The 215,715-nt window shown below is 43.2% G+C and overlaps 2 protein-coding genes and 1 pseudogene across 4 annotated transcripts; all 3 read left to right on the top strand.

The window, feature by feature from the left end:
* The first annotated feature begins 81,271 nt into the window (after positions 1-81,271).
* Positions 81,272-84,902, top strand: LOC106584029 (forkhead box protein D3-B-like). Its single transcript, XM_014168816.2, has one exon. It carries the CDS (start codon positions 81,593-81,595, stop codon positions 82,691-82,693), a length of 1,101 nt encoding a protein of 366 aa, XP_014024291.2. The 5' UTR covers positions 81,272-81,592; the 3' UTR covers positions 82,694-84,902.
* A 4,078-nt stretch (positions 84,903-88,980) lies between these two features.
* On the top strand, positions 88,981-180,256 carry LOC106583989 (dolichyl pyrophosphate Man9GlcNAc2 alpha-1,3-glucosyltransferase-like; annotated as a pseudogene).
* A 10,083-nt stretch (positions 180,257-190,339) lies between these two features.
* On the top strand, positions 190,340-205,861 carry LOC100194572 (phosphoglucomutase 1). 3 transcript variants are annotated; one of them, NM_001139658.1, is given in 11 exon segments: positions 190,340-190,620; positions 197,909-198,071; positions 198,596-198,739; positions 199,009-199,134; positions 200,754-200,944; positions 201,239-201,393; positions 202,272-202,387; positions 202,591-202,726; positions 203,042-203,225; positions 203,546-203,680; positions 205,582-205,845. In NM_001139658.1, coding segments are annotated over 11 exon segments (1,686 nt in total). In that variant the 5' UTR covers positions 190,340-190,374; the 3' UTR covers positions 205,672-205,845.
* Positions 205,862-215,715: the final 9,854 nt, after the last annotated feature.

Consider the following 215,715-nt stretch of genomic DNA (forward strand, 5'->3'; position numbering starts at 1 on the left):
ACTCAGAGCCGGTGTTTGGGGGAAACTGATGCTACATTGATGTCCGGTTGCCATGGGGCTGGGTTGCCGCAGCATAAAGTCATGACCTTCCTGTTTAGCAGCATAGTAACTTATTGAGTTAATACAAATTACCCTGATGCTCTATCTACCCAATTTAGCTGCTGCTTAGTGGGCAGGGGTCAAACTAGCCCTTTCATGGGAAAGCTTTTAAAGTCACTGCTAGCTGCTACCACTGTGAGACTTAGCACTGTGTAGGACCCATGGAGAGGGAGGGAATGTAGGGGGGGGGGTCTGTAGGACAATGGCCCCACTCAGAAGGAGCCTGACACTTGGGGGTAACTTCAAAAGAGCCCCTGGTGTCAAAGTGCTTTTGTGGCTGGAACTTTCCCCTGGATATAAATGTTTTATTAGAGGGAACACCTCCAGATCTAAGTGAATCTGAACAACCCAATGATGGTCATTTTGTATGTCCAAACATGAATATTCAATTATATTGAAATGAATGTGTTTTCAGGTGGTGTACAGTGCAATGCCCCTCAAAATGGTTTTCTTAAATTTAAAATGATCCAGGTTCTTAAAATATGTCCAACATTTTGAGAAAATATATGACAAAGTGCAGTTGTGTATTAATACTATAAACATTATTTTATAGGCAACCTTAAAGACGTTCTCACATAATTTTTGAATGTTACCTCTTGAAAAACGATATATTCCAAGTACATATACACTACCGTTTAAAAGTTTGGGATCACTTAGAAATATCCTTGTTTTTTAAAGAAAATACCGTTTTTGTCCATTAAAATAACATCAAATTGATCAGAAATACAGAGTAGACATCGTTAATGTTGTAAATGACTATTGTTACTGGAAACTGCAGATATTTTATGGAATATCTACATAGGCATACAGAGGCCCATTATCAGCAACCATCACTCCTGTGTTCCAATGGCACGTTGTGTTAGCTAATCCAAGTTTATTATTTTAAAAGGCTAATTGATCATTAGAAAACCCTTTTGCAATTATGTTAGCACAGCTGAAAACTGTTGTTCTAATTAAAGAAGCAATAAAACTGTCCTTCTTTAGATTAGTTGAGTATCTGGAGCATCAGCATTTGTGGGTTCAATTACAGGCTCAAAATGGCCAGAAACAAAGCACTTTCTTCTGAAACTCGTCAGTCTATTCTTGTTCTGAGAAATGAAGGCTATTTCATGCGAGAAATTGCCAAGAAACTGAAGATCTCATACAACACTGTGTACTACTCCCTTCACAGAACAGCGCAAACTGACTCTAACCACAAAAGAAAGAGGAGTGGGAGGCCCTGGTGCACAACTGAGCAAGAAGACAAGTACATTAGAGTGTCTAGTTTGAGAAACAGATGCCTCACAAGTCCTTAACTGGCAGCTTCATTAAATAGCACCTGCAAAACACAAGTCTCAACGTCAACAGTGAAGAGGCGACTCCGGGATGCTGGCCTTCTAGGCAGAGTTGCAAAGAAAAAGTCATATCTCAGACTGGCCAATAAAAAGAAAAGATTAAGATGGGCAAAAGAACACAGACACTGGACAGAGGAACTCTGCCTAGAAGGCCAGCATCCCGGAGTTGCCTCTTCACTGTTGACGTTGAGACTGGTGTTTTGTGGGTACTATTTAATGAAGCTGCCATGAATATTAAGAATTTGTACACTGTACAGTACCTGTAATACTGGGAACACTGATATACACACATAGATAAACTCACAAATACAGTATACACATATGAAAACACATACATCAACACATGCAACTCTGTTTAAAAACTTCTCTAAATTTGAAGGTGGGATCGTGATCAAACATAAAAGTTAATCCAGGGCCATACTAATGGTAAAAATATACAAAATCTATTAATATAAAAAATATAAAAACTTAATCACTTGCCACATGTTCACAGCCTAGACAAGACATACAATATTCAGAATCACATCGTCAGACAAATATAATGATTTACTAACGCTATCCATAATTTATTGTTAATCAGTCTTATTGCCAGCAAGCCCTGGTTGGTTCTCTCTCCAAGAGAGGCTCCTCTAGTGTTGTCCCAGGCAGTAAGATAGATGTGTGAGAACCCCTATGAGAGCCAGATGGTATGTTCCCAACAATAAGGTTTGGGCTTCCTTTGGAAAATCTTCCTGTATGACACTAACGCATCATCATTCTCAAACCTTGATGAAATCAAATCCCAAATAATGCTGTCACAAATATGATATTTCCTTTCACTCTTAAGTAATATTTTTCCATCTTACTTGATATCATACTCCTGTCTAGATTAAACGCTCTTACAATCAATGCCCCAAATTCTCAATTTAAACTGAAATATATTTGGTTGACTGTCAACAATAGCTTCCATCTCTTACAACATCACTATATCTGATACACAGAGTAAAACAGTTAGCTAACAAACTAGCCAGCATTTAACTCTTTGTATGCAGAGGAGAAACAACCAATCGTTCCGAATCGGTTTCTTCGCGCAAGTGTGGTATATACAGTTGAAGTCATTGAAACTCGTTTTTCAACCACTCCACAAACTTTGTGTTAACAAACTATAGTTTTGGCAAGTCGGTTAGGACATCTACTTTGTGCATGACACAAGTAATTTTTCCAACAATTGTTTACAGACAGATGTCACTTATCACAATTCCAGCGGGTCACAAGTTTACATACACTAAGTTGACTGTGCCTTTAAACAGCTTGGAAAATTTCAGAAAATTTGAGTCAACTGGAGGTGTATCTGTGGATGCATTTCAAGGCCTACCTTCAAACTCAGTGCCTCTTTGCTTGACATCATGGGAAAATCAAAATAAATCAGCCAAGACCTCCGAAAAAAGGATGAACAAGGTACAAAAGTATCTACAATTTCTTTTCTGAGGTCTTGACTGATTTCTTTTGATTTTTAGTTGGTTAACTATTGAACTAATTATTTAGCAGTCTTATAACTTGGGGGTAGAAGCTTTTCAGGGTCCTGTTGGTTCCAGGATATAAGCGTCGGTACAGCTTGCCTTACGGTAACAGCGAGAACAGTCTATGACTTGTGTGGCTTTTTTTATGGCCTTCCTCTGACACCACCTGGTATAGAGGTCCTGGATGTGAGGGAGCTAGGCCCCAATGATGTACTGGGCCATACGCACTACCTTCTGTAATGCCTTGGGGTCCAATGCTGAACAATTGCCATACCAAGCGATGATGCAGCCAGTTAAGATCATCTCAATGTTGCAGCTATAGAACTCTTTGAGAATCTGAGGGAATCTTTTCAGCCTCCTGCGGGGCAAGAGGCATTGTCGTGCCCTCTTCACGTCTGTGTTGATGTGTGTGGACCATAATAGTTCCTTAATCAATTGTTTGGTGACGTGATTATATTTTTATAGTTTTATCTAAAAAGGATAATTTTTTTAATGTTTTAGAATTTACATTTGTATTAAATTCGCTGAGGAGGATGGTACTCCCCTTCCTCCTCTGAGGAGCCTCCACTGGTGGACACCGAGGAACTTGAAGCACTCGACCTGTTCCAAAACAGACGGGTCGATATGGATGGGGGAGTGTTCGGCCCTCCGTTTCCTGTAGTCCACAATCTTGCTGACGTTGATGGAGAGGTTGTTGTCCCAGCACCACACTGCCACGTCTCTGACCTCCTCCTTGTAGGCTGCCTCATTGTCGTCAATGATCAGGCCTACCACCATCGTGACATTTACAAACTCAATGATGGTGTTGGAGTCGTGTGCAGCCATGCAGTCATCGGCGAACAGGGAGTACAGAAGGGGACTAAGCACACACCATTGAGGGGCCCAATGTTGAGGGTCAGCATGGCAGATGTGTTGTTGCCTATCCTCACCCCTTGGGGGTGGCCTGTCAGGATGTCCAGGATCCAGGTGTTATAATCCCTGGTGTAGTGATGAGCTTGGAGGGCACAATGAGCTGTAGTCAATGAACAGCATTCTCACATAGGTGTTCCTTTTGTCCAGGTGGGAAAGAGAAGTGTGGAGTGCAATAGAGATTGCGTCATCTGTTGATTTGTTGGGGCGGTATGCGAATTGGAGTGGGTTCGGGGTGTCTGGGATGATGGTATTAATGTGAGCCATGACCAGCCTTTGATGGCTACAGATGTGAGTGCTACAGGGTGATAGTAATTTAAACAGGTTACCTTGGAATTCTTTCGGCACAGGGACTATGGTGGTCTGCTTGAAACATGTTGGTATTACAGACTGGGTCAGGGAGAGGTTGAAAAATTCAGTGAAGACAATTGCCAGCTGCTTAGCACATGCTCTGAGTATGCGTCCTGGTAATCCGTCTGGCCCTGCGGTCTTATGAATGTTAACCTGTTTAAAGGTCTTACTCACATCAGCTACGGAGAGCATGATCACACGGTCATCTGGAATAGCTGGTGCTCTCATGCATAGTTCAGGGTTGCTAGCCTCGAAGCGTGCATATAAGGTATTTAGCTCGCATTGGTAGTCTTGCGTCACTGGACAGCTCGTGGCTGGGTTTCCCTTTGTAATCCATGATAGTTTGCAAGCTCTGCCACATCCGGCTGGTGTCAGAACCAGTGTACTAGGATTCGATCTTGGTCCTCTATTGACACTTTGCCTGTTTGATGGTTCATCGGAGGGCATAGCGGGATTTCTCATAAGCTTCCGAATTATAGTCCAGCTCATTGAAAGCGGCAGCTCTAGCCTATAGCTCAGTGCGGATGTTGCTTGTAATTCATGGCTTCTGGTTGCGATATGTACGTACGGTCACTGTGGGGACGACGTTGTCGATGCACTTATTAATGAAGCTGGTGACTGGGGTAAATTCCTCAATGCCATCGGATGAATCCCGGAACATATTCCAGTCTGTGCTAGTGAAACCATTCTGGAGCTTAGCATCCGCTTCATCGGACCACTTCCGTATTGAGCGAGTCACTGGTACTTCCTGTTTGAGTTTTGCTTGTAAGCAGGAATCAGGAGGATAGAGTTATGGTCAGATTTGCCAAATGGAGGATGAGGGAGAGCTTTGTATGCATCTGTGTGTGTGGAGTACTACCGATCGCCTTTAAACGTCTTTTAATTGATAACGGCGAGGGAGTGTTGAACTTTAAATAGACATTCTAATTATCGGCTTTAAGAAGCAGGGGCTTTTTAGGAAATGTTATGGCATTTGGAAAAGGATTAATGGCTGAGCGAGGCGCCCGCCACACTGCAGCTAAATGACATTAAAGAGATAGGGAGATGAGTGGTGGGGATGAAGGCAGGGAGCAAACCCACTAGTCACTGGAGCCAGGCCAGCCAGGGAGCCCACAGCCCAGGGCACATTGTGGGGTGATAACGGGGGGAGGTAGGGGAGGTGGGGGATCAAATTACCTAACCATAGGCGTACGGAGGGATGTAAGAGATGGACATATACCTGTGATAAAACGCTGCTGATGAAATGTAGCTGTGATACAGAAACCTCCACTAAGGACATTTTCTTTACATTACAAGTAGGGGAGAGTGGGGTAAGTTGAACCAAAGGGGTTAGTTGAGCCACCCTTGTTTCTAGAAAACCATACACAAAATTAAGAATTTGACCAAATATTTAGGAAGAGGTCATCATGTCATGGAGTCTGTGAATGAAGAAATCACATGGAAAAATTGGTAAGCAAGTTAAATCCAATTAATTTAATTTAGGTTTCAATCTAAACAGCCAGAAGAGGACTGGCCACCCCTCATAGCCTGGTTCCTCTCTAGGTTTCTTCCTAGGTTTTGGCCTTTCTAGGGAGTTTTTCCTAGCCACCGTGCTTCTACACCTGCATTGCTTGCTGTTTGGGGTTTTAGGCTGGGTTTCTGTACAGCACTTTGAGATATCAGCTGATGTAAGAAGGGCTATATAAATAAATTTGATTTGATTTGATCATTTTAAGATGGTTCTATACATCAGTTTGGGTCTCTATAACCTTCAATATGAGGTCCTCAACCTAGCGTGAAAGTGCATCCTTGTATCTGTGTGGTCTAATATAGTCAAATGTTTTGCCTTGGGGTAAGTTGAGCCAATGGCAAGTTGAGAAAATGTAAGCATTTTCTTCCCAAGCATAATGCAAAGCATTATCGCTGGGATATGAGGTAATAACAGAGCCTGACCTATGTTAAAAGTACTTTCAAAGTTTTTGAAATGTGTCAAGTCTGTGTTCAAATATGCTTTAAATTATTAAAAGAAAAAAAGCAATTGTGATTGTGTTGAATTGTGTTTGGGAGGTAGTGGTAATATTTCATTCAGTACAGACATTTGTAGGCGGTTTAACTTAACCTGACCATTTTCTTTGGTCAAGCTATGTTTTTAAAACAGTATATATCCTGAAATACATGTAGATATCTTTGTTAGAAAAAATACAATATTTTCCTTGACGGAGTGATTCTGAATGTATAAAATGGCTCAACTTACCCCACTCTCCCCTACACAAGATTCAGCGAGTGGCACTGTAGTAGTCCATCCATAGCCGCCTAGCATGAGCTGCCTATCCAATCCTAATGAAGTCCTAATAGGGGTCTTAAGCCCCATAGGCATGTCTGATTAATCAAAACCCTATCTCAGTGGCCCCCAGTCGGCACGCTGGGTGTTCCAGACGGTGTCCCCTGGCCCCTGCAGGCAGCCCTTCTGGTTCCCGCTGGATCATGTGGCTCCCCCAGCAGCCCCTCCAGTCCTGATCAGGGGGCCCCTGGGAGATCCAGCCTGGTGGCCTGATGGGTCACAAGTTAAGGCAGACTGGAGGGGGTGAGTAACACATTGGCCCAAGGGTGCGTTACACACTGCAGGCTGGCAGGGCTCAGGCCAGGCCTGGGGGTGGGGTGTAACGGAGAGAGGGGCGGTAACGGAGAGAGAGAAAGGACAGGGGGGTAAATTAAGCCCTCATCACCTCAGGAAGGATGAACACTGAGGTTACTGTTTTACTATCTGGGTCTCTACCCTCAGGACAGGATGTTTCACAACCAGGTCAGGCCCTGTGGAGAATGAATCCATTACCTGGGGCTCTGTAGAGAATGAATGAGAGGATGAGAGGAGGTTAGGCCCTGTGTATAAGCTATAACCTGAGGCTGTGAGGTTGAAAGGAGGAGAGGATGGACCTGGGGATGGTAGAGACGAGGCTGTCACACAGAGAAGAGATCAGTCATCAGTAATTCAGTCAGGATCGGCGGAGGTCTATTAATCTATGACCGTCATGAAGGAACTAAATGAGAGGAGACTTGGTTAAAGTAGGTGTGTGTGGCTGGGGGTGGGTGTTGAGGTGTGTGTGTAGGAGAGAAAAAGACAGAGAGAGAGTGAGACATGCGATACTTGGACAGAGAGAAACAGGGAGCGACAGATAGACAGACACACAGACAGAGTCACATCATGAGAGATGTGAATGGCGGCAGAGGAGATGACTGCCGTTTTACCGGCTCCTAACCAATTGTGCTGTTGTGTGTGTTTTTTTTGTTGCATTATTTGTTTCTGTTACTGTTTCTGCCACCATCTCTTATGACTGAAAATAGCTTCTGGATATCAGGACAGCAGTTACTCACCTGGACGAAGATTTTTTTCTTCAACGAGTCTGACACAAAGGATTTACTTCAGACACCGGACAAGGCCCAAATCCCCGTCATTCGCATGAAGAAGAGATGTAGATATTGGGGAGGGTTATCCGCCTCTACCATCAGTCCTATTAGCCAACGCACAATCATTGGATAATAAACTGGATGAGCTCCGATCAAGACTACGACGCTTGTCGGATGTGGCAGGGCTTGAAAACTATTATGGACTACAAAGAGAAGCACAGCCGCACGGTGCCCAGTAAGACGAGCCTACCAGACGAGCTAAATGACTTCTATGCTCGCTTCGAGGCAAGCAACACTGAAGCATGCATGAGAGCACCAGCTGTTCCGGACGACTGTGTGATCATGCTCTCCGTAGCCAACCTTTAAAAAGGTCAACATTCACAAGGCCGCAGGGCCAGACGGATTACCAGGACATGTACTCCGAGCACGCGCTGACCAACTGGAAAGTGTCTTCACTGACATTTTCAACCTGTCCCTGACCGAATCTGTAATACCAACATGTTTCAAGCAGACCACCATAGTCCCTGTGCCCAATAACACCAAGGTAACCTGCCTAAGTGACCAACAACCCTTAGCACTCACGTCTGTAGCCATGAAGTGCTTTGAAAGGCTGGTCATGGCTCACATCAACCCACCAGGGTAGCTAACAACATGTCTGCCACACTGATCCTCAACAGGGGGAGGCCCTCAGGGGTGCGTGCTCAGTCCCCTCCTGCAATCCCTGTTTACCCATGACTGCATGGCCAAGCACGACTCCAACACCCTCATTAAGTTTTCCGACGACACAACAGGGGTAGGCCTGATCACCGACATCGATGAGACAGCCTATAGGGAGGAGGTCAGAGACCTGGCAGTGTGGTGCCAGGATAATAACCTATCCCTTAACATGATCAAGACAAATGAGATGATCGTGGACTACAGAAAAAGGAGGGCAGAGCACTCCCCCATTCTCATCGATGGGGCTGTAGTAGAGTAGGTTGAGAGCTTCAAGTTCCTTGGTGTCCACATCACCAACAAACTATCATGGTCCAAGCACACCAAGACAGTTGTGAAGAGGGCACGACAATGCCTATTCCCCCTCAGGAGACTGAAAAGATTTGGCATGGGTCCTCAGATACTCAAAAGGTTCTACAGCTGCACCATCGAGAGCATCCTGACTGGGTTGCATCACCGCCTGGTATGGCAACTGCTCGGCCTCAGACAGCAAGGCACTACAGCGGGTAGTGTGTACGGCCCAGTACATAACTGGAGCCAAGCTTCCTGCCATCCAGGACCTCTATACCAGGCGCTGTCAGAGGAAAGCCCTAAAAATTGCCAAAGACTCCAGCCACTCTAGTCATAAACTGCTCTCTCTGCTACCACACAGCATACAGTACCGGAGCGCCAAGTCTAGGTCCTAGAGGCTTTTTAAAAGCTTCTTCCCCCAAGCCATAAGACTCCTGCAGAGCTGATCAAATGGCTACGCAGATTATTTGTTTTGACTCCCCCCTCCCCATTTTTACGCTGCTGCTACACTCTGTTAATTATCTATGCATAGTCACTTTACCTCTACCTACATGTCCTGTACAGTCGTGGCCAAAAGTTTTGAGAATGACACAAATATACATTTTCACAAAGTCTGCTGCCTCAGTTTGTATGATGGCAATTTGCATATACTCCAGAATGTTATGAAGAGTGATCAGATGAATTGCAATTAATTGCAAAGTCCCTCTTTGCCATGCAAATGAACTGAATCCCCAAAAAACATTTCCACTGCATTTCAGCCCTGCCACAAAAGGACCAGCTGACATCATGTCAGTGATTCTCTCGTTAACAAGTCCAGCAAGCACCAGGACTGTCTCCTAAAGTTGATTTAGCTGCGGGATCGGGGCACCACCAGTACAGAGCTTGCTCAGGAATGGCAGCAGGCAGGTGTGAGTGCATCTTCACGCACAGTGAGGCGAAGACTTTTGGAGGATAGCCTGGTGTCAAGAAGGGCAGCAAAGAAGCCACTTCTCTCCAGGAAAAATATCAGGGACAGACTGATATTCTGCAAAAGATACAGGGATTGGACTGCTGAGGACTGGGGTAAAGTCATTTTCTCTGATGAATCCCCTTTCCGATTGTTTGGGGCATCCGAAGAAAAGCTTGTCCGGAGGAGACAAGGTGAGCGCTACCAATCAGTCCTGTGTCATGCCAACAGTAAAGCATCCTGAGACCATTCACGTGTGGGGTTGCTTCTCAGCTAAGGGAGTGGGCTCACTCACAATTTTTCCTAAGAACACAGTCATGAATAAATAATGGTACCAACACATCCTTAGAGAGCAACTTCTCCCAACCATTAAGGAACAGTTTGGTGACGAACAATTCCTTTTACAGCATGATGGAGCACCTTTCCATAAGGCAAAAGTGATAACTAAGTGGCTCGGGGGAACAAAACATCAATATTTTGGGTCCACGGCCAGGAAACTCCCCAGACCTTAATCCCATTGAGAACTTGTGGTCAATCCTCAAGAGGCGGGTGGAGAAACAAAAACCCACAAATTCTGACAAACTCCAAGCATTGATTATGAAAGAATGGGCTGCCATCAGTCAGGATGTGGCCCAGAAGTTAATTGACAGCATGCCAGGACGGATTGCAGAGGTCTTGAAAAAGAAGGGTCAACACTGCAAATATTCACTCTTTGCATCAACTTCATGTAATTGTCAATAAAAAGCCTTTGCCACTTATGAAATGCTTGTAATTATACTTCAGTATTCCATAGTAACATCTGACAAAAATATCTAAAGACACTGAAGAAGCAAACTTTGTGAAAATTAATATTTGTGTCATTCTCAAAACTTTTGGCCACGACTGTACATATTACCTGAATTACCACCACTAACCTGTGCCCCCGCACATTGACTCTGTACCGTTACCCCCTGTGTAGAGCCTCCACATTGACTCTGTACCGTTACCCCCTGTGTAGAGCCTCCACATTGACTCTGTACCGTTACCCCCTGTGTAGAGCCTCCACATTGACTCTGTACCGTTTCCCCCATGTGTAGAGCCTCCACATTGACTCTGTACCGTTACCCCCTGTGTAGAGCCTCCACATTGACTCTGTACCGTTACCCCCTGTGTAGAGCCTCGCTACTGTTATTTTATTGTTGCTCTTTTTCTTATTTACATTTTTTTTAACTTCAGTTTATTTTAGTAAACACTTTCTTATCACTTATTTTTCTTAAAACTGCATTGTTGGTTAAGGGCTTGTAAAGTGAGCATTTCACCTGTTGTATTTGGCGAATGCGACAAATAAAATTTGATTTGATTTGACATACCTTATTGACCCTATTGTGTGTCAAGTCTCCCAGCTGAGTGGCTGTCTGTCCATCTGTCTGCCTGTCATTAGGGCTGCTGTTGGGAGTCTGACTGACGACTGACTCACATTCTCATATAACAATTCTGCCTGTGCAGCACTGAGCGAGCATGTTTATCGCCCCGCTTCGCCACATGTAAACAAAAGCCAGAGTTGTGCTTGTTCACAATGGCTCTTTAATTCACCCCAGTCCTGCCAGGGAACAAACACACGTAGGCTGCATGTTTTCCCCAGCTAATTGCAATACCGGGATAAACATTATTCTCCTCTTTACGTTTCTCCGTTACATGCCGGTTCCAACCAAAGCACCGCCAGACCGTGTGAACTGGCTGTCGTGCTTGGTTGTGAAACATAAATCAATTATTTATGCCTATGAAGCTGCAAAATATTTATCCAACTATATTGCATCCAGGATGGGAGGCCTGGCAGAAAACAAACACGAGTTTGTATCAAAGCCGAGCGTGTCTAAACAGTGGGTCTGGAAACGCGCTCTCTCTCTCTCTGTCTGTCCGACCACCACAGGAGGTGCTGAAAGGAGGTTGGGAAAAAGAGGGCTGTCATTGATTGCAGGCACACATCAAACAGTGGACACGTTGGATAATCCCTTACAGACCCACCAGGCCCTGTACTGTCATGAGGCGCTAGCTAGAGAGACTTCCTACAGCAGAAGAGATGGATCTGCTGAAGAGATCAACAGTGATGATGCCGATGGCTCAGGAACCCTAGTCGCTATCTTGTTAAACTAAAGAGATTATAAGGCGTGATACACTGAGAGATCAAGGAGATCAACACACACACGCACAAAGCACACATGCAGGTAAGCATTTCGTTGGACGGTGTATACCATGTGTATCCCATTCATAGGACTAAGTCAACTTGAAAACACATACACACATACACTCCCACTCCCACACCCTAACTCAGGGCTTAAGGACCTGTTAGTATGTATGTCACCCACTCTTCTGAGAGAGAGAGAGAGAGAGAGAGAGAGAGAGAGAGGTGCATGACGACACAGGAGGGGGAGGAGGGGGGGGGTAATGTTATCTTGTACCCTTCAAGTGAGCGTGTGGGATAGACAATAAGTAAACAGACAACAGAGAGAGTCTATGGGGAGGAGTGTTGTTGTCTTGATAATGAGCTTCCTCTACTCTCCTCCAGTCTGTCTCACTAATCCAGGCTAACACGGGGGATCAAACCCACGCAGACTCCCCTGTCCCCATACACACCGACACACACACACATACACTCATATTGACACAGACACACATACTGACAGACACACATCCACACAAAGATTTCAGGTCTGTATAATTGTATAATGATTGATACTGTTTTTGATACAAAATAGGGTTTGACAAGTCTATTTTTCAGAGGGTTTATTTATCAACAATGTTGCATTTAAGAAACAACATTTGTAGAAAACTTTCAATTTCAGCGAATGTTTGATGGTGTGTTCATGGAAAAATTTCTATTTAAACATCACTTAAGCTGTTTGTTCCATTCCAAATTATGATTAAGTAGCTGAAACTTAATTTATCATACTGCATCAACATTGCATCCCCACAGGATAAGATACCTGTATTAGCATGATATCTACAGTAAACTACAGTTATTCAAATGTTCACACTTGCTAATGTCCCTGTGTATGCACATTGGCCGGAGTGTGTGTGTGTGTGTGTGTGTGTGTGTGTGTGTGTGTGTGTGTGTGTGTGTGTGTGTGTGTGTGTGTGTGTGTGTGTGTGTGTGTGTCTGACCCTGTTCGTTTGTGTGGGTGTATGTCTGTCAGTGTACCTACACTACCTCCTGCCAGCCTGCCAACCCAACACACACACACATAATGTCAACCGAAGGGGAACGAGATTTCCTCTCATCTCCTCTTCCTAAGTGTTTACAAATGATTTTCCCCGGACTGGGGCTGTGGGGCTGCCACACACAGGCTGTTGGTCCCAGTGACACACACCCTTATGGTGTTGCCATTAATAAACAAATGAGGGCTCACCCCGCGGGTCAGGGTGCTCAGCTGGCCCATTTGTGTCGGGTCATGACTGGGCTCGACAGGCCCGCCACGTCTGCCGTCATGTCAGACGCCCCTAACTTTGTCTTTGTGGAGAGGTGGGGGTTGGGGGAGAGAAAGAGAGAGACACAGCGGGAGACAGAGGGAGGGAGACCCACACCCACCACATACAAAAAGGGAGGTGAGCCAGCCACGGTGCCCTCCCTCCCTCCCTCCCTCCCTCCCATGCAGCCTTAGCCTGCTGATTAGTCTGAGTGACAAAGTGGCGTGCCGAGTGCACTCAGGCCTTCATAATAAATCTATCAGGGTGTAATAGAATTCCATCAATCCTCCCTTCTCTCTTTCTCCCCCCAGGGGTCACTGTGTCGGGGATGGAGGCCCCTCCCACTGCCCCCCCCCGGCCCCCTCCCTCAGTGGTACAACTGTTATTATTCAATTACGCTCTTTTCTTCCCAGTTAAAAGACCCATGATATCATTATCACTTAATGAATGTATATAATTGGATCTTGGCCGCAGCGTTTCCTCGCCTGCCTGATGAATACCATTCACTATTAATTCGTCCCGCACTCGTCTTCCCCCGGACGCATTTATTATGGACTCTGAGCTGAGCTGGAGAGATATCATGGTGATGATGATGACAGAGGGAATTTTGGAATTAGCTCAGTGTTCATTCGATGCTTAGTTAAACACAAAGAAAGGATAATAAAACTGAAACTCTAGTCTGGGTCGAGGGTGTGGGGAGCCGTGTGTCATACCTCCAGGGTCGCTGTAAGTCTAAGATGGAGATAAAGGAGATAGGAGAGATAGGATATAGATCACAAGTGAGATAAACAAAGGTTCAGAGTGGATTTTTGTAAAAAAATTTGTGACTTGCGTCGCCTAACTGTGATTGGGGGGGGGGGGGTTGCGGTCTCTTATAAAATATCAGGTTGGTGGGCCTGGGGAGGACAAAAGTGGTGAATGTGTCCTTTAATCCAAATCCAAGTGTTGTTGCCCAATTGTAAGTAGCTTATGTTCTTAGCAAGTGTGTGCACTTCAGCCAGTATCTGCTCTCCTTTTCCCCGCGGAACAACTCCCTCAACAATGCACTTTGTTTGTGTGCTCTTGTCTTGTTAGTATTATACGCTAATAATTGTGCCAGAATGGTTGTATGAGCGACAGGGCCAGAAGATGGTGGTATATTTCTATGCGGAGCGCTCCGATATTGATTATTATGTGTGACCATACAAATCTACTGAAACGACATTAATTGTTGCTGCAGGAAATAAAAAGACTTCAACTTGCAACTTCATTCTCTGCATGTTATTTCCACGTTACACCGCTGTCAGTAAAGAACCTGTGTTATTATAGATTGTTGATGTAGTGCGTGATATTTTTCAGAGGACCTCATCTCCAGAAAAAGGTGACGTAGCGGCTTCAAACCTTCTCATTGTCACACATTGCATCTGTGGAATGTCTCAATAATGGTTCTACAACATCGTTTTGCATTTTCTGTATAAAATCCCAATTTGAGTCTGTAACACAGTATCTCCTAACATGCTCTGATCTCGTGCTCGATCAAACTCCCAGCGGTATTAAGACTAGGGGTAAACCCCCTGATAGCCATAGTCATGGCTATCAATAATCTCTCAATCTGCCACAAATCATTGAAAGGGGGGGGGGTAAAGAGGGTGATGAGCACCACTAAAAACATTGATTTAGCATTCATCCACTTCATTAGAAGTGAGGCAAGGGTGGTCTGAGGGGTGGGGGTGGACGGTCTGTGAAAAGGCATGCGTTTAGCCACCCCCATTCAGGTTTTTGATCTCATTGGAAACCAAAAGCAACCTTCCCTCCCCTCCACATTGTCAGGGGTAAACGTGGCATGGCAGGGGTGTGTGTGTGTGTGTGTGTGTGTGTGTGTGTGTGTGTGTGTGTGTGTGTGTGTGTGTGTGTGTGTGTGTGTGTGTGTGTGTGTGTGTGTGTGTGTGTGTGTGTGAGTGTAGGGGTACAGGGGGGCGGACACTGGGACACCGTCATTAATCCTGGTTAAGCAGACAGGATTGTTGGCAGAGTGTCAGATCCCCAATCCAGCTGCTCCCCCCGCAGAGACACTTCACAGAGACGTCCCCCTCTAACTCCCCCCGTCCCCCTCTACCTCCTCCCCTGTCCCCCCGTCCCTCCGTTACCTCTACCCTCGTTGCCCCAACCCTTCAGCCCTTCAGCCCCTACCCCCCACACCACCCCTTTCTCACTCACACACCCCACTCACATCCCCACCATACATCAGTCCAAATTAAATTTACATTAGGCCCTCCTCTATCAGAGAACCAGGCGGCGCTGGGCTGCAGAGGGCTGACATCATTACTGAACACATGACCGTCATCCATTACATCCTATTATACACATGTCTCTGGATTGTACCAAAGTTCATGCATACCTAAGTGAAAGTTTGCGTTAAAAATTAAAGACTCTTTTAGGAGGACAAAGGACTTTCTGAACTGTTGACTTTGAGAGGGTCTTTATTACCCCAACCAGGATGTCTCACATCACCGGAGAGAAGACAAGGACTTTCTCCCCTTCCTCCCTTCTCTCCCCCTGCCTCCCCCTGTCTCTCTCCCCTTCCAATCACCCCTGCCTCTTTCCCCTTCCCTTATCCTGTTCCTCTTTACCCTCCTCCTTCCATTCATTTCTTCCCCTAATCGGGTTAGCATAGAGAGGATGAACCTAGGTATTATCATTCTCGGGTAAGAAAACACACTTTTCAGCAATTCCTCTTGCAGACAAACTGTTACGGGAGCAGCATGATATTTGTGGTGTGTTGTGTTGCCTCTTCTCCTCTCCTCCTGCCTCCCTTTATGAGTGATACATTACTGTTGCCTCCCTTCACCGGTGGGGATATATTTGCGTTAGAGCGCTCTGAAAGCAGCTGGAGTAGGAGCGGCTGCCTGGGTAAAGGCACCTGAGTGCTCAGCGCTTTCCCTTTAATTGCTTCATTATCGTCCACGCTAATCCCTCTCCAATTTTCCACACTCTCATTTTCAGCAGTCATTTGTCCAGGTTCCTCTCCTCTCTTTTAACACAGAGTCTTCCTCCCAAATGGCACCCTCTTCCCTACGTAGTGCACTACTTTTGACCAGAGCTCTATGGGCCCTGGTTAAAAAAGTAGCGCGCTACAAAGGGAATAAGGTGCCATTTGAGAAGCAGCCTATTTGCTTTCCAAGGCAATGATAACAATTAATGCCCCACTCGGTTCCAATGCTCGTTTCATAAACCTGTTTTAGCCAGCTTAACAAGGGGAGGCTGATAGACAGAGTAGAGTAGAGGCGCCAAGGTAGCGAGGTTTCTGTAATTATGTTCTAATTACGGCTGTGTATGCTAATACCCTAAACATTTTCATAGAACATAACGTACATAACTTCCTGCATCTCTTTATAGGAAATGCTATAGGCATAAGGGAGGAGAGTTTCAGGTGCATTGTTGTAACGGGCCTATACATTCTGTTTCATTGCATCGGGGAATTGTTTAGGATTAAAAACAAGGGCATATTTTGTGTTGTATTGCACACTTTTAGTTTTGTTAGGTAATCATGTAGCAATGTTCTAACGTCATGGCAAATCTCGTATTCCTTTTTTCAGAATAACCAATAGCTAAAACAGACACGTACTGATAAAATACAGAATACTACGAGTTTTAGTAGTGGCAACAGTACGGGAACAAACGATCAGATCACTGGACACCTACAAATCACCCATCACAGCGTTAAAACGCTGTTACTTGTTGTTCTACCTATCTCTATGGCCGTGTCTAACGTCACGCTGCTGTCAGCCCTCCTCGACAGCTCTGCTGCTGCTCCACTGAGGCGTTGAGACATTCACATACCTTAACTACGTGCCAACGAGTCATTAACATACAAATGACCTGCACTTAACCCATGATACAGATACCACCAAATGCCACCAAATGCTAAGGATCCGCCATTCATGGATAAATAGCCAGAAAAACACTGTAACAACCCGTGCAGAGACTCCTTTAAGTGCCATTTTGGCTCCGACCAAAGTCATTTAATTGGCTATTATCTGATGGAGATCTTGGGGAGAGGGTGGTGGTGATGAGGATGACGGGGGGGGGGGGGGGAGGGGTGTAAAATGTAAAATAAGGGTTTGCCATGCAAGGGAAACCACACTCTCACAAGTGTGGTGGGTGACACACAGCCCCCCTAACTCCCTCTCCGCATTGTATGTAGGGGAGTCACTCACTCACTGCTGTAATTCTATAGCATGACATCTTATGTCTGTGAGTCAGTCATCCCTCACCGCGACAACACTTCTGTCACATGAGACTTCTGACCACTGTTACTGAGACTTCGGGGAACAACAACACAAATACAGTCATCGAAGCAAAACAGGACACTTTTTCTGACCAAAACATAGCTTTTTACTGGAAACTAGATGATTGCTGTTGTAAAGCAAGCTCTCTGGAGGACAAAATCTAGAAGAAAAAAAGTTCAATCTTGAATCTCTATTCAATAGAAATTGTATTCTGCTTTGTATAGGTTTATGGAGTAGCCTGATCTGGATATTTAAATGTAGAGTCTATGTGCACACTTACATTTAATTTCACAGCTGATTGATTATCAAATTGAATGTGGATTGGTCATAGTTAGCGCTCTCTAAGACATGGCGTCTTCATTTTTGCTCTCTTTTTCTCTCTATCACCCTGTGGTGATCTTGTACACTCTGTAAATGTGTGATGGTGATGTTGCTCATCTGAAGAGCTTTTACTGATTGGAATGATTGAAAATGATGCTTTTGGTTCGTTCAACCTATTCTATTACATTTGTCTGAAATCAAGTAACAAATGTGGCAGATCAATGTGAACTACCTGATACACACAGATCTAAGTAAAGGGATGGAATAAGAAAATATACATATAAATATATAGATGAGCGATGACCGAGCGGCACATGCAAGATGCAATAGATGTTATAAATATACAGTATATGCATATGAGAGGAGTAATGCAAGATATGTAAACATTATTAAAGTGGCATTATTAAAGTGACAATTGATCCATTTATTAAAGTGGCCAATGATTTCAAGTCTGTATGTACTGTAGGCAACAGCCTCTCTGTGTTAGTGATGGCTGTTTAACAGTCTGATGGCCTTGAGATAGAAGCTGTTTTTCAGTCTCTCGGTCCCAGCTTTGATGCACCTGTACTGACCTCGCCTTCTGGATGGTGAACAGGCAGTGGCTCGGGTGGTTGTTGTCCTTGATGATCTTTTTGGCCTTCCTGTGACATCGGGTGCTGTAGGTGTCCTGGAGGACAGGAAGTTTGCCCCCAGTGATGCGTTGTGCAGACAGCACCAACCTCTGGAGAGACTTAAGGTTGTGGGCGGTGCAGTTGCCGTACCAGGCGGTGATACAGCCCAACAGGATGCTCTCAATTGTGCATCTATAAAAGTTTGTGGGGGTTTTAGGTGACAAGCCAAATTTCTGTTGTGCCTTCTTCACCACACTGTCTGTGTGTTGCGCCTTCTTCACCACAACTGTCTGTGTGGGCTGACCATTCCAGTTTGTCCGTGATGTATACGCAGAGGACCTTAAAACTTTCCACCTCCTCCACTGCTGTCCCATCGATGTGGATAGGGGGATGCTCCCTCTGTTGTTTCCTGAAGTCCACGATCATCTCCTTTATTTTGTAACATTGAGTGAGAGGTTGTTTTCCTGACACCACACTCTGTGTGTCCTCACCTCCTCCTTGTAGTCTGTCTCGTCATTGTTGGTAATCAAGCCCACTACTGTTGTGTCGTCTGCAAACTTGATGATTGAGTTGGAGGCGTGGTTGGCCACGCAGTCATGGGTGAACAGGAAGTACAGGAGGGGGCTGAGCACGCACCCTTGTGGGGCCCCAGTGTTGAGGATCAGCGAAGTGGAGATGTTGTTTCCTACCTTCACCACCTGGGGTCGGCCCGTTAGGAAGTCCAGAACCCAATTGCTCAACCCCGGGTCAGAAGCTTAATGATGAGCTTGGAGGGTACTATGGTGTTGAATGCTGAGCTGTAGTCAATGGTATTCCTCTTGTCCAGATGGGATAGGGCAGTGTGCAGTGTGATGGCGATTGCATCATCTGTGGACCTATTGGGGCGGTATGCTAATTGAAGTGGGTCTAGCGTGGCAGGTAAGGTGGAGATGATATGATCCTTGACTAGTCTCTGAAAGCACTTCATGATGACAGAGGCGAGTGCTACGGGGTGAAAGCCATTTAGTTCACTTACCTTTGCCTTCTTGGGTACAGGAACAATGGTGGCCATCTTGAAGCATGTGGGGACAGCAGACTGGGATAGTGAGAGATCGAATATGTGCGTAAACACACCGGCCAGCTGGTCTGCGCATGATCTGAGGATGCGGCTAGGGATGCCGTCTGGGCCGGCAGCCTTGCGAGGGTTAACACGTTTAAATGTCTTACTCACGTCGGCCATGGAGAAGGAGAGGGAGGGCCCGCAGTCCTTGGTAGTGGGCCGCATCGGTGGCACTGTATTATCCTCAAAGCGGGCAAAGAAGGTGTTTCGTTTGTCTGGAAGCAAGACATCGTGTCCGTGACGTGGCTGGTTTTCTTTTTGTAGTCCGTGATTGCCTGTAGTCCGTGATTACATGTAGACCCTCCCACATATGTCTCATGTCTGAGCCATTGAATTGCGACTCCACTTTGTCCCTATACCAACATTTCACTTGTTTGATTACCTTGCGGAGGGAATAACTACACTGTTTTATTCCCAGTGATCTTTCCATGGTTAAATGCAGTGGTTCATGCTTTCAGTTTTGCGCAAATGCAACCATCTATCCATGGTTTCTGGTTAGGGTAGGTTTTAATAGTCACAGTGGGTACAACATATCCAATGAACTTCCTTATAAACTCACTCAGCAAATCAGTGTATAAATCGATATTATTCTCTGAGGAAACCCGGAACATTTCCCAGTCCGCGTGATCAAAACAATCTTGAAGCGTGGATTTCGATTGGTCAGACCAGCGTTGAATAGTTCTCGTCACAGGTACATCCAGTTTGAGTGTCTGCCTATAGGACGGGAGGAGCAAAATGGAGTCATGGTCAGATTTGCAGAAGGGAGTGCGGGGGAGGGCCTTGTATGCATCGCGGAAGTTAGAGTAGCAGTGATCCAGTGTATTGCCCGCACGAGTGCTACAATCAATATGCTGATAGAATTTAGGGTAGCCTTGTTCTCAAATTTGCTTTGTTAAAATCCCCAGCTACAATAAATGCAGCCTCAGGAAATATGGTTTCCAGTTTGCATAGAGTCCAGTGAAGTTCCTTGAGGGCCATCGTGGTATCGGCTTGAGGGGGGACATATACTGCTGTGACAATAACCTACGAGAATTCTGTTGGGAGATAATATGGTCGGCATTTGATTGTGAGGAATTCTAGGTCAGGTGAACAAAAGGACTTGAGTTCCTGTATGTTGTTATGACTACACCATGAATCATTAATCATGAAGCATACACCCCCACCCTTGTTCTTCCCAGAGAGATGTTTATTTCTGTTGGCGTGATGCATAAAGAATCCCGGTGGCTGTACTGACTCCGACAACATATCCCGAGAGAGCCATGTTTCCGTGAAACAGAGTATGTTACTGTCCCTGATGTCTCTCTGGAAAGCAACCCTTGCCCTAATTTCGATTACCTTGTTATCTAGAGATTGGACATTGGCGAGTAATATACTCAGAAGCGGTGGGTGGTATGCACGCCTCCGAAGTCTGACCAGGAGGCCGCTCTGTCTAGCTCTTTTGCGGCGACGTTGTTTTGGGTCGGCCTGGTGGTGCGAACAAAGGATTTGCTTCGGGAAAGTCGTATTCCTGGTCGTAATGTTGGTAAGTTGACATTGCTTTGATAATATCCAATAGTTCTTCCCGGGTGTATGTAATAACACTTGAGATCTTCTGGGCTGTCCACTGCTCGGGCCCCAGTTAGCGATCCTATAGGCTCCTCAGGGCATCCAGCTCCATCACAGCCAGTAAACACAGGCAGGAAGTTGTTCTACACTTGTCACATTGTTGGTGGCAACTGACGCCTACTACCGTTCTCTCTTCTTCTTATCTCTCTCTCTGCAGAAATGTTCTCTAATTCTTCGCCCTCTCTTCCTCTGTTCCTCTCTGTCTCTCTCAAACACTCACAAATTGTGTTGCTCTCTCTTGCTGTCGGATAGATCCCTAGCCAGCTTTTTCCCTCTGCTTTACCCAGTTCAAATTCTAAATCAAGGATGTTTACAAATCCAATCAAATCAAATCAAATTGTATTAGTCACATGTGCCGAATATAACAGGTGTGGAGCTTACAGTGAAATGCTTACTTACTAGCTCCTAACCAACAAGGCAATAAAAAAAAATATGAATAAGAATAAGAAATAAAAGTAACAAGTAATTAAAGAGCAGCAGTAAAATAACAATAGCGAGACTATATACAGCGGGGTACTGGTTCAGAGTCAATGTGCGGGGGCACCGGTTAGGCGAGGTAATTGAGGTAATATGTACATGTAGGTAGAGTTATTAAAGTGACTATGCATAGATAATAACAACAGAGAGTAGCAGTGGTGTAAAATAGGGGAGGAAATGCAAATAGTCTGTGTAGCCATTTGATTAGATGTTCAGGAGTCTTATGGCTTGGGGGTAGAAGCTGTTTAGAAGCCTCTTGGATCTAGACTTGGCGCTCCGGTACCGCTTGCTGTGTGGTAGCAGAGAGAACAGTCTATGACTAGGGTGGCTGGAGTCTTTGACAATTTTTAGGGCCTTCCTCTGACACCGACTGGTACAGAGGTCCTGGATGGCAGGAAGCTTGGCCCCAGTGATGTACTGAGCCGTACGCACTACCCTCTGTAGTGCCTTGCGGTTGGAGACCGAGCAGTTGCCATACCAGACAGTGATGCAACCAGTCAGGATGCTCTCGATGGTGCAGCTGTAGAACCTTTAGAGGATCTGAGGACCCATGCCAAATCTTTTCAGTCTCCTGAGGGGGAATAGGTTTTGTCGTGCCCTCTTCAAGACTGTCTTGGTGTGCTTGGACCATGTTAGTTTGTTGGTGATGTGGACACCAAGGAACTCAACCTGCTCCACTACATACTAGGGATATTTTGAGTATATTAAATATATTTCAAAGCACAGTTTACTGGCATTTCCAAGTATTTCACTAACAGTAGCCTTATTCTCCCTTTCCTGATGTTATTTCAATTTCCTTTGAAAGTACACGACACCTAGGAGGAAAAAACTAAACAAACACTGAAGAAAAACAAATAATATTTTCCTCTGGGCTCATCTGTCTGACATCCTGCAGTTAAAGAAACAGTGGAAAGAAAGAAGAACAAAAAAAAAACTGGAAAAATCTGGCCTGTCCTCCAATCCCTCATTTGCCCAACACTCATCCACCTTGAGTGTACCTCTTAATTTGGCCCTGCCAGGGACCGGGAAACAAGAGACCTTCACCGTCGGTAACAAATGATTCTACCAGGGAGAGGCCAAAACTCACCGCCAGCGCCAACAGTCTCCAATGCTACACAACTCAACCTCAGCCGTACTCTGCTCTGTTGTCCTGTAGTTCCTGGTTGTTTTTGGTTGACCAATAGTATAACAGTTTTGATGCAGTAACGGTGGCTCTGATTGGCCTTCTGCTAGAAAATATAACAGCATCAATTATGCGTCCTCTTGATCTCTATCAGGGCTGGTATTCATAAAGTGTCTCTAGTAACAGTCATCGAAATTGCTTAAAGGTTTTAAAAACAATTCTAATAAATGCAACAGTTGAACAATGGATGAAGACATTCCAAACTTTTGAATTTTTATAGTTCAGGGATTCTGCTGGGAATTCAGGTATTACATTTATTGTAAAATTTCACCTTCATTTATGCACTTACATATACATTTTCTTGTTGTGTCGGGTATTCTTGTAAAATGTTGTGTTAAAATGAAGGACATTATGTGTGCCTCTGTATAAACACAGTGGGTGTTATTTGCACATGTTAATAAATGAACGTACAAGGCTGCAACCACCAAAAACTTGCTCTGTCTACCCTACCCGCACTCACCTGCGCTGTCTAGACTGCCTCATTAATTACTGTTGTTGTCACTTTCTCTTGCATAATTAAACAAGTGTGTCAATAGCAGGATGCCCTCGGATTAAAAACCAACAGGCTTGGCTCTAGATTACACCTATCTAAACATACTTTACATTGTTTGTGAGATCAGACATAATATCACTATAATCCGAGTGTTCATCTTCGGAAGTTGCTTTCATTTCAGCACATCTAATTTGAAAACGTTTTAACTGTATTAAAAAAGAACTTTTTTCAAATCCACAAAAAAAAAAATGGACAACCATCAAAATAAAGATATCTCTCTTCTCGTTCTTGTGATGTAACCGTGGAGACGGTGCATTAAACCCTAGCGAAGCTTTTGCATATTTATAGATTGTGCCCATTTCAGCCATTACCGCGGTGTGTTTGACAGGTCATTACAAACATTTCTGTAGTCGTAACGTTAACGGGAAAAAACAACAAGAGCATAAAAGAGGCGCAGGAGTAAAATAAAAGCAATTCAATCCAGCACTTCTAATCTAAGACGCTCTATGAATAAGATCCACATGCTGCAGTGTGTATTGTGGGGACAGTGGGGACAGTTAGGGTGTGGTGCGGTGACCTTTGTGACTCGATCGATGTCATCCTAATTTTACTGTGAAACCAGAAGCCTGTCACCCTCCTGACGTGGGGGGTGAGTAAGGAGCCTAGAATACACTGGTGAGCTGCCTGTCCTGCCTGTCCTGCCTGTCTGCGTGTCTGCTTCTGTCCCTGGAGCATGGCGAATGGATGTGCATACATACTAGAGATATGAATGCACACCCCTAGACACATACGTTACAGTACAGACACACACTTACACACAGCAGGGCAAGTGCTGTTTGGATAAGAGAAAGAAATACACACTACGGCCAGACAGAGTGTGTTACAGGCAGAGTTTTGGGCAGGTTGGGCAGGCTACACACACAGAGAGAGAAACAGGCGGGGTTCAGTAGCAGCCAGGACCCCTGGGGTGCAGTGGCAGAGCAGGCCATGACACCAAGCATACGGAAAGGCAGCAATCCAACCTAGCAGACGCGGTAAACCACTCAGGAGGCAGGGTGAACTTTAGACTCTGGTTGACTCTGTGTGACTCTGCGTGGCTGCCAAACAGATGCTAGGCCAAGGACACGCAGGCTGGGCAGACAAGAGCTACGAGATGGGGTCGGAGGATTACGCTTGGGGAGAGACTGTACGACTGTCTCTTGGGATGCGTCCCAAATCTCGCCATATTCCCTATGTAGTGCACTACGAGGTTATGGTCCAAAGTAGTGCACTAGAAAGAGAGTAGGGTGCCATTTGAGATGCAACCGCGGAATAAGAGACGCGTCTCCTTCATTATTTACTGAGGCTATCATTACTTTTGATGACTGCATTGGATGTCTATTAGATATCTGGTGCATCTCTGGTTTCTTGACCTTGCTGTACGGTTGGAGATTTACTGTAACATTACAAATTGGCCCACAAACTGGCCCCTAAACCTACGTAAACTTCCAATGGGGTTTCTGATTGGGATTACTTACGTAAATGTCCTTGTAGCAGTATCCTCTGATAGACTCCACTGAGTTACGTGGAGTTACACAGAGCTAACCTCAGTTGGGCTTAATGAAGTTATGATTGGTTGGCTAGTGATAAAAAAAGTGGGGCTCCCGAGTGGCGCAGCGGTCTAAGGCACTGCAGCTCAGCGCTAGAGGCGTCACTACAGACCCTGGTTCGATTCCAGGCTGTATCACATCCGGCCTAACCTGCACAATTGGCCCAGCGCTGTTAGGGCTTGGCCGGAGTAGGCTGCCATTGCAAATAAGAATTTGTTCTTAAATGACTTGCCTAGCTAAATAAATTAAAAGGGTCTCATGTTACAAAAAACTAGAATCCATAATTGCTACATACATTTGTGCACTACATTTTTGCATAAATAATATATACCCATTGATTCTTGAAGAATATAACTTAGAAATGCCTCAGCTAAGTTCAACTGTCTTACCCCATCAGAACCCAAAATATAAGCTTGTTTTCTCCTATCTTTATAAACAATGTACATTTAAAAAACACTGTTTAGCCTCAAAACAAGGTTAAAACTAGAATTGTGATACCATGGATGATCAGTCCTGGCATCCATAGATCTTTCTATGAATTTGACAGTGGTTACATTTCTCCAGGCCCATCCCTCAGCTTTTTACCAAAAACAGAGGTGGGTTTTCCGATTCGTTATTGTTTCAATTAAGGACTCTAGCTTTAATAGGCCTATGTCAGGAGAAAAGGCAATGACTTGTTAGGCCTACATCTAAACATAACAGTTGACCATTATCAGAGGATATTTTGTTATGGCTAAAACAAATAAAAACAACTCACCTCTCAGCTATCTTCCCATCGGAATAACCGAATTAGATTGTATCAGAAGAATTGTTCTTGGACAACAATCTATCCTGGGTATTAACCGAAAGAATTCCTGTCAGATGACTATGGTTTCAATAAATGCAATTTGAGACAACTGGACCCTTCTTTAAAATAAATAAAATGTTTACAGAGCGCCTAATGTACTAAATCAGGGACGAGGACTCTTCTTGTTCTTGACGATAACTGTGAGTCATAGATTAAAGGGAAATAAGTTAACAGCTACTATAGAATTGCTGTGGGGACCCAAAGAATTAGGCTGTCGTTTTGCAAATAGGTCCAAATTAAAGGGGCAGTTCACCAAAATGACATGTTGGTTTCCTTACCCTGTAAGCAGTCTAAGAACAAGGTAAGACATAATCCATGCTTTGGTTTTATTTATCTGGCCACTGTACTCAAATATTTCTCTGAATAATAAGTTAGCATCAATATAAGAGACAAAACGGTGTGATCAGTGAATGGCTGGGCTCATGGTGAGTTTTTAAAAATGGGTTTTCTTATTCATTGTTAATTGTTACAGTGGATATAAAAGCCTCTTGGTTTCCGCTCCATTCAATTGACATTCCTGATGGAAAAGCCCCGAATTCCTAATGAGCTTCAAAACATTACAGATACTGGCAGAAATCCAGATATCGCTCAGAGCAAATGTCACAAACATTCCCTTTCTCTCTCTTCAAGAAATCCTATCAACATCCCCATCACAACACCAAGGCATAAATAAGAGAAGAGGAATGACAAAGGCTACCAAACTTGAAATGTATGTAACTTCCTCAATGTTATCCTTCACTGGCTTGCTTTGTCTCAGATGTGTATCCAAACCATGTACATAGATGAATGACCCAGCTAAGAATTCCAGCAGCACAGCTAAGTGAAATGGCTTATGCAGAGCAAATGTAATATGTGGTTTTTCTCAGACAATACAGGGGTTTGAGGGCTCTGCCGTTCCCTGAGGCTGGGTGATAAAGAAAAGCAACACAGAGAAGAATGGAGCCTTTGTGAGATTCCTAAAGTTTGAAGGCCCCTTGCAGGAGGACGCAGCAAAACACGGGCCTACTAGACGTGCAACTGTAGGACATTGTAAGAAACAACAGAAGTTTATACCAGGTAGATACGAACACAAAAGTAGGAAGATGTCATATGTGGAGAGGAATTGTGGAAAAGTATGAGAGAAAGGTCTTGCATCTTCATGTGTATCTACACTGAGTGTACAACATATTAGGAACCCCTTCCCCCTTTGCCCTCAGAAGAGCCTCAATTCGTAGGGGCATTGACTCTACAAGGTGTCAAAGGCGTTCCACAGGGATGCTGGCCCATGTTGACTCCAATCCTTCCCACAGTTGTGAAAGTTTTCTGGATGTCCTTTGGGTGGTAGACCATTCTTGATATGAACGAGAAACTGTTGAGCGTGAAAAACCCAACAGCGTTGCAGTTCTTGACACCCTCAAACCGGTGCACCTTGCACATACTACCATACCTCATTCAAAGGCACTTAAATCTTTTGTCTTGCCCATTCACCCTCTGTATGGCACACATACACAATCCATGTCTTAATAGTCTCAAGGCTTAAACATCCTTCTTTAACCTATCTCTGCCCCTTTATCTACACTGATCAAAGTGTAACCAGGCCTCACCTCCTGGTTACACTAGTGACCATATCCCCCGTGCATCCTGCAAAGGCGGAGGTGTTGCTAACATTTACGATAGCAAATTTCAATTTACAAAAAAACCCTGACGTTTTCGTCTTTTGAGCTTCTAGTCATGAAATCTATGCAGCCTACTCAATCACTTTTTATAGCTACTGTTTACAGGCCTCCTGGACCATATACAGCGTCCTGGAGCGATCATCGACTCAGTGGGTTTTGTCCAACATGTCTCTGGACCTACTCACTGCCACAGTCATACTCTGGACCTAGTTTTGTCCCATGGAATAAATGTTGTGGATCTTAATGTTTTTCCTCATAATCCTGGACTATGGGACCACCATTTTATTACATTTGCAATCGCAACAAATAATCTGCTCAGACCCCAACCAAGGAGCATCAAAAGTCGTGCTATAAATTCTCAGACAACCCAAAGATTCCTTGATGCCCTTCCAGACTCCCTCTGCCTACCCAAGGACGTCAGAGGACAAAAATCAGTTAACCTGTCACGTCCTGACCAGCAGAGGGAGTAGTGGTGGAGTATGTTTGTCACTTGGGTTTGTGGGTGGTTGTGCTAACACTGCTAGTACTTTTGTTTGTAGTAAGCCTGTTAGCCTGCCGTGTGTTTATTGTTTTCCTGTGTATACTTTGCTTTAATTTATTATTCTTTACATTAAAAGATGAGTATCCTCATTCCGCCTGCAGTTTGGTCCATTCAACACGGCTTCAACATTTATGACATAACCACCTAACTGAGGAACTCAATTTAACCTTGCGCAATAACCTAGATGCAGTTGCACCCCTAAAAACTAAAAACATTTGTCATAAGAAACTAGCTCCCTGGTATACAGAAAATACACGAGCTCTGAAGCAAGCTTCCAGAAAATTGGAACGGAAATGGTGCCATACCAACCTGGAAGACTTCCGACTAGCTTGGAAAGACAGTGCCGTGCAGTATCGAAGAGCCCTCACTGCTGCACGATCATCCTATTTTTCCAACTGAATTGAGGAAAATAAGAACACTCCGAAATGTATTTTTGATACTGTCGCAAAGTTATCTAAAAAGTAGCATTCCCCAAGAGAGGATGGCTTTCACTTCAGCAGTAATAAATTCATGAACTTCTTTGAGGAAAAGATCATGATCATTAGAAAGCAAATTACGGACTCCGCTTTAAATCTGAGTATTCCTCGAAAGCTCTGATGTCCTGAGTCTGCACAACTCTGCCAGGACCTAGGATCAAGGGAGACACTAAAGTGTTTTAGTACTATATCACTTGACACAATGATGAAAATAATCATGGCCTCTAAACCTTCAAGATGCATACTGGACCCTATTCCAACTAAACTACTGAAAGAGCTGCTTCCTGTGCTTGGCCCTCCTATGTTGAACATAATAAATGGCTCTCTATTCTCCGGATGTGTACCAAACTCACTAAAAGTGGCAGTAATAAAGCCTCTCTTGAAAAAGCCAAACCTTGACCCAGAAAATATAAAAAACTATCGGCCTATATCGAATCTTCCATTCCTCTCAAAAAAAATGAAAAAGCTGTTGCGCAGCAACTCACTGCCTTCCTGAAGACAAACAATGTATACGAAACGCTCCAGTCTGGTTTTAGACCCCATCATAGCACTGAGACTGCACTTGTGAAGGCGGTAAATTACCTTTTAATGGCGTCAGACCGAGGCTCTGCTTCTGTCCTCATGCTCCTAGACCTTAGTGCTGCTTTTGATACCATCGATCACCACATTCTTTTGGAGAGATTGGAAACCCAAATTGGTCTACACGGACAAGTTCTGGCCTGGTTTAGATCTTATCTGTCGGAAAGATATCAGTTTGTCTCTGTGAATGGATTGTCCTCTGACAAATCTACTGTAAATTTTGGTGTTCTTCAAGGTTCCGTTTTAGGACCACTTGTTTTCACTATATATTTTACCTCTTGGGGATGTCATTCGAAAACATAATGTTAAATTTCACTGCTATGCGGATGACACACAGCTGCACATTTCAATGAAACATGGTGAAGCCCCAAAATTGGCCTCGCTAGAAGCCTGTGTTTCAGACATAAGGAAGTGGATGGCTGCAAACTTTCTACTTTTAAACTCGGACAAAACAGAGATGCTTGTTCTAGGTCCCAAGAAACAAAGAGATCTTCTGTTGAATCTGACAATTAATCTTGATGATTGTACAGTCGTCTCAAATAAAACTGTGAAGGACCTCGGCGTTACTCTGGACACTGATCTCTCTTTTGAAGAACATATCAAGACTGTTTCAAGGACAGCTTTTTTCCATCTACGTAACATTGAAAAATCAGAAACTTTCTGTCCAAAAAATGATGCAGAAAAATGAATCCATGCTTTTGTTACTTCTAGGTTGGACTACTGCAATGCTCTACTTTCCGGCTACCCGGATAAAGCACTAAATAAACTTCAGTTAGTGCTAAATATGGCTGCTAGAATCCTGACTAGAACCAATTTTTTTGTATCATATTACTCCAGTGCTAGCCTCCCTACGCTGGCTTCCTGTTAAGGCAAGGGCTGATTTCAAGGTTTTACTGCTAACCTACAAAGCATTACATGGGCTTGCTCCTACCTATCTTTCCAATTTGGTCCTGCCGTACATACCTACACGTACGCTACGGTCACAAGACGCAGGCCTCCTAATTGTCCCTAAAATTTCTAAGCAAACAGCTGGAGGTAAGGCTTTCTCCTATAGAGCTCCATTTTTATGGAATGGTCTGCCTACCCATGTGAGAGACGCAGACTCGGTCTCAACCTTTAAGTCTTTACTGAAGACTCATCTCTTCAGTAGGTCCTATGATTGAGTGTAGTCTGGCCCAGGAGTGTGAAGGTGAACGGAAAGGCTCTGGAGCAACGAACCACCCTTGCTGTCTCTGCCTGGTCGGTTCCCCTCTCTCCACTGGGATTCTCTGTCTCTAACACTATTACAGGGGCTGAGTCACTGGCTTACTGGTGCTCTTCCATGTCATCCCTAGGAGGGTTCCGTCACTTGAGTGGGTTGAGTCACTGACGTGGTCTTCCTGTCTGGGTTGGCGCCCCCCCTTGGGTTGTGCCGTGGCCGAGATCTTTGTGGGCTATACTCGGCCTTGTCTCAGGATGGTAAGTTGGTGGTTGAAGATATTCCTCTAGTGGTGTGGGGGCTGTGCTTTGGCAAAGTGGGTGGGGTTATATCCTGCCTGTTTGGCCCTGTCCGGGGTATCATCGGATGGGGCCACAGTGTCTCCTGACCCCTCCTGTCTCAGCCTCCAGTATTTATGCTGCAGTAGTTTATGTGTTGGGGGGCTAGGGTCAGTCTGTTATATCTGGAGTATTTCTCCTGTCTTATCCGGTGTCCTGTGTAAATTTAAGTATGCTCTCTCTAATTCTCTCTTTCTTTCTTTCTTTCTTTCTCTCTCTCGAAGGACCTGAGCCCTAGGACCATTCCTCAGGACTACCTGGCATGATGACTCCTTGCTGTCCCCAGTCCACTTGGCCGTGCTGCTGCTCCAGTTTCAACTGTTCTGCCTGCGGCTATGGAACCCTGACCTGTTCACCGGACGTGCTACCTGTCCCAGACCTGCTGTTTTCAACTCTCTAGAGACAGCAGGAGCAGTAGAGATACTCTCAATGATCGGCTATGAAAAACCAACTGACATCTGCTCTTGAGGCGTTGACTTGTTGCACCCTCGACAACTACTGTGATTATTATTATTTGACCATGCTGGTCATTTATGAACATTTGAACATCTTGGCCATGTTCTGTTATAATCTCCACCCGGCACAGCCAGAAGAGGACTGGCCACCCATCATAGCCTGGTTCCTCTCTAGGTTTCTTCCTAGGTTTTGGCCCTTCTAGGGAGTTTTTCCTAGCCACCGTGCTTCTACACCTGCATTGCTTGCTGTTTGGGGTTTTAGGCTGGGTTTCTGTACAGCACTTTGGGATATCAGCTGATGTAAGAAGGGCTATATAAATACATTTGATTTGATTTTGATTTGATTTGATTTAACAAGGTACATCAATAAGGTATCATAGCTTTCACCTGGATTCACCTGGTCAGTCTATGGCATGGAAAGAGTCGGTGTTCTTAATGTTTTGTACCCTCAGTGTCTATTGTAATTATGCTCATTATTATTAGTCCATGCTTATGACAGAAATAATATATATAATGCAGCTTGATGGTAAGTCTCCAAACTAATGTCTGGGATTTAGCTCATTGGGTTAAAACAGTTTTGTGGCACATAGGTGTCCCCGGATTCAAACCCTGGTATGTCACACAAACAAATTGTTTAGGCTCGTATTCGGTCCCCAGTAACATCAAGGCACCCGAGGGTACAACACTGGGTGCTGCATGACGCCGGGCGGACACACAAATTTTCTGATTGAATTTAGACACATAAAGCACTTTGTAAACATTTGATAACATTCAAAGAAGGGGGTCAGTTGTTCCAAATGAGATTACCCCACTAACGCAAGTCATCTGACAGGAATACCTCTAATTTCTCGTATAGATTGTTTTCATGCAGAATTCTTACATGATAATTGAGTTTGCTGTTCTGGGCTCCCTCTCTCAAGTCCCATCACATGGACACAGCTGGTTAGCAGGTTCACTCTGTTGAGTTGTAAGAGATTACAGGGGATATGGGGAAAAGAGGCTGCCAATTGACAATTTGACACCGCGCTTTGATGATTTTGTCATGTGTTTAAATAAGACAAATTCTGATTCTGATTCTGCAGTTTGACCAGAGGCCTCTTACTCAGTGAAAACAGCACACCTGATAACATGTTTATTTACAGACTGTCATCATTTACAAAGTTGCACTGAACAAACTTTTGACACAACAGGGACGAAAAGATCCGTCTAAGAGATGTGCATTTGTACAGATTTTATATGTATAGGCTCAGCTGCGTATGTTTGAGTTCATTGCAATCTTACACAATTTCCTTAGCATTATGCCACCTGATAAATAGCAATCTGATAACCAACTTCAACGCCTTTCAAAGATACTGTATGATAATCATAAATCACCATGCCTTCATCTATAAAAAAAATATTTTCCATGAGAGGATATCCTCATTGGTGTACATTCCATGGACATCCTTTGTGTTGTCAGTGTGTTTATACTGTATCTATTACCTGTTGTGACCAACAGACGGCACGTCACAGTGAACTTCGTGCAAATGGAGGTTTATTACCGAACCGAAGTTCTGGTATGTATACAGGGAAACCCTACCCATAGTACTTCTAACTTACAAACCTCTAGCATTATCTGAGATACGCTTTCATGTTGCCCCACATAAAAAAATACTACAGTTTACTATAAAATACTGTAGTACTTACTATATAATTCTGTAGTAAAATGTAGTATACTATACGACACACTGCAGTATCCCTCGATTATGTGTAGTACTAATTACAGAATGTTGTAGAATCCTGTACTCCACACTGTAGTATCTGTCGATCATGTAGTGCCTACTTTAGAATTTTGTAGTATACTGGACAATACTTTACTACATATTGTAGTATCCCTCGATTATGAGCGCTTACTTTAGAATTGTGTAGTATATGGAGATACTGTAGTATCACTCAATCGCGTAGTGCTTACTATAGAATGTTGTAGTATACTGTTGAATACTATACTACACACTGTAGTATCCCTTGATCATGTACTGCTTACTATTGAATATTGTAGTATACTGTGTACAATACTATACTACACACTGTAGTATCCTTCAACGTTAGAATTTCTAGATCGATTGGACTGCTATCTAGCTTTACTGCTAGCTGTTAGCTTTGTTGATGCTGTTTTGATTTGAACATGCTGTCCTTGGGAAGCTCATGTTGGGTATTTCCTCTGAGGTCCCCCCTCGATCGTGGAGCACTTACTATAGATTTTTGTAGTATACTGTAGAATACTATAATCCACACTGTAGTATCCCTTGATTAATTGATTTGATTTGGCTATTTAAAAACACAATACAACCACAAATGTGGATACAATGCATTTAGAAATCAAACATGTTACACATTTACAGCTAACCCACATGAAAAAAATACTATAGTATATTATGGTCTAAATAAACTATGATTAATATGTCTATGCTATATTTTTCACTGTATTTTTGCAGACTTTACTGTAGTATCCTATAGTATTCACTGTAGTGTTTTTGCAGACGTGACTGTAGTATGCTATAGCATTCACTGTAGTGTGTTTGAGGGCATGACAGTAGTATACTATAGTATTCACTGTAGTGTTTTTTGTTGACATAATTGTTCTACTTATACAGGGTGGGTCACCATTGAGACCAGGGTCTAATTTGCCCTGTGAACATTAACATACAATAAATAATATCAATAAAATAAATACAAGATCAAAAATTAACTCTTACATATCACCTCCCTTATACTCGATCTGAACTTTTCAATGGAGACCAGCAAGTCTAATTTCCAAGGTGGCCTGAAGACTATTCCATGAGCTTGGGACATAAAAACAGCATTGTTCCCCCAGGTCAGTGGAGACCCGCGGGACCTCCAGAACCATCCAGTCCAGAAAGCGGGTCTGAAAATGGCTGGATCTCCAGTTGTGTGAGCCAAGGTAGTGGTGGAGCCTGAAGAACCGCTTTATATACAAAAAGTAGCCAATGCTGGACCCTTCTGGTAGTCAGAGCCTCCCAGCCAACAGAACTAGACAAAATGCAGTGATGTGTATGAACATTGTCCCCTGTGATAAAACAGTGCTGAGTGATGAAACTGAATCTAAAGGTTTTAAAGCAGAGGCTGCTGCATGTATGTAGACCATAATCAAGTACTGGGAGAAGTGTTGCTTGAACAATCTTCCTTCTACATAACTAATATACTGTAGTATTTACTGCAGTGTTTTTGCAGACATGGCTTTAATATATTGTAGTAACACCGACAGTTACTGTTTAATGAGGGGAACACCTAAACTAAGACAGGTTCGTGACAGGCCACCTATTGAGTTGGGTCAACAGTTTTGAGCAATGCAATGGACTAGACAACACCTTGGCAAAAATATAAAATGCTTTATTACAATTGTAACATCTGAAACGTTATAGGTTCTAAGCCCATTAAATGGAAACAGTACAGAGGCAGGACAACAACCAACGTTTAAAGCTCAGGGGATTAGGTTTGCTTGTTTGACACATTAACAAGAGTACATTAAATGATTTTTTTTTTTAAATGTCTAAACCTTTTATTTAACTAGGCAAGTCAGTTTAAGAACAAATTCTTAACGGCCTGTTACTTCCACTAGATAGCTTTCTGAAATACAACAGTGATTTCACAGAGATTCAGTTGGCAAAGTTCACCAGATGACCAAAAACAGTGACAATCAATATTACTTCTGATGGTAGAAAATAAACAGTTAACCACTGCACTTACATAAACATTAGATATTTTAGAAATACAAAATTACTTTACTTAAAGACAGTCAACTTATCGGAGGGCACTGCTAATAAACTGCCTGCATCTCAAAACCAGCAAAGCCTCTTACAAACAAACTGAAAACAAAATGACATTGCAGTGGCTTTACATTAATCAGCATCTTTTATATTGTCAAATGAATAAACTCAATGATGGTCTAACTCAACAGATACCATTCAGAACAAATCGACCACACCCCAAACATTTCTTCAAGACAGCATGGTTGCTCACAGAAATAAACCAACACCAACAATAGCTTATACACAAACGACCTTCCAGGTACAAAGCGCTCACCTGAACATGAGCATACACATTGCCTGCATGTCTTCCCCTAATAAGGGTGCCCAGGGAAACAGTGAACAAAACTTTCGTTCCTAGCCTGTTGCAATCTTGTAACTGAACAATATTGTGTAACTGATTGAGGTTTAGGTGAGGGTTATGGTGATGCCCATCGACTGTGGAACTCCAGTTAAAGAGCAGGCGGAGGCAGCGATGCAGTTCAGAGTCTTTATAGATTCAGGTAATGATACCTGGCTGGGAATGATTGACAGTTGACATGTGGCTCATCTTGAACTGAGACTTGGTTGGCATTGTATGGAGTTTCTGAAAGGAGACACAGAAAGGTGCAAATAATAACGGCAATAACAGCAAAGAGCATGCATTAACCGGCTGTAAGTGGCAATAATCAATGGCAATATGCAAATGAAATAAGCATATAAATGGGTAAAGTAAAGCCTAAATATAGCAATTAACAATTAATGGCCAGAAGGGGGTGCAATAGAATGGTATGCTGAAGCTATAGCGGGGCAATTTAGCAATGGTAGCATGGCAAGCAAACAATCAGTACAAAGCTAACAATAGTATTAAGCATGGCCTTAAAGCAGGCCTAGTTATTATAACAAAGGCAATGCACAAAAAGTTTTACAATTATTAACGTGTCCATTAACACTACAGGTACATAAGTGAACAGATCGAGACTCAAAAAGGCTGTTTGACTAAGCCATTAGTGGCCGATCTCAACCATACAAGACACAAACAATGATGGAGTCCTATTCTTATCCTCTAAAATAAGATAAAACACTTGTACTCACATTTACGTATACAGGTTGTTATTTGTCGTGCTCAACTACTCAGCTGTCTGGGTGAAGGATCTGGATTTAAATGAGCTATCCTCGAACCTACCAATACAAATACCTTGCCATAGAGTTATATAGAGGGCACACCTGCCACGAGTGCCCTCCCTCCTTACGTGACTATAGAGATGGGTGGAGAGCATACCTTCCATGAATACCCTCCCCCGCATCCACGTCACCGAGGAGGGAATTAAAAACCAACTGGCAGACAACCAATAATACCTACCCAGATAGTGGCTTGCTCTAATCATAAATACTCAGGACTTCAAGTCGAATATCATATCATCAAAAGAGGATCATTTCCTATGCCAAGCACATTTATGATTGTACGAGAAGAGCAAGCCACTATATGGATATGTATTATTGGTTGTCTGATTGTTGATGAATTCTACTGGTAAAGCCAAAAGATACTGACAGTTGGTGTCAAGGCTCAGGAGAAGACCCAGATGCAGACAGCTTCGAAATAACAAAGGTTTATTACAAAAACAGGGGGGCAGGCAAATGGCAGGTTCTGGGCAGGCAGAGGTCAGTAGTCCAGAGCAGAGTCCGAAAGGTACAGAACGACAGGTAGGCTCAGGGCAGGCAGAATGATCAAAAACCGGGAAAGCTAGAAACCAGGAACTAGAGACAGAAAGGAGCAAAGGAAAAAACACTGGTAAGCTCAACAAAACAAAATGAACTGGCAACAGAAACAGAACACAGGTATAAATACACTGGGGATAATGAGATGGGCGACTCCTGGAGGGTGGTGGAGACAAGCAAAGACAGGTGAAACAGATCAGGGTGTGACAGTTGTTTTTTCATCTGTACAGAATTCCCTGCTCGGTGAAAAGTGGAGGCTGCTGAGGGAAGGATGGCTCATGATAATGGAGTGAATGGAATGGTATCAAATAGATGGTTTTCATGTATTTGATACTATTCATGCCAGCGATTACACTCCGTTCCCACCATTATTATGAGCCATCCTCCCCTCACCAGCCTCCACTATCAGTGACGTGGATGTGGGGGAGGGCATTTGTGGCAGGTGTGCCCTCTACCATCTCTATGGTCATGTGAGGACGGAGAGCACTTGTGCCCGCTATATAACTTTATGGCAAGGTATTTATACGGACAGGTTCGAGGGCGCCTCCTTTCAATCCGGGTCCTTCACCCAGACAAAGCAGAGCACGACAAACAACTCTCACAAACGAATGATGGGAAACCAAGCCTTTCTGAAGGCTTCTGCGCTTTCACCTGAAACCCCACCTCTTTAAGGAATACCTAGGATAGGATAAAGTAATCCTATAATCAAATAGAACATCAGGCTTTGCTTTTTGCCTTCAAGTTGACTATTTTTGAAAAACTGAATCTATGGCATTGTTTAGGATGTTAAGGCAGAAACTTATACTATACTAAATAAACTGAATTCATACCCTCACGTCCTTGAATGTTCCACGGAACCACGGCGAAATCAGTGGGATCTCGCATTTTGCAACACACGGTTTGAAAAACCAAGTGATCAAACAAAGCTTCGGCACATTGACATACTTCTTATCAAGTGATACACGCATCAGCACACTGCTTCAAAGTCAGCTGCTTAGCGATTTTGATGCATGCCTCGGAGCTCCGGTATCAAACATAACATCACTATCACAAATAACCACTATGCGTCATTAAAATGTGAATACAAGCTTTTTATCTTATAAAAGAGGATAAGGAGAGAACTCCCTCACCATTATTTTTGTAGGCTATAGTTGATATCAGCCACTAATGGCTGTGAAATACTAACGGCTCAGTCAAACAGCCATTTTGAGTCCCTTGATTTGTTCTCTTTAGTACTTGTAGTGTTAATGGTCACGTTAATAATTGTAGCACTGTTTGTGCATTGCCTTTGTTATGCTAACTAGGCCAGCTTTATGGCTATGCTTGTTACTTTTATTAGCTTTATATTGTTTGTTTGCTTGCCATGCAGCCATTGATAAATTAGCCTGCTATAGCTTCGGCCTACCATGCCGCATGCTACTGCACCTCCTTTCTTTGATTAACTGCTGCTCTATTTATGCATAACCAATTTATACTGAACAAATATATAAAACGCAACATGTAAAGTGTTAGTCCCATGTTTCATGAGCTGAAATAAAAAATCCCAGAAATGTTCAATAAGCACAAAAAGCTTATTTTTCTCACATTTTTGGCACAAACTTGTTTACATCCCTGTTAGTGAGCATTTCTCATTTGCCAAGATAATCCATCCACCTCACAGGTGTGGCATATCAAGAAGTTGATTAAATCACATGATCATTACACAGGTGCACCTTGTGCTGGGGAAAATAAAAGGCCACTCTAAAACGTGCAGTTTTGTCACACAAACAATGCCACATTTGTCTCAAGTTTTGAAGGGGCGTGCAATTGGCATGCTGACTGTAGGGATGTCCACCAGAGCTGTTGCCAGAGAATGTAATGTTAACTTCTCTACCATAAGCCGCCTCCAATGTCGTTTGAAAGAATTTGGTAATATGTCCAACTGGCCTCATAAGCGCAGACCACGGACCTCCACCCAGGACCTATCCGGCTTCTTCACCTGTGGGATCGTCAGACCAGCCACCCGGACAGCTGATGAAACTGTGGATTTGCACAACTGAAGAATTTCTGCACTAACTGTCAGAAAAAAATTCTTAGGGAAGCTCATCTGTGTGCTCGTCGTCCTCACCAGGGTCTTGACCTGACAGCAGTTCGGCGTTTGTATATACACGACTTCAGTGGGCAAATACTCACCTTAGATGGCCACTAGTACGCTGGAGAAGTGTGCTCTTCACGGATAAATTCCAGTTTCAACTGTACCGGGAAGGTGGCAGACAGCGTGTATAGCATTGTGTGGGCCAGCAGTTTGCTGATGTCAACGTTGTGAACAGAGTGCCCAATGGTGGCGGTATGGGCAGGAATAAGCTACAGTCAAAATCAAATTTTGTCACATGAGCCAAATACAACAGGTGTAGTAGACCTTACAGTGAAATGCTTACTTACAAGCCCTTAAGCAACAATGCAGTTTTGAGAAGAAAAAAAAATAAAAAGCAGCAGTAAATAACAATAGCGGGGCTATATACAGGGGGTACAGGAGTCAATGTGCGGGCTGCACCGGTGTCGAGGTAATTATGTACATGTAGGTAGAGTTATTAAAGTGGCTATGCATAGATAATAACAGTAGCAGCAGTGTGGCCGGGGGGGGGGGTGGGGGGGCAATGCAAATAGTCTAGGTAGCCATTGATTACATGTTCAGAAGTCTTATGGCTTGGGGGAAGAAGCTGTTTAGAAGAACCTATTGGACTTGGCTCCCCGGTTGCCACTTGCCATGCGGTAGCAGAGCGAACAGTCTATGACTAGGGTTGCTGGAGTCTTTGGCAATTTTTAGGGCTTTCCTCTGACACCGCCTGGTATGGAGGTCCTGGATGGCAGGAAGCTTGGCCCCAGTGATGTACTGGGCCCTACGCACTACCCTCTGTAGTGCCTTGCGGTCTGAGGCCGAGCAGTTGCCATACCAAGCAGTGATGCAACCTGTCAGGATGCTCTCGATGGTGCAGAATCCTGAGACTTCCTTAGATATTGTGCACCAGCTATTGTTTACAAATATGCATAGGCCCCCACCCCGTGTCTTACCAGAGGCTGCTGTTCTGTCCTGCCAATAGTGTATAACCCACCAGCTGTATGTTCTTAATGTCGTCGTTCAGTCACGACTCAGTGAAACATAAGATATTACAGTTTAAAGTCCCGTTGGTAGGATATACGAGTCTCAAGTCAACAACTGTCAATCATTCTCTGCTATGTATCATCTCCATTACCTGAATCAATAAAGACTCTTAAACTGAACTACAACAGTAGATCGGCATCACCACAACCCTCACCTAACCTCAATCAATTACAATCTTGTAACTGAATAATATTGTGTGACAGGCTAAGGAAGGGGGGGGGGGTGCAAGTCAATATTAGGAAGGTGTTCTTAATGTTTTGTATATCTCAATATATGCATGAACACATATTTTCATGTAGCAATATAACTCTCCCGCTGCCTCCTCTCTCGCTGAATAAAGCCAGAGATCTTATTCCAATGATCATGTCTAGAGAGAGAGAGAGCACAGCTCCCTGGAGAAATCAATCTCAGGCTACCAATTATCAAATGTCAATATCTTTAAAAAGGAATCTACAATAAATTAGCATCATTGTCCTACCTGGCTAATTCAGTAAAGCTGCGAGTGGTATTTAATCTGTATCTTTCAATTCTCTCACTCTCCTTTTGCAATGCTGCTGATGTTGAGTTAACTAAGTGAGTGGCAGAACTATACATTTTAGTCATTTAGCAGACGCTCTTATCCAGAGCGACTTACAGTAGTGAATGCATACATTTTTTGTTGTTGTACTGCCCCCCGTGGGAATTGAACCCACAACCCTGATGTTGCACACACCATGCTCTACCAACTGAGCCACAGGGAAGGCTCACTATATCCAATGTGAGACTGTCAGATACTATTACTCGTCAAGCACAGAGAGCAGAGCCATCATATTTGTGGCCACATGCCTTGATAACATACAGGCTGAGAGGCTTCAGTGTGCTTATGTTTAAAAAAAAATGGTTTATAACAAATAATGGTCACAAATAACGGATATACAAAATTGCTAACTTATATCTAAGACAACCAGGAATTATTATAAAGGTAATCATTGTATCATGATATCCTTTTAGAACAAAAAGTGTAACTTGTCCTTTACCTATAGCATGCCTTTAAATGCAAAGAGTGTTCTCCCCTGAGTAATGTGAAACTGCTGGAAAATCTGAAGGAAAAGATGCATACATTGACACTGTCATATTGTTTGAGGTGGAAAAAGGCAATGACTAGAACCCCATTTGAAAAGATTTTGCAAAACAATAAAAGCCATAGATATGCCCATGCAGTAGGCTAACAGTACATCTTGAAACCCATTCATATGCAAAAAGGAAGAATTGTATTTTGGTCCAAAAACTCAAACACTGAACATTGTAGTCACTCTGTAACATATTCATAATTGAAAAACAACGAACCGCCTCTCACTTTCATGCAAACTGACTCATTCAAATGTAACCATCCATGTAACCTCCTCTATTAAAACAGACAACATCTGCTATGATCTTGTGGTGGACAAGTACACCGTTCACATAGCCCCAAAAGTAACAGTCACAGAGAGCCCATTTTTAAATACATCCTCAGTGCTGAAACCCCTTAATGTGTTGATGAGACACTGGACTAAACCGAGGGTGCTCACCCTCTCCGTGGAATCAAAGGCAGCCCTCCGGACGGCACACTGACTGGTGGAACCATTAGTGTGCCTCCCAAATGGCGCCCTATTCCCTACACTTAAAAATGTAGGTTGAAGCGGGGAAACAAATAAAGGTTCTTCAGAGCGATACCATAGGGGAACCATTCTAGGTTCTCTGAAGAACCTTACATGGGATGGCTCTTTGAAGAATCACACACACTCAACACCTTGTTTTATGCAAATAAGGTGTTGAGCCTTATTTGCATATTTCCCTGGGTGCCTTTCGAGTGAATTTTAGAGCTACCAGTTCCACCCATGACTGTTTGTGTAATAGTTTTTCTTCTATCCCTCTCCTTGAACCAGTAGCACACATCAACAACTGCCTCCCACGAAGCATCGTTACCTATCGCTCCACAAAAGCCTTGCAGAGCAAGGGAAACAACTACTTCAAGGTCTCAGAGCGAGTGACGTCACCGATTTGAAACGCTATTAGCGTGCACCCCGCTAATTAGCTAGCCATTTCACACCGGTTACATTTGCTAGTGATAGAGACATGATTGTTGTATTCATTAAAAGGGCGACTGCACTTCCTGATTAGGCCTCATTTTTCATCTATGTTCATTAAGAAGTGCTAGCAGCCATGACTTAAGGTAAACAAGAGTTGTCTTGGGGGGGGGGTGGTTTGATGTGTGTGTCTTTGCCATTCAATCACAACAAACAAGGGCAGTATTGAGAACAGTGAAGTAAGCTAAGCTAGCTTTGCTATGGAGAGAACAACGTTGTGAAGATGAGGACTTCTCTCCTGACTGACTCGCCATCTAAAGATGGTCAGTGAATACTTTGTTTAGCCAAGCTGACAGTAGCTATCTAGCAAAGCTTGGTGATAACTGCAGCTGGCTGTCCTATCTAGCTGATATTTATCTGTCAAATCAGTTATGGCAAGATAGCAAGAGCCAGTGTCCAGAATGTGTTTCATAAGACACTCATTCTACAACACATTGCTACGAAAGTAACTGGCAACTTAGTTTCAATGTTCAAATGCGATTTGAATGCCCGGTCTTGAGTCACTCAACTGCACTACAACTGGCTAGTTTTGTCTCGTCTCTTCTTATGTCCATTGTTAGATCTTCCCATGGAGACAAATCACAGAACTAATGTGGGCTACATGTGAACATTGCACAAACATCGCCCAGCTTAAGTGTAGCTACAGTTGAAGTGGGAAGTTTACATACACTTAGGTCGGAGTCATTAAAACTTGTTTTTCAACCACTTCACAAATGTCTTGTTAACAAACTATAGTTTTGGCTAGTCGGTTAGGACATCTACTTTGTGCATGACACAAGTCATTTTTCCAACAATTGTTTACAGACAGATTATTTCACTGTATCACAATTCCAGTGGGTCAGAAGTTTACATACACTAAGTTGACTGTGCCTTTAAACAGCTTGGAAAATTCCAGAAAAGAATGTCATGGCTTTAGAAGCTTCTGATAGGCTAATTGACATAATTTCAGTCAATTGGAGGTGTACATGTGGATGTATTTCAAGGCCTACCTTCAAACTCAGTGCCTCTTTGCTTGACATCATGGGAAAAATCGAACAAAATCAGCCAAGACCTCAGAAAAACATTTGTAGACTTCCACAAGTCTAGTTCATCCTTGGGAGCAATTTCCAAACGCCTGAAGGTACCACGTTCATCTGTGCAAACAATAGTACGCAAGTATAAACCCCATAGGACCACGCAGCCGTCTGTTACGGTCGTCAACAGGAGTGGACCAAAATGCAGCGGGTATATTTATCATCTTCTTATTTATTGAAGGAAAAACACTTAAACAAAACAAACGACGAAAACAGTCCAATAAGGTGCACAGACTATACTGGAAACAACCACCCACAAAACACAAGAGAAAACTAACCTAACTAAATATGGCCTCCAATTAGAGGCAACGACAACCAGCTGACTCTTATCGGAGGTCCTACCAAAACCCCAACATAGAAATAGAAAAACTAGATAAACACATAGAAAATGTAGAACATAAACCAAAATACCCAAACCACACAAAACAAACACCCCCTGCCACGCCCTGACCAAACTACAATAACAAATAACCCCTTTTACTGGTCAGGACGTGACACCGTCATACCGCTCAGGAAGGAGACGCATTCTGTCTCCTAGAGATGAACGTACTTTGGTGCGATAAGTGCAAATCAATCCCAGAACAACAGCAAAGGACCTTGTGAAGATGCTGGAGGAAATGGGTACAAAAGTATCTATATCCACAGTAAAACGAGTCCTATATCGACATAACCTGAAAGGCCGCTCAGCAAGGAAGAAGCCACTGCTCCAAAACCGCCATAAAAAAGCCAGACTTCGGTTTGCAACTGCACATGGGGACAAAGATTGTACTTTTTGGAGAAATGTCCTCTGGTCTGATGAAACAAAAATAGAACTGTTTGGCCATCATGACCATGCAAGAAGGACTGGTGCACTTCACAAAATAGATGACGTCATGAGGAAGGAAAATTATGTGGATATATTGAAGCAACATCTCAAGACATCAGTCAGGAAGTTAAAGCTTGGTCACAAATGGGTCTCCCAGTGGACAATGACCCCAAGCATAAAATGGCTTAGGGACAACAAAGTCAAGGTATTGGAGTGGCCATCACAAAGCCCTGACCTCAATCCTATAGAACCTAAAAAGTGTGTGTGAGTAAGGAGGCCTACAAACCTGACTCAGTTACAACTGTACATCAGCAAAAGAAAATCTATGGATGTGTTCATGTTACAAAAGACAAAACATTTTATGCTGTTGATATGCTTATGAAAGCAGTATGCCTACACTTTACCGAACAAATCAAAAGCAGTTTTGTGTAGAGTACAACTTCAGCTGTCTAACCAGAACTAACATATAAATAGAAATGCCATTCTAAGGTCGATTTGCCCAAATCTTAAGATTTGGCTGTCTAACACACTGACATGCACAGCTTTCCGGGTGAGGTTCTGTCTTCAGTGGTAGATGCAGGTGGGTGGCACCAATGATTTAAATACACAATAAATGACAGATAGGGGGGGGTGCTGTGTTAAAGCCACCATGCCTCCATCTTGGCTTTCCCCCACCAATGTAAAATAAGCTTTAGACATGAACTTATTGTCTACAATCGTTTTTTGCCACATTCTATTGCAGACACGTTAATGCATACTTTTAAATTATATGAGCTAAACATAAAAAGTCAGACAAAATAAATGAATAAAATGTCACCTAATATATATTTTTTGGAGATTACTAATGTTTGGGTAACATGGGGTAATTAGCCCCCCTGGGTAACTTAAACTGACAGCATTTTAGCAACATGAAATCGTATTAGAATGTCTTCATATACACCCCCAGGAAGAATATGACACATTTAAAAAAAAAAATTCTGACAACCAAGCATTTAGATATGGTCCTTCTTATGTTTTCATAGAAATTTTGGGAATGACGTAGAGTAAGGCATTTGTGAAAATTCTATAGCAATGTAGAGTGGGAAAGAGGTCTTGCATTTGATCAATTAATAGACACTGCAGTAAATAAAACCGAATAAAAACAACTCTTGTCAAGGACCAGAGTCTACACAGACCGGTGCGCCGTAGCCAATCAGAGCTAGAGTAGGCCTTTATGCAAAGAAGCCATTTGCCAAACGGCCCTGCCACCATTCACTTAACTGGACTGTGTTTACAGGCACTAGCAACAGCGCAACTTTAGATCATTTGAACACATTCGCCAAAAGCCACAAAATACACCAGAATGGATTTCTGCAAATATGTAAATGCCACAGGAGTCCTCTTACACTTGGGAACTTTAGTCCTTTGATCAAACAACCATGAAAAGGTAGGCTCTCTCTCCCTCAGTTATGCACATCAACAACTAATGCTAGGCAGATGAGCTTAAATCTAAATGAGGGAACATTAGATAAACCCTCTCAAACTTTTTCAGCTAGTTGGCCGTCAAAATTGCACTGATAAACGATGGGGAATATTGTGGCCTGCTCGTCCTGCAGCTTGCCTGCCAATGCATGCTTCTTCCAAACAACGTTTTGACAACTGAGTGGCAACTTTCCTGCCCGCCTATTTGATCAATGCCAAATACATTAGATTGACAACTAAGGGGTGTGTTTATAAATTGCCTCCGGTGTATCAGTGCGCTCTGGGTCGTTCGTAAATTCAGAGTGTTTCCGCTCGCCGAGCACACATTGCACTATTGACACTGGACGCTCTGGCCGAGGAGCATGGTTGATCTGAGCATTCCTCACAACGGCAGTCAAGCACCCAAGCTAACTGGCTGAAGTTGGCTAGCTTTCTAGCTACTTCCAGACACAAATGAGAGAACACCTCATTCTGATAATTTTACTCGCCCTAGCATGTATTGCTATTTACATGTTATCTTGAGGTTAGTGACTAACTGTGCTGCTGGCAACAATTGAATTACTTTATTTGCTGACGTTTACTGACACCGTTTACTGTCATATTCAGGGTGTGTTGTGCATTTGTAAATTCACCAATTATTCTGTGCTCTGCCACACAGACGAGAGTGCTCTGAAATCGGTGTAAATGGGAATTTTAATGTTTGTGCATTTCTTATAACTAATTCCTGTGTTCTATTCATGTGCTGTTCTATAAACCAATTTCTGTGTTCATGCAACTGGCTTGATGGTCTAGACTATTACAATTAGCATAAGATGAATTATACCACAGCATTGGTGAATGCTCGTTTCTGATTGGCTAGAAGGGCATTCTAGAATGGATATTGGAAAAAATATCGGGACACTTCGCAATCATGACACAATAAGCTACAGAAAAGCTAAACCGACAACCACACAAACCGAAATTGGATACAATGTAAACGAAGGTCCAACGAGGGAATCATAGCTAGCTAGTTAGCATTTACATGATACATACAAAAGTATGTGGACATGCCTTCAAATTAGTGGATTTGGCTATTTCAGCCACACCCGTTGCTGACAGGTGTATAAAATCGAGCACACCGCCATGCAATCTCCATAGACAAACATTGGTAGAAGAAGGGCCTTACTAAAGAGCTCAGTGACTCTCAATGTGGCACCGTCACGTTATGCCTAAAACAAATGCAATATAGACAAGAACAAATAACAATGAAATGAAATACCCATATAAATAGCTATTCATATTTATTTTTCCACATTATAAACACTTACATATCTGTCTAGGTTGGAACTGTTGCTGTTAAAATATAATAAATCATTTTCATTTTGAACCGGAAAAAACTGATTGATCACATCACACAGATTTAGAACAGAAAACCCAGGCTCAGTTTTTGATAGTGCAACCCAAAGTAACAGTGCAGATGAAAAATGATCAGGCCTACTGTACTGTAGAAAGTATTGTTGAAAAAAAAGTCTAAGTTGGAACTGTTGCTGTTAAAATACAATAAATATGTGTTTATTCTCAACTGGAATAAACGGATTGATCAAATCACACAGGTTGAAGTTTTTAACAAGCATGGTAAGCATTGAGTCTGTTTCTGTACTTGTTTTTTAAGTATGTCAGAGTTGAGAACCCTGACTCGCATAGGTAGCCAGCTAATTAGCTACTAGCTAGTAGAAGTAGCTTTTTCTCTACCACATCTCCGGATTCCTACCGCAAGCTCTGTACCTTTACTCCAGATCATCGAAGCTAGCTAGCTGCTATCCGAGCGGCTACTCCTGGCAAACGTCTCTGTCCCGAAGCAAGCACAAGTTAGCCTGGAGCTAGGTCCATCTCCCGGCTAGCCGAAGAGATCCATCAGACAATTTCTGGGCTTCAGTACCTCTTTTTGCCAATTGGCCTGGTCCCTTTGCTGCCGACACGGAGCCCCGCCGATCCATCACGACTGGTCTGCCAACGTAACCGTCCGAGGGGGTTTCAACAGGCTCTCCCGTTGTGACGTCCCCCTGAGGCCCATCTGCTGCCTGCTAGCCCCGGCCTGCTAGCTATCTGAATCGCCGTGCCTCTAGCTCGCCCTAGCTACTCACTGGACACTATGATCACTCGGCTACACATGCCTCTCCCTAATGTCAATATGCCTTGTCTATTGCTGTTTTGGTTAGTGACTTTTGTCTTTATCACTGTAGAGCCTCCAGCCCTGCTCAATATGCCTTAGCTAGCCCTTTTGTTCCACTCCCCACACATGCGGTGACCTCACCTGGCTTAAATGGTGCCTCTAGAGACAAAACCTCTCTCTTCGTCACTCAAAGCCTAGGCTTACCTCCACTGTACTCACATCCTACCATACCCTTGTCTGTACATTATGCCTTGAATCTACGCCCAGAAATCGGCTCCTTTTACTCTCTGTTCCGAACGCACTAGATGACCAGTTCTTTTAGCCTTTAGCCGTACTCTTATCCTACTCCTCCTCTGTTCCTCTGGTGATGTAGAGGTTAACCCAGGCCCTGCAGCCCCCAGCATCACTCCCATTCCCCAGGTGCTCTCATTTGTTGACTTCTGTAACCGTAAATGCATTGGTTTCATGCATATTAACATTAGAAGCCTCCTCCCTAAGTTTGTTTTATTCACTGCTTTAGCACACTCCGCCAACCCGGATGTTCTAGCCGTGTCTGAATCCTGGCTTAGGAAGGCCACCCTTCAAATCCTGACATTTCCATCCCTAACTATAACATTTTCCGACAAGATAGAACTGCCAAAGGGGGCGTAGTTGCAATCTACTGCAGAGTTAGCCTGCAGAGTTCTGTCATACTATCCAGGTCTGTGCCCAAACAATTCGAGCTTCTACTTTTAAAAATCCACCTTTCCAGAAACAAGTCTCTCACCGTTGTCACTTGTTATAGTCCCCCTTCAGCCCCCAGCTGTGCCCTGGACACCATATGTGAATTGATTGCCCCCCATCTATCTTCAGAGTTTGTACTGTTAGGTGACCTAAACTGGGACATGCTTAACACCCCAGCCGTCCTACAATCTAAGCATGATGCCCTCAATCTCACACAAATTATCAAGGAACCTACCAGGTACAACCCTAAATCCGTAACTATGGGCACCCTCTTAGATATCATCCTGACCAACTTGCCCTCTAAATACACCTCTGCTGTCTTCAACTAGGATCTCAGCGATCACTGCCTCATTGCCTGCATGTGTCATGGGTCCGCAGTCAAACGACCACCCCTCATCACTGTCAAACGCTCCCTAAAACACTTCAGCGAGCAGGCCTTTCTAATTGACCTGGCCCGGTTATCCTGGAAGGATATTGACCTCATCCCATCAGTAGAGGATGCCTGGTTGCTCTTCTAAAGTGCTTTCCTCTCCATCTTAAATAAGCATGCCCCATTCATTTAAAAAAAAAACTAAGAACAGATATAGCCCTTGATTCACACCAGACTTGACTGCCCTTGACCAGCACAAAAACATCCTGTGGCGTTCTGCAATAACATCGAATAGCCCGCGCGATATTCAACTTTTCAGGGAAGTCAGGAACCAATATACTCAGTCAGTTAGGAAAGCTAAGGCTAGCTTTTTCAAACAGAAATTTGCTTCCTGTAGCACTAATTCCAAAAAGTTTTGGGACACTGTAAAGTCCATGGAGAATAAGAGCACCCTCTCCCAGCTGCCCACTGCACTGAGGATAGGAAACATTGTCACCACCGACAAATCCACGATTATCGATAATTTCAATAAGCCTTTTTCTACGGCTGGCCATGCTTTCCACCTGGCTACCCCTACCCTGGCCAACATCTCAGCACCCCCTGCAGCAACTTGCCCACTAAGCAATCTGGTTTCCGAGCTGGTCATGGGTGCACCTCAGCCGCGCTCAAGGTCCTAAACGATATCATAACCGCCATCAATTAAAGACAGTACTGTGCAGCCGTCTTCACTGACCTGGCCAAGGCTTTTGACGCATTCTTATCGGCAGACTCAATAGCCTTGGCTTCTCAAATGACTGCCTCGCCTGGTTCACCAACTACTTCTCAGATAGAGTTCAGTGTGTCAAATTGGAGGGCCTGTTGTCCGGACCTCTGGCAGTCTCTATGGAGGTGCCACAGGGTTCAATTCTTGGGCCGACTCTTTTCTCTGCATATATCAATGATGTCGCTCTTGCTGCTGGTGATTCTCTGACCCACCTCTATGCAGATGACACCATTCTGTATACATCTGGCCCTTCTTTGGACACTGTGCTAACAAACCTCCAAACGAGCTCAACGCCAGACAACACTCCTTCCGTGGCCTCCAACTGCTTTTAAATGCTAGTAAAACTAAGTGCATGCTCTTCAACCGATTGCTGTCCGCACCCTCCCGCCCGACTAGCATCACTACTCTGAACGGTTCTGACCTAGAATATGTGAACAACTACAAATACCTAGGTGTCTGGTTAGACTGTAAACTCTCCTTCCAGACTCACATTAAGCATCTCCAATCCAAAATTAAATCTAGAATCGGCTTCCTATTTCGCAACAAAGCCTCCTTCACTCATGCTGCCAAACATACCCTCGTAAAACTGATTATCCTACCGATCCTTGACTTCGGCGATGTCACTTACAAAATAGCCACCAACACTCTACTCAGCAAACTGGATGTAGTCTATCACAATGCCATTTGTTTTGTCACCAAAGCCCCATATACAACCCACCACTGCGACCTGTATGCTCTCGTTGGCTGGCCCTCGCTACATATCCGTCCCCAAACCCACTGGCTCCAGGTCACCTATAAGTCTTTGCTAGGTAAAGCCCCGCCTTATCTCAGCTCACTGGTCACCATAGCAACACCCACCCGTAGCACGCGCTCCAGCAGGTATATTGCACTGGTCATCCCTAAAGCCAACACTTCCTTTGGCAGCCTTTCCTTCTAGTTCTCTGCTGTCAATGACTGGAATGAATTGCAAAAATCTCTGAAGCTGGAGTCTTATATCTCCCTCTCTAACTTTAAGCATCAGCTGTCAGAGCAGCTTACCGATCACTGGACCTGTACACAGCCAATCTGTAAATAGCACACCCATCTACCTCATCACCATATTATTACTTACCCTCTTGCTCTTTTGCACCCCAGTATCTCTACTTGTACATCATCATCTGCACATCAATCACTCCAGTATTAATGTTAAATTGTAATTATTTTCCCTCTATGGCCTATTTATTGCCTACCTCCCTATTCTTCTCCATTGTACATAAATAGAAAAATCTTTATTTTCTATTGTGTTATCGACTGTAAGTTTGTTTATGTGTAACTGTGTTGTTTTTGTCGCACTGCTTTGCTTTATCTTGGCCAGGTCGCAGTTGTAAATGATAACTTGTTCTCAACTGGCCTACCTGGTTAAATAAAGGTGGGTGAAAAAAAATAAGAATAAAAATTGTCTGTCCTACCGAGTTCCAAACTACCTCTGGAAGCAACGTCAGCACAAGAATAGTTAGTCGGGAGCTTCGTGAAATGGGTTTCCACGGCCAATCAGCCGCACACAAGCCTAAGATCACCATGCGCAATGCCAAGCATCGGCTGGAGGGGTGTACAGCTCGCCGTCATTGTACTCTGGAGCAGTCGAAATGCGCTCTATGGAGTGCCGAATCACTCACAAAAGAATCTGGGTTTGACGAATGCCAGAAGAACACTGCTTGCCTGAATGCATAATACCAACTGTAAAGTTTGGTGGAGGAGGAATAATGGTCTGGGGCTGTTTTTCATAGTTTGGGCAAGACCCCTTAGGGATATCTTAATGTTACAGCATACAAATAAATTCTAGATGATTCTGTGTTTCCAACTTTGTGGCAACAGTTTGGGAAAGGCCCTTTCCTGTTTCAGCATGACAATGCCCCCATGCACAAAGCGAGGTCCATTCACTTTTGGGATGAATTGGAATGCCAACTGTGAGTCAGGCCAAATCACCCAAAATCAGTGCCCGACATCACTAATGCTCTTGTGACTGAATGGAAATAAGTGTTCCAACATCTAGTGGAACGCCTTACCAGAAGAGTGAAGGCTGTTATAGCAGCAAAGGGGGAACCAACTCCATATTAATGGCCATGATTTTTAATGGCCATGATGTTCGACAAGCAGATGTCCACATACATTTGGTCATGTAGTGTATTTGTCTTTTCAGATTTTTTTTTTAGGAGCATCTGATGACCTAACGTGGTGAGTGATGAAAATGAATTTCTCTAGTCCCTACTGTTGCAGTCATGATGCAAGTGGTGCTATGCTCTCAAATCCACCCATGTTTCTAGTTTAACCAGCGGTTTTCAGCAACTGGTCTTTTTTATTTGGTTATCATATTGGCAGGTTTGCTAGCAACAAACTATACTTAACAAAAATGTCAACGATTTTACCAATTTCAACGATTTTATTAAGTTCCAGTTCATATAAGGAAATCAGTCATTTGAAATAAATAAATTATGCCCTAATCTATGGATTTCACATGACTGGGCAGGGGTGCAACCATGGGTGGGCCTGGGAGGGCATAGGCCCACCCACTGGGGAGGCAGTCCCAGCCAATCAGAATTAGTTTTTCACCACAAAAGGGCTTTATTACAGACATAAATACTCCTCAGTTTCATCAACTGTCCGGGTAGCTGGTCTCAGACAATCCCGCAGGTGAAGAAGCTGTCACACCCTGATCTGTTTCATCTGTCTTTGTGCTTGTCTCCACCCCCTTCCAGGTGTCGCCCATTATCCCCTGTGTATTTAGACCTGTGTTCTGTTTGTCTGTTGCCAGTTTGTTTTGTTTGTGAAACCAACCAGTGTTTGTTCCCCTGCTCCTGTCTGTTTCTTGCTCCTGTCTCTGAGTCCTACACGGTTTTGACCATTCTGCCCGACCTGAGCCTGCCTGTCGTTCTATACCTTGCCCCACCTCACTGGATTATTGACCCCTGCCTGCCCTGACCCAGAGACTGCATGCCGTTCTGGACCCTTTGCACCCTCTCTGGATTACTGACCCCTGCCTGCCTTTGACCTGTCGTTTGCCTGCTCCTGTATAAGAAATACACATTTGTTTCTTCGACACTGTCTGCATCTGGGTCATACCTGAAACGTGATAGAAGCCAGATGTGGAGGTCCTGGGCTGGCATGCTTACATGTGGTCTGCGGTTGTGAGGCCGGTTGGACGTACTGCCAAATTCTCTAAAACTACGTTGGAGGCGGCTTATGGTAGAGAAATTAATATTAAATTCTCTGGCAACAGCTCTGGTGGACATTCCTGCAGTCAGCATGCCAATTGCACACTCCCTCAAAACTTGAGACATCTGTGGCATTGGTTGTGTGAAACTGCACATTTTAGAGTGGCCTTTTGTCCCCAGCTCAAGGTGCACTAGTGTAATGATAATGCTATTTAATTAGCTTATTGATATGCCAGGTGGATGGATTATATTGGCAAAGGAGAAATGCTCACTAACATGAATGTAAAGAACTTTGTGCACAAAATTTGAGAAAATACGTTTTTTGGGGTTCTGGCTGCAGAGGTTGTGACTGTGTAGCCGTAACATTAGCTAGTTGGCTAGCTAGCTAGCTTGCAAGGGATAAAAACATTGCCACTGAACATGGCAACGGAACATAAAGAACAAATGACTGGGTCACTCCATAAATATCGAACTAATCGAACGAACAACTGGGTTGCGTCTCTAGCAACCAAAAGATGAGAAAGTATGAATTCGCTTATAACAATGAAAATAACGATTTTGCTTATATTTCTGTCAGTAAATGTGTGCTTTAGTATTGTTTTCTTTGGCAACAGTGTTTTTTTTAAACCTTTATTTAACTAGGCAAGTCCGTTAAGAACAAATTCTTATTTACAATGACGGCCTACCCCAGACGACGCTGAGCGAATTGTGCGCCGCCCTATGGGACTCCCAAATGGCCGGATGTGATGCAGCCTGGATTCGAACCAGGGACTGCAGTGACGTCTCTTGCACTGAGATGCAGTGCCTTAGACCGCTGCTCCACTCAGGAGCATAAGTGGGATAAATGCCCCCGTTCTGTACAAAAATTAACTCGGGTCCTCCTCGCCCCGCTGCGTCGTCTATTATTTCCAAGGTAATGTACAGAACGTCGGTGTTTTTCCCTTACTTAATCTATGTGCTAACAATGAAATGCTTACTTACTGGCCCTTCCCAACAATACAGAGAATTTTTTTTTGAAATAATAGAAAAATAATAACACAAAGAATAAATACACAATGAGTAATGATAACTTGGCTACTGTATATACAAGGGTACCAGTACTGAGTAGATGTGCAGAGGTACGAGGTAATTGAGATAGATATGTACATACACAGTGCATTCGGAAAGTATTCAGACCCCTTGACTTTTTCCACATTTTGTTACATTACAGCCTTATTCTAAAATCAATCTACACACAACACCCCATAATGTCAAAGCGAAAACATTTTTTTTTTTAATTTTGGGGCAAATTTTTTAAAATACAATAAAAAAAACAACCTTATTTACATAAGTATTTAGACCCTTTGCTATGAAACTAGAAATTGAGCTCAGGTACATCCTGTTTCCATTGATCATCCTTGAGATGTTTCTACAACTTGATTGTAGATAAATTAAATTGATTGGACATGATTTGGAAAGGCATACACCTGTCAATATAAGGTCCCACAGTTGACAGTGCATGTCAGAGCAAAAACCAAACAATGAGGTTGAAGGAATTGTCCGTAGAGCTCCAAAACAGGACTGTGCCGAGGCACAGATCTGGGGAAGGGTACCAAAACATCCCTGCAGCATTGAAGGTCCCCAAGAACACAGTGGCCTCCTTCATTCTTAAATGGAAGAAGTTTGGGACCACCAAGACTCTTCCTAGAGCTGGCCACCAGGCTAAACTGAGCTATCGGGGGTCACGATGGTCACTCTGACAGAGCTCCAGTTCCTCTGTGGAGATGGGAAAACCTTCCAGAAGGACAATACTCTCTGCAGCACTGCACAAATCTGGCCTTTATGGTAGAGTGGCCAGACGGAAGCCACTCCTCAGTAAAATGGCACATGACAGCCCGCTGGGAGTTTGCCAAAAGGCACCTAAAGACTCTCAGAATGAAACCAAGATTGAACTCTTTGACCTGAATGCCAAGCATCACGTCTGGAGAAAACATGGCACCATCCCTACGGTGAAGCATGGTGGTGACAGCATCATGCTGTGGGGATGTTTTTCAGAAGTAGGGACTGGGAGACTAGTCAGGAAAGGGAAAGATGAACGGAGCAAAGTACAGAAAGATCCTTGATGAAAACTTGCTCCAGGGCACTCAGGACCTCAGACTGGGACCAAGGTTCACCTTCCAACAGGACAATGACCCTAAGTACACAGCCAAGACAACGCTGGAGTGGCTTCGGGACAAGTCTCTGAATGTCCTTGAGTGGCCCAGCCAGATGCCGGACTTGAACCCGATCGAACATCTCTGGAGAGACCTGAAAATAGCTGTGCAGCGATGCTCCCCATCCAACCCTGACAGAGCTTTTGAGGATCTGCAGAGAAGAATGGGAAAAACTCCCCAAATACAGGTGTGCCAAGCTTGTAGCGTCATACTCAAGAAGACTTGAGGCTGTAATCGCGGCCAAAGGTGCTTCAACAAAGTACTGAATAAAGGGTCTCAATACTTGTGTAAATGCCATATTTCCATTTTTTTTTGTTTATACATTTGGTAACATTTCTAAAAACCTGTTTTTGCTTTGTCATTATGGTGTATTGTGTGTAGATTGTTTTTTTTCCCTCGTCAATCTAATCCATTTTAGAATAAGACTTTAAAGTAACAAAATGTGGAATAAGTTAAGGTGTCTGAATATGTTCCAAATGCACTGTAGGTAGGGATAAAGTGACTAGGCAGCAGGATAGACAGTAAACAGTAACAAACTATTTTAAAAACCAACCTACAATAGAGTTCGCTGGGAAATATGACAATGATGGGCGTGGTTTTGATTCCACTCTGGTTATTAACACCAACACTGCGGTTATTTTACACCACTGAGTGATAATTTAACACCTGAATCAACACTAGAAATGTTACACTGAAAAAGCAACACTAATTAACACTGGCCAATGTGCTGTGTGTTATGAAAGGGAAACATCTGCAGCCTCAGTGCAGTAAGCCTACTTTCTGCTATGGGCCTTATTCAAAACTAGTGCACTAAATAGGGAATAGGGTGCCATTTGGGACTTATGCATAATTACGTGCGAGGTGGGACTTGTGATCTTTTTTATTCTGTACTTCATTTTCTATCCCACCATTTAAAACGCAACAGGAATATGGATTGCTATGAAGATCCATCTTTAAAAAAAATCTCCCAGGCCCATAAATTATCCAACTTAGGTCCATATAGGGGATGAGGCGTGGATGGGGAGGCACAAGTGGATCTCTTTCATTGCCTATACCCTCCGTCAGCAGCCCCAGCCTCGACCCTGGCTGTGAAGTGTCGGGACTAATTGAATCGACTGCTCTTTGGAGCTGAAAATGGGGGAGAAAGAAGAAAAAGAAGCAGGCCTACACTTGTTATCTTGTGAACCCCTCAAACATGTAAAAGATAGGAATCTCTTGCATGTCAGCAGTATGAGATGGAATTAACAATAGATTTTTTTTATTGTTGCAGAAGGTCGTTAGGGCTGATAGACAGGGGTAATTATGGAAATGATCTCCCCGGTTCTGCAGAATGTTTTCCCGCTTCCATACGGACTGGAGAGCCATTCAATCAGCCGCTCTCGTGGGAAAGTTCAGCCATAACTGCAAGTGTACCAGCAAAATCTAATTAAGCAGAGATTTCATTAGTATTTATAGCCTAAAGGAATTTGTAAAAGTACAGAGCCAGTGAAGTTATATGGAACTGAATAGAGTATAATTATTGGTTAATGACAAAGGCCATAGAAGACATACACATGGGTGTTGAATGGATCATTGAATGGTGTTCAGAATTAACAAAAATTCAGGAGAGGGCCAGACTTGAAAGCAACAGTTAACTAGTTGCCTTGAACGCAGCTCGATAGCAACTCAACAAGCACCAGCTGCTACAAATTGACAATCAGCCTCCATGCCTGTTTGCAACACTTTAACTAGTTGACTTGAACAGAGCTCCTCAACAAGCATCAGCTCATTGCTAATCAGCCTCCACACCTGTCCTCACTCTCCTTAATCACAACTACCGCCTTACTTAAACCTGGGGCGGCTAGGTAGCCAGCCTGGTGGTTAAGCGCAATGGATCAGTAACTGATTCAACTAGGTGAAAAATCTGTCTCTCTGCCCTTGAGCAAACCCTAATTGGTACTGTAAGGCATTCTGGATAAGAGCATCTGCTAAACAATTTACATTTTAAATGTAGTCATTATTTCAAACAGTTGCTACTCACGTTTCTATTGGACAGATTTAAGGTAGGTCCCTCCGTTTGCTCAACCTGTCCAATAGAAACACTAGTTTTTTCGTCGCGAAATGGAACTGTTTGAAGTAAAGATTACAACCCTGACCAAACTAACAGTCCTCTCTTTTGCTTTGAAGGACACTGCATTACTAGCCTTAGGCTCCTCATGGTCAATCTGACATTGCAGTGGCTGTACAGAAGTCGAAGAACTCATACTTCTTGTGCTTAGGAGCGCTGTCCTACACATCCAATAAATTGGTCTGCACCGCACCACTCGTAGTGATTCAGGGCTAATCTTGATAGCCATCCAGCTAATTACAAACAACTAGCTAAACGAAAAGACAAGACCTTACCTCTTCTGAGATGTGGAGTCCGTTTCCTGGTGCTTGACATAAGAGCTCACCCAATGTCGAGGTAGAAATAGGAGTATAATGCTTGTATGGATGTCAACCCCAATACATGTTCATGTCATCAATCAACTGCATTACAGTTAAAAACTACATTGACTACCAACACCTATTTCTGTATGCTAGCTATGCTACCAGCTTATATGAATGGGAGTTAGCATTTAGCAGTCATTTTTAAATCTGAAAAACTTCTAAATGTTACGCAGCAAAAACAGCCAAATATATCCAAATCGGATTTTAGTAATGTCGTTGTGGGCCTGATACAATACATCAATCATGACGGATTTGACAAATATCCACTGTTAGATGAAATTTGTTCAATGTGAGCCAATCCAGCATCTTTCTATCCTATGGTCTGCATTCTTTTTTTTCTTTTTAAGTTTATTTAACTCCATTGAGTTCTTTACCACATCTATCTCCATTACCTTCCCGATCTCTTTCCAGGAGATTAAACAAATTGTTGTGTCTTTGAAATGCCTACAAAAGGTATCATAAAGATGTTTTTTGATTTGTAAACTTGTTCTGATAGCCTTTACACAAAATTATCTATCGTTGTTAAGGAAGTGAGTTCCTGTTTATACAGGAGTTTGTGTTTGTTTATAAAGCATTTATCACCAATACGTCCCCGATCTCTTTCCAGGAGTTCAAATTCATTTTTGTGTCTTTGAAATGCCTACACAAGGCATCATAAATGTTTTTTTATTTGTAAACTTGTTCTGATAGCCCTTCCACAAAATGACCCATGTTTGTTGTCATGGAAGTGAGTTTGTGGTTATACAGGATGTAAGGGCATTTATTAGTCTTTATTTGAAAACATTTTAATCAAAATGCATAGGCTAAGCCTATCTATGTTTTCACCCTGATGTTCATCCATATTTTTGCCAAAATGCAGATCAGGATCTCAAGCTCATCAAACGTTGAAAATAATACTCATTTGATTTACATTGAAACATGCAGCCTTGAAAATTAAAATGTTAGCCATGTCTGACTTTTAGTGGCGATCTGTCATTCACCTGTTTTGAGCCCCACATTCCTTGCAAAACAAAATTCTAATAAAAAATGTGAGAGGAGGGGCTCGCCTGTTTTGCATGTTATTTTGGCATTAATACATGTCACATATCAGTTTACTAACAATGTAAAAAATATATATATACACTACCGTTGAAAAGTTTGGGGTCACTTAGAAATGTCCTTGTTTTTGAAAGAAAGGCTAATTTTTTTGTCCATCAAAATAACATCAAATTGATCAGAAATACAGTGTAGACATTGTTAATGTTGTAAATGACTATTGTAGCTGGAAACTGCAGATATTTTATGGAATATCTACATAGGCGTACAGAGGCCCATTATCAGCAACCATCACTCCTGTGTTCCAATGGCACGTTATGTTAGCTAATCCAAGTTTATCATTTTAAAAGTCTAATTGATCATTAGAAAACCCTTTTGCAATTTTGTTAGCACAGCTGAAAACTGTTGTTTCTGATTAAAGAAGCAATAAAACTGGCCTTCTTTAGACAAGTTGAGTATCTGGAGCATCAGCATTTGTGGATCCGATTACAGGCTCAAAATGGCCAGAAACAAAGCACTTTCTTCTGAAACTCGTCAGTCTATTCTTGTTCTGAGAAACGAAGGCTATTCCATGCGAGAAATTGCCAAGAAACTGAAGATCTCGTACAACGCTGTGTACTACTCCCTTCACAGAACAGTGCAAACTGTCTCTAACCAGAATAGGAAAAGGTGTGGGAGGCCCCGGTGCACAACTGAGCAAGAGGACAAGAACATTAGAGTGTCTAGTTTGAGAAACAGATGCCTCACAAGTCCTCAACTGGCAGCTTCATTAAATAGTACCCACAAAACACCAGTCTTAACGTCAACAGTGAAGAGGCGACTCCGGGATGCTGGCCTTCTACGTTTTGAACGGTCATCCAACTAGGAATTGTAAATCCGGCCTCTTTCAAGAGCCAAGGCCTGAAGATCAATGACATCATCATGATTCGACCTTGTTTTTTTCAGAGTTCCCAGTTATTTTGAAAGCACCATAAATCCAGAGAATGACAGAAGTTGATGACAAAATTAGCCTACGAAGGACCGCCGCACCACCTTCCTGTTCAAGTGAGCACAGCACAACAATGTGAGTCTAAAAATGTATTGTATGCTGCTGCATAAATTATGTAATATGCCAGGAAGATATCTATACTGTAGCTAAGAATGTAATACGAAGTGTATGTTGTGTAGTAAGATGTTAGTGTGCCTCACCCTAATAATTTGGTCTATTTACTTCTCTTAATTTCGCCTACTGTTCTGACTGTTCTACTGTAGCCTATAACCTGTTTAGAGAAATGTCATCGAGTAATGTAAGAGCTTTCATTGTTTACTTATATGCCCCCTTTATTTATCCTACAGTTCTGACTTTGTGTACAGGGAGAACACTGTAAGAATGGCCCATGTTCTGAATTCTGTCTCTGTTTTATTTTTTTTAATTATTTTTTTGTCTCTGTTCATTTCAAAAGTGCTGAACAAATATTATATTATAAATACAAATATTGACTACGTCCGTCTTAGCTCACTCATTAAAGTCTTAATCGAAATTATGGATTGCCTCTTATCCGCTTGTCATACCCTTATGCCATAGTTTGTACATCTCAATTAGAAACCACATTTGTTTAAGCAAGTCAGCCATATCAGCTATGTTTTTTAAAGGCAGTAAATTAGGCTGAATGAACTGTTTTGCTGCCAGACAAGGCTCTGCTGACAGCCAGGTGTAGCAGTGGTAAGATGTTGGGACTGCTGTTGGGACAGCTTTATGTAGGTCGTTTGTGGGCACCGTTTGTCACCATTATAGTGCAATTAATGTATTGTTTAGTGTTGTGTAGTGGCTTTGCTGGCATACATCCCACTTATTTTATTTTTTTGCCCCACCAAGATTTACATGCTGAAATCGCACTGCTGACTTTACAATAATATTTTATCTAATTTGACAATTTTGGGCCTCTACAGTCATTATTAACTGGTTTTGGAGCCAGGAGAATCCGGGAAAATATGGCATATAGGTGCATCAATAGACAAGAGGAGATTGAGTTCAAGGGTCAGTAAACGTACAATGATGAATATGCTACATTCATGCTAAAGAATGACAGTTTCCTTTAAACTGATACTTTGGGATTTTGGTAATGGGAACCTCTATCCACTTCCCCAGAGTCAGATTAACTTGTGGATACCATGTCTATGTCTCTGTGTCCAGTATGAAGGAAGTTAGAGGTAGTTTCAAGAGCTAATGCTAGTAGATAGCCATAGACTTCCAGTCATTGCGCTAACGCTAGTTAGCATTGGCTCTCAAAACTACCTATAACTTCGTTCATTCTGGACATAGAGACATAAACATAGTATCCACGAGTTCATCCATCTGACTCTGGGGAAGTAGATAAAGGGCTTCATTGTCAAAATCCCAAAGTATCGCTTTGACATAAATTACAGGTAATTGTTGTTTTATCTTTGGTGGCCTAATAGTGATTATAGAGACATTGTCTCAAATGCAAGCATTAAAATGAGCACAGACAGCATGCAATAGGGTAGCCTATCTTCGATATAAATATCCAAGTGGGGTTATGGATTTGTGTTGGTAGATTCCATTTCTCATGTTGCAATCACCCCATGTATAAATGTAATCAGATTAGTATAGCCCTAGTCACTGCAATGGGATAGCCAAAAATATTCTATCAAAACGACACCACTAATCCAATAACTACCAAACTTCCACATAAACCTAAAAATGTGTGACCATGGCCAACTTGTATTTTATTTCCATGATTTAATTATTATTTTGACCTTTTTTTATATCATTTTTTGGACAAGTTTAACAATTAGGCTATTCGTTGCCAAGAGGATGTAGTATTTGGTCATTATTTATGTTGCATGGGAAATATTATTGGTCATTTTCAATTCATGGTTTTCCCCAAAAGATCATACTGTCCAAAACGGCATGCCTGCAATTCAACATTAGATACATGGCTGGCTGTCTTTCATTTTTATGCAAATAATTGTCTGTTGAAAACTTTGATTTCAATGTCGTGTTTTTGAGTTACAATATCCATCGACAGATCGGTTCTAGGTAGCTGCGCTCCTATCCAAGGTGGTGCGAGATGTGATTAATCGTATTGCGTAGCCTATTAGGCTTACACAGGTCATTTGTGGTGTTTACAACCTAAACCATGGTACTCAAATAACACGTTCTGGTCGTGCTAATGTGCAACTTCAGCCCTCATCTAAATGGCAATAAAACCTAGAAACCGGGTGCGCATTGCACATACTTAATAAGACACATTGGCATGTTAATCCAGCTCACATTTAGCAGGAGGTGTCAATGGGGAACTCCGTGGGCACCCACACAGAGCACATTCCGTTGGTTGTATTCTATTATAAACTGGGTTGTTTGAGACCTGAATGATGATTGGCTGACTGCCGTGGTATATCAGACCGTGTACCGTGGGTATGACAGAACATGTATTTTAACTGCTCTAATTATGTTGGTAACCAGTTTATAATAGCAATAAGGCACCTCGGGGGTTTGTGATATATGGCCAATATACCACGGCTAAGGGCTGTGTCCAGGCACTCCGCGTTGCGTCGTGCATAAGAAAAGCCCTTAGCCGTGGTACATTGGCCATATAGCACACCCCCTCGGCCTTATTGCTTAAGTAGCTATCTTGGAAATGTGAAGACAAAAACAAAAGCTAATGCGTTATGAAACAAAACAACAAGATTTCAATAATAATTTAAGCTATTTTTTGGGGGGTTGAACACATTATTTAGATACAAGATGGACCTAACTGTAATAGAATAGCCTAATGTCGATGCAAAGTTATTTATAATGGATATAATGTGTGAATTGCATGGTTTATCATAGGCCTACTGTTTTTCTCAAAATATGCCTACCAATGAATGAACAACCTCACTTGAAATATCAAGACAGATTTCACTGAAATATGTCATGCATAGGCTTCAGTTACTGTATTGTTTTTAGCCTAATTGTTTCTATGAGTTAGCTAGCTAGTCTCAGTCTGGACGCAGACACTGTTACATTAGGTAGCTAGCTAGCTACAGTGAGGGAAAAAAGTATTTGATCCCCTGCTGATTTTGTACGTTTGCCACTGACAAAGAAATGATCAGTCTATCATTTTAATGGTAGGTTTATTTGAACAGTGAGAGACAGAATAACAACAACAAAAATCCAGAAATATGCATGTCAAAAATGTTATACATTGATTTGCATTTTAATGAGGGAAATAAGTATTTTTGATCCCCTCTCAATCAGAAAGATTTCTGGCTCCCAGGTGTATTTTATACAGATAACTCTTAAAGGGAGTGCTCCTAATCTCAGTTTGTTACCTGTATAAAAGACACCTGTCCACAGAAGCAATCAATCAATCAGATTCCAAACTCTCCACCATGGCCAAGACCAGGACCATGATAATATATATATTACATATATATTACATACAAATGTAAGTGTAAATTTACAGTACAGTAATTCTTCATAGAGGCAGTGGCGATTTCAGCATGTAAATCTTGGTGGGGCAAACTCAACATTCTTTTTTTACATGAATGCCAGCAAAGCCACAACACTAAACAATACATTAATTGCACTATAAAGGTGACAAACTGTGCCCACAAATTGTTAGGGCCTTCATAAAGCTGTCCCAACAGCAGAACTTTATTTTCAGCACCATGGAGTGAATCCTTACCACCGCTACACCTGGCTATCAGCGGAGCCTTGTCTGGCAGCGAAACAGTTCATTCAGCCTCATTTACTGCCATTAAAAAAACATAACTGATATGGCTGACTTGCTTAAACAAATGTGGTTTCTACTGACAGTTGAGATGTACAAACTATGGCATAAGTGAACGATGAGCGGATAAGAGGCAATCCGTAACTTCTTTCAAGATATTAATGAGCGAGCTAAGACCGACGTAGTCAATATATCTATTTGTTCAGCATTTTTGAAAACTTACAGCGACATAATTCAGAACATGGACCGTTCTTACAGTATTCCCCCTGTACACTAAGTCAGAACCATAGGATAAATAAAAGGGACATATAAGCAGACAATGAAAGCCCTTACAATACTCAATGACATTTCTCTAAAACAGGCTATAGGCTACATGTGCAACACCAAGTCAGAACAGTAGGCTAAGGGGGCTCCCGAGTGGTGCAGTAGTCTAAGGCACTGCATCACAGTGCTAGCTGTGCCACTAGAGATTCTGGGTTCGAGTCCAGGCTCTGTCGCAGCCGGCCGCGACCCGGAGACCCATGGGGCGGCGCACAACTGGCCCACCGTCGTCCGGGTTAGGGGAGGGTTTAGCCGGCAGGGATGTCCTTGTCCCATCGCGCACTAGCGACTCCTGTGGCGGACCGGGCGCAGTGCATGCTGTCACAGTCGCCAGGTGCACGGTGTTTCCTCCGCACACATTGGTGCGGCTGGCTTCCGGGTTACTGGGCATTGTGTCAAGAGGCAGTGCGGCTTGGTTGGGTTGTGTTTCGGAGGACGCACGGCTCTCGACCTTCGCCTCTCCCGAGGCCGTACGGGAGTTGCAGCGATGAGATAAGACTGTAACAACCAATTGGATACCATGAAGTTGGGGAGAAAAAGGGCAACAACAAAAAAAAGAACGGTTGGCTAAGTTATGAGGGGGAAAGGGACAAAATTATTAGGGTGAGGCACATGGGCTACTAACTGCTTACTACACAACATACACATAGTATTACTTTCTTAGCTACAGTATACATATCTCTCTGGCAGTGGCAATTTTAGCATGTAAATCTTGGTGGGGCAAAAAAATATAAAAAAATTGATGCATGCCAGCAAAGCCACTACACAACACAACACTAAACAATACATTAATTGCACTATAACGGTGACAAGTGGTGCCCAGAAACTGTTAGGGCCTACATAAAGCTGTCCCAAAAGCAGAGCTTTCTTTCCAGCACAATGGAGTGAATCCTTACCACCGCTACACCTGGCTATCAGCAGAGCCTTGTCTGGCAGTGAAACAGTTCATTCAGCCTTGTTTACGGCCTTATTAAAAAACATAGCTGATATTGCTGACCATATCTCTCTGGCATATTGCATCATTTTTGGACTCACCTTGTTTTGAGCAGCGGGCCTTCGTTGGCAAAGTATGTAATCAAAGCAAAAGATTTACAATTCCGAGTTGGATGACCATTCAAAGCGTATTTTCCCAGTCTGACTTCCCAGTTGCAATGCTTGCGGTTAGCCACTGTCACGATTTCCTTGTTGTGTAATGTTTATGGCCGATGAGCACCGATACATTTTATCTATAATTTCTCTTCATAATTTCTCTTCATATGACAAGGATTAAAAAGGATTTGCCAGTAGATTGTTTACTTGGTTTATGATGATGACTGCTAGCTAAGATTGTGAAAGTATGATGTTGACATCAGTCCAATCAAAGCTAGTGTAGATATAACGTGATTTGATGTCATTTTATCTGTGGCCAATGACCTTGAGGCTTCTTGAAAGGGAACTTCTAATGTAACTCTATGGCAGCACCCAAAGGGCTCACATTCTTGATGTCTACCCTTGCTAATGGTGGGTGACGTAGTGTCCCCATGAGTGACAGAATACTGAGCCAATCACGGTACAATGCTCCTATTTTCTGCTGGCCTGCCCAACCACTACAGAAAGCACTAAGCTAGGCTGAAACACCTACATTTTGGAGCTGCCTGTTTGTATGCGGCTTTATTAACTCAATTATATATATATTTTTTACATTGTTCGCAAACTGATATGTGACACGTATTAATGCCAAAATAACATGCAAAACAGGCAAGCCCCACCAAAAAATGTTTGGGGTTGATAAATATATATTAATTGAATTAAAAATGTTTTGCAAAAAATGTGATCTCTGCCCCCACTTGAACAGGAAGGTGGCGCGGCTGTCCTTCTTGTGGGCACATTTTGTCATCAAACTTTGTCATCAAAGTCTGGCTTTTTCTCGATTTATGGTGCTTTCAAGACAACTGGGAACTCTGGAAAAAAAAACACGGTCGAATCATGACGTCAGTGATCTTCAAGTCGGAGCTCTAGAAAGAGGCCCGAGTACCCGACTTCGAGTTGGATGACCGTTCAAAATGTATTTTCCCAGTCGGAGCTCAATTTTTTTCAGAGTTCCCAGCTGTCTCACTGAAGTCTGAGATTTCCCAGTTCCGAGTTTCAGTTGTTTTGAACGCGGCAGAAGTCATGCTGGATTGACAGCATGCCCAATGTATTCAACCTTTTCTGGCCCATGGTATTGCGTGTGAATGTTTATCCTATTAAGCTTGGAAAAGAGACCCTTAAACCCAGACTTGAACCACAACCCACCCACCATATACCAGCCTTCATGGATGGGCACTTCTAATGTAAATCTAAGGCAGCACTCAAGGGGGGTTGAACTTTCTAGCTCTCCCTGTAGATTTTGCAGTAACGTAGTGTCCTCATGAGTGACAGAACACTGAGCCATTCACGGCGCAACTACAGATTACCAACCCCTACGCTCTGTATTTTCTGCTCGCTGACCCTCCACCACAGAAAGCACTGAGCTAGGCTGAAACACCTGCATTTTGGAGCTGCCTTACTCAAGAAAGCAAAAAAGAGATTGTTTGCAAACTGATAAGTGACCCGTGAGTCAGTATGTGTGATCTCCGACAGCAGTGGGTCTGTTCAAACCCCCCTACAGTGAGGTTCTGAGAACGTTTTACTCTGGCTCCTTTAAAATTTTCCTGTGAGGTTTTATTAATGCTATGAGAACGGGAATGAGGGTTTTATTTTGAGGTGTTTTTTAATAACTTCCTTAAATTTCCCTCACTGTTTCAATAAAAAGTTTTATTAACGCTGCTAGCTTATTTGGGGTTAACTTTTTTTAAACTCCAAGCACAGGTAGGACACATGGAAATTCATTTCCTTAGGCATTACTCATGCAAACACTTTTGTTTTTTTATTGTGACATGTCATCAGTGAGATTCGACCCTATAATCTTTTGATGGAATTAATCCACTAAGCCACCAAGATGAAGCTAGCTTGCCATGTTTTGTTTTTACACATGCAAAGCTGTTCATTTAAGTCTATTCAAACAGACCCCATTTCAAAGGAAACAAGTACTCATTAAGATCAGGTGTGGTCAATTAGTGGACACGGCCAACACACCTGAACAAGATAGAGGATAGAGAAAGTTTTGTTGATGAGAACGGAATGTATATGTTTTAAAATAACATTCTTAGACGTTCTCTGAATGTTACCAAAGTTTTCTAGTGTTTTTTATGGAAAGTTTTCTTAAAATGTTCAAGACAATTTGAGAATATGATCCTATAGGACCATCGCATGTTCAGGGCCCCCTTTCACAGAGCCTTCGTAGCGTTAAGAATGTCATTAGAATCTTCGGCAACACTTTACTTGACATAACACGTTATGACATATTCATAACCATGTCATAATATGTCATAACAGCTGACATAACTTCTCACAATATGATCATAACATTGTCATGACCCATATATTTACAACTGTTGTGACATATATTGCGTTATTTCATGGCTGGTTATGACACCTACGTAAGTGTCAAAACCCACATTTATTCAAATTATGTCACGTCCTGACCAGTATAAGGGTTATTTGTTATTGTAGTTTGGTCAGGACGTGGCAGAGGGTATTTTGTTTTATTATTTCCGGGTTTTGGTTTATGTTCTATGTTTTGTATTTCTATGTTCTTTCTGGTTTGTGGTATTTCTATGTGTAGGTTAATGGGGGGTTGGACTCTCAATTGGAAGCAGGTGCTTTCTCGTTGCCTCTGATTGAGAGTCCTATATATGGGTAATTGTTTGGTGTAGTGTTGTGGGAGATTGTTTCTTGTTTTGCCTGTGTGAGCCTGACAAGACTGTTTTGTTGTTTGTGCGTTCTTCATTTTGTTATTTTGGTGTTCTCTTTATTTCAAAATAAATAACAAGATGAGCATCCACATTCCTGCTGCGTTTTGGTCCTCTATTCCCGACGACAACCGGTACAGAATCTCCCACCACAATAGGACCAAGCAGCGGAGAAGGGTAGCGATGGGAATATGATATGGACTGTCGGGAAAAGGAGACATGGGCAGAGTTGAGGAGAGGCATTTCCAGGGCTGTGGAGGATTTAAGGGAACCCGAGAGGCAGCCCCAAGATTTTTTTTTGGGGGGGGGGCACACGGGTAGTTTGGCTGGGCGAGGAGTGAGCCCCAGGCCAAATCCACGTACCTTTTTTGGGCAACCAGTGACTGGACAGGTCCCGTGCTTCGGGGTAATGAGTACTGTGGCGAGGCCAAGTATTTTTAGGTCAGTACGCGCAGTACCAGCGCCCAGCATTTGCCAGGGGGAAGTGGGCATCCAGCCAGTAAGAGCGATGCCAGTCCTGCGCTCGAGACCACCAGTACGCCTCTACGGTCCAGTGCGTCAGCTCAGTCCAACTCGTCCTGTTCCCGCTCCCCGCACTAGCCCTGAGGTGCGTGTTCCCAGGCTGATACCTCCAGTACCAGCACCACGCATCAGGCTTCCAGTGCGTCAACCCAGTCCGACTCGGCCTGTTCCCGCTCCCCGCACTAGCCCTGAGGTGCGTGTTCCCAGGCTGATACCTCCAGTACCAGCACCATGCATCAGGCTTCCAGTGCGTCAACCCAGTCCGACTCGGCCTGTTCCCGCTCTCCGCACTAGCCCTGAGGTGCGTGTCCCCAGACTGGCACATCCAGTACCAGTACCACGCATCAGGCTTCCAGTGCGTCAGCCCAGCCTCGAGAGTTCAGCAATAGTGAGCAGTCCAGAGTATCCGGCAAGTGTGCAGTCCAGAGTATCCGGCAAGTGTGCAGTCCAGAGTATCCGGCAAGTGTGCAGTCCAGAGTAGCCGGCAAGTGTGCAGTCCAGAGGAGCCGGCAACAGTGTGCAGTCCAGAGGAGCCGGCAACAGTGTGCAGTCCAGAGGAGCCGGCAACAGTGTGCAGTCCAGAGGAGCCGGCAACAGTGTGCAGTCCAGAGGAGCCGGCAACAGTGTGCAGTCCAGAGGAGCCGGCAACAGTGTGCAGTCCAGAGGAGCCGGCAACAGTGTGCAGTCCAGAGGAGCCGGCAACAGTGTGCAGTCCAGAGGAGCCGGCAACAGTGTGCAGTCCAGAGGAGCCGGCAACAGTGTGCAGTCCAGAGGAGCCGGCACCAGTGTGCAGTCCAGAGTATCCGGCACCAGTGTGCAGTCCAGAGTATCCGGCAACAGTGTCTAGTCCGGAACCGAGAGAGACTGCCTGCGACCCGGAACCAAGGGAGTCTGCCTGCGACCCGGAACCGAGAGAGTCTGCCTGCGACCCGGAACCGAGGGAGTCTGCCTGCGACCCGGAACCGAGGGAGTCTGCCTGCGACCCGGAACCGAGGGAGTCTGCCTGCGACCCGGAACCGAGGGAGTCTGCCTGCGACCCAGAACCGGGTGAGTCTGCCTATGACCCGGAACCAAGGGAGTCTATCAGCAACCCGGAACTGAGTAAGTCTGTTGACGATCCGGAACTTAATATGATTAACTGTGTATCAAATTAGTCTGCCTACAGTGTGGAACGGAAGAGGTCTGCCTACGATCCGGAACGATGGGAGTCTGCCTACGGCCCGAAACTGAGCAAGTCTGTCTGCATTCTGGAGGACAGTAGGCCGGAGCCAGAACCACCTCCTGTATAGGTGGGTTGGGGCGGGGGGTGTAGCACAAGTGCCGTTTATTTATGAGGTGCGTCCGGGGTCTGCACCTTTAGGGGGGGGGGGGGGTACTGTCACGTCCTGACCAGTATAAGGGTTATTTGTTATTGTAGTTTGGTCAGGATGTGGCAGAGGGTATTTTGTTTTATTATTTCCGGGTTTTGGTTTAGGTTTTGGTTTATATTTCTATGTTTTTTCTGGTTTGTGGTATTTCTATGTGTAGGTTAATGGGGGGTTGGACTCTCAATTGGAGGCAGGTGCTTTCTCGTTGCCTCTGATTGAGAGTCCTATATATGGGTAATTGTTTGGTGTAGTGTTGTGGGAGATTGTTTCTTGTTTTGCCTGTGTGAGCTTGACAAGACTGTTTTGTTATTTTGGTGTTCTCTTTATTTTAAAATAAATAACAAGATGAGCATCCACATTCCTGCTGCGTTTTGGTCCTCTATTCCTGACGGCAACCGTTACAAATTAGTTTTGTCCCTGCCAAGAAGTTTCCTATTGTCTAAAAGTTTGTTTCTTAAGTCCTTTGATGTTGTAATGAATTCTTTACAGTCATGTTTTTCATCATATTTTAAATAACTTGTAGAAAATACACTTTACGACACTGTCATGACGCATTATTACCATCCTCTTTCACTTTACTTGGACTAAGAAAATACATTTTAAGACACTGTCAAGAAGCATTATCAATGTCATAATCATATAAGACAGATATGTCGGCATGTACGTGATAGGCCTATCAGTCATCTGTCAAAAATAGGGTGTCTTGTCCAGGTCCTGAAATCTGCTCCTGCATTCATCCCAGTCATCAGCAACAGAGCATCGGAGTAGGTACATGTCTGACATTAATGTGTGCGCAACTACACTGATCATTTATTAAGGTCAATTAAATATATACAATGCATTCAGAAAGTATTCAGACCCCTTCACTTTTTCCACATTTTGTTACGTTACAGTCTTATCCTAAAATGGATTAAATAAAAAATGGTCCTCATCAATCTACACACAGTACCCCATAATGACAAAGTGAAAACAGCTTTTTAGAAATGTTTCCAAATTTATTAAAAATAAAAAACAGAAATACCTTATTTACATAAGTATTCAGAACCGTTGCTATCAGACTCGAAAAATGAGCTCAGGTGTATCCTGTTTCCATTGATCATCCTTGAGATGTTTCTACAACTTGATTGGAGTCCACCTGTGATAAATTCAATTGATTGGACATGATTTGGAAAGGCACACACCTGTCTAAATAAGGTCCCACAGTTGACAGTGCATGTCAGAGCAAAAACCAAGCCTGAAGTCGGAGGAATTGTCCATAGAGCTCCGAGACAGGATTGTGTCGAGGCACAGATCTGGGGAAGGGTACCAAAACATTTCTGAAGCATTGAAGGTCCCCAAGAATACAGTGGCCTCCATCATTCTTAAATTGAAAAAGTTTGGAACCACCAAGACTCTTCCTAGAGCATAATGCACTCTGCCAGACCAAACTGAGCAATCAGGGGAGAAGGGCCTTGGTCAGGGAGTTGACCAAGAACCCAATTGTCACTCTGTGTCACGATCGTCGTAAGAACTGGACCAAGGCGCAGCGTACGTAGCGTTCCACATCTTTATTAAAAAGTGAAACTTCAGCACAAACAAAACAATAAAGAACAAACAAAACGTGACATTCTGGAGTGCTCACAGGCAACTACACATAAACAAAACAAGATCCCACAAAACACAGTGGGGAAATGGCTGCCTAAATATGGTCCCCAATCAGAGACAAAGATAAACGGCTGCCTCTGATTAGGAACCATATCAGGCCAACATAGAAATAAACAACCTAGATTACCCACCCTAATCACACCCTGACCTAACCAACATAGAGAATAAAAGGCTCTCTATGGTCAGGGCATGACAGTACCCCCCCCCCCAAAGGTGCGGACTCTGGCCGCAAAACCTGACTCAATAGGGGAGGGTCCGGGTGGGCTTCTAGCATTGGTGGCGGTTCCGGTGCAGGTCGTAACCCCAGCCCAGACCTCGGATCTGGCCATGGCGCCGGGCTGAACGTTGTGATTGGACTGGGCACCGGCGCAGAAGAGGGCTACGGCCATGGAGCTGGGTTGGACGCCATGCCTGGGCTGGACTTAGGCGCAGAGGAAGGCTCCTGCCATGGAGCGGGACTGGACGCCATGCCTGGACTGGGCACCGGCGCAAAGGAGGGCTCCGGCCTGTGGACCGTCGTAGGAGATTCTGGACTGTGGACCGTCGTAGGAGGTTCCGGACTGTGGACCGTCGTAGGAGGTCCTGGACTGTGGACCGTCGTAGGATGTCCCGGACTGTGGACCGTTGTAGGAGGTTCCGGACTGTGGACCGTCGCAGGAGGTTCTGGACTGTGGACCGTCGTAGGAGGTTCCGGACTGTGGACCGTCGCAGGAGGTTCCGGACTGTGGACCGTCGTAGGAGGTTCTGGACTGTGGACCGTCGTAGGATGTTCTGGACTGTGGACCGTCGTAGGATGTTCTGGACTGTGGACCGTCGCAGGAGGTTCTGGACTGTGGACCGTCGCAGGAGGTTCTGGACTGTGGACCGTCGCAGGAGGTTCTGGACTGTGGACCGTCGTAGGAGGTTCTGGACTGTGGACCGTCGTAGGAGGTTCCGGACTGTGGACCGTCGTAGGAGGTTCCGGACTGTGGACCGTCGTAGGAGGTTCCGGACTGTGGACCGTCGTAGGAGGTTCCGGACTGGGGACCGTTGCACAGGACATGCCGGACTGGGGAGGCACACTGGAGGCCTGATGCGTGGGACCGGCACAGGTTGCACCGGACTGGTGACACGCTCATCAGGGCGAGTGCGAGGAGCTGGCACAGGACGTACTGGGCTGTGGAGGCGCACTGGAGACTTGGTGCGTAGAGCTGGCACAAATTGTACCGGAACGATGACACATTTCGCACGGCGAGTGCAGGGAGCTGGCACAGGACGTACAGGACGTACTAGCACGCTGCTCAGGACGAGTATGGAGAGCTGACTCAGGTAGCATCAAACAGATAACACGCTCCTTAGGGCGAATGTCGTGCATCATACACCAACACAACAACTCTCTCATTTCTCTCTCCTCCAATTTCTCCATCAACTCACTGATGGTCTCTGACTCTCTCCGTTCACTCTCCTCCAATTTCTCCCTCTTCTCCCAGATTGGCTCTGGTTCGCTCCTCGGCTCCGCCGACCACCCCGTGTGCCCCCCCCAAAAGAAATTGGGCTGTCCTTTGGGCTTTCCTTGTGGCCGCGAACCCTGGCATCGACACTGTCCTCCCTTATCTCCTTGCGTCTGCTTCCAAGGAAGACTTTCGTGTCCCTCCATGATTTCCTCCCATGTCCAGGATATCTTCTCCTCCTTGATCTCCTCCCAAGCTCAGGATACCTTCTCCTCCTGGGCACGCTGCTTGGTCCTGTTGTGGTGGGATCTTCTGTCACAATCGTCGTAAGAACTGGACCAAGGCACACCGTACGTAGCGTTCCACATCTTTATTAAAAAGTGAAACTTCAGCACAAACCAAACAATAAAGAACAAACGAAACATGACTTTCTGGAGTGCTCACAGGCAACTACACATAAACAAAACAAGATCCCACAAAACACAGTGGGGAAATGGCTGCCTAAATATGATCCCCAATCAGAGATAACGATAAACGGCTGCCTCTGATTGGGAACTATACCAGGCCAACATAGAAATAAAACAACCTAGATTACCCACCCTAGTCACACCCCAACCTAACCAACATAGAGAATAAAAGGCTCTCTATGGTCAGGGTGTGACACTCTGACAGAGGTCCAGAGTACCTCTGTGGAGATGCAAGAATCTTCCAGAAGTACAAGCATCTCTGCAGAACTCCATTAGGCCTTTATGGTAGAGTGGCCAGACAGAAGCCACTCCTCAGTAAAAGGCATGCCCGCTTGGAGTTTGCCATGTAACCAAGATTGAACTCTTTCGCCTGAATGCCAAGCGTCACGTCTGGAGGAAACCTTGCACCATCCCCCTACGGTGAAGCATGGTGGTGGCAGCATCATGCTGTGGGATGATTTTCAGAGGCAGGGACTGGGAGACTAGTCAGTAAAGAGGGAAAGATGAATGTAGCAAAGTACAGAAAGATCCTTGATGAAAACCTGCCCCAGAACGCTCAGCACCTCAGACTGGGGCAAAGGTTCACCTTTCAACAGGTCAATGACCCTAAGCACACAGCCAAGACAAAGCAGGAGTGGCTTCGGGACAAGTCTCTGAATGTCCTTGAGTGGACCAGCCAGAGCAAGGACTTGAACCCGATCTAACATCTCTGGAGAGACCTGAAAATAGCTGTTTAGTGACCCTCCCCATCCAACGTAACCGAGGTTGAGAGGATCTGCAGAGAAGAATGGGAGAAACTCCCCAAACATAAGTCTGCCAATCTTGTAGCGTCATACCCAAGAAGACTTGAGGCTGAATTCGCTGCCCAAAGGTGCTTCAACAAAGTACTGAGTAAAGGGTCTGAATACTTATGTAAATATACTATTTCAGTTTTTTATTTTTTATACATTTGCAAAAAAAAAAAATGTTTTACTTTTTGCTCTGTCAAAGGGGTCTGAATACTTTCCAAATGCACTGTATATATACAGTACCAGTCAAAAGTTTGGACACACCTACTCATTCCAGGGTTTCCTTTATTTTTACTATTTTTTACATGTAGAATAGTTAAGACATCAAAACGATGAAATAACACATTGGTCTTTTACCAAATGGGGCTATCTTCTGTATACCAACCTTACCTTGTCACAACACAACTGATTGGCTTAAACACATTAAGAATGAAATAAATTCCACAAATTAACTTTTAACAAGGCACACCTGTTAATTTAAATGCATTCCAGGTGACTATCTCATGAAGCTGGTTGAGAGAATGCCAAGAATGTGCAAAGCTGTCATCAAGGCAAAGGGTGGCTACTTTGAAGTAAAATCTAAAATATATTTTGATTGGTTTAACACTTTTTCTGGTTATTACATGATTCGATGTGTCATTTCGTAGTTTTGATGTCTTCACTATTATTCTGCAATGTCGAAAATAGTACAAATAAAGAAAAACCCTGGAATGAATAGGTGTGTCCAAACTTTGACTGGTACTGTATATATAACATAAACATACTGTTGACACCTTTAGACTATGGTGTAATGGAATGTTTTTGGTTTTGGCGCTCTTATGTAGGTGTCATAACCAGCTATAAAATAACTACCTGGTAGGTTGTGTGGTATTTTACGCTCTTATGTAGCTGTCATAACAAGCCATAAAGTAATGCAATATATGTCACAACAGACGCTGAATGTCAAGTAAAGTGTTACCGAATTTTCTTTTGATGCATCTTTAGTAGCCGAGGTGTTTCCCAGAGTTTTCGTTAGTAACGTGCATGGATGGCTCTTAAAAACCTTTGCACATCTATGAGTGATCCAGACCACTCCTAGAGCAGCCAAAGTGCAGAACCTCAGTACATGCTTTTTTGCCTTCATTCATAGATGATCTCTCAGCTAAACATAGCCTAAACATCTTGATTCTATCTGTCTGATTGTGACTGCCGATCATTTCAGAACGAAGTTGCCTACAAATACAAAGTTGCCAAAGTATTTGCAACTGTTACAAACAAGTGAAGGGTAAAAGTATGCTTCAAATGAAAACCGAAATGGCCTACATGGGCATGTATAGGCTATTTCAATCATATTCAAGTCAATTTCATGTTCAATCAATTGAGTTGCATTGTGTAACTAGGCTACTGTCTGTCATTTTTGCCTCAATGTGTTTCATGATGTCTGATAAAATGTGCGCAATGATGTGCCCAATCTGTGATTTAGTGCGTTATTATTGGGTACGCATAATAATCAGCCTCAATAGCGTATTTGTAGCCATATGTGGTAGGCCTAATATCTCTTTAGGAGCTGATCCGTCGACAGTAGGCTTATTGTGGAATAATTATAATGTTAAGGTAAGATTTGAATGGAGACAGCTGATCTGAGAGTAGTGCTGCTTTTCTTTTGATCCTATAAATATCGACACATGGTATAACGACGCACCTAGCGAATGTTCACTCTACTTGCTTGTTTGGGAAACAAAGTTGGCTTGTAAATAACGATGCACCTGGTACGATTATCCAACTCATTATCATAATGCTTAAGTTACAATGCAACTGGGAAAAGAGGCCCTGGGAAATAGGAAAGGCCACAATTTGTGTGTGTGTGTGTGTGTGTGTGTGTGTGTGTGTGTGTGCGCGCGCGCAGGCTTACGCGAAAGTGTTATGTGTGTCTTGATTATTGTTCAACATGTTGTAATCATATTCTCTGATCGCTGGTTTGAAACCAACATGGCTGAATATCTCCACCAGGTGACCAGAAGAATTAGAGACCAGAACTAGAGGTTTGCTCAGGTCCAGAAATTTGTACCTGGACCAGAACGGACCCGAGGACAATCAGATCAGGACCAGAACAGACCTGATATATTTTTTAAAGGGGGACCTGGACCCAAACGGACCCGAGAACAATCAGACCCAAACCCAAATGGACCCGAGGACAACCCGACCTAGACCCGACCTGTACCCTAATAGTTCCGGGTCTAGACCAGACCCGATGGGAACCGAGTGACCAAATAATTATCTTTATGAGCCAAGTTGCTCTTCTGGTTAAAGACTAGGTCTTTATGTGTTGGCTAGGCCTTCTATAAGTGAATAAATTCACCTTATTAGTGTAAAATAAATATGATATAGGCTAGAGCCGTGGTCGGGTCCATTTGGGTCTACTCTGGTTTATCAGCTGTAGTTAAATAGACCCATGACCCCATGACAATCAAACAGGACCCGACCCACCCCTGAGGGACAGGTTTTAATTTTGGACCCAGACCTGCTCGGGTCCCAGATCGGTTTTCGGGTATTCAGGTTTGGGTATACCCATGAAGACCTCTAACCCCAAACCTTCATTCTGACTCCCGGGAACAATCGCTACTACTCCCTGGCATTCACGATCATGAATGGGCAGGCTCTGGAGCGGAAGACATTATGTTTCTTTGTTGTTTTACATAAATTAAAGTGTTTACTTTTCTTCAGCCCCATTCCTCAGCTTTAATTGGCAGGGATACTGTGATTTTAAATTATGAATTGTGCTTCTAAAGGTTTTGTTTATTTATGTGTTCGTTATTTGTGGAAATGTATAAGTGAAAATGTACATTTTTGTGTTTTATCTCCAATTAGTCTAGATTGGCCATACGGATTTCCCTGTGGCTCAGTTGGTAGAGCATGGTGTTTGCAACGCCAGCATGGTTTGTGCAACGCCAGGGTTGTGGGTTCGATTCCCACGGGGGGCCAGTACAAAAAAATGAATAAAAAAAATGCATGAAATGAAATGTATGCATTCACTACTGTAAGTCGCTCTGGATAAGAGCGTCTGCTAAATGACTAAAATGTAAAAATGTGTCATTTTAAGAAATTCATAGACTGTAATGTTGCAACATTGTTATTGCTAGAAGTATTTGTACTTTTACAAATTATCAGGTTATGTAATAGAAAGAAGGTAGAAAAATATAACCCAGCAAGAGAGTAAGAAATTACCCACTGCTGGGTAAATAAAAATAAAATAATGATTACCCAGCAATGAAGTCAAAAATAACCAACTGCTGGGTCAAAAATGCATAACAATAACCCTGAGTACACTGAGTGTACAAAACATTAGGAACACCTGATTTCAATGACAGGCTGACCAGGTGAATCCAGGTGAAAGCTATGATCCCTTATCAATGTCACCTGTTAAATCCACTTCAGTCAGTGTAGATGAAGGGGAGGAGACAACATATAGGATTTTATGCCTTGAGACAATTGAGACATGGATTGTGTGTGTGTGTGTGTGTGTGTGTGTGTGTGTGTGTGTGTGTGTGTGTGTGTGTGTGTGTGTGTGTGTGTGTGCCATTCAGAGGGTGAATGGGCAAGACAAAAGATTTAAGTGCCTTTGAAAGTGGTATGGTTTGTGTCAAGAACTTCAACGCTGCTGGGTTTTTCACGCTCAATAGTTTCCCGTGTGAATCAAGAATGGTCCACCACCCAACAGGATATCCAGACAACATGACACAACTGTGGGAAGGATTGGAGTCAAGACGGGGCATTATCCCTGGGGAACGCTTTCGATATCTTGTAGAGTCCACGCACCGACGAATTGAGGCTGTTCTGAGGGCATAAGGGGGTGCAACTCAATATTAGGAAGGTGCTCCTAATGTTTTGTACGCTCAGTGTATATTTCGTTACAAAAATCCATCAATGGATTTGTCAAATGTTGAGGATAAAACGAAAAACGACACTCAAATGTACTATTTCAATGCACACAAATTGAGTGAAATTAACTTACATTTCAGACAATATTCAATAAATAACTGAAAATATGATGCAACTTAAAATGGTTATTTTAGGGACCGGGAGGACATTATTCTATCAAAAGGTATGGAAGAAGAGCAATATGAAGCAAATTCATGCATCGAAAGTGAAGGCCTAGAATCATATTGTTATGTGTGATATTATCATGATCAATTGATCATTTGTCCATAGCAAATGCCTTTCGTATCCATCATCAGTGCTGCCAGTTCTACATTTAAGGTGTTCTAACTCAGGTGTCCATTCGATAAATCAGCCATAGACCAGTTTACAGGCCGTGATATTACAGATTGTCCATGTTGTTTCCTCTTGGCTTTTAACAGTATCATCCTGTCATTTTGTATTTTGTATAGGCCTACCAAAGCAATTTTGTCGTTATCATTCCGGCGCATCTGCAGAGCGCGACACACATTCTCTGTTTTGGCCACTTTAATGCATTGTTATGACGGTGCGAGGCTCTGCGATGATTCTACAAAAGGGACGGTTAAAAATGGGCTACATTATATTGTTTGACAGAAAGTTGCAGCTTGATAGAGTGGATTCTTCAAGGGGGTGAAAATGGCGAATTCCCCCCCAAAAAAGGAACGGATGAAATCCTGCCTTCTGGTGGGTAGCCTATAGCCTTGAGGGAATCACGGTGTCTACCGTAAAAAATCTAATTTGAGATTGCGTTTAAATTAAAAGTCTTTTTTTCCCCCGCTCAAGTAGCCTATAACATGACACCTTCCGCGGCACCTTCCTTTTTCCTTTTCCTAGATGCAAATAATAGTTTTCCAGAGAATGGCACGTGACGAGCTGATCATTCGGCAGTAATGTAAAATAATTAACATAATAGCCGTAATTAAAAGCCCGCTAACAATGGCATTAATTTATCATACCGTTTTACTCGCTTGCTGCCCCCAACTGCTCTCCGATAATTAATTAAATCAGTTGCCTTTCAAAAATCTGTTTTCAGGAGCAGCTCTTTGCACACTTGAAGAAATTCTAACTTTTGCATTTTTTGCTGTCATCTTCCTCATTTTTATTTCCTGCACCTTTTGTTTACCCATTGAACACCTACATCCTTGTGGTATCACACTCTGACAAAAGGCCCCTCATGTTATTAGCGAAATAGACCCATTTTTATAAATATAAGATCAGTGGCCTAGTCAAGTTGCACAAATCGTTAAATGAAGCTTATCGACAATACACTGCTATATCAACCGGGACATCAACTGGAAATATTTTCAAACGAGTCGTTGGACCAAAACCAATATTTTCACGTCAGATCGATGTATTAAAAACCATCTTGATTAGAGTGGTTACAATCATCTCAACCTTAGATTTTTTTTTAAATCTCAAAATACAGTCTGAAACGCTGAAACGAAACGTGGTGAACGCCAAACAGACTCACAAGCATCAGGCTAATACCAGGAGCCAAAGCCCTTAATCTGCGGCAGCTTCCAGCTCCACATTTTACTGGAAGGGAAGGGTTTAAACAGAGGAGAGAGCATCCTTTGATTCTGCAGTCACCCCTAAAGCGATTATGCACAGCTCACCAAGAACGCGCCGAGTCTTCAGATTATTTTTCCTCTGCAGACAATAACACATTAGTCGATGTTTAGGATGTTTTAATTGTGTATGCTATTAATTAATAGTGAAAATAATGTAGCATTATGGCTTATACAAGTACAGTGCAGGAATATATGGCTGTGCGTAATTAAATATGTAGCCGTGCGTAACTATTACGCGCCGTTCTTGCTTCAAGTGCAGCCTTCTACATCCCTTCCCGTTTCCATTCTAGGAATGTATTTTTCTTCAGAGCACACATTCTCTCGCGCTCTCCCTCTCTCTGCCACACCTTTCAATTTCCTCCTTATCTTTTTTTATTTCAGCAATTTAATTAGGCAGAAATTCTATACGGTTTTGCCGTATAGGGTGGTATTTGTTTCTGACCTTGCTTGGTAATCACATTGCAACGCAACGACGCGGCGACTGTCTACGGTCTGTCAACTGCTATCTGCTATCGCTGCTGCGTCCTCTAATGGGTCATAGTGAGAGAGTTAGCTTATTATTCTAAAAGGTTTTGTCGGGATAAGCCGTGCATGTGCTTAAATGTAGGCTACATTTTATTATTAAACTGCGAAGGTATAAAAGCGGATTTACGAGGCTTCGAAAGATCACAGCGAGGAGGGGTTTGAACCCCTTTCGGTGTAATATCGTAATAACCCATTTACGCTGCCTGTCTTTCACAACACCTCGGATTTAAAAAAGGAGCCTTTTCTGAGATGCCCAAATCTAGTCAATAATGCACAAATAAAAAGAAAAGCATCCCCCCAAAAAACAAACAATATGATATAAACATAAAAACGACCTTGTGAAAAAGGAAAGAAACATGTTACGCAAATAGTTGTGTAGTGTCATTGTTAGCGAGATAGGCTATAGAAAGGAGTCGGTGTGCTGTGATTTCATCTGCTAAGTAGCTCAGTATTGATAGACTACACATCCCACAGGTCACCGGATGCTTGCCTGAGCAAGAGATTAGCTGAATGCATGTCTAATCGGGGGGCCTTGTCCCTTTTCACTATGACACAATTATTAACGATATGATCGAATTAATCCGACTTTTATTTAACAAAAGGAGCAGCCGCGTCAGAGGTGCAACACTAGGCACGAGCCCCACGTGCCAGGGAGAATGACAGGGTGAATTAAAGGATAGAGAGAAGACCGAGGTCGCGGCAGCGAGGCGTCTGTTTTCAGATTAAATATCACCCAAACCCTCGATAACAAAATACAGGCTCGGGAATGAGGAATCTAATGACGCCAGAAATTATGTAGCCTAATATTAGATCCTCAAATTGTAGAAGACGTTTCCTTTATGCATTGGTAAAGGTCGATTTTCGATTTACGTATAGCATATTGTTATAAATAAAATAATTTGGACGGTTTCTCGATAACAATGTAAAATATAGCCTATAAATATAATGGTTATAATATTGTAATAATATTAAAAAATGATAACATTTAAAATAATAATTAGGTATATTATTATTAACAATAGGCCTAATTGAGTATTAATAATAGTTTCATTTTAAGACCTAAATAAAGATGATGTAGTCACATAATAGTGTTTTATAAGCAAATAATCAAAGTATTAGGGCTGTGTGCTGTCTAAGGGAGTTGCAACGCCAATGTGCACAGATTGCTGTTTAGCTTTTCAATGGAGGCCAGACGAGGGGCTTTGAACTGAGCGAAATAGACCTGGTCATGGTTAACTGCTACTCCGTTCCCATCGTAAAGTCATTTACACATTTTTGTTAGTTCTAATGGAGGGGTGGTAAGAATAATTGATTGTGTTGTCAATTAAATATATTTTCATTAAGGCAGGAGGTGGGTTTCAGAGCGAATCAATAGGACGTTATATTGCTTGTGCACATAGAACATGTTAAGATAGGAAGATTCTCCTTTTTAATTTCTTCTAAACAAACCATGCAACGGCAGACCTAACACATGAGCAATGGACCCTTCCTCTTTTGAGTAGATAAACAGTGCTATTTGTCCGACCATCATCAGGCTGTTCGCACGCTATTATCAGAACATGGATGGTAATCCTCCTGATCCTCTCCATCCGCTCGCTACAATGACATAGGGCAACATTTTTCTCATAAGACGCAGGGAACTTCTCTATTCGTTTCTACATTCTTTCATGAGAACAGCCCACATATTTGGGCGCATCTTCACGGTTGTGAATGGAACTTTTGCATTCACCCGGTCGCGTAGGTCCTACTTATTCATATACTAACACTTACAATGATTAGGTCGTTAACACCTCTGGCAAAATCTGCTAACAATTCTTTATTTATTATTTTCCATTGTTGTTGCCTAATACCCTTCTCACCTTTGACAAATCCACTGAATTAATCGACTGAATATTTGCCATACATTATCTGGTTCAATTTGCAAAATCCAGCGTGAAAGTGAAACTTTATATTTTTAGTAGGCCTATAATAGTTTTTCTTATAGACAGTAAAATAAGTATGTATTTGGCCAAAAAGTCTTATGCCTGAAGTAATAATTATGCGTAAAGTAATGTGAGTACTGAGCAAGCAAACATTATAGACTAGCCTATAGCCTATTTCCCAATGAAATAACATTATTATATTCAATGCATACACAACAATAACTAGAAGAGATTCAATTAACTTAGCTGTCGACGTTTTCATTCAGCAGCTTTCAACACAAGCAATTTGTTTTAAGCAAAGTTAAGATTTGGATTTAACGCAGGCCCGAGTTAATGCGCATCAGATTTTTCAATCATGCAGGCCAATTTTATTTTTTTTCTTCCCCCAGCTACGGTTAAATTGTCTATGACGGACGAACACAGCCAGAAAGTGGAAAGCAGCATTACTGTTGTCCCTTTGTTGACAAATCCATGAAACAACTTCAGTTTGCATGGCTTAGCAGGGGGACGTCTGACGTCACCCAATCACGTGGCAGGACTGATAGTATATCTTAAACTGAAAAAAGTAATCTTTCAGACAGTCCTTAACATAGGCTTTAAAAGCACTTGTCATCTAAACTTCGCACTCAAAAATCACTCTTACTATGAAATAGCGGTTGAAGGACATCGTGGTGTGAAGCGCACCCACACCAAAAACCTAAAGGAGAAGACGCTTCGTAGCCTAGTAGACTGGATAAATATTTCCAGAAGTTTAAGTTTCTCTGGCAGGCCGGTCTGACCTGCATTTAGAATCCGGCGACATCTGATCTAACCGCTACGTGCCGCGTGCGCACCCACGCACCTAGATCCCTGGTTGTTTCTCGGTAAAGTAAGTTGTGATGACCCTGTCTGGTGGCAACAGTGCCAACGACATGTCCGGTCAGACAGTGCTCACTGCCGAGGATGTGGATATCGACGTGGTCGGCGAATGCGATGAGGGAATGGAGCGGGACAGCGACTGCGACAGCCAGGGGGGCATGCACGACCGCTCGGAGGAGGTGGAGGAGATAGAAGTGAAGGAGAGGTCCGGGAGTCCCTGCGAGAGCGCCGGGGAGGGAGAGACCAAAGCAGACAGCACGGAAAGCGCGTCGGGTTCCATAAGCAGCAAGCCAAAAAACAGCCTGGTGAAGCCACCCTACTCCTACATCGCGCTCATCACCATGTCTATACTCCAGAGCCCGCAGAAGAAACTCACACTCAGCGGGATCTGCGAGTTTATCAGTAGCCGGTTCCCGTATTACCGGGAGAAGTTTCCAGCCTGGCAGAACTCCATCCGCCACAACCTGTCGCTGAACGACTGTTTCGTGAAAATCCCCCGGGAGCCGGGCAACCCTGGCAAAGGCAACTACTGGACCCTGGACCCACAATCGGAAGATATGTTTGACAACGGCAGCTTCCTCCGGAGGAGGAAACGTTTCAAGAGGCACCAGCCAGATATTCTCAGGGACCAGACAGCCCTCATGATGCAAAGTTTTGGGGCTTACAGTATTGGAAATCCTTACGGACGTCATTATGGAATTCACCCAGCCTACACCCATCCAGCAGGGATGTACCCTTACATGCACCCGGTAGGTCCCATGCTGCCCCCGACTGTCCCTCTTTTGTCCTCCGCTGAGCTGAACAGAAAAGCCTTCAACTCCCAGCTCAGCCCCAGCCTTCAGATGCAGCTTAACAGCCTTAGCACAGCGTCTATGATCAAGTCCGAGCCCTCCAGTAGACCGTCTTTCAGTATAGAAAACATCATCGGGGTATCCACTTCCTCGAGTGCACAGACTTTCATGCGGCCTCCGGTGACTGTTCAGTCGGCGTTGTTGAGCGCACATGGCCTAACCAGGACAACAGCAGCTATTGCACCAATTCTTAGCATGCCATCTAATATCATGTCGGGACAGTTTTTACCCTCCGTAACGTCAGCAGTGTCCAAATGGCCTTCTCAATAAAATACTTATATTTTTCTAGAGACTTGGAGGGACTGTATGCAGCACGAAATAAGCAGCATTGGACTCTGACGTCCGCCAATCTGTAGCCATGTAAAAACAAACAAAAAAAAGAGAGAGAGAAAAGGAATGCTTTTTGTACAGGTAATATTTGTACATATTTGTAAAAAATAAAGAATTTGACTTGTTTGACCTTTACCTATTTTATCTTTGGTGTTTGAACTGTACAACAGTTGTAGTTATACGAGTTTTCCTGATATTATTTTCTATTTTATTTTGTATGGGAGCTCCCTGTTAGTTCAAAAGAATCAACTATTTTGCTTTGATTTTTCATACAAGCAAGTTACGACATGTTCTTATTCTAAGTCTGGACAAATAGTCTGTTTATAAATCCAAAATATATGTATTCTATGTAGCTCTATTGTGTTGTAAAATGGATTCATTTGTTATTAAATAAAAATAAAATAAGCAATAGCAGTATTCATTTTCTTTATGTAGTTTTTGAATGATCTGATATAGATCTGCTGTGGGATAAAAACGTCTCTAATTGAAACCATTTTAATAGTTGGAAATAATCTGAAAGTAGACTTGGATATGACAAACTATCAATATGGATTTGTAAGCAAATAGCCTAGATCAAAATGTAAACATATTTAACAATTAAAACTAGATTGCAAACCGGTGCATTTAATTTAAGGCCAATAATAAAGGTAGGCCTATCCTTTCAATACGTCTATTGCCATGCTTATGATAATTAGGTGAGAGTGTAATGACGTGTTTATTACCTCGCGCAAGTAATACATTTGTAACTTTTAAAACACAGGTAATTTCCTAAAGTTAAAATGTAATATTGATATAAAATATGCCTATTGATATTACAAATTAGGAAATCTTTAATTTAATTTAATATCCCTTCATTATCAATATCAATTTACAGTTAGGCCTAAATTCAACTGTTTTTAAAAGTAGTTTGTGGTTTGTTATTATGATATCATGTTATAATTTGGCATGACAATAACTATATCATTATAGCCTATTTGTGCTCGTGCCTCATGATGGCTTATTTACAGATGTGAAAACAATAAAATATATTTGAACAGGAATAGAAAATAGGCCTAAACACAAATCAGAAATTAGGCTACTCTGATGTCTTGAAATTATAAGGCCACGGAACGCTCGATTCAACATTCTGCCTCCTTGTTATATCACTACCTGGGGCGGCAGGTAGCCTAGTAGTTAGAGCGTTGGACTAGCAACGGAAAGGTTGCAAGATCGAATCCCCGAGCTGACAACGTAAAAAACACACTGCTTCTAGGCCGTCATTGTAAATAAGATTTTTCTTTTAACTGACTTGCCTAGTTAAATAAAGGTAAAACTTGAACCAAACATAGAAGCATTAGAACCTTTATGCAAATTATTTTGGTGGCTCAAAATAGTAAAATACTTTATTATCAAATAAGTTGTTACTAATGTTTTCACTAACATTACTAACTTGATAAAGGAAACAGGATTTCATCATGAGAAAGCGTATGCAGTGCAGATGCTCTAGCCTAAACTGTTAGCCCAGATGCCGAGACATGAAGGTGTCCTATTACAAGAGAAACTAAGGAGATATAAACATGTTTGCGTGTTGCTACTATAAAAGTAACACTTAGTTTCACAGTTGTGTCTGGCTAATCAGTTTTACACAACCAGCAAATGGTGGATGGTGTGTGTGGCCGGTGCAGTGCACAGGGGTTAGGGGGGGCTATTTTTAACTGATACTCATGTGAACAGAGAAAGGGCTATCTTCTTGAATTCACTTTCAGTCTGAAGAAGCTGCTGAGGCAGTGCTTCTCAATGACACTGGATAACGGGGCGCCCATTCCACGACTGACTTCTTATTCATTCAGATGAGACTACACTGTTATGCGCATTGCTCCGATTTGATATCGCATACCACCGATGATTTACAGGACGTAGCGATGCAGAGGCTTCTCTTAGAAGACATATATCTAATATGATTCCATATAAGCCCAGGACTACAGGCTTTCGAGGAAAAATAATGTAGGAAAATGTAGACCTTGGGACTTCGTTGTGAGGGGAGATTTGTAAGGCCTACAATCGCTTTGATAGGCGATTGTTGATCCTATATTAGGTTATAATGTCATGTCTAATTGAAATTTGTGTATTAATAAACGAACTCTTATCAACCGAGGGTTGTTCATTCAAATGTTTATTTTTAATTGGCAAGCTGGTTATTTTCCAAAAAACTCTGACTGACGCAATGTGGGTATGTGTCTCATAATTATTACCATGTTCTCTATTATGTCTTAAGTAAGAGTAATACATTTTAATTAAGCAGGCAGTATAACAATTAATCTCTAGCCAAACAAAAACATCAGCAATTGAGAACACTTAAGCCTACACAGGTCTACAGTCTATATTGTCATGCAATACCGGTAGGCTATTAGTTTGCTAATAATATGGCTTTTATTCGATGGAGCAATTCCGCCCCTGTCTTTTTCGGATCTGCCTGGTCTGTGTTCACTGTTAAAGAATGTAACACACAATAACACACACATAACCGTGTAACAGCAATGACTTGTGAACATCGCTAGGTGGCGTTTATTGACACCTGTATTCTTGTGCAAAGCCATTTAAACACAGAGAAACATAAGGCAAGTCCTAAATATCTTCCCTGAGGCATTATATGGGTGACTTTCATCAGGGCTACTGTTCTGTTAGAATAAGTAGCTTCATATACTGGAGTGGCTTGGTAGATCTTATTTATCTTGGAATAGAGACACTGTGACATTGTTTAGATTCAACGGGATTTAATCGTGTGTCTATTTTAGGGGCAGCTGGTGGGAAATAGTTGACTCTTTAACAAGTGCAAGGTTATAATAGAGCCCGTGCTTTTTATATACCTGACGTCAAGTAGTAACCTTCGATGGGTATTGCAGCCGTGGACCACCAGAGCTCCTTAAGCAGACTGACAGGGGCTGCCAACTCGTTTTGACAATCACAATCCTCCAAATAATTGTTCTGCATAATGTAAGCTTAAATATCAGGACAAAGTGAATATACTTTTTATTCTTGTTGCAGTCTTAGGTTGCTTTGACGAATTGTTGTGCACAATATGCACAATTAAATAATTGTCTTTCCCATAATACTTTCTTCGAAAAAAAAATCGGAGCCCATATGAAAAATAAGCTATTATAATGAAACTATTTTGACTTGAAATAAGATGAAAAAACAAGCATAACCTATTTATGGACAACAATAACGATAATATTTATAGCTATTAGTTATATGAATAAACTTCAAATTGGTATTTAAACATTCATATTTATTACAGGTCTCGATCAAATACGTTTTTTTGGATGGAAATTACGCATCCCCCACAAGCCTGGATTAGCCATTTGAAGGTTTTAAGATTTTGCCGTATAGATAAGGTATATAGGCTAGTAAGCTACTATATGTCAAATATGATGAATAGGCTAATAATCATACTGACATAGCCACGTCTTTTCCAACGAAATGGCTTACAACACGGGAAGAATGATCACCTGCGCACAAATGTTTGGACGCGTTTCCGTTTTAGGGTGGCCTAAAAATCCTATAGAGCTCTGCTGAAAGTTGCTGCGCTTAGTGGATTGCGCGGTGCTCACAATCACACACGACGTTGACCTTTGCAGCTGCACCTGCTCTCGCGCCCTGCACAGGTGGGGTGTATGGACAGCGAGGACAAGCGGTTCCCACAACCCCGTAACACACTCTCAATACTGACGGCACAGTCAGCATGGAACACCACTGAGATTCTCTCGTATACTTGACATAATAAGAGTCTTGCATTAATACAGTAGGCCTATCCAAAATCAAATTTGGCCTGTAAATGAAAGCTTAGCTGAGTATACAGTATATAGCAAGGTATTTTGAGTGAAGATTGAGTAATACTAATAGCAATATTACAGTATAGCCTCACTTATTATTTACGTTTATTTACAGTTGTGTCTGTGTATAAATGTGTTCTAAATGTTTGTATTTGACATGTACTAGGCCTTACAACAGAGAAAACAAGGAACACATTTCCCATATAGTTGCACATAAGGGCCTTATACTGGCCTATGTCATCTGGTTGACACAAATTGATTCTCCCAATAAAATAAATTCTCTAATATGGAACTCGGACCTCTAATATTGCAAATGACACATTCCCATGATGATCACTCTGTTTTGTACTGCCTACTTTATTAGCTATGAAAGGTGTTTCAGTTGGGAATGTAGGCTACGTTTTGTGTAGCCTATTTTTATACAATGAAGAATACTTTATTGATCCATTTTCCAGATGACACATAGCTAATATTCCAGGTGACATTCCCAAAATAATATCTCTGTTTTGTAGGCCTATTTCCCACTGTTTCTTAAAAATGAGAATACTTTATTGATCCATTTCCAAGGTGCATCAGTTTATCCAAAGTGCAATTTACTGGGAGTGTGTGTGTGTGTGTGTGTGTGTGTGTGTGTGTGTGTGTGTGTGTGTGTGTGTGTGTGTGTGTGTGTGTGTGTGTGTGTGTGTGTGTGTGTGTGTGTGCGCGCGCGCGTGTAATGAAATCTACAAATATATTTCAATAATTACCTATGATCTATGGCAAATGGTCAATAATTATATTAACTGTGCAAACAAAACAAAATGGTTGCATATTATTATTAGTATTATTATATCATTATTATTATTATTAATATGGTTGCATACCTGGTTGTTGCATTTAGCTACCACTGCCATTGTGCCATTACAATGTTGTCATTGTCATAATACTGTGTTGTAGCAACAACAAGTGTCACCTATTGGATAGAGTTACTTCATTACTTAATTGATCCCTTCATCCCCTAAGGGCAAACAGACAGGCATCCACTGGAGTCCAGCAGCAGCACCTCCAGTCATTCGTCACCCTGATGATGATGATGATAAGGGTACCCCCCCAGCTTAAGCTGTTTCCATTCCTTCGTCTCCTGCTCCACATCCATTCCCCACTCTATTGGATTGGTAGAAAACATAGGTATAGTAAAAAACCATATAGACTCAAGTGGCATTGGCAAGCAAAGAACAAGGCTGCATTGCTTCATGTCCTTCTCCACAACCATTGCCTACTCTATTCTATACATTCGAAACATGGGTAAAGGCATAATCAAAGACTGGGTCTGCATCTGAAATGGCACCCTATTCCCTATATAGTGCATTAGGGATTAGGGTGCCAGTTCAGACACAGTGCATTGTCAGGCAAGACCTGGAAAGCCTTCAATATAGAATTATAGCAGGGGTGACAAGCCAGGCCAGATCATAGACAGTAAATGTAGATACAGCAGTTACTGAATATTTAAAAGGCACTGAGATTAAGCAATAAATGACAAAGTAAAGCTGGCACACCAGGGTATTAATAACTAATGGCCATCAATGAGTTATAGGCTTCTCATTGTAATGAAAGTCATTGCAAATCAGCAGTTGTCCGAGGTTATTATTATTTATAAATAATTGATGCCTGAACCAGAAGAAGTGATGTGTTTTATCCAATACCTTCTTACCCCTCAGAATGGAAACAGAGACATGGTTGTAATGTAGACGTCACTGGATTGAAAGGTCATACAGGATGTGCCTCTGGCAGAAAGTAACTGGACTGGAGGTGACAACAAGCACCTTGGTGATACACTGTATTCTGCTACAGTATTTTGATATTCATAAATTACCTCATATAGCCTCTCTCCTTTATGTCAATCCTCCAGAGAGAATCATGGCTTTCACAGCACTCATCACTGAAGTTTCAGGCTAATCATTTGTATAAAAATAAATCTGTCTAATCTTCAGACTAGGCATTCGTTTATCATTTGGACCAACACCTGGAAACGGTTGCTAAGCGTTCAAACTCATATGTGCCTACTACTGCCATTTTAAATGGACATTTGTGGAAAACTGGTTCCATAAATCTCCAAATCACAAATGAACAAGCAAAATGTATACATCCTTTACTATCTCTGCTTTTTCACCTCTTACTTGTGCATATTTGACACATGATGTGAAATTGTCGGTTTATGCCACTTTTGATGGGGATCGAATATTCTATATCCGACCTCAGTCAGCATCATCCATCTCTAATCAAAAAGGCAACGAGAGGAAGAGATGTACGTCATCACCCAGTGCCTACTCTGACGTGTTCATGAAGTGTAAACAACAATCCTGCAGGAATCTGCAACATGCACCGAAAATTAAAGCATTTCGTTGCCGATAATAAAGCTGTTTTATGCTCGCGGGCATGGAGAACTGGAGTCTTGTATCCCTTTGTGTTTTTCTCGGTCTTACGGCGAGATGGGCTGAACCCTTGAACTCTTATTCACCTAGGAAGTGGACTAGCTAGCTTTATTTGTGCTAATGCTGCACCTGCAGTGCTCACTGACAGGTCTCAGTTTCAAACAAAGCTAGCTAGCTAGCGTGCCATTGTAACTTAAACTTTTATCAAATTGCTGATTTTGAGTGGTAAAAGGCAGCCGGTATTTTAGTGCAATTATTATGGCCATTAGACAAACAAAAATATGAGTCAGCTTGCTGCCACTGTTCAGCAGCATGACTATGCTCTCTTCCTCTGCATATTATTGCTGTAGCTAGCTCGTAGTTATTATCATTTAGCAGCATATTCACACATGTATCTTATTTCCAGGGGCTGGCAAACCACCTATGTTCGGGGCCTACGAAACTCAACGGCACTGGCAAGAAGTGACATATAATCTGCCTGTTTATTATGAATGGTATGCTGGTCTACATACACCTGTCCAATAGCCTATGCTATTGTCTTGCATTTTTCTTTATCCATCCAGGTACTTCAACAACTTGAAATGCTGGGGTTTAGACTGACCCCCCCCCCCCCCCCACCCCCAACAGCCTAACATAGCCTACTCTGTGCTCATGTCTAAGTCTGTTTGTACACACACACACACAAGTTATTTCTAACACTATGTCACCATGTGTATGTGCTTCCCTGCAGAGCCAAGCTGATAAACCCAGAGTGGGTGGAACAGCACACATCTCAAGGTTATGAAAGCTTAGCTCATAAGATGGTTATGAGTGGCACAGCTAAGACTACTGAAGGACCGGTATCAAACAGCTGTTAAACCCCCTGAATAATATATGTATCTTTTCTCAGGTCCTGTTGCAGATCCGCTGATATACGTTCCCGCTGTTGTGCTTTACTGTTTTTACCTCAGTGAAGGATCAAACAAGAGAAGGTAAGGCAGAATTATGTAATTGACATGTCCTCTGTTTGCTTGTAACTAAAAAGTTACGAGAAAAACAAAGATACTAAAAACTAGAAAAGCAAAGATACTGTAGAACTCGAAAAAATAAAGATACTAGGTCTGCGCAGTCCTGTGTCCTGCTCTATCCAGGCCTTATTCTCACCGACTACGGGCATTTCCAGTTTCTTTAAAAAACCAAAGCTGTCTCTATCACTGCACTACAGATTCTGACAAACCAGCGTTAGAAACTTTATGAGCTGTAGCCCTTTCCACTCACAGCCCCTGTCATCCCATATATGGGTTGAAAATGTTGTCATTGATAAGCGCCTAAGTTGGAACGCAGTGGCTGTACAGCAACATGGTATACAGTACATGACACCACTTCATAGTTCTGTATGGGTTTTGACTGAAAACCGTTATAAACTTGAGCACCGCTCGCGACAAGAAAATGCCCCCCATCCCTCCCTCTAATCCGGCTACTCTCGCACATTTTTTTGTCTGAATGAGGGAATTGCTGCAGACGTTGAGGAGTATAAAAAATACTGCTTTGACGTCATACAAGCAAACCACACACCCCTGAGCCCAAATGTTAACAGTTCCATATTTGAAAAGTCATGTAATTTACAGTATCAACGTTTTATCATCGCTGTGATTGATCTACAGTTATAAGGATGACGTGTTATTCCCTGGGTTGTCCTTAACACAATGAGCCTGTGTTTGTCGTATTGTGAGGAAAATTAGCCGCGAAACACGCACTTGAATGCCCTCTAGACTCCATTCTATGCGCACCAAAATTACAATCTGTTTGTCTGATGTGCCTTTGGAAAGCCTAACACTGTAAGATTGTATTTTATAACATGTCGGCAATAGGATAAGCGGTCAAAAGATTGCGATTTATTTAGTGATGGTGGGGACACAGGGCTGTGTTCCAACCAAAAACGACAAGTGGTCTTCCTTTAGTTCCTCAATGGCAAAGCTAGGAGAGCTCAAAAAAGCAGCTGATAGTTGAAGGCTCTTTCATTGAGTCATAAAAGTGCATTGAAATGACTTAGGAACTGGGCACACTTTGGAGAGGTGTGTGGCCACTTGGAAACACCACTTAGACTTGTCATTCAAACTCTTGTAATGATTTTTTTTTCTTCTTATCTTGCACCTACTCCAACATTTCAAATAATATTTTTATTATGTTTCTGAATGTGTCCAGAGTGTTTTCCGATTTCGCTATTGACAAATGCCGTGAAAAGTACAGTAAATGTAAAATGCACAAACAATCAACAGTGTATAATGTTTGGATTCAGTCTTGTGTCAGGTGAACTGTTGTGTCTTCACCTTTTGGTCTGACCCTTTCTTCCGTAATCTCCAAAGTGTTCTCTTTCAATTACTACCATGGTCATGCATATGCTTTTTATAGTTCTTCTGTTGGAAACATTTCAATTTGGCCCTATCAACATAGACCAATTTCCACGTGTGTAAGGGGTTAACCGTATAATCATGTCTATTTTCTTTAACCTGGCGTCAAATACAACAGTATAAGCCTGGGGCTGGCCCTATGGGGTGTGGTGGGTCTGGGCTGGGACATGCTAGGCTCTCTGGCCTTCGTCCTGGCACCTCAACAGCAAACAGATGGAGCTCTACCACTCCCTGCCCTTCTTCTGCTACTTACTGGGCAAGTGTTTCAAGCAGGGCCTGGCAGGCCGAGGGTGAGTTAGCCGACTTAGACTTACACCCCTGGCTAAGGAGGTTTGTGTGTGTGGAAAGATGTTGTGTGGGAGCCAGTGGAGAATGTATGATTTCGCTGTATAAAATCAATCAATCAGACAATCAGTTTACCATCAAGTCTGAGGAAAAAAAGCATCAAAAATCAGATTATTTTTCATTAACGCTGAATCACAGAATGATTTTTTTTTTTTAAGAAAATACTCTGAATCCACCACTTCCTGTAGCGAGTGGACAAAACATGGCCCCATGAAGTAGCCTATACTATGTCCACTCTGCCACTCTCCCAAACAGAGTAGCGGAGTTATTGAGGCGAGGCAATCCGATTGGATGACTGTTACTAGTGTCCTCACATTTGTTTATCTAGTAACAATGTACCAAGGGCATCTGGTAGCAAATGGATAGCTGGATTAGATGGGTAGGGGAAGATATGTCCAGATGACACTATCGCCATGCCCAAGCTCCTCAGCTATTCCTGTGTGTGCAACTTTACCACCACACGGCTACTACAGCTGACCTACTGTGAAATACTTTTAGCTGATGCATGGTTTTCACAACATACATTGACTAACTTGGGATGCGCGGACAGTCATGTGCACAGCTGTTGTCTTTTTGGAGTCCGCTACATCAATCTTACTTCTCAGAGGAACATGTGAGAGAGAACAACAGAGAGAGCTGAGATTCAGCCAATGAATACTGTTGAAAATATGCATTTTTATGTTTTACTGCTTTACAAGTGCTTTTATAGCGAGTAATGGTTAAGGGTTTGTAAGTAAGGATTTTATGGTAAGGTCTACGCCTATTGTATTTGGCGCATGTGACAAATAAAAATGGATTTGATTTAGATTTAATGTACAGACAGTGCCCGAGTGAGTTTATGTTTTGGGTATTTGACAGTTTTAAAGTGATACTTTAGGATTTTCCCCAGAGTCCGATGAACTCGTGTATACCATTTTAATGTCTCTGTGTGCAGTTTGAAGGAGGTTGCTAACTTGCTCTAGCGCAATTGCAAACTAGCGATAGCGCAATGACCTAGCAGATACCCATAGACTTCCAGTCATTGTAGTAATGCTAGTTAGCAGTGGCTTGAGAAACTACTTCTGACTTCCTTCATACTGGATACAGATACATAAAAATGGTATCCACAAGTTCATCTGACTCTGGGGCAGTAGATAAAGGTTCCCATTTAAAGGTTCGGTGTACTTTATCATTTGTCTTCTCACCCACCATGTACCGAGGTTTTTCCTGCTAGTAAAGAACGCTGTAACAGTCCTGGTGACGTTTGCTGGCTGCCATTCCTGTCTGACCACAGTCAGGCGCTGCACCGCCTCTTTCCTGTGGAGTGGGGCCTCTTCGAGGTACATACTGTGTAATTGATAGTGACCCCAAAAGTTTTCAGTGCTCAAGCCAATTAGTCATACTCTCAAGTTTACGTTTTACATAATTAAGCAGACGCTCTTATCCAGAGCGACTTACAGTAGTGAGTGCATACATTTTCATACTGGTCCCCCATGGGAATCAAACCCACAACCCTGGCGTAGCAAGCACCATGCTCTACCAACAGAACCACACAGGGTCAAGTTCTTTCCCTAACATTCTGCGACGTGAGTCACCTAAAGTTTCTAGAACGGGTCGACAACAGGCAGCCAAAACCGTCCCGTAAATTATGTTTTTTGGCCCCCAAAGTTTTAGATAAAAAAAATACTAAATTCACCAGGATTTCAGCTAAACGTGTTTAATTTCGGAAGTCTGTTCACCATGTATTCCCACAAATACAGCAAGAGACATGATCGTGTCCCAATGTAATCAAGGTATCAAATGATTGTTATTTTCAAGTACAATCTATTTTTGGGGCAATTTGCAGTGCACAAATAATTATAATTGTTCTCCAACCAAAATCGTCCCACAGCTGAATATAGTTCCCTGTTCTAGAATGATATGGTGACCAACAGATATTTTGGTGACCAAACCAGGTTTTCGTCCACAACCCAGTCTTTTGACATAAAGATGGATTTAAGACATGGGTCTTCAAACTTTTGTTGCCTAGGGACCCCCACCCAGTGGTGGAAAAAGTACCCAAATGTCATGCTTGAGTAAAAGTAAAGATAACTTAATAGAAAATGACTCAAGTAAAAGTGAAAGTCCCCCAGTAAAATACTACTTGAGTAAAAGTCTAAAAGTATTTGGTTTTAAATATACTTAAGTATCAAAAGTAAAAGTAAATGCTATAAATAATTTCAAATTCCTTTTATTAAGCAAACCAGACAGCACGATTTTCTTCTTATTTTTTACAAATAGCCAGGGGCACACTTCAACACTCAGACATAATTTACAAAAGAAGCATTTCAGTTTTTTGAGTCCGCCAGATCAGAGGCCGTAGTGATGACCACACTTTCTCTTGATAAGTGTGTGAATTGGACCATTTTCCTGTCCTACTAAGCATTCAAAATGTAACAAGTACTTTTGAGCGTCAGGATAAAAGTATGGGTGTAAAAAGTGCATATTTTCTTAAGGAATGCAGTGCGTAAAAGTTGTAAAAAATATAAATAATAAAGTACCCCAAAAGTAGTACTTCAAAGTATTTTTACTTAGTTAATTTACAACACTGACCCTGCCCAGGCAAACTGGTAACATAGGGACCCCCCATCATATGTTAGCAAAACACTTTTTTAACATCTTGTATTACCATCAGGTGAATGATAATGGAAAGGAGAAGTAATCAACATTTTAATATGAGTATATTTGGTGGATAGCTTTTCGTTATTTTGACATCCCCACAGTTCTATAATCGGAAGACGAAGTGTAACCTCTAACATAGCCTATTAGAAAGGTAATATAACTCCAAACACATTTTTGCTAATAGCAGCCGTTAGGCTGGTTAAATAAAGGTTAGCCATGTTTTGGTCGAGAAAGCAACAGCACTTGCCACGGCTAGTGAAACCCGGGTGCTTTTTCAAAGCCTATGCTAGATTACTCCAGTGTAATTAGCTATTAAGTTGACATCATTAGAAATCAAATATTTTCCTCTTTTCTACTGTAGGTATGTAATTCAAACTCTATTTATTCTGTTGTTGCTAGTGATATTCATTAACAAAACATTTGAGGAGCCCCTGGAGTACCTCTGCTGCTCCATCCCTGTATGAATAGCCCTGATTTAGGATGTAGAGGATGCCTACCCATCGTTTAGGAGACTATGATCTACGGTGATAACTGCCTTTTTACCTGAGGGACCACAATATCTGCCAAGTTGTAGAAAGACTAGGGGGCTAAGGTAGTTAACACAGTGCTGCCCCTTATAGACAGGAGTGGTGCGCGGTGCCCCCTGTTCTACAAAGCACAGCCTACATGCTCTCTCTCTCACACACACACACACACACACACACACACACACACACACACACACACACACACACACACACACACACACACACACACACACTCAATTCCTCTGTGCTTAGCCAATTGGAAATGGATCCCATGCAGGATCATAGAAAACAGAGGAATAAAATGTTGAATGGTCGGGGGGGGGGGGACAGATAAATCTAGCTAATTTACTGCCAGGGTCATTTCAGCACATCATTGTGGGGCCATGTTTTAGCCATGTGATGTGATGTGGTGCCAGGGTCCAATGCTATCCGTGTCAGAGTTCATCCATTCGCTGTGCAAAATGTTGTCAGCCAAACCGCTGCGTCCTTGATAAGTGAACTTACACGTGTGTATGTACACACAGCGAGGCCACACTGGAAGAAAAGGGAGAAGGAACGAGGGAGGGCGGGAGAGGGGGGAGGAAATTAAAGACGAACGGACAATGATGGATCACACAGGGGACATTAGTGAGAGTAGCATCGCAAACACTTCCGCGGGCACCGTTGAAAGCATGTCATGATCGAGGTGCTGAGGTAAAGTAACACTGTTATGGGGGAGGAGGATGGGGGGGGGTTGGGGGAGTAGAGGGGGTCGGTAGCTGAGGCCAAGGCTCGCGGCTCAGCTTTTTGGAATCTTCCCTATGTCCGCCGTGTCCTGTAGACCTACCCATTCCCGGAGGTGGCACACAAGGTGCGGTGATGTGCGAAGTAATTGAAAATTCTGTGAGGCTGGTCAGGGTGGCAGTATGCATGGCAGTTGTTTGTTTATGAAACGATGCAAACATAATACACCGGGTGTGAGCGACTCTATACCCCTAACAGGCCGCGGTGCGAGGGGCTCCAGGTGAAGCCTGTCTGAACTAATTGTGAAGTTGTGCACGTGTAAGCGGAAAGCCGGGCCAGGGAAAGCGGACATGGCGAGAAGGGGTGGGAGGGTGAGGAGGAGGGGATGGGGGGGTGAGGAGGAGGGGATGGGGGGGTGAGGAGGGGAGGGTATGTTGTAAGTTTACCCATCAAACAGCACTCTGGCCATCTCAGTTTTCCTGCTTCACAAAAATGGCACCAAATGCTGCAGCCTGTGAAATTCTACACTGGCTTATAGGTAAGGAGCGCCACCAACGGCACTAACCCACATTTGCTGCCGAACCCCATGGTTCATGTGTTGACCTCAGCCCAGGCGGCATTGGGGGGACATTCCGGTAGGGTACTTATTTGGCGGGACTATGGGGGGGGGTGTTCGAGGAGAGATGAGACCTAGATGTCGGCAGGACGGCCTGCCTGCTGACTGGGCCTGTCCATAACCTCCACACACACAGCTGTGCTCTGAGCAGCTGTAGCAAGGCCCAGAGGACCTCGTAGAAATTCACACTATAGAAGGGACCACACTATTACAAGACATGGTTAGACCAGTGTTTCCCAAACCTGGTCCTCCAGTACCCCCAACAGTACACACTTTTGTTGTCGCCCTGGACAAACACACCTCATTCAGCGCAATGAGGGCTTGATGATTAGTTGTCAAGTTGAATCAGGTGTGCTTGTCCACGGTTACAATAAAAATGTGTACTGTTGGCGGTACTCGAGGACCAGGTTTGGGAAACCCTGGGTTAGACTGCTTTGCATTTCTACATTCTTTCATATCACAGAAACCGCAGGGGGCCTTAATATCTGATCCCAGAACAACTTCTAGGGCACTTAAATCGCATTAATCACAACGGCCCTAACTCCATCTGCCTTAGGTGGGTGTGGTGGGTGGACACTGTGGTCTTCTATGGGGTGGTCTGAATGGGAATGTGCCGAAGTATGCGGAAGTCGTTGTAATGTGATTATCTTTTGAACATTTAACCCTGTGTCCCCAAGTGTACAAATAAGTGCATCGCTTCCAGTGACATCCCATTCCCTGGACCCTGGCAGGGGCGATTTATGAGGCTGGTAATGCTTCCCGAAGCGCTCCTGTGTAAATGTGCTGTGGAATGCACAGAAGGGATTTTTATTGCACTTTCAGTTGGGCCATTTTTACTTGGAGCAACGCCACTTGTTTGCTTCTCTTCAAAACAGAATGCTTTTTAGAGCAGCGTACTGTAATACCGTATATGTGAGTTTCTACATTTGAAACCCTTGGCTTGAAATGAGTTTTGTAACACCTTTTATTGATTCACATGGATAAAAAAAAAAGTGTATCAGTATAGGAAGTGAGATATTTTCTTATTTAAAGGTGCGTGCGTGCGTGCGTGCGTGCGTGCGTGCGTGCGCGCGTGTGTGTGTGTGTGTGTTGACAGGATAGAGTGGCCAACACATGGGTGCAGCTTGAACGCCCTGATAAAGATCAAGACCATCCTGTCCACTGATACCCAGCTCTACCTCGGGTAATCCCCCTCTCCATCTCTTTATCTTTCTCTATCACTCCATCTCATTGTCTTTCTTTCTGCCCCTCCTCTCTCTCTCTTGCTCTCTGAGAAGCCTCACACGAGAGCCTCTGTGTTATAGCAGAGTGAAACGAAGATTATCCCTTGTAATAATTATGTGAGAGCAGCTTCTGAATACTGAGCACTACCAGCTGCTATGGGCTTTTATCGGCCCTCTGACAACTATTGGCAATATGCTGATGAGATTTCAGATTTGGAATGCCGCAATAAACCATTTGAACCATTTCTGTTTGGGGGGGGAAAAAAGCAAGTTAACTTTTCTGTGGCGACATGAAATGTTATGCCAGTCAAAGATTGTTCTCCCCTAAGGTCCTCATGAATGAGGAGAGGCTACAGTCAGTCATGGGACCCTTCTCTCGTCGTCATGGTGGCGTGTGCTTGAATAACCCGCGGGGCTATATTTAGGGGTGTGCACTCTGAACAGGATGGACAAGTTCCTGCCAGACTGTTAAGACCAGGGATTAACTGGGAGTTCTGTGACTGCAGCGTATTTAACACAAATGAAAACACTAGATATCGTCATGGGTGAATATTATAATAACTGTATGTTTTGAGGGGAGGAGGGCTATACGTCTTTCTATGGCCTGGTATCACCGGTCACCTCACTGTTACCGTTGATGTGAACTACTGCGGTGACTATTCATGGATGTGGAATACCACTAAATAGTTCTCAACAACCCCAGAAAATGATCTGTGAACTGTACTCTAAATCACCCTGACCCTCCAGCCCCCTTCCATAGCCCACCCATCCATTAACCCTTTAAGCACTCCTCTTGCCCCATGTTGGGGGTCCTGTTGCCCCTTTTCCCCAGGGGCCCTTAAGGCCTTAATGGGGCCCATGACGCAGCTGCCCACACCTCTCACTCGTGCGCTGCCCTACCTTACCCTATCCCTACCCCTTCAGCCGGAGTGGAGGTACCCCTCTGGTCCCCTCCCCTCTCACCCCTCCCTTCCTGTGTCTATCCCCAGTGAGTGACAATTGAAGGGTTAAACTAATGCTGGGGTGCCCTAAGCGGGCCAGTATTTGATACATTTCCCACATAGCTGGTGGTCTTATGGGTGGACCGTGCTGGGGTTAAAACGAGCCAGCAGCCGCACAGTTCGGTTTCACCATGAGGTTTAGGTTTCTGGGCTGGGCCATTCACTATTTGTTCCGATTTATCATAGCATTGTTTCTATGAATGATGATAGATTACTTCATTCTTCTCTGTTATTGTTTAGTTTTCAGTTTGGCCACCACTCTCCTGGCTATCCTACCTTTGTCAATCAAACTATTGGTGAACCCTATGCTATGGCAGTTCAAACTTGACTTGGTAAGTGAGTATTTTTGTCTTGTTTTCTGATGTTTGATTCCATTTCCTTCCAAGTTCACGAAAACTCAATCATCCTGCCGGCCTTGTGAGTAGAGTAGGGGTGTGTGTGCTCACATGCATGTGTGTGTGTGCCTTCCTGTCTGCATGCGGTTCCTAATCGTTTACCTCACCAACCGCAGTGCAGTATATAAAAAGCATCAGGCAGCTGTAAGCGCTAGGTTATCCAGGTTTTACTGCACAGTGGGATTTGGTTTCAGGTTTTGCTGATCTGTTGCTTCGTTAACGATTGAGTTATATCTCCCACCTGTCTGTCCCCGGATCAATCGGTAATGTATGTCCAGAGCTTACAGAGGAACGCCGGGACGTGGAGCAGAGGAGGGCGTTGTTTGTGGTTGATCAATTATTGGGGCTATATGAATGAGAGTAACTGGATACGCAAAGAGTACTACTGTAATTATATAATCAGGGAGTGATGGTTGCGTCCAAATTGGCACCCTAATCCCTATATAGCGCACTACTTTTGACCAGGGCCCATAGGGTGTTGATTGTTCGATAAAGTGGGTATAATTTAGGGGTGTTTAACCTTTTCTCCTCCCAATTTTTTCTGTCGGCCTCTAGGCCAAGTATCCCTACTACTGAATGACCTCCCTCTGCCAGCCGTCTGTTTTTTACAGGCCTCCCTGTTCACGTAAGAAGCTACAGTAGGAGAAACACTGATGGAGAAAGTACACTGGCCAACACCATCAGACTAACTTAAAGGTCATAGGAGAGACTTTTCAAAAAGTACAATCCTGTACATTGAATGTAAATCCTAAAAATCGCTGTTAGAAAAATCCTCGAAAAGTATAGGATGCTTTGTCAGATGAATGTTTGTGTTGATATTCTATGGACGATTTTATTCCGGACGAGTCGAGTAAAGATTCAAATGGAGTCAGTATGAAGGGAACAGTCGGAGAGGAAGCGAAAGCTGACTAACTTTCACCAGCTGTCGTTAAATTCTTCCGGCAGTACTAATTGTTGTGCGTGTGGTTTAGTATAGGGATGTCTGTGGATGACACTGCATCGCCAGCATACCTCTCCTCTAAGCATGTCTTGTATAGGGACAGCAAGTCATTCTGTATATCTCCTCTAGTACAGTCTAACTGACAGGGCCCGCATTGTGCATCTCCACTCCTCCCATTGTTGGAGACATACATCTTTTGTTTGGGTAAATTGAAGACATAATTGCATAATTTAGTCAAATGGTTTCTTAAGCACAGTTATTGTAAGAGCGTCTGAATGTACTGGGTTTGTTGAATTGGCGAAGTATGTATTTAAAAAAAAATGTGATGGGTATTTATTTTGCCAATGAATAGATGGGGTTTTGTTGGATTTAAGAAGGCCCTACTACGGCTGTCTGAATTGTAAACGCACGTCTTTATGTAGCATAGTCAGAGTTTATTGGATGGAAATATGTGTTTCTGAGAGACTACATTGTTGTTGTACTCCCCCTCTCCCTCCCTCTCTTTCTTTCCCGCCTGCCTTCCCTCTGCAATATGCTGCCATTGTTGCTGAAGGATGGTCTGTTGGTGCCGTACGTGGTCACCTCCATGGCCTTCCTGTTCGTTAGCGTATACCTGCTTTTCCGCCCTGGAGCATTGCTCAGAAAACGAGCTGCGTCTGGGGCCCAACCACTGCCCCATCAGCATGCCCAGCATGGACCTCGGAAGGGTCACCAAGTGGAAAGTAAGCATGGCCTAGTGGTGTAAACATATACCCTTTCACATTGCACTACCTCTATGCCTGTCTGATATAAGAAAATACAGAAGTATTCATTCATCCATTCATAGCGAAATATTTCTCAGATTGCAAAGAAAACACAGATTGCGTTCTTTACCAGTCAGATAGTTGCAATGTTGTCTGTTCTAGTAGTGGGTAGGGCAGGGGTTGCCCAATATTTTCTTTACCTTAGTCAAGTTACTTCAGATAAGTAAGAAATGTTCACAGCCACCTGGTGGGAAGATGAGCTGGAAGTTTTTTGTCACAGTAATTTCATAGTAATTTCAGAAGGTTGTTGTCACTAACCACGTTTCCGTCCACAGTTTTTATGTAAAGTCATGCCGTATAAAAGAAAAATCACGACAGCTGTGATGGAAACAGGAAGTTTGGTGGGGTCTTTTTGTGTCTATAAAATAAATGATGCGCGAAATGGCGGTGGAAACGTCTTTATGCGCAAATATTAATGTAATAACCATTCATATCGAAGTAAACTTGGAGTCACGCGATGATATCACAGGAGGTTGGTGGCACCTTAATTGGGGAGAACGGGCTCGTGGTAATGACTGGTGCAGAAATCAGTTGAATGGTGTCAAATACATCAAACACGAGGTGTTTGATGCCATTCCATTTGCTCCGTTCCGGACATTATTATGAGCTGTTGTTCACTGCATAATATGGTGTGTGGTCCTCCCACTATGACTCGGGAAAGCATGCAGTTTATTAGGCTACTGATGAAATAAGTTACAATGAACTTCACAGAGTGGTGAAAGTGTTCTTGATGCTCCTTTCCAATAAATATCAAGGGTCTTATTCTGGTGACATGATGATCGATGCTTGACTGCCGTTTTGACAAATAAAAATATTCTCACTCTTGTCCATAATAATCTCATCATTTAGACTAGCCTACCCGCACAGTATTAGCAAGCTGTTGGCTAGAGTGCACGTGCCAAGACCAGAGTAGGCACATTTGCTATTTAACTCCCCCAAAAGATTGGGACAAAACTTTTGGTACAATGGAAACACATTGAACTTTACTTTTTTTTCCGTACATGAAAAATGAAGTGAAAAAGTACATGTTGTGTGCACTACGTTATCATGCACTGATTTTTTATCCGCAACAAGTTTGTTTGGTGGAAACACCACTGGTGGGAAATGCACATATTTTCTTTATGCAGATTTTTGAACATTTGAATAAAAATCTGTCACCAATTGGATGAAAACCTAGCTACAGTAATTTCATAACTTGAATTGCATCAACGTCAGAAGATACATATCTCTCCAACTGGATAAATAAATAGAATGTGCCATGGACTGTAAGCTGTGTAAGCTGCCTGGGATGAAAGCCACTGCCAGGCCCCAAGTATTATTTATCACTTATTTAAGATACAGGCGTCTGAAATGGCTTCCTGGCCCTGCCCAGCTCTACAGCTGCACCCTCCCCTCCCTTAGCGACAGAAAGGGTGTGCATCCCAAATGGCACCCTATTCCCTATAGTGCACTACTTTTGACCATGCCCCATCGGGCTCTGGTATAATAAAAAAAAAGTAGTGCACTGTATAGGGAATAGGGTGCCATTTGGGACTGGGACGTAGCCAGGGACACCGCTACTGGGCGGTGCTGTGCGGTGTGGGAGATCATGAGAAGGAAGAGGTGTCTTTTTATAGAGTCATTAACACAGGTTTGCCTAGATATATTTATTTACACAAGAGGCATAAATAAGGAGGCCCAGCGTTGGGGCTAGGGTTTAATAGGGTTGGTCTCATACGGAGGCGCTTACGCAACCTACCCTCACTGATCCCTGGGTCCGCAGGTCCCAAATAGACATGTTCATGTTGATCCTGCTACCAACACCGTTTGCCTTTCTGTTCGGGACGCGCCAGCCGAGGCAACATAAATGTCAGCTTGTGATGAGGGAGTTTCCTGTGATGCGGGATCGTCATGCAACGTCTCTAACTTGAATTTTTTGATCTTGTCTACTTTGCATAGTTATTATGACTAAGCCACACCCGTCCCACTCACGTTAGCAGTTCAGAACGAGAAAGTGTAGGCCATACAGAAATGTTTGAAATTGAAAATCATTAAATGAAGTAATGAGGATGTCTACCAGCCTAATCGAGTTGTAGATTACATCTCACATTCCAGTGTTCGAACTGGAATGGAGATTTCTCTTCATGCTACTTACTCCGTGCAGCCAATTGCGATGTCTGCTTTAGGTGTAATGCAGGGTGCCACTTGTAGATTTAACCGCTCTAACGCAGTTCCACCTCCAACACTACCAAAAAAAAACCTGCTATGCTGGTATCGGCTTTCGCGGATCTGATAGAATCCAGCCCTTAACTAATCTAAAATGTATTCATGTAAAATGTCATCAGGACATTATCAATTTGAATGGCATGTCAAATTCAGTTTCTGATTTGACTTGAATTTAAATCCAATTCAGCCCAACACTGGGCTATGAGAGGGCCTTGGCTCGTGGTCTAACTGGGATGGCTTAACTCCCTTAGAAAAAGATAGACCTGAAAAGTCTCTCTCCATCTCTCTCTCTCAATCTCTCCTGCAGTTCTACATCTCCATCGTGGCCATGGCTGGTTTGTGCTTTATGAGCATGGTGCTGGCCCCTCTGGCCAGGCTGCCTGATTTGTTTCCCCTCCTGGTGTCAGTGTTCTTTTCCACCACTTCCTGGGCCTCCTCTTCTACTTCAACCTTGTCCAGATTGCCGAGCCGCCTCCACCTGGGAGTAAGAATCAGAGTAGTCGCCACCCGGTAGAAAGAAAACTTACTGAAAAACAAACTATGCACAGTGCCTCAGTCACTGACCAACAAGGACCAATAGGACTCATGGAGAAATGCTACTAGTCTACAATCTTTATTCTAGACATAACCCTCCTGTCAACATGAATGGTTGGTGTTTTGTCAATGCCTAATTTTGTACATCAAACTTAAAACATATATATATATATATATATATATATATATATATATATATATTTTTTTTTTTAACTTTAATTGTTTTTCAATATTTCCAAATGTTTGTTCCATCATTACAATTATTTTGTACAAATTGTATTTTTCTTGAAAAATAAAACCACCTCAGAAATGACTTTTCGATGAACCTCGATTTTACAGCCGTGTTGCCAGCACATATATTAGATCCGTCCGAAGCAGTTTCAAATAGCCCCCTCGTAAAGTGTCCATCTTCTCCAGGTCTTCAGCTAGCTAAATCACTGGCGGTAATAGTGTTGCACTGTGTCGTAGCCAGACAATAATTAGCCAAACCATGTCTTTCAACCATTTAATTTAGCGTCATAAAATATTCATTACAATAGCTAGATACAAGGACAGTCCACACAGCACACAAAGGGCTATGCATTTAAACACAAAAAGCAGTGACAGGCCCTAAAACTAGGATGATGGAAGATTACATATCTGAACATAATGTCATAAAGTCGAAATACCACAGAAAAAATGGTACAAGCAATCTTTTTCCCCCTCTGCCTGTGAGTTAATGACAGGCATAAAAAAAATCCATTACAACGATAAATGTTATCGGGTCACTGAGGGCCGGCTGCTATGCTGTGTATCTGCAGCCGCTGGCCCTGCAGCCAATAACACTAGAGATAGGAGAGGGAAAGGCGAGATATCCAGAGGCCTGTGCCTTTAGAATTACTACTGTGGAAGGACTGGGAGGAAGGGGACAACAGATGAAGATATGGAGTTAAAAAAAAGTACAAACATCTATAGCCATTACCAAAACGCTGTCATTTTCATAAATGCATACTAGGCCTATTGTATTTATGACTAGAAATTACATATAGAAAATTTTATAAATTCATGCACCACATTCAAAGCATCGCCATAGTGCTGGCCTAAGTGACCTGTGTCATGATGGGTAGTGGGCTGTAGACGGGGGGGGTGAGACCGAAGGAAAGTGGGACCCTCGAGGAGGAAAGGGTTGGTGGGGTCGAGGTCTAAGGTGATATGGGTAGGAGCCAAGCCGGAGGTGGGTTGGATTAGCGGGAGCGGTGGTGGGTGGCGGGGGTTGGATCGCCAAGGGCCCCTTCTCCCACCTCCAGAGGGCCAGTATGAAAACATTAGTTTTGTTTATGGGCGTGCTCACTTTGTCCTTCACATGGCCTCCAAGGGTGATAAAGTGAGAGTTATATGATCCACCTTGGGCAGAAATAGGAAATGTGTCTGTGCACACCAGCTGTTGCTTAGGTCGCTTGGGCCGCAAGAGGCCTCGGCCTTCCCAGGCACAGACACATAAAGAGCCGGAGACTGAAGTGTGTGCCTGAGTGTGTGTACACGTACGTGAATATTGTAGCCTCTCCTCGGAGCCCATATTCATGTTTCTTTACTTTTCCAGGTAGCTAGAGGAAATGGTGGGGGTGGATTTCATACAGCGTCAGGTCTAATGGGACGAGGGGGTTCGCTCCCTGAAAGAAAATGATTTTCGCAGCGCTGCGTTGCGGCCGTTATTGTAGAATCAACATTTGTCACTGGTGAGGGAGAGGCTTTCTCCAGCAGACAGGGCTCAATGTAAATGTGTCTGATGTCTAAACGCTGCCTTTTCACTTTCTGACACATTCCCCCAATGACTGACGGGCAACCTCCGAGACGTTTCTCCGCCTCACAGCTGACAGCTTGGGTTCTATATTCATCAACCGGCCATCTCCGAGGAAGAGGAGAGAGTAGCTATTCGAGTTGCCGTCGGTAACCTACAGGAGGATATCAGAGAGGAAAACATGAGTGTAACACTGCTGTCTGTCACACAGTAATATCACCATGTTGAGATAAAGTCGTAGGCTCTATAATACTCTTGAGTTTTTTTAAACCTTTATAAGGCCATTATGGATTATATAAAATCAGAAGAGCTGCCAGACAATACCTGTAGAGAACAAAATGTTACCAGATACTACCTCACATTCAGAGATTAAATACAGTTACTGCTTTCAGAGGAAAATTACAACTGACACTGCAACTCGCACATCCCAAACGGACAAATCTGAGGGCCCAAGTGGTTTGATTTAGCAGTGAGATAAATATCTTCATTTTTTGTTTTTAAATACTCACCTAATCGATTACAGTTTTGACAATACAATAAAATCATAATTCTCTTTCACTGGAGAATTGGAAACCACAACGACATAGTCTGTGTGAGGAAATCATGTCTGATGGAGTGCGTAGTCTGAAGCCTCTGGGGGGCGATCGAACTGAAGGCTGCAGCTCTGCAACCAGGCTTAAGTTTCACTAAAATAATATACAGCTCTGCAACCAGGCTTAAGTTTCACTAAAATAATATACAGCTCTGCAACCAGGCTTAAGTTTCACTAAAATAATATACAGCTCTGCAACCAGGCTTAAGTTTCACTAAAATAATATACAGCTCTGCAACCAGGCTTAAGTTTCACTAAAATAATATACAGCTCTGCAACCAGGCTTAAGTTTCACTAAAATAATATACAGCTCTGCAACCAGGCTTAAGTTTCACTAAAATAATATACAGCTCTGCAACCAGGCTTAAGTTTCACTAAAATAATATACAGCTCTGCAACCAGGCTTAAGTTTCACTAAAATAATATACAGCTCTGCAACCAGGCTTAAGTTTCACTAAAATAATATACAGCTCTACTCGTTTTTGCAGCTGTGTTTAATCAAAAAGCATAAAACTCCTCCCAAACAGGTGGCATGGGTCTGAGGAGGAGAGAGAGAGGATTGATGTGGCAGATAGTGGTGAAGCCTGGGCCTTATCCCTGGACCTGGAACACCAGCCCATCTCATCGCTTTTATTACATTTAAGGAATCCTTTCTTTAATACACCCCATTACTGCTGACATACAAATCTTCCTCAACATGGACCCATCTATGGCCTGATCAATTTTTATACTGCTGAGCCGTCCCCTTTCTCCTCATTTTGTCATCTGAAAATTCATATTATATAGGGTTTTCTTATGGGAAAATGGCAGTAAAAATTGGTTACTGCCCAGAAGATGTCCACACGTTGCTGGGTTGCCCGTGACTAAATGTTTCTGAGAAACTAAAACGTGTTTCTGTAGTAAGCAGAACTGTTTAAATGTTATTTATTTTTATCCTCCTAAGAAAATATATTGTGAAGTGCAACATCGATTTAGAACATAACAAAGTCTCTGTATGGGTTGGAGGGGGAGAATTTATTCATCCTTTGCACAACTCCTTTAATTGAATTTTCCAAATCTAACCACACGCAAATAATCAATACCTTCTGTTAAGGGGAACATATCTCACAATGATTATGGCCTTCTCTTTTCAATTCTGTAGTTATCAGCACATACAGTACAGGCAGGTGTCCTTCCTCCTGGTGTATTTGTAAAAGACTGGGCAAAGCCTGAATGCTCACGAAAAGTGACTTCTACAGAATGCTTACCAAACTTTCTTTAACCTTTAAAGAATGGCCGTAAGCGCTTCTCAACAACACTTTGAAGAAAGAAGATGAAGGGTGCTGCTTGCTACTGTCTGTAACTAAGAGGGAACGGACGAGATGGGGAAGTGAAGTGGCTTCAGAGGTTTGGCCGTCAATGCTAAAATATCCTTGTCGATTGACTCAGCTGCCTTGGCAGTATGTATGTCCTGCCCTGGCACTGAGCTGCTTGAGGCTTTGCTTGGCCCCTTAGACAGTGTCAGGGACTTCACAGTCCAGATCTAAGCTTGTGTCATCTCCACGCGGCTCAGGTAACACTGAGGTGACTCTTCGTCTCCAGTCAGATCATAGTCATGTTCTAGGCCTCTAGCAGGCCGGCTAGGGTTCTCTGTAACCCTGTAGATATACACTGAGAATATCAAACATATCCTTATTCCTAATATTGAGTTGCACCGCCTTTTGCTGCCAGAACAGCCTCAATTCGTCGGGGCGTGGACTCTACAAGGCGTCGAAAGTGTTCCACAGGGATGCTGGCCCATGTTGACTCCAATGCTTCCCACGGTTGTGTCACATTGGCTGGATGTCCTTTGGGGGGTGGACCATTCTTGATTCACACAGGAAGCTGTTGAGTGTGAAAAACCGAGCAGCGTCGCAGTTCTTGACACAAACCGGTGCGCCCGGCACCTACTACCATACCCCGTTCAAAAGCACTTTTGTCTTGCCCATTCACCCTCTGAATGGCACAATCCGTGTCTCAATTGTCTCAAGGCTTGAAAATCCATCTTTAACCTGTCTCCTCCCCTTCATCTACACTGATTGAAGTGGATTTAACAAGTGACATCAATAAGGGATCATAGCTTTGACCTGAATTCACCTGGTCAGTCTATGTCATGGAAGAGCAGGTGTTCTTAATGTTTTGTACACTCAGTGTACCTACATAAGACAGGGAGCTAAGCTTACTGGACTCAGTGGGCATTTTCTAGCCACAATATGACCCGCAGTTATGTGAATTAGTCAGAGTTAACAGAACTGCATCGTTTTGACCCAAATGGGGCCGTTTCTTCTTCACTAGAACTGTTTGCTTGCTTTGTGGCAGCCCAACAGCTTTTCCTGGAAAGTGCAGGCGGAATAATCCATTCACCAAATCGGATTTGTATGCCATTGTATTCATTGTGGACTAACTAGTAAAATCTCGAAATCAATCATTCTGGTGAGGTCCTTGGAAAAGCTGATATTACGTCACATTGACTTACTCATCTAGCCTTGCAAGCCGCTGATCCCGCAAGCTTACATGAATGTTCGCTGCGTGGATATCCATGCAGAGAACATTCATGTAAGCTTACAGGATCAGTGGCTTGCCAGGCTAATACCACTGCTATAAGTACTATATTGTACCCATCTCTTCCTGAAAAACAAATACCCAAACCTTCAGTAACCCAGAAAGGATGTTTGTGAGAGGCTCTCAAGTTAACAATCTGTCACAGCAGTTGCCATCTTCAACAGCCATCTCTCCCACTGGACACAGACGTCAGATCAACGCCTAGTTTTGGTTTGTCAGCTAATGTGAAATCAACAACAACAACAAAAATTGGACTTAGATTAATAGTCGGGTGATAAAAAGATGAAAGGCCCTTATGTTGATGACTTTTTGCAAATCCAATTGGTTTTCCACGTTGATTCAACGTCATCGCGTAGATTTTTGTTGTTGAAATTATGTGGAAACAACGTTGATTCAACCAGTTTTGCCCAGTTGACCAAATATAAAGCACTCTAGTGCCCTCTTAAATGTAGCCTAGTGGCCATAACTGAGTTGTCAGTCACGTCTGCTAAATAAATAAAAATATCTATAGATGTGATGCAGGTCCAGAAGAACGCAGTCAGCCTGACAAAGCAGTTACCCTTTTCAACACAGCTTCTTACACCTCTCCATGCATTTAGCACGTGAACCCAGCGCCCGAATGCCACAAGCGTCAAGTCTAAACAAACATTTTACACTGGGCAGCAGGACCATGCCTCCATCAGGCTCCATGACACGATCACCATCATCTGTCTGGATTTCATGTTCCCTCCACAGCACAGATATGGGCCAGCACTCCTCTTCCTCTGCCTTGAATAACAGTTTGTTTATTTTAAATGTGTATCTCAAGGCAACAGAGGAGCGATTCTCCTCCCTGAGCTATCGACTTTGACGTTGTAAACTTTGTTGTTTGTAAGGGGGTTTATGCACAAACGATAAATGTCATGCTCCACCATATGATAATGAATATATATATATATATATATATATATATATATATATATATATATATATATATATTGTTTTACATTTGACAAAGCAACACATACACTACATGACCATAAGTATGTGGACGCCTGCTCGTCGAACATCTCATTAGAAATCATGGGCATTAATATGGAGTTGGTACCCTCCTTTGCTGTTATTACAGCCTCCAATCTTCTAGGAAGACTTTCCACTAGATGTTGGAACATTGCTGTGGGGACTTGCTTCCATTCAGCCACGAGCATTAGTGAGGTCGGGCACTGATGTTGGGTGATTAGGCCTGGCTCGCTGTCGTCTTTCCAATTCATCCCAAAAGTGTTCAATGGTTTTGAGGTCAGAGCTATGTGCAGGCCAGTCGAGTTCTTCCACACAGATCTCGACAAACCATTTCTATATGGACCTGGCTTTGTGCACGGGGGCATTGTCATGCTGAAACAGGAAAGGGCCTTCCCCAAACTGTTGCCACAAAGTTGGAAGCACAGAATCGTCTAGAATGTCACTGTATGCTGTAGTGTTAAGATTTTTCTTCACTGGAACTAAGGGGTGTAGCCCGAACCATGAAAAACAGCCCCAGACCATTATTCCTCCTCCACCAAACTTTACAGTTGGCACTATGCATTGGGGCAGGTGGCGTTCTCCTGGGATCCACCAAACTCAGATTAATCCGTCTGACTGCCAGATGGTGAAGTGTGATTCATCACTCCAGAGAACACGTTTCCACTGCTCCAGAGTACAATGGCGGGGAACTTTACACCACTCCAGCCAACACTTGGCATTGAGCATGGTGATATTAGGCTTGTGTGTGGCTGCTCAGCCATGGAAACCCATTTCATGAAGCTCCCGACGAACAGTTCTTGTGCAGATGTTGGTTCCAGAAGCAGTTTGGATCTCGGTAGTGAGTGACGCAACCAAGGACAGACGATTTTTACACTCTACGTGCTTCAGCACTCGGCGGTCTCGGTCTGTGAGCTTGTGTGGCCTATCACTTCGCCGTTGTTGCTCCTAGACGTTTCCAGTTCACAATAACAGCACTTACAGTTGACCGGAGCAGCTCTAGCAGTATAGAAATTTGACGAACTGACTTGTTAGAAAGGTAGCATCCTATGACGGTGCCACGTTGAAAGTCACTGAGCTCTTCAGTAAGTCCATTCTACTGCCAATGTTTGCATCTATGGAGATTGCATGGCAGTGTGCTTGATTTTATACACCTGTCGGCAATGAATGTGGCTGAAATACATTTACGTCATTTAGCAGACGCTCTTATCCTGAGCGACTTACAAATTGGTGCATTTACCTTATGATATCCAGAAATAGCCCAATCCACTCACTTGAAGGGGTGTCCACATACTTTTGTGTATATAGTGTATGTTAGACTTCTTCACTGTTAATAATTAAAACAATTTCTAACGACCTTATCGGAAAACAAGCCCGACTTCCCTGACAATCCCCCTATTCATTTTCCACAAATCACCATTATGTGATTGGAGCACAAGTATAGCTTTTCCAGAGGCATAATGTGTGCCAAATAACCAAACAAATTATTTGCCTGGGAAATCGACAATGACAAACAGCAAATGACTTGTTTGTGTTACGAAAACAAAATGTTGTTTTTCTCCAAAGATTCGTTTTTACTGGAAAAAGAAACACATGTTGGGATTAATACTGAGCCAAGAAATAGATCAGACCAAGGCCCAGTAGATGTCTTGGAACTCTCAGCCTGTCCAGTTGACTGCATTCATAACCATCACACCCCTGTCATCAATCAGTGGAACCCCCCCCCAAAAAAAAAAAAATCACTGTCCCCCTCATTTATGGAATCAGGTCACTATCATAATAACTATCTAATTTGAACCAATTCAGTAAAGGACATAACTGATCTGAATGTCATGGACAAGAAAATGAGAGACAACATCATCCACTCTGAGACAGGACTCTGCTTTGGATGCTGAAAATACATGTTCCAAATTTCATAACAAATTTGCACAACAACAAGCACACTGACAAATAGAAAGTGAGGTGAAATCAAATATTTTACAACCATTTATTTGCCCTAACTAACCCCTGGCCCTGACTAACTACTCATGAAACATAAGTAGTTAAATCTAGTTTACAAACTAAACTAAACATTTGCCATGTACAGATGTAGGATCTTAATTTGATCACTTTTGTTGCTGAGAAAATGCAGATGAGCTTCGTGATTTACATAAATTCACTGAACCCCCCTCTCCAACACACACACATGGTTATATCAACAGTATCAGTGTTTCCCCTACATTGTAGAATAATAGTGAAGACATCAAAACTATGAAACAACACATATGGAATCATGTAGTAACCCCCAAAAATGTTAAACAAATCAAAATATATTTTATATTTGAGATTCTTCAAAGAAGCCACAGTGCCTTGATGACAGCTTTGCACACTCTTGGCATTCTCTCAAACAGCTTCACCTGGAATGCTTTTCCAACAGTCTTGAAGGAGTTCCCACATATGCTGAGCACGTGATGGCTGCTTTTCCTTCACTCTGCAGTACAATTCATCCCAAACCGTCTCAATTGGGTTGAGGTCGGTGATTGTGGAGGCCAGGTCATCTGATGCAGCACTCCATCACCCTCCGTCTTGGTCAAATAGCCCTTACACAGCCTGGAGGTGTGTTGGGTCATTGTCCTGTTGAAAATCAAACTGTAGTCTAACTGAGCGCTTACCAAATGGGAATGCTTATCGCTACAGATTGCTGTGGTAGCCATGCTGGTTAAGTGTGCCTTGAATTCTAAATAAATCACCAACAGTGTTACCAGCAAAGCACCCCCACACCATCACTCCTCCTCCATGCTTCACGGTGGGAACCACACATATGGAGATCATCCGTTCACCTACTCTGCGTCTCACAAAGACACAGCGATTGGAACCAAAAGTCTCAAATTTGGACTCATCAGACCAAAGAACAGATTTCCACCAGTCTATTGTCCATTGCTTGTGTTTCTTGGCAAGTCTCTTCTTATTATTGGTGTCCTTTAGTTGTGGTTTCTTTGCAGCAATTCGACCATGAAGGCTTGATTCACGCAGTCACCTCTGAACAGTTGATGTTGAGATGTGTCTGTTATTTGAACTCTGTGAATCATTTATTTGGGCTGCAATCTGAGGTACAGTTAACTCTCCTGAACTTGTCCTCTGCAGCAGAGGTAACTCTGGGTATTATTTTCCTGTGGTGGTCCTCATGAGAGCCAGTTTCATCATAGCGCTTGATGGTTTTTGCGACTGCACTTGAAGAAACTCTCAAAGTTCTTGAAATGTTCCGCATTGACTGACCTTCATGTCTTAAAGGAATGATGGACTGTCATTTCTCTTTGCTTATTTGAACTGTTCTTGCCATAATATGGACTTGGTCTTTTACTAAATAGGGCTATCTTCTGTATAGCACCCCTACCTTGTCACAACATAACTGACTGTCTCAAACGCATTAATATTAAGGAAAGAAATTCCACAGATGAACTTCTAACAATAATTGAAATGCATTGCAGGTGACTACCTCGTGAAGTTGGTTGAGAGAATGCCAAGAATGTGCAAAGCTGTCATCAAGGCAAAAGGTGGCTACTTTGAAGAATCTCAAATGTAAAATATATTTTGATTTGATTAACACTTTTTTGGTTACTACATGATTCCATATGTGTTATTTCATAGTTTTGATGTCTTCACTATTATTCTACAATGTAGAAAATAGTAAAAATAAAGAAATACCCTGGAATGAGTAGGTGTGTCCAAACTTTTGACTCGTACTGTACATTGAACAAAAATATAAACGCAACATGTTTAAGGTTGGTCCCCTGTTTCATGAGCTGAAATAAAAGTTCCCAGAAATGTCCCATCCGCACAAAAAGCTTATTTCTCTAAAATGCTGTACACAAATTTGTTACATCTCTGTTAGTGAGCATTTATCAAATCAAATCAAATCAAATTTATTTATATAGCCCTTCGTACATAAGCTGATATCTCAAAGTGCTGTACAGAAACCCAGCCTAAAACCCCAAACAGCAAGCAATGCATGTGAAAGAAGCACGGTGGCTAGGAAAAACTCCCTAGGAAAAACTCCCTAGAAAGGCCAAAAACCTAGGAAGAAACCTAGAGAGGAACCGGGCTATGAGGGGTGGCCAGTCCTCTTCTGGCTGTGCAGGGTGGATATTATAACAGAACATGGTCAAGATGTTAAAATGTTCATAAATGACCAGCATGGTCAAATAATAATAATCATAGTAGTTGTCGAGGGTGCAACAAGCACGTCCGGTGAACAGGTCAGGGTTCCATAGCCGCAGGCAGAACAGTTGAAACTGGAGCAGCAGCACGGCCAGGTGGACTGGGGACAGCACGGAGTCATCATACCAGGTAGTCCTGAGGCATGGTCCTAGGGCTCAGGTCCTCCGAGAGAAAGACAGAAAGAGAGAAAAAGAGAATTAGAGAGAGCATATTTAAATTCACACAGGACACCGGATAAGACAAGGGAAATACTCCAGATGTAACAGACTGACCCTAGCCCCCCGACACATAAACTACTGCAGCATAAATACTGGAGGCTGAGACAGGAGGGATCAGAAGACACTGTGGCCCCATCTGATGATACCCCCGGACAGGGCCAAACAGGCAGGATATAACCCCACCCACTTTGCCAAAGCACAGCCCCCACACCACTAGAGGGATGTCTCCAACCACCAACTTACCGTCCTAAGACAAGGCAGAGTATAGCCCACAACGATCTCCGCCATGGCACAACCCAAGGGGGGGCGCCAACCCAGACAGGAAGACCACGTCAGTGACTCAACCCACTCAAGTGACGCACCCCTCCCATGGACGGCATGGAAGAACACCAGTAAGCCAGTGACTCAGCCCCTGTAAAAGGGTTAGAGGCAGAGAATCCCAGTGGAAAGAGGGGAACCGGCAAGGCAGAGACAGCAAGGGCGGTTCGTTGCTCCAGCCTTTCCGTTCACCTTCACACTCCTGGGCCAGACTATACTTAATCATAGGACCTACTGAAGAGATAAGTCTTCAGTAAAGACTTAAAGGTTGAGATTGAGTCTGCGTCTCTCACATTGGTAGGCAGACCATTCCATAAAAATGGAGCTCTATAGGAGAAAGCCCTACCTCCAGCCGTTTGCTTAGAAATTCTAGGGACAATTAGGAGGCCTGCGTCTTGTGACCGTAGCGTACGTGTAGGTATGTACGGCAGGACCAAATCGGAAAGATAGGTAGGAGCAAGCCCATGTAATGCTTTGTAGGTTAGCAGTAAAACCTTGAAATCAGCCCTTGCCTTAACAGGAAGCCAGTGAAGGGAGGCTAGCACTGGAGTAATATGATCAAATTTTTTGGTTCTAGTCAGGATTCTAGCAGCCGTATTTAGCACTAACTGAAGTTTGTTTAGTGCTTTATCCGGGTAGCCGGAAAGTAGAGCATTGCAGTAGTCCAGCCTAGAAGTAACAAAAGCATGGATTAATTTTTCTGCGTCATTTTTGGACAGAAAGTTTCTGATTTTTGCAATGTTACGTAGATGGAAAAAAAGCTGTCCTTGAAACAGTCTTGATATGTTCTTCAAAAGAGAGATCAGGGTCCAGAGTAACACCGAGGTCCTTCACAGTTTTATTTGAGACGACTGTACAACCATCCAGATTAATTGTCAGATTCAACAGAAGATCTCTTTGTTTCTTGGGACCTAGAACAGGCATTATCCTTTTCCAAGATAATCCATCCAGCTGACAGGTGTGGCATATCAAGAAGCTGATTAAATGGCATGATCATTACACAGGTGCACCTTGTGCTGGGGACAATAAAATGCCACTCTAAAAGGTGCAGTTTTGTCACACAACATTATGCCACAGATATCTCAAGTTTTGAGGGAGCGTGCAGTTGCCATTCTGACTGCAGGGATGTCCACCAGAGCTGTTGTCAGAGAATTGAATGTTAATTTCTGTATCATAAGCTGTCTCCAACGTCGTTTTTGAGAATTTGGCAGTACATCCAACCGGCCTCACAACCACAGAACATGTGTATGGCGTCTTGTGGGCGAGCGGTTTGCTGATGTCAACTTTGTGAACAGAGTGCCCCATGGTGGCGGTGGGGTTATGGTATGGGCAGGCATAAGCTACGGACCACGAACACAATTGAATTTTCTCGATGGCAATTTCAATGCACAAAAATACCTTGACGAGATACTGAGGCCCATTGTGAGGCCCATTTTTTTAAGGTATCTGTGACCAACAGATGCATAGCTGTATTCCCAGTCATGTGAAATCCATAGATTAGGGCCTAATGAATGCATTTCAATTGACTGATTTCCTCTAATGAACTGTAACTCAGTGAAATATTTGAAATTTTTACATGTTGCGTTTATATTTTTGTTCAGTATACAGTATATATATATATTTCTGCCAAGATGTGCTTTTAAATGAATAGTTGTTGGCTGAATGATTGGAAATCTATGGGAACAGCTAGGATGCCGCTAGTCGCTACCCTTTGACTAAACGTTTACATTTTGCTGTGACAATATAGGTCAAATTAAGATCCTGCATCTGTACATTCAAATCAAAATCACATTTTATTGGTCACATACACATATTTATCAGATGTTATGGCGGGTGTAGCGAGTTGCTTCTTGGAACTATTGCTTTTTGAGCATATAACTTGACTTAGTTCCACTACAGCTTATTGAATTGCCCTTGTCATCATACCATATACTGTATGGTTATACTAAGTGGTTAAATCCCCACTCACCAAGCCCTCTGCGTCTCCTCATTTCACTCTTCAGTTCAGCAGAGCCTCGAGAAGAGGAAACTCTTCAGCTCACTGCTGCCCTCTGCAGCCCGATGGCAATAAAAAATGATCATCAATTATTCAGACCGATATGAAAAGTGTGAGCAGTTCCTTTATTAAAACTAACATCACAAATATAAACTCTCCCTACAGTGGATGAAATGACCTGGGAGAATACCAGAGCAAAACCAAGGTTAAGGCTGTCATATAGACTACTGTATCTCAAACTGGAGCTACAGTATGATGGAAGTGCAACATTTCCTTTTTAATTCATGGTGAGATTAGACAAAAAAAAAATAATTTACTACTATTTCCTCCAGCTCCCGCCTTGCCTTGATAAATGAGGCTAATGACCTATCCAGTTTAGATCTGATGACATGTTGCCTGGTCCAAATGAATTAAGGTCCAAAGTAAAGAATTGAAATCAGGTTAGAGATGTAGGATTATACTACTAAAACAGTGCAATATGGAACTTTTTGGGCAACCCGACCAAATTCACATAAAATGTGTCATTCTCATTTAAAGCAAGTCTAAGAAGTTCTATCCACATTATTTCTATGCTTCCCGTTCTCAAATGGAGTTTTTTCATCTTTTACTTTCGGTTTTGTACACCAGCTTCAAACAGCTGAAAATACAATATTTTTGGTTATGGAAAATATATTTCACAGCGGTTTCGATGGTAAAATGATTCTCTACACCAGGGGTTCTTAAACTTGTTCAGCCTGAGACCCAAATTACAAATGTTGTGTTTCCCAGGGACCCAAGCTTATGAAAATATGCAACTATGTGTAAATATTGGTACATTTCATTTCCCTTATGCCTAAAACAAATGCAATATAGACAAGAACAAATAACAATGAAATGAAATACCCATATAAATAGCTATTCATGTTTTTTTCCCACATTAAAAACACTCTTACATATCTATCTAGGTTGGAACTGTTGCTGTTAAAATACAATCAATTATTTTCATTTTGAACTGGGAAAAACTGATTGATCACATCACACAGATTTAGAACAGAAAACCCACACAGGCTCAGTTTTTGATAGTGCAACCCAAAGTAACAGTGCAGATGAAAAATGATCAGGCCTACTGTACTGTAGAAAGTATTGTTGAAAAAAAAGTCTAAGTTGGAACTGTTGCTGTTAAAATACAATAAATGTGTGTTTATTCTGAACTGGAATAAACGGATTGATCAAATCACACAGGTTGAAGTTTTTAACAAGCATGTCTATTCTGGGCTCAGGTTTTGACAGTGCAACACTGAGGTCATGGTCAGCATTGAGTCTGTTTCTGTACTTGTTTTTTAAGTATGTCAGAGTTGAGAACCCTGAGGTATGTGGTGCCAAACTGGATCAGAACATCTACTGCTTTCTCAGTCAGGCAGGAGACCACTTCCTGCTGTAGATGAGCAACCCAGAACTGTGTGTGTTTGCCTCAAAAAGCATCTTCCTTCAATCAATTTATTCAAGTTCAGAATAAATATTATTACTTGTATTTTAACAGCAACCGTTTCAATCTAGATTTGTTTTCAACAATCATTTCAACAGTAAGATGTACATTAAGTCTGATCATTTTTCATCTTAATCTGTATTTACTGTAATTTACAGTTGCACTCAGTAGCTAGCTAGCTTACTTGCTTTGGCTAACGTTAGCTATTAGCTGTGTACTAGGCCACGGGATTGTTTGAAAGAGAAACTCACATCTACTACGAGGGATCGTACTCCCTTATTTCTGCTTCTGTTATAAAATGACATCAATGTCTTGCTAACTGACTTAGCTACTTTTCCACTATCAAAGCACTGTTTCCTGAAGCATTCTGTCCTGTTCTGAAAGAACTCCCTGGGTTTACCGTCCTGCTGAGGATGTTTGGTCAGGACGTGTCGTTATATTCATTTGTTTGTTTGAGACGAATTTCAAGTGGCGATTTTAGCATGTAAATCTTGGTGGGGCAAAAACAAAAAAAGGTGGAATGCAGGCCAGCAAAGCCACTGCACAACACAACACTAAACAATACATTAATTGTACTATAACAGTGACAAGTGGTGCCCAGAAACTGTTAGGGCCTATATAAAGCTGTCCCAACAGCAGCCCCAACATCTTACCACTGCTACACCTGGCTATCAGCGTAGCCTTGTCTGGCAGTGAAACAGTTCATTCATTTAAAAAAAAAAGGATAGCTGATATGGCTGACTTGCTTAAACAAATGTGTTTCTAATGACAATTGAGATGTACAAACTATGGCATAAGGGGACGACGAGCGGATAAGAGGAAATCTGTCATTTCGATTAAGACAATGAGCGAGCTAGGACGGACGTAACGTTAGTCAATATAACTATTTGTTTAGCACTTTTGAAATGTACAGGGACAGGATTCAGAACATGGGCCGTTCTTACTGTACACCAAGTTAGAACCGTAAGATAAATAAAGGGGGCATATAAGCAGACAATGAAAGCTCTTACAATATTTGATGATTGCATTTCTCTAAAACAGGTTATAGGCTACAGTAGAACAGTCAGAACAGTAGGTGAAATTAAGAGGGGTAAATAGATCAAATTATTAGGGTGAGGCACTTGGGCTACTACACAACACTTAGTATTACTTTATTAGCTACAGTAAACATATTTCCCTGTAGCTTATGCCTGTCATTACCATAACCCCACCACCCTCATGGGGCACTCTGTTCACAACGTTGACATCAACAAACCACTCGCCCACACGACGCTGTACACACTGTCTACCATCTGCCCGGTACAGTTGAAACCGGGATTAATCCGTGAAGAGCACACTTCTCCAGCATGCGAGTGGCCATTGAAGTTGAGCATTTTCCCACTGAAGTCGGTTACGACATTGAACTGCAGTCAGGTCAAGACCCTGGTAAGGACGACGAGCACGCAGATGAGCTTTCCTGAGACGGTTTCTGACAGTTTGTGCAGAAATTCTTTGGTTGTGCAAACCCACAGTTTCATCAGCTGTCCGGCTGGCTAGTCTCAGTTGATCAAAACTGCACTTTTTAAAGTGGCCTTTTACTGTGCCCAGCACAAGGTGCACCTCTGTAATGATCATGCTGTTTAATTAGCTTCTTGACATGCCACACCTGTCAGGTGGATGGATTATCTCGCAGAGGAGAAATGTTCACTAAGCAAATTTGTGCACATCATTTGAGAGAAATAAGCTTTTTGTTTAGCTCATGAAACATGGGACCAACCAGGGCCGGATTAAGAAATCATAAGGCCCGGGACTCAGATTGTACAATATTAGGAGAAAATATATATACAGCATATATATCATAGGCTACTAAATACAATTTCCAGTTGCACACTGACTCACCTAATGATGAAGATGAAGCCATTGGCTACTCACGGTGATGGCTGATGCGCTCGTCGTGGCATTAGTCTACCTCAAGATGAGCTACTTTGAAAAACAGTGCTGCTGTTAGGTAAAAATTGGGAGTTGTTGAGAATTTTTTTCCTTTTATTGGTTCTACAGACAGATTAGTCTTCTCTTTTTAGCAGTAGGCATTTGCTTTCCAAACTGTACGTTTTATTCCCCAATTCAAATCAAATGTATTTATATAGCCCTTCGTACATCAGCTGATATCTCAAAGTGCTGTACAGAAACCCAGCCTAAAACCCCAAACAGCAAGCAATGCATGTGAAAGAAGCACGGTGGCTAGGAAAAACTCCCTAGGAAAAACTCCCTAGAAAGGCCAAAACCTAGGAAGAAACCTAGAGAGGAAACTGGCTATGACGGGTGGCCAGTCCTCTTCTGGCTGTGCCGGGTGGATATTATAACAGAACATGGTCAAGATGTTAAAATGTTCATAAATGACCGGCATGGTCAAATAATAATAATCATAGTAGTTGTCGAGGGTGCAACAAGCACGTCCGGTGAACAGGTCAGGGTTCCATAGCCGCAGGCAGAACAGTTGAAACTGGAGCAGCAGCACGGCCAGGTGGACTGGGGACAGCAAGGAGTCATCATGCCTGGTAGTCCTGAGGCATGGTCCTAGGGCTCAGGTCCTCCGAGAGAAAGAAAGAAAGAAAGAAAGAGAGAATTAGAGAGAGCATATTTAAATTCACACAGGACACCAGATAAGACAAGAGAAATACTCCAGATGTAACAGACTGACCCTAGCCCCCCGACACATAAACTACTGCAGCATAAATACTGGAGGCTGAGACAGGAGGGATCAGAAGACACTGTGGCCCCATCCGATGATACCCCCGGACAGGGCCAAACAGGCAGGATATAACCCCACCCACTTTGCCAAAGCACAGCCCCCACACCACTAGAGGGATGTCTCCAACCACCAACTTACCGTCCTAAGACAAGGCCAAGTATAGCCCACAAAGATCTCCGCCATGGCACAACCCAAGGGGGGGGCGCCAACCCAGACAGGAAGACCACGTCAGTGACTCAACCCACTCAAGTGACGCACCCCTCCCATGGACGGCATGGAAGAACACCAGTAAGCCAGTGACTCAGCCCCTGTAATAGGGTTAGAGGCAGAGAATCCCAGTGGAGAATCCCAGTGGAGAGAGAGATTGTATTTTGAAATCCCATGAGGCAAACCAACAGCTGCAACCAACCATAGAAATATAATCCATAGATGTCAGTTCCTATTCAAGTCAGGGCTAGCATCCATTGCTATTGTACCCATGAGTTTAACAGTCAAGTTGACAGGGCAAGAGGTTACAAAACCCTTCTATCGATTATATGTCTATGACCACAATGCAACAAGTTGTATATTTGACAAGCATGCTGCCTAAACTGCAGCCTTCCCGTCTGTAGGCATACTAGTAACTGTCAAAACCTTTCAGTTACTAGTCCAACGCTCTAACCACTAGGCTACGCTGCCACCCCTTGAGTAAACAAAGGATACAATGTATACAGTATGTTATGGTGTTGGGTGCATTTTCCTGGCATGGTTTAGGTCCACTTGAAGAATCTATGCCAAGGTGCATTGACGCTGTTCTGGCAGCTCATGGTGGCCCAACCCCCTTGTAACACATTTTATGTTGGTGTTTCCTTTATTTTGGCAGATACCTGTATGCGCTTGTGATAAAACTTAATCCACTGTTTTTTTTATAAACTATTGATCCTCTGTGGCTAAATTATGTTCTCTGGTGTATTTTGAACATTGGAAGCGGGTTCCTATTGTTGGATAAACAATTATAATGATTAAAAAACTTTATTTATTTAACATTTTGCCTCTTGAGCCCCCCTACGGGCTTGGTCCCAGCCCCTGACTAACAGAATTGACCAGTCACATTTATTTATTATGCAGTTTTTATTTTTATGAATCAGTTCCCCAATCAAGACAGGTCCCCCCAGTTACCCACGTGGGCCCCCTACCTCCTCTCCTCCTCCATCTGATGATTAGCAGTGGCAGCAGGCAGCAGCAGGCTGTCTACACTCATTGAGAGGATGCTCCTGAGACCGGACTCCTGAGTAAAAATAAAAAAAAATCATATTCCTGGGATATATATATATATATACTGATACATACTGATATATTGTATATGTAATATATACCGTATATATTTAATTAATTTAGCTTTTTTTTTAACTTTTATTATATTTTATTACACTGAACAAAAATATAAAGGCAACATGTAAAGTGTTTCATGAGCTGAGATAAAAGATCCCAGGAATGTTCCACATGCACAAAAAGGTTATTTCGCTCTAATTTTGTGCACAAATTTGTTTACGTCCCTGTTAGTGAACATTTCTCCTTTGCCAAGATAATCCATCCCCCTGACAGGTGTGGCATATCAAGAAGCTGACTAAAGAGCACCATCATTACACAGGTGCTCCATATGCTGGGGATAGTAAAAAGCCACTCCAAAATGTGCAGTTTTGTCACATAACACCATGCCAAACATGTCAAGAGTGTGCAATTGGCATGCTGACTGCAGGAATATCCACCAGAGTTGTTGGCAGAGAATTTAATGTTAATTTCTCTACCATAAGCTGTCTCCAAAGTCGTTTTAGATCATTTGGCAGTACGTCCAACCTTTAAATTTTTATTCAGTATGTTATTCTTTTTTTATTTTATTTTTGCTTCCTTTTGGGCCCCCCATGGGCCTGGGCCCAGGGGCTTCAGGCCCAGTAAGGCCCTGCATTAATGGGCCCTGGGACCAACATTTTACATGTTGTATTTATATTTCTGTTCAGTGTAATATGCCATGATGACAGAATTACATTACATTTACGTCATTTAGCAGACGCTCTTATCCAGAGCAACTTACAAATTGGTGCATTGACCTTATGATATCCAGTGGAAGGGGGAGGGGGGGGGGGGGTTGTTAGGTGGGGGGAGGGGGGGGGGGGGTAGAAGGATTACTTTATCCTATCCCAGGTATTCCTTAAAGAGGTGGTGTTTCAGGTGTCTCCGGAAGATGGTGATTGACTCCGCTGTCCTGGCGTCGTGAGGGAGCTTGTTCCACCATTGGGGTGCCAGAGCAGCGAACAGTTTTGACTGGGCTGAGCGGGACCTGTGCTTCCGCAGAGGTAGGGGGGCCAGCAGGCCAGAGGTGGATGAACGCAGTGCCCTTCTTTGGGTGTAGGGACTGATCAGAGCCTGAAGGTACGGAGGTGCCGTTCCCCTCACAGCTCCGTAGGCAAGCACCATGGTCTTGTAGCAGATGCGAGCTTCAACTGGAAGCCAGTGGAGTGTGTGGAGGAGCGGGGTGACGTGAGAGAACTTGGGAAGGTTGAACACCAGACGGGCTGCGCCGTTCTGGATGAGTTGTAGGGGTTTAATGGCACAGGCAGGGAGCCCAGCCAACAGCGAGTTGCAGTAATCCAGACGGGAGATGACAAGTGCCTGGATTAGGACCTGAGCCGCTTCCTGTGTAAGGCAGGGTCGTACTCTGCGAATGTTGTAGAGCATGAACCTACAGGATCGGGTCACCGCCTTGATGTTAGCGGAGAACGACAGGGTGTTGTCCAGGGTCACGCCAAGGCTCTTAGCACTCTGGGAGGAGGACACAATGGAGTTGTCAACCGTGATGGCGAGATCATGGAACGGGCAGTCCTTCCCCGGGAGGAAGAGCAGCTCCGTCTTGCCGAGGTTCAGCTTGAGGTGGTGATCCGTCATCCACACTGATATGTCTGCCAGACATGCAGAGATGCGATTCGTCACCTGGTTATCAGAAGGGGGAAAGGAGAAGATGAATTGTGTGTCGTCTGCGTAGCAATGATAGGAGAATGTCTAGTCTATCAAATACATCATGACCATGTTTAAAGGGTAACATTTATATAGATCCCTCTTAAATGACTGCACCATAAAACACAAAACTAATGCTTTTCTTGATTGATATAATTGACTCAAAATGGGTATGCTTTGGGGAAGGAAATAGCTCTCATCTGAAACTACTCTTATCCAAGTATTTTTAGTGCTATGTAAATCACTGATAATTCGGCCAATGATGAATCCACTTCATTGCATGTCTCCTATCATTAAATTCAGATTTTTCATAATGCCCATCAGCCAAGTGTGGCAATTGAAATATCCACTGTTAATAAAGGGAGACCTCCCCTTCTTTCCCAGTATCAGAATAAATAGGTTTATTTTTTGGTTCACACAGACTCAGTTGAAATGTTCAACAATTAGGACATAAATTCTATTATATATAATAGAATTGTACTATATATAGCTTCACCTACAGTAGGGGACCCCCAGACATTTCACAATATTGTTTCAACCCTGAACTAGCACACCTAATTCACCTAATCGAGGGCTTGATGATTAGTTGCCAAGTTGAATCAGGTGTGCTAGTTCTGGAATAGATCAAATACATGAACAGGCTGAGGGAACCCAAGGAGAGGTTCGACAACCACTGTTTTAATAGCTACTAGCTCATAAATCAAAGGCTAGTGGGACATTACTAGCTGTAAACCTTTGGCGGTACTTCCTCAATTCCCGACTTGCAAGCGCACTGCTGTCTTCTAAACCTCCATGGCTAGTTGCAGACTGGACGTGCCGGATCCCCTATAAAAAATGACCATTGGATTCCCAAAGGGAAAATCCCATAGGATTCTCATTGGAACTATCCCATTGGATTCCCAGTGTGAATTCCCCCCCCAAGAAAACTTAAAACATTAGATTGTAATGGGACTCTCATTGGAATCCAATGGGTTTCCCATTGGAAATTAACAAGAATATCTTTGGGGTTTCATAGGATTATCTCATATTCCCATTGGATGTTAATGAGTTATTCATTGGATGGTCATGGGATTGCTATACTATTACCATTGGTTATTCATTGGATTTTTTTGTGTGTATTTCATGGGATTTATTCAACATGGCCAAAGGATTAGAAATGAATACCTAGCTTTCATCTAGCACAAAAAACATTATTTATTAATACATTATTTTCATTTATTTTATTCTGCTTTTGGCTTCAGTTGGGTGATGATGTCCTTTAGCTTGTAGACCATGGCTGGCAGTTCTCATTGAGGTCTTGTCCACCCCCTCAAAACATCTCTGGACATGAGCTAAAAAGTGAAATAAAACACAAATATTAATCATGACGTACTGTACATCATTTGAATAATTTACCTGCAACACTCTTACATTCATAAATCGAAACAAATCAAATCAAATTTTATTTGTCACATACACATGGTTAGCAGATGTTAATGCGAGTGTAGCGAAAGCAACGTCATAAAGGAGATCTACATCAAAATTGGAATAAAAAATGATGTAACAATTTTAAGCATAGCTCATTAGAGTCATACCAACAAGAGCGAGCACTTTGTTGCTTGACAAAGCTGGCTTTGACACAGAGTCTTGAACGATGTTTGATTTTTCTGCCCGACGCGGAGAACAACGCCATCTCCTCTCTGGTGAAGAACACCTCCATCAGGTCTTGTTATTTTGTTGTTGATCAGGAACTTCTCCTTGGCCACCTGAACGCCAAAGCTTAGATAAACCTAGAATTTCAGAGACACAGATCACAGCTTGTTATTGTTTTACATAAACGAATGAAATCTATAGCGATCTATTATATTAGAAATAGGACGTCTATGATGTAAGCACTGGAAAAAAAATGCTGCACTGTTGCCTTTTTTTCATTGGTTTCATTTAGGTTTCACATTGCCAATTTACAAACGAGCCATACTCTCTGAATTAATGTGATCAATCAAATGAAATGATTATACTCACAAAGTCCTCCCTCTTTAAATCCTCTGGCATTTTGGTGACCGCACACACCAGCGACTCAGGTTTTTTGTTTTCAACTGATGTGCTTGCTTTGATGAGAAAAAAAATGAAGAAGACAAACAACATTTTCAGTTGGATTATCAATGATCATTTGTGTCTTTGCATCAAACACAAAAAAAAAAAACTATTTTGAAAATCAAACAAAATTGCACAGCATTTTGAGATATAACTTTAGAGAGTGCTTGCGTTATGCTTTGGCAGAGATGACAGCACCTCCCTATTGTCCTTTGTCCTGGCTTCGGACAATATCTGAAAGAAAAAGCTGAATCTTGTAATGCATGTCTTTCTAATGTCACATGTTAATACAATTTTACATGTACAATGTAATACAAAGGATAATACCATTGTGGGTTCTTTATCACTCTTACTTTGATGGTAGTTTATTGTTCAAAATCAGCAAAACATGAATAATGATTTCCTTAATTTAAAAAACATTTTGAGTAATTAGCCGTTATTAAGGTAAAAGTGATTATGCACCCATTCCACTAGGCACAGACATCAATTCAACGTCTATTCCACATTGGTTCAACGTGATTTCATTGAAACAATGTTGATTCAACCAGTGTGTGCCCAGTGGAACAAAACTGTGGTATTGTCTTTAAATACAGAAAATTGAAGTCTTGCATGCTTCCCCTTTTTCATTGACAGCTTCTTCACCTCTTCTTCATCATCTGAGGAGAAATCTTGAGTTTTGGGACACTTTTTTATTTTCTCCCTTAGTCCCCTGCCTTTTGGTGCCTCTTCCTCCAACCAATATTCCAGCTCTATCTCCTTCAGATAGGGTGTTCTATGACAGTTCATGAGGGTCCTATGAACTCCCATTGATATCCCACAGTTTCCAATGGGAATCCCATGTGCATTTTTCACAAGGGATTACAGAAGTCATATTTGGACATGCACACAGACTCTCTTAGGAGCCTACTTGAAAACTAGTTAGGATTTAGATAGTTTTGGTATAATAGAAGCTTTAAGAGAGGGGTTTAATGCCTTGACATTTAATAGTCTTAGCCCTCCAAACTCATATTAGTTCTATCAATATACCTGTTTAACTTTATCTGGTTTTCCATTCCAAATAAAATGAAATATTTTTTGCTCACATAACTTCTAAAAACATTATCCTAGAGTCGATAGAGCCCTGTGCACAACATTTGACAGAAATAAGCTTTTTGTGCGTATGGACAATTTCTGGAATCTTTTATTTCAGCTCATGAAACATGGGACGTTGCGTTTATATTTTTGATCGGTGTAATTTGCCTGTTGCAACTTTGTTCGTTAAAGGGGCAATCAGGCGTTTATACTAGAATTCAAGATTTGGCAAGTTAGCCACTTGGCAAAATATATATTTTTAGAAAGATAAGCGTGACATTGCATGGTCTTATTGACTAAACAACCAAACATGTAGGTTTCTTATTGAACCAGAAAATATATACTTATTTCTAGTTGCTTATCAAAGTTATCTGGCTAACTCATTGATCCTGCTTTATAGTATATCTTTTTTTTACAAACAATGTAGTAAAACAAGCTTAGCATTTTAGGTTTTAATGTTTTGTGTTCGTATGTAGCACCACCCTCAGCAGGTCGGCTAAAATCGGATGCATCCGGTTTTCAGGGGAAAAGGAAGAGTCTATGACATGACTTCTGCTTTTGGACTTGCGCCTCACTTTTTACAGTCCCTTGTGAAATATATAGCAGTTTGGGAGCTGGCTCTCTGAATTTGTTTCACTCTGGAATTGCAACACTCCATTCTTCTTAGTAGAAAGAGGAGGAAGGGAAGTGCTACTAAGGTACACAATAGTAAATGTTGGTAGACAGAAGGTGCTCTTTGGTAAAAGGGGTGAGTTGGTCATCAAAAAGAAAGGAGGACCAAGGCACTCTTCATATAATTGATTAAAATGCCTTTATTAGTATGGCATGTTCAATAGAAACAATATTTTTAAAAATCCGACGCGTTTCGGCTGCATGGCCTTCGTCAGGGAGTACAAAGAAATAATACAATGTTCTCTTTTTAACAGCTTTTCCAATTAACCCTAATTTGAAGAGGAAGTGGTTAAAATTGATTGGACACACCTAGTAAGCAATACTATACACACTTTAAAGTGAAATACTGTAGCTATGTTATCATAAAAATTTAACTCCAAGCTAGAAGTATCAGAACACTTAGAAAGGTAGTTCTAACCTTAAATATGGCTGGGAGAAGTGTCAAGAATAAGAAGGCAATATATTCCATAGTACACTAGAACACAGCAAAACATGAACAACAAGCGTCTAAACATAGCTGAGGGCAATTGAGCAAAATGTCCACTAGATGACAGCAAATGGACCCATCACAACCCTACAGGAAGGGTGAGAAATCCATATCTTCATTTAAACCCGGGTATTTAGTGGCCTGTAGTTTGTAAATCCAAAAACTTTCCCTTTGGTTTAACTGTTTAAGACGGTCCCCTTTTCTAATAGAGGCCGGGATATGATCAATACCCATAGTTTGTAGGGAGGCAGGGTTGCCATGGTGTAAGGACTTGTAGTGCTTTGCCATGGGGTAGTCTTCATTGCCTACCCGTATGGCGTACTTGTGTTCCGCTAGGCGATGTTGAAGGCGTCTCTTTGTCCGTCCAATGTTGAACACCTTGCACTGTGGACATTCCAATCTATAGATGACATGAGTGGTATTTCAATTAATGAAATGCTTGACGTAATACTCCATTTTGGAAGCTGTATCAACAAAATACTTTTTCTGCGCAATATTTCTGCAATGGTTGCACTGGTTACATTTAAAAGAGCCCTTGGGTTTGTGGCCAAGCCAAGTTTTTTGAGAATCACCCGGAAGATAACTGTGGACTAATTTGTCCTTTAGGGTAGGACATCTCTTAAATCTTATTAAGGTGGCTCAGGAAAGACTTGGCGTAGTAGCGTATCACTTTGGATGATTCCCCAATTATTTTTAATGATTCTTTTAATGTTCTCTGCTTCAGTGCTGTATTTTGTAACAAAATACAGTCTCTGATGCATCACGAGGCACTCCCCTTCGCAACAAGTTCTCTCTGTCAAGTAATCCAGCCCTTATACCTGCATCTTTCAGGACCTGGACGCTGTAGCCCCGATTCAAGAAGCGATTCTCCAATTCAGCAGATTTGACACTATAGTCTGTTTCCTGATCGCAAATTCTGCGGACTCTTTGGAATTGGCCATATGGAATATTCTCTTTTAGCCTTTTGGGGTGAAAGCTGTCTGCCCTCAGAATGGTATTCCCATCTGTAGGCTTCCTAACGATTGATGTGTGCAAACAACCTTTGTCATTTTTACTGATGTCGAGGTCCAAAAAATGAACGTTATCCTTGCTGTACTCCATAGTTAGTTTGATGTTAGGGTTAAGGCTGTTAAGGTATTGGTGGAAGGAAATAAGTTCATCTTCTGAGCCGGACCAAAAAAAGAAAACATCATCAATATAGCATCCCCACCATATAATCCAGTCAAAGAAATGGTTATTAGAAGGATCCAAAATGAAGTCATTTTCCCAAGTACAAACCAGCATAGGAAGGGCTGTAGCAAGCTCCCATGGCACATCCTTTGACCTGTTTAAAAATACGGTCCTGAAAGATAAAGATGTTATGATTAAGAGTCCATTCAGTCAGTGAGACAATGAATTCTGTAGGAGGCATCTCAGTTTCAGGTCGGGTACTCAAGAAATGGTGCATAGCTGCCAAACCTTGTTCATGTTCAATGGTGGTGTAAAGAGACTCCACATCCATGGTGACTAAAAAGGAAGCTGTACCTATATTATTCAATTCCTTAATTTTGTTCAACACATCTGTGGTATCTTGAAGATAGGCTGGGAGTGACGGCAGAAAAGGCTTAATAAAGTAATCAATGTACTTAGAGATGGGTTCTGTCAGACTTTCATTACCACTAATGACTGGTCTGCCTGGGGGATTTTCAAGATTTTTGTGGACTTTTGGAAGAAGGTAAAAAGAAGCCATACGTGGACTGTCATTGAAAAGAAATTTGAACTCATTGTCTGAAATGTAGCCATTCTCCTTAGCTTCTGTGAGGATCCCTTTCAGCTAAATTTTTAGGTCCTCTGTAGGGTTGAAGGTAAGAGATTGGTAGAATTCATCATCGTCTAATTGACGGTAGGCTTCTGTCACATATTTGTCTTTACTCCACACTACTGTAGCGCCACCTTTGTCTGCTTTTTTTTAACCACAACCCGTTCATTTTTGGACAATGATTCAACTGCATCCCTCTCTGTCTTAGAAAGGTTACGTCGTGATTGGTTGGAGTCAATTTTACCCTTAAACAGATTCTCCACATCAAAATTCACCTTCTTGGCAAATGTATTTTGTGTGGCATTCTGGACGATGGGACAAAAGGTGGACTTGGGCTTAAAAGGTGTTTTTGAGGGAACAGAAACTGCCTGACCTGAGACACTAGCGTCTGTAGTTGGAGAGATATTTTGCTTATACCAGGCCTTCAGATGTAGATTCCTGTAGAAACGAAATAGGTCAATCTTTGTATTAAATTCATTAGTTGAGTATGTGGGGGCAAAGGACAGTCCTTTAGACAATACCCTTACACAATCATCAGAAAGGGGTTCTCCAGAAATGTTGATCACAGCCTTGTTCTGGTCCTGCTCCGTGTGGTTGGATAGTCTTGATTTCTTCCTCCCCCTCCGTGTTGGCCTCTTCCGCGTCCTCTCCCTCTCGTGTTGAGGTACCTGCGTGACTCCTCTTCCTGATCTAAAACATCTTGGGAGGAGCTGGCCTCTGAGTGTCTGGGGTGATCCTCATCGTCACTGCTTGTAAGGTTGAAAGAGACAGATCTAGGCTTCCTCCTCTGCAGATGTGATTCTGAATTCTTGCGCGTTGGTTTTCTCCAGGCAAAGACCTTGCCATCTCTGTAGTCTACTTCATCTCTTCTAAATTTTCTTAGCTTGTCTTGCTTCAACTTCAGAGTGAATGTGTCTACTTTCTCTTTCAAGATCTCATCACATTGTGCTTTGTTGGAATTGTCACTGTGTTCTGTGATTTTCTTTTTTACTTCTTCAATTTCTGTTTGGACTACTTGTCTGTCCTTTTTAGATTCTTCTATTAGAAGTAGCATTAGGTCAAAAGAACACTTGTTGAGAATAGCCTCCCATTTATCTCTAAATTCAGTTTTACCTTGTGCTCCAGTAGCTGGAAACTTCATAATACGGAGTCCTCTGGGGATTAGGCCTTTCCTCCAATAGTCAGACAAGGTAATAGAATTGAGGTCAAGTTTTGTATCTTTCTCCATAAGGTGTTGCAAGTCTCTGTAAGCCTTGTTTAAGTCCATTCCAGTATTCTCTGTGGCTGTCATCTCATCTAGCAATGAGGTAGTGGTAATAATCCTTTGGCCCTCTTCATGAAATTGCAACACTCCATTCTTCTTGTCAGGACCAGTTTATTTTAGGCCTGCTATGTTAGGTTAGGGTACGACAGTTGAACTAAGCTCATGAGGCATTTATAAGTTAGATTTTTCATTGGGTATATAATTAATTTAAAAGAAAGAAAAAAAAGATGTAGCAAAAACAAATTTCTCCTTTTAATAAAACTGGTCTTGACCTGCTTCTACATTCAGAACTATTGCACAACTTACATTATCAGTGCCACAAAAGCACTGAGTGACCACTAGATGATGGTGTAGAACCACTACACAAGTAAGTGCGGTGTACTGTAATGTGTAGTATAGTAGCAGTCATTTAATTGTGCGTGTGTGCGTGCACTCAGATAAAAATGTGCCTGAGACCTTGGCATGCTCTCATAAATGTCTGGAGAACAGTGAAAGGAGAGGGAGAAAGAGGGAGGGAGGACGAGAGAAAGAGGGAGAGAGAAATAGGGAGGGCGAGGGAAAGAGCGAAATGTAAGGGAGAGAGAGAGAGGGATGGAGAGAGGGCTTTCATAATTACACTACCTTCCTATTCTTTCCCTTTTTATCCTCCTCTCACTCCTCTTTTCATAACCTAATTTGATGACTGTCAAAATACGCTTCCTTCAACCAGGTACACCATTCTCTTTTCCCTCTCCCTCCCTTCTCTCTTTCCCTCCAGCCCTCTCTTCCCCCTCATCCTATCCCCTCTCTCTCTACCCCTCTCTCACAATCTTCCCCTGTCTCTGCTCTCTTTGTCTTCTCCCTCATCCTCTCTTTCTTCATTCCTTTCTCTCTCACTTCTCCCCCCTCTCTCTCACATATGAAGTGTGTAAAACAGTATGTAAACATAATTAAAGTGACCAGTTTTCCATGACTATGTACATAGGCCAGCCGCTAAGGTTCATGGTACAGTAACCGGGTGGTAGCCGGCTAGTGACAGTGACTAAGTTCAGGGCAGGGTACTGTGCGGGGGCCAGCTAGTGGTGACTATTTAACAGTCTGATGGCCTTGAGATAGATGCTGATTTTCAGTCTCTAAGTCCCAGCTTTGATTCACCTGTACTGACCTCGCCCTCTGGATGGTAACGGGGTGAACAGGCCGTGACTCTGGTGGCTAAGGTTATTGATGATCTTCCTTGCCTTCTGCGTTGGGCAGACCACACCACCCTTTGGAGAGCAATGCGGTTGTGGAAGGAGCAGTTGCAGTACCAGGCTGTGATACAGCCCGAAAGGTTGCTCTCAATGGTGCATCTGTAAAAGTTTGTGTTGGTCTTAGGGGCAAAGCTGAATTTCTTCAGCCTGTCTGTTTGGGTGGACCATTTGATTGTCAGTGATGTGTACGCCGATGAACTTAAATCTTTTCACCTTCTCCACTGTGGCCCCGTCGATGTGGACGGGGGCATGCTCCCTCTGCTGTCTCCTGAAGTCCACGATCAGTGACAAGGCATGAGTATCAAACCAGTGGAGGATGTGAGGGGAGGACGGCTCATAATAATGTCCAGAATGGAGTCAATAGAATGGTATCAAACACGTTCATGTGTTTGATACCATTCGTTTGATACCATTCCATTGACTCCATTCCAGCCATTCTACTCCGTTACAGCCATTCTACTCCATTCCGGCCATTCTACTCCATTCCGGCCATTCTACTCCATTCTACTCCATTACAGCCATTCTACTCCAATCCAGACATTATTATGAGCCGTCCTCCCCTCAACAGCCTGCACTGTATCAAACACATCAGCAAGTGACCACTCCAGAAAGGGCTTAGAGCCTAAGAGCCAGCTACTTCAACACAACATTGGCGATGTGTTGTCTTATGTAAACAAATCTGAGGAGCTGCGTAATGGGCTGTGTAGTGGCGGTCAATGCAGTTTGATGAGGGAGGACCATTTTTTTCTTTCTATTACAGCGTATTGGATGACTGTCATTCATATTCCATTCACCCAGTTCAACGTAACATCAATAGGTTTAGACTACTACATGATTCTCAAATGTTCCCTGTACCCATCATGAGGTTGCTACAACCTAGCCTATAAATGAAAGTTTACAACGTAGTTGCACACAGGTCGAGAGAAAAATTTGAGGTGACAGTGACTTGCCTAGTTAAATAAAGGTTAAAAACATCACCTTGCACACTCTTGCCTGCATCTAGCTTATCTAGGGTGTAATCATTAGTCCAACAGTATAGACTTATTAGACTTATTTTATATAGACTTATTTTTTCTACTGACTGTATGTTTGTTTTACTCCATGTGTAACTCTGTGTTTTTGTATGTGTCGAACTGCTTTGCTTTAGCTTGGCCAGGTCACAATTGTAAATGAGAACTTGTTTTCAACTTGCCTACCTGGTTAAATAAAGGTGAAATAAAATAAAAAAAATTGCAAATGAGAGTTTCTATTGGACAAATTCAGGTATTTTTATCCCCATTTCGTTTGCTTCCGTTTAAGAAATGTTTTTCAACAGAATCGGCGGAATGAATACACCCTTGATCACACGCAAACACAGTTCACTTTCATAGCAGCCACGTTGTATTCCTTCTCGCCTCTATGCACTCTCCTCCTCTCACCGTTCCCTTTGTTTGTGGACTTGCACAACACATCAGCTGTATGTGACCAGGCAACAAAAAAAATTACGAGCTAAACCATGTCATAACCGCTACACACAGCCTACATCGTTGTCTCCATTAGTTAAAGTAACGTCCTAGTCAACATAGCTAATTGAACTAATGCATTAGTAAACCCACTACAATCATGCAGTAACATTAGGTTATAGTTAGTAAGCATAAATGAATAAAGCCAAAAGCTTACCTTGACTTGGAAGAGTTCCAGTGTTGTGTTGGATAGTCATAGCCAACTAGCTAACATAGCATACCTCTGTTTCAGCCGGGTGTTTGAGTAGGCTAAACTAGCCAGCTGCATTTGCTAGCTAAGTGAAACTGAAAGGGAAAAAAAAGACTCTCTCTCTCTTACCTCCTTCATTTTTGAAGAAATTATTTGATGAAAACTGTTCAAGTATTGTCTTTCTCTCTCTTTGAGTCAACTACTCACCACATTTTAAGCACTGCAGTGCTAGCCAGCTGTAGCTTATGCTTTCAGTGCTAAATTCATTCTCTGATCATTTGATTGGGTGGACAAAATGTCAGTTCATGCTGCAAGAGCTCTGATAGGTTGAAGGACGTCCTCCGGAAGTTGTCGTAATTACTATGTAAGTCTATGGAAGGGAGTGAGAACAAAGAGTCTCCTAGGTTTTGTATTGAAGTCAATGTACTAAGAGGAGGACGGAAGCTAGCTGTCTTCTGGCTACACCATGGTGCTACCCTAGAGAGTGCTGTTGAGGCTACTGTAGACCTTGCAAAACATTGTTTTATTAAATTATTTAGTGACGTGAATATATTTAGTATAGTTTTATCTAAAAAGTATAACTTTTTAACTGGTTTACAATTTATATTCTCTGAGGAGCCTCCACTGGCTGAGTGGTATACTTAAGCAATAAGGCCCGAGGAGGTATGGTATATGGCCAATATACCACGGCTTAGGGCTGTTCTTATGCACAACGCAACGCGGAGTGCCTGGACACAGCCCTTAGCCATAGTATATTGGCCAATCATGAAAAAGAAAATGGACTACTTCAAAATGTGATAGCCTCAATGGTGATGTCCATGCTGTCACAGAAGCCTTAATGGCACAGATACAATGATGAGGCCTCTTTCCATCTCTATGGGCGACATTTCCTCTTAACTCCACATTTACTGGATTGGTTCAACAGTGCAGAAGAGAACCTCCCCCAACTGTTTTTTTTTTCTCTTGTGATGACCAGAATGTGGGGCATGTAGTTTCGGTTAGGTTTTCGTGACACTAGGCTTGTTCGACATTGCAGCCGACAGTGCAGGCGACTGCCGACTGACTGACCTACAAATCACCTTGCATCAAAAATAACAACTCATTATTTTTTTTAGATCAGTCCGTCACAATTTACCCATGATACATCTCGGTTTTGATACTCTCGAACACGGCCATTGTTTTTATCCATGTATGGTGAAAGGTTTGTTGAAATGGTGATCACTGGTAGCCTAAACATTTAAGTAATTGAGTAGAATGATAGCTAGCTATCAGCAGATCTACATACATACCTATTCTACATAGTTTTATCTCCGGTGTCATCAGGAGACCAGCAGTTTCCGTAGCCGATAATTCTCCTCCTCGTACTCAGCTACCATTTTCTCAACTGCCCCACCGTTAAGCGCTCATTTAACAACACAACCAACAACTGTAGTTTAGCTATTTTCAGTCAAATGAGAGTTAGGTTTTAGAGAACTCCTTGGTTCTAGTGGGTGGCAAGCCCAGAAACACACAACAGCGCCATCAGCTGGCCTGTGCAAGACAGCCTACACAGGCCAGTAGTAAAGGGAAACGCAATAACTACATGTACAGTCGTGGCCAAAAGTTTTGAGAATGACACAAATATACATTTTCACAAAGTTTGCTGCTTCAGTGTCTTTAGATATTTTTGTCAGATGTTACTATGGAATACTGAAGTATAATTACAAGCATTTCATAAGTGTCAAAGGCTTTTATTGACAATTATATGAAGTTGATGCAGAGTCAATATTTGCAGTGTTGACCCTTCTTTTTCAAGACCTCTGCAATCCGCCCTGGCATGCTGTCAATTAACTTCTGGGCCACATCCTGACTGATGGCAGCCCATTCTTGCATAATCAATGCTTGGAGTTTGTCAGAATTTATGGGTTTTTGTTTGTCCACCCGCCTCTTGAGGATTGACCACAAGTTCTCAATGGGATTAAGGTCTGGGGAGTTTCCTGGCTATGGACCCAAAATATCGATGTTAGTTATCACTTTTGCCTTATGGCAAGGTGCTCCATCATGCTGGAAAAGGCATTGTTCGTCACCCAACTGTTCCTGGATGGATTGGAGAAGTTGTTCTCGGAGGATGTGTTGGTACCATTCTTTATTCATGGCTGTGTTCTTAGGCAAAATTGTGAGTGAGCCCACTCCCTTGGCTGAGAAGCAACCCCAAACATGAATGGTCTCAGGATGCTTTACTGTTGGCATGACACAGGACTGATTGGTAGCGCTCACCTTGTCTTCTCCGGACAAGCTTTTTTCCGGATGCCCCAAACAATCAGAAAGGGGATTCATCAGAGAAAATGACTTTACCCCAGTCCTCAGCAGTCCAATCCCTGTACCTTTTGCAGAATATCAGTCTGTCCCTGATGTTTTTCCTGGAGAGAAGTGGCTTCTTTGCTGCCCTTCTTGACACCAGGCCATCCTCCAAAAGTTGTTGCCTCACTGTGCATGCAGATGCACTCACACCTGCCTGCTGCCATTCCTGAGCAAACTCTGTACTGGTGGTGCCCCGATCCCGCAGCTGAATCAACTTTAGGAGACGGTCCTGGTGCTTGCTGAACTTTCTTGGGCGCCCTGAAGCCTTCGTCACAACAATTCAACCGCTCTCCTTGAAGTTCTTGATGATCCGATAAATGGTTGATTTAGGTGCAATCTTACTGGCAGCAATATCCTTGCCTGTGAAGCCCTTTTTGTGCAAAGCAATGATGACGGCATGTGTTTCCTTGCAGGTAACCATGGTTGACAGAGGAAGAACAATGATTCCAAGCACCACCCTCCTTTTGAAGCTTCCAGTCTGTTATTCGAACTCAATCAGCATGACAGAGTGATCTCCAGCCTTGTCCTCGTCAACACTCACACCTTTGTTAACGAGAGAATCACTGACATGATGTCAGCTGGTCCTTTTGTGGCAGGGCTGAAATGCAGTGGAAATGTTTTTGGGGGGATTCAGTTCATTTGCATGGCAAAGAGGGACTTTGCAATTAATTGCAATTCATCTGATCACTCTTCATAACATTCTGGAGTATATGCAAATTGCCATCATACAAACTGAGGCAGCAGACTTTGTGAAAATTAATATTTGTGTCATTCTCAAAACTTTTGGCCACGACTGTAGATAAACAGTGGTTATCTTAATTATATGATGATCTGGGAGAATCAATTCTCAGGAATTGACTGTATATCATTACTCTATACAAATTTAAAACTAGAATCCTTAATTCCTACATCCATTTTTGGACTTAGAAATTAATAATATATACCAATTGATTCTTGAAGAATAAAAACTTGTTTTACGCCAATAGCCTCAAAACATGGTTAAAACTATACATTTCGAAAATATGTATGGTCAGTCCTTGCATCCATTGCTCTGTCTATGAATTTAAGAGTGGTTACATTTCTCCTGGCCCATCCCTCAGCTTTTTAGCAAAACAGAGGCGGGGTGCCTGCTTTGTTATTGTTTCAATTAAGGATTCTTGCTTTAAATTAATAACATGAATGAGCAGCATTATGTCAAAACTAATTTTAAAAACTCTTGGACATATGGAAGACTTTGTCTGGATTGTATATTATTAATGTATAAATAACATCAGTCTGACCATTCTCTCATCGCCATGAGAGACATTTCAAAACAAACGACCAGATATTCATGTTTGTAATGAGTGTAAACATCACCAGACTTTGAACCTCAAACCTGGGAGATTCCCATTATAATGTTTGACCATTACATCATCAATTGAAAAGGATCAAACTTTGTTTAAATATAATTTTTTTTAAAAACATAACTTGATCCAGAGTTGCTTTTCTTTTCCTAAGAGTGTTGTCCACATGCTGCATTTGTATTCCATTCATCTCACTGTAGATCCTCTTTATCCAAATGACATTTCTTCTATCAGTTTTTTTCTTGATATCCTTCTTTATGGATTTTATCCACATGCCTCAGCAGATTAGTCTTATGAGTGAAACTTTTACCAGACTGAGCAGCCATGTTGTTTACCTCCTGTGTGAGTCAGTATATGCTCGGTCAGAGTCTGCTTGCGACTGAAACTTTTCCCACAGTCCCCACAGCTAAATGGTTTCTCTCCTGTGTGAGTCCTTATATGTTCAGTTAGGTTCCATTTTTGAATGAAGCTTTTTCCACAGTCACCACAGTTAAATGGTTTCTCTCCTGTGTGAGTCCGTATATGTTCGGTTAGGGTGCCCTTGTATCTGAAGGTTTTATCGCAAACATTACAGCTAAATGGTTTCTCTCCTGTGTGAGCCAGTATATGCAAGTTCAGGTGCACCTTCTGCTTGAAACCTTTCCCGCAGTCACCACAACTAAATGGTTTCTCTCCTGTGTGAGTCAGTACGTGCACGTTCAGATGCCCCTTCTGATTGAAACTTTTCCCACAGTCACCACAGCTAAATGATTTCTCTCCTGTGTGAGTGACTTTATGTTTGATTAGGTTATTCTTGAGACTGAAGCTTCTGCCACAGTCACCACAGCTAAAAGGTTTCTCTCCGGTGTGGGTGAATGTATGCCTGGTTAGCGTCTCCATGCGATTAAAGCTTTTCCTACAGTCACCACAGCTAAATAGTTTCTCTCTGGTGTGAGTCTGTGTATGTTCAGTTAGGGTCTTCTTGTGTCTGAAGCTTTTATCGCAAAGGTTACAAGTAAATGGTTTATTCTTTGTGTGAGTCAGTTTATGCATGGTTAGGTTATTCTTAAGACTGAAGCTTTTCCCACAGTCCCCACAGCTAAAAGATTTCTCTCCTGTGTGAGTCAATTTATGCCTGATTAGGTTACCTTTGAGACTGAAGCTTTTCCCACAGTCACCACAGCTAAATGGTTTCTCACCATGTTGAATCCTCATGTGCCTGGACAGATCTCCTTTGTATTTGATGGTCTTGCCACAAACAGGGCAGGTGCAGGGTTTCCCACCGTGACAGAGTTGGAGGTTTATTGGTTTAGGGTCACTTTCTATGTGCTCCACAGTCTGGGTTTGGGGAAGAGTCAAAGACCAAAGTGGATCTTCTTGATTACATTCACTTTTCACACACGAAAGGGTGAGCCCTTGAAGCTGCTCTTCTGCCTGACTGGTCCTGAGTTCCTCCTGTTCCTTTTTAATCTGTGTGGGCTCTGGGTCCTCTTGCCCCAGCCTGGGGCTCCACTCCTGCTCACAGTGCTGCTGCTCAGGGGAAACCTCCTCTTCAAAGACAGTGAGAGAGAGCTGCAGGGAGTCTGGAGGGGAGGAGAGAGGAGTTGTATAGAGTTATCTATATAGCCTTGATACATAGGTTACCTATACAGCCTTTATACACAAGTTATCAATACAGCCTTGACACAGAGGTTATCTACTGTATACAGCCTTGAAAAGCATCAGGGTTGGGGTCAACTCGACTGATTTAAGTCATTCAATTGACCCTTCGCTAAGCCCCGCCCCCTGGTTACTGTTGCAACCTTGGAGAACAGTTTCCCGGGAAGCCCAATTCCCCTTTCCAACCACTGGCGAAATCCCCTCACAATGTTCTTAAACTGTGTTTTTAATACACAATGATATGAAACCCAGACTACCCCTTGCTAATCAGGAAACTCTTGGGTAAAATTATGTTTGTAGTGTGGCTAGCCACTTTAATGGTTCTGAATTCACTATCAGCATGCAGTCAAAGCTACTAACCACTTTTGGAGTTAAAGATGCAGTCCGGGACCTTAAAGAACAACTGAACATGCCGATTGGCATGTGTGTTTTTCTGTTGCTCATTACAAAAACGAGATTTCCGTCTGGGAGGTGCGTTTCCTGATCAATTCCGCGTCTGGTTAATGATTGTCCCCAATGAGACACTGAAGCCTATTTCACTTCCTCAAAATTCCCAGAATAAAGAAATCTATAATACATTTTTACAGAGGATGTTTTAGTTAAGCAATTTTACATCTAACTAAGGTATTGGTGCAGTATTTCTCAAGTAAAATAAATGCACAACGTGTTGTCTTATGTAAACAAAGTCGGAACTGTTGGGCAGGTCTGTCTCACTGAGTATGGTTACATGCACACAATAATGTGATTATTGTGGATAATCAGATTAATATAATAGTTTGATTAAAACATTCACATGCTTTGAAAGAAAAACGATTTCCCTAATAATCCTCTTTACATGGACACATCTGAAATGCAGAATATCGGCAATAAAAATGACCGTTCTACCACAGCGACCATGTTATTTTTGGTTACATGGTCGCTGTGGTAGAATGTTAATTTTAATTTATTTTATTATGAGTTCAGACTTGTACAGTTTGTATGTGAAAACTAGACCCATACATTGTTGTTCCAAACTCACTACACGCGCGCTAAAGAGGGAGGCTCGCTCGGCTGGTGCTAGCACATGCACAGATCAAATGCCGATTTTTTATTTTTTATTTAAACTTTATTTAACTAGGCAAGTCAGTTAAAACCTCTAGGGGCTAGGGGGCAGTATTTTCACGGCCGGATGAAAAACGTACCCAATTTAAACAGGTTACTACTCCGGCCCAGAAAATAGAATATGCATTCTAAAACTGTTTGAATGGTGTCTCTAAGTATAACAGAACTAATATGGCAGGCAAAAACCTGAGAAAAAATACAAGCAGGAAATGAACATTTTGTGGCTGTACTATTTAAGTCATTGGCAATAAAACACACAGTGACAAAGGATTCATTTTGCACTTCCTGTGGCTTCCACTAGATGTCAACGATCTTTATAAAGTTGTTTGAAGCGTCTATGATGAACAGAGACCGAATGAGAAGGAAGGGAAGTTGACGTCCCTGGGAGGTCGTCACTTCATTATTGCGCGCACATGCGCGTTCATGTGAGGCGAGACATTTTTGAAAACTTGTTTCAAGACACAGGAGATGTCGGGTTGAAATATTAATGATGTTTCACGTTAAAAATGGACCAAAAGATTGATGCTAAACAACGTTTGACATGTTTGAACGAACGTAAATAGATTTTTTTTTAACTTTTCGTCGTGACTTTTCCCTCCCATTTTGAGTAGCCTACCGAACGCGCTAACAACACGGAACAGCATGGAGTTATTTGGACATAAATTATGAACTTCATCGAAAAAAAAAAAACATTTGTTGTGGACCTGAGATTCCTGGAAGTGCCTTCTGATGAAGATTATTAAAGGTAAGGGAATATTGCTAATGTTATTTATGGTTTTAGATGATTCCAACATGGCAGCTATCTGTATAGCCTAGTGTATTTTTCTGACCAGAGTACTCAGATTATTGCAAAGTATGCTTTCCCAGTAAAGTTATTTTGAAATCTGTCAATGCGGTTGCATTCAGGAGAATGCAACCGTTATTCTTTGAATAACAGTTTAATACTTTAACCACGTTTTATAATGAGTATTTTTTGTAAATTCACTGGCAGTTTTGGGGGAGACACATTTTCTCAACGACATGCACTAATGTAAAATGCTGTTTTTGGATATAAATATGAACTTGATAGAACAAAAATGCATGTATTGTATAACATAATGTCCTAGGAGTGTCATCTGATGAAGATTGTCAAAGGTTAGTGCATAATTTTAGCTAGTTTTCTGCTTTTGGTGACGCCTGTCCTTGAATTGAAAATGGATGTGTGTACTTTTTTGGCTATGTACTCTCCTAACATAATCTAACTTTATGCTTTCGCCGTAAAGCCTCTTTGAAAATCGGACAATGTGGTTCGATTAAGGAGATGTTTATCTTTTAAATGGTGTAAAATAGTTGATTGTTTGAGAAATTGAAATTATTAGATTTTTGATGTTTTGAATTTCCCGCCTTGCTAGCAATCCCGTCAGTGGGATTAGGTTACCCTCGATCCCCAAGAGGTTTTAAGAACACATTCTTATTTACAATGACAGCCTAGGAACAGTGGGTTAACCACCTTGTTCAGAGGCGGAACGACAGATTTTTACCTTGTCAGCTCGGGGATTCGATCTAACAACCTTTCGGTTACTGGCCCAATGCTCTAACCACTAGGCTACCTGCCGCCTCAATTAAGGTCTTTACATGTCCTAAAAATTCTAAAGATTGCTCAGAAAACCAGATGTTTTAATCGTTGTATGCTTACTTGGATTTTGACATTACTTTAACGTCTGCTTCCAACTCACACCCTCATACACGTAGATCCCCTGAACGCAGCTCACTTTCCAGCTCACACTCTCAAACACCTAGATCTCCTGAATGCAGCTCACTTTCCAGCTCACACTCTCAAACACCTAGATCCCCTGAACGCAGCTCACGCTCCAGATTCCAATCACCTGAATTCTAATCACCTGTTCACACACCTGTATGTCATTATCACACACTATTTAGTTCAGTTCAGTTCTTTGCACCCCATCACTGTGAGGTATTGTTTGTTTTGTGACACACGGCTTTCAGAGCGCTGGGTTTCCCGTGATTTACTCATCCCGTGTATGATAGTTTTTGCCTATTCCCTGCCTGTAATTTAGCCTATCGGATTTCCTGTTATCAACCTATTGCCTGATCTCCCGGACTACGTTACTAACCTTTTCCCTGCCTGTACTGTTGCCCTTTTGGACCCCCTGTGTATGACCTTCTGCCTGCCGCTGTGGTCCTTTGCAATAAACACCTGCTGCGCCCTGCGCTTGAAACAAGCTCTCTGTCTCCCCTCGTGTCCATTACAATTACGCCGCTTAAGATAAGCAGAATAAGGCATTTACATGACTATTGCATAATCTGCCTACTGCCATAATCAGTTTAATATCAAATTATTACTGTGCAAGTAAACATACACAATGTCTTTGCTATTGGATAGAGAGCAATCACCATAGCTGTTCACCCCATGTTAGTGGGAAAATAGACATCATCAAATCAAAACCCAACCTTAATTTACCCGATGTTCCAAACTCTGTTTGAGAAGAGATTGACTTTATGACTGAAATGATCCTATTTACATTTTGTAGTGAATTTCACAGTAGAATAACTGTTTCTGACTCATATTGATGCCGCAAAGGCCAATTTCCAAGGGATTCGCTGCTTTTTAAAGGTAGTCGCATTTAAGCACAACAAATTTGTAGCATATTCTACAAATTGGATTCGTAACCTATTATACGAATTGTAATATATACAGTGAGGAAAAAAAAGTATTTGATCCCCTGCTGATTTTGTACGTTTGCCCACTGACAAAGAAATTATCAGTCTATAATTTTAATGGTAGATTTATTTGAACAGTGAGAGACAGAATAACAACAAAAGAATCCAGGAAAACGCATGTCAAAAATGTTAGAAATAGATTATAGAAATAAATAAATATAAATAAATCCCTCTGTTAGTAAATCCATTAGCTGCTCCTCTCTGTCTGTCACTCGCTCCCTGCAGCAGCTCGCTTTGTTCATATCTGAGTCCGAGTATCCATAGCAACGGCACCGCTTGGGCTGCTCTGTTATGGTGTCAAATCCGATTTAAAAAACCGAACATGCACAAGATGGCGCGTGCGAACAAGATGAAATGTCAATGCGCAAGCAAACAAAGTCGATAAAAAAATAAATGTGGTCGAGCGAGCAGAGGACTGTGACTGTGCGAGCAGAAAATCATTGTCACAGATCAAAAAGGAAACTTTCTTAAACAGTACATATAGAACTGTAAGCAAATGAACGTGTAAAAACATGTTTTAACGCATTAAGTTGCCCGCCAACTTGTCATTGTCAAGTTTTCGCTCTCAATTTCTCAAATTGCTCTCAAGTCTTGGCACCTTTAGGTTTGGATTTCAGGCTGATGGGGGACAGGTTTAAAGGAGTCAGGACATCTTAGATTGGTCACTTTTTTTAAATGGGTAAACGAATACATTTCTGCCATTGAACAGTCCATTTTTGTAATTGGCTATTACGAGCCTTCTGTTTAGCTAGCTAGCTTTAGCAATAAACACCGAACGACTTGGGAAACCCAGCAGATTGATAACCAAATTAACTGGGAAACAAATTCTAATGAGTATACTATACCTTGAGTTAAGTGGAATCTACTTGCTAAAGTTAGTTAGCTAATTACTTGTGGCCAGCAATGTCCGTCTGTAAAATTAAAAGCAGTCATCTCTAGCAAACACCATTAAACGAGTCCACTAATTGCAGGCAGGAGCCAATATTTAGGGTATTAAACCCAAAGCGGACACACACAGCACATTGGGATTTTGAATTATTGTATATGAAGACACAAAGGGGTGAATCTGCTACAGTTCATAACCAGTCCCAAATAATATGTAAACTGATGTATGATAAGCCAGCTAAACTCAGGTTAGCATGTGCATGTACAGGAATTTGACTCTGAAATGGTCCTGCCACAAACAGAATATACAGACAAAAAAAATATATAGAGATGCAGAATTTCCAGATCCACATACAGTATGAACACTATAAGCTACATTATAAATTATGCATGTAAGAGATGTGCAGAGTGCAAAGAGCAATTTGCCGTTCTGGGATGATGGTGCATAGTCTGGATGTGCTGTACATTTTTCTTTGGGTGGGGGTAGGGGGCTGGACAAATATTTTTGCCTGTGCTGCAGACAGATATAGCTGCTACTTGGTGTAGTGTTCCAGGGCGATGAAGTAGAAGCCTGACCCCACCTGGTCACACGTGTTCGCTCTACAAAACACTGACCGGTCTCCTGAGAACAACTGGAGTGAGAGAGAAAGGAAAATAAGATGTCAGGAAATGTCACAGACAGAGTTCAATTGGAGTTTAAATGTATTAACATCTTAATATTGCATTCAAGATAACAGTCCATTTTAAGACTGCTGAGGTTATCAAAAGAGTCAAATATGGATAATAATTTAGCCAAATAAGTGATAACACGATAAGGGACTGGACTGAGCCGAGCTGTGAGGCAATTCCATGGTACAGAGTGATGATGACACTCAGATATTTCACTGTAAAATGTATGTCAAACTAAAACCAATGATTTCAAAGTGAAACAAACCATACAACTCTATGCAGAAGAACTACTTTTAACAATTTTCAATCATTGGTTTGCTTGACATAAATTTAAGTTAAATATCAGAGTCTCACCATCACTCACCTTGCCTCTCTTGAACTGCATTGTTGGTTAAGGGGGCTTGTAAGTAAGCATTTCACAGTAAGGTCTACACCTGCTGTATTAGGCGCATGTGATAAATAACATTTTATTTGACTCTGTTACCATGGAATTGCCCTTTACCAATCCACGCCACTCGTCAGTCAGCATGGATCAATATTGAACATCTTGCTGTCATTTCATGCCCAACCCACCTTGTGGAGAGCCATCCTCCTAAATGTTTTCACTTCATCCCTTACTTCCACTACTCATATTATTTAGCAATGACTATCACATACATTTAGTATAGAACCATCTTTCTAGCCAATAGACAGCAGCCGGTCATGATCCTCTCCACGTGACAAATGTCCTATGCACAATGCCTTCATACAGCATCAAAGAAATGAAAGGAACTCTCAGAACCACTACTGATTAAGTTACGGGGGTGTTTGGTGGATGTCATGGTTACCTACATGGAGTCCCCAGAGTGCTGTGCATAGAGGAGAGCCAAGGTACTGTAACCTACTTGGAACAGAATGGACTCCTGTTTCTCCTGTCTCTGTCAGCTGCGCAGAGAACAACTTCACCACCACATATTAGTGACAGTGGACCCGCATGGAAAGAGGGATGGAGAGAAATAAATGGTTTGAGGTGATTCTTCATTTATTGCAACTGCACAAGAGAGTAAAAGTTATAAAATCTTTACTTCAATCAGATTGTATCTCAAAGTATGGGGTTAGCGGTTAAAAATATTGCTATTATTTGGTTCAGAGCCTGACCTCTCTTGGCTCCCCTTCCTCAATCACTGACCGCTTCCCAGTGAAGGTCTTGCCTGTCTGTTCTCACCCTGCCTGTCCCTCCTCTTCTGCCACCTAGTCATGCTGGTCTTCCAAGTCCTCCTTAGGTACAATGCTCTTTGTTAAACCAGAGACGGTATAGAAAATAAAACCATCTTGGCTTTTGGTTAAACCACATGTTTAAACGTTAGCTAGTTAGCTTCTTAGCTAGCTGACGAAAACCTAGCTTGTCTAATAAATAGACTGCTTTAATAACAGAATAATCAACTACCTACTTCCATTTCAATATTGAAATCATAGCTGATTAGCTTGTCTCTTTAATGAAAAACTATATTACTGTCAGCTATCATTCACCTTCCCCTTTCATCTCTACGGTCAAAAATCAGGTTAGAGAGCAGTCAAGTCGTAATTGGTCCAAAGACCTGACCAATTGAAATTCAGTAGACTGCTACAGGATGTTCATCGGCGAGAAGTTCCCCGTTATAAAATTATAGTAAACGCTACAGTTGCAAAAGCGAACTGGGAAATTGGTGTGAAAGGGAGAAAAGACATCCGTGTGGGGGTGCAGTCATTTCTGAGTATTGACATGTAGTGTGTATTTCTTCAGGTTAACAAAAAATCTCTGCTCTCGAATTAATTTACTGCGTGCAGAAAATGCAGTTCTGCTCACTGTCACACTCGCAAGGCCTCACGTTTAATTTGCGCGCACCAGACTGGCCTGCCCTCTGCTCGCTCGATCACATTTCTTCTCTTTCGACTCAAGTGTTTGCTTGCACAATTATGTTTTATCTTGTTCACGCTCGTTCGACCCTTGAATCAGATTTGACACCATACTCTGATCAATGAAGAGAAACGACAGCAATTAGCTGTTAGCTACTTTTCGTCACTCTAAACTCCGACAACTCAATGAACATTATTATTTTCTGTGAAATAATCTCGTGTTATATTTGACCTGGTTGAAGCACTTCAGAAATGACTCAGCTTCAAAATGTTAGTGATCAATTTAATGATACCAAAGCCCTGCCCGTATCCTAGTTATTAATGAAGAAAAAAAACAGTCACTACCCGCCCCTAACCAAATGTATAATGTCGGGCCTGTCAGGCTCTTGTAAGGCAGCAGAGCTCTACCACTCATTAAGTTGGAAGTCTGACCCGGGTACTGCAGGCTGCAATTAACAACTTAACTTCTCTGTGCGATTTTAAAATAATCGGTTCAAGGACATATCTGGTGTATTAGAATTAATTATTGGCACCATGATTGTCTAATTTTTTTTGTATTTATTTATATAAAGATTGCAATTGTTCCATTCACTAATGGGGGATCCTGTTTTCTGCTAACAATGCCTGCAGTGCAGTACTGCGGTCGGCCTTGAGTTCCGTCGCTTCAATGAGAGGGGGCAGTTGTTCTCCCCTGAGCTCTACATACGAACCTATTCTACATAGTTGTATCTCTGGTGTGATCCGTAGCAGTCTCCGTAGCCGATCATTCTTCTCCTGGTACTCCACTACCATTTTCTCAACTGCCCCGAAAATCTCCACAGCAGCCGCCGTTAAACGATTATTTAAAAACACACTCAACAACTGTAGTTTAGACATTTTCAGTCGAATGAGAGTTGGCTAGCCTATTCAGGGGTTTATTTACTCCACAAACGGAGTGCAAAATCAAAACAAACTCGTTTCCAAACCTACTTCCGTGTTCTAGTCAAGGAATATTAGAAAATCCTTTGTTCTAGTTGGTGGCGAACTCAGAAACGCAAAACAGGACGTTTTTAAAATAGTGGTAAAGGAAAACGATAACGACAGTACATATACATATACATATACAAACAGTGTTTATAAGTATAGGATGATCTGAGATATAATCAATTCTTCATCAGGAGTCGACTGTATATCATAACTCTATACAAGACCAAATCAATTTGAATGAGCAGCATTAGGTCAGATTTGATGAGAAATACTCTTGGACAAATGCAGGAGACCGTTTCTGGAATTTTACTTTGTATCGATAACATTTGTCTGATCATTCCCTCATCACCCTGAGAGATATTCCGAATTAAATGACTAGATATGCTTCTAATGAGATTATATACACAGTACCAGTCAAAAGTTTGGACACACTCATTCAAGAGTTTTTCTTTATTTTACTATTTTCTATATTGTAGAATAATAGTGAAGACATCAAAACTAGGAAAAAATACATATGGAATTATGTAGTAACCAAAAAAGTGTTAAACAAATCCAAATATATTTGAAATTCTTCAAAGTTAGGCACTCTTTTCCTTGATGACAGCTGTGCACACTCATGGCATTCTCTCAACCAACTTCGTGAGGTAGTCACCAGGAATGCATTTCAATTAACAGGTGTGCCTTGTTAAAAGTTCATTTGTGGAATTTCTTTCCTTAATGCGTTTGAGACAATAATTTATATTGTGACAAGGTAGGGTTGGTGTACAGAAGATAGCCCTATTTGGTAAAAGACCAAGTACATATTATGGCAAGAACAGGTCAAATAAGCAAAGAGAAATGACAGTCCATCATTACTTTAAGACATGAAGGTCAGTCAATACTGAAAATTACAAGAACTTTGAAAGTTTCTTCTTCAAGTACAGTCGCAAAAACCATCAAGCTCTATGATGAAACTGGCTCTCATGGCCCAGAGTTACCTCTGCTGCAGAGGATACGTTGATTAGAGTTACCAGCCTCAGAAATTGCGGCCCAAATAAATGCTTCACAGAGTTCAAATAACAGACACATCTCAACTTCAACTGTTCAGAGAAGACTGTGCAAATCAGGCCTTCATGGTTGAATTGCTGCAAAGAAACCACTACTGAAGGACACCAATAAGAAGAGACTTGCTTGGGCAAAGAAACACAAGCAATGGACATTAGACTGGTGGAAATCTTTTCTGTGGTCTGAGGAGTCTGAATTTGAGATTTTTGGTTCCATCCACCGTGTCTTTGTGAGACGCAGAGTAGGTGAACTGATGATCTCTGCATGTGTGGCTCCCACCGTGAAGCATGGAGGTCTGATGGTGTGGGGGTGCTTTCCAGGTGACACTGTCAGTGATTTATTTAAGGCAGCACTTAACCAGCATGGCTACCTCAGCATTCGGCAGCGATATGCCATCACATCTGGTTTGCGCTTAGTGAGACTATCGTTTGTTTTTCTACAGGACAATAACCAAGAACAAACCTCCAGGCTGTGAGAGGGCTATTTGACCAAGAAGGAGAGTGATGGAGCACTGCATCAGATGACTTGGCATCCACAATCACCCGACCTCAACCCAATTGAGATGGTTTGGGATGAGTTGGACCACAGAGTGAAAGAAAAGTAGCCAACATGTTCAACATGTGGGAACTCCTTTAAGCTTGTTGGAAAAGCATTCGTCATGAAGCTGGTTGAGAGAATGTCAAGCGTGTGCAAACCTGTCATCAAGGCAAAGGGTGGCTACTATGAAGAATCTAAAATATATTTTGATTTGTTTAACACTTTTGGTTACTACATGGTTCCATATGTGTTATTTCATATTTTTAAGGTCTTCACTATTATTCTACAATGTAGAAAATAGTTAACAATAAAGAAAAACCCTTTAATAGGTAGGTGCGTCCAAACTTTTGACTGGTACTGTATGTATATACAGTATTCAGTTGAAGTCGGAAGTTTACATACACTTAGGTTGGAGTCATTAAAACTCGTTTTTCAACCACTCCACACATTTCTTGTTAAACAAACTATAGTTTTGGTAAGTTGGTTAGGACATCTACTTTGTGCATGACACAAGTAATTATTCAAACAATTGTTTACAGACATTATTTCACTTATTCACTGTATCACAATTCCAGTGGGTCAGAAGTTTACATACACTAAGTTGACTGTGCCTTTAAACACCTCAGAAAATTAAAAAAATGATGTCATTGCTTTAGAAGCTTCTGATAGGCTAATTGACATCATTTGAGTCAATTGGAGGTGTACCTGCGGATGTATTTCAAGGCCTACCTTCAAACTCAGTGCCTCTTTGCTTGTCATCATGAGGAAATCAAAAGAAATCAGCCAAGACCTCAGAAAAAAATGGTAGACCTCCGCAAGTCTGGTTCATCCTTGGGAGCAATTTCTAAACGCCTGAAGGTGCCACGTTCATCTGTACAAACAATAGTACGCAAGTATAAACACCATGGGACCACGCAGCCGTCATATCGCTCAGGAAGGAGACACGTTCTGTCTCCTAGAGATGAACGTACTTTGGTGCGAAAAGAGCAAATCAATCCCAGAACAACAGCAAAGGACCTTGTGAAGATGCTGGAGGAAACAGGTACAAAAGTATCTACATCCACAGTAAAGTGAGTCCTATAATCGACATAGCCTGAAAGCCCGCTCAGCAAGGAAGAAACCACAGCTCCAAAATCGCCATAAAAAAGCAAGACTACGGTTTGCAACTGCACATGGGGACAAAGATTGTACTTTTTTGAGAAATGTCCTCTGGTCTGATGAAACAAAAATAGAACTGTTTGGCCATAATGACCATCGTTATATTTGGAGGAAAAAGGGGGAGGCTTGCAAGTCGAAGAACACCATTCCAACCGTGAAGCACGGGGGTGCCAGCATCATGTTGTGGGGGTGCTTTGCTGCAGGAGGGACTGGTGCACTTCACAAAATAGATGGCATCATGAGGGAGGAAAATTATGTGGATATATTGAAGCAACATCTCAAGACATCTGTCAGGAAGTTAAAGCTTGGTCGCAAATGGGTCTTCCAAATGGACAATGACCCCAAGCATACTTCCAAAGTTGTGGCAAAATGGCTTAACGTCAAGGTATTCTAGTGGCCATCACAAAGCCCTGACCTCAATCCTATAGAAAATATGTGGGCAGAACTGAAAAATCGTGTGCGAGCAAGGAGGCCTACAAACCTGACTCAGTTACACCAGCTCTGTCAGGAGGAATGGGCCAAAATTCACCCAACTTAATGTGCGAAGCTTGTGGAAGGCTACCCAAAACATTTGACCCAAGTTAAACAATTTAAAGGCAATGTACCAAATACTAATTGAGTGTATGTAAACTTCTGACCCACTGGGAATGTGATGAAAGAAATAAAAGCTGAATTAAATCACTCTACTATTATTCTGACATTTCACATTCTTAAAATAAGATGTATGTAAACTTCCGACTTCAACTGTATATCCACTGAACAAAAACGCAACATGCAACAATTTCAAAGATTTTACTGAATTGCAGTTGATATAACTAAATTAGTCATTTGCAATACTTTCATTAGGCCCTAATTTATGGATTTCACATGACTGGGAATACAGATATGCATCTGTTGGTCACAGATATGTTTAAAAACAAAAGTAGGGCCATGGATCAGAAAGCCAGTCGGTATCTGGTGTGACTGCTATCTCTGTCATGCAGCACGACACATCTCCTTCACATAGAGTTGATCAGGCTGTTGATTGTGGCATGTGGAATGCTGTCCCACTCCTCTTCTATGGCTGTGCGAAGTTGCTGGATATTGGCGGGAACTGGAACACGCTGTCGTACACGTCAATCCAGAGCATCCCAATCATGCTCAATGGATGACATGTCTGGTGAGTATAAAGGCCATGGAAGAACTGGGACATTTTCAGCTTCCGGGAATTGTGTACAGATCCTTGCGACATGGGGCCGTGCATTATCATGCTGAAACATGAGGTGATGGCGGCAGATGAATGGCACAACAATGGGCCTCAGGATCTCGTCAAGGTATCTCTGTTCATTCAAATTGCTATCGATAAAATGCAATTGTGTTCGTTGTCCGTAGCTTATGCCTGCCTATACCATAAACCCACCGTTAACATGGGGCACTCTGTTCACAACGTTGACATCAGCAAACGCTCGCCCACACAACGCCATACACGTGGTCTGCGGCTGTGATGCCGGTTGGATGTACTGCCAAATTCTCTAAAAGGACGTTGGAGGTGGCTTATGGTAGAGAAATGAACATTAAATTCTCTGGCATCAGCTCTGGTGGACATTCCTGCAGTCAGTATGCCAATTGCACACTCCCTCAAAACTTGAAACATCTGTGGCATTGTGTTGTGTGACAAAACTGCACATTTTAGTGACCTTTTATTGTCCCCATCACAAGGTGATGATCATGCTGCTTAATCAGCTTCTTGATATGCCACACCTTTCAGGTGGATGGTGTATCTTGGAAAAGGAGAAATGCTCACACACAGGTACAAACACATTTGTGCCTTTTATTTATTTAAAACAAGCTTTTTGTGCATATGGAACATTTCTGGGATTTTTTATTTCAGCTCATGAAACATGGGACCAACACTTTACATGTTACGTTTATATTTTTGTTCAGTGTACAACATTTTGTCTGTACTGTTTGATCATTACCTCGTCATTCAAATCAAACTTTATTTTCATACAATGTTTTTCAAAAGTAAATCCATTTTAGGTCTATTAATCTGAGACCAGCAGTATGAAAGATCCAGAGTTGATTTCCTTTCCTAAGAGTTGGGACTTGCAGCGTCAGTAGAAACTAGTTCTATTTTAGCGCCTGGCTACGCAGACACTCGTAGACAAGCGCGAGCAGTATGGGCGGTGTGGTCATCATGTAAGGGGCCTGTGAGGGAAGAACATTCACCGATAGGATTTCTTGCAAGACCTCGGCTGTGAAATCACCAAGACCCAAGAAACGTTCACAATGATTACAATTTTCTCTGACTTCTTCTCTGCTTGCGCTGTACAGTTCATGATCATTGCTATAAATAATACAAAGTCCACCTTTTTAACATCGTGGCGGGTCTACTACCATTGTTCCTTCCCGCCACTCGTTCCTTACACTCTTTTCACCACCTCCAGATAGGAGACATGCTGAACCCTAACAGGGCACTCCAGGAATTCGGGCGCATGTTCGCCACCACACTTGCAGCATTTCACTTCATCTGGCGTACGATACTCCTTCCTTCTGCACACACTTGACACATGAAAAAATATTTTGCATTCATGACATTGAAGGGCCTTGTGCACAAAATGTCATGAACCCTAACTTTATATGAGAAGGGAGAGCCTTCATCAAAGAACAGTATTATGGATGAAGTTGATTTTCTTAATCCAACATACGTCAGTCGACATGCACCAACCACTCCATCCATGTCTTCAGTTGTATCATCTGCCTTTACTTCTTGCGCCACCCCAGAAATAACCCCCTTGATAGGCGCCCTGCTTTGAAAATCCATACAGGAAACATCCCACTCCTGTATCTTTTTGAGGCTTAAAACACACTTCTTCTGCTCTGCAGACACATAACAAATCAAAATACGACCACTTCTTGTGACTCTCACCAACTCCACACATTCCAGATTTTCCACGGGACGTTAAACAGATTTCCCAGGTAGCATTGGTCCAACAACCTCTCTCCAACTAACAATGAGTCTAAGAGTTTCCTCGTTTCCACCACAACTTTACTTCTCGTTCTTCTTCGCCACTGTAGCCCACTCATTCTCACTCTCTGTGATATTATCTTCTTCCGACTCACTAACAGTTTCAAACAAAACCTACGTTTCCTCCATCTTTTCCTATACTCTCCTTCATTCCGAATCATCCAGCAACATCCCCCAGAGCTTTGCCGACTGGCTTGTAAAGGACTATATCATCCTCCTTCTTCTTCAAAGTTTTATGGCAGACTACACCTATTGGTGTATTGCTGCCACCAAAGTTTCAGCATTTCGACTCAACTGGCATACGATACTCTTCCCGTCTACATACACTTGACACATGTCCAAATACTTTACATTTGTCACACTGCAAGGGTTTGGGCATGAATGCTTTCACAGGATACCTCACATAACCCAAATATTCATACGAAGGGAGAGCCTATTCTTCAAAGAACAAAATAATGGATGGAGTGGGCTTCCTCACTCCATCCATCATACGGGTCAGTCAGCGTGCACCAACCACTGCATCTATCTCTTCCATGACATCCTTTCAATCACTTCTAGCGCCACCGCAGATATAAAACCCCCTTGATAGGCGCCCTGCTTCGCAGATCCACACACACGACACATTCCAATCCGATATATTTTTTCAGGTGCAAAGCATGCTCCTTTTGCTCCTCGGGACATACAAAAAAATGAAATCAACCCATTTCTTGTTATTTTTACTGATGCCACCTCATCTAATACATCTATGATTTTTCATCGAGACTTCAAATGGATCTCCCAGATATATCTTGACCGATCCAAAAAGGAAAAAAGAGTCAGAACTAGGCTTGGATTAACTAGACTCCACGACCACTTTACTTCTATTGTTTCCTTTTTTATTCGCCACTGGGATCTATTCCTTTTCGCTCTGATCTCCATTCGACGAGCCATCAGTTTCAAACAAAACATCTGCCTCCGTCATCATCTCCCAGACCAGGACTATATCTTGAATTAAAAGACAAAGAAACTCAGGTATTTAACTAGGTAATTGGTTGCAGGTGTACTCAGGGCATAGTGACGTATAGAGGTCTCCAGTGCCCAAAAGTATGTATTAGCATGGGCAGCGCCATTGAGGACTGAAACGTTGCGATCTCTATACATCCCTATGGCTCAGAGGTGCATGCAGTTAAAGGGACAGTTAATCAAAAGGTGCAATTAAAGAGACAGTTCCATAAAAGTATAAGAAATGATTTTCCACTGTATTTTCTACAGTGGATATTATCCATATGAGTCTTCTGAGTGAATATTTTACCACAGACTGAGCAGCCATGTTGTTTCTCTCCTGTGTGAGTGGGTTGTCACAAGATAGCACAGCCACAAAGTCAAAACCGCCGCCTAATGTGAGTCCGTATATGGCTAGAAGGGATCCAGCTTTTGTCAAATTAACACGAAAAGTTGAAATGTTTAGCATTTTAGCTAACCCCAACCCTTTTCCTAACCTTAACCTTATTATCCTAACCTGCTACATTAATTTTCCTAACCTGCTGCGTAAATTCTTCTAACCTGCTACAAATATTATAATCTGACGTTAATTTGACAAAAGCTGGAATCCTTCTAGCCATGACCCGTTAGGAGCTCATTTAAAAAAAACACGCAACAACTGTAGTTTAAACATGTTTCAGTTGACTGAGAGTTGGACACTGGCAACATTTGATTAAGATGAACCGCAGTGCACCGGTCTTTGGCCCATGAGGTGAACGTCCAAAAGCGGTGAGGGAGGAGCACCCTTCTCAAATCAAACAGTAATCTGCGCCGCTCAGTCATGTTGTCAACAAGCCAGCATGGTACATTGTTCAGAAACATCGATCTCTTTTTCATAAAATATATGTTTGAATTTTCAAACTAGTTTTCAATTGGAAGACAGATTAAGCGTTTTTTTTATTTTTATCAAAAGCAATCACTTTTGCATGTGAAAACACAGAATTCTACTCATAAAGGCGTCCCACACACATACACACACATACACACACATTCATACACACATACATACATACATACATACATACATACATACATACATACATACATACATACATACATACATACATACATACATACATACATACATAAACTTAGCAAAAAAGAAACGTCCTCTCACTGTCACGTGCGTTTATTTTCAGAAAACTTAACATGTGTAAATATTTGTATGAACATAACAAGATTCAACAACTGAAACATAAACTGAACAAGTTCCACAGACATGTGACTAACAGAAATTGAATAATGTGTCCCTGAACAAAGGGAAAAGTAACAGTCAGTATCTGGTGTGGCCACCAGCTGCATTAAGTACTGCAGTACATCTCCTCCTCATGGATTGCACCAGATTTGCCAGTTCTTGCCAGTTCTTGCTGCAAGCTCCCGGACATTTCTTGGGGGAATGGCCCTAGTCCTCACCCTCCGATCCCACAGGTCCCAGACGTGCTCAATGGGATAGAGATCCGGGCTCTTCACTGGCCATGGCAGAACACTAACATTCCTGTCTTGCAGGAAATCACACACAGAATGAGCAGTATGGCTGGTGGCATTGTCATACTGGAGGGTCATGTCAGGATGAACCCGCAGGAAGGGTACCACATGAGGGAGGAGGATGTCTTCCCTGTAACGCACAGCATTGAGATTGCCTGCAATGACAACAAGCTCAGTCCAATGATGCTGTGACACACCGCCCCAGAGTACAGGCCACGGTGTAACGCTCATTCGTTCGACGATAAACGCGAATCTGACCATCACCCCTGGTGAGACAAAACCGCGACTCGTCAGTGAAGAGCACTTTTTGCCAGTCCTGTCTGGTCCAGCGACGGTGGGTTTGTGCCCATAGACGACGTTGTTGCTGGTGATGTCTGGTGAGGACCTGCCTTACAACAGGCCTACAAGCCCTCAGTCCAGCCTCTCTCAGCCTATTGCGGACAGTCTGAGCACTGATGGAGGGATTGTGCATTCCTGGTGTAACTTGGGCAGTTGTTGTTGCCATCCTGTACCTGTCTGCAGGTGTGATGTTCGGGTATATACTGATCCTGTGCAGGTGTTGTTACACGTGGTCTGCCACTGCGAGGACGATCAGCTGTCCGTCCTGTCTCCCTGTAGCTCTGTCCTAGGCGTTTCACAGTACGGACATTGCAATTTATTGCCCTGGCCACATCTGCAGTCCTCATGCCTCCTTGCAGCTTGCATAAGGCACGTTCACGCAGATGAGCAGGGACCCTTGGAATCTTTCTTTTGGTGTTTTTCAGAGTCAGTAGAAAGGCCTCTTTAGTGTCCTAAGTTTTCATAACTGTGACCTTAATTGCCTACCGTCTGTAAGCTGTTAGTGTCTTAACGACCGTTCCACAGGTGCCTGTTCATTAATTGTTTATGGTTCATTGAACAAGCATGGGAAACAGTGTTTAAACCCTTTACAATGGAGATCTGTGAAGTTATTTGGATTTTTACGAATGATCTTTGATAGACAGGGTCCTGAAAAAGAGATGTTTATTTTTTTGCTGAGCTTACATACATACATACATACATACATACATACATAAATACATACATACATACATACATACATACATACATACATACATACATACATACATACATACATACATACATACATACATACATACATACATACATACATACATACATACATACATACATACATACATACATACAGTGCATTCGGAAAGTATTCAGACCCCTTGAGTTTTTCCACATTTTGTTACAGCCTTGTTCTAAAATTAATTAAATAGTTTTCCCCCTTCATCAATCTGCGCACTACCCCATAATGACAAAGCAAAAACAGGTTTTTAGATGTTTTTGCAAATGTATTCAAAATAAAAAACATATACCTTATTTAAATAAGTATTCAGACCCTTTGCTCTGCAACTCGAAATTGAGCTCAGGTGCATCCTGTTTCCATTGATCATCCTTTAGATGTTTCTACAACTTGATTGGAGTCCACCTGTGGTAAATTCAATTGATTGGACATGATTTGGAAAGGCACACACCTGTGTATATAAAGTCTCACAATTAACAGTGCATGTCAGAGCAAAAACCAAGCAATGAGGTTGAAGGAATTGTTGGTAGAACCCTGAGACAGGATTGTGTCGAGGCACAGATCTGGGGAAGGGTACAAAAACATTCTGCAGCATTGAAGGTCCCCAAGAACACAGTGGCCTCCATCATTCTTAAATGGAAGATGTTTGGAACCACCAAGACTCTTCCTAGAGCTGGCCGCCCGGCCAAACTGAGCAATCGGAGAAGGGCCTTGGTCAGAGAGGTGACCAAGAACCCGATGGTCACTTTGCCAGAGCTCTAAAGTACCTCTGTGGAGATGGGAGGACCTTCCATAAGGACATCCATCTCTGCAGCACTCCATCAATCAGGCCTTTACGGTAGAGTGGCCAGACGGAAGCCACTCTTCAGTAAAACGCACATGACAGCCCACTTGGAGTTTGCCAAAAGGCACCTAAAGACTCTCAGACCATGAGAAACAAGATTCTCTGGTCTGATGAAACCAAGATTGAACTCTTTGCCCTGAATGCCAGCGTCACATCTTGAGGAAACCAGGCACCATCCCTACAGTGAAGCATGGTGGTGGTGGCAGCATCATGCTGTGGGGATGTTTTTCAGCGGCAGGGACTGAGAGATATACAGAGAGATCCGTGATGAAAATCTGCTCCAGAGCGCTCAGGATTTGGCGAAGGTTCACCTTCCAACAGGACAATGACCCTAATGGCACAACCAAGACAATGCAGGAGTGGCTTCGGGACAAAACTCTGAATGTCCTTGAGTGCCCAGCCGGAGCCCAGACTTGAACCTGATCAAACATCTCTGGAGAGACCTGAGAATAGCTCTGCAGCGATGCTCCCCATCCAACCTGACAGAGCTTGAAAGGATCTGCAGAGAAGAATGGGATAAACTCACCTAACACAGATGTGCCAAGCTTGTAGCATCATACCCAAGAAGACTCGAGGCTGTAATCGCTGCCAAAGATGATTCAACAAAGTACTGAGTAAAGGGTCTGAGTACCTATGTAAATGTGATATTTCAGTTTTTCATTTTTACTAGATTTGCAAAAACTTCTAAAAACCTGTTTTTGCTTTGTCATTATGGGGTACTGTGTGTAGATTGATGGGGACATTTTTTTAAATACATTTTAGAGTAAGGCTGTAATGTGAAAAAAGTCAAGGGGTCTGAATACTTTCCGAATGCAAATTAGCTTCGGCTTGCTCCTGGCATAGCTCGGCTAGGCAAAGTGAACGTCTGCGCAAAGATTTTTATAACTAACCCAAGATAGACTGTGGTCTATCACAAGCGTTTTGCTACACCCGCAATAACATCTGCTAAATATGTATGTGACCTATAAAATTTGAGTCTGTCTTTTCGAATGGAAACAAATTAGTCATAGTGGGCAGAACAAGCAAGGAGGGGTGCAGAACCAAGCACGAGCTAGATCCTATTGGCGCGTTCTAGCATGTATTTGCATATTTCTGTTAGGGAACGCATAATCTGAAGTGTGCAATAACTCAATTTGCTCTTGCACTCCTTCTAAACAACATATATTTTTTTATTCTAAGGTAAAGCGTCAAATCTACAAAACGTACAGCACTCTGTACGTAACAGATTCTAGTTTTAGGAACAGAAACTGTACTGAGATCAAATGTTTCATCAATGAGAAAATGTGCATAATGTCGACCAAAACCCATCTTCTCGCACTGTCAGCCACTGGGCTTCCTCTCATCACCATATTTGGTAGTGGAAACGCCAAGCGAATGCTTCACACATCCGGGGAAATATGTGGTTCATTGTTAAAATAGAACAAATATTACTGTCTGTCCCCCTTGAGACACGGTAGCCAGTACACATCCTCACATTTTTCCAAATGAACAACTCAAGAAATCTGTAATTCATTTGGACGACTGCGAAGGTCTTAGTCGCGCAAATTTACATCGAACTAAGATGTTAGGTGCAGTATTTCTCAAGTAAAAAAAATGTACATGAGAACTAGTTGTCCGTCTTTGAATGACAACAAAAGCTTAATTGAAGAATCCCTACTGTTAAAACAGTGCCCTGTCATCAATACACATTAGATCCTTGACAAATTCCTTGCTAGTGGAACCATTTATTTAACTTGTATGTTAAGACGGTGTAACCATCGTATCACATATCTTTGCATCTCTCTTCTGTGGTCTGAAAAACAATCAAGCCCTTCATTATTGAATTGATATTTTATGGTTGCAATTAGCAGTCCAGGGAAAGTTGAACAAGATAATGGATTAGAAGGAGATTGCGCCACTTGTAATTTAGAACGCCTCGACAAATTAATGAAAGAGTTTGAATCCTGAGATCACACATTTTAATAATGGTGCATATCTAGGCCCATCTCCTTTGTTTTGGAGGGGTAGCCTGTTTCTTCTGTCTTTGTTTTGTGCAGATGTTGTTTCTTTGGTGCTGGTTTTAACTGATGTTCCCCTGTGTGTGCGTGCGTCTCTCTCTCTCTCTCTCTCTCTCTCTCTCTGACAGCATATCGTCATCCCCTCCTCCTAAGCCCGTAGTAGACGGTCGTCACTATCTAACACCATTACCATGGCAGCCAGCAACACCAAGAGGCTTCAAGCTGGCAGAGCCCACATCTATACAGGTACTAAAGAACTGGAACAGTCTGGACTCACATGTACATCATACATTACACACTGGTGTTTGGTTAACCTGTCCATTCTCTCTGACAGAAATAATGTGGCTTAATGGTTAAATGTCCACAGCACGTTTGGGACAATGTATGTATGTATGTATGTATGTATGTATGTATGTATGTATGTATGTATGTATGTATGTATGTATGTATGTATGTATGTATGTATGTATGTATGTATGTATGTATGTATGTATGTATGTATGTATGTATGTATGTATGTGCAACTAGACGAAGAACAGGGTCTTTTTGTCTTTGAGTTCTACTCCTGAGTTCCTCATTGTGCACCCATTAGGCCTACCCACTCCTAATATCACAGCAGAGCAAGGATCCACCATAAGTTCCTTCATTAACAGCACTGAAGTCTGTTAATGTGTGCTACCATGGTAAACTAGAAGATATCAGCGCCTGGGGGCCATGCAGCACTGTTTGTTTGTTGTTGTTGCAGGAAGGCCTTTTGGGGGCAAATTTACTCTGGGTCAGTCGATAATCATAGTGTTGGTATCGATCCCATTCTCTTTGTTTGTACTCTTTTTGACTTCACCTCGCCTCGTTTTCTTTACTGCAACATTACAAAAGAGAGAAAAAAAACAATAGCTGTGTGCTCCCTCTCTGGTCAGAGCAGTGGGATTGGAAAGAGCCAGACGGAGGAGGAGGGTAAACAATGTGTGTCTGGAGATTATCTTCTGGAAGGTCCTTACTGTATGTTACTGTATGTTGCTGTAGTGCCGGGGCCTTGGCCCGGTTGGGAATGGGTAAGGCTTTGCCCTGAGACATGTCTGTAGATTCCTAGGAGGTGTCTAGAGCGAAGTCCATAGGAGTCTAGAGCCATGTCTCAGGGCAAGGTTAAGCTGTGTTTTGAAGGGAGCCAAGGAGCCTTGTGGCCCTCAACATCAGCCAGAGATCTGTTAAGTCTACCTCACCATCAGACCCCTCAGGCTTGATACTCTATAGTCTAGTCTGAGCTTGATTGAGAGTGATTTTATTTCCTCATGGCGATAAAGTTGTTTGTGCTAATGCATTGACATTTTATAAATGGGGATTGCACAGGGAGATTGGCATGTGACCCATTAGGTTGATATATTTGTTTTAACATGTTTTTCTATTAGAATGTTTTTATTTATAAAAACCTCATGGACGTCAGTGGATGCACTTGTGTTTGCTGTGTCAGGAAAATAAACTAAAGAGGACTCCACCCTGATGTGTTTCACTGAGTCAAGAGACAAAGAGGTCAGTCAGTCCCGTCACATTTCATTTAGACTCATTTACCTTAGCTGCTGTATGTGTCATTCATGAACAAGGAGTTTAAGCAACCCTCTCTAGCCCTCAAACTCAACTCTGGACCTCGTAACCAGTTCCACTGCATTTTTTTTCATTGTTCCCCTTTAATCAGGGACTGCTTTAGACCTGGGACACCAGGTGTGTGCAATTAATTATTAGGTAGAACAGAAAGCCAGCAGGCTCCGGACCTCGTAGGGTAAGAGTTGAGTACCCCTGCTCTATAGCATGCCACAGAGAGAGATGGAGGTTATTTTCATTGTCCACAGCCTCTCATAGAGAACTAGCTTGCTATAGCTGAGTGATATTTTCTGACCCCTAGTGGCCAGCTGTGTCAGTGCTCCTCTCCTATGTGACAGCATTTGTAAAATACCTAATAAGCAGAATCTTCCAAAAACAGATAGTGTTGCTGGAAGGGGGAGCTGAGTGCTGGTATCTACTACCTCCTGCCCTTCACCATGGGCTGTAGGCTGAGGAAGAGGACGAGCTGTGTAAACCAGTCACGCTGGTCAACAGGACAGACACTGGGGAGCTGGACCTCATCAGGGAGTTCAGGTGAGTTATACACCTGGTAGAAGCAGTGGCGCAAAGTACTTAAGTAAAAATACTTTAAAGTACTACTTAAGTAGTTTTTTTTACTATTCATATTTTTACTATTTATATTTTTACTATTTATGTTTTGCCAACTTTTATTTTTACTTTACTTCACTACATTCCTAAAGAAAATAATGTACTTTTTACTCCATACATTTTCTTTGACACCCAAAAGTAGTTACATTTTGAATGCTTATCAGAACAGGAAAATGGTCAAATTCACGCACTTTTCAAAAGAACATCCCTGGTCATCCCTACTTTCTCTGATCTGGCGAACTCACTAAACACAAATGCTTAGTTTGTAAAGATGTCTGAATGTTGGAGTGTACCCGTGCCTATCCATAAATAAATAAACAAGAAAATGGTGCCGTCTGGTTTGCTTAATATAAGGAAATTGAAATGATTTATACTTTCACTTTAGATATATATTTTTCTCCCCAATTTCAATCTTGTCTCATCGCTGCAACACCCCAACGGGCTCGGGAGAGGTGAAGGTAGAGTCATGCGTCCTCCAAAACATGACCCGCCTAACTGCGCTCCTTAACACCCGCCAGCTTAACCCGGATCTCAGCCGCACCAATGTGTCGGAAGAAACACCATTCAACTGTCAGCCCGCAGGCACCCGGCCCGCCACAAGGAGTCACTAAGGCGCGATGAGCCAAGTAACGCTCCCCGGCCAAACCCTCCCCTAACCCGGACAGCACTGTCCCAATTGTGCACCTTCCTATGGGACTCCCGGCTACAGCCGGTTGTGGCACAGCCCGGGAATGAACCCGGGTCTGTAGTAACGCCTCGCCAATCGGGAGGCCATGACATTTACTTTTGATACTTAAGTATATTGAAAACCAAATACTTTTACTCAAGTAGTATTTTACTGGGTGACTTTTCACTTTTACTTGAGTCATTTTCTATTAAGGTATCTTTACTTTTACTCAAGTATGACAATTGGGTACTTTTTCCACCACTGGATAGAAATAATACTGAGGAGTAATAGTATATACAGTGTTGATCCCTTACACATTTGCAATATGCTGTGTATTAGCATCCACTGTACATTGAAAATGTGCTGCTGCAGTATATCTGTGAGGAGGATTTTTTTTTTTAAAACCCTTGTCTTTCTTGCACTAACAATCCTAACGCTCCTTGTCTTTTCTTACTAGCACCGACTTTGCGGATAGCTACTTTTATTAAGGAAAATGTACTTACTGTGACATGTGGTTATCTCACCTAGTCGGGGACGGGGGGCTGTTCCAACTCAAAGTGTGTCATCAAAAATTCACCCCTCTCCCCAATGTAAAAAATATTTTCACATGACCCTCCCATTGTACTGTAAAATAAATTGAAACCCCCCCCCTCCTCACAGATGACCACAAGTAACAATAACTGTAGAGACCCTGTGTTTATAAACATTGATATGGACTTACCACACAGGGCTACGGGCCAGAGGTTTGAGGGTTTACCGACTACCACAGATGAGCTCACGCTCCCTGCCTGTTCCATTACACTATGATCAGAGCCAGCTGTAGACAATGGTCAGCTAGGGGGAAATCAGATTTTCTACATTTTGATGTCATATTTATAGCTATAAAATATATCAACGTCAACAGTGAAGAGGTAACTCCGGGATGCTGGCCTTCTAGGCAGAGTTCCTCTGTCCAGTGTCTGTGTTCTTTTGCCCATCTTAATCTTTTCTTTTTATTGGCCAGTGAGATATTACTTTTTCTTTGCAACTCTGCCTAGAAGGTCAGCATCCCGGAGTCGCCTCTTCACTGTTGACGTTGAGACTTGTGTTTTGCAGGTGCTATTTAATGAAGCTGCCAGTTGAGGACTTGTGAGGCATCTGTTTCTCAAACTAGACACTCTAATGTACTTGTCCTCTTGCTCAGTTGTGCACCGGGGCCTCACACTCCTCTTTCTATTCTGGTTAGAGCCAGTTTGCGCTGTTCTGTGAAGGGTGTAGTACACAGCGTTGTACGAGATCTTCAGTTTCTTGGTAATTTCTCTCATGGAATAGCCATAATTTCTCAGAACAAGAATAGACTGATGAGTTTCAGAAGAAAGTTCTTTGTTTCTGGCCTTTTGAGCCTGTAATCGAACACACAAATGCTGATGCACCAGATACTCAACATGTCTAAAGGCCAGTTTTATTGCTTCTTAAATCAGAACAACAGTTTTCAGCTGTGCTAACATAATTGCAAAAGGGTTTTCTAATGATCAATTAGCCTTTTAACGTGGCATTGGAACACAGGAGTGATGGTTGCTGATAATGGGCCTCGGTATGCCTTCTTAGATAATCCATAAAAATCTGCCGTTTCCAGCTACAATGGTCATTTACAACATTAACAATGTCTACACTGTATTTCTGATACATTTGATGTTATTTGAATGGACATAAAATTTGCTTTTCTTTAAAAAAACAAGGACATTTCTAAGTGACCCCAAACTTTTGAACGGTAGATATATATATATATATATATATATATATATATATATATATATATATATATATATATACTACCGTTCAAAAGTTTGGGGTCACTTAGAAATGTCCTTGTTTTTTTAAAGAAAAGCAAATTTTATGTCCATTCAAATAACATCAAATGTATCGGAAATACAGTGTAGACATTGTTAATGTTGTAAATGACCATTGTAGATATATATATAAATATATATATAATTTTTTTCAGAACATTAACCATGTGTGTTCTCTTGTTTTTTACTGTTCTGTAGTTTAGACCCAATGATTCATCTGACAAACAAATAACTTTTCGTGCTGCCGGCCCAGGCATGGATCAAAGCTGGCGAGACATTCAATGACGTCATCTTCACAGACGAATCAACTGTGGCCCTTGAGCAATTTGCTCAAAATTGCTACAGAAAATAACGAAAAAGATCAAGCATCCCTCAAACTCTATATTATATTTTTTTTATGGTATGTTTAGCTATTTACAAAGCAAAAGGTACATAAAATATTGTAGCTTACACCTGGACTGCTATGTGTTCCACAATAATTCACTGTAGCCTCCTTTTTCAGGTATCTTGGCTCCAGATTTCTTTGGGGGAGAAATCATCAAGAGATATGCTGGACCCTATGTCAGAGAGGTGTTTCTGGGACCACATTGTTTCTTTCAAAGTAGGATTATAGCAATATTTTGTTATGTTTAGGCCTATTTACATGTATATTTCTAGTATTGTACCTAATGTTGGCTGGTAGGCTAAATGTCTTTTATGTATGCGGATGACTCAACACTACATACATCAGCTACCACAGCGAGTGAAATCACTACAACACTTAAAGAGTTGCAGTTCGTTTAAGAATGGGTGGCAAGGAATAAGTTAGTCCTAAATATTTAAACTAAAAGCATTATATTTGGGACAAATCATTCACTAAACCTTAAACCTCAACTAAACCTTGTAATTAATAATGTGGATATTGAGTAGGTTGAGGTGACTAAACTGCTTGGAGTAACCCTGGATTGTAAACTGTAATGGTAAAAATATATTGATACAACAGTAGCTAAGATGGGGAGAAGTCTGTCCATAATAAAGCACTGCTCTGCCTTTTTAACAACACTATCAACAAGACAGAAAATACAACTTATTGAACAGCGGGGACTGTGAAGAGCCACAGACACACATACACATGATAAGACACGCACTCTACACATACGTACACATGGATTTTGTGTTGTAGATATGTGATAGGAGAATAGTGGCCTGAGGGAACCTATTTAAATGTGTTGTGAAAAGTATTATGGAATGTAATGTCAGGTAATATTTTAAATTGTATATCACTCTTGATGGTACCACTGCTCTTTAATGAGCTTTACGTTTCCGTGAGGCCGATACGTAAAGCTTATTAAAGAGCAGTGATACTAGCAATAGCGGTGTGAGGGTTTTTTCTTTTTTCTCATTTTATTCAACTGTTACCATGCACCTGCAAAAACAGTGCCTTTTGAATTTTAAATTGTATACTGTATAACTGCCTTAATGTTGCTGGACCCCAGCAGCTAATGGGGATACATAATAATTACAAAGAGTGTGCCCTGTTTAGCTGTCTTAATGCAATAACTTACTTAGGCCTATATGTCAATATATAGGCTACTGTATCAGTCGATCAATCATTCATTTGTTCATGTCATCACAGCATACGAGTCACGCTTTGAAATGCAATTAAGCATTTTAGTTTTAAAATTAAATAACAAAGGGAGCCTTGAATAATTAGCCAACATTTTGTATAAACTGCAACATGTTGGCAATTGCATTCACAAATGCATGCGACTCAGGGCCAGCATTATGGGCGGGCCTTAGGGGGCCTGGCCTGCCCTACCATACCTCCCGGCCCGTCCAAATAATATACATAGTTGAATAAAACTTTTAAATAAATATTTGTTTTCTATAAAAACTGGTTTATGTATAATATTTAGGCCAATTAAAGTTTAAATTACCTAAAAATAATTATTGTTAAATAAAAAATGTCTCAAGTAATGACTGACAGGGTTTTAGACCTATCATATGCATCATGAAGTCACGTCTCTTTTCACCACCATTTTGAATTAGTAGTGGCTGGAGCGTTAGTTAATGTCACGATTCCCACCGACGGTGGCGCCTCCTCCTGCTCGGGTGGCGCTCGGCGGTCGTCGTCACCGGCCTATTAGCTACCACTGATTCCCTTTTTGGTTTTCCCTTTTTGGTTTTGTACACCTGTGTTTAGTTTGGTTAATTAGCGGGGCTATTTATGTTAGCTGGTCCGCTTCCGTGTTGTGCGGGATTATTTCAATTGTGACGGTTCATGTTCGTGTCGGCGCTATTTTACGCCGTGTGTACTTTCTCCCCTGTGTTTGGGAATATTTTTGTTGATGAGTGAGTGTACATTAAATACGCCACTACCCTGTACTCGCTGCTTCCTGTGCCTCATTCCTTCACCACGACTGCCAATCCGTTACAGAATCCCGCACCACGAAAAGGCATGGAATCAGCAGGAGCAGCGGCCACCCCTGTCCCCTCGATGGAGGAACGCGTCCTCCACCACACTACGGTCCTCCACCGCATAGGAAGCGCGATGGACCAGATGATGGAGAGGATGGACAGATGGGAGAGAAGTGGTCTCCTCTCTCCACCTCCGGCTCCTCCGATACAGCCACCTCTTCCTCCCACTACGTCTGGCTCAGGCGCGCTTCGTTTGGCGCTCCCGAGGGAGTATGATGGGGCGGCGGCTGGGTGCCAGGGATTTCTGCTCCAGCTCGAGCTGTACCTGGCCACCGTCAGACCTGCTCCCTCAGGAGAGGAGAGCGTGAGTGCCCTCGTTTCCTGCCTGACGGGCCGAGCTCTGGAGTGGGCTAATGCGGTCTGGAATGGCCCAGACTCGGCGAGGGACCATTATCCAGAGTTTACCCGCCGCTTTCGGGCCGTGTTCGACCACCCTCCGGAAGGAAGAGCGGCGGGTGAACGGCTGTTCCACCTCAGGCAGGAGACGAGGAGCGCTCAGGACTTCGCGTTGGAGTTCAGGACCTTGGCTGCTGGGGCGGGGTGGAACGACAGGGCCCTCATAGACCACTATAGATGCAGTCTCCGGGCGGACGTCCGCAGGGAGCTGGCCTGTCGAGATGCAGCTCTATCCCTGGACGAGCTCATCAACATGTCCATTCGTTTGGACAATCTGCTGGCTGCCCGCGGGCGTTCGGAGAGGGTCCTGCCCATTCCACCTCCGTGCACCCCCGCCCCTAACCCTATGGAGGTAGGGGGGGCCGTGCCTAAGGGCACCGGAGGAGCTGGCTCCTCCTGCACCAGCTGTGGTTGGAGAGGACACACGGCCGACCGGTGCCGGAGGATCCAGTCTGGGAGTCGAGAGGGCAGGCAGAACACTTCTCGGTCACCCCAGGTGAGTCAGCACCAGATTCACCCCGAACCCCCTGTTGGTCACGTGTTCTTACCTGTTTTGTTTTCTAAATTTTTCCCCTCTTCCCAGCATAGGGCGCTAGTCGATTCAGGCGCAGCTGGGAACTTTATGGATCGTGGACTTGCCATTAAGCTGGGCATTCCGCGGGTGCCGTTAGATTCCCCCTTCCCCGTGCACTCCCTAGATAGCCGACCATTAGGGTCAGGGCTAGTCAGGGAGTCTACGGTGCCACTGGACATGGTAACGCAGGGGAATCATAAGGAACGCATTAGTTTTTTCCTTATTGATTCGCCTGCGTTTCCGGTGGTGCTGGGGGTCCCCTGGCTGGCTGGTCACAATCCCCGTATTTCGTGGAAACAGGGGGTTCTCCAGGGGTGGTCAGAGGAGTGTTCAGGGAGGTGTCTAGGAGTTTCCATTGGTGCCACGTCGGTGGAGAGTCCAGACCAGGTGTCCCCCGTGCGCATTCCCCCTGAGTACGCCCATTTGGCGATCGCCTTCTGTAAAAAGAGGGCGACTAAATTACCACCCCATCGACAGGGGGATTGTGCGATAGACCTCCAGGTTAACGCTGCGCTTCCCAAGAGTCACGTGTACCCCTTGTCACAGGAGGAGACAGCGGCTATGGAGACATATGTCACTGAATCCCTGGGACAGGGGTACATTCGGCCCTCCATCTCACCCGCCTCCTCGAGTTTCTTTTTGTGAAGAAAAAGGAGGGAGGTCTGCGTCCGTGCATTGATTACAGAGGTCTAAACGCTATCACGGTGGGGTTTAGTTACCCACTACCTCTCATCGCTACGGCGGTGGAATCATTTCACGGAGCAAAGTTCTTCACGAAACTGGATCTCAGGAGCGCGTATAACCTGGTGCGTATCAAGAAGGGAGACGAGTGGAAAACCGCCTTTAGTACCACATCGGGCCATTATGAGTACCTCGTCATGCCGTATGGGTTGAAAAATGCTCCAGCCGTCTTTCAATCCTTTGTTGACGAGATTCTCAGGGACCTGCACGGGCAGGGCGTGATTGTCTATATCGATGACATTCTGATATATTCCGCCACCCGCTCCGCGCATGTGTCCCTGGTGCGCAAGGTGCTTGGTAGACTGCTGGAGCATGACCTATACGTTAAGGCTGAGAAATGTGTGTTTTCCAAACGAGCCGTTTCCTTTCTGGGTTATCGCATTTCCACCACGGGGGTGGTGATGGAGTGTGACCGCGTTAAGGCCGTGCGTAATTGGCCGACTCCAACCACGGTGAAGGAGGTGCAGCGGTTCTTAGGCTTTGCTAATTACTACCGGAGGTTTATCCGGGGTTTTGGCCAGGTAGCGGCTCCCATTACCTCACTGCTGAAGGGGGGGCCGGTGCGTTTGCGATGGTCGACGGAGGCGGAGGGAGCCTTCAAGAAGTTGAAGACCCTGTTCACCGACGCACCCGTGTTGGCGCACCCGGACCCGTCTCTAGCATTCATAGTGGAGGTGGACGCATCCGAGGCTGGGGTGGGTGCCGTGCTATCACAACGCTCGGGTACGCCATCGAAACTCCGCCCCTGCGCTTTCTTTTCGAAGAAGCTCAGTTCGGCGGAGCGTAACTATGATGTGGGGGACAGGGAGTTGCTAGCGGTGGTAAAAGCTTTGAGGTTGTGGCAGCACTGGCTTGAGGGGGCTAAACACCCCTTTCTCATCTGAACCGACCACCGAAACCTGGAGTACATCCGGGCAGCGAGGAGACTGAATCCGCGTCAGGCAAGGTGGGCCATGTTCTTCGCCCGGTTTTGGTTCACTATCTCCTATAGACCGGGTTCCCTTAACACTAGAGCCGACGCGCTGTCCCGTCTCTATGACACGGAGGACCGGCCCATTGATCCAACTCCCATCATTCCAGCGTCTAGGCTGGTGGCACCGGTGGTATGGGAGGTGGACGCAGACATCGAGCGGGCATTAGTGTTGGAACCTGCGCCTGCGCAGGTTCCCGTGGGTCGCATGTATGTGCCGCTTGGTGTTCGTGATCGTTTGATTCGATGGGCGCACACGCTACCTACGGCGGGTCATCCTGGTGTGGCGAGGACAGTGCGGAGTCTCAGGGGGAAGTACTGGTGGCCCACCTTGGCTAAGGACGTGAGGTTCTATGTCTCTTCCTGTTCGGTGTGCGCTCAGAGTAAGGCTCCTAGGCATCTACCGAGAGGGAAGTTACAGCCCCTCCCCGTTCCACAACGGCCGTGGTCGCACCTGTCTATAGATTTCTTGACAGATCTTCCCCCCTCTCAGGGGAACACTGCGATTCTGGTGGTTGTGGATCGGTTCTCTAAGTCCTGCCGTCTCCTCCCATTGCCCGGTCTCCCTACGGCCCTGCAGACTGCGGAGGCCCTATTTACCCACGTCTTCCGGCACTACGGGGTGCCGGAGGACATTGTCTCTGATCGAGGTTCCCAGTTCGCATCCAGGGTCTGGAGGGCGTTTATGGAGCGGCTGGGGGTCTCGGTCAGTTTGACCTCCGGTTTTCACCCCGAGAGCAATGGGCAGGCGGAGAGGGTGAACCAGGAGGTGGGCAGGTTTCTGAGGTCGTATTGCCAGGACCGGCCAGGGGAGTGGGCGAGGTACATTCCCTGGGCTGAGTTAGCCCAGAACTCACTTCGCCACTCCTCTACTAACATGTCCCCCTTTCAGTGTGTTTTGGGTTACCAGCCGGTCCTGGCACCATGGCACCTGAGTCAGACCGAGGCTCCTGCGGTGGAGGACTGGGTACAGCACTCCAAGGAGACCTGGAGAGCCGTCCAGGACTCCCTAAAAGAGGCCAGTGCGCGGCAGAAGAGGAGTGCTGACCGCCACCGCAGTGAGGCGCCCGTGTTCGCACCGGGAGACAGGGTCTGGCTCTCGACCCGGAACCTGCCCCTCCGCGTGCCCTGCCGGAAGCTGGGGCCGCAGTGTGTGGGGCCCTTTAAAGTCCTGAGGAGGATAAACGAGGTGTGTTATCGGTTACAACTCCCTTCCTATTACCATATTAACCCCTCGTTTCATGTGTCTCTCCTCAGGCCGGTGGTAGCTGGTCCCCTGCAGGAAGGTGAGGTGCTGGAGGTCCCTCCACCCCCTCTGGACATCGGGGGGTCCCCGGCGTACAGCGTACGGGCCATTCTGGACTCGAGACGCCGGGCGAGGGGCCTGCAGTACCTCGTGGACTGGGAGGGGTACGGCCCGGAGGAGAGGTGCTGGGTGCCGGCGGAGGACGTCTTGGACCCATCCATGTTGAAGGATTTCCATCGCCTCCGTCCGGATCGCCCTGCGCCTCGCCCTCCGGGTCGTCCTCGAGGCCGGTGTCGGCGCGCTGCGGGAGCCGCGCGTCAGGAGGGGGGTACTGTCACGATTCCCACCGACGGTGGCGCCTCCTCCTGCTCGGGTGGCGCTCGGCGGTCGTCGTCACCGGCCTATTAGCTACCACTGAAGTTCGTTGTTGTTGATTGGGAGTCACACATAAGGAGCAGGTTTTTCCTTTGGGTTTTGTGGGGGAATGTTTTCTGTCTCGTTCGTTTTTGACCAGACAGGACTGTTAGCTTTCGTTGCTGTTTGATGTTTTGTTTATAGTGGTTCATTTTATTAAATATTTATAATGAATCCACAACCTCCGCTGCATCTTGGTTTTCTTGCGACGACAGCCGTTACAGAATCCCCCACCAAGAAACGGACCAAGCAGCGGAGGAAGGAGAAGAGATATCGGGACTCATGGACGTTGAAAGAAATGGAGAGAAGCTATCTGGAGTCGTGGACTTGGGAGGAAATCCTGGACGGTAAAGGACCATGGGCTCAGGCTGGGGATTATCGCCACCCGCAGTGGGAGATCGAGGCGGCGAGAGCTGAGAGGCGCTGGTACGAAGAAAGGGAGCGCAACGGACACGGGAGGCAGCCCCCCCAAAAAATTGGGGGGGGGGGCACACGGGGAGATTGGCGGAGTCAGGCGGTAGACCTGAGCCAACTCCCCGTGCTTACAGGAGGCAGCACAGTACTGGTCAGGCACCGTGTTATGCGGTAAAGCGCACAGTGTCCCCAGTACGCGTTGATAGCCCGGAGCGCTACATACCAGCCCCCCGCAAGTGCCATGCGAGAGCAGGCATCGAGCCAGGACGGGTTGTGCCAGCTCAGCGCGTCTGGTCTCCAGTGCGCCTCCTCGGTCCAGGTTATCCTGCGCCGGCGTTGCGCACTGGGTCTCCGGGGCGCTGGGAGGGTCCAGTTCGCCCAATGCCTGCTCTCCGCCCGTGCCGGGCCAAAGTGGGCTTTCAGCCTGGAGTAAGCATGTCGAGCGTCCGTACCAGAACTCCAGTGCTCCCCCACAACCCAGTTTATCCTGTGCCTCCTCCTCGGACCAGGCCTCCAGTGGGTCTCCCCATCCTGGTCTGTCCTGTGCCTCCTCCTAGGTCCAGGCCTCCAGTGGGTCTCCCCATCCTGGTCCGTCCTGTGCCTCCTCCCAGGACTAGGCCTCCAGAGTGGCCCGCTTGTCAGGAGCTGCCAGAGCGGCCCGCTTGTCAGGAGCTGCCAGAGCGGCCCGCTTGTCAGGAGCTGCCAGAGCGGCCCGCTTGTCAGGCGCTGCCAGAGCGGCCCGCTTGTCAGGCGCTGCCAGAGCGGCCCGCTTGTCAGGCGCTGCCAGAGCGGCCCGCTTGTCAGGAGCTGCCAGAGCGGCCCGCTTGTCAGGAGCTGCCAGAGCGGCCCGCTTGTCAGGAGCTGCCAGAGCGGCCCGCTTGTCAGGAGCTGCCAGAGAGGCCCGCCTGTCCGGATCTGCCATCGTCGCCCGCCAGCTGGGCGTAGCCATCGCCGCCCGCCAGCCGGGCGCAGCCAGGGTCGTCTGCCAGTCGGGCCAGCAAGGGTCGCCCGCCAGCTGGGCGCAGCCATCGCCGCCCACCAGACCTTCGGCGCGGCCAGGTGCGCCACCTAAGAGGGCGACGCCAAGGGTGGGGCAGAGGCCACGTCCCGCACCTGAGCCGCCACCGTAAGAAGGTCCACCCGGACCCTCCCCTTCAGTGTCAGGTTTTGCGGCCGGAGTCCGCACCTTGGGGGGGGTACTGTAACGCCCTGGCCATAGAGAGGGGTTTTTTGTTCTTTATTTTGGTTAGGCCAGGGTGTTACATTGGGTGGGCGTTCTATGTTCTTTTTCTAGGTTTTTTGTATTTCTTTGTTTTGGGCCGTGTGTGACTCCCAATCAGGCACAGCTGAAGTTCGTTGTTGTTGATTGGGAGTCACACATAAGGAGCAGGTTTTTCCTTTGGGTTTTGTGGGGGAATGTCTCGTTCGTTTTTGACCAGACAGGACTGTTAGCTTTCGTTGCTGTTTGATGTTTTGTTTATAGTGGTTCATTTTATTAAATATTTATAATGAATCCACAACCTCCGCTGCATCTTGGTTTTCTTGTGACTGTCATGTCCTGACCAGCAGAGGGAGCAATTGTAGTAGTTTTGGTCAGGACGTGGCAGAGATTTTTATGTTACGTGTGAGTTGGTTGTTGGACTCCCAATTGAAGGCAGGTGTGTTGAGTTGCCTTTGATTGGGAGTCCTATATAGTAGTGTGTGTTTTTCCTTGTGGTTGTGGGTAATTGTTTCTGTTCAGTGTGTTATGCTGTCAGTACTGTTGAGCTGTCGGTGTTTTCTTGTTTTGTAGTGTTCCAGTGTTCTTTTTGAATTAAATCATGAACACTAACTCCGCTGCACCTTGGTCTTCTTCTCTCCATGACGACAGCCCTTACAGTGACGACAGCCGTTACACTAGCCCACAGAGTTAATGTTATTAGACTGAACAAAAATATAAACGCAACATGTAAAGTGTTGGTACCATGTTTCATGAGCTGAAATAAAAGACCCAAGAAATGTTCCATATGAACAAATAGCTTATTTTTCTCCAATGTTTAACACAAATGTATTTACATACCTGTTAGTGAGCATTTCTCCTTTGCCAAGATAATCCATCCACCTCACAGGTGTGACATATCAAGAAGCTGATTAAACAGCATGATCATTACACAGGTGCACCTTGTGCTGCGGACAATAAAAGGCCACTCTAAAATGTGCAGTTTTGTCACACAACACAATGCCACAGATGTCTCAAGTTTTGACGAAGTGTGCAATTGGCATGCTGACTGGAGGAAACAGAGCTGTTGCCAGATACTTTTATGTTAATTTCTCTACCATCAGCTGCCTCCAATGTCATTTTAGATAATTAGACAGTACGCCCAACCGGCCTCACAACTACAGACCACATGTAACCATGCCAGGCCAGGACATCCACATTTGGCTTCTTCACCTGTGGGATCGTCTGAGCCCAGCCACCCGGACAGCTAATGAATCTGTGGGTTTGCGCAATCAAATCATTTCTATGCAAACTGTCAGAAACCGTCTCAGGGAAGCTCACCTGCATGCTCGTCGTCTTCACCAGGTTCTTGACCTGACTGCAGTTCGGCGTCGCGACCGACTTCAGTGGGTAAATGCTCACCTCCGATGGACACTGGCACACTGGAGAAGTGTGCTCTTCACGGATGAATCCCGGTTTCAACTGTACGGGGCAAATGGCAGACAGCGCATATGGCATTGTGTAGGCAAGCAGTTTGTTGATGTCAACGTTGTGATCAGAGTGTTGTGATCAGAGTGCCCCACAATGAACACAATTACATTTTATCTTTGGCAATTTGGATGCACAGAGATACTGTGACGATACAGTACAAAATTCCTGGAAGCAGAAAATGTCAGTTCTTTCATGGCCTGTATACTCACCAGACATGTAACCCATTGAGCACGTTTTGGATGCTCTGGATTGACGTGTACGACAGCGTGTTCCAGTTCCTGGCAATATCTAGCAACTTTGCACAGCCATTGAAGAGGAGTGGGACAACATTCCACAGGACACAATCAACAGCCTGATCAACTCCATGCCAAGGAAATGTGTCACGCTGCATGAGGCAAATGGTGGTGACACCAGATACTGACTGGTTTTCTGATCCACGCCCCTACCTTTTTTTTAAGGTGTCTGTGACCAACAGATGCATATCTGTATTCCCAGTCATGTGAAATCCATAGATTAGGGCCTACTTATTTTTTTTAATTTTTTAATTTCACCTTTATTTAACCAGGTAGGCTAGTTGAGAACAAGTTCTCATTTGCAACTGCGCCCTGGCCAAGATAAAGCAAAGCAGTTCGACACATACAACAACACAGAGTTACACATGGAATAAACAAACATACAGTCAATAATACAGTACAAAAAGTCTATATACAGCATGTGCAAATGAGGTAGGATAAGGGAGGTAAGGCAATAATTAGGCCATGGTGGCGAAGTAATTACAATATAGCAATTAAACACTGGAATGGTAAATGTGCAGAAGATGAATGTGCAAGTAGAGATACTGGGGTGCAAAGGAGCAAGATAAATAAATAAATACAGTATGGGGATGAGGTAGTTGGATGGGCTATTTACAGATGGGCTATGTAGTGATGTGCAGTGATCTGTGAGCTGCTCTGACAGCTGGTGCTTAAAGCTAGAGAGGGAGATATGGGTCTCCAGCTTCAGTGATTTTTGCAGTTCGTTCCAGTCATTGGCAGCAGAGAACTGGAAGGAAAGGCGGCCAAAGGAAGAATTGGCTTTGGGTGTGACCAGTGAGATATACCTGCTGGAGCGCGTGCTACGGGTGGGTGCTGCTATGGTGACCAGTGAGCTGAGATAAGGCGGGGCTTTACCTAGCAGAGAGTTGTAGATGACCTGGAGCCAGTGGGTTTGGCGACAAGAATGAAGCGAGGGCCAGCCAACGAGAGCATACAGGTCGCAGTGGTGGGTAGTATATGGGGCTTTAGTGACAAAACGGATGGCACTGTGATAGACTGCATCCAATTTGTTGAGTAGAGTGTTGGAGGTTGGAGGTTAGTTAACACAGTGTCCAAAGAAGGGCCAGAGGTATACAGAATGGTGTCGTCTGTGTAGAGGTGGATCAAAGAATCACCAGAAGCAAGAGCGACATCATTGATGTATACAGAGAAGAGAGTCGGCCCGAGAATTGAACCCTGTGGCACCCCCATAGAGACTGCCAGAGATCCGGACAACAGGCCCTACGATTTGACACACTGAACTTTATCAGAGAAGTAGTTGGTGAACCAGGCGAGGCAATCAATTGAGAAACCAAGGTTGTTGAGTCTGCCGATAAGAATGTGGTGATTGACAGAGTCGAAAGCCTTGGCCAGGTCTATGAATACGGCTGCACAGTACTGTCTCTTATCGATGGCGGTTATGATATCGTTTAGGACCTTGAGCGTGGCTGAGGTGCACCCATGACCAGCTCTGAAACCAGATTGCATAGCGGAGAAGGCACGGTGGGATTCAAAATGGTCGGTAATCTGTTGGTTAACTTGGCTTTCGAAGACCTTAGAAAGGCACGGCAGGATAGATATAGTTCTGTAACAGTTTGGGTCTAGAGTGTCTCCCCCTTTGAAGATGGGGATGACCGCGGCAGCTTTCCAATCTATGGGAATCTCAGACGATACGAAAGAGAGGTTGAACAGGCTAGGGGTCCAGATTTTTCAGCTCTTTAAGAACATCAGCTATCTGGATTTGGGTGAAGGAGAAATGGGGGAGGCTTGGGCGAGTTGCTGTGGGGGGTGGAGGGCTGTTGATCAGGGTAGGGGTAGCCAGGTGGAAAGCATGGCCAGCCGTAGAAAAATGCTTATTGAAATTCTCAATTATAGTGGATTTATCAGTGGTGACAGTGTTTCCTAGCCTCAGTGCAGTGGGCAGCTGGGAGGAGGTGCTCTTATTCTGCATGGACTTTACAGTCTCCCAGAACTTTTTTGAGTTTGTGCTACAGGGTGCAAATTTCTGTTTGAAAAAGCTAGTCTTAGCTTTCCTAACTGCCTGTGTATATTTGTTCCTTACTTCCCTGAAAAGTTACATATCACGGGGGCTATTAGATGCTAATGCAAAACGCCACAGGATGTTTTTGTGCTGGTCATGGGCAGTCAGGTCTGGAGAGAACCAAGGGCTTTATCTGTTCATGGTTCTAAAGTTTTTGAATGGGGCATGCTTATCTAAGATGGTGAGGAAGGCACTTTTAAAGAATAACCAGGCATCCTCTACTGACGGGATGAGGTCAACATCCTTCCAGGATACCCGGGCCGGGTCGATTAGAAAGGCCTGCTCGCTAAAGTGTTTTAGGGAGCGTTTGACAGTAATGAGGGGTGGTCGTTTGACCGCAGACCCATTACGGGTGCAGGCAATGAGGCAGTGATCGCTGAGATCTTGGTTGAAAACAGCAGAGGTGTATTTGGAGGGCAAGTTGGTTAGGATGATATCTATCTATATCAACTGCAACTCAGTAAAATCTTTGAAACTGTTGCATGTTGCGTTTATATTTGTGTTTAGTATAGTATTATAATGATTTTTAGGACATGAATAAGGGATTTATTTGTGATGTATAGTCAATGGATGTATTAATTAACTGGTAAGCGCATGGTGTGATAAATACCACTTTTTTAACAGCGGTTCCACACATTCAGTGACACACTGTGTGGTAAAAATATTATTTCTATGTTATTCTGTTGTATTCCATTATATTAAATCTTACTATAAATATGTGTGTTCACTCTGGGGAACTGTGGGGAATGTAAGTGTTTTAATAAACAAAACAAGAACTATTGATTTAATTTGCATGGCTGCACAGGCCAGTAATATAGTTAAACTCAAAATATGCTATTCTATTGTATTGAAAATACATTTTATTAGTCTTATGTTTTTTAGGACCTGCCTAAATGAATTATTGTCTTTGTGATGGTGTATATTCAATGGATTTATTCAAATATACGCCCACCCACATCACACACTCCCACTCGTCAATGGTGGTGCCGGCATGTGCATGGGAGGTGTAAAAGTCCGGCAATAATGTGGTAAAAATGGGGATGTTTTTTTTTACATGCAACATAGGTCCTGTGTGACCTAGGTAGTTGTATAGAGGCAATTCTGTTTTGGATGCTTCCCAATCTACTTAATTACTGTCGGTATTCATCTTGCCTTGCTCTGCAAATGCGATCAAAGATGTGCATTAGCTTATTATAAAGGAGATGTCGATATGAACAGCTAAGAGAAGTGTTGTTAGTAAAAGCATTCGAATTTCATTGAAATGTTACTGTATTTCACTTTCATGTAGTAGGCCATGCGTAATACAAATACAGAATATGGTGCTGAGGTTAGAGAACAATGTACCGTTAATGAGGAAGCCTACTGATCGCCAACAGGGTACGTCAACACATGGAACGTGGCCATGGGTATGTAGGCCTATGTTGTGTATTTTATTACCGGTTTAAAATGCTCTATAACTTTTTATCGTCCCGTACCCCTTCAAACATTCAACCTCCAGCTGCGTACCCCCTCTAGCACCAGGGTCAGCGCACTCTCAAATGTTTTTTGTTGTTGCCATAATTGTAAGCCTGCCACACACACACACACACACACACACACACACACTATACGATACATTTATTAAACATAAGAATGCGTGTGAGTTTTTGTCACAAGCCGGCTCGTAGGAAGTGACAGAGCTCTTATAGGACCAGGGAACAAATAATAATATAATGATAATCAATAATATTGCTCTTTATTTAGCCATCTTACATATAATCCTTATTTGTTCATACATTTTTTTAATGAATAACTCACCACAGGTTAATGAGTAGGGTGTGCTTGAAAGGATGCTCAAAACTCCGCAATGTTGGATTGTATTGGAGAGAGCACGTTACCACTCCACTATGTCTCCCTGTCATGGCTTTTGCGCCATCAGTACAGATACCAACATCAGCAGCAGATACATTTCGCAACATACAAACCGTTAGTGGAATTCCCGCGAGAGAGTAACGTTTAATGTAATTGGATGTTAATTATTTGACTCGGCTACCTGTATTTGACATTGTGTTGTTATTTCACTGAACACTAAATGGTTTCGTTTGATTGTTGGCAGTGAAACGAGGCTACTCAGGCGAGAAGAAAACCTCACCCGTTGGAAAATATAAATGGACTGTTTGAAAATGTGAATGCCCATTTTTATTTGGCGTTCCACCGACGGTTTGGGAATACCTGCTCTATAACAATGGGAATTTGAGTTCCAACCCCAACGTTGTCTAATTAAGCAATAAGACCCGAGGGGGTTTGGTACAGTATATGACCAATATAGCACAGCTAAGGGCTGTTCTTATGCTGCGGAGTGCCTGGATACAGCCCTTAGACGTGGTATATTGGCCATACACCACAAACTCCCTAGGTGCCTTATTGCGATTATAAACTGATTACCGACATAATTAGGGCAGTAAAAATAAATGTTTTGTCATAACCGTGGTATACAGGTCTGAGAAACCACAGCTGCTAGCCAATCAGCATTTAGGGCTTGAACCACCCAGTTTAAACATTTGTATTTTTACATCTCAATAAATAAGGCTGTTGGCCGGCTGCCCATGGAAATCAAATGCTGATCCAACTGATTTGTTCTAGCGCCGGGCCTGATGTCCCTGTTTTTAGTTCTTGCAGTAATAAAGGCTTTAAATGTTTTAGTTAGAACAGATTCTCTGGTACACATAATTTATTTAGTGTTGTTTACACTGTTCCAAACTGTCAGAATTTGTTTTATATTGTAAGCTTCCACAACTAACTCAAATGTCTTCCACACATCGGACTTGCTTGAAATGCACTCATAAGCAACATGTAAATAGAGGCTTTTTTTGCTGGCGTTCTATAAGAACTCCCCATTGTTCTGCCAACAAATTGAGAGCATCACCCTAGTGCGGCAATGTTTGCAAACACAGAATGGGGTCTATAGGCTTAGATGTCCACTGTATGATATAAATATATAGCCTATATAAAGGAGAAGAAGCTTAGGCCTAAACTTTTGAATGAAACATTCCAAATTACAAGGCTTTTGCGCCGTTATTCAAACGACATTTTCACTGCAACCTAGAGTAGAATTTTGTAGTTGCTTGAAAACAATAATGAAGTATTCTTTGCATTGTGTTGTTGTAGGCTAGGATAATTGTATTGTCCTTAAACAAGATCAGTAGTGGAGCTTTTTGACACACAGCGTGTCATGTCTTCACTGTTCTTTCATGCACCTGGCCTTTCCGCTGCCTATCAGCTATTCCTATTTGTTCTTGTGGATTCGTATTGAAATTGTATGCAGATTGGAATGTTTTTATGTGTGATTTGATTCCTAGTTAGCCTGTTATAGATCTGGACAAACGATCCACCCAGCACTATTGTCACTATGAATGGTGGATAGAGTGCAGGATAGAACACTAGACAGGTAGACTATATGGACTGTGGTATAGTAAAAGTTAACACCTAGAAAACAATAGTACATACTACTGTAAGTCGCTCTGGATAAGAGCGTCTGCTAAATTACTAAAATGTAAATGTAATGGAAGTACCAAAACACCTTGATTATAAGGGAGGAGCATGCAAGCAGATGATGAAATGTTGCTAGGATGGAAGAAATTATACAGTAAAATCTGCAACTAGCTAATGTAAAGTAGGGGAAAAAACACACTACCCTCCCCTCTGCCCAATAAAAAAAAAGCACACAGCCCTTCCAAAAGCAATTTTGTTGTTGAAACCGAAGATAAACTGAGCAGAGAAGCCTCTGACAGTGTGGTAAACAAAACAACGTACAGTACATATTCTGCTATTCTATCTTGCATGCAATGATGTCAGAGGGAAAAAAATAACTGTGTTTGTTGTTTGCAGTATCTTCTTTGTTGTTGTAATATCCTTACGGACATGTCCGTTTCACCAATGAAGGATTCCAGCTTGAAGATGAATGCACTAGCTGTAAGCCACTCTGGATAAGAGGTCTGCTAAATGACTAAAATGTAAATAAATAAAAAAATGGCTCCTGTGCTCCTGTTGCACCACCAGGGTGCGCTGTCATATCTTTGAGGTGATAGACCTAGGGAGCGGCCTGCTCAGTCTGGAGGAATACAACTTCTTTGGGGAGAAGTGTGACAGGGATGCCTGGGTTGCAGTGTTGTAGTCCGGTCTTGTCTCAGTGTCGGATACATTTTTACTTGGCCTTAACTTGATCTTGGACAATGAGGACATGTAATTTCTTCCCGAGACCAGCGGAGTAAAAAAAGAATAATTAGCAGCTCTCATTAAGTAAGGGCACAAAACCGCTTCGCCAGGCCAAATATCCACCCTCCTTTCATGACACATTAATATCGTATCGCCTATTGAAACCTGGACTTCCAACTTTACTTGCAGTAGCGGTGCGTGGGTAAAATCACTGGGGAACCCAGAAAACCACACCTTTGTTTCATCACAAAACCGGAGAGCAACCTGTCTGGTAAAGTCCACAAAGCATATTGCATGTAATACACCGTTACGTGACCTACAGCATCAATCAAGTTAAATGTTTCCGACATTTTCAGACTACTAAACAACTATTGATTTGGAGCCACAGAGAGTTACAGCAAGTCGCAAAGAAAACAGGAGCTGCCTCTATTATTACAGCACCATTTAAACTTCAACATTTCAACATCGAATCGTCTATATTTAGTCTAATAAAGTGACAACTAAAACTCATAATAATTTAGTCCATTCAACTTAAGCTAAATGATGTGGCTGTCCATGGTTCTGATTTCTCTCTGTGTGTGTGTGTGTGTGTGTGTGTGTGTGTGTGTGTGTGAGTAGAAAAAAACATGTTACAACACCCTACTTGTAGAGAAACGCCAATGACATCCTTCTGTCTTTCATGTTGACGAATCAGTCTATAACTCTGTCATACAGTACACGCTTTTATTGTTTTGTTGTCCTAGGCTACCTGGCAAAAATGCTTGCTCGCTAGCCTAACTTCCTTTCATGGGCAACGATGAGACAGCAAGTTAACATTAGCATAGTACATCTAGCTACATATTGAACTTCCATCCTCTCAGGCCAGGGGCACAATATATTAATTTATCTTTGGATCAGAATCACCGTTATAATCATTGGCCAGTATGAAGAATTAAGTAAAACCACAAGCCGAAATCTCTATCTCCATCCATGGCTAATTTAGGAAAGGGCCTATTTTAACTAGCTACCGGAGGACAACACAACGTGATGCAACAATTCAAATTGTTTCAGTCAATGATGTATGCGATTTGAGAGGAGTGACGCCAAATCCAAACTGGGTTACCTTGACACTTTTTTGTCACAGTTGAGCTCACTCAGTTTAGCTCAATGCTGATTGGCTATTATTGTCAAAAAAAATTATCAAGGGAGGCCAAATGCTCGCTGGCTTCTCTTGCATTCAATGCTACAGGCGACAACAATGTCATACTCTTTTGGACCAGAAAGCATCAGATAGGTGGCATGAACATAGAGACAGAGGGGCGCTCTTTCGCTTGCTCGGATGCTTTCTCCAGTGAGATACATTCAGCCTCTTGCGAACTGAAGGAAAATTATGAAACACACATGCATTTTTGGGGGGAAGCCTGGCTTCCCTTGGCATCCATGAATACACGTCACTATTTACTTGTAACATTACTACTGTCCTTTACTTTCGTTGAAAAATATCCTCAAACTTTGTCGCGCTCGTCTTTGATTCGCTGTTAGGGAAGAGTGGGGGAAATTGTTCAATAGGGTCTGGTTCCAGCAGATACCTTCTCACGCCACAAATGCTGTGAAACGATGAGACAGGATGTCAAATGGTACCAAATAGGATGGTACGTTACTGCCACCAACAGCACATTTAGAATATGAAGCTAGCTAGTGTGTACGCTACAGACTATCGGTAACATTTCAACTAACTATCTACTAGCCATAGCCCTAACCTTAACCATTATCCTAACCCTCAGCTTAACCCTAGCCCATGCGCTAACTCTAACCTTAACCCTAATTCAAAACCTAACTGTAACCTTAGCAAGCAGTTGCTTATCAACAGATAGTTTGCTGATAGTATGACCATCTGTAGCGCATCTATAGATGGACTATCCAAATAACGTGTGACCTTAGTTTGTACTAGTTCGCTAGCCTAGCTATTGTGTACTAGCTAGAAGCACACCCAACAGTGGTTAACATAACTCCCTGGAACAGAGCTAGCAGTGTGCCGACTGGTACCAATACACTTCTACAGGTTGCACGCAAAAATACCATCTGCGAAGCGCATGCACGTTACGTCTCGCAGACCACATGGTGTCAGTGCACATAATCTGCAGCTGGATGCTTCTCAAATTGTTTGAAGGTTGAGCATTCACTATTAGCAAGGAGAGATCGGGGGAAATTGTAACAACATTGTTTTGTTGTTACAGTGATCCCAAAGACGGTAGCGTATCAAGATAGGTAGAAACTGCTTCTCCAATAGAAAAACCTCGATCACACTTGTAGGCGATGTCATGGCGACGTTGTCTAGATAAACTCATGCGTAGAAACATGTCATCGGGTTTAACGGTTTTCTCGAGCCAAATCCGCATGTGCAGGCTCAAATCAAAGACACTCCTTCGATATAATGTCATTTTTGACAAATGAAAACGTGTCAGTTTGTCACTTTCACAAGGTTGGAGATAATAACATGTTCAACTATGTAAGACATTGCCTCCAATCTAGGTTGTGGCTTTAGATTGAGAAAATTAACAACTAAGGAATCCTTTTTTATTTCTCTCATTGACTTCTCAAAACCCGGCCTGGTCTGCTTGGTCTGTTTGGTAAGCGTTCCCAGAAGTCTCACAATGTTGCGCCTCTGGGTTTAGAAACTCTGTGACGATACTTTGTAGAGCGGCTCTCTGTTTGCCCTCAGAATGCATTTTGTCACCATTCTGAATGTGTCATTATGGCGGGGATTGGACAATATTGCAATCCTGGTTTGGAATTGGATTTTCATTTTTTCTAGTCTCGTGTTGACTCAGTCTTGAATCCCTTGTCCCCCTCCCGGTCTCGGCCTTGACTCGGACTCGGTCACAGCTGATTCAAATAATAACGGCTTGATGATGAGTTGGTTATTTGAATCAGCTGTGTAGTGCTAGGGCAAAAAAACTAAACGTGCACCCAAGGGGGGCCCCCGGAACGAGTATGGGACACTAGAGCCCTCAAACTTAACTCTGGACCTCGAAGCCAGTTCCATTGCTTTGTTTCATTGTTCCCCTCTAATCAAGGACTGATTTAGACCTGGGACACCAGGTGGGTGCAATTAATTATCAGGTAGAACAGAAAACCAGCAGGCTCCGGACCTCGTAGGGTAAGAGTTGAATACCCCTGCACTCTAGTGAGTGTAATTCTTTCTAAGTATTTTGATACACACTAGCTGCTGTTGAGAAACAAACATGGATGTTTCTTCATGTATCTGATCCAAGTTAAACCATCTCTGTTTTCACATATTTTTGTGTGTGTGTGTATGGTAGACCTCCAAAGTAACACATTACTGCACGTTTAGAACTAGTGAGTGTCTATCACATAATCCTGTCATTGATATGCAGCTATCGCCTCGGTTTGGAGTATGTGTCCCTGTTCTTCAATGAGGCAACAAAAAAATGCTAACTCCATAACAGAGGCAGACAAGAAGCAGCTGAGGTGTTTTATGTATGCCACACCTGGAGATCCTAATTGTCCTGTGGCATCATTTAAGAGCTACAGTTCATAGACAAACTACGCCCTGGAGCCCCTGTATTCTACAAGAACCCAAAGCGCAGAACTGGAACTGAGCCTGAAAAATACCTGGTACTCCATGGAGCTAATGGGGGTCAACAACCTGTCCAGCATGATGGCCAGGATCAGCAAAGAGGCTGGTACGGAGCCAAGCATTTCTGTTGGCGTGTTGACAATTTGTGAACAATTATGCATCATGTCATTTCAGGTCTCTCCCAGAAATACACAAACCACTCGGTGATGTCAACAGCAGTACAATTACTCACTAAACACTCCAGCACCATCATCAAGTTCGCTGACGACACGACGGTGGTATGCCTGATCACCAACAATGAGACAGCCTACAGGGAGGAGGTCAGTGACCTGGCAGTGTGGTGCCGAGACAACAACCTTTGCCTCAACGTCAGGAGCTGATCATGAACTAAAGGAAACGGGGGGCGAGCACGCCCCCATTCACATTGATGGGGCTGCAGTGGAGCGGGTCGAGAGCTTCAAGTGGTCCACACACTCAGAGTCGTGAAGAAGGTGCAATAGCCCCTTTTCCCCCTCAGGAGATTGAAAAGGTTTGGCATGGCCCCTCAAATCCTCAAAACATTCTACAGCTGCACCATTGAGAGCATCTTGACTGGCTGCTTCACTGCTTGGTAGGCAACAGCACCGCCCTTGATCGCATGGCGCTACAGAGGGTGGTGCGAACAGCTCAGTACATCACTGGGGCCGAGCTCCCTGCCATCCAGGACCTCTATATCAGGCGGTGTGAAAGGAAGGCCCGGAAAATCGTTAGACTCCAGCCACCCAAGCCATAGACTGTTCTCTCTGCTTCCACACAGCAAGTGGTACCGGTTCATCAAGTCTGACACCAACATGCTCCTGAACAGCTTCTATCCCCAAACCATAAGACTGCTAAATAGCTAACAAAATGGCTGCACAGACTATCTGAGTTGACCCTTGTATTTTATTTTTGCACTGCCTCTACACACTCACATACACTGACACTCCAACACAGTCACTTAATTTGGAATGGACCTTGTATATAGCTTACTAAATTCTCGTGTTTGTTCTTTATTTCTTATTTTTCTCTTTTTCTATTTATTTATTACTACATTGATATTGATTACTGCATTGTTGGGTTTAGAACTTGCAAGAAAGGCATTTCACTGTACTTGTGCACATGACTTTAAAACTTTAAACTTAAAGCTGGCAAGGAGACATGGGAGGTGATGGCGGTGTCTGGCCACAGTAACAAGACCAGTGTGCGTCACTACTGGGCTCTGTCTTCTACCGACCTCAGAATATGGAGCCACATGCTTTCAGGGGCCTCTGCCTCTGCCGGAGATGTTGGAGGAAGCCCGGCCTCTGCTGGAGTAGAGGAGTTATTGTTGTCTTTATCCACTTTTATATCACAACACTTTTTATACTTACGGTAGTTCAAACTACTTTGCAAATTGCAGCCATTAATACTGGGCTTGTTAAGGCTTCTGGATTTCGGCTGCATATTTTCCGCCATTTTCTTCAAATCTGAAAATGTTGTGACGCCACACCCATTTTCTGAAGAATTGCATTATGGGCACTAAAACCCTGGAAATAGTGTCCCCTGCTTGTATACTTCGTATTTTGGGAAATGTAGTACGACATCCGGGAACTTTTGGCATACAAACTATATCCATACTATGACCAATAAGCATACTACATACTCAATTTACATCACAATTAGAATGGTTAGTGCTGTTAGTATGAGTATTTGAACACAGTTTGTGTTAATGCTTACATAATGCGCACTCTAGAGTTCCCTACAAGCCAATCAGAAATGAGTATGCAACAATACCATGGTATAAAATGTGTTAACTAGTGTGCTCGGGCCTCATATTTGCTATAGTGCTATATCTCTAACAATATTGCATCATTACATATGTCTGTCAAAACTCAAAATAAATCTCTAATTTATAATAATAGATTAACCAACAGACACTGTGATACACATTATTCACCACACTGCTCTAGACCCTTATTCTGTTACCTGTTTCACACTACTGAGGCGCTGTGGTTTCGCATCTACCATAGTTGCTGGAACCGTGTTTGAAAGGACAATGTGAAAAGAAAATAGCAGAGAATGGTTCAGGTCGGGTTGTGTGAAAAGGGTCTGAGGGTGGCTGTGAAAGCCCTGTGAGAGCTGCCTGGCAGTCGGCTACATTCCTGTGCGCTTCCTTCAGGCCTACATTTTTTTTTTACACTGCTGAGCCGAACTGTACTGCTCTGACCTGGTGCTGTAATCATGCTGAAAAGGCCTGCACAGTATGGTTTAAGTTGGGTCGATTGTGTCAAAAAAGGGTATGAGTGAGAGCCATGCAGCTGCAGCCTGGCAGTCAGCTACATTCCTGTGCACTCCGCTAAGGCCTGCACTTTATTCGCCCTTGGCCTTTAGCGCTGAGAACAGTCTTGACCCCCTATTAATATCTACCAGGCCATTATTCTGCCCTTTGACTTTTAATACTGTAACTGTAGAACTCGCTGGTAAATGTCACATGACATGTGAGCTGTATTTAGTCTGCGGAACCCCATTCCACTCTTCCTTTCTCACTACAACAAGTTTGGTGACGCTTTACTTGTTGGGGTGTTGGAGCAGTGATAGCACCTGTGTTGGAGCAGTGATAGCACCAGTGTTGGAGCAGTGATAGCACCAGTGTTGGAGCAGGGATAGCACCAGTGTTGGAGCAGGGATAGCACCAGTGTTGGAGCAGTGATAGCACCAGTGTTGGAGCAGTGATAGCACCAGTGTTGGAGCAGTGATAGCACCAGTGTTGGAGCAGTGAACTACATATAGTTAGTAATTGAACTCCATTTTGCAGTAGCTTGGTGGCAGTTGAACTAAATTTAGATTTTGGTAGTGTTTTTTCAGTAGTTTATTTATTTTTCGCCATGTAGAGGTGTAGCTAACTAGTGGAACTACACACTACTCTTTTTGCTAAAAGAAAAGACTATGGGTGAAGTAGGCAAGAATTCCCTTTCTTTCTTTTTTCCGCAATCAGACCTGCCTAATTCTTACTTGAAACAGTTTTTTGGTGTAATATGCTAAATTACACATTCTGTTAACATCTGACTTGCAGGTTGTAGTCTACGACATTTCAGATCTAGATATGATCATTTATCACAAAGTAGATGAGGTTGTGAACCACTTTTTCAAAGTAACTAGTTAAATAAACTACTCTTAAGGGAGTTAATACCAGTTTAATAGTGGACTGTGAAATAAAGAGCTACCGAGTTTAGCCACAACTCTTTGATCAGTTACATTTAGCTTTTCCTAATACCACGAATGTCTAATGGAATGTCTAATGTCCTTCTACATACATGTCCGTTTAGCCATGTTTCAATGATTGATTCCATTTTGATGACCTCAGCCCTGCCCTCTTGCATGTTATTATTCTATTTATCAAATAAGAGCGCAGCCTCACGATGATGGGCAGACCCTGTTGATAAACTCTGCACTGCTTTGGGTTTGGGCGGTATTCAAACAGAGAATGATGCAATAGACAAACTAGACTGTGACCCTGCCTAGTCTCTGTCACAACAGCAGAATACCCATGTGGCTGAGATTTTTGGGCTTGAAGTTGTTGTAAACATTCCCTCAAGAATCTTAGTAGCTTTCCATACAATGAATTAGTGCCACACAGAATGAACAATATATTCTGAGAGAACACGGTCAGTTGTAAAGGTAAATAAATATAGTGCAAGGTGTACATTGAACAATGAACTCTTTAACCTATGTTCTGTAGATTCAGCTGAAGGGTCCTAGAAGAGAGACTGAGAGTATCAAACCTTGCTCTTTATTCATTTACAGAGCTAGCTGGGTCCTGATGTTGACATGATGCCAGGGTTGGGGCACAAATACAGTGCCTTCAGAAAGTATTCACACCCCTGGACATTTTCCACATTTTCTTGTGTCACAGCCTGAATTTTAAGTTAATTAAATGTCGTTTTTTTTTTTTTTTTTTGTCACTGGCCTTCACACAATACCCCTTAATGTCAATGTCATATTATGTTTTTACATTTTTTAAATTTATTTTTAAATTAATTACAATTTAAGAGCTTAAATGTCTTGAGTCAAGAAGTATTCAACCCCTTTCTTATGGCAAGCCTATATAAATTCATGAGGAAAAATATGCTTAACAAGTCACATAAGTTGCATGGTGTCCAACCCTGATCTGTTTCACCTGTCTTGTGCTTGCCTCCACCCCCCACCAAGTGTCTCCTATTTTTTCCCCATAATCCCCTGTGTATTTATACCTGCGTTTTTTGTTTGTCTGTTGTCAGTTCGTCTTGTTTTGTCAGGTCTTACCAGCATTTGTCTAGTTTCTCCTGTTGTCAAGTTTTGTTTTCTAGTCTTCCTGGTTCTGACCTTTCTGCCTGTCCTTGCCCTGAGCCCGCCTGCCGTTCTGTCCCTGATTGACTCTGCCTTGGATTACGAACCTCTGCCTGCTCTTGACCTGGCCTTTGCCTGCCCCTTTGTTATAATAAATATTCAGAGAATTATACTATCTGCCTCCTGTGTCTGCATCTAGGTCATATACTGTGTCGTGATAGTACGAACTAGCCATGACTGACCGAGCAGACTCAGACCAGCTCTGCAACACTGTCTCCTCCCAAGGAGCCACCATTGAAAGACACGAGGAGTTACTACATAACCTTATGGAAGGATTCCATACCTTGGCGGAACACCATGACCATGCCGTCAGTGCATTGTTGGAACAATTCCGCTGACTATCTATTAAGCAGCCAGCCTGTCCTCCGGATTTCATCCTCAATCTAACGGCCAGCCGGAGCGTGCCAATCAGAACATAGAGACAACTCTTCGGTGCCTCGTCTCGGCCAACCCCACCACCTGGAGCTAGCAACTTGTGTGGGGTGGAGTACGCCCGGAACACCCTTCCCTGCTCGGCCACTGGTCTCTCGTCCTTCGGGTGCTCCGTGGGTTATCAGCCCCGCTCTTCCGTGGGTTATCAGCCCCCGCTCTTCCCCGAGCAAGAGGTAGAGATCAACATACTCTCGACCCAGATGTTCGTCCACCGCCGTCGGCATACCTGGAAGAGAGCCCGCTCCACTCTTCTTAAGACCACCTCCAGGTATCGTTGACAAGTGGACTGCCACCGGACCCCGGCTCCCCGCTATCGTCTCGAACCCCGGCTCCCGGACCCCGGCTCCCCGCTATCGTCTCTCCACTTTATGGGACTCCTCCGGGTGGAGTCCCATAAACTTTCCGCCCGCTTTATCGGCCCTTTCCACATCTCCCACTGCTGTTTGTCTTCTGTTGCCCCGCACCCTCCGTATACATCCCACTTTCCATGTGCCTAGGATTAAACCTCGGTCTCACAGCCCTTTGTCTCTTGTTTCCATCTGGGTCATATCCTGAGTCGTGATACATGGACTCACTATGTGTGCAATAATAGTGTGTTAACATGACTTTTGAATGACTACCTCATCTCTGTAGCCCACACGTACAATTATTTGTAAGGTCCCTCAGTCGAGCAGTCAATTTCCAACACAGATTCAACCACAAAAACCAGGGAGGTTTTCCAATGCCCCGCAAAGAAGGGCACCTATTGGGAGATGGGTAAACATTTTAATAAAAGAAAGCAGAGATTGAAAATCCCTTTGAGCATGGTGGTTATTACACTTTGGATGGTGTATCAATACACCCAGTCACTACAAAGATGCAGGCCTCCTTCCTAACTCAAGTTGCCAGAGAGGAATGGTGACTGGTGAGGCCAATGGTGACTTTAAAACAGTGAGTTTAATAGCTGTGATAGGAAAACTGAGGATGGATCAACAACACTAGTTGAAGAATTTTAAAAAGAATAATGTGCAAATGTTGTACAATCCAGGTGTGCAAAGCTCTTAGAGACTTACCCTGAAAGACTCACAGCTGTAATCGCTGCCAAAGGTGATTCTAACATGTATTGACTAAGGGGTGTGAATACTTATCTAAATTAGATATTTCTCTATTTCATTTTCAATACATTTGCAAAAAATTCTAAAAACATGTTTTCACTTAGTCATTATGGGTGTGAAAAAAAATATTTCATCCATTTTGAATTCAGGCTGTAACACACATTCAAACTAATTCCATGGAGAGCCTAGTTTCTGAATTCATGAAATACGGTAACGAACTCCCTTCACCTGGTTGTCTAGGTCTTAATTGAAATGAAAATTTAAAAAAAAAAGCTGCAGACTCTCGGGCCTCTGTGGAATGAGTTTGACAGCCCTGTTGTAAAACAACCAAATGTGGAATAAGTCAAAGGGTATGAATACTTTCTGAAGGCACTGTACACGGTGGCATCCAACATCTTGCATCCTTACTTACAAAGCGAAATATGGTTTCCTTCATGCACTGACAGGCCTGAATTCAAATTGGAGTACTGTCGTTTTAAATGTAAAAGTGGGCGGGATCCGATCAAGGGGGACTTGTGGCAGGCTGTGGGGCGCATTCGCCTCCATTGAATCAGCGGATCACACGGGCTGTCAACTTTATTTGGGAAAATGACGAAAATCACAGTAGTCAAAACCAAGGCATATCCCGACCAGAAGCCTGGTACGAGTGGCCTGAGGAAAAGGGTGACAGTCTTTCAAACGAATGCGCACTATGCAGAGAACTTCATCCAAAGCATTATTTCTTGCATCGACCCAGCGGAGCGTCAGCCTGGACTGCTCGTAGTGGGAGGAGATGGAAGATTTTTCATGAAAGATGCCATTCAGTTGATCATCCAGATCGCCGCTGCTAATGGGGTCAGTAATAATTCTGTCATAGTCCAGCTGTAGTCCCTAAAACATGACTCTTAAACCTAGGCCTCACCCTCAAACGTGCATAGCATCAGCAGCTAGCCTAGCATCTTTGACAGCTCCGGGTGTTGACAGTGGCAGCTCCAGTCGTTGATACATTGTAGCGCTTCTGTGATTGTGTTGAAGTTGGAGGATACATTCATTTTAATTGCTGTCATGTAGACTAAAATAACTATCAGTGTGAGCCTACATTTGCTTAAGATATATTTATTTGGAATATATAATCCAAAATGACAATTCTCTCTCTCTCATATCAAATCACATGCATAGGATAATTTTAAAGAAAGTATTGGATCCTCATGGACGTTGAATGACGTGCAAGCCCCATGTATCGGAACGTGATAGGGGTCAAGTGGAGTTCTTAGACTGTCTCTGGTGCTAAATGACCCCGCTGATCTTTCGATGAAGTGCACGGAGATGGCATGTTAAATGGTAGGATACCCTTGCCCTTTCCCCAGGTGACGCAAAACAACACTACACCATCCGGTTCCCCTTATGTAGCATATCCAGTCAGTGAGCACTCTTCCTTGCCATGAATGTTTAGTATACAAACAAAGGCAACGGTTCTCTGCAAGTTTGTAATACTCGGGGGAAAAAGTGCAACACTGAGGGGTTATTTTATTAGGAGAGGCTGTTTTTTTGGATGTCAGTGGCACGCACAGCCGTTCGTTCTGTTCGTTCCCTCTGCGACTTTAGAGGAAGGCGTGGTGGTGTGCTGTCACGTAGCCCTGCGGTTTGCATTACAGAGAGATGGGCGTTTGGGTACACAGGCACATCTTGTTAAACTAGACACACGATGACCTCCTGGCTGAACACGATGTACAGGCAGACCGATGTCATTATCACACCATATAACTCCAATATGATCTGTCCCATTATGATCCTACACAAAACGAACATCATGATCATCACATCAACTCTACATGCATCATATTCATGATGAATAATGTATTGCTGCGTTTCATTTGCTGCCCATGTCATCTTAACTTTTGATGTAGGCCTATTAGGTAAGTTAAAGGGGATGTTACCCGGATGTAGTCTCAGACAGACAATAGACTGATGATGAAAATAATAATTTGGGGAGGGTTTATTGTTGTCCTGTTACGCACACACACACAAGTGTGTAAGGGAAATATGTTTCTTGCATATCCCAACTCCCCCTGAGACACTTCCCCAGGCCCAATTGGAGATAAGTGCCTTTTTTTTCCATTTTTTTTTTACCTTGTCAGCCCCAGGATTCGAACCAGTGACCTTTCAGTTACTGGCCCAATGCTCTAACCTCGAGGATATATGCTGCCCAGTAGTTTTCGCAATATTGTAAACACAATATCCTACCAACCCCCAAAAATTGTTTACTTCCCATACTATCCCGTGTCGCTCAGTTGCTTGTTTAGCTCCTACATAGCAGCCTGACCTCACCACCGGCATGTTGAATCAGAATACTCCTCTCTTATTGTCATCCTCCCAGTGTGTGTAGACTGAATGGGTGAATGTAATCAAATAAATAGGATGTACAGTATGTAAAGGAGTCTACAGTGCGTTCACTAAATGTTGTTAGTCATACAAAAGCCGGCCTCAATCTTCGGTAAGAAAGATGTCCAGTTATGATGTTTAAGATGTTTAATGGAAATATTTTCACAGGGGTTTCAAAATGTGTGTGTGTGTGTGTGGTTTTCTGAAAGTACAGAGTAAAGAAATGGTAATTAGTATGCAATATTGGTACAGTATCAGGATATAAGCATCAAGACAATATCACAGCGGTAAAATAATAAGCAGCTATTAGAACAGTAAGGCGTATTGACAATATGACAGTTATAATGCACCGTTGATTAACACAGGCAAAACCTAATTATAAAGCTCCACAAGGGGGCAGGGTAGAGCTATACCATGAACAGGCCAAGTGGCTACACAGGCCAAAGGGTCATGGTGACCACTTCAATGGAGTAAAAAAAAAATGAAGCTTGTGATTCTCAGACGCCATAGTAGCATGCAGAACTAATGGAGAAATGGACTTAAATGCATGAACAGAAAATTATACCATAAAGACTATGAAATGAGTACCTCTCGTGTCTGCGGTTATAATTAAAGAAGACGGTCCACACGTTATTTATTTCACCTTTATTTAACCAGGTAGGCTAGTTGAGAACAAGTTCTCATTTACAACTGCGACCTGGCCAAGATAAAGCGTAGCAATTCGACACGTACAACAACACAGAGTTACACATGGAATAAACAAAACATACAGTCAATAATACAGTAGAACAAAAGAAAACAAAGTCTATATACAGTGAGTGCAAATGAGGTAAGTTAAGGCAATAAATAGGCCATGGTGGCGAAGTAATTACAATATAGCAATTAAACACTGGAATTGTAGATGTGCAGAAGATGAATGTGCAAGTAGAGATACTGGGGTGCAAAGGAGCAAGATAAATAAATACAGTATGGGGATGAGATGGGTAGATAGATGGGCTATGTACAGGTGCAGTGATCTGTGAGCTGCTCTGACAGCTGGTGCTTAAAGCTAGTGAGGGACATATGAGTCTCCAGCTTCAGAGATTTTTGCAGTTCGTTCCAGTCATTGGCAGCAGAGAACTGGAAGGAAAGACGACCAAAGGAAGAATTGGCTTTGGGTGTGACCAGTGAGATATACCTGCTGGAGCGTGTGCTACGAGTGGGTGCTGCTATGGTGACCAGTGAGCTGAGATAAGGCGGGGCTTTACCTAGCAGAGACTTGTAGATAACCTGTAGCAAGTGGGTTTGGCGACGAGTATGAAGCGAGGGTCAACCAACAAGAGCGTACAGGTCGCAATGGTGGGTAGTGTATGGGGCTTTGGTGACAGAACAGATGGCACTGTGATAGACTGCATCCAGTTTGTTGAGTAGAGTGTTGGAGGCTATTTTATAGATGACATTACCGAAGTTGAGGATCGGTAGGATGGTCTGTTTTACGAGGGTATGTTTGGCAGCATGAGTGAAGGATGCTTTGTTGCGATATAGGAAGCCGATTCTAGATTTAATTTTGGATTGGAAATGCTGGAAGGAGAGTTTATAGTCTAACCAGACACCCAGGTATTTGAAGTTGTCCACGTATTCTAAGTCAGAGCCGTCCAGAGTAGTGATGCTGGACGGGCGAGCAGGTGCGGGCAGTGATCGATTGAATAGCATGCATTTAGTTTTACCTGCATTTAAGAGCAGTTGGAGGCCACGGAAGGCATGTATGGCATTGAAGCTTGTCTGGAGATTAGTTAACACAGTGTCCAAAGAGGGGCCAGAAGTATACAGAATGGTGTCGTCTGCGTAGAGGTGGATCAGAGAATCACCAGCAGCAAGAGCGACATCATTGATGTATACAGAGAAGAGAGTCGGCCCGAGAATTGAACCCTGTGGCACACCCATAGAGACTGCCAGAGGTCCGGACAACAGGCCCTCCGATTTGACACACAGAACTCTATCAGAGAAGTAGTTGGTAAACCAGGTGAGGCAATCATTTGAGAAACCAAGGCTGTCGAGTCTGCCAAGAAGAATGTGGTGATTGACAGAGTCGAAAGCCTTGGCCAGGTCGATGAATACGGCTGCACAGTAATGTCTCTTATCGATGGCGGTTATGATGCCATTTAGGACCTTGAGCATGGCTGAGGTGCACCCATGACCAGCTCTGAAACCAGATTGCATAGCGGAGAAGGTACGGTTGGATTCGAAGTGGTCGATAATCTGTTTGTTAACTTGGCTTTCGAAGACCTTAGAAAGACGGTAGGATAGATATAGGTCTGTAGCAGTTTGGGTCTCGAGTGTCTCCCCCTTTGAAGAGGGGGATGACCGCGGCAGCTTTCCAATCTATGGGAATCTCAGATGATACGAAAGAGAGGTTGAACAGGCTAGTAATAGGGGTTGCAACAATTTCGGCAGATAATATTAGAAAGAGAGGGTCCAGATTGTCTAGCCCGGCTGATTTGTATGGGTCCAGATTTTGCAGCTCTTTCAACACATCAGCTATCTGGATTTGGGTGAAGGAGAAATGTTGGGGGCTTTGGCGGGTTGCTGTGGAGGGTGCCGGGTAGTTGACCGGGGTAGCCAGGTGGAAAGCATGGCCAGCCGTAGAGAAATGCTTATTGAAATTCTCAATTATAGTGGATTTATCAGTGGTAACAGTGTTTCCTAGCCTCAGAGCAGTGGGCAGCTGGGAGGAGGTGCTCTTATTCTCCATGGACTTTACAGTGTCCCAGAACTTTTTTGAGTTAGTACTACAGGATGCAAATTTCTGTTTAAAAAAGCTAGCCTTAGCTTTTCTAACTGCCTGTGTTTATTTGTTTTTAACTTCCCTGAAAAGTTGCATATCACAGGGGCTATTCGATGCTAATACAGAACGCCACAGGATGTTTTTGTGCTGGTCAAGGGCAGACAGGTCTGGAGAGAACCAAGTACTATATCTATTCCGAGTTCTACATTTTTTGAGTGGGGCATGCTTGTTTAAGATGGTGAGGAAGGCACTTTTAAAGAATAGCCAGGCATCATCTACTGACGGGATGAGGTCAATGTCATTCCAGGATACCCCGGCCAGGTCGATTAGAAAGGCCTGCTCGCGGAAGTGTTTTAGGGAGTGTTTGACAGTGATGAGGGGTGGTCGTTTGGTTGCAGACCCATTACGGATGCAGGCGATGAGGCACTGATCGCTGAGATCTTGATTGAAAACAGCTGAGGTGTATTTGGAGGGCGAGTTAGTTAGGATGACATCTATGAGGGTGCCCGTGTTTACGGATTTGGGGTTGTACCTGGTAGGTTCATTGATCATTTGTGTGAGATTGAGGGCATCAAGCTTAGATTGTAGGATGGCTAGGATGTTAAGCATGTCCCAGTTTAGGTCACCTAGTAGCACGAGCTCAGAAGATAGATGGGGTGCAATCAATTCACATATGGTATCGAGGGCACAGCTGGGGACAGAGGGAGTACTATAGCAAGCGGCAACAGTGAGAGACTTGTTTCTGGAAAGGTGAATTTTTAGAAGTCGAAGCTCGAATTGTTTGGGTACAGACTTGGATAGTAATACAGAACTCTGCAGGCTATCTTTGCAGTAGATTGCAACACCGCCCCCTTTGGCAGTTCTATCTTGGCGGAAAATGTTATAGTTAGCGATGGAGATTTCAGGATTTTTGGTGATTTTCCTAAACCAGGATTCAGACTCAGCTTAGACATCCGGGTTGGCAGAGTGTGCTAAAGCAGTGAGTAAAACAAACTTAGGGAGTAGGCTTCTAATGGTAACATGCATGAAACCAAGGCTTTTACGGTTACAGAAGTCAACAAATGAGAGCACCTGGGGAGTGGGAGTGGAGCTAGGCACTGTAGGACCTGGATTAACCTCCACATCACCAGAGGAGAAGTAGGATAAGGGTACGGCTAAAGGCTATACGAACTGGCCGTCTAGCACATTCGGAACAGAGTAAAAGGAGCAGGTTTCTGGGCACGATAGCATAGATTCAAGGCATAGTGTACAGACAAAGGTAAGGTAGGATGTGAGTACATTGGAGGTAACCTAGGCATTGAGTAATGATGAGAGAGATATAGTCTCTAGAGACGTTTAAACCAGGTGATGTCATCGCATAAGTAGGAGGTGGAACAACATGGTTGGTTAAGGCATATTGAGCAGGGCTAGAGGCTCTACAGTGAAATAAGACAGTAATCACTAAACAGGACAGTAATGGACGAGGCATATTGATATTGGAGAGACGCATGCGTAGCCAAGTGAACATATGGGTCCAGTGAGTAGTTGGGCTGACTGGGGACACGGCGATTCAGACAGTTAGCAGGCCGATGCTAACAAGCTAACAGTTAGTAGGCCGGGGCTAAACAAGCTAACAGTTAGTAGGCCGGGGCTAAACAAGCTAACAGTTAGTAGGCCGGGGCTAAACAAGCTAGCAGTTGGCAGACCGGGGCTGGCAAGCTAGCAGTTGGCAGACCGGGGCTGGCAAGCTAGCAGTTGGCAGACCGGGGCTGGCAGTTAGCAGACCGGGGCAAGCAAGCTAGCAGTTAACAGACCGGGGCTAGCAAGTTAGCCTTTGGAGGACGTTGCGATGGTGGTAAGTCTGTTTTTGCCTCTTCGTGCGGTGATGTCGATAGACCAGTCGTGGAATGAGTAGGGTTCCAAGTAGCTCTAGGTAGCTAGTAGGCCGCGGTTAGCAGAATGGGCCTTCAGCGGACGTCGCGCCTGAGAGGCCTGTTGGAATCCTCGGGCAGATTATGTCGGTATTCCAGTCGTAGAGGATCGGCGGAGTTCCATGCCCCGTACCGGCAATAGAAGGGGTCTGGATATTGTAGCCCAGGAGTGGGTTTCGGTGGTAGCACAGGAGCCCTGGCCAGGCTAGCTTTAGGCTAATTGGTGCTTGCTCCGGGATGGAAACGCTAGCCAGGAGTAGTCACCCGGGATTGCGGTTAGCTAGTTGCAAAGGGTTGCAAAAAATGAAAATGTTCAGAGTTTCTGGTAGGGATATGGGAAGAAAAAAAAAAAAAATAATAATAATAATAATAATAGGTCCGTTATGCTCTGGTTTGAGTCAAGTTGTTCGAACTAGCGAGAGCTTTCCGAGCTAAAGGTTAGCTGATGACCGCTAGCAATGGTTTGCTGACTGATAACTGGTAGGTAGTTAGCTGGCTAGCTTCAGTTGAGGGATTCCAGATCCAAAGTAAATAGAAATACTTTAGAGAAAAAAACAGATCCATGGGTGAGGCGGGTTGCAGGAGAGTATTTAGAAGTTGAGGTTTAGGAAAATATTTAAAAAAGAAATGCGTTTTTTTTTTTTTAAAGATATATACAAGGGTCACGACAGGACAAAAACAAATATTCATTCTCTATACATGTACCAATTATTGGGCATGAGGCCGCCACGTGCAAATCAATTAGCTAGCAATGGAAAATAACTTAACTCTGTGTGCTTGAGTAGAAACAACAGCATAATTACAACAAGGAAATGTTGATACAAATTATAAGGTACTTATTGTTGCAGGAATGCACACATGTACAAAGTTATTATTAATAATGAAACAACAAAAGGCCTGGGGGGAAATGCGCTACTCCACTCAACAGGTTCAGGCAGGTTCTGACCAGAGAATATGCAAATGTGGCACGCGCAGAACGGCAGGGAATATAGTACACAGTATAACATATATAAAAAAACGACATCGGAGAAAGCTGATTAGCCCATTGTTCTCCCCGTCCCTCGCTTTCTCTCCTATCTCCATGTAGATCGGCCACCTGGTCATCGGTCAGGATGGCATCATGTCCACCCCTGCTGTGTCCTGTGTGATCCGCAAGCTCAAAGCTGTGGGAGGAATCATCCTCACGGCCAGCCACAACCCCGGTGGCCCCAACGGAGACTTTGGCATCAAGTACAACATAGCCTCCGGAGGTGAGATGGGAGAGGAGAGGGATAGGAAGGAGAGCGATGAAATGGAGAGGTAGGAAGACAGGAAGGGGATGGGAAGGGAGGAGAGAGACTGGAAAGAGAGACACAGGAGGGAGAAAGGGAAAACCCATAGAGGAGAGAGACCGGTGAGAGATGGGAATAGGGGATGAGACTGTGCTGGAGGGTAACGTTTAAACTTCACTGACCTTTGATGAAGATTTACATTTACAATTTAGCCATTTAGCAGACACTCTTATCCAGAGCGACTTACAGGTAATGCATTCATCTTAAGATGGCTAGATGGGACAACCACATCACAGTAAGTCTTTTTTTTTTCTTTCATAGTAGCTGTCGGCAAAGCCAGAGCTAGTAAGGTGGAGCACGTTTCAGGATAGTGTGAGCAGAGCAATGCTGATACTTCAATTGATAATTTTAAGACAAAGATTAGTATACATAGTGGTGGAGTATGGCTGTTTCTCTAACCTCTTCCTTATCCTCCTCACCCTACTGAATGTCTCTGCCCCCAGGTCCTGCTCCAGAGGGAATCACAGACAAAATCTTCCAGATCAGCAAGAGCATAACAGAGTACCACATATGCCCTGACCTCAAAGTGGACATCTCCAAGATCGGCAAGCAGACTTTCAATGTGGACACGTTCAAGCCCATGACAGGTATTGTAGGATTGGATGGGATTAGCTGGGTGTCAGATCTCAACTGACTGGGATGGGTTAGCTTGGAGACCAAATCTGTGAGAAGCTCACTGGTACAAATCCTTGGGCAAGGCACTGAAGTTCAGGTGTTATTGCAATCAGTAAAGCACTGTGATCTAAAGTATGTGCATATGCAATATAGTTTGATCATTTGTCTGTTTTTATCCTGAGTCTACAAAAATGCTACAGTAAGTCTTATCAATCCTAACTCTGCTGTTTATCCTCCACAGTGGAGATTGTGGACTCTGTGGAGGCCTACGCTGAGATGCTGAGGGGAATCTTCGACTTCCATGCCTTGAAGGGGCTGGTGTCTGGATCCAATCACATTAAAGTCCGTCTGGACGCCATGCATGGAGGTACAGATCACATACTGTATCCTACCTCTCTGGTGCTGGCTGCTGTATGACACCTCCACCATATATATATACACACACACACACACACACACACACACACAGTTGAAGTCGGAAGTTTACATACACCTTAGCCAAATACATTTAAACTCAGTTTTTCACAATTCCTGACATTTAATCCTAGTAAAAATTTCCGTCTTAGGTCAGTTAGGATCACCACTTTATTTTAAGAATGTGAAATGTCAGAATAATAGAGGATTTATTTCAGCTTTTATTTCTTTCACCACATTCCCAGTGGGTCAGAAGTTTACATGCACTCAGTTAGTATTTGGTACTATTGCCTTTAAATTCCTTAACTTGGGTCAAATGTTTTGGGTAGCCTTCCACAAGCTTCCCACAATAAGTTGGGTGAATTTTGGCCCATTCCTCCTGACTGAGCTGGTGTAACTGAGTCAGGTTTGTAGGCCTCCTTGCTCACACACGCTTTTTCAGTTCAGCCCACACATTTTCTATAGGATTGAGGTCAGGACTTTGTGATGGCTACTCCAATACCTTGACTTTGTTGTCCTTAAACCATTTTACCACAACTTTGGAAGTATGCTTGGGGTCATTGTTCATTTGGAAGACCCATTTGCGACCAAGCTTTAACTTCCTGACTGATGTCTTGAGATGTTGCTTTAATATATCCACATAATTTCCTATCCTCATGATGCCATCTATTTTGTGAAGTGCACCAGTCCCTCCTGCAGCAAAGCACCGCCACAACATGATGCTGCCACCCCCGTGCTTCACGGTTGGGATGGTGTTTTTCGGCATGCAAGCGTCCCCCTTTTTTTCCTCCAAACATAATGATGGTCATTATGGTCATTATGGTACTTGCGTACTATTGTTTGTACAGAGGAACATGGTACCTTCAGGCGTTTAGAAATTGCTCCCAAGGATGAACCAGACTTGTGGAGGTCTACAATTTTTTTCTAAGGTCTTGGCTGATTTCTTTTGATTTTTCCTATGATGTCAAGCAAAGAGGCACTGAGTTTGAAGGTAGGCCTTGAAATATATCCACAGGTACACCTCCAATTGACTCAAATGATGTCAATTAGCCTATCAGAACCTTCTAAAGCCATGACATAATTTTCTGGATTTTTCCAAGCTGTTTAAAGGCACAGTCAACTTAGTGTATGTAAACTTTTGACCCACTGGAATTGTTATACAGTGAATTATAAGTGAAATAACCTGTCTGTAAACAATTGTTGGAAAAATGACTTGTGTCATGCACAAAGTAGATGTTCTAACCGACTTGCCAAAACTATAGTTTGTTAACAAGAAATTTGTGGAGTGGTTGAAAAACGAGTTTTAATGACTCCAACCTAAGTGTATGTAAACGTCCCACTTCAACTGTGTGTGTGTGTGTCTAAGCAAGGTGGATGAGCTAGATTCCTGTTCTCAGTACTGTTTGTATCCCCAGGACAAACACCGTTTTGTGTCTTCAGGACTGTGACATGTTGTCTAAATGAGTCTAATCTCTTAAATGCTGTTTTTAGTTAAGTTAGATTCCCAACACACACACAATGCACATCCACACCCCTATACATAATAACCTTTACCCTCTCGCGCCCCCACAGTGGTTGGACCCTATGTGAAGAAGATCGTTTGTGAGGAGTTGGGGGCTGCTGCCGATGGTGCTTTCAACTGTGTCCCCAAGGAGGACTTTGGTGGTCACCACCCTGACCCCAATCTGACCTACGCTTCTGACCTGGTCAACGCCATGAAGGGAGGAGAGTACGACCTTGGAGCCGCCTTCGACGGGGACGGTGTAAGTAGACAGTTGGGGGGGGAAATCAGTCCTGGATTTCAGCCTCATCTCATCCTTGCATAGTCTGACGTTACCACACTCCCAAGTCTTTTTCATCACTCGGCTGTAGGAAGCCTGGAATTGAAGCTATTCCTTGCTATTCCTTGTCCCGTAGTGTCAGTAGAACCAGTCCTTGAATCAGCCCACAATCCATCCAAACCTCGTCTCTACATAGTCTCTGCTGCAGTCTGTTCAGACGCTGATCCTCTCCTTCCCTTTCCTTTCCTTCCCTACCCTCTCCTTTCTGCTCCACAGGATCGTAACATGGTCCTGGGAAAGCATGGCTTCTTCGTCAACCCATCGGACTCTGTGGCCGTCATCGCAGCCAACATCACCTGCATCCCCTACTTCCAGAAGACTGGGGTCAAAGGTCTGGCCCGCAGCATGCCCACAAGCGGAGCTCTTGACAAGTGAGCCTAATGTCCACACACAGTCCGTTCATAGCTTCTTCTTGGTTGTGCGTTAAATATGTATTTATTAATGTATCAAATTGTATTGGTCACACACACATGGTTAGCAGATGTTAATGTGAGTGTAGCGAAATGCTTGTGCTTCTAGTTCCAACAGTGTGGTGATATCTAACAATTACCTAATACACACAAATCTAAAGGGGTGAATGAGAATATGTACATGTAAATATATGGATGAGCGATGGCCGAGTGGCATAGGCAAGGTGCAATAGATGGTTACATTACCCATATATGTATATACACTGTATTTTGTACCATTATTAAAGTGGCCAGAGATTGGGTCTCAATGTAGGCAGCAGCCTCTCTGTGTTAGTGATGGGTGTTTAGCAGTCTGATGGCCTTGAGATAGAAGCTGTTTTTCAGTCTCTCGGTCCCAGCTTTGATGCACCTGTACTGACCTTGCCTTCTGGATGGTAGCGGGGTGAACAGGCAGTGGCTCGGGTGGTTGTTGTCCTTGATGATCTTTTTGGCCTTCCTGTGACATCAGTAGGTGTCATGGAGGGCAGGTAGTTTGCCCCCAGGACAGTGCACATTAATTAGCATTTCTTTTTTAAATGTAACCTTTATTTATCTAGGCAAGTCAGTTAAGAACAAATTCTTATTTACAATGACGGCCTACCGGGGAACAGTGTGTTAACTGCCTTATTCAGGGACATATTTTTACCTTGTCAGCTCGGGTTTCGATCCAGAAACATTTCGGTTACTGGCCCAATGCTCTAACCACTAGGCTACCTGCCGCTCCTAGTTTCCTCATCAGTGTTTAAGTGCCGGAGTTGGGACATGAAAATTAGCTCTTTTGTTCTCTCTCTGTCCCTCAGTGTGGCTAAAGCCCTGAAGATGAATCTGTATGAGACTCCTACTGGCTGGAAGTTCTTCGGCAACCTTATGGACGCTGGCAAGCTGTCTCTGTGCGGAGAGGAGAGCTTCGGCACTGGTGAGTGAGGGACCCACATTTAAGTATTATAACATCTGGATCTAGCCTGTTTACTATGGCCCGTCAGCTCAAACATTTTGATCAATCAAATTGGTGGTATTACTTCGTTCCAGTCAGTTGGGCAAGGCATTCTGGTGAGAGGTGTTAGCACATGTCTGAACCACCACCCTTCTTCCCCTCCTCTCTTCATTGTTTACCCCCAGGCTCTGATCACATCCGTGAGAAGGACGGCTTGTGGGCGGTGCTGGCCTGGATGTCCATCCTAGCCCACAGGAAGCAGAGTGTGGAGGAAATCATGAAAGACCACTGGAACAAATTTGGCAGGAACTTCTTCACCAGGTAAGTCTGGGATGGACTCTGCTACTCTGTTACCCTCCAGTGGTGAGCTAGAGAACTACAGTCTATCTGGATCAGGGCCACATTCTGTAGGCCTGTTTCTCATAGAGTATTGGAGTACTTAGACCTATTTGTTAGGCTTTATTTTATATCAAGTTCTTCGATGATAGCCTCCATAAATGTACACATTCGTTAGGTGGTCCATTTGACTATTTTTAACGCCACTCATCTCATGGAGTATGTACACATTGACAGTTGAGAGCTCTTATTTAGTCTTCCCATTTAAGACCATTCCCCAACTCATCCAATCTACACCAGGTATGACTATGAAGAGGTGGACTCAGACAAAGCCAACACCATGATCAAGGAGCTGGAGGCTAAGATGTTTGACAAGTCCTTTGTGGGCCAGAAGTTCTCGTCAGGAGATAAAAGTTACGAGGTGGCAGTCTCTGACAACTTTGCCTACACCGACCCCGTGGACGGCAGCGTCTCCAAGAACCAGGTATTGAGACAGGACCCAGGGGGCGTCTAGGCAGAGCCGTTGCAACATGCAATGTGGGTGATCTATTGAGTCAGTATAGTTTGATGATAACGGATGATGGGTATTTATAACAATTTTGTTAATCGAAAGATGACCATCACATTTGATGATTGGTCCTCCCTATGTAGGGACATGAAGTATCACCAAAGGCACTTGCATACTGTACCTTGAAAAATTCCATTGATGTTATTCATTTTTGCTCCATATTTCCAGTAAATTGACTTCCATAAGTCATTTCACCATAGTCATCATATAGTCAGGTTTAACTCTCTGTCTCTCAGGGTCTGAGGATCGTCTTCTCCGACGGCTCCAGGATCATCTTCCGTCTCAGTGGGACAGGCAGCGCCGGGGCAACCGTCAGGCTCTACATAGACAGCTATGAGAAAGACCCCGCCAAGATCTACGGCGACGCACAGGTGAGACCTGAATGTGACAGGGCACAGTGTGGGTGCCCTTACACTTGTCACTACGGCTCGATGGGAGATGAAGTATTTACACACGCTTCCAAGGTTTGTTACGTTGTCAGAGGGAATAGCCCTCAAAAGGCTTCCCCCTCAGCCCGGACGGGGAGGCCTGGAATCTGGACCTAGCAGACAGCTTGTTTTAGAATTGATTTATTTCACCAGATTAGTAGTGTTGCGATTTTTAAATAAATATTTTTCAAGAGAAACCTGGACCAAGACAGCAGCGTGGACACATCAGTTTCAGACAAACAGGCGGACCAAAGATGCATCAAACCAGATGAAAGATGCATCATGATAGAAAAAGCAGCATGTCAGTAAAGAACATGTACACAACACAAGTCCGAAAAGAAACGAGTGCAATACGTCAAATTACAGAATCAAAAAATAGTTCAAGGGAAACAATATGCGTAAGGCAACGCCAAGTAGTTACTTCGGGTGACAACTAGGAACAAATGCATGTCTCGACAACCTGTTCATCTGTTTGTCCTTTGAACTCATCCAGGGACACCAGGTCCTGTAGTTTTAGGTTGGCTTGGAGGGAATTCCAAAACCAGGGGGCTGAGTAATGAAAATACCCCCCCCCCCCATGCTCTGTTCTAATGTTCGGCACTGTCAGTATAAAACAAGATTGGGATCTGAGCTTTTATCTGTTTTTATTTCGAGCTAGAAGAGAGGATGGATAAAATGTCCTTTTAAATAATAAAGTACCGGTGCTTGAGTCTGCGTGTTGCTATGTCCAGCCGACAGCACTGTAGAGATCACAATGAGGAGTTAGACATCTGGCTAGTGACAAAATGAAGGGCTGCCTGATATACAGAGTCAAGAACCTTTAGTGAAGAGCTTGAGGATTGCACATAAATGGTATCACCATAGTCCAACACGGAGAGAAAAGTACAGCAAATCAACTCAAGGGAAAGAAAACAAGCTTTGTGCCGCTAATAAAATTCAATACACAGCTTGAGTTTCCTGACACGGTTTTCTACAAGGGTGGTGTTGCTCAACTTCTCGTCCACCCAATCTCCCAGATATTTGAAAGGCTTTAACTTGCTCTATGGACTGCCCTGCCAAGGTAGTCATCACATGGTTTTCAAAGTGTTTAGCATTGGAAAATACCATTCATTTTGTTTTTCGAGGAAATCAGAACAAGCTTCAAATCGTACAGATTCTGTTGAATGATGTTTAAAAGCTGTTTTGAGTTTTTTTTCAAAAGCCAGTCAGACTGCTGCCACTTGAAAAGAGAACGGTGTCATCCGCATAAAAATGTACATCAGCTGTTTCAATCTGTCTCCCAATGTTGTTGATTACAGACAATAAACTAAAATTGATCCTCGAGGCACACCTGAGTGCAGCTCTGATGTCAGACTTACAACCATTTGCCTTGACACGTTGGGTCGTCAGGTCCAACAACCGTGCCTTCCAGAATTCCTAGTTGACTTGAGAGGGAATGTTTGGCTAAGAGTTTAGTCATGGTTGATATCAGGGCCAGGAAGAAGTTGGGGGGAAAAGGAACCATGGGGGGAAAAAAATACAAATAAAAAATGAAAATAAGTACAGATTTGACACTTCATCAAGTGTTCTGGGCAGGAGGGAGAATGATAGAGTAAGAAAGACAGACTTGCAGAAGGGGAAGAAACTCCCTGATAATCATTTTGGATAAAGAGGCCCTCTGAAACGGATTAATTTTGGCTCCTTCACCTTGCTCACAAATCTGAAATGTTTGGATAAGTGAAAGCAATATTGCAGATGCTCGGCTCGGCCTACTCGAGAGCCAGGTGGAGTTATTTTGTTAAGACTGTAACAGGGAAGGGGTTATGGTAAGGGGCTGTAGTCTAAGGTTGACTGTCTTCCTTCAGGTCATGCTGAAACCTCTGGTGGAGATTGCACTGAAGATCTCTGGGCTCCACGAGAAGACCGGCCGCACGGGCCCCACTGTGATCACATAGACTGACATGCTCTGCCACACCCGTCAAGGTACCTCAGTCCTTTCAACCGTTCAACTTGTGCCTACCCTCTGACTTCCAGAAGGACAATCTCACCTCACCTCTACCCTAATGTCCAAACAAAGCCTTCAAAGCTAACACTTTCGTTCACCATGAATAAAAAGTCCTTACAAAAAACTATTGTTGCACTCGTGTATTTATTTTGGAGATGTCAATATATTTTTCATTACAAACTGGGTGGTTAGAGCCCTGAATGCTGATTGGCTGACAGCCGTGGTATATCAGACCGTATACCTTGAGTATGACAAAACATGCATTTTTACTGCTCTAATTACGTTAATAACCAGTTCATAATATCAATAAGGCACCGTGGTATATTGGCCATATACCACAACCCCCTCGTGCATTATGGCTTAAATATACAGTGCTTTTAGAAAGCATTCACACCCCTTGACTTTTTACACATTTTGTTGTTACAGCCGAATTTAAAATGGATTCAATTGTTTTTCTTTGTCACTGGCCTACACACAATAGCTTAATGTCAAATGGGAATTATGTTTTTCAACAAGAAAATGTATTATCTAGTCAAGATATTAGTGTTTTATTTTTCATAAATTCTTTACTAATGTTAGTTTTTCTTACACTTTGACCTTAGAGAAGTGTGTGGATCGTTGACAAAAAATGTGTTTAAATAAATTTCAATCCCACTCTGTAACACAACAAATTGTGGAAAAAGTCAAGGGGCGTGAATACTTTCTGAATGTTGAAAAATATATTTAATGATTATTTGCATTTCTAATTGAACATGCAAAGGCAGTATGTTTTGTTGTCTGTAGCGGCACGCACAAACACACACCCTACTGCTACCACGCTCGGATTCGATGAGAGATATCGATCACTCCTAGAATGCCTGATTTAGCCAATCACCTGAGAGATCAGTGCTGGGATGTGGTTATGGTGGTGAGATCACAGCCAACCAGCCTTGGGACCTACATAGTCAACAAGACTCCCCCTCTCTATTTTCTCTCTTTTCTCACTGTCATGGTCCAAATTATATTGATTCAATTGTTGTAAAGAACGAGAGAGGTCTGTCCGTGATAAAGAGCTGCTCTGCTTTTTTTTGACACCACACTCCACAAAGCAAGTCCTGCAGCCTCTATTTTGATCCTATCTTGATTATTGTCCAGCCATATGGTTAAGTGCCACAAAGAATGCCCTAGTTAAGCTGCAGCTGGCCCAGGACAGAGCGGCTAATATCAATGCTATGCATGCCAGACTCTTGGCTAAAAGTTGAGGAAAGACTGACTGCATTGTTTCTTGTTTTTATATTCATGTGTTGGAAATTCCGGATTGTTTGCATAGTCAACTTACACACAGAACTGGCACGCGCATTTACCCCACCAGACATGCCACCAGGGGTCTTTTCACAGTCCCCAGGTCCGGAACAAATTCAATGAAATGTACAGTGTTATTCAGAGCCATACCTGCATGGAACTCCCTTCCATCTCATATAGCGCAAGTGAACAGCAAACCTGGTTTAAAAATACAAATAAAGCAGCAGCTCACGGCACAACGTCTCTCCCATGTGACCTATTTGTGTATGTACTGACATGTATGTGTAATTGATAGATGAACAAACACACTGCATGTTAATGTTTGTAAAATCTTTTATCTGTATTTGTCGTTATGTGTTGGACCCCAGTAAGACTAGCTTTCGATAATGAGGATCCTAATAAAATAGAAATCTCTCCTCTCACTCTCATATATATATTTCATGCCCACTTCCCACCACAAATACCAGGCCAGGGTTGTCTGTCTATTTGAACTGATGAGAATTAACTGTGGTAGACCCAGACCATAATCCCCCTCAGCAGACAGTCTGTGAGAGAGAGAGCTCTGAGGTAGACAGAACTAGCCACTAGCCAGCCCTTCACAGGGCCTGGGGAGATGAGTGGGTGGGGTGATAATGTTAATGATGACGGCCTCTAAGAGGAGACAACGTTCTGGATATTAACATTGTGAGTTATTCTATCCTCTATCAACAAACAAGCCAAGAAGTTTAGGATGGATCAGGACCGGTTCTGTCCAGAGTCAATATAGGAGAAATGGGAGGGTTTCCAAAAGGTAATGTCTCCAAAGACATTCCGGGGTTATGTCCCAAATGGCATCCCATTCCTTATGTAGTGTACTACTTTTGACCAGAGCCCTATGGGCCCTGGTCAAAAAGTAGTGCACGACATGGGGAATAGGGTGCCATTTGGGACACAGTCCTTTTCCTGAAGCCAGCCTGGAGGGTTATTAGACCCACTGAATCTACTCTTCCTGTTCTCTGCTGGGAAATGTACTCACCATTATCTTGAGTAATATGTGTGTGTGTGTGTGTGTGTGTGTGTGTGAGAGAGAGAGAGAGTCTCCTAAGATGATCTTCTAGCCAAATGGCAGAGAGCTGAGTATAACAGACTTCTAGAGTCCAGGGGATAAAGCAAAACAAAAATCCCATGACTGAAACTTAAGTTGATCTCAGGTCGATTGACTGGGGCCAAGTTAACCTCCCCTTTCATGTAAGAAAGTCATGACCATCATGCTTCTGGGGAATGCTAATCATTTTAAACAGAATTGTTATGTAGAAGGACTGAGAAGCTCAATTCTGGGGACTTTTTTAACGGACATCCAACCCTCCAGAAATGGGCCCTATAACATATTGGTAAATATTGTTGAAATTATTTTCACATATTGGACCATGCGTGGTTTATATTATCAGATGTGTTATCAGCAATATACAGTGCCTTGCAAAAGTATTCATCCTCCTTGGTGTTTTTCCTATTTTGTTGCATTACAACCTGTAATTTAAATGGATGTTTTATTTGGATTTCATGTAATGGACATACACAAAATAGTCCAAATTGGTGAAGTGAAAAGGAAAAAATAACTTGTTTAAAAAATGTCTTTAAAATGAAAAATGGAAAATTGGTGCGTGCATATGTTTTCACCCCTTTGCTAAAAAGCTCCTAAATAAGATCTGACACAACCAATTACCTTCAGAAGTCACATAATTAGTTAAATAAAGTCACCTGTGTGCAATCTAAATGTCATCTGTCACATGACCTCATTATATATACACCTGTTCTGAAAGGCCCCAGAGTCTGCAACACCACTAAGCAAGGGGCACCACCAAGCAAGTGGCACCATGAAGACCAAGGAGCTCTCCAAACAGGTCAGGGACAAAGTTGTGGAGAAGTACAGATCAGGGTTGGGTTATAAAAAAATATACGAAACTTAGAACATCCCACGGAGCACCATTAAATCCATTATTAAAACATGGAAAGAATATGGCATCACAATAAACCTGCCAAGGGAGGGCTGCCCACCAAAACTCATGGACCAGGCAAGGAGGGCATTAATCAGGGAGGCAACAAAGAGACCAAAGATAACCCTGAAGGAGCTGCAAAGCTCCACAGCGGAGATTGGAGTATCTGTCCATAGGACCACTTTACACTCCACAGAGCTGGGCTTTACGGAAGAGTGGCCAGAAAAAAAGCAATTGCTTAAAGTAAAAAAAAATAAGCAAACACGTTTGGTGTTCACCAAAAAAGGCATGTTGGAGACTCCCCAAACATATGGAAGAAGGTACTCTGGTCAGATGAGACAAAAATGTAGCTTTTTGGCCATCAAGGAAAACATTACATCTCGCGCAAACCCAACACCTCTCATCACCTCGAGAACACCATCCCCACAGTGAAGCATGGTGGTGGCAGCATCATGTTGTGGGGATGTTTTTCATTGGCAGGGACTCGGAAACTGGTCAGAATTGCAGGAATGATGGATGGTGTTAAATACAGGGAAATTCTTGAGGGAAACCTGTTTCAATTACTTTTTATTATTTTATTCTAAATTATTTTTCACTCAAATTTAGATGTGTGTTGTTTCTATAACAAAGTACTGTATGTCATTGCCCTTTTAAGAAGACATTGACCCTTTTAAGAGCTCTGTTGCTCAGTTGGGCCTAAACCATGTTTGAAACTCCGGTTGTAAAACAATGCTGCTGATGTACAGTTTCCAAAGTTTCCAGAGTTTCCAAAAAGGGCAATACTACTAATTGACCATCGATAACTAATCCAGCTACGAAAAAACTGTCTAAGTGGATATACTGTAAGCTGATTGAAAGTGAAATCTATATCAACAATGTTTTAAACACACTGGCTTTTTAGGGAAATATCTGTTAATGTAATCAGACAGCCATTTAAATGTTTCAACAGTTTCACAGTCGAAATGAGCTTGAAATGATGTGAACAGATTTGAGTCAGATGTTCTAAGAGGTGAGATTATGCTTTTAGTTTCATTTTCTAATTACACATTATTATATCATAAAAGGACTACAATTAAAAAAATGGAATACAATTTTAACAGTGGCTAAGTAGGCTACTGTGGCTATTTGATCATAATGTAAGTCTACCGGAGTGGCCTACCATAAGAAAACAATGGAGAAAACGCATCCATAAAATTTTACTTGGAGACAGCTGTTCCGTCATTCAGCCTACAGTAGCAGCCAATGTGTGGTGTTCAATGTAGGCCTACATTCCATGAGAATTTTGAAGAAAAAAAAACATGCAGGGCTTGACATTAACCTGTTCATCCACTTGTCCTTCAGACAAGGAGGTGACTGAAAATGTTGTGTTGTTCGATGCAAGAAACCACTTTGCAAAATAAAATGCATTATTATTATTCCCATACCAGAGAATCAGACAAATTATTCTACCCTCTGCCTATTGGATACTTAGCTCATTCAAGCCTGTCTCAAAATACAACACTGCGCCGCAAAACACCAGTCTCATCGTCAACAGTGAAAAGGCGACTCCGGGATGCTGGCCTTCTAGGCAGAGTTACAAAGAAAAAGCCATATCTCAGACTGGCCAATAAAAGAAAAGATTAAGATGGGCAAAAGAACACAGACACTGGACAGAGGAGCTCTACCTAGAAGGCCAGCATCTTGGAGTCGCAGATTCACTGTTGACGTTGAGACTGGTGTTTTGCGGGTACTATTTAATGAAGCTGCCAGTTGAGGACTTGTGAGGCGTCTGTTTCTCAAACTAGACACTCTAATATACTTGTCCACTTGCTCAGTTGTGCGACGGGGCCTCCCATTCCTCTTTCTATTCTGGTTAGAGACTGTTTGCGCTGTTCTGTGAAGGGAGTAGTACACAGCGTTGTACGAGATCTTCAGTTTCTTGGCAATTTCTCGCATGAAATAGCCATCATTTCTCAGAACAAGAATAGACTGACGAGTTTCAGAAGAAAGTTATTTGTTTCTGGCCATTTTGAGCCTGTAAACGAACACACAAATGCTGATGCTCCAGATACTCAACTAGTCTAAAGTTTTATTGCTTCTTTAATTAGGACAACAGTTTTCAGCTGTGCTAACATAATTGCAAAATTGTATTCTAATGATCAATTAGCCTTTTAAAATGCTAAACTTGGATTAGCTAACACAATGTGCCATTGGAACACAGGAGTGATGGTTGCGGATAACGGGCCTCTATACACCTATGCAGAGATCCCATAAAAATCTGCCGTTTCCAGCAACAATAGTCATTTACAACATTAACAATGTCTACACTGTATTTCTGATCAATTTGATGTTATTTTAATGGACAAAATAAATGTGCTTTTCTTTCAAAAACAAGGACATTTCTAAGTGACCCCAAAACTTTTGAACGGTAGTGTATGTTTTCTCCCCGCTTCAGGCCTTATTTAAGGCCTTTTAGAATGATGGCTTTGTCAGCTGATGGTCTTGTTCTTTGTCGTAAGGGACTAGTTCCCCCTACGGAGTATTCTAGGGGCAACTGTAAAAACACAGATGCCCCACCAACCACAGAGAAAGTCATTTAGCCATCTAATAGCTCCAGGCCAAAAGCGTCTTAATGCAAGCCTTATTGTGATTACCTGACGTAATGACAGCCAATCAAAATCCAACCTGGGAACCATTACCGGACGAACTGGGAAACACATTATGTGTCGCACCATGTCGGAATCACAGCCCTGGCCCCAACAATGTAGGTTCAGGAACAAACGGTCCGCCCTATTATTAATTCCTCCCATGGACCCCAAAGAGGAACCATTTAGGTTTGTTACACATCCCGCTGTCACAGTCTGTACCTTTGATGGGGTGGTGGCTCAGTTTAGGGTTAACCCCCTCGATGGTACAGAGATGCTCCACAAATAAGGGGCCGGGGGTTATTGTATTTGAGTTGTCAACGTGAATGACATTGATATAGGCGTACGTGACAGGACAGGCATTGGTGAAATCAAATCTGTGCTCCGCAAAGCTTGTTTGGAGGTGACAGAAGCATGTCTGTTCTACGAAATATATTCCCAAATATTTTATTTTCTCTGTGTGCACTGATCTAACGTTAATGAATGTTGATGACACTCGGATGTTCAGATGAAGGGAATGAAATAGTCTGTAATGAGCACCATAGCAACAGCTCTCAACTCAAACGGTGGTGTGTAGCCCGGCCCTTCTGTAGCTGCTGGCAAAGTCATTCGTGCTACTATTTTTGCCATGTAATGTTGTCACTAAAACAAAAACATGTATTCTGACAAGCGCTCAATGCACAACAATTCTTAATGCAATTGCAGGAAAACAGTTTTGAAAGCAGTTTTGAGCTTTGTTAAAAAGAAAGAGTGGGATCCCAGATTTGCATTGCTACCAATGCGCAGTAGCTCCCCGTCCGTCCCCTGCCGTCCCCTGCCTTGCATAATAAATATTAGCCCACACAGAGATGCACAAGATTGAACTTCACTCAACATTTCCAACTGATCGATCTCCAGGGCATTCCTGTGAAAAATCCAACGATAAAGCCTTGTGTTTCTATTTTTTGTTGTTGTTGGTTGTCTCTTGCTGTTGGTGGTAGGTGCACCCGATTCAGCTGCCCGGCATGCCGGGTAGGACACTGTTGCCATTTTGAACCATTTCAAGTGTCTGAAGGTACAACTCTGCCTTCCCGGCAGGCCAGGAGAGCAAATCAAGTGCACTGCTGGCCAATCGGATGGCTCAGATTACTGTGTCTGCAGTAATGTAGCAGCCATAAAATAAAGATACACCAAAGTTCATACTGTGAGATTTGCACTTGTTTTGAGATCAAGTGGGCTCCCGAGTGGCGTAGCGGCCTAGGCACTGCATCTCAGTGCAAGAGGTGTCACTACAGTCCCTGGTTCGAATCCAGGCTGTATCACATCCGGCCGTGTTTGGGAGTCCCATAGGGCGGCGCACAATTGGCCCAGCGTCGTCTGGGTTTGGCCGGGGTAGGCCGTCATTGTAAATAAGAATTTGTTTTTAACTGACTTGCCTAGTTAAATAAAGGTTAAATAAAATAAAAAATCTAAGCAATAGCTGCATGTAGCCACGTGTGCACATTTTGTTCATATCCTTTGCAAGGGTAGCATAATTTGTCTGATTCTCTGTAATAATGGTATGGGAATAATAATGCATTTTATTTTGTAAAGTGGTTTCTTGCATCAAACAACACAACAACATTTTCAGTCACCTCTTTGTCTGAAGGACAAGTGGATAAACAGATTAATGTCAAGCCCTGCATGTTTTTTTTCTAAATTCTCATGGAAATTAGGCCTACATTGAACACAGCACATTGGCTGCTACTGTAGGCTGAATGATAGAACAGCTATTTCCATATTAAAATGTTATGGGATGCATTTTCTCCATTGTTTTGGATGGTAGGCCATTCTGGTAGGCCTCCATTACGATCAAATAGCTACAGTAGTTTACTTGGCCACTGTTTAAACTGTAACTTAAAGTGGGTACAGCCTCAGTGTTCACAGTAAACGCACGCTAGAAGTTGCACAGAATTTTCACAAGTGTGCAAGTTTGCGCTCAGCAGACCTGTTTGATCGTAGTCCTTTTATGATATAATAATGTGTAATTAGAAAATGAAACTAAAAACATAATCTTATAACATCTGACTCAAATCTGTTCACGTCATTTCCAGCCCATTTGTACTGTAAAGTTATTGTACTGTGGCCTCCCGAGTGGGGCAGCGGTCTAAGGCACTGCAGTGCTTGAGATATCACTACAGATCAAGGTTTAATCCCGTGCTGTGTCGCAGTCAGCCGTGACCGGGAGACCCATGAGGCGACGTACAATTGGCCCAACATCGTCCGGGTTAGGGGGAGGGTTTGTCCAGCCGGGTTGTCCTTGTCCCATCATGCTCTAGCGACTCTTCAAATCAAATTTTATTAGTCACATGCGTAGAATACAAATTCTTACTTACAAGCACCTAACCAACAATACAGTTAAAAAAAAATAAGAATAAGAAATAAAAGTAACAAGTAGTTAGAGCAGAAGTAAAATAACAATAACGAGACTATATACAGGGGGTACCAGTACAGAGTCAATGTGCGGGGGCACCGGTTAGTCAAGGTATAGGTTAGTCAAGGTATGTAGGTATAGTTATTAAAGTGATTATGCATAGATAATAACAGAGTAGCAGCGGTGTAAAAGGGGGGGGGAATGCAAATATTCTGGGTAGCCATTTGATTAGATGTTCAGGAGTCTTATGGCTTGGGGGTAGAGGCTGTTTAGAAGCCTCTTAGACCTAGACTTGGCGCTCTGGTACCGCTTGCCGTGCGGTAGCAGAGAGAACAGTCTATGACTAGGGTGGCTGAAGTCTGGGACAATTTTTAGGCCCTTCCTCTGACACCGCCTGGTATAGAGGTCCTGGATGGCAGGAAGCTTGGCCCCATTGATGTACTGGGCTGTACGCACTACCCTCTGTAGTGTCTTGCGGTCAGAGGCCGAGCAGTTGCCATACCAGGCAGTGATGCAACCAGTCAGGATGCTCTCAATGGTGCAGCTGTAGAACCTTTTGAGGATCTGAGGACCCATGCCAAATAGGTTTTGTCTAAGCTTATTGATGAGCTTTGATGGCACTATGGTGTTGAACGCTGAGCTGTAGTCAATGAACAGCATTCCCACATAGGTGTTTCTTTTGTCCAGGTGGGAAAGGGGAGTGTGGAGTGCAATAGAGATTGCATCATCTGTGGATCTGTTAGAGCGGTATGTAAATTGGAGTGGGTCTAGGGTTTCTGGGATGATGGAATTGATGTGAGCCATGACCAGCCTTTCAAAGCACTTCATGGCTACAGACGTGAGTGCTACGGGTCGGTAGTCATTTAGGCAGGTTACCTTAGTGTTCTTGGGCACAGGAACTATGGTGGTCTGCTAAAAACATGTTGGTATTACAGACTCAGACACGGGAGAGTTTTTTTAATTTTACCTTTATTTAACTAGGCAAGTCAGTTTAGAACAAATTATTATTTACAATGACGGCCTAGCAACAGTGGGTTAACTGCCTTGTTCAGGGGCAGAGCAACAGATTTTTAATTTGTCAGCTCGGGATTCGATCTAGCAACCTTTCGGTTACAGGCCCAACGCTCTAACCAAAAGGCTACCTGCCGCCCAGGTTGAAAATGTCAGTGAAGACACCTGCCAGTTGTTCAGCGTATGCTCGCAGTACATGTCCTGGTAATCCATATGGCCCTGCGGCCTTGTGAATGTTGACCTGTTTAAATGCTCTCATGCATGTTATAGTGATATTTGCCTCGAAGCGAGCATAGAAGTAGGCTCGTCTGGTAGGCTTGTGTCACTGGACAGCTTTCAGCTGTGCTTCCCTTTGTAGTCTGTAATAGTTTGCATGCCCTGCCACATCCGGCAAGCGTCGGAGCCAGTGTAGGACGATTCGATCTTAGTCCTGTATTGACACTTTGCCTGTTTGATGGTTCGTCGGGGGCATAGAGGGATTTCTTATAAAATTCCGGGTTAGAGTCTTGCTCCTTGAAAGCGGCAGCTCTAGCCTTTAGCTCAGTGCGGATGTTGCCTGTAATCCATGGCTTCTGGTTGGGGTATGTACAGTTGAAGTCGGAAGTTTACATACACTTAGGTTGGAGTCATTAAAACTTGTTTTTCAACCACTCCACAAATTTCTTGTTAACAAACTATAGTTTTGGCAAGTCGGTTAGGACATCTGCTTTGTG

Source organism: Salmo salar, chromosome ssa23 (assembly GCF_905237065.1).
Source record: "Salmo salar chromosome ssa23, Ssal_v3.1, whole genome shotgun sequence".
NCBI classification, from domain to species: domain Eukaryota; kingdom Metazoa; phylum Chordata; class Actinopteri; order Salmoniformes; family Salmonidae; genus Salmo; species Salmo salar.

What these genes read in the sequence shown, in the direction of transcription:
- LOC106584029 (XM_014168816.2), top strand. Translation starts at nt 81,593, where the DNA reads ATGACCCTGTCTGGTGGCAACAGTGCCAACGACATGTCCGGTCAGACA.
- LOC100194572 (XM_014168710.2), top strand. An exon ending in AGAGGAGAGCTTCGGCACTG is followed by an intron (nt 202,388 to 202,590) that starts GTGAGTGAGGGA and finishes GTTTACCCCCAG; the next exon opens with GCTCTGATCACATCCGTGAG. An exon ending in GCAGCGTCTCCAAGAACCAG is followed by an intron (nt 203,226 to 203,545) that starts GTATTGAGACAG and finishes TCTGTCTCTCAG; the next exon opens with GGTCTGAGGATCGTCTTCTC.